The sequence below is a fragment of the Muscardinus avellanarius genome (genome assembly GCF_963383645.1).
Source record: "Muscardinus avellanarius genome assembly, chromosome: 7".
NCBI classification, from domain to species: Eukaryota; Metazoa; Chordata; class Mammalia; order Rodentia; family Gliridae; genus Muscardinus; species Muscardinus avellanarius.
The window spans coordinates 23,278,691-23,522,483 of record NC_137793.1 but is presented as its reverse complement, the minus strand read 5'-3'; the positions used below and the strand labels follow the sequence as shown (position 1 = coordinate 23,522,483).

At 43.7% G+C, this 243,793-nt stretch overlaps 2 protein-coding genes across 6 annotated transcripts; one reads left to right on the top strand and one right to left on the bottom strand.

Moving 5' to 3' along the window:
* Positions 1-617: 617 nt before the first annotated feature.
* Positions 618-123,942, top strand: FBXW11 (F-box and WD repeat domain containing 11; the record flags this gene model as incomplete). Of its 5 annotated transcripts, XM_080698892.1 has the most annotated exons (13): positions 618-662; positions 45,685-45,786; positions 86,647-86,709; positions 90,017-90,242; positions 101,395-101,581; positions 102,403-102,493; positions 110,179-110,316; positions 112,753-112,871; positions 114,881-115,130; positions 118,861-118,979; positions 120,982-121,092; positions 122,206-122,284; positions 123,781-123,942. In XM_080698892.1, the coding sequence occupies 13 exons, from the start codon at positions 618-620 to the stop codon at positions 123,940-123,942; spliced, it is 1,692 nt and encodes a 563-aa protein (XP_080555018.1). The 5 variants fall into 5 exon arrangements, with proteins under 5 accessions (XP_080555018.1, XP_080555021.1, XP_080555020.1 ...); XM_080698895.1 differs by lacking the exon at positions 45,685-45,786; XM_080698894.1 differs by lacking the exon at positions 86,647-86,709 and having other exon boundaries at positions 101,401-101,581.
* Positions 123,943-195,333: 71,391 nt separating this feature from the next.
* On the bottom strand, positions 195,334-198,483 carry SMIM23 (small integral membrane protein 23; the record flags this gene model as incomplete). The annotated part of the gene is made up of 4 exons (XM_080699216.1): positions 195,334-195,546; positions 195,779-195,846; positions 196,133-196,184; positions 198,394-198,483. The coding sequence occupies 4 exons, from the start codon at positions 198,481-198,483 to the stop codon at positions 195,334-195,336; spliced, it is 423 nt and encodes a 140-aa protein (XP_080555342.1).
* Positions 198,484-243,793: the final 45,310 nt, after the last annotated feature.

The window sequence follows — 243,793 nt, the reverse complement described above, 5'->3', positions numbered from 1 at the left end:
CCTGCCCCCATCACCGCGCCGCTAGCTCGGCGTCCAGTGGGGACTGTGGACACCCACCGCGCAAGTGCGGAAGTCGGACGCACACGCAAGCTCTTGACAAGTGAGGAGTTGCCTCGGAGTTTCCGTCCCGGTCTGGGCAGCCAGAGGCTGGCAGGAAGTCGGGAGGAAGAAACCGGAAGGAGAACCGGCGCGCAGGGCCTGCTGGGACATGTAGTCGCCGTGCTCCCGAGGCTCTTCCCGGAGTGAGCTCCTAGTTCTTCGGATCTGCGCGTCCCCCACACTCGGTCCCGCGCGGCCTCCAGCTCGGGGCTCGGCGTCCGGCAGCCCGGGGTCACGTCCGCGGCGCCCCGCCTTCCCACTGCGCCCCGCGGCTGCAGCGCCTCGTCTTCCCACTGCGCCCCGCGGCCGCGGCGCCTGCCGGGAGCTGTGGTCCTCGCCTGCGTACTGCGTCCGCCGCGGGGAGGGCGGAGCTGCCGGCGGCCCGGGCGGGCTGGCAGCGAGAGTGGGTGCGAGAGTCGCCTCCTCCTCTGCCGCCTCCGCCGTCGCCTCCTCCGCCCGGGCCGTTCGCTGCTGCGCGGGGAGAGCGAGGCGGGGCCGCCGGGGCCGCCGGGGCCGCCATGGAGCCCGACTCGGTGATCGAGGACAAGACCATCGAGCTCATGGTGAGTGCGGCCCGCTGGACCGACCGCTCTTCCGTCCGTCCGGCCTGGGCGGGCCTGCCCACCTTCGCGTGCGGCGCCAGGCCGGTCCTAGCCGGTCCCGGCCGCCGCGGCCCGGGCTTGGGTGCCCCCTCCCCCTCCTGCCCCGGCCTGGAGCCGGGCGCGGTCCTTCTCGGTCCCTCGAGTGATGCCCGGCCCCCTCCATGCCCTGGCTCCCCCTCCCGGTCGGTCTCCGGGCCCAGCTCCCGGACGACCCTCGCTCGTGTTGCTCTACCCTTTAGGTCACGCTCGCTCCAGCTTCGCATTCTCCTCTTCGGAAGGGGTCTTTCCTCCCCTGTGTTTCTCCGGCCCAGGCCCCGCACGGCGCCTCCAAGCCCCGCTCTGGCCGTGGGAGGGGGTCCGGGGGAGATCGTTCAGGGTTGCCTTGGCCTCCGCGTCCTAGGAGGGGTCCCAGCACCCTTTCCCCAGCACTGGCTATCTGAATGCCGAGATAGGCCCTTTCAGGCTGGAAGTGGGGGGAGCTCTAGGGTTTGAGGCTGTGACAGACGGGGGGCCTCTTTCCCGGGCCCCTGTGGTGTCAGGCTTCTCGGACAAAGGGCTTCCTCCCCGGCTGTGAGGGATGTTTGCATAGCAAGGCCCCAGGTATTCTGGATTCCATCCCCCTGTAGAGGGAAACTGTAACTTTACATTTTCCAGAGCTGCTTTGGAAAAAAGGGGAGGGAGGGGGGACGTGCTCATCTCTGCCACCAATCTTTCTTCTTAACGGGGGTGGGGGGGGGGCGAAAGGGGAATCCTTGGCCCCTGGGGGGAGCAATCACTTTTAGAAACATTGGTAACCTGGGTAGGCTCTCTGGTCCACGGACACCCCTTACCATTTCAGGCTAGGAGCCCGAAAGGGTATTTAGAAACAGGACTACGACAGTGGCTAGAAGATGTGAGGAATTTGCTACTTAGTGAGCGATGGTGGAAGAAATAATATATGTCAGTTATTACCTGCCGGCTTGAAAATTAGGAAATCAAACTGGGCTCTGGAGAGTTGGGAGGAAGTCTTTGCCTCAGCACACGGACAAGCGCAAGGTTTCTTCCTGTGGAAAGCTTGACATCTTTGTATCTCTAACAAAGTAACAACTTGTACCCCAGGGTCGAGGCGAAAGAATCTACTTAACCTAGCAAAATGTTTTCCTAGCCAGATTTTCTCCATCGTGAAAATGTTTATTGAGTCAGTGATTCCACCGGGTAGGGTTGGTGACATCAGAGCCACTTCCTCCATTTAATGCTATAAATAATAAATGGTGACACTGAAAGTCTGTTGGATAGTTGCATGGTTTCCGTGGATGATGGTATCTGGGGAGTTGAGATGAATGTTTTAAAAATGGAAGTACAGTAGCATAAATACAAAGGTAGCTTAGTATTTGCTGTCCTTTGCATAATTCCTAGAACTGGATTTCTCCAGCATTCTTGAACACCGAGGGAATGGTCTGGTAGTTTGGTGTGTGCGCACGCACACGTGTGGTTTTCAATGGGATAATGTCACTTGTTGGCTTTTACTTGATCTTCATTTATTGGGTAATTTTTCTTCTCAGCATTATTTATCAAACTGTTGTCAGGAATTTAATATTCTGCAACTTTTGCAATGGATTGATTTGGTAAAATATAATTGTAATGATGTGTCTACATATTCTTAAGGATATACAATACAGTGTTCTTAACAGGAGGAGTACCTCACACTGAACAGTTGTAACGTGGTACCTCTATGAAATAGACTTTTTGTGCTCTTTTCATTTCTACTCACTTAAGAAAATAACTAAAATGTCTTTATTTTCAAAGGAATTAGAAGGAATACAGTGGAACCCACATCAGTGCTTTTGAGTGATGTTTAAAAAGAATCTTTGGCCTAAATTTACTGGCTATATAGGCTCATAACTTAACAATTTTTTATTTTAGGGCTGGGGGTGAAGATCTGTGCTTAGTATGTATGTGGCCCTGATTCTATTCCCAGCAACTCATGTACACACACACACACACACACACACACACACACACACACGGAAAGTTTTGATTTTATTGGGAGGCTGAAACAGGAGGATCACAGGTTCAAGGCCAGTGTTTGCAACTTAGGGAGACCTTGTTTCAAATTAAAAAAAAAAAAATTAAAAAGTGTTAGGGAAGCTGAGCATGATGGCAAATGCTTGTAATCCCAGTATTGGAGAGGCCGAGACTGGAGGAACGCAGGTTCATGGCTAGCCTTTAGCTACTTAGGCTCTTTGCAATGTAGTGAGATGCTGTTTCAAAATAAGGAATACGGCTGGGCTGAGACTGGAGAATTACAGGTTCGTGGTTAGCCTCAGCTACTCATTGAGGCCTTGGGCAACTTAGTGAGACCCTGTTTCCAAGTAAAGAATAAAAAAGAGGGCTGGGGATGTAGAATGCCCTTGGGTTCAATACCTAGTACTGCAAGGGAAAAAAGCTTAAGGGTGCTGGATGCGGTGGCTCCTGTAATCCCACTAGGCTGGCTGGAATCAAGACCTGAGGTTCAAGAATAGCCTTAGTAATGCAGTGAGACTCTCAGCAACCTAGCAAGACCTTGTTTCAAAACAAAAAATAAAAAAAATGGGGCTGAGGGTGTAGCTTGGAGGTAGAATGTCCCTGGATTCAATCCCTAGCCACCCCCCACCCCCACCCTCAAAAAAGTTTTGATTTTATATGATAGTACTTGTCTCTGGTCTGAAAAGAGAATTCAGCCATTTAAGGATAATATAAACTGGATTGAAGCTAAAATTCGCAGAAAATTTAACAAAGAGGTTAGTAGTTATGATCAGTTTTAAAATGCCTTTTCAGCTGGGCGTGGTGGCGCACGCTTGTAATCCCAGCATTGGGGAGGCTGAGGCTGGAGGATCGCGGTTCACAGCCTCAGCTACTTAGTGAGACCGTGTTTCAAAATAAAGAATAAAAAATAGGGCAGGGGTATAGCTTGGAGGTCGAATGCCCCCCAGGTTCCATCCCCAGACCCGCAAAAAAAAAAAAAAAGCCTTTTTATTTAAGGATTTTGATACTTACTAAAAGGAATATCAGTTAAGTCTCATGAGACAACCCTTTTCATAAACATAAATGTATTTATTTTAGTATAGTAGATAGCACAGGTGCTTAACCCACTGATTGAATAAATCCAGGATTAAATGATAATGCCAGGAATGATAATGCCTTAAAATCCAATTGCATGTGGCTTTATGTATTTATGTATTTAAATTACAGTTTCCAGGGGAGGTTAAAATATTTTTATATTGGTTTTGAAATAACACCAGTGAGCCTGGTGTGCTGGCACATACTTGTAATCCTTGTACTTGGAAGGCCGAGACAGGAGGATTGCATGCTTGTGGCCAGGTTCACTAACTTAGGCTCTCAGCAACTTAGTTTGAGACTGTTTCTAAATAAAAAATAAAATAGGCCTGAAGATGTAGCTCAGAGGTAGAATGCCCCAGAGTTCAATCCCCAGCACCACAAAAACAAAACAAAACAAAAACATGATTAAAGGAGGGGAAGGGGTTAAACTGATGGTATTTTGAAAGCCTAGAGCATGAAATATTTTGGATTTTTATGAGTCAGCTTCAGTACTCAAATATTTGTGATTGTGTTGCCTGTACCAGTTTAGTACTTAATGGTTAACAAGATAATTTTTTATGTGAAATTCCAGAGTGTTCTATATTAAAAAGAGGAAGCTGACTTATCTCCATTTCTTTATCTTCATCCTTCTACTTTCTATGATTTTCTTCTCCTTTTGAGAGGATTTCTTTTTGGGGAGGCTTCTCATGTGCCAAACAAGTGTTCTACCACTGAGCTACATCCCCAGACTATTTCTTGTACTTTTAATAAGTTCAGTAGGAAATAATAAATGTCATGGTTGAGGCTGGGGATGTAACTGAGTTGTAGAATGTATGTTTTGCCTGCTGCAGGCCCTGGATTTGATCCTTAGCACCACAAAAATAAGTTTAAAAAAAAGTTATAGCAGAATAATTAAATCTCCAAATTTCAACCCTGCCCTTGTGAATTTATCAGCATCTGAGGCCTTGGTCCACAAAAGGTGCTCCCTCCCCCCTTACACCTTGGAGTCAGATATTAATAAGATTATAAGCTCTTGATTGAGACAGTTGAATTTATAATTGTTGACAGTGGATAATTTAACCATCATAGGACTTTGTTGGCCTTATATTGGTCCAGGACTCTACTTACTTTGTGGGCCTATTTTTCAAATTTCTGACTTTGGCAGCATCAGCTTTATTATAAATGAGATATAAGAAGCCGGGCGTGGTGGCGCACACTTGTAATTCAGCATTTGGGAGGCCAAGACAGGATGATCTTGGTTCATGACAGCCTCATCTACTTAGTGAGGTCCTTTGCAACTCAGTGAGACCCTGTTTCAAAATAAAGAATAAAAAATAGGGTTGGGGGGTGTAGCTCAGAGGTAGAATGCCCCTGGGTTCCATCTCCAATACCACCAAAGAGAGGGAGAGGGAGAGGGAGAGAGAGAGGGAGAGAGAGGGGGAGGGAGGGAGGGAGGGAGGGAGAGAGATAGATAGATAGATAGATAGATCAGCTACTTAGGCCCTTTGCAACTCGGTGAGACTCTGTTTCAAAATAAAGAGTAAAAAATAGGGCTGGGGTGTAGCTGGGAGATAGAACGCCCCTGGGTTCCATCCCCTGTACCGCAAAAAAAAAAGTGCAAATTGTGCATTATGTACAACATATTTATTGAGTTAAAGTTGACGTTTAGTTACTTATCACTAGAAAGCATCATAAGAGCTGCCGATTGAAAGAAAAAGAGTCCTTTCCATTAAAAGATGGCAGAACTGAATGTTAAAAGTTTAGGAAGGGGCTGGGACATAGTTCAGTGGTAAAGCACTTGCCAGGCAAGTGCACTGCCCTGGGTCCAATCCCCAGACCAAAAAGACAAAAGGAAAAAAAAAAAAAGACCCCCTTTAAAAACAGTTTAGGGCTGGGTGTGGTGGCGCACGCTTGTAATCCCCGAGTTTGGGAGGCAGAGACCGGAGGATTGCGCTGGTTCAGAGCCAGCCTCGCTGGTTTAAGAGACCCTGTTTCCACATAAAAAAGTTAAAAAATAGGTCTGGGAGTGTAGCCCGCGGGAGTGTAGCCCGGAGGTAGAAGGGCTTCCAGGAACCCCGGTACCACCAAAAAATAAAAAATAAAAACAGTTTAGGAAGGAAGCCGGGTGTGATGGTGCACACCTGTAATCCTTGAACTTGGGAGACTGAGACTGGAGGATCGAAAGTTCGAGGCCAGCTTTAATTTAGCAAGGCCCTCAGCAACTTCCTTAGACTCTTTTAAAATAAAACAATAAAATAGGGATAGGGATGTAGCTTGGAGGTGGAATGCCTCTGAGTTCAGTCCCCAGTAACACCCTCCATAGCAAATCTCTTTCCCTTTTATACAATTAATGGACAGGTTACACTCTATTATAAGCTGTTGAATGATTCCCCTTTGTTTTGTGTTTTCTCTTTTGTGGTGCTGAGGATGGAACCCAGGGTCAGTGTACCTTTGATTCACACTCTTAGTCCTATTTTATTTATTTATTTATTTATTTATTTATTTATTTATTTTGAAACAGCAACTCACAAAGTTGCTGAGAGCCTCTTTAAGTTGCCAGGGTTGGCTTTGAACTCGCAATCTGCCTATCTCAGCCACCCAAGTACTGGGATTACAGGTGTGTGCCAACATGCCTGGCTTCCCTTTGTTAAGTGATCTTACGTGAGTCATTTCCTTTCTATCTTATCTCTGAAAATAATAGAGCTTAAACTTCATTAGTCCTTATTAAGGTGTGTTATAAATGCCATTCATAATATATAGACCTACGTTGTGGCCTGTAGGCAGGCCACAAGGCCAAGGTGATGAAAGAAACTAATAGAAAAAATTATTGGAAATTTATCTTTTTTCCTTTGGATCTTATTTTTTTTCTTCTTGTCGTTGACGTCCTAAGAGGGGAAAGTGAGATTGTTTAGTGACTTCATCAAGAAATTGGGTCTTTGATACTATCACTTGTTCTTTTTTTTTTTTTTTTGTGGTGCTGGGGTTCTGGAAACCCTTCTACCTCCGGGCTACACTCCCAGTACCTATTTTTTATACTTTTTTTTTTTTTATGTGGAAACAGGGTCTCTCTCTTTTTTTTTTTTTTTGTGGCACTGGGGGTGGAACCCAGAGGCTTTCTACCTTTGGGCTATACTCCCAGCCCCATTTTATATTTTATTTGGAAACAGGGTCTCACTAAGTTGCTGAGAACCTCACTGAGTAGCTGAGTCTGGCTTCGAACCTGCGCGATCCTCCTGTCTCAGCCTCCCAAGCATGGGGATTACAAGCATGTGCCACCATGCCCTGCGGAAACAGGGTCTCTTAAGCCAGTGCGGCTGGCTTTGAACCTGCGTGATCCTCCTGTCTCTGCCTCCCAAGTGTGGGGATTACAAGCGTGTGCTACCACGCCCGGCTCCATCACTTGTTTTTGTATGGTGATTGAACCCAGGTTCATTCTGCCTCTGAATTACACCCCAGGCCTATTTCTTAATTTTGAAACAGCATCTTGCTAAATTACCATGCTCTGGCCATGAACCTGTAATCCTCTTAGGTCAGCCTCCCAAATACTGGATTGTATGCATATGCCACCATACCTGGACCATCACTTGTCTCCAGTTACCTCCAGTGGTGTACTCATTTACCAAATGCAGATTAAATAGACACTATTTTCAGGAGGGTCCAAATGAAATAAACCACATATATATTTATAGACCTCATTGAGCTGCCTAAGGAGGCGGTGGCTCAAGTATATTAATCTTTGCCTACAGGTTAGATGTCCTTTCAGATAAGACAGGGATAAACATGTGCCAGAATATAAGTCTTGGCACTCTTGGCTCCTGACTCCCAGAGTCTGAGTCCTACAAACTGAGAGCTAGCCTGGGAAAATTATTAGGCCATTATACTGGTTCATAGAACAGCACATATATTCCTCTAAGTAGCGCTGTTTGAGGCTACGGGTTCTAAAGGCACAGTCTTTACTCTGTGAGCTGTCTGTGTTTCTGGGTTCTACTTAGTGATGTTTGCTCTTTATGAGAAAGAAAGCATTTCTAGTTCTAGTGATTCCACTTCTACCCTTCCCTTAGATTCTTGTCTCCCTTCTGATTGTTTTTACCACTTTCTTCACTTAATTCTATATTCCAGCCAAAGTTTGGAGGACCATGGTCCTTCAAATTCTGCTCACACTATTTCTTCTGTCAGCAGCAATAAAGGAGCAGACCTAAGTCTTTTTATTGAAGGGTCCTGGGATTTACTGAAAGGACTTAAGAGCTGGTTCTCTGGGCAAAATTGGCTTAGGTTACATCTCAGCAATCTTCTCTTCTGCTTATGCTGATAAAGTTGCATCAACCCACAAAACACAAAAGATACCATTTTTTGATGTCAGTTTGTATGATGGTGGATACCATCTTGTTCTGTATCTGTAGCACTGCCTACATGATAACCATTGTTATCAAGAAATGTTAAGTGAAATGAATGGATTTTGGCACTTTGTATTTATTTTGTAGTAGTTTAACATATTCTGGACTTATAGTTATCTATGTGTCCCCTATAAATGATAAACTTCTGGAGAGAAATGAGACCTTACTCATCTTCCTCTGACACAGTGTCTTCATACACACGATGCATCCTTGTAGTAAGTGTTCAGTAAATGTGGAATTGAGTTTTCCTGGTAATTGTTTTCATACTTTCTTCCTTTGTCTTAACCATCCTTTTTTCTGAATTCACTTATGTTACTAATTCTCACATTATCTCAACTTTCATGGGGTTTATCATATCTCAGTGAATATTATAGAAATTTGTGGAGGCAGTATCTGATCTTTTTACCTCTTCACCAAGCACTTGTGTGGGTGCTAAGTAGGTATTTGTTGATTTAAGTTAATGTTTTTTCATACTGTGAAAGCTTTTAGGATTTTTTTTTTTGTGTGTGTGTGTGTGATAACCTTAAGATAGAAATGGAGATGAATAAAGGAGAAAGACTAGGGAGGGAGACTTGGAAGGGTGTATGTGACATAGAGGCCATAACCATTACTTACAGACTTACACAAATGCAGTTGATTTACATCTATCCCAGACTAATTATTAGTAAATAATTGAAACCAAATTTCTTTTATATTTGTTGGTGTGAATTTGCCAAACGGTTGATAGGCTCTAAGACTTATCTGACCTTAAAAAGCATGATTTAGCCAGCAGAAAGGGCATGGGCTATAGAGTGAACTTGTGTCCCAACTCTAACTGCTGTTCTGTGGCCTTAAATAAACCTTTCAGTGGGATGTTTAACTCTGTAAAGATAAGACAACCTAGGTATTGCTCTGAATTGTTGGCAGGATTACAGGAGAGACGGATGTGTAAGGGAGGTTTGCTTTCAGCAAATGTTGCCCTCATTTTACCCACAAGCACAGGGACCATACTTTGTAAAGCAAAAGCTAGACAGGTGGTATGGAAAAGGTTTTAATTGTAAAGCTTTACAGGGGCCTAACATTCTGTTGCTTTTAACCCATATATTTAATTTATATTCTTTGGGGGAAAAGAAATGATACAATATCAGTCCTAGCTGGAAAATCTGGGAGAGTCTGTTGTAATTACTACGAAGTACTAGTTTGACTTGATGAGACCTGTGTTCTAACTACAGAGAGTCTGTTTTAGGTACCCTAGTAGAAAGAGGCTGGTGCATGAACATTCTGATTTAATGTTTGGTTTAGTTTAGATTTGGAAAATTATGCGTTTTGAATTCTTATTCATATTTTAGCAGAGCTGGTGACTTTTACCTTTAACAGAATAAGCAAGATTTCCTTCTGAGTTGTATTGTTGTTCCCTTGAATTGTTGACAGTGGGAGAAAACCTGTTGGTCGAGAATGAGCTTGTTACTCTCTGTTAAGTTTCTGCTTGATGGCAATTGCTTAACAGGAAGTTTGTCTTTGTAGGCAAATGAGAGGTGACCAGGGAGACTTGACAATCCTGTAGGGTGTATCTAGCCCCATAGTACTATTTTAATAAAACTCAATGATTGTGGAGCTCTGCGATGTCATCAGGAAGCATTTTAGGAAATTCCCTCTCATGGTTAGTCAACAGTGAAGACCTTCACAGGATGGAGAGCTAGGAATAGAAACACGCGTGAACATGCAGAATGGGGAGAAAAGAGAAAAAGTCTGCTTGTGAGCAGAAGAGTGTGCAGGTATAATGAATGTAGGAAACCACTCTAGTTAGAAGCCTCTAATCTGCAGAAGAAAAAGAAAAGTCTCAGTTAGGTTACTAGGCATTGAACATAAGGGCACTCTACCTCTGAGCTACACCCCCAGCCCTTTTTTTTTTTAAGTTTTGAAATACGATCTCGCTGACTTGCTTAGGCTGTCCTTGAATTTGAAGTCCTCCTGCAAACTTGGATTATAGGCATGTCCCCCCATACCTGGCTATTGAGTGGTGTGTGTGTGTGTGTGTGTGTGTGTGTGTGTGTATTGTTGTTGTTGGTGGTGGTATTGATACTGTAGGTACTGAAGATGGAGCTCAGAGGCATTTTTCTTCTGAGCTACACTCCCAGCCTGATACTATCCTTTTTATTTTGAAATGGTCTCACTAAATTGCGGAGGGCCTTACTAAGTTGCAGAGACTGGCTGCGAAATTGCCATTCACCTGTCTCAGCCTCCTGAGTACTAGGATTGCAGGTGTTTGCTACCATACCGACTTGAGTGCTCTTTAATTTTCATTTTTTAAAAGAGTTAAATTGAGAACATTTAACCAGTTTTGGTAACTAATTGTAAAATATACTTTGTTCCTCTAAAATAAGGCTCCTGAGTGACAGAGAAAGGGCAGAGGGACAGAAAGAACTCGGTCCTGACATGACATTCCAAGGCGAGGCAGCTTCTGTTAATCTCTGTACCCCCAGCAGAAGGCTTGCCGCCAGTTAGGCACTGAAGAAACTTTTTGTTTTGAAGAGAAGGGGAGAGAGAGAGAGAGAGAGAGAGAGAGAGAGAGAGAGAGAATGAGAATATGTGTGTGTGTGTGTGTGGTTACAGAAGATTGAACCCAAGGGTATTCTACCTCTGAGCCCCCGCCCCAGCCCTGTTTTTTATTCTTTATTTTGAAACAAGGTCTTACTAAGTTGTGGAGGGCCTCACTAAGTAAGTAGCTGAGACTGCCTGCCAACCTAGGATCCTTCTGTCTCAGCCTCCCAAGCACTGAGATTACAACTGTGTGCCACCACGCCCATCAGAAGGAAGGAAATTAACAGGGAGAGGGCCTGAGGATTCAAGAGGTTCAGAAATGAGTCTGTTAAGCAAATTGTTGTGGTTGTATTTTGCTATCACTTGTTCTACATTTTGGATATAATAATAAATTATACTTTGAAAAAGCATAGTATATTGCTTTAGCAGTTAGCTATTAGACATAGCTTACTAGTTACTTTAATCAGGATTTCGTGTGTGTGGGGTGTGTGTGTGTGTGTGTGTGTGTGTGTGTGTTACTGGGGATGGATCCCAGGGGTGTTCTACCTCTGAACTATACCTCCAGTTCTATTTTATTGTTTATTTTGAAACAGGGTATCACTACTAAGTTGCGGTGGCTTTGTGTTGTTGAGTCTCACCATCAACCTGCAATCCTTTCTCATCTTCCCAAGTACTGAGATTACAAGCAGGAGCCACCATGCCCAGCTTTTGACTTAATCTTGACTCAAGTACCATCATGGGAAAAACCTGAGGACTAATTTTTTGCCTGGAGTTTTACTTGTGCTATCTCTTTTAAGTTGTATTAAGCAATTTCCCTCTGGTTGTTATGGTGAAGTTAATCATAGACTGGTATTTCAGCGACCTTAGTTGCTTTGCCCACCATGTGGAGAATCAGAATGTCTTGTCATTGCTTATGCACTATTAAAACATCTTAGAACTTAAAAGTTACTTGGGTTCAACTGGATTTGAAGTTCTTTGTCAAAGACACCAACTTTGCTACTAAGTGTAAAAGACTACATAAGCACACCATTAGAATGTACTTTTAAAAACATTAATATTATGGGCCTTAGAATTAGGTGGCTCTTTGTTAATAAAAATGTGTTTTTAAGTGGGAGGATCTGGGGTGTTTGCCCTCTCAGGATGGTTAGACTGGTTCAGCTACACTGAAAGTTTTTCTCTTGTATTTTTGTAGATATCCATTCCTGTGTTTATTAACTTAGGACCTTTTAAGAGTAAAACTTAGGCTGGGCATGGTGGCGCATGCATGTAATCCCAGTACTTGGGAGGCAGAGATAGGAGAATCTCGGGTTCAAAGGCAGCCTCAGAAATTTAGTGAGACCCTCAGCAATCTAACAAGATCCTATTTCAAAGTTAAGTAATAAAATAGGGCTGGAGGTGTAGCTCAGAGGTAGAATGCCCCTGGGCTCAATCCCCAGTACAAAGTAAAATAAAATATTGAAAGAGTAAAATTCATGTCCCAGGAATCAAAAAGCCTTTTTGACCTTGGACTGGGGAGATAGCAGTGCTCTGTGAAGAAGGGCATGAGTTCTACCACTTGGGTATGGGACTTTGGGCAAGTTATTTCTGGGCAAGTTTTTTCTGTCTGTCTGTTTTTTTTTTTTAATGTGGGTAATGAATGTAGAGAGCCTGGCTCATTAGCACCCCTTCACTAAAGGTAGGTACTATGCTTATTATTGAAGGAACGTTTTGGCAGTAGTGTGACAGTTGAGGAAGTAGCAAATTCATGTGTAAGTAGGTTCCGCCTTTAAGATTGCTCATGTCATCCTGTTGAATACCTCTTCTCTCTCCCATATATCTTTTTTAGAATTTGCAGTCTAATGGAAAAGTTGGTTTGGTAGAAAAAGAATGATCGTGTAATATGGGCAGGGCTTAATAAGGTATCCCCTAGTAAATTGTTTCTAAGTGTTCTTTATGACTTTTCCCAGTTTACCTGATGACTGGTCATTGTGGGATATTGACCTTTATTGAATCAGAAGTTCACTCTTAAATTGTTATGTGTTTTAAAATGTTCTATATTGCTGCCGAGGGTCAAGGATTTGAGTGATATGTAAGGTTTGATGTCTTCTTTGTATCAAACCATAGATTTTTTTGCTAGGTGTTTAAGTACATATCTTTATTGGGAGATAATTTAAACTTTTCTATATCATGTGTTTTGGTTGACAAACTATTTTTTTAATGGTAGAAGAGCTGGCCTAGAAAACAGATAAGGAAGTTCATTGTAGCTGAATGGTCTGGGACAATTTATGTGGATGATAGGGTAAGTTTTTTAGCTGTTCTCATTTGGAAATTGCATGCTCTCTGTCATGAGTAAATATTAATATTAGAGACATTTCATTATTTGCTATGTAGAGTTTCATATCCTTTTCTCAACATAGAGGTGAGGAATACTGCTGCATACCTTTTATGCCAAATAGCTGACTCAGGGGTTGTACTTTTTCTGTGCCTCAGATCCACCATTCCATTGGCCCTTCCTTCCACTTCTTGGTGGCTGTCCTTTGCCGCTGGTGCCATGGTGGGTGTATGGATTGCTTTCTGTCTTTCAACAGTTACCGAAGTGCATGTTTGGGATTTTGTTGAAGAAAACTGGATACAGTAAACGGAAAGAATCTTGGAAGATGCTTGACTGCTGTCTTTTCTCAGAATAGTCTGAAAGGGAATACCCCCCATTCATTCTGGATTGGTGGATCTGAAGTACAAAATATTTTCCAGGTAAGCGTTTACCCTGTATTGTTTTGTTTTGTGGCACTCACATCACTGAAAGAAACTTAAAAAAAAACTTTTTAATTTCTTTTTTCCATTACTAGGGGAAGGAATAAGTATGAGGTATTTGTGCATAGTGTTTTGTTTAGAGGTGGATCAGTGAAGGTATAGGTGGTGGAATTGCTTAGTGAAACTTTGGTTTCAGTGTAAGATGTACAACTATAGGTGTAAGTAGTTTTAAGTCATAAATTTGACGAGGAATATAGTAAACATTTTGTTGAGAAGGGGAAATAGTGACTCTTGGAGAGTCTTTGAGATAGGTTTACTACCTGTAGATTTAAACGTTTATTGAGAGACTTTGCTAAGTGCCAGACACCTTACTCATATTTCTTATTTAATTGGCATAGTACTTCACTTGCATTTTATAGGTAGTGAGATGAAGCTCATGAGCATTGAAGAAGCGCAGATTGCTCAGGGTCATAGCTAGCAAATGGCAGAGCCAATCTATAAGCCTGGGTCTTGTATCCTCAACACTGGCTCGTCCCACGTTACTACATCTGCTGAAGTTTGTACTTCCACTCCTGGACTTTCAGTTGGACTTTCTACAGCAGATTTTCACTCAGAGAATACATGCTGGGCCATTGTTGGGCATGTTATTTTAATGCTCTTCTTACTTGCTGAAAACCCAGAAGCTCTTCAGTCAGTTCATCTGGTGAACGTACAGGGGACTGAGGGAGCAAAGGAGAGGCCAGAGCGTTGAAGTGCCAAAAGCATGCTCTACATAGGAAGAACCTTTCGTCTAGGGAACTCCAGCCTGTCTTCTCCTTTTCCTTTAAAATATTTGTTGGTTATCTAAGCTCGTTAGCTCAGTGTGCAGACTTCTTTTGACCTGTATTTTGTCAGGCAACTGTCTTGAGAACATGACTTTTCAGTATTTAATATTCTTTCCGAGTTACCTACTCTATAATCTTAAAAAAATTTCTTTTTGGGATAGACCTACACTTTCACTTTGTGATTCTTGTTTTAGTTTAATTCTTTTGCATTTGCTAATATTTCTCCTAGGTGAGCGTTTTTCACAATCCATCTGAAGGGCTCTCAGAGGGGTGGACATGGTGGCGATAGCATTAGTGGAAATAGTAGCAGTTAGCTACTGGGCATTTATTTTGTATAGACCATGATTCTAGACATTTTCTAGTATAAACACATTTATCCTTCTAGTAGCCTAATAAGGTAGTTACTATTAATTCTGCTTCACTGATGAGGAAACGGAAGAATGAAATAGAACAGTTAGAAACCATGCTCGAGGTCGTACATCTTGTAAGAGACAAAGATAAGCTATGAACCCAGGCAGGCTGGCTTCAGAAAAAGTGCTTCTAACGGCTTTGCTATTCTGTCTCTAGAGTATTGTCCAACAATAGAGGGACAGAAATCCTGAAGACAAAAACTGTGTATAATTTTCTGATTTGAAGAAGTCATTGTGCCGGGTGTGGTGGCGCACGCTTGTAATCTCAGTATTTGGGAGGCTGAGACCGGGGAATCGTGTTTCGCCGACATCCTCAGCTACTTAGTGAGGCCCTCTGCAACTCAGTGAGACCCAGTTTCAAAATAAAGAATAAAAATAGGGCAGGGGGGTGTAGCTCGGAGGTCAAATGCCCCTAGGTTCCATCCCCAGACCTGCAAAAAAAAAAAAAAAAAAAGAAGTCATTGTAAGTTGGTTATGGTAGATCGTACCTATAATCTCAGTACTTGGGAGGCTGAGAGAGGAGGATTATAGGTTTGAGGTCAGCGTCAGTAATTTAGCAAGACCCTTAGCAACTTAGTTAGACCCTATTTCAAAATAAAAAATACAGTGGGGCTACGGGTGTAGCTCAGAGGCAGAATGACCCTGGGTTCAATCCCTAGTAACCCCATACATACATTAAAAAAAAAAATCCCTTCAAAGGAAGAAAACAATTATTGAATATCTGTTCATCTTCTTTGGAAAACACTTTAGCTCTCAGGTTCTGTTAGCCAGCCAGGGCTGTCTTTTTTTTTTTTTTTTTTTTTTTTTTTTGGTGGTACTGGGGTTCCTGGAAGCCCTTCTACCTCTGGGCTACACTCCCAGACCTATTTTATACTTTTTAAGTTTTGGAAACAAGGTCTCTTAGCCAGCGTGGCTGGCTTTGAACCTGCGCGATCCTCCTGTCTCCGCCTCCCAAGCGCGGGTATTATAAGTGTGCGCCACCACGCCCCGCGCCAGGGCTGTCTTATCAGTTTCCCAGGAGAACTCACAATAGATTAGTTTGAGATTCTCTTTCAGAACAGTGCTGAGACAGTACTTTCGGTCATGAACAAATGTCCAATATCAGGCAGGGATGAGTGTGGTTCATGGGTATCACACTCACTTAGCATGCTTCAGGCCCTGGATTTGGTCCCTAGCATTGCAAAAGAAAAAAAGAAAATAAGAAATGTTCACTGTCTGTGTTCTTCAACATGGTAGCCACTAGTCATGTGCAGCAGTTTTGAAATAAGACTCTGCAGCTAGATAACTGAATTCTAAATTTTACTTTTTTTTTTTTTTTTGCAGTACTGGGGATGGAACCCAGGGGCATTCTGTCTTCAAGCGACACCCCCAGTCCTATTTTTTATTCTTTTTTTTTGAAACAGGTTCTCACTGAGTTGCAAAGGGCCTCACTAAGTAGCTGAGGCTGGTTTCGAACCTGTGCAATCCTCCTGTCTCAGCCTCCCAAATGCTGGGATTACAAGCATCTACCACCATGCCTGGCTTAAATTTTACTGTCACTAAGTGAGGTATACTTCACTCAAGAAAAAGCCTTCTTGCCAAAATGTTTAACCCAGATGCATCTAACCAAGTACAGAAAAGTGCAAGTGGCCTTGGGTTCAATCCCCAGCTCTGTGTGAAAAAAAAGTTCTATTTCAATTTAAAAGTTCTGTTCATGGTTCGCGGACAGCCTCAAATTAGTAAGACCCTGTTTCAAAATAAAGAATAATAATAAAAAAATAGGGCAGGGGGTGTACTCGTATGTCAAATGCCCCTGGGTTCCATCCCCATATCCCCCCCCCCCACAATTAAAAGTTCTATTTAAATTTAAAATTTACTAATTGTCCCAAGAAAGTCTGTTTTTCCTTTAAAACAAAGCAACCAACAAATCAGGATCCATACAAAGTACACTCTTTGTCTGTTATGTCTCTTTTAATTTAGAATGGTTCCTGTAGTTCCTGTACTTTCTATAAACCGGAAATTTGGATAGATGCATCTGGGTCAAACATTTTGGCAGAAGGCTTTATCTTAGGTGAAATGTACTTCATACTGAGTCACATGAGGAGGTGCTGAATGACACATTACCCCATTAGAAGCTATGCTAAGTTTTATCTTTTGCTTAAATTGACAACAGCCAGATCTCTCCATAATGAAAGTATATTTTTCTCCTCTGTTATTAGAGAGGAATCTGTGGGTCACTGTTTTGGCACCCTGTAAGTATCCTTTCATTTTCAAGTTTCCTTTCATTTAGTGGTCCTAAAATCCATTATTATAGTAGGGGTTACAGAATTGTGATTTTTAGTATTTGGAGACTGAGACAGGAGGATTGCACAGGGTCGAAGCCAGCCTTAGCTACATAGTGAAGCTCTCAGCAACTTAGTGAGACCCTGTTTCCAAATAAAATATAAAATAGGGTTGGGAGTGTAGCCCGGAGGTGAAGGCCCCTGGGTCCCATCCTTAGTAACACACACACACACACACACACACACACACACACACACACACACACTAAATTGTGATTTTTTTTCAAATTGTCATTCCTTCTGCATTTAATTAGCCTGCATTCACAGACACCCTGATTCTCCGCCCTTCTTTTCTGCATCAGTGTATTTTATTCATTGTTTGAACAGTCGGTTGCATTCTTCACTGAGGCTCAGATTGGTCTAGATTTGGCTGAGAGTCCCTTCCAGGTAGCCCGCCCGCCCTTCCTTCCTTCCTTCCTTCCTTCCTTCCTTTCTTTCTTTCTTTCTTTCTTTCTTTCTTTCTTTCTTTCTTTCTTTCTTTTTCTTTTAGAGTACTTGGGATTGAACTCCTGCTTCCTTTTGACACAACCACTTGTTCTTTGTGTGTCTCCCAGCTTATTACAGGATTCCTCCCCCCTCAAAAAAAAAAAAAAAAAAAGCCCAAAAAATTTGTTAGCTTTTTTTTGGTACTGGAGGTTTAACCTAGAGGCATTCTACTTCTGAGCTAGACCCCCAGATCTATTTTATTTTTTCATTTTGAAACAGAGTTTCACTCCTCTGTTACTAGAGAGGAATCTATGTCTTTGAAATACTGGAATTATAGGAATGCTTAGGCATGCTCCATCATGCTAAGCACTTGTTAACCATTTATTAGTTTGTTTGTTTATTTATTTATTTTACTGGGAATGGAACCCAGGGGCATTCTACCTCTGAGCTACACACCCAGCTCTATATTTTATTCTTTATTTTGAAACAAAATCTCACTGAGTTGCAGAAGGCCTCACTAAGTATCTGAGCCTGTTTTAGCCTTCCAAATACTGGGATTACAAGCATGGGCCCCCAAGCCCGGCTTTTTAACTTTCTGATTTTGCAAATCTCAGGGATCTTATTGGTAAATTGGCCATCAAATTGAGGCACACATTGTGATGTGAGTAGTCAGATATATAGTTTTATTTGTTCATCATTAAGCATGTACTCCGTTCTTGGTCCTCTTCACTAATATGAGAATACAGAGTAAAACCAGGAGCATATCTAGCTTCTGGTAGGTCTGTTGTATAAAAAGATTAGGATAATGTGAAATGGTAAGGATCACGAGAAGTAGTCACACAGTGTTGTGGGAGTTTGAAAAGGAAGGAAATTTCCTAAGGGATTCTTTTGAAATTGCCCTTTGAGGTTTGGACAGAAATGAGATGTGGACATGGATGTTGTAGGGCAGACGGCTGGCATGGCGAGGTTACCCAGGTAAGAGTGGCTGGCAGGCAGCTTCTGTCAGGAGGGGCAGTTGTGCAGCTGGCTGTGTGGATGGCTGGATATAGCCTGAGTAAGGGCCTGAAGTAGGTGAGTCTGGAAAGGTAGGTTATAACCAAATTTTAGATTTTATTCTTTTGGTCATAAGTTACAGACTGGTAACCTATGGATTGATAGAGATCCATGGTATATTGTATTTGATCTGCACAGATTTAAAAAATTGGGACATTTCATGTGAAAACACATAGTTCTGGTTTTGCTTGAAAGCTGGAGCACAGTAGTAGTGGCCCTTTTGAATCAAAACTTGAGTTTTTCCTCTTCATCCATCTTTCCCTCACATTATATACTTGTTATACGTGGTGTGTGTGTGTGTGTGTGTGTGTGTGTGTGTGTGTGTGTGTGTGTGTGTGTGTGGTATAGGGGCATTCTACCTCCGAGCTACACCCCCAGCCCTGTTATTATTATTCTTTATTTGGAAAAAGGGTCTTGCTAAGTTGCAAAGGACCTCACTAAGTAGCTGAGGCTGGCTTTAAACCTGCCATCCTTCTGTCTCAGTCTCCCAAGTACTGGGATTACAAATGCGCGCCACCACACCCAGTTTCATATGGACTATTATTATTATTTTTTTTTAATTTTTTTTGGAGGTACTGTGGATGGAACCCAGGGGCATTTACCTCTGAGCCACACCCCCAGCCTTATTTTCTTTTTTTAATTTTTTGAAACAGAGTCTCACTGAGTTGCAAAGGGCCTCACTAAGTAGCTGATCCTCCGGTCTCAGCCTCCTAAGTGCTGGGATTACAAGTGTGCGCCACCATGCCCGGCTCCTACATATGCACTTTTCTTTTTTTTCTTTTGTGGTACTGATGAGTATAACCCAGGGTTTCTACCTCTGGGCTACACCCCAGACCTATTTTATAATTTATCTGGAAACAGGGTCTCACTAAGTTGCTGAGAGTCTCACAAAGTAGCTGAGGCTGGCTTTGAACCTGTGCTGTGCGCTCCTCCTATTTCAGCCTCCCAAGCGCTGGGATTACAAACGTGTGCCACCACTCCTGGCTTCATATGCATTTTTTTTTTTTTTTTTTTTTTTTTTTTTTTTGCAGGTTTGGGGATGGAACCTAGGGGCATTTGACCTCCAAGCTACACCCCCTGCCCTATTTTCTATTCTTTAATTTGAAACAGGGCCTTACCAAGTTGCAGAGGACCTCACTAAGTAGCTGAGGATGTCCGTGAACCACAGTCCTCCTGTTTCAGCCTCCTAAATGCTGGGATTACAAGCGTGTGCCACCACGCCCAGCTCATGTGCACTTTTGAACTTGTGATCCCTGCATAGATCTGAGGAGGTGGAAGGGTGGTGGATGTAGTTTGAGAGTGGAGTGGATTATGAACGTTGGGCTAGATCTATGGTTGCCATCAGTTTGGAGTTGGATCAGAACAGGAAAAATTGGAGCAGGGAGACCAATTAGTAGACTTTTGCAGGGAAGATATGACAAGATAGTAACAGATGGTAGTAGGAGGAGGAAATGAGCCATTTTAGATATAGAATGGATAGATTGTATTGATGAATGTGACTGTAGTATATGTATTGACAAGAATGTAATTCAGACTTAAAGTCCTGAGCTGGATGTGGTGGTGCATACTTGTTATCCCAGTACTTAGGAGGCTGAGATCAGAGGATCTGAGGTTTGAGGACAGCTACAGCAAGTAGTGAGACTCTATTCAACTTAGGGAGGCCCTGTTTCCAAAAGGGTATAGTTCTGAGTTAGGATGCCCCTGGTTTCAATCTCCAATAAAACACACACGTACATTTATGTATATATGTATGAATGTATCTTTTGACTTTATTTTTAGTCCTGGGGATTCGAACTACATCCCCAGCCCTATTTTATTCTTTTTTTTTTTTTTTTTTTTTTTTTTTTTGGTGGGTCTGGGGATGGAACCCAAAGGCATTTGACCTTTGAGCTACATCCCCTGCCCAATATTTTTTATTCTTGATTTTGAAACAGGGTCTTACTGAGTTGTGGAGGGCCTCACTAAGTAGTTGAGGCTGGCTGTGAACTACGATCCTCCAGTCTCAGCCTCCCAAATGCTGGGATTACAAGTGTGCGCCACCACACCCGGCTAAACCCAGGATTTTCTATCTCTAAGCTACACCCTCAGCCCTGTTTTTTTAAATTTATTTATTTATTTATTTATTTATTTATTTATTTATTTAGGTACCAAGTATGAAGCCCCCAAGGGCATTGCACTCTGAGCTATACCCCTAGCCCTATTTTTCAGTCTTTTTATTTTTGAAACAGAGTCTCACTGAGTTGCACGGGGCCTCACTAAGTAGCTGACACTGTCCGCAAACCCTGATCCTACAGTCTCTGGCTCCAGAATGCTGGGATTACAAGCGTGTGCCACCACGCCCGGCTTTATTCTTAATTTTGAAACAGGTAGAGGGCCTCACAAGTTGCTGAGGTTGGCTGCGAACCTGTGATCCTCTTTTCTCAGCAGAGTACTGGGTTTACAAGCATATACCACCATGCCTGTCTTTTGATCACACTTCCAAAGTGGACAGAAGCACTTGGTTTAGAATTACTGGGTCATAGGATAGGCATATATTTAGGTTTGGTAGATACTGCTAAACTTTTTTTTGTGTGTGTGATACTGGGAATTGAACCCAGGGGCAGTCTATCTCTTAACTATACCTCCAACTCTACTTTATGCTTTATTTTGAAACAGAGTCTCACTGAGTCGTGGAGAGCCTAAGTCACTGAGGCTGGCCTCAAACCTGCCACCCACTTAATCCAAGTACTGGGATTACAGGTGTGTGCCACCATGCCTGGCTACTAACCTGTTTCCTAAGTGCTTGAACCACTTTGCACTCTCATCCTTAATGTAAAGTTCTAGTTATCACTTGATAGTTGATTCTTTTAGTTTCAGACATTACTAGAAGCCGTGTAGTGCTGTCTATATTGTGTTTTTTGTTTGCTTTATATTTAGTTTTGTTATGGGTGATACTCAATAAACTGTACTTATTTTAAGTGTACCATTTGAATTTTGAGAGATAGAAATACTGATATAACCATTACCAGAATCAAGACACGGATTATTTCCACCCCCTTGAACATCCTGTATTTCCCTTTGCAGTCATTCCCCTACTCCCACCAAGTAACCTGCTTACTGTCATAGCCACACCTGTGGATTCATTCAGTGTGTTATGGCGCCCACAGATGGAAGCACGTGGAGAGCACCTACTGTACGCTGTTATGTTTGGGGCTTTTGCTCAGCATGTTTTTGAGATTCATTTGTGTCCCCCCCCACCCCCCCGTGGGTTTTTTTTTTTGTTGTTGTTGTTGTTTTGCGGTACTGGGGATTAATCCTAGGGGCATTCTACCTCCAAGGTATACTCCCAGCCCTAGTTTTTATTCTTTATTTTGAAACAGGGTCTCACTAAGTTGCAAAGGGCCTCACTAAATAGCTGAGGCTGTTCACGAACCTCAATCATTCTGTCTCAGCATCCCAAATGCTGGGATTACAAGTGTGTGCCACCACACCCGGCTTTTGAGATTCATTTTGTATATTCCGTTTATTGCTTAGGAGCATTATATTAGATGATTATATAAAGGTTTAACCATTTTACTGGTGGATATTTAGGTTGTGTCTAGTCTTTGACTATTGTTAATAAAACTTGTGTGCACATTTATTGTATTAGATTTTTTTTGTATGTGTGGTACAGGGGATGGAACTCAGGGGCATTCTACCTCTGAGCTACACCCCCAGCCCTATTTTTTATTCTTTATTTTTTGAACAGGATCTCACTGAGTTTCAAAGAGCCTCACTAATTAGCTGAGGTTGTTGGTGAACCACAGTCCTCCTGTTTCAGCCTCCTAAATGCTGGGATTAAAGCATGCGCCACCACGCCCAGCTTGTATTAGAATTTTAAGAGGACATTTATTATTCTCTTAGGTATACATAGGGATGCATTTGTTGGGATCGTATAGATATAAAGGAAAAATATTTTTCTAAATTATAAGAATAATTCTAACACAAATGTTGGTCACATACCCCCAAAAGCAATTCTCCATTTCTTTGCACACACTGACTTGTCCTACAATTTAGTTCAGTTGATCCCTGATTCCTGAAGTTAGGTCCGACAAAATACCTCTCACTTCAATCATTTGCAAGCCTAGGTTGCCACCTATATGTTGTGTGTGTGTGTGTGTGCGCGCGCGCGTGTGCACGCATGTGTGTGCGTGTGTGTGTGTGCGCTTTACTGGGGATTGAACCCAGGGTCTTGCTAGGTTGCTGCTGAGTCTTGATGCATTGCTGAGGCTATCTTTCAACCGGTGATCCTCCTGTCTCTGCCTCTCAAGTACAGGATTACAGGCGTATTCCACCACACCTGACTGCCACCTATATTTTGATAGACTGGCTATAAATTGAAGGTTCCGATGACCCGTCCTCATATCATGTTCAGTAGTTTGCCATAATGGTTCAAAGAACCTAGGGAAACACTTTACATGTGTTCACATGTTTTATTAAAGGACATGGTAAAGAGCAGAAATGAATAATTAGAGGTTCCAGAAGTCGGTTCCTCTGGCAGCCAGCTCCACCTCCAAGAGTCCCTTTGCTGGCCAGGCCGAGTGGAAAGGGGCTCTTTATGAATAGCGAATGGCACTTCACTCACCTTGCTTCGGGAATTCCACAAGTCTAAGATGCTCTTGTGCCAGGAAGGGGACAGAAGGCTCAGCAGGGAAGCAGAGACCAAATGTGTATTTTTATACCACAAGTCATGTGCTTAGTTTTTTGATAAGCTGTGGGTCGTTTCCCAAAATGATTGCATATTCTTAAACTTTTCTGAGAGTTTCTATTTTATTAGATCTTTGCCAGCACTTGGCACTGTCAGCCCTTTTTGGTGTGTTGTACTATACCTCCAGCCTTATTTTATTTTGTCTTTTTTTTTTTTTTGGCGGTACTGGGGATGGAACCCAGGGGTTTTCTACCTCCGAGCTGCACCCCGAGCCCTATTCTTTTTATCTTTTTTTTTTGCCTTTTATTTTGAAATATCTTACTAAATTGCTGAGGTTGTCCTTGAGCCTGCAATCCCCTGTCTCAACTTCCCAAATACTAAAATTATGGATGTGTGCCACCACAGTTGGCTTGTTAGTCTTTAATTTTAGCCATTCTGGTAGGTGTGATGTGGTATCTCATTGTGGTTTTATGTTTCCCTAGTGACTAATAATGAGCATTTTTTCATTTACCTATTGGCTACTGAAATATCCTTTTTAGAGAAGTGCCTATATGTACATTTTTTTGGTGTGTGTGTTACTGGGGATTGAACTCAGGGCCTCAGGCAAGACTCTACCACTGAGCTATATCCCCAGCGCTTTTTAAATTTTTATTTTATGCCAGGCATGGTGGTGTATGCTTGTAATCCCAGCACTTAGGAGGCTAAGACAGGAGGATTATAGGTTTGAGGACAGCCTCAGCAAGTAGTGAGGCTCTCTTCAACCTAGCAAGATCCTGTTTCAAACTTAAAATAAGGCTTGGGGTTTAGCTCTGAGGTAGAATGCCTAAGGGTTTAATCTCCAGCACCCCCCACCCCACATTAATTTTAGATAGTCTTGTTAAATTGCCTAGACTGGCCTGGAATTTGTGATCCTCCTGCCTCAGCCTCTTGAGTAGTGGGATTATAGGTGTGGACCACCATAGTCAGCTGTATTATATTTTATAGAGATTCCATGAAAGATTATATAAATCTGAAAGGCACCTAGCCAGTTTTCCGGGCCAATGTGGAATGCCTTTTGTTTCGATACTCCTTTGATGACTTTGGTTGTAGTCAAGTAGATTTAGCCAGAAGCCCCAAATTTGGCACCTTTGTTTCCTCTCTAGACTTGTCAGGTTTTGCTCTTTTTCATCCTACCTTTCAGTACTTGAGTCCCAGTGATTTTTTTTCTTTCATCTTCCCTGTTCTTCCAGCACATCTGCTTCTGCTTGAGGGCCCTAAGGAGGACTGCCATTTGCCATCATCATTGCCATCATCTGCCCTTCCTTCCTTGCCCAGTGAGCCTGGCTTGGCCTTGTGCATTGAGCCCAGCTCTCCAGGTTGGCCTTAGAGGTGGGCACCCTTGTCCAGCTATGGCAGCATTCAGTTCTTCTTTTACCAGCTGTTGACATGACTGTAGTTCATAAGTGTATTGCATAATCCCTGCTAGAGAGTCAACTTAGCGAGACTGTGTTTCAACATAAAAAGTGTGGGCTGGGCATGGTGGTGCACACTTGTAATCCCAGCATTTGGGAGGCTGAGACAGGAGGATCGTGGTTCGGGGACAGCCCCAGCTTCTTAGTGAGGCCCTCTGCAACTCAGTGAGACCCTGTTTCAAAATAAAAACTAGGGCTTTGGGGGGTATAGCTTGAAGGTAGAATGCCCCTGGGTTCCATTCCCAGTACTAAAATTAAAAAAAAAGGGCTAGGGGTATAGTTTGAAGGTAGAATGTCTCTGAGTTCAATCCCTAGTACCCCAAATAAATACATTAATTTCTTAAACTTGATATTTTTGTTTCAGTAACTATTTCTTAATTGTGTGTGTGTGTGCGTGTGCGTGTGTTTTGTACTGGGGTTTGAATCCATGGGCATTCTACCTCCCACCTATACCCCCATCTTCATTTTATTTTGAAATAGGGTCTTGCTAAGTTGCTGAGGCTGGACTCGATCTTGCAATCCTCCTCTTTCAGCCTTGCAAGTACTGGTATAGGCATACACCACCATTTCTTAACCTTGAATGAATTGCTCATATAAACTATACAGTTGGCAACATAAAGTCCTTTCAAAAGATAAAAAGAAAAGACATCTCTTCTTTCTCTTCTCTTCCTCTTTACCTCCAAACCAGATTTTTAGATTATCATTGATTTTTAATTTATCCAGTTTTATTTTCTGATACATGAACTGTCATTTTGAAGAAATTGCTCGTGGCTTTAACTGCTGTCCTTCCTTCCTCTCCCCTACCCCTTCTCGTGCCTCCTCTCTTGTATCTTGTATCAGTGGTTGATAGGGTCAGTTTTGCTGTTAGTTGCTTCCTGTGGCTAAGTAAATTTAATAAATGCGGCATATAATCTCCTCTTGAAAATTAGCTTGATAACTGTCATTTTAATAATGTGTTTTCCAATATTTGCCAAATGTTCTGTCTCTAGAAATTGTCTCCCTTTTTTAATTTGGCTCAAGACCTACATAATCTGGGAGACAGGGTTTAGAAATGTTCACGATTTCTGTGCATTTATTTCATCTCAGCTTCGTGTTCCCAAGAGTTCTTTTATCGCCTTGCCAAAGTAAGGAGGGAAGGAACTGTTATTGGTTAAGTGCTTTCTGTTTGCTAGATTTATATTAACTATTCTGTCAGAACTTTGCTGTAATCTCGAAAGGTAGGCATACTTTGCATATAAGGAAATGTGAACTGAAGAAGGGTATTATTTTTTGCTCAAGGCCACACAGCTAGCAAAATAATAGATTTTGTTTATTCATTTTAATGTTTTATTGTTTTACTATAAAGCCTGTCCTCCTGCTCTCTCTAGTTGAGGACAATTAAAAACGATTGATTTTAGAGGCTGCACCTCCAGCTGCCTTAGTATGAGGAGTGTTGGTGGCAGTGTGGGGCCAGCAGCCTGGGCCAGCAATCTCCAGGCTGGGGGTGGGTAGCAGCAGGTTTTCAGTGTTTGGGGACGTTGAGAAGAAAAGGGACAAACCTCCTCTGTAAGCTCCTATTTCCTTTGTTCCCTGGTCCTCCCCAGGTCCAGTGTTTTCCTCCTGGAATAATGCTGCTTTGTTGGAGTTATAGGTTGGCTTTTATCAATGGCATAGTAGCTGATATTGATTGGGTGCCTGCTTGGGTGGGAGCTGATTCTTAGATTATGTAGCTGCTTGAGGTCATAGTCTTGGACTTGGGATCTTAATCTACCTCTACCTTTTTCTCTCTTTTATTTTTTACTTCAGTAAATATAAGAAATTTACTCTGAGCAATTAAAAATCTATGAACTTACGGGTTTTCTATGCTAATGACGTATTTTTTGTAATACAGATTTAAACTAAACATACAGCTTCTAAGCAAAAAATCACCTTGGGAAACATTGCTCTGATCTACTCCCATCTATTCATCTATCCAGCATTCAGTGTGTGTCTGTGAAAGATAAGAACTGAAAAAACAAGAAACTCTTAATCACAAACACACAATTCCATTTGCTTCTTACTGTCAACTCTTCATATTCTTCTGTTGTTTCATAATTTATTTGTTTTTTGTGGTACTGGGGATGGAATCCAGGGGCATTCTACCTCTGCGTGACACCCCCAGCCCTATTTTTTATTCTTTATTTTTGAAACAGGGTCTCATTGAGTTGCCAAGGGCCTCACTTAGTTGTTTTATAATTTTTATTTATTTTTGTAGTTCTGATGATTGAATCCAGGGCCATCAGTGAGCCACATCTCCAGCCCTTTGTATGTTGAGACGGGTCTTGATAAGTTGCTCAGGTTGCTGTGAAACTTAACGATCCTCCTGCCTTAGCCTATAGCTGGGATGACAGGCGTGTGCTACTATGTTTGGTTTTCATAAATTTTTTTAAATTAGTGGGCTTTGCTTTATAGAACAGTTTTAGATTTACAGTTGACCAGGAAGTAATTAAATTTCCACATTCTCTTCCCACCTACCCAGTTTCTCTCTCGTGTGTGTGCATGTGTGTGTGTTTGTGTGCGCGCGCGTGTGTATGTTTTGGGGATAAAACCCAGGGGCATTCTATCTTTGAGCTACAACCCGGCCCTATTTATTTATTTATTTATTTATTTATTTAATTTATTGTGGTACTGGGGATGGGGCCCAGGGCATTTTACCTCCGAGCTACACCCCCAGTCCTATTTTTTATTCTTTTTTTGAAACAGGGTCTCACTGAGTTGCAAAGGGCCTCACTAAGTAGCTGAGGCTGTCTGCAAACCTCGATCCTCCTGTCTCAGCCTCCCAAATGCTGGGATTATAAGCGTGCACCACCACACTTGGCTCCCTATTTTATTTTATTATTATTATTATTTTTTATGGTACTGGGGATGGAGCCCAGGGGCATCCTACCTCCAAGCTACAGCCCAGTCCTATTTTTTATTTTTTATTTTGATACAGGGTCTCACTGAGTTGCAAAGGACCTCACTACGTAGCTGAGGCTGTCTGAAACCTTGATCGTCCTGTCTCAGCCTTCCAAATGCTGGGATCACAAGCATTCACCATTACACCTTGCTCCTATTTTATTTTTTTTTTATGTTGAAACAGGGTCTCATTAAGTTGCTGGGGGTCTCAATAACTTGGTGAGGCTGGCCTCAAACTTGCAATCCTCTTTTTCAGCCTCCTAAGTGCTGGAATTACAGGCATGCAACACCATGCCTGGCCCGTTTCCTTTATTCTTATTTATGTTAGTATGGTGTATTTGTTACAATTACTGAATCAGTATTGGTACGTTTTTATTAACTGAAATGCACAGTTGATTCACATTTCCTTAACCTTTACCTAATATCTCTTTTCTGTTCCAGGATCTCCTGCGTCCTTAGGCTTAGTTGTCATGTGTCAGTTGTCATGTGTCCTTAAGCTTTTCTTATCTTTGATAGCTTCTTAGATAAATTTTTATTTTTAATAATCTTATCAGTTTTGAGGGATAACTAGATACTTTTTTTGTGGTACTGGGGGTAGAACCCAGGGGCTTTTCTACCTCCTGGCTATAATCCCAGACATATTTTATATTTTATTTGGAAACAGGGTCTCACCAAGTTGCTGAGAGCCTCACTAAGTAGCCATGGCTGGCTTTGAACCTGGGTGATCCTCCTGTCTCAGCCTCCTAAGTGCTGGTATTACAAGCGTGCACCACCATGTCTGGCCATAACTAGATGCTTTTTGCGATGTCTTATATTGGAACTCAGCTGCTGGCTTTTTTCCCCCCCATTTTTTAAAATAGTTTTTTTATTTTTATTTTTTATTGGTGCATTATATTCATACATCATATTGGGGTAAAAAACTTGTGTGTACATACATGTACACATCACTGATTTAACCCCTACCCAATTCCCACCCCATTCCTCCCCATCCCTCCTTCCCTTGCTTGGCTTAGTGGTTGACTTCGATTTGTTTAAGTACATTGTGTGTTTTAGAGATTTTCCTCTTCCCCCCTCCTTTCTCCTCCTTTAGGTTGTCTTGTTTGCTCCTCTGTAGCATTTCCTTTTTCATCTAGAGTTCCTCCTATGACCTATTTCTCCTTAGCTCTCACATATTAGGGAAAGCATCTGATTTCTTATTTTTTGTGACTGACTAATCTCACTTAGCATAATGTCCTCCAGTTCCATCCATTTTCCTGAAAATGATGTAATTGAGTTTTTTTAAATGGCTGAGTAAAATTCCATTGTGTACATATCCCACAGTTTTGTAATCCATTCATCTGTTGATGGACATCTTGGCTGGTTCCATAGTTTGGCTATGGTGAATTGTGCAGCTATGAACATAGATACACATGCATTAGTTTGGTAGTTTGGTTTTCTTTCTTTTGGGTAGATACCCAGAAGTGGTATTGCTGGATCAAATGGTAGATTTGTTCCCATTCTTCTGAGGATTCTCCATACTGTTTTCCAAAGTGGTTGCGCTAATTTGCAATCCCACCAACAATGTCTTAGAGTTCCCACTTCTCCACATCCTCGCCAGCATCTGTTGTTGTTTGTGTTTTGAATGATTGCCATTCTAGTTGGAGTCAGGTGAAATCAGGGTAGTTTTGATTTGCATCTCTCTGATTGCCAGTGATGTTGAGCATTTTTTCATGAATTTATTGGCCATTTGAATTTCTTCTTTCATGAAGTGTCTATTTAGTTCATTTGACCATTTTGTTATTGGCTGCTTTGTTTCCTTAGTGTTGAGTTGCTCAAGTTCTCTGTATATTTTAGATATTAGTCCTCTATCAGAGGTGTAGGTGGTAGTTTGGTTTTTTAATCCAGGATCCAGACTTAGTTCATACATTGCACATAATAGTCTCTTACATCCTTTGGAATCTTTGAAATTTGCTTTTCTTGTTTTTTTTGCCATTTATTTATTGAAGAAACTAGGTTGATTATTTGTGCTAACTTCCCACATTTGGAGTTTTGCTGATTATGTTCTTGTTAGTTCTACATATTTTGTTCCTCTTTATATTTCTTGTAAATTGGTAGCTAGACCTAGAATCTTGTGAGGTTTGGGTTCAGTGTGTTTCTGCTTCAATTTAAAAATGGAAAGCAACAGCCGGGTGTGGTGGCACATGCTTGTAATTCCAGTGCTTGGGAGGCTGAGACAGGAGGATCGCACAGGTTCGAAGCCAGCCTACTTAGTGGAGGCTCTCAGCAATTTAGTGAGACCCTGTTTCCAAATAAAATATAAAAAATAGGTCTGGGAGTATAGCCTGGTTGTAGAAAAACCCCTGGGTCCCATCCCCCAGTACCACGCCCCCCCCAAAAAAGGGAAAGCAATAAATCAGAACAAACAAAAACACAAAACCTATGTTTTTTTCCCCCTCCTCTGTGCCTTCTTCCTTCCAGCAAACTTTACTGAATGGGGGGAAGGGGGGTAACAGCTACAAATTCTAGGCAAAAAACTCTTGGTTATTAAAGTCATTCCAGGCATGAGCACCAGGGCACGAGGTTGGCCTTCTGAGGCACTGCTGTCAAGTCTCCTGCTCTGTCTAGACCCCGATTCTTATGCAGAATAAAAAGTTGCCCCTCCATCCTTGAACAGGCAGCAGAGCAGCTGCAGATGCTTCAGGTAGTGCCTCTCTCCATTCTCTGTCCCTCTCAAGTCCTCGAATTCCAAGAGAATGATGCTGAGAAACGGCACACTCAGGTCACAAGCCACCGAGGGGTGCTGGCCCCATGGCCTTGGGGCTTCCTTTACAGTCTCTGGACCTGAGGGTGAGACTGTATGAGCGTCTTGGTCTAGCCTCTTCTTGAAGTCCTGGGACCACTGGGCACATAAGACAGAAGTCTGCTATGAAAGACCCAGGCACAGTGTTCCCTGGCACCGACTTTTACATGGCAGCTCAGAAAGGGCACCAAGGGCTGGCAGAAGATAAAGGGGGTGCAGGAAAGCTGCAAGGTTTGGAGGGGACAGGGAGGACCCTCTAAACATGGGCAAAATCCTTTTTTTTTTTTTGGTGGCACTGGGGGTGGAACCCAGGGGCTTTCTACCTCCGGGCTATACCACCAGACCTATTTTATATTTTATTTGGAAACAGGGTCTCACTAAGTTGCTGAGAGCCTCACTAAGTAGCTGGAGCTGGCTTCGAACCTGTGCGATCCTCCTGTCTCAGCCTCCCAAGCGCGGGGATTACAAGCGTGCGCCACCACGCCCGGCCAAAATCCTTTTTTTAACATTGAACTGGGAATTGAACCTATTCTACCTCTGAGCTATAACCCCCACCTTGCCCTTTTTATTTATTTTTTGTTTATATTTTGTGTTTTGTTTTGTACTGGGGATTGAACCCAAGGGCATTCTACATCTGAGCTACAGCCCCAGCCCTTTTTTTTTTTTTTTTTTGGTGGTACTGGGGGTGGAATCCAGAGGATTTCTACCTCTGGGCTATACTCCCAGACCTTTTTTTAATATTTTATTTGGAAACAGGGTCCTTACTAAGTTGCTGAGAGCCTCACTAAGTAGCTGAGGCTGGCTTCGAACCCGTGCGATCCTCCTGTCTCAGCCTCCCAAGCGCAGGGATTACAAGCGTGCGCCACCACGCCCGGCTTTTTTTTTTTTGGAACAGGGTTTTGTGAGGTTGCTGAGAGTCTCACTAGGTTGCTGGGCTGTCCTTGAACCTGTGATCCTCCTGTCTCAGCCTCCTAAGCACGAGATTACATGTGTGGGTCACCATGACCAGCTCCCCATGGTCCGTGCTTGCTCTTTTCTTTTCTTTTCTTTTCTTTTCTTTTCTTTTCTTTTCTTTTCTTTTCTTTCGCAGTACTGGGGATGGACCCCAGTTGCATTCTACCTCCAAGCTGCATGCCCAGCCCTATTTTTTATTCTTTATTTTAAAACCAGATCTCACTGAGTTGCAAAGGGCTTCACTAAATAGCGGAGGCTGTCCACGAACCACAATCCTCTGGTGTCAGCCTTCTAAGTGATTCCTTTGGCCAAAGTCAGTGATAACTTTTGGATTGATAGCCAGTAGTAGAAGTCCTGTGGGTCTGCTCTTTGGGCCCTGTGTTGGATCCAGGGACATTTGACCCCTGAGGTACATTCCCAGCCTTTTCACTTTTTACTTTGAAATTGGGTCTCCCTGAGTTGCTGAGGCTGGCCTCTGATCTCAGGTTACAGGCATTTGCCGCCTCGTCCAGCTAGTTGTATAGTTCTTTATTTTCCAGTGTTCTATTTTTTCTCGGTTCAGAAATATAATGAGTTTTGCTACTGTTAGTGAAATTTAAGCCTTAGTTCATTCCAAAAAAAGGATTTGCATGATTACGATGACATTGTAGAGAAGATGAAAACAAAATAATTGGGGAACTGAAGATGAAAAGCAAAATAAATTAGGACGGCAGGATGAAGTCAGGGTAAATTTGCCGCGACGCAGAGAGCAAGGTTAGTTGGTACAGAAGGAGTATGGCTCGGACTCTGCTTGTCACAGTGTTTCTCAGTGTCTGCGTTGTTTGCAGGACTTGTAGAATCTTAGAAGAGGGATTCTGTTCCTGTCTCTAAAGTCATTTACTTATTTGGCATTTGTTTTTGTTAGCCTCACTGCTTAGTTGGAATAGAGTACCTATAAAGATGTAGGTTGGGTTTCTCAATACTGGGTGTCACAGCTCTGTAGAAAATCCAGACTCATTTTTCCACTGTGCTTTCTTGTAGTCTTTTTAGGGTTTTGATTTAGCCTCTTATTATTTCTTTCTCTAGTATCTGGTTCTAGCATGAATCAGATATTTTTAGTATACTTAGACTTGAACCTTTTGCTTGTCATTAGAATAAAATGGCATCACAGTAAATATAATTTAAAACTATTTCAGGTGGGCGTGGTGGCACACCCTTGTAATCCAGTACTTGGGAGGCTGAGACAGGAGGATCACAGGTTCAAAGCCAGCCTCATCTACTTATTGAGACCTTCCACTATTTAGTGAGACCCTCTCAAAGAATACAAAATAGGGCTGGGGTGTAGCTCAGAGGTAGAATGCTCCAGGTTCAATTTGTAGTAACACACACACACACACACACACACACACACACACACACACACGCACGCGCGAAATCACTCATCGGTTAAAAAATGTGGCTCATAAGTTTTTTATTTGTTTTGGGTTTTCACTTAAAAGCTGCTAAAAATGTTTCTATGAGTTTTGTTTTCTGATGCTGTCTTTTCTTTTTGGGTACTGGGGATTGAATGCAGGGACAGTCCACCTCTGAGCTATACCCGCAGGCCTATCTTACTGTATTCTGAACAGGGTCTCACTAAGTTGCTGAGAACTGTGATAAATTGCTGAGGCTGGCCTCCAACCTGCGGTTGTCTTTCAGTCTCCCAAGTATGGAGACTACAGGTATGAACCACCATGCATGGCTCTGATCCTCCTAATTTTGTAAATTCTATATTCTTTTAGTTATTGAAATATTTGTTGTGATGGTGACATCTGTGTTGTGTGTTTTGTAGAATATCGTGACTGGTCGCTTATAGCCAAATCATTCATAAAGTTATTAAAGCAGTGTGGTTTAGTAGGGATTTTGGAAGCTTGATTACTGGTTCATTATCTCTGAAATTTATGTGCACCCTTTACATCAGAACTTCATTACCTTCCTTGTGGAAGAAGTTCCATAGTGTTGTATTCTACCCATGTTCATGTAAACATGCAAAACAGTGTGAAAACCTACAGGCTGGCTTTATCATTTCCTGTGTTTAGCAGTATGTGCTGAAGACCAGTATTTTCAAGGGGACACCTAATAACAGTACAAGGTGAGAGATTTGGAGGACCTGGACTAGAAACTTATTTTAAGAACATGGGCAGAATAGCTATAAAGTCCCTTTCAGCTCCAGAATTCAATGAAATTCCTGGCTTCATGCAGTGAGAACTCCTCTTACCCAGTTGCCTGCAGGAAGGAAACAGTGGAAAGGGATTCAAAGACGGCCTTGCAGGGGGCAGTCAGCAGGAATCCCTTACTAAGTCCATCCTTACCCCTGGCTGAAAGACACATTCATTTGTTCTTAGAACCCAGTGGACTGGAAGACACAATTCTGTTCTTACTTGAAACCAAGGTCAGCTTAGGATATGAGAACAGTGGCTGGCTATATGAGAAAGAAGAGCAGGCATAAGGTTTACTGTAAAATTAGTGAAGGGGTGTAAAAATGTGCCCCTTTATATCTAGTAGTTTGATAGTTCTTCATGTTCCTAGCTAAAGGAGCCAAATTTTAATCTCGGCTATATTTTCTAAGAGAGAGAGACAGACAAACAGAGAGAGAGACTTTATGTGTGTGCATGCGGGTACATTAAGCATAGAGACTACACATTGGAATGTGTATTTGGGGTGGGGGCTGGTTAGATATGTGAAAATACACACATATTTGGGTAATGAGCAATATTTATAAAATAGGGTTTTAAAAAGTGGTGTAAGGCCGGGCGTGGTGGCACATGCTTGTAATTGTGCGTGGTGGCACATGCTTGTAATCCTCGCGCTTGGGAGGCGGAGACAGGAGGATCGCGCTGGCTTAAGAGACCCTGTTTCCAAATAAAAATATAAAATAGGTCTGAGAGTATAGCCCAGAGGCAGAAGGGTTTCCAGGAACCCCAGTACCTCCACCACCAAAAAAAAAAAAAAAAAAAAAAAAAGTGGTGTAAGTTTTGAAATCACAAGGTTTCTTAGCAGGATGAAGCTTTCTTTCTATAGGTCCTTATTTATAGTTGCAGTGAAACAGGGATCCTGTTGGATGGTGGAAGGTTTGAAAGTCTACAGATTTATTTATTTTTTTGTACTGGGGATCGAACCCAGGGGCATTTTGCTTCTGAGCTATGCCCCAGCCCTATTTTATTTTTTTATTTTTGAGACAGGGAGGGTCTCACTAAGTTGTAGAGGGGCCTCACTAAGTTGCTGAGGCTGGCTGTAAACTGTGATACTACTGTCTTAGCCTTCCGAGTACTAGCGTTACAGGTACGAACCACCACACCCAGCTCTATAGAAAATTTAAAAGATTCAGGCCGGGCATGGTGGCGCACGCTTGTAATCCCCGCGCTCGGGAGGCGGAGACAGGAGGATCGCGCAGGTTCGAAGCCAGCCACGCTGGCGTAAGAGACCCTGTTTCAAAAATATAAAATAGGTCTGGGAGTGTAGCCCAGAGGTAGAAGGGCTTCCAGGAACCCCAGTACCACCAAAAAAAAAAAAAAAAAAAAAAAAATTCCACAGGTTGCCAGGTGTGGTGGCGCACATGTAATCCCAGCATTCTGGAGGCTGAGACTGGAGGATCGTGGTTTGCGGACAGCTACAGTTACTTAGTGAGGCCCTCTGCAACTTAGTGAGACTCTGTTTCAAAAAATAGAGAATAAAAAATAGGGGAGGGTGTGTAACTCAGGGGTCAGATGCCCCTGGGTTCCATCCCCAAACTTGTAAAAAAAAAAAAAAAAAAAAACCCACAGGTTTGTGTGTGTGTGTGTGTGTGTGTGTGTGTGTATATATATTTTTTTTTTCTTTTTTCTTTTTTTTTGTGGTATTGGGGATGGAACCCAGGGGCCTTCTACCTCCAGGCTATATTCCCAGACCTATTTTTTATTTTTATTTATTTATTTTGGAAACAGGGTTTGTTAAGCCAGCAGAAGCTGGTTTCGAACCTGTGCAATCTTCCTGTCTCTGCCTCCCAAGCGCCGGGATTACAAGCGTGCGCCACCACATCCGGCGTATGAACGGTGATTTGATGAACATCTTCTTAGCTATATTTCTGGATGTATTGTTATCTTTTTCTCTTAATTTCTTGCATGTGAAATTGCTGAGTCAAATGCAATGCATTTTTAATATTTTTATTGGTGCATTATAGTCATGCATTTTTTTCAAGTGCGGAATTTGTACTGCAGAGTTGCACAATAAAGATGTGTCAGTTCACGTCCATTAGCAGGGTAGAGTGGCAAGCAGCTAAAAGTTGAAGAGAAAGCCAGGGGACTTTGCCGCTTTAGATAATTCAACAGGCGGAGGAAATGATGGGCAGCAGTGATGAGGAGAGAGAGCGAAGGACTTCTGGGTCTCATAGAACTGCAGTTCTGCGTTTGACCCCTGGCAAGTTATTTGGTGTCTCTGGTCTTCAACTCTTTCCTCTTTAAAACTCAGAGGGGTGTGAGAGTTAATGAATATACTGTAATTGTACAGTCCTCAACTTACATTCTCCCAATTTATCCTTTTTGTAAACTTTTATGTCATTTGTCATTTTTATTGAAAATGAGATTAAACTTAGAGTTGAGTGATCTCTCCTTGTCCTGAACAACATTCCTAATTGGAATATGGATGCTGACAAAAGCCCAGATGTACTCAATTTAGCTGTTTAATTCTCTCTTCTCTCAAGATTGATTGATCTTGGATAATCCCATCTGCGTTTGGGTTTGGACTAATCTGACTTGGAACTTGTTGAAGGAATTTGTACTTCTGCAACCAAACTCAGACTGGTCCTGGTACAACTGAGGACTGGCTCTGCCGGAAATAGACTATTTTGTTACATCCTGTTCTCTGTCATGTTGCTTAGAATAGAGATTCCACTTCCCCCCTCATACAGCTTACTTGTTCCCTCTCCAGCTTCTGAAAGAGCTCTGAAAAACGTGGTCATTTTTAAATTGTAGGTGGTGTGATGTGGATAAAGATGATTTTTTCTCCTTTAGATTTCCTCAGAAATAAGCTGTTACGATTTTGATGTTCACCAAAGATCACCTGATAAAATATTTTTAAAGCACTTCCCATTTTTATTTATTTCTGATGGCAGATTCTTTGATGTAGATTCAGAATTACTTGAAAAGATTTTATTTAAATTGTAAGGTGTTACTATTGATAGCATCATTTAAAATGATACAAGACAGGCTGAAGATGAGCTCAGTGGCAGAGGGCTTGCCTGGCATGCATGAGGCATTGGGTCTGTTCCCCAGCACTGCCCAAAATGCAAACAAACGATATATATATGTTTATACACACGGTAGAATTAAGGCAGTATTTAACTACTACTAAGTGAACTACTACTACTTGTGATCCTCAGAAAATATGAATGAGTAAAAATTTTTAAAAAAGGAGCAGGGTGTGGTGGTACATACTTGTAATCCCAGTACTTTGGGAGGCTGAGAAAGGAGGATCGTGGTCCATGGCCAGCCTCAGCTACTTAGTGAAGCCCTCTGCAACTTAGTGAGATGCTGTTTCAAAATAAAGAATAAGAAATAGGGCTGAGGATATAGCTCAGAGATTGAATGCTCCTGAGTTCAATCCCTAGTACTGCAAGGAAAAAAAAAAAAGACTGGCTCTTAACTCACTGGTAGAACTATTGATTAACATTTGCTTTTAGTATGTCTGGGGGCCTTGGCTTGATCCCTAGAACTACAGAAAAAGAGAAATAAATAGAAAAGAATATTACTCTTCATTCTGGCAAGGATGACTATGGAGATCCATTGTAGTTTTGTTAGCTTTTGGGTCCAAGTATCTGAACTTAGATAAATCACTCAAAATGAAGTAAATGAAAATTAAAATTAACTTAAAACTTAGTGTTTAAGTACAAATCAGACTCTGGCTTTGAGTCCTAATTTCACTAGTATTTGACCAAAATACTAGTATTTCACTAGTATTTGTTCAAAAACATGGCAGAGTCCGGGCGTGGTGGCACATGGTTGTAATCCCTGTGCTTGGGAGGCGGAGACAGGAGGATCGCGCTGGTTCAAAGCCAGCCGCACTGGCTTAAGAGAGCCTGTTTCCAAAAATAAAAAAAAAGTATAAAATAGGTCTGGGAGTGTAGCCCAAGGTACAAGGGCTTCCAGGAACCCCAGTACCACACACACACACACACACACAAAAAAAAAAAAAAAAAGGCAGATAGTGAATTTCATTTGTCTTCATTCATTTCCTTCTTTATTTTTTCCCCTTTAAGTCTCTCTCACCCTGTATCCTTTTCTTTTCAATTTTTCTGATGCTGGGGATGGAACCTAGGGACTCACAAATGCTCTACCGTTGAGCTACCTCACCAGCCCTTTTTATTTTACTATAGAGTCTTGCTAAGTTGTCAAAGCTGGCCTGGAACTTGTGATCCTCCTGCCTAATCCCTATATCCCCTGGAAGCTGGGATACAGGTATGCACCATTGTACCCAGCCCCATGCCATTTTCTTCCCATACTCTGTATTCCAGCCTGAAAATACTCTGTGATGTAATATATGTGAAAATATGTAATTCTAAGATAGAGTTGCTAAGAATTAAATTGTTAAATGTCTTGGTTAAATATCTTATTCTGTTATAATAAAATGCCATTATATTCAACAGAAAGGTTTTTTTTTTGTTTGTTTGTTTTGCGAGGGTCTAAGGGTGGAACCCGGGAATTCAACCTCCAAGCGACACCCCCTGCCCTATTTTATATTCTTTATTTTGAAACTGGGTCTCACTGAGTTGCAGAGGGCCTCACTAAGTAGCTGAGGCTGTCCATGAACTGCTATCCTTTGGTCTCAGCCTCCCAAATGCTGGGATTACAGGCATGCACCACCACGCCCGGCCAGTATGTTGTTTCTGAAGAGTGTGGGCTAGTATATAGTTCTTTAGAAGGCTATGAAAAATGAATTCAAATTGTGAATTAACATTTACTCTACCACTAGATTCTTTATTATGAGTCTTGGCCTTCCTTAAAAGCAGTTATTTTGGTGAAAGTTTGCTCTATCTTAGTTACTGTCAAATATTTAACACCAGAAGCATAGGTTCTGAATTTACTCTTTTTGTGATCTTATTTTCATAATAGTTACTGTTGTTCCATGAAAAGCGAGTTTGAGAAACAAAGACACAGAAGATAGTTTCTAATTTGATTTAACTGTAAATGCTTGCTCTTTGACTTTGAGATGAGGACAGTCTTGAAGAGAACTGAATGGGGACTCTCACTTTCAAACCCAGTTCTAGAGAGCTGGAGTCTGAATGCCCCTTGAGCCCATCTTCTTCTCTATGATTCTGCAGGATCTGACCCCCATTCCTGGCTAGAGATTCCCAGTGGAGAGAGTGTTACCCCAAATGGGGGCCATGAAGTGGATCTTTTATTTTACTCCTCTTGTATCTGGTAGCCCCACTTCATTATCATGACCCTCTTTGTTTCATATTTTCTAAGGAGGGCATGCAGAACTTTTATGGGAAAGAAAGGACTTTGAATATGAGAGTTGGTAAGTACGGGCTTTTGTGTCTATTCTTTGTAGTCCAGCCGAAAGAAGTTTGCATTGGTTGTAAACCATAATTACACTTTCTTGTAGGGTCTCTAAGATAAATTTTATTATTCTTTAAATTATGTCTTGCTCTAGCTGCTAAGGCCCTTTCCTTGACTTAAAGCAGTTTAGTAGTTGTCTTATCATTATGTCTACCAGTGATTTGAATATTAAAAATTTTTGTGTGTCACTTGAAGAGATTAATTATAACATCAAAACACTCTTCTTGGTACTGGGGATTGAACCCAGGGGAACTCTACTCCAAGCTACACCCCTAGCCTTTTGTGTTTTGAAACAGGGTCTTGCTAAATTGCCGAGGTTAGCCTGGAACCTGTGATCTTCTTGTCTCAACCTCACAAATACTGGGGTTTTATAGGCATGTGCCACCACTCTGCCTACACCTGAATCATTTTTATTAATCTTTAACAAAATTGACAATAGCGGTTATTCTTTTTGGGTACTAGTTACATCCACCCTTTCTCATTGGATTACTCTTGGACAGACTTCTTAACTTGCTTGCTTATCACATATTCTTGGAGACACAGGCTTCTTTGATGCTGGTGTGGTTTTATATTATGCTTTACTTCCTTTTTTTTTCTTTTTCTTTTTGGTACTAGAGATTCAACCCAGGGGTTTCTACCTCCAAGCTGAACCTCCAGCCCTTTTTTATTTTTTGTTTTGAAATAGTGTCTTCCTAGGTTTCTAAAAGGCTCATTAAATTGTTGAGGCTGTCCTTGAATCTGTGATTCTCGGGTATATGCCTGCCTTCTTACTTGCCTCAACAAGTCTGTATGCTGAGTTGAAAATAAAAATCTAAACGGTACTGCACACCCAGGAAAGCTTGGCCATTTGCAGGTGGGCTGTAGCAGTTTTGAGATGTTGCCTTACAGGATGAAGTCCCACTTTATTTGGTATGAGAGTGAATTCTGTGATTTAGCCCCTTCTCTCGCTCTGAACTTTCATCTCATGGTGAAATATCTAATGCTAAATCAGTTGCAGATCCTTGCATACATAGGCTGTATCATTTCTTGGTTCTTTGGCTTTGCTTATGCTCTTTATTTGGCTCGGAATTTCTTTCTATTTCATCCCTGGCTGCCTCCTACTAATCCTTTATAGCTTAGCTCAGGCCTCCTACTCTTAGGTGGGTTGTCCTTCTGTGGAGTGTGTGTCTGCGCATGTCTTAGTATGTGTATGTGTATTTACACTATATATATATATACTTTTTTTTTTTTTGGTGGTACTGGGGTTCCTGGAAGCCCTTCTACCTCCGGGCTACACTTCCAGACCTATTTTTTACATTTTCATTTTGGAAACAGGGTCTCCTAAACCAGCGCGTGCGGCTGGCTTCGAACCTGCGCGATCCTCCTGTCTCTGCCTCCCAAGCGCGGGGATTACAAGCGTGCGCCACCACGCCCGGCTTTACACTATATTTTTGAGATTCCCTCCTATGAGCTTCTGGAGGATAGAGAGATGTGTATTAATTGCTTTTCTTTGTATAGATATACATAAATTCACATAAGTTTTTTGTTGAATGGAATAGTATTTAAGATGCTCAAGTTGCTTATCTCAAACATGATGATATAAGAAGCTGGTAATGATTCTGTGGGAAGTACTTTAATAAAAAGGATTTGGGAGGGGGCTATAGAAATCCTATAATCTGATTTCTAAATCAGAGTAACATTAGATGATTAACATAAAATACTTCTGTGGGTAGCATTTCAAGAATTGCCTCTTTGAGAAGGAATCAGGGCAGGAGATTCAAAACAATCTCATCTAGAAACATAGTGAGGTTAGTCTTTTGTAAGTTATTTCTTCAAGCCAGCCAATCAGAAAGCAAGGTGCCTTCAACCATTTTTCCCTTTGATTTGTGGTTCCTATGGCAATAGAATGAGAGCCTAGGATATTTCCCTCCTACCTCTTTTAATAACACTTTTAGCTTCTGAAAAATGCCAGAAGTTTATTCTTCTTGCACTTACTGACTTAGAGTGTTTTTCTGCAGGAAGGTCCTGATTTTGGTTTTTGAATGTACAGTGGATATGGCAAAGTTAATAAACACTATTGGCTTCCTTGACTGATGTTATTTTCTTTGGTTCTAGAACTTGCAAATATAACCAATCAAATAGGTATTTGTTTTTAATACCAGAACCCAGAATTAATAATTTTCTATTTTCTGTGAACAGTCCTAAATTAAAATACTGGTCATTACAAGTAGTTTAATAAGAAATTATAACAAATGAATCTTTGAAAATTTCTGCCCTTATAAGAATCCTCTTGCGTAACTCCTAAGCTCCAGGCTGAAGTCTCAGGAGGAAAGAGGCCTAATAGTAGGTCAACTAGTATTTCTAAAAATTGGTAAATACCCACTGTTTCAGGGTAAGTTTCTTAGAGGTATTTTAACAGTAAGATGATGGTCCAGAAACTTAAAGATCAACAGACTACTGTTAGATTAGATAAAGAGAGTCTGAGAAAAGAGAGAAAAAGAAAAGAAAAGGAAGACAATCTACATTGTGAATGTAGCTAATATGAAGATATCTTTTCATTACTTAGGTAAAGAATGATTGATTATAGTTCATTCCAGAAGAATCAACATGGATTTCCAACTAAGTACCTAAATTTAAAATTAGAAGCTCCAAGGATCAATCAGTGCTGTGGTTCTAGCTGGATTTTAATGATCTTAGTTTGATGAATGTGGAACTTTTATTTTTATACATTATTTTCAAATTGAATCAATGTCTTCCTGGCCCATTAGATAAAAGGAGTCTTATTTAGAACAGCATGTATAGAGTTTCCTATTAAAGGATGGGTATGTTTCCTAGAATGGCATTTTCTGTTGAGTAAAGAATATTTTCCAGCAATGTACTCGGTCGCATAGCCCCAGGGTAGTTGAATGTGACAGAAGAGCAATGATAATACATTTTAACTACCATTATCTATACTTTTACTAAATAGAAACCACCAGGACCCAGACCTGGCACGTTGAGAGTTGAGACCTCTTGATTGTAAATTTGTTCTTGCATCAAAATTTCAGCTTGGGCGACGGCTTAGGATCAAGCTAGGCCGTCTCTGTATATTCTGATCTGAAGCAAATAGTGTAAGCTATGGAACTAATGAAGAACTTTGCCCCTGGTCACCGGATTTAAATCAGTCCGGTCCAACCCAGCACTTTGTGATTTTGGATAAGTAAATTGCTTCATCTCTTTGTATTCTTCTTTTGAATGCCTATTGTGTAGGATTATTATAAAAATGAAACAATATCACTTCAGCATGGTGCTAGCATGTAATAGGCCTTCAGTAAATACTGATATCATTCTTTATACAGTATTTGCCATGACTATTATCAAAAATTCTTTTTTTCCTTCAGTACTGGGGTTCAAATCTGGGGGGCTCTACCACTGAATTATATACCAGCCTTTTTATTTTTTATTTTGAGGCAGTCTTGCTAAGTTGCCTATGCTGACTTTGTGGTTCTTCTGCCTTAACTTCCTGACTCACTGGAATTACAGACATGTGCCACTGTGCCCATTGTATAAACTCTTGAAAATCATACCTTTTGAAAGTTCTGTAAAAATCTTTGCCTGAAATAAAAGTTCAATATCCAGCTTTAAAATATAAAACTTGTAATGAACCATTAATATTTTGATATTAAATTCCAAGAAAGTTTTTTATTTTTCATGTGTTAATAAGTATTAAGTAGATCATTAGAGGATAGAAAACCTTGGACGGGTAATTTTTTTCATCTTTGGGCTTTAGTTGAAGTTTTTTGATCTCTAACCCACAGTCATGGGTAGAAAGTCAGATATAATGGTTTTTAAGTGTTTTTTTTTCCAGTTCTTAGTGTATTAGATTTTGATTTATTGAATGTGAAAAAATATCCTAAAAAAGTTTTAGATCCCAAGTTATTGGCAGAATAATCAGGATTTCCCTTTGAGACAAATATGTTAAACCTTGCAGAAGGAACCGACTGTACTGAATAAATGAAAATTGATTGCATTTGAACTTTGCGGTTACTTTGATATTAGTTGCTGAGTACAGGTGTAATCCTTAAACTCTGTCCTGGGGATCTAAGTGGTTCTGTGATTCGATAACTGTAAAGATTCCAAAAAGGAAACTAAATGGAACAATAAGGATATTGGGAGTTTATTTAAGTTAAATAATTCACATAATAGAAATGTGTGATGTCTTGGGCCTTTTCTCTGCCTATCCCCATCTGAGGCTTGTTGATAAAAATATTCTTTGAATAGGACTGTGCTAGAATACCTCTGGATAGAGAGCTTATTGTAGTGGAATCAGACAAGATAAATTTGAAGTGCTAACTCTGCCATCAGCCCTTGTTCCCTTGGATGAGTTGCTATTTTAGCAAATCAAGCTCTCCTTTCCTGGCTCTTGTTTTCTCATCAATAACATGAAATAATCTCGTTAGGGATTATGTGAAGATGTGCCATGTCAGCTGGCTTGCAAATAACAGGTCAATAAATGGCACCTACCTTTGTTATATTATACAAAACTGTATTCAGCATCTTTTCTGTAGTCATTCTATGACATGAAGCTGTTGGGACAGCAAAGTATATGTGCCTGGAGCAAGGCATGGTGGTAATTACATGATTACACTTGGGATCCCAGCATTTGGGAGGCTGAGGAGGATCTCGGTTCCAGGACAGCCTCAGCTGCTTAGGCCCTCTGCAACTCAGAGAGACCCTGTTTCAAAATAAAGAATGAAAAACCAGGCTGGAGGTGTCACTCGGAGGTAGAATGCCCCTAGGTTCAATCCCCCATACAGGAAAAAAAAAAAAAAGTGTATGTTCCCCGGGGCGGTGATACACTGTTGCTGTATAACTGGCTTGATAAGGTCTGGCTTTGAAAACTTTGGAGTAAATGCTCATATTGGAAATGTGTGGTGTTTCATTGTTGCCGGAGAGCTGCTTATTTATTTTTTTATTCCATTCAGTTCCTCTGATTTTTTGTATTCTTTAAAACACCTTTTCTAGAGCCGGGTGTGGTGGCGCACGCTTGTAATCCCCGCACTTGGGAGGCAGAGACAGGAGGAGGATCGCGCAGGTTCGAAGCCAGCCATGCGCGCTGCCTTAGGAGACCCTGTTTCCAAGCAGTACCACAAAAAAAAAAAAAAAAAAAAACCAAACACCTTTTCTAAACATTCTGAGTCTTCTTTATAATTCTGGGTGAGCTGTAACTAGTAATTGGCAATTGCCAGTTATAGGAATCCAAGTCCATCTGATTTCAAGCAAAACTATCTTTATATTATAGTTGGTATAATCAAAGAATTTATCCCCCCAACCAGAACTCTTTGAGAGTGAAAGTTTTGTTGGGACAATAAGTATAAATCAGGAATGTCTAGAGCAAATCAAGATGTTTGACCATCCTAATTATAGCTAGCATGAGAAATTTATGAACATGGGTCAGAGATTTTTGCAGTAATTGATTTAACTCCAAATACCCACTTTCAGGTTTTTTTGTTTTGTTTTGTTTTTGGTACTGGGGATGGAACCTAGGGGCTTTTTACCTTCAGGCTACACCCCCAGACCTAGTTTTTATATTTTATTTGGAAACAGAGTCTCACTAAGTTGCTGAGAGCCTCACTAAGTAGCTGGATTCGAACCTGCGCTATTCTCCTGTCTCAGCCTCCTGAGTACTGGGATTATAAGTGTGCACCACCATGCCCGGCTCAGTTTTTTTTTCTTTGCATGATTATTGATTTTTGCTATTGTATTTATTAAATGCTACGATTAGTCTGATGACTATTAATTATTAGCTATAAAATATGTACTTGTTTTTATAATTTTACTTTTTAAATTCCTTTAAACCAGCAAGTTTTAAAGTAAAAGATGTGAAGGCAGGCCAAGTGAAATAAGTTTTAATTGTTAGTCGTGTCAAATGAACTTTGTGCATGAAGTCCAAAACAAAAATCATGATTCTGAAGTTTTTCTTTAGGAAGGAAGAGATGCTGCTGCTGCAAGTCAGATTTTTTTTTTTTTTTTTTTGTACTAGGGATGGAACCCAGGGACATTCTACCTTCAAGCTATATCCCCAGCCTTATTTTTTATTCTTTATTTTGAAACTGAGTTGCAAAGGCCCTCACTAAGTAGCTGAGGTCAGCTGAGGCCAACGGCAAACTGCGATCCTCCTGTCTCAGCCTCCCAAATGCTGGGATTACAAGTGTGCACCACCACGCCCGCAAGTCAGATGTGTTTTAAGCAGCACTTTTATTGCCCGTGTCTATCAATCTATCACTCATCTTTCTTGTTCCCTTTGCCTTGTTCTCTAGGTTTCCTGTAGTTTTACTTTAGGGAATTACTAAACCATACTCACAGGATAAAAGTTGGGCAAATTAAAGTTTCTAAAATAGGCATCTTGGTCTTGTGGAAAGAATGTGGGTTTTGGTAGCCAACAAACTGAAGTTAAAGATCCTGACTCTCCCCTCCTTTGCTGTGTGTCCTTGTGCAAATCACTTAACTTCTGAGCCTCAGTTTCCTTATACTATGGTGCGATGACTAGGGAACACCTTTAAAGTGCCTGGTACATAATAGGTTCTTGAGCAATGATGGCAGTTATGATTATATAACACAGACCAGAAACGGTTACTTTTATGAACTTAGAGTCAAAATTGTACCACTAATCTTGTTTTGTACTAAAAACTCATCATTTCCTTTAGTGGGTTTTAATTTAAATGTTTTCTCTCTGCCTCTTTATTCTGTTCACTATATCCTGAGAAATTAGTGGCTGGCAGCAGAAACCTCTCCATAGGATATAATGGGGCCCTCTCCCAAGGGTCCAGTCAGCTGCCAGGACCATTCCTGACCTCCAGATCACCACGGGTGCCCCTACCCCAACTAACATTCAAGTTGCCTGTGTGAAGGAGTGATTTGTTGCGGCCTCTAACTGCTTCTTCTCTTCCTTCCTTTTTGTCATCCTGCAGTGTTCTGTGCCAAGGTCTTTGTGGCTAGGCTGCGCCAACCTGGTAGAGAGCATGTGCGCACTGAGTTGCCTGCAGAGCATGCCCAGTGTCAGATGTCTCCAGGTGCCTCTCTTCTTTCTTGTTGTAAATGTGTTTTTACGTATGCCATGAACATTTGTTGAAACTTGCAGTAGTGTGTTTAATCCAATGTTAAGTCTGCTAAATGTTCTGTGTAACCCTCTGCTTTCCTCCAGCCTGGGTTCCCCACACGGAGGAGTTAGTACCAGGGGCCCTTTTGAGCAAGCGGGTCTTCGGCTGGGCCCTGTCCTGCTCCCTTTTTTCTGCTCCTGCTTTTAACCCCCCCCCAAACTTGTGATTCTCATGTTTAATAGCTATGCACATGACAAAACCCCCTGACATTTCCATTTGGCTACCTTTAATGGTTCTTGGTTGAGTTGGGAGGGTTTTATAATTAAAGTGGTGATTTCTCTATTTTGAAACTCATACTTTTGGTTCACTCTTTCCCCCCCTTTTTTAAAGTGGGGGGAGAGACTCACTAGTGTTGCAAGGCCCCAAATTGAAGTTTATAAAGATCTCAGCGTCATGCTGCCAATAATCTTCAGTTTGGGCCACCTCCCAACGGCCACATCTGGTACCTGTCCTAAGGGTCCACCCAGTTTTCCAGGCTGAGGCTGGCAGAGAATTCCACAGATAAAAGTAAATACTTTTGGGGATGGGTTGGGTGGGGTGGGGTAGCTCAGGATAAAACTGTTAGTAGGAGTGCAGCTGGTGACCTTCTGTTGGGATGGCTTCTAAGAGAGCCAAGGCCAAAACATTGTGAAGCTCTGTTTAGAGAAAGTATGTCTTTAATTAAGTTGGTATAAGTAGCAATTAGTTTTCATCACTGCATATTCCAAAAATTTTGATATATTTTTCTTTGAAAAGCAATATTCCTGGCATTCAATTGAGATGCCGTTTTAGGAAAATGGTAAAATGAGTAAATGCACTGGAGGGATGTCACTGACAGCATGGGGGCTTCACTGTTCTAATATGATCTTTCTATTCATGTTTACAGTCTAAAAATGAAGTTGTGAGCTAGGAGGGGGGAATTTTCTTTTGTATCAGGATTGGGCATTTTATTTACTTACTGGCAACTATTCTGTTTAGCATTAGTGTGGTTATTGATTCAAATTGCTTTCTTTAGAAAGCACTACTGGAACCGCAATAACACAATAGCTGGAGAGTGATTTTGATGTGAGTTCTAGTTGTCTTTGGACTCTGTAGGAAGGTAGGTTACAAGTCTTAAGAGATCTAGGAATTGAGTGTTGCAGTGAATGTGCTGTGTATTTATCTTGGGAAAAGCAGCTTCCTTGAATGTAATATAACTTTAGCAAAAATGTTACTGAAGTGGCAGACAGTATTGCATGTGAGCTCCATGGTGCTGTGCAGTGGATATTTGCATTATAAAAATGTTACATTTTTGTCTCTTTTCTGAAAATGGTAACTTAAATGGTACAGTTGATTTTTTAGTGAAGCTGTTTTTTCTAGAACTGGAAATTTAAATAGGGGAAGAATTGTAGTTGTTGTCTTAAAGTACTGGTTCTTTTTAATGCATTCAGTTTAAAATAATTGGCTGATAAAAGGCATCATTGATATGTTTTAGGAACAATGTTGTAGATTCTCTGAGGTGGGGTATGTGGGAGGAAGTGTGGGTTCCTACCTTGTTGAACATGGAAAAAATGCCTTAAAGGTTCTTTGACTCATCTCTCCCAGTAAAAGTCATTTAAGAGAAAAAAAAAATGGAAATAATTGCCTTCACTGAACCTAATTTCAGTGAATGGAGCAACATTGTCTTTAGAACTGTGTATAGTTTTGTTTACTTGTGCTTTTTCATTTAACTCTCTATATCAGAGCATATGCAGCATGATAAAATGAAAATGAATTAAGTACATAGCTTCTCTACTCATTTGTTTTATGCATTATTATTTTAAGTAAAAATGTAGACATGGCTTTTAATTCCCCTGGGTTTTTTTTTTTTTAATTTAATTAGGCGTGTGTGTTTATGTGTGTTTTACTGGGAATGGAACCTAGGGCCTTGAGAATGCTAGGCAAGTACTACCACTTACTTAGCCATACCCCTCTGTCCTTTGTTTTTGCTTTGTATATTTTAATAATACCACCATTCTCCCCTCCACTTCATTCTCCAAACAGTGCTACAATTTAGTGTTTTAATTCAGGGTTTCAAAGAATGCTTGATGCTTGACTACATCTTTGGTTTATCACAAAGATGACTTGACATTGTACACCTCTTGGCAAAGTGATGTTAGCTGGCCTAAGAAGAGAAGGAACAGTTTCCCGGAAGAGGAAAGAGACCAGTTGACTTGGATTGGGTTGTGGAGTTATGGAAGGACCGGCCCTCCTTAAAATGGTCATACTGGACTCTCTGATAGTTGCAATTTTAGCCCACTGGCTTGTCTATATGGCTAAAATATAACTGAAAAAGCAGAAGTGAAAATAGTAGTTGCCTTTTGGCCTAATTAACTCTCTTCAGTTTTGCCGTCTGTGAGAGGGAGATGGAATAGCAGAGACTTAAAAATATAAAAGTTACTGTCTCTGATTTTACATGGTGCTTCACACATATTATGTGTCGGACAATCTGTGAGGTAGAAGTTCTTACCCCTGTTTTTCTGACTGGATACTAAGCTGAGATGATGTACCTTACTGACTTAGTAACTGTTTACAAAACTGTGAAGTGGTAGAGCAGGCATTTGGACCCCACATTTGCTCCATTCCCAAACTGTTTTCCTCCCCCTCTATATTGGAATGCCACTTTTCTAGAGTTATATCATAACTTCCGATGTCTAATTTGTAGTTTATCTAGTCATTATTGAAAACAGAAAAATCTGCAAATTCTTTGGGGATAAAACAGTCAAAATGAGCACTTTTGAACCCATTCCTACTAACTTTATTTCAGGACTATTGACTGAACAATTGGTATGTGCCAGGGCCTCTGCTGCTGCTGCTGCTGCTGCACATATATGGAATAATAGACTGAGAGAAGAGAATCGTAGGCTCACAGCCAGCTTCAGCTGGTTAGTGAGGCCCTCCATAACTTAGTGAGACTGTGTTTCAAAAATAAAGAATAAAAAATAGAGCTGGGGGTATTGCTCAGGTAGAATGCCCCTGGATTCAATCTCCAGTACTACAAAAATAAAATAAAATAAAATAGGAATAATAGAGACTTGTACCCTGCTCTCAAGGAGCTTGTGAAACAAGCCGACCTGTGAATTGAAATCCAGACTGAACTCCTATGTTCCTGTGCATGTGTGTAAGTGTGCGATAAAACTGTGAAGTTAGCCAAACCTGTATGTGCCCTTGAAATGGCGTAAACCAGTTTAAACTAGACTAACACCATACATATTTTAAACAGCCAAACCAGAATGTCTGGTTATCTTTGAACCCAGCTGAGTCCAGTCGATATTTCTTTTGTCTCATATATCCAGATTCAACCAATTGGTTGTTACATCAGATAATCAGGAGTTCAGTGTACGAAGAGTATTGATTTGCTAAGGCCAAATCAATGGCATGAAATTAATATTTATATTAATAACTAATTTTCTCTCCCCTCTCCCTCCCCCTGCCCCTTCTCTTCTCCCCCTCTCTCCCTTTCCTGAGGATTCAACCCAGGAGCATTCTACCTCTACCTCCAAGCTATATACCCCAGCCCTATTTTATTTTTCATTTGGGAACTGGGTCTCACTAAGTTGCTGAAAACCTTGATAAGTTGGTAGGACTGTCCCCAAATCTGCCACCTTCCTGTCTCAGCCTTTCAGGTACTGGGATTAGGTGTGTACTACCACACCTGTTCTCCTACCTTCTTTCTTTATAAATGGGCTCTTGGGCCCGGCGTGGTGGCGCATGCTTGTAACCCCAGCATTTGGGAGGCTGAGACCGGAGGATCACAGTCCGCGGACAACCTCAGCTACTTAGTGAGGCCCTTTGCAACTAAGTGAGAACTGGTTTCAAAATAAATAAAAAATAGGGTAGGGGGTGTAGCTCCGAGGTCAAATGCCCCTGGGTTCCATCCCCAGACACGCAAAAAAAAAAAAAAAAAAAAAAAAAGCTCTTGGCACTGGGTTTTCTTATATGATTTTGTTTGGAGAAGTCAGAGGATTGAGTTGACTTGACTGAGGCTACACATTTATTTAAGTGGCAGAACTGGGTTATGAACCTAGATCTGGAGAACTGCAAAACCAGTGCTCTAGTCACCAGGCTGTATGACAACTCCCACCTTGGCAACTGTCATTTTTTGATTAAAACAAATTCCCCCTGATTTCTAGTGTCAGAAGTTTAACACACCTTGAGAGAAGAGGTTTGCTGTAGTAGACAGATTTTCTTAGGAATGCCCTTGGCAACCTCTTAGCTGGGGAAAGATGTGACTGGTTGTTTTCAGGGGTAGGACTGGTTGATTGGGATGTCATTAAGGATCATGTATATCAGGTCTCGGTGCTTCCTGCCTAACTGCAGTATGTATACTGCTGGATGATAATTAATGCAATTTCTTGACAGCTACCTTGCTTGTTTTTTGTTTTTTTTTTTAACTTTCAGAATTGTGAGCTACAATGGTCTGAGAACACCACAGTTGGAACTTACCAAGCTGCTGGCCTAAGACGTTATTTTCCAGAGGATGGAAGTAGCTTGGTAGAAAAGAAGCCTGGCTTTGGAGCCAACAAACTTAGATTCTAATCCTGCTCCTCCTATTTAATGACTCTGTAATTCTGTGTACTCATCTTTAAAAATGAAAGCTGTTCTGTCTACCTCACAGTTTTTTTTTAAGGTAGAGGAAGGTAATTGCTGCCTCCTACTGCTTGACGTCTTTTGGGGGATGAAAGTTCAGTTCTTTCTTTGCTCTGGGTTCTTGATGGAATTCAGTCTTGTAGGCCACACATAGGATGTGGCCCTTCCAGTGTGGCACCGTTAGCATGTTGTCGGTGCTCCTTTCCAGTGAGCATGCGCTCTCTGGATTATCTGTTGTACTCCGGGTCCCTGAACGTGAAGGGCAGGGATGGCTCTGCATTGCCCACTGGTACAGCCTGTGATACTTCATGGACATTGAGAAATAAGCTTTCCCCTTAAAAAAAAAAGAAAATGTACTGATAGAGCTTACCCTCGCCCCCACCTACAACACCCACAGAATGTTCATTGCTGTTTTAGGGTCTTTCTCTGCATATTGGTCAGGGAGGAATCCATACAGTTGGTAGGTTCTCTGCATTCACCAAGTTGTTGGTGTTGATGATGATGGGTTTAGGCTCTCCCTGAGCCCTCCTTTGACGTTGGAGTCACCAAAGGTCAAGGCAGGCCTAGCATTGTGCGCCCCCACTGCTGCCTTACACTCCAGCTTTTGCTTGTCTGTCTTATATGGTGGGAGCTCTTAGAATGATTTCACTTGAAAATCTTTCTATTATGGAAATGTACAAATATACATAAAAATAAAGAGAATAATTCAATTTAACCTTGAACAAGTTTTAAAATTCTTAGTTCAACTTTTTTCTTTGTGTTTTTCCCCCCAGGGGCATTATAAAGTAAATCTAAGATGACTTAGTTGGAAAAGGAGAGTTTGAAAAAAATCACCATTTCTATCAGCATGATTTATTTATTTATTTATTTATTTTTGGTATGTGTGGGGGGACACTGGGTTTGAACCTTTGAACCCAGCTACACCCCTATCCCTAATTTATTTTTATTTTGAAACAGAGTCTCACTTAGTTGATAAGAATCTCACTACTTGCAGAGACTGTCCTTGAATCTTTGATACTCCTGTCTCAGCCTCCCAAGTACTGAAATTACAGGCATGTGCCACCATGCCTGACTTAAAAAGTTTTTAAGTAAAATTAACAAAAATAACACGTTTGGTAATGAATATTATAAAGGTGTGTTAAGAAGTTTCCTTTGACTCCAGGTCTCACTTACCAAAGTGTCACCAACTTCTCATTGTCATATTTTGACTGAAGCTTAAAAAATACGAATAGAAGCATGCGACACACATTTTTCAGTTAATAATTTTTAATTGGTATGTATTGACCATCTTATGTGTTAGTATATAAAACCAAATAAAACCCTATTCTTAGATCTGCAGCAATATTCCAATATATGAGCAGGCATGGTGGCACATGCTTGTAATCCCAGTACTGGGGAGGCTGAGACAGGAGGATCACAGGTTGGCCTTGACAACTTGTGGGGTCCTCTGCAATTGGTGAGATACTGTTTCAAAATAAAAAATAATGCAGGGTTGGGAGTATAGCTAGGATATAGAATGCCCCTGGTTTTAATCCCAGTAACACCAAAAAAAAAAAAAATTAGTATATAGCTTTATAATTTTTTTTATTTAAAAAATAGCCAGTTCTTTTTTTTCCCCCCCTCCTGTACTGGGGATGGAACCTAGGGGCAATTCTACCTCCAAGCTATACCCCCAGCCCTATTTTTTATTCTTTATTTTGAAACAGGGCTCACTGAGTTGCAGAGGGTCTCACTAAGTAGCTAGGGCTGTCCCCAAACCATGATCCTCCTGTCTCAGCCTCCCGAATGCTGGGATTACAAGCATGCGCCACCACGCCTGGCGTTTTTTAGGCTACAGGTTTTTAAAAAATATTATAGTCGCTTTTGTAATTTCATTGCACATATATATGTAGAATTGCATGATTACATTTACACATTTAAGTTCCTAGAACTGCATTTGCTTGGTCAGTGTTTAGTACTAATTAAATGATCTGTATAGAGAAAAGCTGAATCATCTCCCACTTTGAATCCAGTCTTCTTAAGAAACAAATGTCGCCAGTTCATTGTCCTGCGCCAGTGTTTTCCTTGTTCACAGGAGGATGTGCAGGTTTACCATTATGAGGCTTTCCCCTATTTTTGGATTAGTAGAAATGGGCTACCCCTAGAAAAACCACAATTGAGCTTCCTGATTTTTCTTTATTTACTTTCCATTGTATTGTAGACATCTCCCCAGATAAAATGAAGTCTTATTCTTTCACTAACTTTATCATTCCTAGATTTTAGGAGGTGGGACCAGAATACACTCTTTTATGAAAATACTTTTAGAACTAAAGTGAAGAATTTTTTTTTTTTAATTTTTTTGTGGGTCTGGAAATGGAACCCAGGGGCATTCTACCTCCGAGCTACACTTCCTGCCCTATATTTTATTCTTTATTTTGAAACAGGGTCTCACTAAGTCGCAGAGGGCATCGCCAAGTAGCTGAGGCTGTCTGTGAACTTCGATCCTCCGTCTCAATTTCCTGAATGCTGGGATTTAGCGTGCGTCACCACGCCCGGCATTAAAGTGAAGAAATTATTTTGTCGGTGCTGGGGATTGAAGCAAGGCCTCAGGACATGTGAAGTTGTGCTGAGCTCAGTGATTTGTCACATAGTGGGCATGGCTTTGCTTTGGTAGGTATGGCCCAATTGCTCTCATAGAGAGGGGTCCAGGATATTTTCTAGTCACTGCTGTAAGCTCTGGATATTGTTTACAGATATTTAATATTGACTTAAAGATATTATTAAATATAGCACACGCTTACTCAAAACTAAACCAATAAATAAAAATGACAATATGAATGAAGATTTTCTGCCATCATTCACTACATAATTCACTATGTAATATTCCATTTAGTAGCTGTATTACTGATCTTAAGAAGTTTTATACTGCAGTTTTGTGGCATTTTAAGCCAAAATGAGTAGAACATTATTGTAACTAGATTTTAGGCAAGAGTATGCACAATAAAATTTTTTTTGATTGCTAAATTGTACTTATTTGTGTAATACAGAAATAAGATTGAACCCTGGGGCAGTCTACTACTGAGCTGCATCCTTAGCCCTTTTGATGCCCAAGTTGCCTGGTCTAGCCTCAAACATTCTGTCCTCTTACCTACGCTTCCCAGATAGCTGGAATTACAGGGGTGCACTGCCTGGCTAGTGCTAACGTCATAATGCACTGTATTATGATGTGAATAAAAGTATAAAAACAGATTGTACTTTTGATAGGATGGGTCAGATTATGCTTATAAAGGCAGTATATGTGAGATTCCCTTTCATGTAGCCTGGATGACATTGGATATTTAAATTTTCTATTTCTTTAAGCTGGGTGTGGTGGCGCACGCTTGTAATCCCCGCGCTTGGGAGGCAGAGACAGGAGGATCGCGCAGGTTCGAAGCCAGCCGCGCGCGCTGGCTTAGGAGACCCTGTTTCCAAATAAAAATGTAAAAATACGTCTGGTAGTGTAGCCCGGAGGTAGAAGGGCTTCCAGGAACCCCAGTACCACCAAAAAATAAATAAATAAATAAATTTTCTATTTCTTTGCCATTTTGATATATAAAAGTGAAAATTGATGTCTTATTGTTATACATGTATCTGATTGTTAATTAAATGAAACAGGTATAAAAAACTGTTTATAGATTTTGATTTATGATACCTCTTCGTGTCTTTTCTCCCGCCCCTTTTCTTTTTCTTTTCTTTTCTTTTTTTTTTTTGCGATACCGGGGATAGAACCTAGGGGTACTCTACCTCCAAGCTGAAACCCCCAGCCCAATTTTTATTCTTTATTTTGAAACAGGGTCTCACTGAGTTGCAAAGGGCCTCACCATGTTCTTCCTGTCCCAGCCTCCCAAATGTGCTGGGGTTACAAGCGTGCACCCACCACGCCTGGCCTTTCTCTGTTTTTTAATTCATGGGTTCATTGTTTTAAAATCTAATTTGTAGGAACTCTTTATATATTAGATATAGTATCTATCATTTACTACAACTATTTCCCCCAGTTTGACATTTGCCTTTCAGTTTTGTTTATAAGGCTTTTGGCCATGCCTACTCCTTGTCATGCTTACTCCTTTTCTTTAGTATTTTTTTAGTGGTTTTTAGCATTATGCTTTGCATTTAAATCTTTCAGTTTCTCTAACTTGTTTTGCTGTATGCTGTGAATCAGCGATCCACATATTTAAAGTCTGTTCTCTGTGTAGTGTTCACTGATTTTGCGTTTCCTCTGGATTTGAAAGCCTGCGCTTCACTTCTGTCCAGCTGCCCCTGGCAGGGCTCCTCCAAGCGTCTGTGCTGCTTCACTTTCCCGTTGCTGTATTCTGCTTCAGCCTCGTAGGCTCTTGGTCCACAGCTGTATCCTGCTGTCTTGTGTGTGGAGTGCTAGTTTATTGATGGTTACATAGACTGAAAGTTTAGTGCCAAACAGAAAGGTTTGGCTGTAGCACTTTTCTAAAGGAGCCTAGTGCACTTGCTTCCTAGGGTGTGCTCTTTCACCCCACTTTCTCTCACTTGAGCTGCTCGAGGTCAAACCCAGGGCTTGTGCATGCTGGGTAAACGTGCTTTGTTCTTACTAAGAATTAAAACTGATCCAAGAATGTGATGCAGCAGGAGAGTGGCGAGTGTTAGTATTTTGGAGAAAGTTTCAATGACAGTATAGTGCCTGAGATAGAGTGCTAGCATTCGAGAAACTCATAGACATTCGTATGAAATGCAGCCTCTGCTTTTGGACCATGAAAACCATACCTTGCTTTACCAACAGTTATAATCCAGGGTTTCCAAACAATGTGCATGATGAATAAGGTTTCACAGTGTAATCTGAGGGTAAGGAAGTAGGTAAATGGAATTCAGACCACATAACATTTTTTTTACTTTTTAATAAAAATGATGTCATATACCTTATAGTATAGACATTTGTTATGTTGCTTATAAAATTAGTTTTGTGTGTGTGTGTGTGTGTGTGTGTGTGTGTGTGTGTGTGTGTGGTACTGGGGATGGAACCCAGGGGCATTTTATCTCCAGGCTATACCCCCAGCCCTATTTTTTTTTTTCTTCTTCTTCTTCTTTTTTTTTTTTTTGGTGGTACTGGAGTTCCTGGAAGCCCTTCTACCTTAGGGCTACACTCCCAGACCTATTTTATATTTTTATTTGGAAACAGGGTCTCTTACACCAGCGCGGCTGGCTTCGAACCTGCGCGATCCTCCTGTCTCCGCCTCCCAAGCGTGGGGGTTACCAGAGTGCGCCACCATGCCCGGCCTATTTTTTTTATTCTTTATTTTGAAACAGGGTCTCACTGAGTTGCAAAGGGCCTCACTAAGTAGTAGCTGAGGCTGTTCTCCAACTGCAATCCTCCCGTTCCAGCCTCCCAAAGGCTGGGATTACGAGCGTGTGCCACCAAGCCCAGTTTAAGATTACTGTTTTTACTTCATTCTCTTGGCTTGTATTTACTATTTATTCTCTTGGTAAAATTCACACCATTTCAGTGCAAAATATAAGCAGTGGATGAGTATAGAGAATAAATTAACCATTTAGCCATATGTCACATGATTTTAGTGTCCATTCTTTGTTTTTTTTTTGACATTTTATTTCTTTTTTTTTTTTTATGGTACTGGGGTTCATAGAAGCCCTTCTACCTCCAGGCCACACTCCCAGACCTATTTTATATTTTTTGAAACAGGATCTCTTAAACCAGTGTGGCTGGCTACAAACCTGCGCAATCCTCCTGTCTCCGCTTCCCAAGCACGGGGATTACAAGTGTGCGCCACCATGCCCGGCTTGACATTTTATTTCTAAATATATGTATTTACATGTCTTTACATAAGCTTATGCTCCACATATACTGTTATAACCCAATTTTTCAATTAATTGAAAAATATAGTTAATGTTAGTAAACTTCATTCTATATTTCTAGTAATTGTGCACCAGCTACATTAGGGTATATAATAGTTAAATCAGTCTTTTATTGATGGACATTTAAAGTCATTAAACTTTAATGGAGTGTGTGTGTGTGTGTGTGTGTGTGTGTTTGCACAAGTGCGTATGAACCCAGGGGCATTCTACCTTTGAACTCTACCCCTAACCCTTTTTATTTATTTTTTTCAAACAGGGTCTCACTAGGTTGCTGAGTGTCTCCCTACAGTGTTGAGGTTGTACTCAAACCCGCAGTCCTCCTAATACTAGGGATTACAGGCACGTACCACCATGCTGACAAGTGGATCTTTTTGAATAATTCCTTACAACACATTATTTATTGGAGAAACTCTTAAGTCAAAGGATATGAACTTCCCAAAGCCTTTAAACATCAACTGAAAGGTTATTCTAATTTTCATAGTCATCAGCAATGTGTACTTGTAATAGGAATAAATGCCCAATGAGCCGGGCATGGTGGCTGTAGCTGTAATCCCAGTATTTGAGAGGATGAGATGGAAGGATTGCAAAGTTGAGGTTCAGCCTTAGCAAATTAGTGAAGAGCTCTTTAGCAACTTAGTAAGACCCTGTTTCAAAGTAAAAAAGGGCTAGGAATGTAGCTCAGAGGTAGAATGCCCCTGGGTTCAACACCCCCATACTAGGAAAGGAGGCCAAAAATAAAAAAAGAAAGAAAGAAAAAGAAATACTCAGTGTATAAAACTAATAAAGGAAAGCACAAAAAGTAAATCGAAAATCATCTTTTGTTCATTCATTGTTTTTTCTTTCAGCAGCAAATATGATGTTTCTGCTCTGTGCCGGATATTATGATAGGGTGTCAGAATATAGGAATGTACAAAACAAAAAAAAGTGATGCTGTCTTAGATTCTACCTTATCTCTTTTTACTTTTGCGGGGCTGAGGATCAAACCCAGGGCCTAGTAAGCACTGTGTCACTGAGCTGCACCCCAGCCAAGAGCCTACATTTTAACGATGAAGGAAACAAAATGCGGAAAATGCGTAATGTGCTGAGTGGTAATAAATGCTGTGGAGGAAAAAGAATAGGGTGCCCCAAGGTTTGCAGGAGGGTCGGTTTGAAGTCGAGTAAGGTGCCGTTAGAGGAGATATCTAAAGGAAACGAGGGGCAGGCTCTACAGATCTCTCGGCTCAGGTCTTGGTCAGAGGACTGTTGTGAATTAGGGAGATAGTAGGAGGAGATGAATTCAGAGTGGAAAGGAGAGAGGGCGGGACAGATTTTTACCTGAAGAGTCAATCTAACACTGCTGTGTAGACAGTGGAACGAAGTGATGGAAGCAGGAAACTGCTCTATGATTGTCAGGGTTTCTTCAGAAAAATGCAGTCAGTAGTAGGGAGAGAGAGAACTGGTCCACATGATTGTAGGGGCTGGCAAGTGTGAAAACTTTAAGGCAGGCTGGAAGGTTGCAGACATAGGCAGAATTTCTCTATTGCGTTTTTTGGGGCAGAATTTCCCTTATTAAAACCTCAGCCCTACTCTTAAGGCCTTCAACTGATTGGCTGAGGCATACTTAAATTAGGGAGGTCAGTACATTTGCTTTCCTCTGTCTAAAAAATACACGTCTAAAAAAAACCTTCACAGCAGCATTTAGATTAGTGTTGGACCACAGACAGCTGGCCACCACAGTAGTCTAGGCAAATTGACACATAAAATTAGTCATCACAACCAAGTGGGAGGAGGCCACGCTTGGAGTTAGGTTCTCAAAAGGGAAACCGCAGTTCATGACGATCTGCGGAGAGAAGAGGAGAGTGTGGCCTTAGTACAAATGATAACAGTCTTGTCAAGACACTATCATTTACAGTGCCACTGTGTAACAAGACGAGTCAGAAGCGGTTTGGACTTTGGAGCCTTGGTATGGTTGGAAGATAAAAATATGCATCTATTTGCAGTAATGAAATAGTGAGTGTTTCATAAAGAACCATTCAGTGTTAGGGCGCTCATTTTATATAAAAATCTTAAGTATGTAGGGAACTCATAGTTAACGATCAGATAGCTGCCTACACATGTTAATAAGCTCTTTCCTATACATTAGTGCCTTAGTCCTCTGAACAACTATAGAAATAAGGTGCGATTATATTTGTTTTATTTGTGACAAAACAGGGAGGAAAGGAAGAAGCCAAGATTCAAACCTAATCTCTGTAGTTCTGATAATGCTCTACTGCTGTTTAAAGTAGAAGCTATTTTCATAGAGATAGTTGCCTGTATTTTAAGTTGTAAATAGACTTCTAAATCTTAGAACAATTGCGCAATAGGAATGTTATTTATGTTATTATAGGAGTAACTAACAGATAGCTCCTCTTTAGAGAGGCCTTCTCTGACCACTAAAATAGTTTCCTGCTGCTGGGCGTGGTGGCTCACACTTGTAATCTCAGTGCTTGGGAGGCTGAGATAGGAGGATTGCAGTTTGAGGCCACCTCAGCTACTTAGTGAGGCCTACTGCAACTTAGTGAGACCCTGTTTCAAAATCAAGAATAAAAAATTGGGCTGGGAGCGTAACTCGGTGGTAAAATGTCCCGGGATCCAATCCCCAGCACCGGGGGTGGGGGAAGTTTTCTGCTTTCCATTCTTCCCTTACTCTGCCTTATTTTTTCTTCATAGCACTTGGGACTGTCTGAAATTATATTCCATGTTTGTTTTTTCCCTGCCCTCTGTAGTCATTTTCCCCCTACCAGAATCCAACTTTCATGAGGAAAAAAATCAGGTCTTCCTGTTCACTTTTGGTAAACATACCTGTTTCTAAAATAGCTCCTGGTGCATTATGTGTTCAGTCATTTATTGAATGAAGAATAGGCATGATAAACTGGAATGGGAAGGAAAAGCTGTCTCCAAACTTGGTTGTGATCACAGAATATAATATTATTTGCGTCTTGGATAATATGTACTACGTTTGGAATTAGTTTTCTGAGTCTGTGAATCCGGTATTGATTCTGTGAGTTGAATTCTATGAGTTGAAATGTTATGTTGGAAAGAAGATTGATTTTGCTTTTAAGATCAGCTTTTTATTTTCATGTATTTTTGTCTTGCTTAAAAAGTTTTGTTTTCTGGGGATGAAACCCAGGGGCATTCTACCTCCTAGGCACACCTCTACCCCTGCTTTATTCCTTTATTTTGAAACAGGGTCTCACTAAGTTGCAGATGGCTTCATTAATTTCCTGAGGCAGGCCAGGAACCTATGATCCTCCTGTCTCACCTTCCCAAATACTGGAATTACAGGCACAAGCCACCACACCCAGCTCTGTTTTCTGGTTTTAAAATTAATATTGTGTTTGTGTGTGCGTGCGTACACGCGCACATTAGAATGTTGAAATCAAAGTGGAAAAGAAAAATGAAATTTTCAATTTAAGAAAGAGGCACTGGGTATTAAACCCAGGGGCATTCTACTTCTGAACTACACTGCCAGCCATATTTTTTGGGTGTTTTTTTGAAACAGGATCTTGCTGGGTTGTTGAGAGTCTTGCTAAGTTGCTGGGGCTGTCCTTGAACCAGTGATCCTCCCTTCTCAGCCTCCCAGATACTGGGATTGTAGGCTTGGGCCACCACACCCAGCTGGAGTAGCATTGTTGATATTTAGGCAAATTTTCTTATAGTTTTAAATCTATACATGTTTTACATCATTGGCACTGTTTTTATAGATTTATAATTTTATATGAAGCCAGGCGTAGTGGCTCACGCTTGTAATCTCAGCATTCAGGAGGCTGAGACTGGAGGATCATAGTTTAACATCTCGTTGTACCCTCTCCAAGATTATACACTATTTTGAGAATTTGAGCAAGCCTATTGTTCTAAGGGCTCCAGGAACATGTTAGAATTGACAAACCTCATCGTAAGTGGCAGCTCTTCACTTGGAACAATTTGAGTATATGTTGAGTCAGCTAAGGCATGGCTTACTAAAAGATCTGCCTACTACTGGATAGTGCTTGACTAGGAAAAAGAACCCAGAGACACTTTCTTTCCTTTCTCTCCCCCCCTCTCTTTCTCTCTCTTTGGTGGTACTGGGGTTCCTGGAAACCCTTCAACTTCCGGGCTACACTCTCCAGACCTATTTTATATTTTTATTTGGAAACAGGGTCTCTTAAGCCAGCGAGGCTGGCTTCCAACCTGTGCGATCCTGTCTCCGCCTCCCAAGGGCGGGGATTACAAGTGTGCTCCACCATGCCCGGCTCCAGAGACATTTTCAAACATGTAACTGTGCTAGCATCAGTTTGTGCCTTCCCATTGAATTGCCTGGATGCCATGCCTAGGGTTCAACATTGAGATCATTGAGTTAGAATGGGGTTACGCACAAAATACACAAGAGAGCATGGGCTTACTACACATCTTGGACACATTCCTGAGGACCTCACTGTGCCCATGTGCTATCTTATGCCCTGACACTGCAAAATACCAGCTGCTGATCTTCAAAGGCAGATTGCATAGGAACACTCCCTACCCTGATATGAGGGAGGGCTTCTCTTTAGAAAACAAAGAATCATTTCATTGGAGTCTGTAAAATGCCTTATAGGACACTTCCCAGTTACTTAATTTGGCATAAAAGGCAAATGTTAAAGCCTTCATCTTTTAGGCATCAGGAATGTACTAAATTAAAGTAATGGTAGCTGTGATGATAGAAAGACACTGTCATATAATTCCCAAGAAAATAAAAACACCTTGCCGAAATAAAACATTGCTTAGGGGGAGCCTATAGAATTCACAGAAGAGGGGTAGATGGGTGCACCCCTTATTGTTGACAGTAGTGAATGGCTTCCGGAAGACACACGAACCTATAGTGTGCTTGGTCAGTACTAGTTTCAGAAATTTATTAGATCATCTGACAGCAGTAGTAAAAAGGTACAAAGTATGTCAACATATTTATTCTTAGGGCTATTGTCAGATAATTTGAAGTGTTGGGTAGTAATTAATATGATCAAGGCATTGAAAGATTGCTTTTTATGTATGTTGAGATAGTCTTAAGCTTATAGAAAAGGTTATGTCACACTAAAATAAACTATTTGTTTCTCCCCAAATTTGAAAGTAAATCCAACTGAATGCCAGCATGCTTTAATATTTTAGAGTATATTTTCTGTGAAGGAGGATGTTCATAATCATAAGTCAAATCAATAAATTAACATTGATACATTGCTATTATTGAATCTTTGGGCCCTACTTAAGTATCAATAAAGATTTTTATATCTTTTATAACAGAGCTATTAGAATGCTATTGCTTTTGGGCTCTCAGCCCACTGTGGTAAGAGAGTTATATATAAATAATTTTGTCTCTTTCTCCCTCTTAGGTTTCCCTCCTTTCTTATGTATTAAAAAAGTGTGTTTGCACTGATGCGGCCAATCTATCTAGTCTCACAGATTACATCCTTGCCTCTGTAGGGTAACCCTCCTGAATGAGTAGGCCCTTCTCTAACAGCGGAAACCTGCCTCCTAGCTTCCACAGTGTACTTAGTCACGTGCTCAGTCCTAGGGTTTGTACTTAAGTCATTTCAGAATTACTCATATTATTGAAAAGTAAATGCACTTACTAACCAAATGGAACATTTCTTTACTTTTATTTTATTTTATTTTTTTTGAGGTGCTGGTCAAACCCAAGACCTCACACGTGCTAGGCAAGCATGTGTGCTATATCTTGAGCTCTGGGCTATATCTTAAGCCCCTTTACACTTTTTTTTTTTTTGCAGTACTGGGGATGGAACCCAGGGACATGACTCTGAGCTACACCCCCAGCCCAGTTTTTATTCTTTAGTTTGTAACAGGGTCTCACTGTGTTACAAAGGGCATGTGAGGCGGAGACAGAAGGATCGCACAGGTTCGAAGCCAGCCGCGCTGGCTTAAGAGACCCTGATTCCAAAAATAAAAATATAGGTCTGGGAGTGTAGCCCGGATATAGAAGGGCTTCCAGGAACCCCAGTACCCCCCCAAAAAAATTTTTTTTTATTTGTGGCTATATAGTAAACCTACCAAATTCAAGTATAGGCAACCTGGGTTAGTTTTTTTGTCCCACTATTCCCAGCTTTCTTTACTTTTTTTTTCTTTTTTCTTTTTGTGGTTCTGGGGATGGAACCAAGGGGCTTTCTACCTCTGGGCTACACTCCCAGACCTATTTTATATTTTATTTGGAAATAGGGTCTCACTAAATTGCTGAGAGCTTCACTAAGTAGCTAAACCTGGCTTCAAACCTGCACGATCCTCCTGTTTCAGCCTCCCAAGTGCTGGGATTACAAGCGTGCGCCACCACACCTGGCTCTTTTTATACTTCTTAAAAGATCTTTCATTTGTGGCTATATAGTACACCTACCAAATTCAAGTATAGGCAACCTGGGTTAGTTTTTTTGTCCCACTATTAAGTGTGGGTTTGCTCTTCATTTGAAATATTTTGATATTGTGTGTGTGTGTGTGTGTGTGTGTGTGTGTGTGTGTGTGTGTGAGTGAGTGTATGCTCATAGTCCATCTCTCTTCCATTCATTGTTGATTTTATTTTTTATTTGTATATATAAGGCATTTAGTGTAATTCTAAAAGTTGAAACAACTCAAAAAATTTACTCAGAAATGTGAGTAGTGCTTGTCCTTTTCTGGCCTGTTTCTGTTTCCCGGTCTTTACTATCCTCTTCCCACTGGACAGACAGTCTCACTTTTTTCTGACTTAGCCCTCTTGGGTTATTCATGATCTCATGAGCAGGCACACTGCACATTGTGCTGCTGCGAATAACTCTGTGCATATGCATTTTCATATGATTGAATCAGCCTATCTTCAGGAAAAATTCCTAGAAGTGGGTTGCTAGATCAAAAAGTATATGCATAAGTCGTTTTGCTAAATGTTGCCAGAATTTTCTCTAAAAGGGCTGTACATATTTGCCTTTCTACCAGAAATAGACAGGAGTGCCTCCCTGTTTCTGACTGTTTCATTGACAGAATGTGTTGTCATATTTCTGAGTATCTGCCAATAAGTTAAGTGGGAAATATGTAGCTTCAGTTTGCATCTTTTTAATTATGAGCAAACCTGAACATCTTTTTTCTCTTTAGGGGTCATGTTTGTATCTTAAATGTCTGATCAGAAGCTGGGCATGGTACACATGCCTGTAATCCTAGTACATGGGAGGCTCAGACAAGATCTCAGGTTCAAGGCCAGCTTCAGCAATTTAAAGAGACTCTGTTTAAAAAAAGAAGAACAGAACTGGGAGTGTATGTAGCTTAGAGGTAGAATGCCTTTGGGTTTAGTCCCCAGTTAAAAAAAAAAGTCTGCTTAGATTTTCCCCCCATTTTTCTTTTTTGGTACTAGATATTGAAACCCAGGGACATTCTACTCCTGAGCTACATCCCCAGCCTTCTTTTATTTTTTAGTTTGAAACAGGGTCTTGCTAGGTTGCTGACAGTCTTGAGTAGCTGAGGCTGGCTTGGAGCCTGTGATCCTCCTGTCTCAGCCTCCCGAGTATGGGATTGCAGGTGTGTGCCACCACACCTGGCTTTTCTTTATTTTTCTATTGGAATTTTGTTATTCTTTATCCCCTAACCCCAGTTTAAAAGAAATTATTAGAAATGTTACTCCTGTTAACCTGTGAGATATGTTACAAACATTTTTCTCCATTTGTCATTTTCCTTTTGACTTAATTTATGATACTTTTTAGAACTATGCAAAAGTTTAAATTTTTTACCTGGCAAAGTATTTCTCTGTTCTGATTTGTATTTGTATTTGTATTTTTTTTTTTGGTGGTACTGGGGTTCCTGGAAGCCCTTCTACCTCCGGGATACACTCCCAGACCTATTTTTACATTTTTATTTGGAAACAGTGTCTCCTAAGCCAGCACGCGCGGCTGGCTTCGAACCTGCGCGATCCTCCTGTCTCTGCCTCCCAAGCTCAGGGATTACAAGCGTGCGCCACCATGCCCGGCTTGTATTTGTATTTTGAATCATGGTTAAATGGCCTTTCTCTACACCCAGGGTGTGTGTGTGTGTGTGTGTGTGTGTGTGTGTGTGTGTGTGTGTGTGAATTATCCTGAGGATTGAAAGTGGTCTACCATTTTAGCTACATCTCCCCCAGCCATATGTCCAGGTTTAAAAGGAATTCACCATGTTTTCTTCTAGTAGTTACAGTTTCACTCTGAATGTTTAAATTTCTGATTCATCTGCAGTCTATTTATATACATTCTTTAAATTTTATTTTTTCCCAAATTGCTAACCAGTTGTCCCAGCACTACTTAGAAAGTTCCTCAGCCGTTTGGGATGCTACTTTTGCCATGTGCTAATTTTCATATGTACTTGGGTCTATTTCTGGACTTTCTATTCCATTAGGCCCGAATAGGCAGGTCCTGTTTGTGTAAATAAAGTTGTGTGACACACAGCCATATTCATTCACTTGTAGATGGGCTGTGTCTGCTTCTGTGCAGCTGCAGAGGAGTTGCGTAGCTGTGACAGAAACTGTGAGGCCTGCAAAGGTTAAAGTGTTTACCATCTGAACCTGTCACTGGAGTAATTGGGTATAGAGAACCTCATTTCTCAACTACAGCATATCCTGTATTACAATGCCGTGTAGGACAATCTCTCCTTTTAGCCCCTCTTCCCCCCTTTGGAATACTGCAGATTGAACCGAGGGCCACTCCACCACTCAGCTACACCCCGCCCCCCAACTTTGAGACATCCTCACTAAGTTGGCCAAGCTGATCTGGAATTTGTGATTATTCTGCCGCAGCGTCCCGAGTTGCTGGGATGCCTGATGTGGGCCTATGTTCTTTTTAGTTCCTGGATTTTCACTTAGTGTTGTGTTAAGAATAGTTCACCCATTTTTAATGATACTCGTTACTCCTACCGGTTTCCTATATAACAGAGCTTTTTCTTCCTCACCTATTCCTTATCCCTCTCTATTTTTAAACTTGTGCTATTTCTACTTTTTTTCTACTTTTTTTTGTCCCCTTGTGTTTGTCTTTGATGTACCCTTAGGTCTACAATGAATTATTTTAAATATTTACCCTTAAATTTTTGGTAAAGTTTTCCAAGTCTTCTTTGGTTTACTCAAGTACATCTTTGGTTTGCTCTTTATTTTCTAAGGCTTTTGGAAAATGCCACTTTATTATTATTGTATTGTTTTCTCTGTTACAAGTTTTCTTGGGGTGTGTGTGCACGTGTGTGTTTGGTATTGGTGATTGAATCTAGGGGCATTCTACATTTGTGCTATATCCCCCCCCCACACATAATGTTTTAAACATATATATGTTATATATACATTATATACAAACATTATGTATAAACATTTTATAGTGTTGGGGAATTGGAGACTGAGATGTCTTCATCTTTACTTTCTAATAATTTTCTTAGGGTGGTATCTCTTGGAGTGGTTTGCTATAGACCAATTTTCTGTAATACCTGGAGGGTACTGGAGATTGAACTCAAAGGCATTCTACCTCTGAGCGATGCTTCCAAACACACACACACACACACACACACACACACACACACACACACACACACATTTTGAAACAAAGTTTTACTAAGTTGGGGAAAGCTTTACTATGTTGCTAAGGCAGGCCACAAACAATTTTATTAAAATATAATTTACATATCATGCAATTAGATGTATAATTCCATACTTCTTAGTATATTGAGAGTTGTGTATCTATCGCTATTGTAATGAATTTAGAATATTTTCTAAGTCATCCTAAAAGAAAAGGCTATCCCCTTAAGCTGTCATTCCCTATATTTTTCACCTACTTAGCTCTGGACAATCACGTGGATTATAGTTTTAAATATTATTTCTGTTCCATTGTTTTGTTTGTTTGTTTGTTTGTTTGTGGTGCTGGGGATGGAACCCAGAGGCTTTTTACCTTCAGGCTATACTCCCAGACCTATTTTCTATTTTATTTGGAAACAGGGTCTCACTAAGTTGCTGAGAGCCTCACTAAGTAGCTGAGGCTGGCTTCGAACCTGTGCCATCCTCCTGTCTCAGCCTCCCAAGAGCTGGGATTACAAGCGTGTGCCACCACATCCGGCATGTTCCATTGTTTTATTGTTGTTGGTTTTGTTCTTTAGAAACTCTAATCACATGAGCCGGGCATGGTGGCACATGCTTGTAATCCTCGTGCTTGGGAGGCTGAGACAGGAGGATCACACAGGTCCAAAGCCAGCTTCAGCTACTTAGTGAGGCTCTCAGCAACTTAGTGAGACCCTGTTTTCAAATAAAATATAAAATAGGTCTGGAAGTATAGACTGGAGGTAGAAAGCTTCTGGGTTCCATCCCCAGTACCACCCCAAAACAAAAAACAAAAAACAAAAAAACTCTAATCCATGTAGGTTGGATTTCCTTTGTCTTTCATTTCAGCTACTTTTTTTTCTCCCATTTTGCTAATCTAATTTTTAATCTCCTGGGCTGTTTTTCTTAAATATCTTTTATTTTAGTGTTTATTTGATTTAGAATTTATTGGGCACTGTAATTTGTTAAAAATTTTGTTCTTATTTTTGGAATTAAATCATCTCTTCATCTCTTTGTTTTTGGTACATTTCTACTCTTAAACATTGAATTCCTGATTTAAAGTGTTTCTTTTTTTCCCTTTTTGGGGTACTGAAAATTGAATTTGGGGTCAGTGTATATTTTGGGGGTGGGTGGGCCTGGGGTTGGAACCCATGGGCATTCGACCTCTGAGCTACACTTCCTGCCCTATTATTATTATTTTTTTTTATTTATTTTGAAACCGGATCTCACTGAGTTGCAGAGGGCCTCACTAAGTAGCTGAGGCTGTCCGCCAACCGCCAACTGCAATCCTCCAGCCTCAGCCTCCCGAATGCTGGGATTACGAGCGTGCGCCACCGAGCCCAGCTGGGGCAGTGTACTTTTGAGCTATACTTCCATCCCTATTTTTTTTTGGGTCACTGGGGATTTAGCCAGGGACATTCTACCTTAGAGCTATACTCCCAGCCCTATTTTATTGTATTTTATATTTCTGAAACAAGGTCTCAGTTACAAAGAGCCTCATTAAATTGCTGATTGTGAAACTGCAGTCCTCTGGTCTCAGCCTCCCAAATACTGAATTACAGATAGGCACCCGCATGCCTGGCAAGAAGTTTTAAAATAACATCAAATGCTTGTTTGAGCATATTTAATTCAGTTTGCTGTAACATACACACCAAGGCATATGTATGTAGAGAATGAATTACTTTTTCATACATTACTACCACTGTGTACCATCCTTAGAAAAATTAAGAAAATAATCATCAAAATCACTCATGGGGCTGGGCGTGGTGGCACACGCTTGTAATCCCCATGCTTGGGAGGAGAAGACAGGAGGATCATTCAGGTTTGAAGCCAGCCACGCTACCTTAAGAGACCCTGTTTCCAAATTAAAAAAAAAAAAAAAAAAAGGTCTGGGAGTGTAGACCAGAGGTAGAAGGGCTTCCAGGAACCCCAGTACCCCCCCACACCCCCCCCCCAAAAAAAAACACCCAAAAAACCCCATCAAAACCAAAACCAAAAAAAACCACTCATGGGGCTTTATTATTTTATCAAACTCCAGCTTTAAAAAGGCTTATTAGAGGTATTGTTTTAATTTTCTTCTGCTGTTTTATTTTCTTTCTCTTCTTTAACATACAGAGGTTTTTTTCCCTCTTCATTTTGTGTGAGTGTTGGGGGGTACTGGCGTTCCTGTAAGCCCTTCTACCTCTGGGCTAACCTCCCAGACCTATTTTATAGTTTTTTATTTGGAAACAGGGTCTCTCAAGCCAGTGCAGCTGTCTTTGAACCTGCCGATCCTCCTGTCTCCGCCTCCCAAGTGCAGGGATTACAAGCGTGCGCCACCACGCCTGGCTTCCCTCTTCATTTTTAAATTAATGAAAATATATCATGGCCTTTTTTTGAGACAGCTGGCAGTTTGTCATCTACAAACTACTTACTTGTAAGTTTATAAGATTCCTAGTTTAAAAGAACCCTTTTCTAAAGTGTCCTCCTCCCCCTCTCTCTTCTTTCCTTTTTTTAAACTGGAGACTTTATTTGGTGATCATAGGTGGGGAGAAAGAGATGGTCGGAGGAAGGACTTCATTCTTAATTTTTTTTCCTTTTTTTTTTTTTTTTGCGTTACTGGAGATGGAACCCAGGGGTACTCCAGCCCCTTTTTTTTTTTTTTTTTTTTTTTTGGTGGGTCTGGGGATGGAACCCAGGGACATTTGACCTCCGAGCTACACCCCTGCCCTATTTTTTATTCTTTATTTTGAAACCAGGTCTCACTGAGTTGCAGAGGACCTCACTAAGTAGCTGAGGCTGTCCGCGAACCGCGATCCTGCAGGTCTCAGCCTCCCGAATGCTGGGATTACAAGCCTATTTTTTATTCCTTATTTTGAAACAGAATCTCACTGGATTGCCAAGGGCCTCACTAAGTAGCTGAGGTTGTCTGTGACCGGGATCCTCCTGTCTCAGCCTCCCGAATGCTGGATTACGAGTGTGCACCACCACGCCTGGCTGAATCTTTTTTTTTTTTTTTTTTTGCGGGTCTGGGGATGGAGCCCAGGGCATTCAACTTCCGAGCTACACCCCCTGCTCTACTTTTTATTCTTTATTTTGAAACAGGGTCTCACTAAGTTATACAGAGTGCCTCGCTAAGTAGCTGAGGCAGTCCGAGAACCATGATCCTCAGGACTCAGCCTCCCCAATGAAGGGATTACAAGCATGAGGCACAATGCCCAGCTTTGAAATATTTTTTAAGAATTATTTTTTCAGGACTCTAGTCCCAATACTTGGGAGGCTGAGACAGGAAGATCACAGGTTTGAGGACAGTTTCAGGAAGTACTTCATGAGAATCTTTACCAACCTAGCAAGGTCCTGTTTTCAAGATAAAAATAAAATATGGCTGGGAGTATAGCTTGTAGGTAGAATGCCCCTGGGTTTCATCCTCAGTAACACATACATGGCTGCACACACACATATTCACATAATTGTTTTGTTTTTTTCTTGAAGGATCCTAAAATCCTTCCTCTATCATTTTTACCCCTTTCCTTAAGGGGGGAAATCACAATTGTATTTTTTGGAATAAAGTTCACAGGAAATTGAGCAGAAAGTACAGAGGGTTCTCAGATGCTCTCTGTCCCCATGTATACCCCGCCCACACATGTAAAGCCTCCTATAGTACTGACACCCCACACCACACAGAAGGAATGCACGTGATACAATAGAAGAACAAACACCGACTCAACATTATTACCCAGAATTCATAGTTAACCTTAGGAGTCACCCTGGTACACATCCTCGGAGTCAAACAAATGCATGATGATGTTTGTCTTGTAAGAATAGTTTCACCACTCCAAGAAATCTGTGTGCCTCGCCTTTTCATGCCACCGGCCTCCTGACTGACTACTGGTCTTTGTATTGTCTCCATGTCTTGCGTTTTCCAGAGTGTGGTGTAGTTGGCTCACACGGCCTTTTCAGATTTCCTTCTTTCACTTAGTAGTGTGCACTTGTTTCCTCTGTCTTTGCTTGATAACCCCTTCTCTTTAGCATTATAATATTCTGTTGTGCTACATTGGATGTAGCATGATTTGTTTATTCATTCACTGAAGGATATCTTGATTGCATTCAAGATTTGGTAGTTTATGGGAGCCGGGCGTGGTGATGCACACTTGTAATCCCAGCATGTGGGAGGCTGAGACAGGAGGATCTCAGTTTGTGAACAGCCTCAGCAGCTTAGTGAGGCCCTTTGTAACTCAGTGAGACCCTGTTTCAAAATAAAGAATAAGGAATAGGGCTGAAAGTGTACCTCGGAGGTAGAATGCCCCTGGGTCTCATCCCCAGCATCACCAAAAAGATTTGGCAGTTATGAATTAAGGTGTTACAAACATTCATGTGGAGGTTTTTCTTTGGGTAAAAGCTTTCAGATGATTTTGGCAAATACAAAGGAGCATGATTGTTGGGTTGTATGGTAAAAGTGTTTTTCAGTTTCGTAATAAACTGAGAAACTGTCTTCCAAGGTAGCTGTATTACTTTACATTTTTACCAGTGACATTTGTACCATTTCTACCAGATCCTTTTTCTCCAGATCCTTACCAGCATCTGGTGTCTGTGTTTTGAATTTTGGCCTTTCTAATAAGTTTTCTAGTGGTATTACATAGTTGCTTTAATTTTTATTTCCCTAATGAATTATGATGTGAGAACATCTTTTCACGTTTTGTTTGCCTTCTATATACTTCTTTGGTGAAGTGTCTGTTAAAGCCTTTGAAAATGTTTTCTCACAGTCTATAGCTTGATTGCCCGCCCCCCTCTCTCTCCTCTCTCTCTGATGTGGTACTGGGGATTGAACCCAGGGGCATTCTCCCTCCGAGCTATGCCTATACCCAGCCCTATTTTTTTTTTGAGACAGGGTCTCACTGAGTTGCTGAGGCTGGCTGTGAACCTGCGATCCTCCTTTCTCGGCCTCCCAAGTACCTGGATTAAAAGTGTGTGCCACCACGCCTGGCAATTTTTCATTCTCTTTATAGAGTGTTTCTCATTAGAGCTGAAGTTTTAAATTGTAAGCAAGGTCTTGCTTATGGCTTTTTTCTTTCATGGAACATACTTAGATGTTTTACCAAGAAGAGGTATTCTCTTACATAGACTTCTAGGAGCTTTAATATTTTGCATTTTGCAGTTAGGTAGTTCCAGAGTAAGCTTGGGATTCAGGTAGTATCATTTCTCCAACTTTGTTTTACTCGTTCAGTGTTGTATTGGCTATTCTGACTATCTTTTTTTCTGTATGCAAAGCTTAAAATTAATTTGTTGGTATCCAGAAAAAAAATCTTGTTGAATTTTGATTGGGTTTGCATTGAATGTTTAGATCATATTGGGAAGAATTTATGTCTTGACAATAGCGAGTCTTCTTATATACAAACATGGAATATTTCTCTTTTATTTAGTTTTAAATTTTCTTTTATCAGAGTTTTATAGTTTTCCTGAAAGAGATGTTATGCATATTTTGTTAGAATTATACCTAAGTATTTAGTTTTTAAGGTGTAATATAAATGGTCTGTTTTTAATTTCACCTTTTTTTTTTCCCTTGGGGGTTTGGGGATGGAACCCAGGGGAATTCTACCTCTGAGCCCACACCCTCAGCCCAATTTTTTTTTTTTAATTTTTTGAAACAGGGTCTCACTGAGTTGTAACGGGCCTCACTAAGTAGCTGAGGCTGTCTGCAAACTGGGATCCTCTGGTCTCTGCCTCCCAAATGCTGGGATTATAAGTGGGTGCCACCACGCCTAGCTCTATTCTTTTTATTTTTGAAACACGATCTTACTAAATTGTGGAAGGCCTCACTAAGTACATGAGACTGTTTGCCAACTGTGAATGCTGGGATTACAGCCTCTGGAATGCTGGGATTACAAGCATGTGCCACCGTGCCTGGCTTAATTTCACTCTTTCATTACTGACATATTGGAAAGTGTTTCTTTTTTATATTAACCTTTTATTGTGTATTTTTGCTATAATTGCTTATTTACTACAGGAAGTTTCTTGTTGATTTTTTTTCTTTTTTTCTATAATCATGTTATCTGTGAATAAGAAGTTTTACTTCTTTCTTCCCAAACTTTATCTATATTACCTAGAATTTCTAGTACAATGTTGAAAAACAGTGGTGCTTCAGACCTTAGTGGGAAAAAGTTGACTTTTCACGATGAAGTATGATGTTACCTGTAGGTATTTTGTTGGTGTATTTATTAAGTCTATATGTCTTCTCTGTCTATACACTTCTGTTTGCGTGGTCCTCAAACTGCCTCTTTGTATCTCGCTTCCTTTTAAAATCTCCATGCCTGTAATAAACTCTGATCCAAGAGGCCTAATTGTCAACATTTTCACCCTTGATGTGGTTATATGCCCATGTTCGGTCTCTTGCTTCCCCTTTTCTTCTTCTGCTCTGTTTGCGCTGGCTGCCCTTGCTCTTAGCAGACGTCTGGCAGGACGTGAGGGCGTGCTAGCATCTGTTTAATTTTCCGCTTCTGCACGTGCCTTCTGGTTTTGCTGAGCGCTTGAGTTTTGTGTGGCATTTGTCTTTTTTGTTCTATGTATTTCATGGGTTTTTAATATCCCATGTTAATTTTACTTTTTTTCTGGATTTATTATATTTTATGTGGACAGTTGTACCATCAGTGTCCTTTCTGATATTTATATTTTTAAATTTCTTTTTCTTGAGTTATTGCACTGGTATGATTAGTGAACTTTGTACTTCAGAAGCAGGTGAATGGACACTCTAGCTTGTTACAGGGGGAAAGTGTTCCATCTTTGTTAAATATGATACAGTTATAGATGTCTTTTTCGCCTCCTTCCCTCCCTCCCTCTTTCTTTCTTTTCTTTTCTTTGTACTAGGATTGAACCCAGGGCCTTGTGCATACCACTGAGCTATAGCCCCAGCCGTTGTGTACATGTTTCTTAGCTATACCCTGTGTCCCACTGGGGAAATTTTAGTGGACTTTTATTATTGTCATATGTTTTATTTTATTTCTTTATTTATTTTGCCAGTCTGGGGATGGAACCCAGGGGCATTTGACCTTCGAGCTACACGCCCTACCCTATTTTTTAATTCTTTATTTTGAAACTGGGTCTCACTGAGTTGCAGAGGGCCTCACTAAGTAGTTGAGGCTGTCCACATGAACTGCGATCCTACGGTCTCAGCCTCCCGAATGCTGGTATTACAAGCATGTGCCACCACGTCCAGCTTATTTATTTTTGTTTTTTATGTTTTTTTTTTTTTTTTTTTTTTGCGGTATTGGGGATGGAACCCAGGAACATTCTACCTCTGAGCAACACCCCCAGCCCTATTTTTTATTCTTTATTTTGAAACCAGGTCTCACTGAGTTGCAGAGGGCCTCACTAAGTAGCTGAGGCTGTCCGTGAACCACGATCCTCTTGTCTCGGCCTCCCAAATGCTGGGATCACAAGCGAGTATTGTCATGTGTTTTAAATGCATTACTATTCTGTTGGCTGCGGCTGCATGTGTGTCTTTGTGCTGGCATCATGTTTTGGTTAATTTTGGTTTGTAGCAAGTTTTAAAATCAGCTTTGATTTTTGAACTTTTTAAAAACCCAGTTCTTATTTTTCAAGATTTGTTGGCTGTTCATTCTCTTGAGATTAATATAAATTTTAGGATGGATTTTTCTCTCTGCAAAAACACTACTGGGGTCTTTACAGGGAGTGTATTAAATCTGCAGATTGCTTTGAGTACTACTGACATCCAAAGTCTTGCTGACATCTACATCATGGACATAGACTATCTTACTATTATGTCTTTTATTTCAGCAGCATTTTTTACTTTTCTCAAAATCAATGTAGATGTACTCTCATTTTTACCATTTTTCTCTTAATTCTCTTATCCCTTTATTAGAATCAAGTTTTCTCATTTTCCTGCTCTCTGGATAACTGTAACATTTCTTACAGTGAGGTCTGAGAGAGAGGTTGGTGTAGAGAACCAGAAACAAGTGGATGAAGTATATCAAGATGGAGGATGTCCCAGCTTTGTTCATAGGTCAGGAAATATGAGAAATGTGGATTGACCTAGATTTAATAATTCATAATGTGAAGTTCATTCTGATAAAAGCAGATGATTGATTAGTCAAAGGGTATCAGTTCAGCCATCCATTTACTGAGTATGCATTTTTTGACTCTTCTGGATTTCTAGAATTTGAATGGAGTTAATTGCAGGCATAAAGGTTCATTGTAGGGTTGTGTTCTAACAGTAAAAAATGACTTTACTGTCTACACTGATTAAACAAAGTATGGAATGAAGTAAACTGTAGCTGCTAAAGATGAAGATGTCTATCGCAGTGGTATGCGCCCATGTGCATGCCACATGGGGTGACAAGCAAGGACTGCAAAGCATGTTGTAACAGATTTCATGTATGTATGCACGTGCTTTGCCATTTGTATGCCAAGATGGTATAGAGGTCATTTCTAGATGGCAGTACTTTGATTTTTCTTCTTCTTCTTCTTCTTCTTTTTTTTTTTTTTTTGGTGGGTCTGGGGGTGGAACCCAGGGGCATTTGACCTCCGAGCTACACCCCCTGCCCTATTTTTTATTCTTTATTTTGAAACCGGGTCTCACTGAGTTGCGGAGGGCCTCACTAAGTAGCTGAGGCTGTCCACATGAACCGCGATCCTCTGGTCTCAGCCTCCCGAATGCTGGGATTACAAGCGTGCGCCACCACGCCCGGCTTTGATTTTTCTTCTTTAAAAATATATTTGTGTGACTATGAAATGCATGTGTGTTTTGCTCATAGTAATGCTTTCAGTGAATAGAAATTATTTTAATATCGATCACAGTTTTAATTTATCCTAATAGTTATCAATTGTGTCCTATTTATGAAAATGTTGCCCTTACTAAGGCAATGAAATAGTTTTATGGTTTCTTCTAAGAGCTTTACTATTTTACCTTTTATTGTTAGAACTCTATAATAGAATAGATTTTGTAGGTGTGTGTGTGTGTGTGTGTGTGTGTGTGTGTGTGTGTGTGTGTGTGTGTTTGGAGGGGTAGGTATTAAATATGTTAAGACTATCCAGTTGGTATGGCTTTTTTGTGTGTGTGTGGTATTGGGGATGGAACCCAGGGCATTCTACCTCCAAGCTACACCCCTAACCCTTTTCTAGTCCTTTTAGTTTTTGGAATGGGCTTTCAGTGAGTTGTGAAGGACCTCACTAAGTAGTCGAGGCTGTCCACGAACCGCGAACCTCTGGTCTCCGCCTCCCGAATGCTGGAATTTTAAGTGTGCGCCACCATGCCCGGCAGGTATGGCCATTTATTGAAAAGATCATTCTTTCCCCACTCTGCTAGAGTGTCACTTTGGTATTCAGCCTGGTGAATTTAGAGCTGTAAGTCTACTTAAATGGTGTTCTTTTCCATTGATCAGTTTGTCTCCACGTAAGCTTATATAACTATCTTATTTACTATAGTCATAGAATGGTGTAGGTTCTCTAGTTCTTTCCAACTCCCTTGACTCTTCTTAGCCCTTTATGTTTCTGTATAAATCAGCTTGGTGTTTTTTGTTGTGGGGATGGAGCCTGCCAGGATTTTGATTGGTATTAGGTTGAATTAATCATCTCTTGCCATTTAAGTTAAGCTTTTGGTGAGTTTTCTTTGTCCAGTTTTCATTAAATGATATAATCTAACGGTGCCTAACAAATGTTACCTACTATTATTATAACTATAACTCATAATTTATAATTTTTGGGGTAGGTCTTAATGTTCAAATCTTAGATGAGTCTGCCACATCATTCTCAGGCACATTAATTTTAAAAACGACCATGATGTGGTTTCTTTCGCTTTGGCTAACATTAGTAGATGCATTCATATTTCTTTCTTTTTCTTTCCTTTCTTTCTTTCTTTCTTTCTTTCTTTCTTTCTTTCTTTCTTTCTTTCTTTCTTTTTTTTTTTTTTTTGGTGGTACTAGGGATGGAACCCTTCTACCTCTGGGCTACACTCCCAGACCTATTTTATATTTTATTTGGAAACAGGGTCTCTTAAGCCAGCACAGCTGGCTTTGAACCTGTGTTATCCTCCTGTCTACGCCTCCCAAGCGTGGGGATTACAAGTGTGTACCACCATGCCCGGCTCATATTTCTTTTAAAATGTCATATGATAGAGCCAGGTGTGGTGGCGCACGCTTGTAATCCCAGCGCTTGGGAGGCTGAGACAGGAGGATCGCACAGGCGCGAAGCCAGCCTCGGCTACTTAGTGAGGCTCTCAGCAACTTAGTGAGACCCTGTTTCCAAATAAAGTTTAAAATAGGTCTGGGAGGATAGCCCGGAGGTAGAAAAGCCCCTGGGTTCCACCCCCAGTAGCACCAAATAAATAAATAGATAAAATGTCATATGGTAGACGCAAAAGAATGAAATGTTTTCTTATTTTTTAAAGTTATTTTCCCTGGTAAGCAATATTATATCGTGGTCGCTTTGCATATGTTACTTTTATTCTAGCAACACAGCAGGAGCATCTGTTTTAAGCCAAGAGAAGAGCCCCTCACTACCCAGGCACAGTTGTTGGCTGCTGGAGCTCAGGGTCTGCACCGCGGACGCCTGCTCTACACTCCTCCCTTTAATGCGTTCACAGACAGACTCCTTCTGTGGCGCCACATTCTTGGTGACCAGATTCTTTGGGCCACTTTTTGTTACTGCTTCTAAAGCACTTGCCCCCTCTTCTTGGCTTCCTTAGTGAATATAAAAAGTTTTACAAGGTCTGCTTTTAAAGCTGCCCTTGAAGTGTGAAGCGCGGGAAGCTTGCTGAGCAGGGGAGACTCGAGCAGGCTCCTGGCTGTCCTTTTGGAACTTCTTAGGCATTGGAATAATTAATGAAGTTTTCTTCCTTTATGTAGGTAACCCATACCTCAGTGGGGAAGGGGCCTGCCTATCTGAACGTAGGCCTTGTTTCTTACAAAACACTTTGTGAGGACCAGAAATAGGGTTGCATGTTTTTCTTCCTCTACGTTTTGAATCCATTGTAAAAATTCTGGGAAATACAGGAAAAGAATAAAGAGTACAAAATTGCCCTTTTTGTCACTGTGGCTAATCGGAGGATTATAACTCTAACTCAAATTCATTATCAATGAATGTTGGACTTCTGTATAGTGTGCCAAGAACTATTCTAAGTGCCAAGGCTGCGGAATGAACGAAGCGACTAGAGCATCTCTGTTCTGGGGAGGTTGTAATGGACTGCAGGAGTCCTCCCTGAGTGCTGGGGTGTCTTAAATACCCTCACGCGTTCTGTGAGCGAGGCCCTGTGTTTTTCACTGAGGTTTAATGGCTGAGGACCCAGGCGCGGAGATACCAAGTGACGTGAAGCAGGGCCTCATTCCAGCTGCAACTTTTCCTAACTAGTTTCTGTTTCCCTAGATTAGAGCATCTCTCTATGGGATTTTGGTGTGAATTTCTTAAGTTTTACTTGAAAAGTCAATTTTCCTTGCTGTTAAAAAGAATATATATATAGGATGTGTTGGCCAGGGTTTAGAGAAACTGGATCTCTTTAATACTGTTTGTGGGAATGCCAAGTAGTGCAGCAACTATGAACATATAGAAGTTTTTCAAAACGTTAAATATAGAATTAGAGCCAGAATCAGACCCAGCTCTTCTGAGTAGCTATTTTTTAAAAAATGAAACTAGCCAGATGTGGTGGCACATGCATATAATACCAGTGCTTGGGAGGTAGAAAAAGCCCCTGGGTTCCACCCCCAGTAGCACCAAAAATTAAATAAATAAACAAATAAATAAATAAATAATAATAATAAATAGAAAGAAAAAAATAATAAAAAATTAGGGCTGAGGGTGTAGCTCAGAGGCAGAATTTCTGCCCCTGGGTTCTATCCTCTGTACCAGGAAAACAAACAAACAAACAAACAAACCAAAAAAACAAAAAACAAAAAACAAAAAAACCCCCACTAAACTAAAAAAATGAAACTAGGATCTTGAAGGGTTATTAGCATTCCTGTATTCATTGTAGCATTATTCACAGTAGCCAAGATAGGACAGCAACCTAAATATCTAGTGGCTGATGAATGGATTTTAAAAAATAGCTGCACATGTATGCATGCACACACATATACACAAACATAATACATATAATGGAATATTATTTGGTCTTAAAAAAAGAGATCCTGCAATATGCAACAGCATGGATGACTCTTGAGGACAATGAACTAGTTGAAAAAAAGTCACAGAACAAAAAATACTGCATGATTCCACTATATGAACAGATGTCTAAATAGACACAAAGAATAGAATGGTGATTGTCAGAGAGGAGTGCAAAGAGAGGTACACAATTTCAGTAACATAAGGTAAGTTCTAGAGGTTTCTTATACAATATTGTACCCATCAATAATGCTGGATTACACACATTAAAACCTGTTTTAAGACTTTTCATGTTCTATATATACCTAATGACATTAAACCATGCCTATAATCCCAGTATTTAGGAGGCTGAGAGAGGAAGATCACGGGTTCAAGGCCAGCCTCCGCAACTTGCCAAGGCCTTCAGGAACTTAGTAAGACCTTGTTTCAAAATAAAGGTCTGGGGGTGTAGGTAAAGGTAGACCACCCCTAGGCTCAATCCCCAGTACCCCTCCTCCCCACACAAAAGGAGAGGCTATTAACTTCTGTGGGTTAGTGAGTGGGAGATAATTTGAAGGAGGCATTAGGGTCCTGGTAATGTTACTTATTTTAATCCTAGTACTAGTTACACTTGAGTTTTGCTTTTTACTATGTTATACTTCAGAACCAAGTTTTTGTTGTGGTGGTGGTGGTATTGAGGATTAAACCCAGGGTGTTCTGTTTCCCATCTCCACCCCCAGCCCCTTTCATTCATTCATTTATTTATTTATTTATGTCTTGAAACAGAGTCTCACTAGGTTTCTGAGGCTGGTCTCACACCTGTAATCTCCTGTCTCAGCCTCCCAAGTACTGGAATTATAGGCGCGAGACATCATGCCTGGCTATTTTTTTTTTTTTCAATACTGGGGAATGAACTCAGGGACATTCTACCTCTGAGCAACACCCCCCAGCTCTATTTTTAATTTTTTTATTTTGGAACAGGGTTTAACTGAGTTGCAAAGGGCCTCACTAAGTAGCTGAGGCTGTCCGTGAACCTGATCTTCCTGTCTCAGCCTCCTGAATGCTGGGATTACAAGTGTGCTCCGCCTCATCCGCCTGCTAAAGTATTTTTAAATACTTTAGAAGAATTAAAATTAGGGCTTAGGTGAAGCCCAGCAGAGTGTGTAGATTTAATCCCCAGCCCTAAAGTTTTCTCCTATGGGTGCCATATTTTAATTTTTTTATTTTTACAGATCATTCATTTTTTAGCAGTTTTAGTTCACAGCAGAGCGGAGAGGAAGTTACTGAGAGTTCCATGCATGCTTCCCTCGCCCACACTCAGTCAACACGCCCACCAGAGCAGGACTCCGCTACCCTCGGACCTGCACTGATGCCCCACTGTCACCCAGAGCCCAGTGTACCTGAAGACTCATGTCCATGTTGTGTGTTGGACAGCTATGCGGTAGCGTGCACCCACCGCTGTAGTGTCGTGCAGAGTAGTCTCACTGCCTTGAGAAGCCACATGTTTCAAGGACACCCTATCCTTGGATGTTTATTCTTTCCCCCCAAATTATAGTGGCTACAATTTTGCATAGGTCCATAATTCCTTAGGATAACATATGTTTTATTATATCCAGTATAATAATATAATACTCTTTGAAATTACATATTAGTAAAAATAATCGCTGAGAAATAACAATTTATAATCCTACTGGAGAGCTCCCTTTCTATATAGTAAATAAAAATAAAAGTTACTGATTTGATAGGTAACAACTTGCATCCTCCCCCTACCCCTTGGGGGGGGGTAGTACTGGAGATTGAACCCAGGGGCATTCTACCTCAGAGCTACATCCCAGCCATATTTTATTTTTTGTTTTGAAAAGGGTCTCACTAAGTTGTCGAGGCTGAACCCAAGTACTAGGGTTTTTCTATTTACCCTAATCTTAAACATATAACAATCTCTTCTTGAATTCTAACTGTATTTGAGATTTCTTTGGTTGCTTATAATCAGGTTTTTAAAAATGTTCCTTGGAAAATTGAAAATTATAGTAGTTCCACCCCCTTATTCATGAGGGATATGTTCCAATACCCCCAGTGGAAACCTGAAGCCAGGGATAGTACCAGACCTTATATAGACTTGTTTCCCCCTATACATACATACATACCTATAATAAAGTTTAATTTATAAGATAGGTATAATAGAGATTAGCAAATAATAACAAAATAGCACAATCGTACTAATGTAATAAAAGCTATATGAATGTGAACTCTCAAATTTTCCATTTACTGTTACTAGATTGATCAGAGATACTGAAGTGCAGATGAAGAAGGACTACTATGTAGTCTTGTAGAATTAAAACATTTGAGATCTTTCTAGTAAATCAAGTGTCTTTTCTTTTTTTCTTATCTTTCCGTCTTCCTTTTTTTGGTCTACTTTCCATCAAAGATGGAGAAGTATTTAAAAATAATATTTCCAACGCCGGGGATGGTGGCACATGTTTGTAATCCCCGCGCTTGGAAGGCAGAGACAGGAGGATCGCGCAGGTTTGAAGCCAGCTGTGCTGGCTTAAGAGACCCTGTTTCCAAATACAAATATAAAATAGGTCTGGTAGTGTAGCCCGGAGATAGAAGGGCTTCCAGAAACCCCAGTTACCCCCCCCCCGCCACCCCCCCACACACTTGCTGGAATATTATGTAGTATATGAAGGCATAATTTATCCTTTTTACAACTTTTACTTTATAGATTTTAAAAAATTCTTTTATTCTTTTGATACTCAGTAGTTTGGCATTTGCAACAACAGCCTTTGCTCTGCTTTTGATTTGACCCTTCCCAGTTTAGCCTTTCTGTGTGAATTTGTTATTGTGCTTAGCCATTGAGTAGGGGAATGCCTTGATTCTACTTCATTTTATTAAAAAATGCCAGTTGCAACCTATTAAATAGGTTCTTTGAGCTGGGTATGGTGGCCCATGCTTTTAATCTCAGTTCTTGGGATGCAGAGACAGGTAGATCTTGGTTCACAAACAGCTTCAGCTACATAGTGAGGCCCTAGGCAACTTGGTGAGAGCGTGTTTAAAAATAAAGAATAAGAAATAGGCCTTGGGTTGTAGGTTGGAAGTAGAGTGGCCCTGGGTTCAATCCCCAGTACTGGGGTGGGGGGAAAGATTCATGGGCTATATATATAACCAGCAGTTGGAAAACATGTGAAACATATTTTTTCTGTGTTGAACAAACTTAGGCCTAAGTTCTGTGTCTCTCATTTACTGAATAATGTGACTCTTAGCCTTTTATTTAATATAGAATTTACAGCATTTTAAAAGTAAGAAATAGATTCTTATATAACTCTGAAAGTAGGGAATTTTCCATGTGAAATATATTCTGTTGGTGGCATCTACTGGCAAAAATATATCACTGCTCAGTGCCTCTTATTAAACAAAAATTAAGAGAAAATGGAGGTGAAGTCATTGGAACCATCGTAGCACATGTACCATAGATTGGCATGACAAGGAGAAGGTAGAATGTACAGAAGAGCGTCGAGGACTACTGAAATGGCACAGAGAAAGGAAGGATTCAAGGTAGGAGCTGAGATAGGACGCAAATGCAGTCTTGCTCACTGAAGTACCCAGCCAGGGAAACTTACCTAACTTGTGTCTATCTCGACAAGTTTCAGCTCACAATAGTGTGTGTGTGTGTGTGTGTGTGTGTGTGTGTGTGTGTGTGTGTGTGTGTGAGAGATGGGACATTAGGTAAACTTTCCCAGGTTTTATTTAGTTTTAAATGAAATTCAGTTTAAGAAATATACATAGCCAGGTGTGGTAGTACACACTTATAATCCCAGTACTTATGGGGCTGAGACAAGAAGATCCCAGGTTCAAGGACAGCCTCAGCATGGAGTGAGACTCTGATCAACCTAGACTCTGTTTCCAAATAAGAAATAAAAATTAGCTTGGGCATGTAGCTTGAAGGTAGAATGCCTCTGGGTTCAATCCTCCGTACCACAAAAAAGAAGAAAAGAAATGTACACATCTGGGCTGCCTCTAATGCGTTTGCTTACTGAGGTGAGTGAGGTGTTGTTGCCCTCACAGGTCTGGGGTAGCAATGGGGATAAAAATGTGCAGATAAAGGAAAGGTACTTTTGCTAAGCTGTTCAGCATATTCAAAGATTATGCTACATGCATTTTCAGGTAACGTTTTTTAAAAACTGAAATTTTATTTATATTTTTGCCCTCTTTTGCTAAATATACTTATGATCAAAGATATAAATTTTCTCAATCTGACTCTGTGGGTAATGGAGACCTAATTAAACCAAGCAGCCAACCAAGTCATTTGTTCTTAGTACAAAAACCTGAACCATTTGCATTTATGCTCAGATTGCTATTTATGAAGACAGTATTCCCTTGTGCCTATGTTTTCGTTTGTGATGGTGGAAAAGGAGTATTTAAAACAAGACTAGTATCTTCATAGGGCTGCATAAAGGTGTTAAATCGTGTGTAATTTGGAAGGCATCATGTACTGGTAGATGTCTAGCCTTGACTCTGGTCTTGGCACTTAAGTGATGCATAGCCCCAGGCAAGTTACATAAGATTTCTCAGCAGTAGTTCTCTCTGTTTGCAAAGTAGAATATGTGTACTATCATACAGTGTTGGTGTAAGAATTAGAGACAGCTTATATAAAAGTTTTAAGTTTCAATTCCTGGCTATCATCAATAGTCATTAAGTAGTAATTACTATTATTTCTATCCCTCTATGGAGCCATTACAGGTAGGGCACATATTTCATACTGTTAAGTAGTTTCATGAATATTACTTGCAAAACACACCCAAGAATTTTCTACATTCTTTTGAATCCAGCTGCTGCTTCCTGGATGATACCTTGCCTTGGTAGTAGGATCAGAAGAGGATCCTACTACCTCCGTGGTAGTGGCACAGTAGCCCACCTGTGCTCCTTGGGCTATAGGAAGCAGGAAAGGATGGTGAGTAGGGCAGGAAGAGGGTAAGCCAGGTGGGTTTTTCAAAGAGCCTTCCTTTCCCAGAAGTGATGGAGACGTCAAGAGGATCTCACTTGTTAGACTGGCTAACCTCGCAATTTCACCAGAGACTTCGGATGTCTCTTGGGAGGCTCGTTGTGTCTTCTCACGTCACCTTGGACCTGTGACCTTTTGTCTAATGCTGTGAAGGAGTACAAGTCTAGTTGTCTAAGAGAAATGTCCCTTCTTGTTGTCACCACGTATCTCCGGAGAGCGGGCGAAGGCCAGGCGACGAGGAACGGGGAGGGCTCTGTGTGCTTGCCAAAGTGGGTGTCGCCTTGGTCTCCCAGAGGCATTTGGAAAAGTGGGAGGAAAGAACTATTCCTATTGCTGCTGTTCTAATCCAGTATTTGCCAATGTGTGCTGAAAGATTAATAATAGATATTACGATAAATGAGAAGTGTCTGTGCCCAGCAAACTTGGGAAAGTTGGGGTTTAACTAATGTAGCCTGATTTGTAAATTACAGTACAGTACAGATCCTTGAGTATTCCCCCGCTTTTTGATCCTGGGCTTGAACCCTGGGGTGCTCTACCTCTGAGCTGTATCCCCAGCCCTATGTTATTTTTTATTTCGAATTAGTGTCTTCTTAAATTACTGTGGGCTGACCTTGAACCTGTGATCTTACTGTCTCAGCCTCCCAAGCACTGGGATTACAGGCATGCAGCACCATACCTAGGTACCTTTAGTATGTTTTGTTTTGTTTTGTTGGTCCTGGACATTGAACATAGGGGCATTCTACCTCTGAGCCAAATCCCTAATCCTGGTTTGTATTTTATTTTGTAACAGGGTTTTGCTAAGTTGCTGAGGACCTCACTAAATTGCTGAGGCTTATCTCAGCCTTCCAGGAATTGGGATTACAGGCTGCCTTGCCTTTAGCGTCTTCATGGAGTGTATTGTAACCTCTGAGAAAAGAGACTGTGCGTGTGTGTGTGTGTGTGTGTGTGTGTGTGTGTATGTGTGTGTGTGTGTACGCGCACACGCATAAGTGAGCATGCACACGTGTGTGCAGTGTTTCTCAGACATGGGCCTGGCACCATTTTTCTCTGAGCATCTTTTATGTCTTTGAAGATAATCCTGTGATCACTGTAGTTTGAGAGTTGCACTTTCCTCTTCTCAAGTCTTTATAAGAGAAGCTGAACAATTATGAAGGATGGGAGGCTGTTCTAGTCCCCCCACTTTTAATAAATTACATATATACATACACCCTTTTTTTCTTATCAAGCCTTAAGAGTTGCCATTTCTTTAGAGAGGTGGTGTCCTTTTCAGCTGTGTAAGTAAACAGCATTTCGCTGTTTTGGAGCAAATGAAAAGGAGTTAAAATTTCTCACTGTAAAGTCAGCTTTTCTTTTGTAGTCTACAGGGATGTAGGTGTTTTGGGATTTCCTTCTTGAGAGGAGAAAGCATGAGGCGGCTTAGGTTAGCAGGGCGCTGGGAGACCCAGGCGCGTTTTCTGTTTTACCTATCTGCATCCCTTGCTCGCTTTCTCCGGCTGCCTGGAGACATGGGTGGGGCCTTCGTGCTCAGTTGCCTGCTGCTTAATTCCCCGTTCCTGTATGTGCTCAGCCTTTCATCTTCCAGCCACACTTCTTTCTCCTCCCAGTTCTTAGATGTTGTGATGTTCATGATGGCTTCACAACTACCAGACCCAGGCAACCGCGTACTGAGTCACAGTTGCCACTCTGTTCCTCTAAGCAGATCTGTTAGTTTTTATCACCAGGGCCCTTCAAGACAGCAGTAAAAGGAACATTACACAGAGAGAGACCTTTATAAATAGTACTTTTGTCTCCTCCTCCATCCATTTCCTCCCATTCAGGATTGTTACTGCCACTACCACTTCAGTGCTGTTTTGGGCAATGGCTCATGATTAGTATTCACAGACAGAGCTTTCCCTTCTGCCCCCGCACCCCCATTGAAGACCTCAGCACCACAGGGCTTGAAAGATTGTAGGAAGGAAGCCAGTAGATTTTCCTATAGACAGCCATCTAGAGCCATTCTGTCCACATCCCCGAAGACAGAGAAGTATGAGAAGTATCTTCAAACCAGGGGGAGGTGGTACTTGTGTGTGGTACTGCAGATGGAACCCAGAGACTTCAACCTCTGGGCTATACTCCCAGACCTACTTTTCTCTTTTATTTAGATACAGGGTGTTACTAAATTGCTGAGAGCCTCACCAAGTATCTGAGGCTGGCTTTGAACCTGCGAGATCCTTCTGTCTCAGCCTCCCATGTGCGGAGATTACAAACGTGCGCCACCACACCCGGCTGGCAGTACTTTGAGTACTTACTAAGCACCAAGCACTGTGCTATGTAGTCTCATTCCATAGCACAGCTCTATGTAGTTGGTATTTGTTCCATGGGTAAATTAACTTACTCAAGGTCCCACCCACACATCCAGTGAGTGACTAAATCAGCATTACAACTTCCCTCTTTTGTTGCAGAGCCTCTGGCTTTCCTGCTACAATCATGTGGCATCTCCAGTCAGTGGCCTGTAGAGCAACGGGTATTTCTGTTGACTCCTCTGCTTTTACCTATACTAGACCACCCTCCCGTCCTTCCTCCTTTCGATTGAACCCAGGGGCATTCTACCTCTGACTACACCCCAGCCCTATTTTTGAAACAGGGTCTCGCTAAGTTTCTGAGAGCCTCACTAAGTTGCCGAGGCTGGCCATGAACCTGTGATCCTCAGGTCTCAGTCTCTCAAGTACTGGGATTACAACTGTGTGATGCCACACCCAGCTTTACACTGGATATTTTCAAATGGATTATTTGGAGATACCATATTGGTCCAAACATTTTAGCACTTGAGAACAAAAAGGAACAATTTGAGATATAGGCTTATTTCCTAAATACAAATAAACAGGATCTTGTAAACAATGATAACTTAAATATTCATTTTGAATAATGCTATTGGATAAATGTTATAAAGTTTTCTGACCCATCCTGAAACTTTAGGTTTGGGAAGAAATGTGGAGAGATTGCTCTCCATAAATGAACTGTTCCTCCTTTTGGAACACAACTCTTCCACTTCCCATTCTCATTAAGATTCTATTTAGCCATTAGGTAGGAGCTTCAAAAGAGAAAATCCAGTCATGTATGATTTTCAGTTAATGGGCATCTATTGAGCGACGAGGTCACTAGAAAGAATAATTACACAGGACCTCTTTGTGCAGTAAACACGAAAATCAGAAGGCAGTGCATTCCCAAGGCAAGCCAGATTGTGAGCCTGACAGCATCCTCTTTGGAGACAAGGCTGAAGCACCCACCATGCCTGCTGCGGAGATTGCAGCCATTCCTGAAAAGCAGTGCTATGGAGAGGTGAAAGCGTAGGGCAGTCCTGACTGCTCTCGGCAGTGACCTGCTGAAGAGCAGTAACGTTTTGTACGTTCACCACAAACTGCGCCTCGTAGTTTCTTGCCTCAAGTAAAAAAATTAGAGTGATCATTGAGGTGGCACTTCAGTCCCACGTCCACAGGTTAGCCCGTTTTCCAAGCCTGCCCAGCCTTCAAAAATGGAGACTTTATGCTTACACTTTCACAGCTCTTACTGTTGATTTATGAGAAATGAGCACTGCTTCCTTGATCCAAAATAACTTATGTTAGCCACAGGCCATAGAATTCTTGGGTTTGTGTTGATACACACTTTAGTTTTGGGTTTTCAAAATTATGTCTTGTAGTTATTTAGGATTTGTAAAACTTGGCGTAATTCAAATAACCTGTTTTTCCCCCCTTAGAACACTTCAGTTATGGAAGATCAAAATGAAGATGAGTCCCCAAAGAAAAATACTCTTTGGCAGGTAGGAATGATAAGATAGCAATGATTTATTATAGATAAGCTACTCCCTCAGTGAATGAAACCAGAGCCAAGCCTTTTTGTTTTCTTTTGTACAGTTTTGCTAGTTTCAGAATCTACCCTAATTTATCATCTTTGCCGTAGGGAAGTGTCATTACAAATAGTAAAGAATTTTGGAGTTTTCACAGATTGTGAAGAGGCTGCAGCCTAAAATGCGCTCTCTCTGGTCAGAGTGGCACGGTGCCACGCTCCAGAGTGCGGAGATGCAGTTTTTCCTTTTGCTCCTGATCCCACTCCTCTCCCATTCCTGTTTTGTCTTTTCCTGTTAATTTCAGTTTCCTCCCTTGGCTGTTTCAGTTTGCCAGTTTTCTCCTAATACTCTGGGTCTTTTATTAGTTTGGGGTTTTTATAAACCATTAGGCATATATCATTTTCCCCTTCATGAAGGCAGGGTTAAAGGCAAATAAATCTAAAGAGAATAATATAAAACATTTTTTTCTGGATTAATTTGCTTTGAAACTGAAGAGGTAGGTTCCCCAAAATAATGGTTGCTCAACAAGTTTAACATGAAACGGAACAAAGCAAAACAGTACCTGGAAGATTCTGCTGGGTTGGCAGGTAGTTGGAAGTAAAATATGGAACATGTGCTGCGTAATTGTGCTCATGCTGCTGTTTTCTTGCATTGACCATTGTGTGCAAACTGAATTCTGTGCCCTCCTCCTCATTTATTATTTTGCAGTAGGATTCTCTTCACCTCCTGTTGATTTTTTTTTTCCAGTTTGCAGTGGTTTTTAACACTTCAGCTTACAGTTTTTCTTTCATTTATCTTCCAGCCAGCTAGTTAATGGTACACAAATAATCCTTTTGCATATCAAATGAGGTAATGGCTGTGAACATACTTTTTAAATTGTAAAGCAGTACACAAAGGCAAATTATTAACATAATTACATTTTACCTGTTATAAAAGCAATTATTTTGGGAAATTAGGATAAAAAATATAGAAATAAAGGGGAGAGAAAGCATGTGTCTGTCTGTTTCTCAAGATGAAGCAATTTTGGCATTTTGTTGTATATCCTGTACTGTGTCTTAGTGTGTTTTCCCTCTCACAAATTATTGTGATCAAATACTGTATAAAATTCTGGCCTCTTGTTCCTTAGTATATCATAAACATGTTCTCTTGTCATTACAGTATAACTTTATTAACTTAATGACTACATTATAGCTCATCTATGTAGATGTGTTATAATTTGCTTTAACCAGATGCTTATAACTAGGTAGTTCTAATTTTTTATTATAACATTCTGATGGATATCATTATACATAAAAGAAGCACAGATGCCCCTTTTTATAGTGATACTAGTCACAGCAAAGAATTTTCACTTCATCTCTGTTTTAAACTCTTATTTTATGGATCTGTGATATGAATGTCTAACTACATGCAAAGTTTTCAAATCTCTGCTCGCTGCTGCCCCCTGCTGGTGTGCGGTGTCAGTGATCTCTCTCCTTCACCCAAGTTCCAGGGAAAGAAACTCCTGGACAGTGGGATGCTAGAAGTTGGGTGGCAAGTAAATGACTTCTCACCTTACCTCTAAATGTGGACACAAGAACTTCAGACAGGAAGCTGGTAAGAAGTTACATAGGAAGGGCAAAAACTCCTTTGAGTATTTACAAAGGATGTCTTCTGGCACAGTTGATCTACATTGGGGACCTACAGAAAATGAAAGCTCTTTGTTCTTTCTATGTAAGACTTCTGTGATAAGTTACTTAATAGAATAATGGACATCTGTAATCCAGCTCTCAACTTGTCAAAATTCTTTTACATGTTATTCCTTTTGGTATTATATACAAGGAGGCTATCAGAGGCTTGGCATATGTTTGGCAAAAGTATTGAGATTATTTTGGTTTTAAACAGGAAAGTTAGTAAGCCTCATAGCATTAGAAGAAGTTGTGGCTCACATGTGAGGATTCAGATTATTTTTTGATGCTGTTGTCCAGATGGCAGTGTATATAGTTCTTTCTTTTTCTTTTTTTGATGCTGGGAATGGAACCCAGAGGATGCTCTATCACTGAATCACACTTCTAGTCCTGTACTTTCGAATTAAGAAAAAAAATGTGATGTTTTACAAGGACACACAGGTTTGATGAGAAATGCATTGTTGATATAAGTCTGTGATTATTCATACCACCTATGTAAATATGAGGGACTTTTCAGGCATACATGGTTTACCTTGAGTCACTTTCTGAGAAGGTGATCAAAAGAGAGGAAAAGTCTTAAGTTCTTTGGTCAGCAGTTTCTTTGTAGTCCTGTAAAATAGTATGGAAGGTATTGAAACAATTGAGTAAAAGGACGGTTTTTAGATTGGATTGCTTTCAGGTTTCAGCACAGAGTGGCTTATCTTCTTTGTTAGGTAGCCTAATAGTCCTCAAGGTGTGGCCACTAGAGTACTGTGTTGGTGTCACTAGTAATACTCTGTTCTAGGTAAGTGGAGTCCAGACCTCTGGGACGAGCCAGCATTGTGTGTGTTAACAAGCTCTCTGTTATTCTGCTGCTAGCTCAAGTGTGAAAATCACTAGCAGATCATTAGCAGAGCTGCAGAGCAGTCCCCCTTATCCAGAGTTTTAATTACTCGTTCTGAAAATATTAAATGGAAAATTCCAGAGAGAGACAGACCACATTTATATAACTTTTATTATGGTGTATTGCCATATTTTATTGATAGTTACTGTTAATCTCTTATGCTTAATTTATAAATTAAACTTTATCATATGTATTTATGTATAAGAAAAAACATAGTGTATAGGGTTCCATACTGTCATTGGTTTCAGATATCCACTAGGGGTTTTGTAACACATATCTTGTGGGTAAAGGGGAACTTCTATATATTAAGTGCATTGACTTTTAACTTTGTGGAAATAAAGATAAACTACGAGCAGTCAACCGATTGTCACTATGACAAGTTGAGCAGTTTCTCTAAGATGTTATCTAAGTTTAAGAGCTCCAAATTAGTTATGTAATAGCAACAAGTTTTTTTTGGAGGAAAAAAACATTGGAGAATGACCAAGGTGCCATTTAGCTGTATAAATATCTATAACTTCAGCATTTACTATTATTGACTGATTTTGAGGACATGGCCCCTGAATGCATTTTTATTTCCTTAATGGATTAATGAAGAAATGAGTTAGACTTTAGGGTAAAACTATGTAAGATTAAGATTAAATACACAGGGCAAAAAAAATATGTTTCCAGTTAAATACCAGATTTCTTTTTCTTGTCAAACTAATTATTATTTTTGTTTGTTTTTCTGACACAGATAAGTAATGGAACATCATCTGTGATTGTCTCCAGGAAGAGGCCATCGGAAGGGAACTATCAAAAAGAAAAGGACTTGTGTATTAAATATTTTGACCAGTGGTCTGAATCAGATCAAGTGGAGTTTGTGGAGCATCTTATTTCACGAATGTGTCATTATCAGCATGGACATATTAACTCTTACCTGAAGCCCATGTTGCAGCGGGACTTTATTACCGCTTTACCAGGTAACTGCACTTGTCTTGGAAACAGCTGGGCAGTAGAAGAATGTCCAGCCAAAGGCCGAGGTGGAACTGAGTAAATACTGAAATGAGTGAAGACCGCGTGAGACAGCATTTCTGTGTAACATGCACTATAGTTTTAATACTTAGACATTATAATTTAACATTTATCTAGGATATGTAGGCAGTTTCTGTAATAGTGTTGATTATTGGTCATTACTATTGCTTCGTTTAATTTGTTTAATGAATTGCTTTTTAAAAATGATATTTTTTGTTTTGATGTAACCTATATGTAATCTGTATTTTGCCTTTATTTTATAATTTAAAAAATATGAGAGCAGGACATAATGGTGCACGCTTGTAATCCTAGTACTTAGGAGGCCGAGACAGGAGGCCCACAGGTTCATGACCAGCCCCCAGCTACTTAGGCCCTCTGCAACTTAGTGAGACCCTGTTTCAAAAATAAGAAACATACAAAATAGGGCTAGAGGTGTAGCTCAGAGGTAGAATGTCCCTGGGTCCAATCCCTAGTACTGGGGGAAAAATGGGACTATTGTTTCCTTCAGTTTGCATGTTTGCAAAGTGTCTCAAAGTTAAGGATGCTAAATCTGAAGTGATGCTTAGGGAGTGGCAAACACATTGAGAAAACGTGGTGTGTTTTTAATACAGTGTGTGCGTGTGACTGAGAATTGAACACAAGGGGGCATTCTGCCTCCAAGCTACACTCTCAGCCCTTTTTTAAATTTTCGTTTTGAAACAGGGACTTGTTAGGTTGCTGAGGTCTTTACTAAATTGCTGAGGCTGATCTTGAACCCGCAATCCTCCTGTCTCAGCCTCCCAAGTAGTAGGATTACAGGCCTGTGCCACCATGCCTGCTCTTTATTATATTTCTTGAAATTTGTTTCTGTATCCTCTCTCACACTGCCTTCTCCCTCATCTCTCATACAAAACCAGGTATGCGTATGCGTGTAGTTAAGCTTACTTGATTTAAAACACACACACACACACACACACACACACACACACACACACACACACCAGACTTTAGGCAGGCGTGGTTGTGCACACCTGTAATCCCAGTACCTGGAAGTCTGGTCAGCAGATTTGAGGTCAGCCTCAGTGAATAGTAAAACTCTCATTAATCTAGTGAGACCCTATTTTAAAACAAAAAGAAAGTGTGGCTGGGGGGTGTAGCTTGGAGGTTGAGTAACCAAGTTCAATCCCCAGTACCACAAAAAAGTATAAAAAAAGGAAAGAAAAAAATGGACTTTGTTTTTTAAAAGCAGTTTTAGGTTTAGAGCAAAATTAAATAAGAGTACATAGAATTACCCATTCCTACCCCCTCCCAACATGCACAGCCTCCTCTACTATCAACATCCTGCAGCAGAGCAGTGCATTTGTTATGATCCATGAACTCATACTGGCATATGACACATCATTCCCAAGAGTGACATTAGGAGTCACTCTTGGTGTGTGCACTTGATGGGTTTGGACACATACATAAGTGGTATGGATTCACCATTATGGTATCATGCAGAATAGCTTCATTGCTCTTTGATTTTTGATCACTCACTGTGTCCTGTCATTCTCTCTCTCCATTTCTAGAATCGCAGTATTTTAATTGCTGGAAGGGATCTTAGCCAGCATTTAGTCCTGTTTCTCATTATGTAGATGAGTAAACTGAGGATCAGGGAAGATGGGTGACAAGCCTAGGATTACACTTCTTGCCTATTGTAGTGTAGGTGATGGTTGGCACTGGTTCAAAAGTTAGCACAGAGGCTGAAGTCACTTATAATGTTATTACTCTGGAAAATTTCTCAAACTGGTCCTAAATATTAAATATCTAGATTGCAACCAAATTCAGTAAAATTTACCTTTAATTATGGAGGAAAGGGAGGGATGAAGGGGGCAGGGAGAGAGAGAAAGAGACATGCTTTTGGTTAAAGGAGACTTTTAGGTTAGTAAAAACGAGAGTGCCTATAAAATCAGGCTGCAGCTCACACCATGAAAGGCAGGGGGATTTTTAAGCTGATTAAACTGTACCTCATAAATGGTTTTTTACTAATTAAAAAGCTGTTTATTGTTTGTTTTCTGCTGCTTTGGTTTTATTTTCTTCCTTGTAATTTGCTTCCCAAATGGCCCTGAGCGCCAGGGAGCGTCCGCTTACATTTACAGAATAGCCACGAGGTGGCACTGTTGATGTACTCTTGACTTGCAGAATACAGTTCTGAGGCCACCCCTTCTCTGGGAGTGTGCAGCCTTGGAGAAGAGGCAGAGCAGATGAACATGTGTTATGTATATAAATATGGTTAGTGTAATTGCATACAATTCAGTTTTCATTACAGCGAATTTTAAGCCATTGTCCATATCTCTGTTAAAGCTGAGTTTTGTGGTATTGAATATTTTATGAAATGAATGGACTCTTGGCGGAAACATGGAAATATTTTTGTTAAAATGCTATTTGTTTTAACAGGATTTGATCTGAACATACATACATATGTCAGTGTATTTCATACATATGAATCTAATGGCTGGGGACAAGCTGGCCCAGTTGATTGTCTTAATGTCTAGTAGACTTGGATTAAAACTGGCATTAGTTCCTTAACAAAGACCCTGCCTTAAGAGCATTATGGAAGAAACAGGCCCATGTATGTGTTCATACTTAGATTTAGTAATGTGTAACTACTAATCATTATGCTAGTTAAGTGTTTAACTTTTTCTATAGATCTTGAGTTTGAATTTTTACTCCAGTAAAATTGATAGTCAACTTTTTTTTATTGTAAAAACCATTAGCTCTAAAAAAAGTGTCTATAGTTTTGGCTTTTAATGAATATTGTACCTGTCAGTATAGGAAAAAAATGGAAAATGTTTGTGGTCTCTGGCTCCTTTTGGTTCAGTGGAAAAAGTGATAATTATGATACGCTTTTCTAAAAATCATGTTAAATGTTTAGTCTGCAATGTCAATTTCTGCAGGCTAAGTTTGTGGTTTGTAAGAACTGTTGTTAAAGGGAAATTTATACCATTTAAAATAGAGGCAGATTGTACTTCAAAAAGGACGATAAGCATTGGTGATCCATTTGGTGAGGTGTCTGAGCAATTAAGAATTTTGAAACACTTAGTTTCCTGGCCACAATTTATTCATTTGTCTTACCCTCAAGGAAAGAAGAAAATCCATTATGGACTGTAAATGTGGTAGGGACTAGATCAAAGTTCTCTGGAGAGAGGGGAGTGCCACAGCATAGCAAGGCTTCGGGCTGGGTGCAGGGCCGCGGGCCAGCATGGCAGTGTGGGAAGAGTGGGAGGATGGGTTGAGACAGTCCTGGGCCTGAACTCCGGTCCCTGCACCTAATAGCCATGCGGCCTCATTCAGTTTCCTCATCTGTGAGGGAAGAGTAATACTAGTGGGGTATTTTCAAGGTTAATGATAATGTGTGTATGCCTGGCATCTAGTGAGTGTCTAAGGATGGCAGCTAAAACAGGAAAAAAAAAATAGCTCAACAGATGTAGGAAACAGCTGCTTCTCCAGAGGCAGTAAGATTCGTTACTAGAAAGTTTTAATTTTTTACTCATTAATTTTCACATTGATTCATCTTGAACCTCAGTATAGTGTTTGTGCTACTTTTCATTTGTTTCCTGGATATTTTATGGGAAAGATGTAGGACTTTGTGATCTGAGTTGCTTTTTATTTCTTTTCTGAGTTCTTAGTTGGTGTATTCCCAGTGAAAGTCGTCTGTTGGCAGTGTTGCTACCTGAGGTTGCTTTTTTTTTTTTAAAGTTCCTCACTTCGCCGGCCGTGGTGGCGCACACTTGTAATCCCAGCGCTTGGGAGGCTGAGACAGGAGGATCGCACAGGCTCGAAGCCAGCCTCAGCTACTTAGTGAGGCTCTAGGCTAATTAGTGACACCCTGTTTCCAAATAAAATAGAAAATAGGTCTGGGAGTATAGCCCCGCAGGTAGAAAGCCCCTGGGTTCCACCCCTAGTACCACACACACACACAAAGATCCTAACTTCAGATTTTACAATTAGATCTGTGACTGAAAAGAAGAGGGAAGGGCAGCTGAGGTAGGTGGGAAAGGAAATTTCTTTGCAGCTGCTTTTTAAAATATGTTTCTAAAATAACCATAGTTTCTGTATTTGCATGATCCAGGCAGCTGTGTTAAAACTAGCTGTAGTCAAGGCATTGAACTGACATCACACATTTGAGTTTCATTGTGATACAGTGTTTCTTACATATCAAGCTTTGAAATTTATTTCTTTTAATTGTTTTATTATTGAAAAATTTCCACTTTCATCTGGTGCCTGTAATTAGCACCAGCAGCACTTCTTCAGCACTGTGTGTGCAGTATCTTGGCCTTGTTTTTCTGCGGCCAGAATGTGTCCTCCTGTTGCCTTGGGATGGGGGTGGTGGTGAGAGATTGGGAAGTCTCAGCATGCTAGAGTAATGAGAGCCAGACGTAGATACGTAGGAAAAGGCTTAGTTTTTAACACCTCAAAGCACTTTTTCGCTCATGCAACCAGGCCATATTGTCCCAAGTGGGCTTGAAACTGGGAAGATCCAAGATCCATGTTAACATTATTCCTGTGGGTGGTTACTCTAAGGTGCCTGAGATAGAGAGTGTGGGATCCTTATTATCTTTAAAACATTTTAAGGGGATATGAGACTCATACAGAGATAATAGACAAGACCCAGCTTTTTGTAAGAAGAGATGTACAATATTTTCCCTGCAGATAAAAAACAGAAGATACGGTTTCTTGACCATCAGTAGGGGAGAGAGGAGAACAAAGACTGACATTTACTGAGTACCTGTTATATACCTAATTTTTTATGTTTGTTACCTTATTTTTATTTTTTGCAGTACAGGGAGTGGAACCCAGGGACATTCTCCCTTTGAGCTACACCCCCATCCCTATTTTTTTTTTGGGGGGGGGTCTGGGGATGGAACCCAGAGGCATTTGACCTCTGAACTACACCCCCTGCCCAATTTTTTATTCTTTATTTTGAAACAGGGTTTCACTGAGTTGCAGAGGGCCTCACTAAGTAGCTGAGGCTGTCCGCGAACTACGATCCTCTGGTCTCAGCCTCCCAAATGCTGAGATTACAAGCGTGAGCCACCACGCCCAGCTAGCTCTACACCCCCAGCCCTATCTTTTATTCTTTATTTTGAATCAGGGTCTTACTAAGTTGCAGAGGACCTCACTAAGTAACTGAGGTTGTCCACAAACCACAATCCTCCTGTTTCAGCCTCCCAAATGCTGGGATTACGAAGTGTGTGCCTCTGTGCCTGACTGAATGTTACCTTATTAACCTTTCCAACAAGGTTGGGGAATCCATTTCAAGCATTCAGTATCATTCCTATGTTGTAGAAGACTGAAACGTGCTGTTTCTTGGAAGGATGAAAGGAATTTAAAGTATTAACCAAAGGAAGGAAATCTAACCTTCTAGGCATCGCAGAGCGATTAGTCAGACTGATGGCATTTGAAATAAGAGGAATTGTATGTTAGTAAGAGCTTTACTTACCCCAAAATTCATTGATTGCTTAGTTGTCAGCAGTTGGTGGTTGGGTGGAATCAAAGACTAAAAGAGATGTCAGTGGTAGCTCCCAATCCCAATATGTTGGAATTAGCTTTTTTTTTTTTTTTTTTTTTTAATTTTCAATGGTACTGGGGAATGATTGAACCCAGGAGAGTTCTTCCTATGAGCTTCACCCCAGCCCTGTTTAATTATTTTAAAGTAGGGCCTCATTGAATTGTAGAGGGATTCACTAAATTTCAGAGGCTCATCTCGAACCTCATCTCAGCACTGGAATTACAGGTATGCACCACCATGCCTGGCCGTGGTTGGCACTTCTTAAAAGTATAGGCCCTTGCAGGGTGTGGTGGCTCACGCTTGTAATCCCAGTGCTTGGGAGGCTGAGACAGGAGGATCACACAGGTTCCAAGCCAGCCTCAGCTATTTAGTGAGGCTCTCAGCAACTTAGTGAGACCCTGTTTCCAAATAAAATAGAAAATAGGTCTGGGAATATAGCCCGGAGGTAGAAAAGCCCCTGGGTTCCACCCCCAGTACCACCAAAAAAAAAAAAAAAAAAAAAAAATACAGGCTCTTGGGCCTCAGCATCTAGAGATTCTCATTCATTAGGCTGGGGGAAGATCTAGGGAGCTAAGTCTGTTAGCTTGTGGATAGGGACTCTAAAAGAAAATATAGTTAAAAAGGGCTGAGAGATTCTGAAAATTGAAATTGTGATGAATAATTTTAACAACTATAATGATGGAGAAGCACCTGTGGTTATCCATGAATTTTAATTAGATATAGAAGGGGCACATGATCATGTGAGGAGATTCACAGGAAGGTGACCTGTACCTTTAAACATGGTGTCAAGAACACCAAACCCCAAATAATGTAAAATTCGCCAAAATGTTTTATTGACTCAAAGGAGTTGAAAACAAATTAACCAACTATTTAGAGGAAATTAAAAGGATAGTCTACTGGGAGTAGATGTAATAGAAGGAAACAGCGTATTTTCATTCTCATTTACCTTAACAGCCCCCCCTCCCTAAGAATAATGGCTTTAAAAAGAGGAAGGATAGGGAAATTGTAGCCAAGAAAGATATGAATGGCTGGCATGGTGGCATACACCCAAAATCCAAGTACTTGGGAGGCGGAGATAGGAAGATCTTGGGTTCAAGGCCAGTCTCAGGAACTTGACAAGAACTTTAGCAATTTATCAAGACCCTGTTTCAGAAAAAGAAAATAGAATAGGGCTGTACTTGTAGTTCAGAGGTAGAATGCCCTGGCTTCAATCCCCAGTACCCTCTCCCCTCAACAAAAAAAAGAAAAGAACAAAAAGGAGAGAAAAATGTGACAATTACGAGTCCTGTGAACAAATAGGCCTAAATGCACTGTCTGTCAGGAGAGTGATAAGACCTTTGGTTGCAAATTTTAGAATTGTGGAACATTGAGAAGTAATAGGAAGGCAGTATGCAGAGCAGCCAGCTGCAAGTGTGCTCTCTATAATCTATGTATCTGCATTTGATGGTCCTGTGTGGTTGTACTCGAAGGCATAGATGAGCAGATTTCCTGACTTTGAGAACTGGAGTTGTATTTTGGTGATATTAGCTGTTAAACACTCTAGCAGATTTTTTTTTTTTTTTTTTTTTTTGGTGGTACTGGGAATTGAACTCAGGCATTCTACATCTGAGATATTCCCCCCACCCCTATTTTATATTCTTTATTTTATTTTATTTTAATTTAATTTTTGGTGGTACTGGGGTTCCTGGAAGCCCTTCTACCTCCGGGCTACACTCCCAGACCTATTTTTTATACTTTTTTATTTGGAAACAGGGTCTCCTAAGCCAGCGCGCACGGCTGGCTTCGAACCTGCGCGATCCTCCTGTCTCTGCCTCCCAAACGCGGGGATTACAAGCCTGCGCCACCATGCCCGGCTATATTTATTTTGAAACAGGTTCTCAGTAAGTTGAGAAGGGCCTCACTAAGTAGCTAAGGCTGGTTGCAAACCTGTGATCTTCCTGTCTCAGCCTTCCAAGCACTAGCAGAAGTTTTAAAATTTTTTCTTTCTCTTGTTATTTTCTTTTTAAATTTTTTTGTTCTTTTTCTTTTTCTTTCTTTTTTTTTTTTTTAATAAACCATTCAATAGATCGCAGCAAAGGAGCTTCTCTGCTAGGTATGAAACCCCGACCCAGAAGATAATTTTTAATTTTAAAAGTTAATCAGCATCTGAAAAGATTAGGCAGGACTGTGTAAACCTGGAAGGACATATACAGAATATTAAAAACTGTTATCTTACAGAGACAACGTTTAGGGGGTGTGTGTGTGTGTGTGTGTGTGTGTGTGTGTGTGTGTGTGTGTTACTGGGGATTGAACTCAGGAGCAGTCTGCCTCCAAGTTACACCTCAGCTCGCGCCTGCCTTTCCTTCCTTCCTTCCTTCCTTCCTTCCTTCCTTCCTTCCTTTCTTTCTTTCTTTCTTTCTTTCTTTCTTTCTTTCTTTCTTTCTTTCTTTCTTTCTTTCCTGGAGATGGAACCCAGGAGCATTCTGCCTCCGAGCTACACTATCAGCCCTATTTTTTTATTCTTTATTTTTATTTATTTTTAATTTTTATTGGTGCATTATATTCATTCATCATATTGGGTAAAAAACTTGTGTGTACAGACATGCAAACATCACTGATTTAACCCCTACCCAATTCCCACCCTATTCCCTCCCCTTCCTTCCCTCTCTTGCTCGGCTTAGTGGTTGACTTCGATATGTTTAAGTACATTGTGTGTTTTAGAGATTTTCCTCTTCCCCCCTCCTTTCTCCTCCTTTAGGTTGTCTTGTTTGTTCCTCCATAGGATTTTCTTTTTCATCTAGAGTTCCTCCTATGACCCATTTCTCCCTAACTCTCACATATTAGGGAAAACATCTGATTTCTTAGTTTTTGTGACTGACTAATCTCACTTAGCATAATGTCCTCCAGTTCCATCCATTTCCTTGAAAATGATGTAATTGAGGGTTTTTTGATGGCTGAGTAAAATTCCATTGTGTACATATCCTACAGTTTTGTAATCCATTCATCTGTTGATGGACATCTTGGCTGGTTCCATAGTTTGGCTATGGTGAATTGTGCAGCTATAAACATAGGTACACATGCATTAGTTTGGTAGTTTGAAAGAGGGTTTCACTGAGTTGCAGAGGGCCTCACTAAGTAGCTGAAGCTGTCTGTGAACCACAATCTTCCTGTCTAGGCCTCTCAGTTGCTGGGATTACAAGCATGTGCCATTATGTCTGGCTTAATTTTTGTTTTGAAACAGTATCTTGCTAGGTTGATTAGAGTCTTGCTAAGTTGTTGGGGCTGGCCTCGAACCTGTAATCCTCTTGTCTTAATCTCCCAAGTTACTGGAATTACAGGCACGTGCAACCATGCCACGCTAGGGATTTAAATTCTTTTGTTTACGTATTTTTTTTATCATATTTAAAAAAATAAATTTGTGTTAAAAGGAAAACATAGCAGCTGGTGCCAGCATGTAAATGGAAGACTGCAAGTGTAGTAAGTGCAACAGAGCCCCCTCACTTCCTTTTTGGATAACGTTACCAAACTCATAGTGGCATAGGTCAGAGGAATGATGCAAATGTGATAGTGTCTTCAGGGGACAATTTATCTACATGTCCCCTAAGACTGATTGAGAGATGTGGGTTGAGCAATAGTATATTCAGATGGTTTACAGATCTGGTGGCTCCATGTTGGTACCCAAGAGTATTAATGAACACATCAGTGATGGCCTGGAAGGAAATGTGAGTGTCATGGTGCTGTCCTTGGTTCTGACCCACATCCTGCAATGAGGACCTACTACCTTTGCCCATTCTGCAGATTTGGTACATAATACCCATTCTTCAGGATGAGGAAAGTCAGAATTTTGGAGACTGAAATAGATAGCTCACTTAGAGCTTTGAAGGTGCATTATAATAAGGATAAATATAATAAGCTGCTACGTGAAGCTGTCCCTCCACCCACCTTCCCAGCTGGCTATACAGATACAGAATTAGGGGGAATGGTTATAAATGTTTTAAGGAGGGAGGCCTAGGATTTTATTTTCCCTTGCTGCCATCTTAGGAGTCTGCTGTGATAGAGCATTAGATAAAGACAGTTCAGTCTTTGTATTAAGCTATAATATAATTACAAGTACAAAAAAGGCTAGTGGCCACAGAGTAGTCTTCATTGTCAGGTCATATGTTGGGTATTAAGTCTAGTCTGGGGTAGGAAAATACATGTGTGAAGAGCCAGGAAACCATAATTAACAGTGTAACAGCCATCCTAAGAGTTGAAGAAAACCTTAGTGTGCAAAGCATTTTTATACATCATCTCATTTGGGTATTTTGATCGTCTGTTTCTAAGAGAGGGAACTGAGGCTCCGGGGTTAGTGGTTTACCTGCACAGTGGTCCTGAACACTAAGCAACACCGCTGCACTGCTGTTTATTTTCAAAGGGAGAACAAGCATTCACCTATGGTCTGCTTTATTTTCTTCAGATCTTCTCGTAGGTCTCTCTCATTTGACCCTCACAAGTAGTATGATAAAAGGCAGTTGTCACTGGTGATAACTATTTTGTGTGGTGGAAAATCGGATGTTTTATCATCTGTTTTGTGTCACTAGAAGTAGTAAGTGGGCCGCCTGGCATGTGAAATTGGCATTTGCTGACTCTATGTCCTATGTTCTCATCCCTACACAGCATAGGCTTGGGGAGAGCTCGACTTCTTAACTTCAGAGGACACACCCAGAATCACAGGAAGAGAAATGACAGGCAGCAGCATGCTGCCCACAGTTGTCCTCCTCCCTCATCAGCACTGGCAGAGGCTGAGTCTTGAGTGATATATGTGCAAAGACTTGCATTGTGTGGGCTGAGATTACTTTGAGCCTAGTAATCTCCAAGATTCCAAAATTGTTGGACATGTATCTATTGCTTTTGAGGACATTACAGTCTATTCAGGAAAAGAAAGTAGATATTCACAAGAGGGAAATAAAAGGATTAACAAGAATATATCTGACCACGAATGACTTTTCACAAGTTTTTAAAGATGGGTCAGTTTCATATATTTGGCCTTCTTAGAGGGCATGGGATATAATTTGTTGTTAGAGACCAGGCCCCCCCACCCCACCCGAAACCTGAGTTCCAGTGCTTTGTTTTCCTCTTACTTCATCTACCTCTGACTACATACACCCCCAGCCCTGTTTTATTCTTTATTTTGAAACCGGGTCTCACTAAGTTGTGGAGAGCCTCACAAGTTGCTGAAGCTGGCCACAAACCTGTGATCCTCTTGTTTTAGCAATTATAAGCGTGTTCCATCACATCTGGCTATACCTCAGGGATTTTGTCAAAATTTTGTAAGAGAGAAGGAAAATAAGTCTTGTCATAATATCTGCAAATACAGAACTGTCCGAGGTCAGTGTTATCAATAGAGACCATTTGTCATCAGCTGTCTTATAATAAGAAGTCAAAACCAAACGAAGTGTGCATGTTTAAGTGCTTGTGCATTAAATATTTGTAGATCTTAATAAGCATTTTACCTGGTTCAGGATTTCTCTATTTCTCTTATCTTTAAGGACGTGATGACGGGTACATTTCCAACTCATGTCCATTCTTTTATTCTTTTTTCCGTTTTGTAGAGCAAGGCTTAGATCACATAGCAGAAAACATTCTTTCCTATCTGGATGCCAGGTCTCTGTGTGCAGCAGAGCTGGTCTGTAAAGAATGGCAGCGAGTGATCTCAGAAGGAATGCTTTGGAAGAAGCTAATTGAACGAATGGTACGCACTGACCCTCTGTGGAAGGGACTTTCAGAAAGGAGAGGGTGGTAAGTACCTTGGTTGCCTATTCTTGGAGAAAAGTTTCTTTGACACAGAGTCAGCATGGTTACTCTTCAGAGCAATACTATGTGCAGATGTGTTGCCCTATTTTAAACAAGTGGTCAAGAGTTGGAGAAGTTAGAAATGTTAGAAGTTCTCCTTCTGAAATGTATATTTCCTTTATATTTATTAACTGTTTTGAAGTTTTGTATAGGTTGAATGGGTGATTTGGCTTTTGAGAGCTATGTATTTATATTTTTTCCTTAGGCCAGTGATACCATTACCGAAAGACGAGTAAGACAAAAGAAAATATGCATCAAGTAGTAGCCATTTTGCTGTCTGTTGTTGCTCCTGGTTGAGGGTATGGGAAGCACAGTGAGAACATTTTTCAGAGAAACCCCACAGACTTAAATGCAGCTCAGCACCTCTATGCTCTATGCATGTCAGTTGCCTGACCAGTTAGGACAGGTACGGGGCTGGCACGGAATGCAAGGGCTAGGCTGTGGGTTTTTATGGAGGAAATCTGATAGGGACTAAGTTAGAATTTTCACAAAGCTAGCACTTCTTACTAAACTCTCTAGAATGAAAGGCCAGATTATAGTGTTCTGATACTCTGAAAACAAAGACCAGCATCATGTCAGAAAACTGCATTGAACTAAATTGTCTTTAAGATGAGAATTTAATTGTCAGAAATCCTCCTTTTGAACTGCTAAATCTCAATGCAAGTTAAAAGGCATGAAAGATAGGCTATCCTTGTAAGCATCACGTTTAAATAAAATTCACCCTTTTATGTGCAAACATGTAACATCTGTTTGTTTTTATTTGCCAGGGATCAGTACCTGTTTAAAAACAGACCCACAGATGGCCCTCCCAATTCATTTTACAGATCATTATACCCAAAGATTATTCAGGATATAGAGGTAACTTTATGTTTTATCTGTTTTATCAGATTTTTGTAACTTGTTCTGAACTTCTCATGTTGCCATATTTGTTCCATAGTGATGTTATTAGTCATTTTTTTAAAATTGAGTTTTTGGAGTAAATGTTACAATGTGTAATCTCTAGCTTTTATTCAGATCGGATTATATCTTTTTGCAAAGACTTAATTTTTCTAAGACATGAAACACTTCTGCAAGACTAATTAATTAAAACCTTAATCCAAAATCAACTTTTTAATTCTAATTTGTTAAGTTTTCCAAAATTCAAGGCCCAGGTTTCTTTAGATAAACATAGTTTTACATTTTGAGCTCTCTCTAGAGAAGTAGAAAAGGCACACTCTTAATTTCCTCTGTATATTACCCATAGTTTTTCATAAAAATGGCTCAGAGATTATTCCAAGTAATAGTGAAGTGAATTTTAAGGAGCAGGTTATGGACCATTATGGATTTGAGTGTAACTTCATCAGACAAGTAAAACTCTGTAAACTCGATGAGAAACATTAGAGATGTTTGGTATTGTTCACGTCCTAATTAGTTGAGTTTTATTATTTAGCCCCTTCCTTGAACCAGGAAAGGCACGCACAGGCCCTTCTCATCAACTCTGGCACATGTGTCCCTGGCTGGCCCTGGTTGCTTCACTGTCTCCTCCTTGGCAGAAAAGTTTGGCCTTCACTAGGCAGTGGTGTGTCTCCCCTAAAGTTAAAGCTCAGTTTCCCAAATAGGAAGTAATCCTCTTGCCCAGGTGACAGGCACAGAAGTTATTGTGCCAAAATTCATTAATGGAGAAATATATGTGTTTTTGAAACTACTTCCCTCTGCGGGTACACCCCCCACCCCCAATTCAGCCAGATGTGAACCAGTGGGATCATTCCATTAACAGTAAATCTGGGTGGGATAGTGGGATTAGGATATCATGGTTTAAAGCACACTCTTTTTTTTTTTTTTTTTTTTTTTTGCATTACTGGGGATAGAACCCAGGGGCATTGTACCTCTGAGCTATACCCCCAGCCCTATATTTTAGTCTTATTATTTTTGAAACTGGGTGTCACCGAATTGCAAAGGGCCTTGCTAAGTAGCTGAGGCTGTCCATGAACCACAATCCTCTGGTCTATGCCTCCCGAATGCTGAGATTATAAGCCAAGTATGTGCCACTATGCCTGGCTAAAGCATAGACTCTTATCTTGACTATCTCTAGAATGACCTAGAAACTTCTTTTTTTTTTGGAGAGTAGCCTACTATTTATAAAGTATCTCCAAATTTCCTTGAATGATTTTATCAAGTCATTTATTTTGGGGAGGAATGCTGTTCAAAGCCAATCATTAAGAAGTAGGAACTGAACTCTGGAAGAACTTTAATCAGATTGAAGATTTGATCACATGGATAATTTTATCTCATCTTCATGATTTATGTTATAATTGACAGTTTGAACTCATTATTCTGTTGCAAGACGATATGGAACACCACCTACCATACCATTTCCTCAGGCCACAGTAATATTTTAAAGTTAGTAGAGGCAGATGTGAGTGAAATAGAGCCCTGAGGGGAAGCTGTAGCGACACACCCCCTGCATCACGGTGGCCTTCTGAGCGGTTCTTACACTGTGGTTGGGGAAAACCCACTAGTTGGCCACAAGAGTCTCCCCCCAGATTTTTTGTGGGCTAAATCTCTTAGTATGAGGGACGAAGTTTATATTTTGGTATATTCAGTGTGATAAAAATAGTGTACCACTAATAGAGCATTTACTTGTGGCAGACACTTTGTTTAGCACCTCATAATACATTTTCTTGTTCAACACTCTAGACAAAACCTAAAAAGTAGACCAAGTTCTTATTCAAATTTGAAGAAACATTGGCTCAAAAAGGTTAAATGGCTTGCTGTAGGTCATACAGACTGAGACCACCAACCTTATGCTCTTCTGCTCTTACAAGTTGTTTGTAATATACATCACTGGTACCTGTACCAGTAATGATCTATTATAGATTATATGAAAATAATTGAGTTCTTCACCTCAGATTTGGGAGTATACCTTATTCTGTCCAGGGCAGACACATTTGTAGAAAGTTCTTTAGTGATTCATGGATCAAAGAGATGAGAAACTCTTACAAGCCTGGCTCTGTCCACATGGCAGGTGTGAAACCTTCATAAGCTGAATATAATAATTACAAGTACCAAGCTGGGCATGGTGGCATACACATGTAATCCCAGCATTTGGGAGGGTGAGATAGGAGGATCAAGGTTCATAGACAGCCTCAGTTACTTTGTGAGACCTTTGCAACAGTATGGGGGTGGGGGAATACAAGTACCCTCTTTCAAGCCCTTATAGTATACCATGAACTATGTTGGGTGATTCATATAGATTATTTCATTTACTTTTTTTTACAAGGTATATATTGCTTTTTCTGATCTGTAATAAAGGGAAACTGAAACTAAAAAATTTTAGAATTTGCTACATATTTAGGTAGAAGAGATGGGATTTTCACTGAACTCTTCTTTTAAGCTTATAATTGTTTCTTATTTTCAGAGTAGGAACTTAAAGAAGTAAAGGAGAAAGGCATGCTCTTTTATGTCCGCAAAATTTCAGCTGGGTCTTCTCGTCTTCCTTCCAAGTGTGAATACTGAGCATCCTAGACTGTTAGCCGAAAAAGGCTATGGTTAAGACAAGATTAGGTGGTCTCATTTTCGTTGAGTTATAGGAAAAGTAGTCTTTAAAGGGTTTTGAGCACTTCGCCAAAAGGTCAGTTAATATCCTAAATGCCCGGTGGACATTTATGTCTCCTCTCCCTCCCCAGTTGCCCATATATAGCTTAAGAGTCTCTGTTTTATGTTTTGCAAATTGCAGTGCACAGCACATTTTTGTTTTCTTCTTCTTCCTATATGACAGCTTCATTCATGTATTGGCTCCTGTAATCTGTCCATTTTTCTCAGATTTGGACTGAGCATAAAGGGAATATTCATCTCTGAACTTTGCATTTCCTCATCAATTTATCGGATATTGGTTAATTTTTAAGGAAAAGGTAGACAACCTGACTTAGTGTGGCTAGATCCTACTTTTCAGGAAACGAGGACGTGAGAAATGAAGTCTGAGGAGAATCAATATGCATTCTTAGTTTTCTGCAAAGACTTGTCTCTCCTGGGTGTTCTTGCCACACATAGGTCTATAAAGCATGGAGAAGGAGTTCCTGAAAAATGCAAGGCTTACTCCTGAAAGAGGCAGGCACATTTTCCTTTGCTGTCTGGAGCCGTCCTTGTTGGTATTATTATTAATGGGGATTTTATCCTCAAATTGTCAAAACTTTGATCCTTACTCGAAAGCCCTTTTAACTCTACCATGCCCGCAGAAGTCCATCCACAAAGACGTGTTGTTACAGCAGATTGGGGTTCCATTGTCCTCAGCTTAGATTTCTCTCCTATGCCGTTAAAGTAGTGATGAGCCTCTTATGTGAGGCACCGTTTTCCTCTCTTAACTGGTGAGATTAAGGGATGCGAAGTGCTCTCTTCGAATCAGACTGTGGGGAAAATGATGGCCTGTTGTATCACACCTTTTAATAAGCCACATCGTATGCAGGGAAAGCGGGAGCTGTTTTTGTGGTTTGCAAATTTGATATTAACATTGTCCTGACCAGAAAATGCTGAAACTTGCCCACCCACCCAGTTGTGTTTAGGCTTCTAAAAATAATGTTATTCCTCTATGCTCAGACATCTGTTTTCACTCTATTGCCAATTTAAATGCCGCTGTATACTCTGTGTATCATGGCTACTTTCCCAGTATTTTGAAAATTTGCACAGAGTAAGGGGATTTTACAAGTTTTCAAAAACACGAAATACTCCTCTACAGTAGCCGTGCCACAGGGTGGCTGGGTGAAATGGCAGGTATCCACGTAATATAGAAGCGCACCTGTGAAGGCCTGCATTGCTGCTGCTGACGTTAGCATAATATTTGAATTCCATGTGAAGGCTGAGCACCTTCCCGGGAATGGTTAGGGAGCGCCTAGGCTATCAGCATTAAGTCCAGCCAAGACCAGGACAACAGTTCCTGGCGATTTGGTGAGAAGATTTTTTGGGGGTGCACAGCTCTCTATTTTTGGTCTGTCTTCTTAAAAAGTACTCTGATGAACACTTCACATATGTAATCTTACTTGATCTTTTCTTAGATTCAGTAGGTTTGAGGGAGCGGATAATTATTATCCCCATTTTTATAGAGGAGAAAACTGCCACTCAGACTGTCTGCGTCATTTGCCAAAGCTGATGCTTGACCTAGGCATTTTCTACAACAGTGGGCTGCCTGCCAGTTTTAAAGGTCTAGTTTTGCTTAAAGAGACCTGGCTTTAGAAGCATTCAAGTGAGAAGGGAAGTGGGCAGACATGGTGGTGGTGTTTGAGCAGGCAGCCGGCAGGAGTGCGGCTCTCATGTGGGGCCGGGGGAACCGAGGGGCGCACAGGGTCAGGAGTGCCTGCCAACTCCCAGATCTGGGTCTCACAAGCTGCACTTGTCTGGAGATTCAGGAACCCAGGGATTTTTTTTTTTTTTAAACTAGGGACTTCCTAAAATGATCCACCAAGAATTATTAGCATTTATTTTTTAAATTCCAAGACATAATTTTGAAAGTTAGGGTCTTTGACGTCTATTCAACTTAGAATGAAAGTGTGATATCCATCAGAGCTTTTGAGAAGTCCTGTCTTCTAGCCCTTGTTTGGAGTGTGGGGGTAGTTGGTGTGACTCAATCTTTAATATCCAACCGTGTCAGGAGGTGATGTGTCATAGGCTGTGTAGCCTTGCCCTGAAGCAGTTGTGTCTGTTTTAAACCTGGGGACAGATATATGAATTTTAAAACAATTCTTGGTACACATGGAAGGCTTGCTATCTACTCATTTTGTAATACTTAGGGTTCTGGACCCCTTCTTAAAAGTCTCTTATGTAGACAGATTTGTTATCTGCCTTAACAGAGGTAGTGTAGTTGGGGGTCAATTAATTTTTCTGGTTTTGAAATATAGTTTTATATGCCTGACATGTTGACCAACTTACCAGAGATGATCCCAGCTAGGAAGCCCTGACTCAGTAGCAGTTGGGAAAATATGCATTTCCTTGCTCCTGGTGTCTCTACTGTGCCTCCTTGCCTCCCCGGTGTTGGAAATAGGCCATCCTATTTCCTCTCAAAGCTGAAAGCTGTGCACGGGAGCTCTTTGAGGGCGTAGATCCTATGTCCAGGACCCTTGCTAGGTACCAGGGCCACAAGTGATGGGAAGGTTTCCCGTTTAAGTATATGTGTTTCAGCATCTCCAACCCTCCACTTCTTTTCTTTTTCTCTTCTTTCCTTCTTTCTTTCTTATTTCTTTTTTCTTTTCTTTTCTTTTTTTTTTTTTTTTTGCAGCTCTAGGGGTGGAACCGCTCCGAGCCACACCCCCAGCCCTATTTTTTATTTTGAAACAGTGTCTCAGTGTCCTTGAACCATGATCCTCCTGTCTCAGTCTCCCAAATGCCGGGATTATAATCATTCTCCACCATGCCTGGCTCCCTCCATTTCTTTTCTATAAAACACAGCCAATAATTTCTGCTTCAGAATTATGATTAAATTAGCTACCAGATAGAGTTGGCTCTCCATAGCTGTGGGTTCCACATCCACAGATTCAGCCAACTGCAGATCAAGTGTTTGGGAAAAACTAGCCTCTGCACTGAATGTGCACAGACTTTTCTTTCTAGTAATTATCCCTTAAACAATGCAATCTAACAACTATTTACATGTTGTTTACATTGTATCCGGTATCACAAGAAAGCTAGAGGTGGTTTGAAGTATACAGAAGGTGTGCACAGATTATATGTAAATACTAGACCATTTTATATAAGGGATTTGAGGATCTGTAGATATGGAAATGTATGTTGGGATGTGGAACCAATTCCTTATGGATACCAAGGGCTGGCTGTATATAAAGCACATAGCACAATATTAGGAATGCATAGTGCCTGGCACCTAGCATTTAGTAATTGTTAACATTTTGAAGAGTACAGAAGCATACTGCCTTCAAAATGAGAATAAATATAGTTTGTTAGATGTCAGCAGAGCCAGTAATTAGACATTTATTGTGACTGATGAGATCGATCTCCTTTCTTCAGCGAAGCAAGTAATTAAGCTTTTTCCTACTCAGAGATAATTAGCTATTCAGATTAATCTTTAAACTATATCCTGAGTGTAACCATTTATTGTCGTTCCCTAATTTCAAGGACCAGGAGTTCAGACATTGGTTATTCTCAGTAGATGCATTGTGTCTTTTGATTCTGAAAACCCCCCGGATCTGCTAAAGAGGCTAGGCCTTGTCTGCTGAGCAGGGCGCAGCCTGCTTCCTCATTAAACTGTTCTGTGGTTTCAGCCAGAGTATTCTGGATCTCCCTGAAGGCCTGCAGCAGAGTTCTTATCTCCTCTTTTGCACTAATGGTTTACCTAAATTGTTCTTAATCTTATGTTCTGTGTTCACTGCTTCAAGAGCTAGGATTACCTTTCTTTATAGATATGGAATATGTTGGTAACAAAAACATGAGCGGAGTCAGAAAATAGGTGTGATTTCTAGCTCGTCCAATTACTGGTTTTCTAGCCTCCAGCAAGTTAAACTCTTGTTTGTAAAGGGAAATAATGAGAACTTCCTTTAGCGGTCATTGCATTGATTGTGTTGTAGCCAAATAGACTTAGTTTGGAGTACAGAAGCTCCTCAATTTATGATGGGTTACAGCCCAATAAACCTAGCATAAGTTGGAAGTTGGAAATGTAATCTGTACACCTCACCTACCAGCCAGCCCAGTAAGATGGTGCATTGCAGAGTTTAGTAGTTTCTCCTCGTGATCCAGTGGCTGAGCAGGGCTGTGACTTGTTGCTGCTGCTGCCCAGCTTTGCAAATGGCTAGCTGGGGAGAGGATCAAAATTCAAAGTGCACTTTCTACCAAATACTTTTTGCTTTGGCACCATAAAGCCAAAGAAATGGTAAGTCAAACCAGATAAAGCAGAGACCCTCTGTACATCCAGTTCCGTACACTGCGCCTGGGTGCTAGTGATGCTTCCTGTTGGTTCCACTGCCTCGCACAGCACCTGGAATGTGCTCTCAGCTAAGTAAACGTTGCATGAATTATGAATGAATGAAAATCCAGGGCTGAAATGTGCCATTCTTACTCAGAAGTAGCTTTAGTCTGGTGGGAGATTTAAAATGATAAAATTCTTTCTGTGCATTTGGCATTTACTGGTTGCATGGTATCTTTTCCCAGTGATCAAGACAGTGCTTTGATTGGATGCGTAGGTTGTCGCTGTATGCTTAATGAAGCCGGCAGTCTTCTGCCCGATGTTTTAATTGGCATTAGGGACTGACCCAATGAGTTATTATTTATTTGTATCTTTTGGGTGCAAATGACATTCTTTAAGCATATTGAATTCTGTCTAGGCCATTTCAGACCTAACCCAAAACTCATTGGAAATCCTATGATAGTTGCCAGATGGGCAGGGAACATTTGAGAAAAAACATTGTTGGGCTAATGTCTTACTTGGAAAAGAGCTTGATTCCTATCCACAGACAGTTATGCAAACCAAGATTGGGGTATCAGTGGTATGCTGCTTCTGGAAGCAACACCGACTTCTGAAACCTAATAGAATAGCTGATTCACACAAGCTCATCTCTTGCCTCCTTTCCTAGACTATAGAGTCCAACTGGCGGTGTGGACGACACAACTTGCAGAGGATTCAGTGCCGCTCTGAAAATAGTAAAGGTGTCTACTGTTTACAGTATGATGATGAAAAGATTATCAGTGGCCTACGAGACAATTCTATTAAGGTGAATGACTGCGTTTTGTTTGTATTGTTTTAAAATCTGATTATGTGTTAGGCACAACTAGACGTGAGTCTGTCCATGTGCTGCCGGCGAGTTTTTATCTGTTCCATTTGCTGTGGCAGCCCTCAGTGGGCTTCTCCAGAAGAGCTGCGTGTGCTGTAACTAGTGCACACCACGGCTGCCTTACTCCTCGCGTCCTCTGAGCACTCTTGCCTCTTGCGTGCTCAGCGCAGGAGTTACAGGGCTTGTCCTCGGCCACAGGGCTCTGGGTTCTTTGGCTAGCTGGTGAGACTCTTGCTGGTTTGCCTACAAATCAAAATCATTACCTTTTCTGCTTCCTAAGAAAGGCTGAGATAATAATAGGAAAAAGCAATAGAAGAACTTACTGTTTTCATTCATTTTTTCAGTAGTAGATAAACCAATATTTTCCCATGTATAGTCTGTTTAGTAGCTGATCTGATTGTTTGTAATACATTGTTTATAATTTATTTTCTCATATTTAAAATGATTTTAGGAAGTTTTTAGTTATAGTTTACATATAATAAAGTTCATTCTTTTTTTGTAAAGCAAACACATAAAGATAACAGTTCTATTTTTTCTTCACAGTCCTTTGTCCTTCCCTTTGAACTCATTTTTTCCTACCCTTTCCCCAATGCCCTGGAAACCAACAATCTTTTTCTCCATCTCTAATTTTTTGCTTCTTCCAGAATGTCTAATCAGTAGATTTGTGTAATGTGCAAACTTTTGAGATTCTTCTGTGTTGTATTTGTCAGTTGCTCGTACCTTTTCCATGGCTGAGTAGTATTCCATTTTATTGGGTACACGGCAGTGTGCTTATTCATTGATTGAAGGGCATTTATGTTGTTTACAGTTTTCCAGAATTATGAGTAAAGCCATTTTAAAGACATGCATGTTGGTTTTTGTGAGAACAGAAGTTTTCAGTTCAGTTCACTTGGGAATGGGTTGCTAGCTTATATGATCTTGGGTTTGGCAATGACATTTTAGATATAACATCAAATATACAATCCATTAAAGAAAAAATTGATAAGCCAGACTTCATTATAGTTAAAAATTTCTGCTCTGTGAGCTACACTGTCAAGAGCATGAGAAAACAAACTGCAGCTGGGAGAAAATATTTGTAAAAGACAAATCTGATGGAGTTCTATCCAAAATGTGCCCCAAATCCTAAAAGCTCAATAATAAGGAACTATATAACCACATTCTGAAAAATGGGTAAACACCTCGATTTCCTCTACGTCATATGCCATCAGGAAAAAGCAAATTAGTACAATGAGACGCTGCTACGTGTCTGTTAGCGTGGCTGGACTCCCGAGTACTGACAATGCCAAGCGGCGGCAGGGATGCGGAGCAGCAGGGCTCATTCCCTGCCGTGGGGATGTCAAGTGGCACAGAGACCTGGGAGGCAGCTTGGCAGTGCTCACAGAACCGAGCAGTAGAGAGCGGGTGTCCACCCCAAACTCTGCCCACAGAGGTTTAGAACAGCTTTATTCCTAATTGCCAAACTTGGAAACAAGCAGGTAACTTCAGTAGGCAAATGGATAAATAAAAATATGATACAGCTAGATGATGGAATAAATTTTAGCACTAAAAAGAAATTCGTTTATTAAACCATGAAAAGACATGGCAGAACCTTAAGTGCTTATTACTAGGTTAAAGAAGCCAGTCCAAAAAGGCTACTTGGTATAGATCCCACTGAATGACATTCTGGAACAAAAAAACAGGGAGAGAGTAAAAGAAGTATGAAAATAATTGTTACTAACATTATCATTTAATCTTCTTAAAATAGGGCTGGGGTTAGCTCAGAGGTAGAATGCCCCTGGGTTCCACCCCCCCCCCCAAGTCACTACATAGTGAACCTTTCTTCTGATTCTTAAACACTGAATTCTGTAATAAAGCACCTTTTATTTTCTCATGGAAAGCTTTTTACAGTTTTCCTTGAGATTTTTCTGAAATGTTGAAGACTCCATTTTGTACTTTTGTAAACATGATATAAGGGTATCCATTTTTAAAAATCTTTAATAGATGTAACATCGTTTTCTAGAGGGTGATCTGATTCTTCTCACAGATTTTTATTCAAAAATTCCTTCTCATGGATTTTATTTAAAATTTCCTCCTATGAGGCTGTTGATAAGTATAATTTAAAATTTTATCTCAGATTTTATTTAAAAATTTCTCCCATGAGGCTGTTAATAAGTATATGAGTACAATAGGTGAGGGTATATGTTAAACAAAATAGCACATTATTCTGAAAGTTAACTTGGTATTGCCCCTGTTCCTTTTTGTCATTTAATAGCTAATCCTTATTTACTGTGACACTGTACTGTGTTTTAGTTTTATGATTCAGAACACAAAAGTGTGACAGTAACATAAAAATGTGATGTACTAAATCGCTGTTTATGGTTGCTCTTGTCTCAATAGATTTGGGATAAAACCAGCCTGGAGTGTTTGAAAGTGCTCACAGGACACACAGGCTCTGTCCTCTGTCTCCAGTATGATGAACGAGTCATTGTAACTGGCTCTTCAGATTCCACAGTGAGGTGAGTGAGCCGGCTTCACTGCTGACTCCCATGTGGAGCCTGCATTGTGGACTTTCTTCAGGAAGAAGTACACATGTGCTTTGTGTATGTTTTTATTTGCTGTATTTCAAAACCATTTTGATGTAGCTGTATTTCAGTAAATAATATTTTTATTTGTTTAGATATATTAGGAAACCAAGACCACAGAAGTAAAGTGATTTCTTCAGAGTTCTACAGTTATATTTTGAACCTTGAATTTATATTGATTAAAACTATGTTTGTAGCTGGGCATTGTGGCGCATGCTTGTAATCCCAGTACTTGGGAGGCTGAGTCAGGAGGATCTCAGGTTCGTGGCCTGCCTCAGCTACTTAGTGAGGCCCTCCACAACTTAGACCCTGTTTCAAAATAAAAATTGGGCTGGGTGTATAGCTTGGACATAGAATGTGCCCCTGGGTTCAATCCTCAGTACTGGGGAAAAACAACAGTATTTGTAGCTTTTCAGCAGTAGTGAGAGTGTTGTTTTCAGCTGCTGCCCCAGGCAGGGCAGATTGGTAAAATTGAAGACGGCATTGTCTTGTAGGCAGAGGGGAAGCCGTGGCTGTTAGTTGGGAGCTGAGAGAGTAGAAAGGGAGCACCATCTGCTGGGCGTGGTGGCGCACGCTTGTAATCCCCGCGCTTGGGAGGCGGAGACAGGAGGATCACGCAGGTTCGAAGCCAGCCGCGCTGGTTTAAGAGACCCTGTTTCCAAATAAAAAAGTATAAAAATAGGTCTGGGAGTGTAGCCCAGAGGTAGAAGGGTTTCCAGGAACCCCAGTACCACTAAAAAAAAAAAAAAAAAAAAAGGGCAGGGGGTGTAGCTCGGAGGTCAAATGCCCCTGGGTTCCATCCCCAGACCCACCAAAAAAAAAAAAAAAAAAGGAATAAAAGATAGGGCAGGGGGTGTACCTGGGTGGTAGAATGCTCCTGGGTTCCTGTTTCCAAATAAAAAAAATATAAAAATAGTTCTGGGAGTGTAGCCTGGAGGTAAAAGGGCTTCCAAGAAAGAGAGAGGGGTGGGGGAACGGACCTTCAAGACCCAACTTGTGCTGCTGGTGCCCACTCATTTCTCCACAGTCCTTGGGCTGCGGGGCAGGGAGGTTGGAAGCCTGTGTGCTGTGGGGCACTCAGCTGAGCCCGCTAGAGTGCTGTTGGCTTGGAGGGGGCGGGGAGCAGGAGGAAGTACCTCTTCTTAGCTGGCTTAGCTACTTGGAAGAGGACTGATTGTTTGACAGGAGCGTCTGGGAGGGTGGAATAGTCTGTCCTTGGGTTCTCAGGCTTTCCCCCTTGTCCCCTCCTCTCCTTAAGTTAGTTCTGGTTACTAGTCTCTTGCCATGTAGTGCTGGATTCTTTTTCCCAACCCTATCCACAGCATGCCTGTCCTGTCCCTGACTTCTGCTACAAATCACATCTCAGCCTTAGAGATCTGAGACTTTTCGTTTCTGCTCTGTGTGAACTTGGCCTCTTAGGAAATGGGGGCTACAGAAAAGCTCCGACTTTCTGGAAGGGCTGTCCCTAAGAACCTTGTGTTTCCGGTGTGAAGCCATCGGGACACCCTGGCTTTGGTGCAGCAATGGGAATGGTGAGTAGGGAGACATTGTGACTTGGATTGTATAGGGAGTAAGTCCTAGATTAAGGGGCCTGCAGGGGCCAGCAAGAGCCTTAGGCTTGGAACTATCCTGAATCCTCCAGCTTTCAGGCCTCTTTCATCTTGCCATCCCAGACACACTGAAAGCCTGCTTTCTTGAGAGATCATCTTATCAACAGCACAAGTCTGTGGAGACCATCCCTGTATACCTGGGTATCAATAAGCCTGAGCAGAGCTAGAATTAGCTGCCTTCCTGAAACCATCAGTGTTTCTCAGCAAATATATTGCTGCTGGGGCTCTCCTTTTAGCATGTAACAAGGTAGGTTAAGAATGAATCTAGAACTCAGACATCAAAATTTCCCTGGCTGTCTCAATAATTAAGCATCGTGCGTTTCTGTTTTCTAGAGTCTGGGACGTGAACACAGGTGAAGTTCTTAACACATTGATCCATCACAATGAAGCTGTGCTACACTTACGCTTCAGCAATGGATTGATGGTGACTTGTTCCAAGGACCGCTCCATTGCTGTGTGGGACATGGCTTCTGCCACTGACATCACTTTACGCCGTGTCCTGGTTGGCCACCGTGCTGCTGTCAATGTAGTAGACTTTGATGATAAGTACATCGTGTCCGCCTCTGGCGACAGGACCATCAAAGTAAGTATCTGCAGTCATAGTTCTGCTTGCTCCCGTCTCCTTACTGTCAGAGAGAAAGCAGAGGTGGCTTTTACCAGGCAAAAGTTCTGTTCCGCCGGGCGTGGTGGCGCATACTTGTAATCCTCGTGCTTGGGAGGCTGAGACAGAATTGTGCAGGTTCAAAGCCAGCCTTGCTGGCTTAAGAGACCCTGTTTCCAAATAAAATATAAAATAGGTCTGGGAGTGTAGCCCAGAGGTAGAAGGCCCCTATGTTCCATTCCCAGTACTCATGGTGCCTCTCTGTTGGTGCTCATGAGCTGTACGCTCTCCCACTTACATGTTCCTATAGTCACAGGCACATTAAGAGGGAAAATCATGGGTCCAGAGTAGAGAACAGTTCTCAATTTCATGAGTTGACTTTGTTAAGAACCTTTTTCAGGGGAAGAGAACTAAATCTGTTGAACATGTATTGTGGATTAGGAGCTTTGCACAACCATCATTTAACCCTCCCAGCACTCTCTAGAGGTGTGGCAGATTTGACTTTTACTTTTTTTTTTGAGAGCTTGCATGCCATAGTCCCTGGGCTAAATCCTGGGGAAAGGAGGATGAATCAGACATGCCCCATATTGCAAGAAGCTCATCCTCTGGAGGGCAGGAGCCAAATAGGTGATGAGCAGTAACAGTTGAGAATGTCCCACGGGTATGTGGTGGTTTCAGTCAGTATTTTTACTGCTGTGATCCAACCCCCCACTCCACACACACAAAACTTAGAGGGTGGTAAATTGATTGCTTATGGATTTAGAGTTTTCAGTGTGTGTGAGTGTGTGTGAGTGTGTGTGAGAGTGTGTGTGTGTGTGTGTGTGTGTGTGTGTGTGTGTGTGTGTGTGTTCTGTTTGCTCTGGCTGCCATGCTAGAGCCCGAGTGATAGGTCCTTAGGGGTGGAGGGCAGGGAGCAGAGAGGAGAAAGCCTGTTATCAGCTTATGGCAGCAGGGGAGAAAGCTGCACCAGCCTGCCAGGAAGAGCCTTGTCCTGGCCATGCCCCGTGGACCCGCTCTGCAGCCAGGGCCTGCCTCAAACATGGCTGCCTTGTTGCCATGAGGTTTAGGGGTACTTTACTTGAAAGCAGTAAACACAGCTTATTCCAATATTTGTAAATTTTACCTTTTTATAAATTTATCTATTTATTTAAGTTTGTGATACTAGCGGTTGAACCCAGGGCATTCTGCTTCTGAGCTATACCTCCTGCCTATTTTATTTTGAAATGGGTCTTACTAAGTTGTGGAAGGCCTTACTTAGTCGCTGAAGCTGTACACAAATCTGCAATCTTCCTGTCTCAGCCTCCCAAGCACTAGGATTACAGGCGTGCACAATTATGCCCAACTCTTCTTAGAATTTTGTAACAGCTTTACCGAGATAGACTTTCCATACCATAAGATTCAGCATTTTCAGCGGCCTTTAGTGTATTTACATTGTTGTATAACATCACCACTGTCTAGTTTCAGAAAATGTTTATCCAAAACACTTGATACCCACTAGCAGTCAAACTGCTGCACTCTCTTTTGCCAGCCCTGGCAATGTCTAATCTGTCTTCTGTGGATTTGTTTATTTTGGCCATTACACATAAATGTAATCATTCAACATGTATTCTACACTAAATTGTGTAGCTTCTTTCACTTAGCGTAATGTTTTCTAGTCATGTCCACATACATTATAGTATATATCAGTATTTAATGTCTTCTAATGCCTGAATAAGATTCCATTATGTGGATGCACCAAATTTTGTTTATCCATTTATCAGTTGACGCACGTTTTGGTTGCCTCCAGTTTTGGGCTGATATGAATGGTGCAGATATAAACATATGTGTACAGGTTTTTGCATGTTCACTTATTTTCCGTTCTCCTGGGATGGTAACTGTTTAACATTTTGAGGACCTGCCAAACTCTTTTCCAAGTAGCCGCACTGTTTTCCAATCCTGGCATAGCATACGAGGGCTTGAACTTGCTCGCACCTTCTTTTAATGACCAGCACGAGAGCATTTTGGATTCATGGATTGCATTGCGTCAGACTTTAGGTTGGAAAGCTTGGAAGAGGAATAGCTAGGATTTGTATGTATTAATTTACCCGCCTCACACACCAATTAGTACAAGACTGGTGCTTGTAAGGCAATAGGAGCCTGATTACAAAACGGTTCTTTCATAATATCTGCCCGTAGGATCTCTGCATATCTTTGCCAACACTTATTTTTTGTCTTTTTATTATGCTGTCCTAGTGGGTTTGCAGAGTATCTCTGTGGTTTGCTTTGCATTCCCTAATGACTAATAATAATGAGCATTTTCCCATATCTTCTTTGAAGAAATATTTAAAAATAATGGTGGTTTGTCTTTCTATTGTGTTGGAAAGGATTTTTTATAAACATATTCTGGAGATAAGTTCCTTATCAGATATGGTTTGCAGATATTTCCCTCCATTCCTTTGGGGATATTTTTTCACTTTCTTAATGGTGTCCTTTGAAGCACAAATGGTCTTAATTTTGATGTCTAGCTTATCATTTTTTTTCTTTTGTTGCTTATGCACTTGTAGTATCTAAGAAACGACTGCCTGATCCCATGTCACAAATACTTTATTGTTTTCTTCTAAAAGTTGTATAGTTTCAGCTCTTCCATTTGGGTCTTTTTTTTTTTTTTTTTTTTTTGGTGGTACTGGGGTTCCTGGAAGCCCTTCTACCTCTGGGCTACACTCCCAGACCTATTTTATATTTTTGAAACAGGGTCTCTTAGCCAGCACGGCTGGCTTCGAACCTCCGCGATCCTCCTGTCTCCGCCTCCCAAGCGCGGGGATTACAAGCGTGCGCCACCACACCCGACGGGTCTTTTATTTTGAATTTAAAATTTTTGAATTAAAAAAATTTTTTTGTGCATGTGGTACTGGGAATTGAACCCAGAGACATTCTACCTCTGAACTACACCCACAGCCCTATTTTATTTCTTAAAGAAGACAAGGTCTCGCTAGGTTGCTGAGAGCCTCACTCAGTTGCTGAGGCTGGCTTCAAACCTGCGATCCTCCTATCTCAGCCTCCCAAGTACCAGGATTATAGGCATGCACCATTGCATTTGGCTTGAATTAAAATTTTACATATGGTGTGAGATAGGGGGCTAGCTCCTCTCCGTCTTTGTGTGTGTGTAAATATCTATTTATTCCATTCAAGTACAAATATAGCTGGTACAAAAATTCATGTTACTCCAGGTGGCTTTATATCTCCTTACTTGCCTTATCATATATTAAGTATATCTATGAACATCTAAGCCTTGCAGATGATTTCACATGTAATTATTTATTCCACATATGTAGTATTGGGAGTGATATGTTAAAATTAACAGAGTTGTTCAAGAAACTGCTGGCAAAGAGGAGTAAAGGTGAAGCTTGTTTCTCTCTGTTACACTGAGTCTGATGTGTCAGCTGGCACAAAAACAAAATCTGGCACATATTTCCTCCAGGCAAATACAGGTTGGAACCATCCAGGAGTTGTTCTTTTTGTGAAGTTGTCAACGTTTGTAGACTTTTACATTCTCCCTCTGTATTTCACTTGAGTTCAGTCACTCAGCAGCCAAGGTAGTTTTGTGCTGTCCAGTCTGTCCCAGCTTCCCATTTCGAGTTAGACCCTGTTGTGTTTATAATTCTGTATTTCAGTGGTTCTTAGATGTTCTCTCACTCTCCATGCTCACTCACTAAAACCTCACTCTGCCCTGTAGGTCTGGAGCACGAGCACCTGTGAGTTTGTCCGGACTCTGAATGGGCACAAGCGCGGCATCGCCTGCCTCCAGTACCGGGATCGTCTGGTCGTCAGCGGGTCCTCTGACAACACCATAAGGTGGGTAGGCCTGCCGTGCCATCTCGAAATGCTAAAGTACTTCAGAGTAATTGGGTGCTTCAGATAAGAAAACTTGAGGAGCCCATGTCGATCTATTGGCCTGCACCCTCTTCAGTGGGAAAGCCGTATACACCCGGGGTATTTTTCCAAGTCCTTCCCAGTACACAAAGTTTTATAATCCCAGCTCCATCCAGGATCACTTAAACCAGAGTACCTAAGAACTGGCTAGGATATTCTAGCTCTGCTTACTGTCATTGCCCAAGATGTCACAAAATCATCCATTCCTACTGGTGTGGATGATTTTTACTCTCTTTTCTCTTTCTAAAACTCAGTTTCATTGCTTTTTAATAATATGACTAGACACAGACATTTTACATGTTATTAAGATTATCACTTTGGTATCTATTTAATTGTACCAAATAATTTTCCCACTATTCCAGCACATTGTAGTAGTTGTACAGAAATGACTATCACTTTGATAACCAAATTGCATGTTTGGGAAAAAATAAAAATTGGATTCAAGATTATTATAAAAAGAAAAGAAAGTAAATACAACAAAAATAAAAATAATTTCCTATATCTTTCCCCTCGTATTTAAGTCTTATTTTGTTTTAAATTTTTTTATACACACACACACACACACACACACACACACACACACACACACATATTATGATGTAAAATTGTAGCTCTTTGTTATTTTAAATTTTAATATACATAAAATTAGAACTCAAATTGTTACATTATTCATGTGCTTTGTGATATTGTTTACTATTTCATCAGTAAAAACAGTCCTTTACTTACTCATTGCAATCTTTGAGATTTACAAAATAGTAATGTGTATTGCTTTGCAGTCGATAGAAGGGAACCACTTTGGAGTCATGGTGGCAGTGCTCAACGGCTCTGCTCACAGGAGAGTAGAGAAATCATCACTCTTTTTTTTTTTGTGTGTGGGTCTGGGGATGGAACCCAGGTGCATTTAACCTCCAAGCTACACCCCCCTACCCTATTTTTTATTCTGTATTTAGTAACCCAACTGGGTCTCACTGAGTTGCAGAGGGCCTCACTAAGTAGCTGAGGCTGTCCGCAAACCGCGATCCTGCGGTCTCAGCCTCCTGAATGCTGGGATTACAAGCGTGCGCCACCACGCCCGGCTAGAAATCATCACTCTCTAAGGCAGACTTTCTGAGGGCAGGTGTAAGAAATGTTTATTGGATATCAGTAGGTGTTACTGGTGGAGAGGCTAAGAAAAAGTCATGACAGCATTCGTTGACTCGCTTTCTTTACACATGCTAGTTATCTGTGGCTTCTTTTTGCAAATAATGTATAAAAATCATTCAGAAAGAAGCCAAGAATCTTTAACTCCAGAATTATGTAAATCATGCAGAGAAAAAAGCTTGATGTATCAATGCATCTATAGTTCCAAGACACTGTACGTACCTAATGAGTTTCCCACTGACCTTATAAACTGGACAACCCTGGAATACAGTATATGTCAAAGGAAGAAGGATCCGTAAGCCTCCAGTACTGGGAAACCACCAGGATGCTACATGTGCTCTAACCTCAGCACACCTCATGGCTCTGGGCTAGGGCTCCCTGGCTGATACCTCCCTGGGCATGCATTCAGCCTCTACACCTGCAGCTCCTGTTTCTCCAAAAATGTCCTTCCAGGGTCATTTGGCTACATAGTTTCATTAACTCAGACATGGAGAGAATGCCTAGAAACTTGATTTGATTTAAATAGTGGATTGCACATGCTTTTAAACATTTCTAACTGTATAAAAGGAAATAAAGTGAAACTTCCTTCTACATTAGTGCTAAAACCACAAATTGATAGAAATAGATTTGAATACCTGTATGTGTGTGGTTTGGACTAGGGGCGAGATAGAAGTAAAAAACTCAAGGAGAGTGAAAAGGCATATCTATGTGGAATAGGTAGGACTGGAGGACAGTGTGAGTCATGTGTGGGGATTGTTACACAGATGTCTGTTTTTCACCCAAGGCTATGGGATATCGAATGTGGCGCTTGTTTAAGAGTCCTAGAGGGGCATGAAGAATTGGTTCGATGCATCCGATTTGACAACAAGAGGATTGTCAGTGGTGCCTATGATGGGTACGTGTTTCAGGTTTTCAGTGCTCTGCTGTAAGAGTTTCAAGAAGGAAAAGAAGTGCTACATTTTGTGTGTGTGTGTGTGTGTGTGTGTGTGTGTGTGTGTGTGTGTGTGTGTGTGTTTGTGTGTGTGTGTGTGTGTGTGTGTGTGTGTGTGTGTGTGTGAGAGAGAGAGAGAGGGAGGGAGGGAGGGAGGGAGGGAGGGAGGGGTGTAAAGAAGTCCAGGGGCTTTCCTACCTCTGGGCTATACACCCAGACCTATTTTATACTTTATTTGGAAACAAAGTCTCACTAAGTTGCTGAGAGCCTCACTAAGTAGCTGAGGCTGGCTTTGAACCAAGTGCTGGGATTACAAGCGTACAACCACCATGCCCGGCAAGAAGTGTACATATTAAACAGTTCTGTGTGCCTGCTTCCATGCAAGGTACTTAAAGATGGATGGCAGGTCTTATTAAATCAGGTCTTACTAGATCTTATTAGATCAGGAGAGAATACTCAGGCCCAGAAAAATGAAGTAAATCTTTCCCCAGATCACACAAAAGCAGAGCAATTGTACTTCCTGAGGTTACACTTTTCACCATCATTGTAAAGTCAGGGAGTAGTTCAGGCTTTGGAGGAGTTCAGTTTTTTGTCTTAGCCCTAAGTAAACCAGACCTTGTTTATTTGTTTGTGGTACTGGGGACAACCCAGGGGTATTGCACTGAGCTGCTTGAAAGTCTCACTATGTCACCGAAGCTGTCCTTGAACCTGCGATCCTCCTGTCTCAGCTTCCTGAGTACTAGGATTTTAGGCATGCCCTTCCCACCAGCTCAGACCCATTAATGAATTTAGTGATATAGATTATCAAATCAGGAATTGAATTTAGCTAACCTGAAGTTGACTTATTTCTCTTCAAGGAATATTTCTTCAAAATACTAGTAGTTCTGAGAAAGTTTAGATCTTTATTTTTTCCAAAATCAGTATAGTGGGCTCAAAAACTTGTAAAAATGTAAGCATGCTGTCCATAGCTTTTATAATAGGCAGTTCAAGTATTCTCTTTTTTTTTTTGTTGTTAAGGAAATGTTTACACTGTTACATTAACTTTTTCACTAATCACAGCCTCATTTTCCTTTCTAGGAAAATTAAAGTTTGGGACTTGCAAGCTGCTCTTGACCCTCGAGCCCCTGCGAGCACGCTGTGCCTGCGCACGTTGGTGGTAGGTGATGAGTTGTGGCAGGAATCGATCCCCGGTGGACCCTGAGGAGCCTTGCGTATCTCGGGACATGCCCTAGAGAACTCAGGCTTAATTTTGCTCAGCCAAAATTGGAAAATATTTGACATTTACAGTACTGCAAGCTCTTCGATATGAACTAAGTCCTCCTTCACGGGTGGACTGGTGTCTGTATAGAGTGCAGTATTTTCTTCCTGTTGGTTTGGAGATTTCCTAATGTGGCTATGATTGTGTTATGTTTTTATACCACAGCACATCTGTGTACTAATTCTACTAAGGTAGAATTCCCGGATCTCAGTCAGTACAGACTGTGGATCATTGCTTCGGCATATAGAAATGCTTTACTTTACCTTTATTTTATAAAATTTCTTAGTTGACAAGTAATTGTATATATTTATATAAGGTTTTAATCTATTTATACATTATAGAAAAGTTCAGTCAACAATTAGCCTGCCTGTCACCTAATCAATGTATTGTTTTGTGGTGAAAATCTATTGTTTTAGAAATTAAGAAATGCAATAAATTATTGTTATTAACTATGACCACTGTGCAGTGTAGTAGGTTGCTGTAATTGATTTCTCCATTATAATTGAGTCCACCAGTCTAACTGAAACTTGATGCCCTTTGATCAGAGCCTCTCTTTTCTCTCTCCCTAAGCTCCAATTCTGGCAACCACCTTTCTGTTCCTTGTCTGAGATTGGCTTTTTTAGATTCCACATATAAATTAGGTCATATAGTATTTATCTTCCTATGCCTGTGAAATATACACAATGTCCTCCACATTCATGTCAATGCAAATACCAGAATTTCTTATTTTTTTAGGCTAATTAAATCCAGTAATTTATGTTAATCTTAGTTAAGCATCTTTACTAGTCTCATTATTTTTAATAATCTAGTTGATTTTGTTCTGTTGTATTTTTGAGGAGAAAGTCATCTGAAAAGATTGATAGATTTTTCTTATTTTTAGTGGTTTTATCTTTTTATGTCTGCTTTTTCACTTCTTGCATTAACATGCAGAACTATACATTGGGCCATTCTTGTTTTCTTCTTGATTTTTTAATGAGAATGCTTGTAATGTTTGATCATAGATTTTGATGTCTGATGTGGTCTGAGATAGGTATTCTTGGTCATGTTAAAAACAACCTAAAACACCTACCCTCCTGTCTCTAGTTGTTTTAGTGTATCAACAATGAATGAATAATAAATATTGTTGTTACCTTTCTAAGGTCCTTTGTGAGATGATCACATTATTTTACTTCTTTGACATAATAATAATGGGCCAGCACCTAGGATACAAAGTTTAATAAGAGACCAGAAGGGATGAAAGGGACTTTTTCTTGGCGTGAGGAACAAAGCCCAGTAAGCCCTGGGAAATTGTTTAGGAAGCCTGGATGGGCAACTGCTTTTCTAGCTGGTGGGGAGTCCTGTGGGACGGAAGCGATTACAAAGATCCTTGACTCAGCTCAGTTGTTATATTTCAGGAACATTCTGGACGTGTGTTTCGGCTACAGTTTGATGAGTTTCAAATCATCAGCAGTTCTCATGATGACACTATTTTGATTTGGGATTTCTTAAATGTGCCTCCCAGTGCCCAGAATGAGACGCGTTCTCCCTCCAGAACATACACTTACATCTCCAGATAACAGTCTGCACTTTCACCCATTTCAGGTGAGTGTTCACGCCCAACCTACCCCCAGCACTTTTAATTTTGCTAATTGGGTTTACTTTTTTGGGTCCCTTGGTAATGTGATAATCGGATGCACTAACTTTTGCAGAGTTATAGTATGTCAAAAAATTAGGAATTACAATTGGAATCCTGCATGTTGCTGGTTTTTCATATTAACAGATGATAAATGTTGTATATGTTTTTTTAAAAAATGTATTCCAGTGGGTTGTGGTGGTGCACGCTTGTAATCCCAGCATTTGGGAGGCAAAGAAAGAAGGATCAGGGTTCACAGACAGCCTCAGCTACTTAGGCCCTCTGCAACTCAGTGAGATCCTGTTTTAAAATAAAAAAACATAGGGCTGGGGGTGTAGCTTGGAAGTAGAATGCCCAAGTTCCATCCCCAGTACCACCCCCCCACCAACAAAAAAGTGTTCCTAAATAATTCCCATAGTCATGTCTATATATAGCATCGGTAAAGTCCTTCAAATTTTATTTTGCAGTACAAGAATCTTTTTTTTTTCCTTCTTTCCTAGTCTTCAGTTCTATTAGTTTAAAAGAACAAGTCGGGCATGGTGGTGCACACCTGTAATCCCATTAGTTGGGAGGCTAAAGTAGGAGGGTCACAAGTTCAAAGCAAGCCTTTGCAATTTAGTAAGACCCTGCTTCCAAATAAAAAAATAAAATAAGGCTGGGAGTGTAGTTCAGAGGTTGAATGCCCCTAGGTTCAATCCCCCACCACACACATGAAAACAAAACATAACCACCATGAACAAAACACTCAGAATCCCTCTTTTTCCCATACTGAAAATTCACCCCAAACTTCCATTCCCTCGAGAATGAATCAAAGAAGGATGTTTGCTAAGAGATCCCCTAGTGCATTCTACATACATGACACACAACAAGTACCCTGAAAAACAAGTCCTTGGCTTTAGTTACAGGATGAATTAGAGCCATTTTAACCATGGATGACAGATAGAATATTCCGGTTGCTAAGGGTGTCCAGTATGAAAGATGTCTATATCCTAGACATTGACAACCACCTGGACCAGGATTCCCAAACCTGACACTTTTGTACATTAAACTGTGCACATTAAACTTTGTAGATTTAATAAATATATTTGTACCTCTTCATACTACTGTATAAAGACTTGTGGTTAATAAAATTCTTAATTAAAAGCATTACATAAGCCAGGAGTGGTGGTGTATGCCTACAATCCCAGTACTTGGGAGGCTGAGACAGGAGGACCACAGGTTTGAGACCAGCCACAGCTTAGCAGGACTCTCAGCAACCTAGGGAGACTTTGTTTCAAAAACAGAAAATAAGCTGGGCGTGGTGGTGCACGCTTGCAATTCCCGCGCTTGGGAGGCGGAGACTGGAGGACCGCGCAGGTTCAAAGCCAGCCTCAGATGGCTTTAGAGACCCTGTTTCCAAGTAAAATATAAAATAGGTCTGGGAGTATAGCCCGGAGGTAGACGGCCCCTGGGTTCCATCCCCAGTACCACCCCAAAATAAAAAACAAAACAGAAAATAAAAAGGGCTGGGGGTGTAGCTTGGAGATAAAATGTCCCTGCATTCAATCCCTAGTACCACCCCCCCAAAAAAAAAATTACCTAATTTTTAGTAGCTTTTTATCATTATATATTTCTCTATTCATTGACTATTTAAAGCACAAAGAACAGTCCGTGTGTATAATTATGAAATTACTTGGATAGGAATATTGGGAATCCCGGTCCCTAGTCACCAAGTTGCCATCTTTTCAGATACCTTTTAATCAAGAGCCTAAGATCTAATAAATACATCTCCAGGGGTTATCTCCATCTTACCCCGGGGGTTAGCGTGCTATAGCCAGGTGCGACCTACTGCTTGGTTTTTCTTTTCTGCCACCACAGATTCAGCTACTTAGTAAGGCCTTTTGCAACTCAGACCCTATTTCAAAATAAAGAATAAAAAAATAGGGCTGGGGGTGTCTCTCAGAGATAGAATGCTCCTGGGTTCTATACCCAGTACAGAAAAAAAAAAAAAGAAAAAGAAAAAAAAGGTTTTATGTGTTTAGCCTTTGCATTTAGGTCTTTGATCCATTTAGACTTAATTTTTATGTATTGTATGAAGTTAGGATCGCCCCCTTTTTTTTAGTACTGGGAATGGAACCCAGGGACATTCTACCTCCAAACTACACGCCCAGCCCTATTTTATTCTTTTTTTTTTTTTTTTTAAGTCTCACCATGAACCTACCCTCCTCCTGTCTCAGCCTCCCAAGTACTGGGGTTAAAAGCCTGTACCACCACACTGGCCTCCTTGCCTTTTCTTAAGCAGTGTTTTGCAGTTTTTAATGTAGAAGCCTTAGGAATTTTTTATTAAATCGATTTCATTAGTTTTCTTTTCCTAGTGAGAATTTGTAAAGCTGTACATTTATGGAATCAGGCCAAGGGTGATGGTGCGTGCCTATAATCCCAGCTACTTGAAGGCTAAGGGAGGAGGCCACAGACCTGCAGCCTCCTCACAGCTGAGTCAGACCCTGTCTCAAAACAATAAGGGGGAAATGTAGCTCAGCGGTAAAGCTCCCTGAGGTCAGCCCTCAGTGTGGAGAGCGTGGATTTAGGAGAACAGACGTGAGAGAGAGAAGCACCTCAATAGAACAGGGACGTGCCCAGGTAGCCAGGCTTCTAGAGTGAGCTGGGGGGATAACGGAGCCTCCTTTTTGGTGTTTTTAGTGTGTGTGTGTGTCACCACACTTAGTTTACTAAGAGGCATGTGGTAAAACCCAAGACTTGCAAACTGTTTTTTCCTGATATCCTTAATAAGTAAATTATAGAACATAGTGAATTTTCCCACAGATTGACGACTTTGTGTGATACCTACGTGGCCCTGAAAGAGCTCCCTTGGATGGGGATGAAGCCGAGGTCACCAGTGTTGTTTCTCCTGGGCTGTGATGGAAAGGACGCTCTTGTTCCTTCTTCCAGACCCTTCTCCTAGGAACAGTTGCCTTTTATTATCTACAGTTATACGTCAGTCTCAGGGAGCTCTTAACCCTCGTCTGCTTTATTAGGTCGTCATTCCTCCTGTCACAGCACAAGAACGAAACCCCAAATGTGTTTGTCTCTTCAGAGTCAATTACTTTTGACAACCTTGGCAGTGAGCTTTATAGATTTTATTGCTCTTTTCCAAATTCTTTTCTTTTATTGTAACATGAAAAAGTTACTATCATATGATACCATAAGATTTATGTGTAATAAGAAACACTGCCCTAATGATGATTTGACCTTGTAGTAAAATATTGATCCCTGCAGCCGGGCGTGGCGGCGCACGCCTGTAATCCCAGCATTTGGAGGCTGAGACCGGAGAATTACGGCTAGCACCCAGCCTCAGCTACTTCCTGAGGTCCTTTGCAACTCAGTGAGACCCGCTTTCAAAATAAAATAATAAAATACAGGGCTGGGGGGTGTACCTTGGAGGTAAATGCGCCTGGGTTCCATCCCCAGTACTGCAAAATAAAAATAAATATAAAACCTTTGACTCTTAAGTAGGTAAGACTATCTCTGAGTTAGGAAATGTAGTAATAGATTTATATGCCCATTCACTTAAAAAATTATTTCTAGGACCTGTATATAAAGTAGCAAAAAGTTTATTCACTTTTTTCTTATTACAAAACAATATAAGTTGATTATTAAGAAATTAGATAAACTAGAATAAGAAAATAGACTCCCACTTATGGTTTACCACTGTTAACCAAGTCTTTGGTATATATTTCAGGCTTTTTAAAAAATTACGGTTTATAACTTTTTTTTTTTTTTTTTCGGTACTGGAGATTGAACCCAGGGGCATTCTACCATCGAGCTACACCCTAGTCCTATTTCTATTCTTTACTTTGAAACAGTGTCTTTAAATTGTGGAGTAACTCACTAATTAGCTGAGGCTAGCCTCAAACCTGCGATCCTCCTGTCTCAGCCTCCCACATACAGGGATTACAAGCATGTGCCACCATGCCTGGCCCTTATATTTTTAAAATACTATATTTTTAAAATACTTTTTCCCCTCCTCAATGTAAAGTTGTTACATGTTAGTAATGTATTTGTCTAAATTATCATTCCTAGGCACCAAGTAATATCTAGCTGGGTAAGCCCTGCTCTTAAATACTTTATGCCATGGGTATTTATCCCCTCAACTTTTAGCTATTATAAAAACAGTACCATGATCATTCTTTGACTGAAGACACAAGGGTCCTGTTGTCCCCAGAAGGGTCCCATCAGCTCCACTCCCACCCGCAGACTTGGGAGTGCCCACTTCTCATCTCTCAGTAATTCAGGTGCTCTTAAATAGCCTTAGTGGGAAAACAGCAGGCAAATGAAACCTAACCTTTCTTGAACTTATTGAGAAGGCTTAGGTAGGATTCTTGATCTTTGTTAAAGCTGATACCCGTTCTGGGGAAAGTTGACTCTGAAAAACCATACATGCTCTAACAAGTCTTTTATTCTCTAGTACTTTAGACCTATAGTAGCTTTCGATCTTCTAGGCCACTAGCTTGGTGCAGTGTTTGAAAAGTGTTGTGACACACTTGTAATCCCTGCGCTTGGGAGGTGGAGACAAGAGGATCGAGCCTTGCTGGCTTAAGAGACCCTGTTTTCAAATTTTAAAAATATAAAATAGGTCTGGGAGTGTAGCCCAGAGGTAGAAGGGTTTCCAGGAATCCCAGTACCACACACACACACACACACACACACACACACACACACACACACACACAAAAGGGCTGTGGCCCATCAGTGATTGTGAAATACTTTGAATAGGATTTTGATTTTGTTTTTATTTTGAACAGAAAATGTTAGCATATGGTCATGCTAGTATATGGAGTGATAAGCATGATCTCCTGAATGTTTTGTGTTGTGTGCATGTACGTACTTCCCTATTGGAGGAATGTAGAGGTTGTGACTAAAGTGTATTTCTGATGAAGGCCGTGGGCGACACAATACACACAGGGTCATCCTTTACAAATTATTTATTTTAAAAGTAATTTCTGATTATTTAAATTCTATTTAGAAAGGATGATTGATTTTCTTTTCATACTTTAGTTTCACAGTGATAGTTGAAGGTTCCCCTGAAGATATGTGACACCCATTATAGGCCAAAATGTCATAAAAGATTATATTAAACATAGAATCTAATATTAAGCCTTTTTGTTACACTTACATTTTAGTTAGCAGCAGTGAAAGCTGATGAGTTATAAGGTCAGCCCTCTCTGTGAATCCCTCACTCTCGTTGATGACTAACTTGAACTAAACACAACTTCTCCGACCCTCCATTCTCTTATTTGCAAAACTGACATAATAGCGTGATGGCGCACGCTCGTAATCCTAGCATTTGGGAGGCTGAGAATGGAGGATTACAGTTTGCCGACAGCCTCAGCTACTTAGTGAGGCTCTCTGCAACTTAGTGAGACCCTGTTTCAAAATAAAGAATAAGAAATAGGGCAGGGGATGTAGCTTGGAGGTCAAATGCCCCTGGGTTCCATTCCCAGACCCACAAACAAACAAACAAACCTGATATAATAGCCAGATATGGTGGCGCAGACTTGGAATCACAGCATTTGGGAGGCAGAGACAGGAGGATCACAGTTCGTGAATAGCCTCAGCTACTACTGAGGCTCTTTGCATCTCAGTGAGACCCTGTTTTAAAATAAAGAATAAAAAATAGGGCTAATGCCCCTGGATTCAATCCCCAGTGCTGCCTCACCCCCCCCCCCAAAAAAAAAAAAACCCACCCTGTTATAATAATAGTTTATGCCTCTTGAGGTTGTTTTGGAGGTTTTAAATAAATGCGATGCCTAGTATATAGTACCTCAGAACAGCTTTCAGCTGCTACGTTTTTGCTGGTCATTTGATAAGCAGTCATCTGTTACGTGTGCACACGTGTGATGCATGGCTGGATGGGGTAAGCCACGTGTGCACACGTGTGATGCATGGCACATATGTCCTTGTCTAACCAGAAGAAACATCCACACTTGTTTTTTTTTCTTTTTTTCTTTTAGGGTTTCCTAGTCTTGAACTACTGGCAACATGGCTACCAGATGCCTAAGGGAGTTCGTTCACAGCTGAGTTATGAAGCTGGGATTGGTTCTAGACGCTGGGTAGATGCACAGCAGCCTCACTCTTCAAGTACCGACATTTCTCACCTCTGATTCCAGCTCTACTCTGAGAAGGATACCTTAGCTTCACCGATTTCAAGTAGAACAGAAGCCCATTTCCTACCCTCATCAGTGAAAACCTAATGCTTCAAATGTAAATTGTTCATATAAGAGGAGCATACAGTCTGTTTTACAGAAGTAAATCGACCGTCAAGAGAAGACTTGGCTTCTAATTTATATTGCTTTGCACTTTGGTCTGATACTAAGAAACAACATTCTTCTTGAGTGAAATTTTGGGTGCCAAACACCTACCCAGAAAGTCCAGGGCTTTCCTTTTCAGAAGTTAGCATTCTCCTTATGACTGGCGGAGTCATTATGAATTCTGACTTGTATTAGGGACACGCTGGACAATGACAAAATCTCTCTGGATTGTTTTAGTAATATTTTTTGGATTACACTTCCTTTCTGTACCAGTTTCTTTTAATTTAAAGAACTACAAGCCAGTTATATTATCTTCCTATAGATAATATAGCTCTTTTCTTTGATTAACTGTTCTACTCCCAACCATCTCTTGATATTTGGTAGAGTAACATCTTTATCCGTGTGCTTGCCTCCTAATTTAAATACTGTATCCGCATGTAGATATAATGTACATAACAGTTTAACCTCAAGGTGGCTGCGTCGGGCCCTGTGCCTGAGACACTAATGGAGGGCGAGCTCGCGCGTGGCCCAGGCTGGCTTGAGCACCTGCCCAGGCTGATGTGGATTACTAGGACCCTTCCTGCAGTATTCATATGGCGTTTTTATTTTGTCACTGTCATTGTGTGTGTGGTGTGTGTGTGTTTTTAATGGGAATCTTGTTTTAAAATGTAACTTCTAAAGTTTAACACAAAAATGTTTTATTTGTTGTGCAGTATATGCAATAGAGAGGTACCTTAAAGTTTTTTTTTATTGCTGTTATTTTCCTTACAAGTGCTCCTGAGTACTAGTGGTCACTTCCCACAGTATTCATTTGGCTTCACTATCAGAAATCATCCATCCTTCTGTGTGTAGCAGCCCTGAGAAGAAGGAGCGGGAGGCCCGTTGACAGGGCTTCCAGGCTCAGGTCCACGCGTCCCGTGCTGTGGCAGAGCCCACAGAGCAGGCCAGGCTGGTCCAGAGCCCCCGTGGAGGGCAGGCCACTCCCGAGTGGGGTAGCTGCTGCACGTGGAGCCCATTCTGGCCAGCTCTGGTGTCCGCTGCTCTGTCCCAGCAGGTCTCAAAGCTCCTGAGCGTGAGAATGGGCACTGCCGCTCTGACCGTGCGTGGAGAGGACGACACTGGCGTCCAGGCAGCACTCTCCCTCATCCAGTAGTAGGTTTTGATTTGCTCTCGCCATGGTCTCCAAAGATCAAGGAATTTCCATACCATTTTAAAGGACCAATAAACCTCCTGTGAATGGACCTCTTCCCACAGAAGCACACTCTACTGGAGGGAAGGCAGGCCCTGGGCTCTGTCCTCTGCATTGAGAACAGTGTGGGGATCAATGTGTTTGTGTGTGACTGGGTTGGCTTGGCTTTCTAATTTTTCTTTTTCTTTTTTTTTAATTTTTAAATCTATGCTTCCTTCCCACATTTTACTAAATTAATTTCTGGTTTTGAGAGGTTAAATCTCAAGGTGTAAAAATGTAAACCTCCATTCATAAGGTGGATGCTGTAAGCTTGGCAGTGGGTGTGAAAGTGATTTAACTTTGACCCCGCTCGGTCTTGCAGGTTTACTATCAAACTGGCTAGGAAAGCCCGGGGGAGGGAGGGGCGGGAAGGGAGGAGGCCATTCCTCTGTACGAATGGATTTTTTTGTTGTTGATTTTGCATGTTCAATATAGAAGTTCCTCTTGTTCCTTGGGAAATCATGGCCTTTGAATATGCACACGACCTTTGAATTGTGCCTACTAAATTCTAGCAGGGGACTCTCGCACCCAAGGAATTCCGACTTTCTGGGATTACAGTAGTAATTCCCAGCTGTACTCTGGACTTTATTTTGTTAACCATAATTGAGCAACTGTAAATTACTGCTATATTAATGTTTTAAAGCACTGGGATAGTCTAATTCTAACTTGTAATTAATTATGTTTGCCAATTATCTGTTTGAAATAAATTTGTGTCTGGACAGCTATTGAAACAAATTGTACAGATATTATTCATGACAGCTTTGTACTGTGGAATGTGCTTAATAAAAAACAAAAAGTTTGACCTTTGTCCAATAAACTGCTAGGTACTGTCAGTAAATCAAGTGAGTGTTACGCAGTACACCGGATCTGGCTTCATGCTATTGTTACTTCAGCAACTAACTGAAAGCCAATACGCTTAATAAAGTGTTGCAATACTCTGATGTTCTGTGCTATCAGGAATTCAGTGGCATACCATTAAAGTTTATAGATTTTAACAATCATCTGTTCCGTAATGTGAAATTGAAAGCCTTTTTTTTTTTTTTTTTTTTTTTTTTTGCCTGTGAGGACTGTGTAAAAGAAGATACAATTTCTTGTCTTGACTCTTTTGCTGGAAGCTGACTGTAACCTCAGGAGCTGGGCCCTAGCTCAGAGCTCTTCCTCGGGAAATCTGTTTCACACACATATATTTGTTTCACAAGTTACTGTAAAAACAGGAAGATTGCCTCTTAAATGTTCCAAGCAGCTTCCAGGTGAGTAGATCCTTTCTCTGCTTGTTGAAGGAGATGGAGGTATGAAATTGCTTTATTCTCACATTTGTGGATGCACCATCACTGGATGCTATCTGAGAAGAGCATCTGGAGAGTTCTGCTCAGAAATCCTCCCCAGAAGTAGCTAAGTTGGCTGGATAGCTGGGCTTTTCCCGATTAGTCAACCAAACTGGAAATACAGATTTTAGGATGGAATTAAAAGTATTTTGGTACAATTGCCCCTACCCATTTTTCTTGTAAAAAATGTTTTTAAAATGTGTAATATGAAGCCGGGTGTGATGGCGCACACTTGTAATCCCAGCATTCAGGAGGCTGAGACAGGAAGATCGTGGTTTGCGGCCAGCCTCAGCTACTTAGTGTGGTCCTTTGCAACTCAGTGAGACCCTGTTTCCAAAAAAAAAAAAAAAAAAAAAAAAAAAAAAATATATATATATATATATATATATATATATATATATATATATAGTTGGGGGTGTAGCTCGGAGGTAAAAGGCCCCTGGGTTCCATCCCCAGTACTGAAAAATAAATAAAAATATATAAAGTGTGTGATGTGCATGTAGTTAAGGAAACCAATTTATAAACCATAAGAATAAAGTCATTCTTCCTCTACCCTGAGGACCCCAGTTTCTTGACCAGTTTCTTGAATACTCTTCAACAGATAGCTTTGTTTATAGAAGGATGCATAGATAACACCTCTCTCCACCGCCCCAGTCCCCTGTTTGTGCATGCCAACCAGATGCTCTAGCACTGAGCTGTCCCCCAGCCCATCCTGCTCTTGGGGTTAGTTGGTAGTGTGCTATTCAGGTATGTGCCACAACTTTCTCATCTGTTCTTGAGCAGATCACTCCACATAAGCACTTCTTAGTAGTAGTAGGCTGCACCCAATTCCATTTGAGTGGAGATTTGCCTTTAACAGTAGTGACTTCTTTTTCAAAGGTTTTCTATACCTAGCTGTGCCAAACAAACTGTTCTTTCTTGGTCACTTGGGTTGATAGTAGAGATGGGACCCAAGCATTGCCACAGAGTGGGACGCAAGTGCCCAGGTGTTGGATGGGGTCCTGACCTCTTCATTCCTCCCCTCCCTTAACTTGTGCCCAGTTAACACTAGTCTCTTTCCTCCTTAAAAGACAGCAAGAAACCCACAGCTACAAAAGCATCCCATCAGGATGGAGATCCTGAGAGAGGTCTTGCAGAACTCCTTGGATATCTAATCAGAGACTACAGTGATGCTTTGCCATTTCAGCCTGTTTGTTTTCTACTTAATAAGGAGATAAGGAAGCTGGGCCATCTGGCTGACACTTCTCTTACTAATTAGCTGCCTGGCAATACCCCTTTTGGATCTTTGCTCCCCTGTTCTACTAGCGCATGTCCTGGAAGGCACATGCCCCAGCTCTGGATGATCTTGCATGAATGCAGACCCAGTGTGCTGGCTCTAAACATTCAAGAAAAGCTAAAAATCTTAATTTATGTAAACACCCAACTTATACAAACTTGGCAGCTTTTTTTTTTTTAAGTGGTACTGGGGATAGAATACAGGGCATTCTACTTCTGAGCTATACCCCCAGCCCCATTTTATTTTTTGAGTTGCAGATGGCCTCACTAAGCTGCTGAGGCTGACTGCAAACCTTCCATCTTCCTGTCGCAGGCTCCCAAGTACTGGGGTTACAAGCCTGCTACCATGTCTGGCAGGCCCCACGGGCAAAGACTTTTGACACTTTCAACCTGAGCTTTTACAGCTAGAAAGGAGAGACTTTTAAGATTACTGTAAGGATTAGATTAAATGACGAGAGAATATTTAGATTACTGTAGAGATGAGTGTGTGTCAGATGCATGAGAGGCTGCATGTAGCCTGGTGTCTGCCTCGTAACTTCCCTGGCAGCATTTAGAGCAGAATTGCTTAGACCAGAGAAAGTACAATGTAGAGCTCAGTTGAATTTGGGACAGTGTGACACACGGTGAGGTTATCCATGTCTACTACGCCTGAGGACAGTCTGAGCCTATTGAAGGCAAATTACAGAGCTGACACTTGGGAAGGATGCTGTGAGTGAGGGAGGACCTGGGTTGAGTTTGTAACCAAGGCCTTGGCTGCATGGGTGAGAGGGAGGGAGATGGACAGAATAGTGTTCAAGTTCAAATATTTTAGTTATCATCATTATTATCATCATCATAATATATTTGCAGTACTGAGGATGAAAACCAGGGGCATTCTACCTCCCAGCTACCCCCTGCCCTATTTTATTTTTCATTATTTTTTTGAAATAGGGTTTCACTGAGTTGCAGAGGGCCTCACTAAGTAGCTGAGGCTGTCTGTGAACCGTGATCCTCCGGTCTCAGCCTCCCAAATGCTGGGATTACAAGTGTGCGCCACCACGCCAGGCTCTTAGTTAACTTTCTTGTTAAAAATGATTTGTTCTAGCCGGGTGTGGTGGTGCACACTTGTAATCCCTGCACTTGGGAGGCTGAGACAGGATCGTGCAGGTTCAAACCAGCCTCAGCTGGCTTAAGATTAGACCCTGTTCCAGCCGGGCATGGTGGCGCAGGCTTGTAATCCCCGGGCTTGGGAGGCAGAGACAGGAGGATCGTGCAGGTTCGAAGCCAGCCTTGCGCTTTGGCTTAGGAGACCCTGTTTCCAAATAAAAATGTAAAAATAGGTCTGGGAGTGTAGCCCGGAGGTAGAAGGGCTTCCAGGAACCCCAGTACCACACACACAAAAAAAAGATTAGACCCTGTTTCCAAATAAAATATAAAAATAGGTCTGAGAGTGTAACCCACAGGTAGAAGGCCCCTGGGTTCCATCCCCAATACCACCGAAAAACAAACAAAAAACCCAATTTGCCCTAAAGGCAGTCAACCTGTCAGGTCCCCAGGGAGTCTTTGTGGGAGGAGAATCTGAGTAAATGGCATCTGCACAAGTGGACAGGGAGGATCTTGTGTTTGTGCATGTGTGGGAGGGGAGGGAGCAGGGTGGTGGGTGATGTGGACGGAGGATGCTAACACAAACTGCAGCAGGAGCAGGAATAACTGGCACCCAGTGAGTGCCAGGCCTGGTGAGAGGGCTTTCGATGCCTACTAAGCCTCCCTCATGAGAGGCCTGGTATTTTCACCCCTTTACAGGTGGAAAACTGAGCTTTGTGCCTGCCTTGCTAGTGAGCAGCTGGGCTTGGCTTTGCTTCTGGTCTGTTCTGGTGACACAGCTGACCTCTCTCTCCTGATAGCCTGCTGTCCCAGCCTCTCTGCTCTGTGGGCCCCAGAAGGCAAGTAGCATCCCCTGGCCACCCAAGGACCCAGGCCTTGGGCTGTGCTCACTCCACACCAACGGGCTCTGGCCATCTCTTGTCTCTTCCCTGATATGTCCCTGGCATGTGTCATCCAGTCAATAGTAAATGTGCATGGTTCACCTTCAACAATGTTTAAAGCGTGACATGCAAGATGCTGACCAGGAGGACTCTGGTGGGCAGTGCCAAGGTGTTTGGCGGCACCTTGTTGGCAGTGGGTGGAAAGGCTAGAGCCCAGGTGTTGCAGTCTGGAATACAGCGGAGGAGGTGAGAGAGGGTGGTTTTGAGGGGTGTAAGCAGGCGGGCACCTTGGGACATGCCGGTGGCAGTGGTGGACTCCCATCATGCATGTCTCCTGTGCACCACTAGGTGGGACCGTCATGGGATCGGGACACAGTGTTCCTGCTTGAACAGCTTACATTCCAGGAGAAATACTCTACAACCCATGTTGTCAGATACCCCCCCACACACACACACACACATGAATGGACAGGACAGCTCAGATCCTGATAGGAGCAATAAAAAGGTGGTGCCAGTGTATTGGAGCAGCTGTGATGTCTTGAGCCAAGCCTTCAGGGTATGCGGGAGCCAACCAGGCGAGGGATGGAGATGCAAGCCAAGGTGGCACTCCCCGGCCGGCAAGGGCTGCTGGCTGGAAGGCACCCAGTCTCTTAGATAAGGGAGGGGGCAGATTTGGAAGGGTGGACAGGTGGTGCATCTGGATTTGGACTGTGGAGGTGCCCGAGAGAGGGGCTGCCCGGCTGCCCAGGAGAGAAGCAAGTGGTGGCTCTGCATTCAGCCAAAGGGCTCAGGAAGATGAGCCCATGTGAAGCCCGGGCGGGTGCCTGGCATCTCTGCAGTGCCCGGAGGGCGCTCCCAGAACCTGGAAACCCCTCTTCTGCAAACGCTTGCCCCCAAGCTGCTCGGCTCCCCAAGGAGAATATCTGTCCACGAATCACACCCCAGAATGCCCCATCCTGCCTAGACTCCTTCCAAGGCTGCCCGTTCTCCCGATGGCCGGGCCCTGGCCGCAATAACAAACGCGCAGGTCTCTGCTCAGCCCTCTCTGGCTCGCTGGTCCTTGGGACTGTTCCTGCAGCCCATCTGCACAAACAGCCGGGGCCAGGTCTGCACCTCAGGAATGAGGAGATAGAAGGACCATCGGGACTTTTTCCACCAAAGGCGAAAGCGTTTTATAGAACGGCTGTGAGCTTTTGTTTCAGGAAATTTCATCATGTCTCCAAGAAGGGCGGGGGGGGGGGGCGTGAGTGGGGGGAGCAGGCAGGAGAGGGAGGGAAGCCGGCCTGGCGGGAAGGAGGGAGCAGAGGGAGAGAAGTTAATTGGCCGCAGATTTTCTCAGTCCCTTTGCCTGTTGGTAAGGCTAGGCGGCCCAGGTCAGCCTCAGGTCAGGGAGGTTCGGGCTCTTTAGGGCCCCTCTGTGAATACCTCGCTTCTGTAATAGTTTTTCCTTTAAAAACAGCTCTGCCTTCTTTGGCAGATGGTGACATTCCATTAGCATATGGAATATTTTTCAAAACACATCCGAAAGCATGTCTCTTACGGAGGAGACTGGGCAAAAGCAAACGCGTGTTTTGAAAAGGACGCTGGGAGCAGCTCCACCCCGAGCAGAAGGCTCCTGCTCCCCCAGGCCTGCAGTCCCCTGACCCAGAGCTTAGCCTGGGGGCTCACTAGACCAGCAGGGGGGTGGGGGGCAGAGCCTGAACCAGGAAGATAAAGAGTCCAATTCTCATCCTGGACTGGAGGGTAGTGGCCTTTGTGGGTGTGACTTCAGGGGGAGCGACAGATGCCTTGTTCTCTGAGCACCTATTGTGCGCCGGACGCCGGATGCTGTGCGCAACACACAGAATTTGTGTCTCCTGGTAGATCCATCCACTGCAGCGGGCGTAGAGCTTCATGCTGGTCTCCAGCGACCTCACCCCGCCTGCCTGAGCAATGCCCTTTTGGATGGATGGCGCTTCCCTCCGTCCTGCCCCCTCCAGCCCTCGGGCTTCCTTCCCCCCTGGGTTCCAGCCTCAGGGCCTCTGCCTCCACTGCCCCTTCTGCCTGGCCTGTGCTTCCTCGCTCATTTGTATGGCTACTTCCTATCCATCCATTCAGGGCTCGGCTCAAATAACCGGGTGCTCCTTGGAGAAGACGTCTGGGAGTACACAGTCTACAGTACCCCATGTAACTGGGTCCTGCTTACTCTATGGCACTCACCACTACTTTATTCACAGGCATTGACTCAAGACATATATATGGAAGCCCTACTATGTGCCAGGTACTGAACGAGGCAGTGACAAATGGACAAATATCCCTGCCTCCATGAAGCCTACGTAGGACACAGGAGGGTAGACGACAAATACATCACCGTCGTCCCTTAGTGTCCCTAGGATATTGGTTTCAAGAACCCCCTCACCCCTGCCCCCAGATACTAAAATCTGCTGGGGTGGTCAATCTCTCCTCATATAAAACGGAACCTGATTCTGTCTGACTCAGACCTGGTTCTTGATGTCACCAGCCTGGCACAGGCCATTCCTCTCGTATCCCCAGCCCAGGATCTGCGTCCCTGCCCCGCCCACCTGCAAGCTGAGCAGCCAGCACCCTCTTCAGCACCCTGCTCGCAGGGGGCTTCTAGTTCTCTGCCCCACATCAGGCAACATCTTTCCTCTTTCCATCAATATGAGAATCTGAACCACTAAAGCTGTTAAGATTCTGATCAACCAATCTGTAAATTGTGCTTAAAAAGAGATTAAAAATAAGTTTGACTGCTGTGTCCCCAGCCGAATAGTAATGCCCAGTGTATCCTCATGTGTTAACGCTTCCGAGGCTGGCATTTCAGCCCTCTCCTCTGCTCTCTATGGAGAGCTTTCTGATCTCTGGTGATCCAGCGAGGCTTATGCAAAGAAGGGCCCTATTGACTCATTTTCAGGTGTGGCTGGATCTGGCAGTTCCGACTATGTAATCAGTGCTTGGGTCTCATGCTCTCTGCCTCTGCCGTCCTCTCTTCTCTCATGTTCTCATTCTAAGGTAGACTCACTTTCCACACCGTGGCCAGCTGGTTGTCAGCAGCCCCTCAAACACATTCTGAGTATCTCTGGGGAAGCAAAATCTCTCTCCCAAGCAGGCCCAACGAGTCTTGAAATTAAGTCTTCTTGGCTCAGATTGGGTCATGTGGACACCCTTTAACCCCATCACTGTAGTCAAAAGAATGCTGTTTTCTGATTGGCCAGGCCTGGAGCCATGGTTGGGGTTTCCCACCCTACGGAAACCACGTGGACTGAGGAGGGAAGGAGGCAGATCCCCAAGAAGATCCTGACACTGAAGTCCAAAAAAAGGGGCGAATGGAGACAGAGCAGACAAAACTCGGTGTCCAGTGCTCTTCCTTGCGGGCCTTTCTCCAGGGGAATGATGGGTTCGGTGCGGTCTTTAAAGCTTAACTCATTGTTACTTCCACCCTGATCCGCGAAGCAGGTGCTGAATCCCCCATCCTGGGAACTCGTCCCACACCGTCACCTTCTTCTTGTATTGCAGCTTTTAATGTGCGTGTCAGAGGGACTGTGGGCAGAAAGGGTGAAAAGAGTCTGCCTCTGAGGCCAGAGGGCTTGGGTTCAAATCTCATCTTTGCTCTTCAATTGTTAGATGACCTGGTTTCCCAGGTCTTCTTTCTTCCCAGATTCTTCTTTTTTTTTTTTTCTGACAGTTCCTGCCTCCAGGGCCTGCCCTGGGCATTAAATGAATAAAGTGAGCTCAGCCTGGACTTGTGGACTTCTTCCATACCAGGATCGGAGGTTGCATCATCTCTTCGTCCCCTGCCTGGATCCTAGGAAAAGAAGCGCATGTGTATTGAGTGGAGGAAGCCAGAGATTCCAGAACTGCCAGGATATTTGTGTCTCCTTTTCATGGAGTGAAAAGCCACAGAGTCCAAGACTTGAAAAACCCTTAAACGTCAAATTTAGCACAATATGCAGGGTGTGTGTTACGTGATGGACTCGAGGCAGTAATTCTTGCATGCATTTAAGGTTTAAGAACCAGCCGGGGCTGGTGGTACACATCTGTAATCTCAGTACTTGGGAGGCTGAGACAGGAGGATCGTAGGGTTGAGATCAGCCTCAACAATTTCGCGAGACCCTGTTTCAAAACAGAACAAAAAAAATCAAAGGGCTGAGGATGTAGTTCAGAGGTAGAAGGCCCCTGTTCAATCCCCACTAACACACGCGCATGCATGTGCACAAGCATGCACATTAGCATACACATACGAGTTTAAGAGTCACCAAGATGGCCAAGGGAAAAGAGGAGAGTCTTCATGCAGACACTCGGTCATTCAAATGATTCTGTTGTTAAAATATTGGCAGGAATAGGGAGATGAGTTCTAGCTTCTCGGTAGATCACAAACCAGTCAATGGATGGGCTGTCCTTGAGTTAGGTATTCATTTTTGTCCAATCAGTGGCCATCCCTTGTCATGCTGAATTGAGAAGCATTTGAGAGGAGCTTGCCCAAAGATTGAGAAAGGCTTTAAAGTATTTTATCATTGACTTAGAAGAACAGTGTTGTCATATTTAAGGCATGGTCTGAGAGCCTACAATAAGATCTGCCAGCTAATTAAACTCTCCCTTTGAGCATAACCAAAGCCATTTCCCTTCCTGTGGCCTCCTAATGGGATGGCTTTCCTCTGGAGGACACTTAGGCACAAGGCTGATACCACCATCCATAGAACTGCCAGGTCTTTGATACTCTCTGACAAGGTCAATACAACTGCCTGAATTGAAGAAATGGCGTGTGCCTGACATTAGGCCAAGCCCTTAAGATTCAAAGGCTGACTGCGCCTACTACACTGCCCCCATTGAGAGAGGAGGCTTGCAGGAGGCCCTCATTCACAGAGCAACATCAGGAGCTTTGCTGCGGCATCGCCAGCCCCACCCAACACTGCAGTACCTACTGGAGGCCGGCTTCTCTGTAAACCCAGGCAGGATCCGGCAGGGAGAGCCTGGCACATAGCTGGCTTCAGCATACTCTTTTGTGGTGGCCATCAACACGCAGGGATGCTCGGGTGAAGGTTGGTTGGGTGACACTGAGAGGTTTCAGGCAGGGCCTTGGTCGATTTCCACCACCACTTGCCTCCTCCTGGGTCAGCTTTCACATCTCATTAATAGCTTATATTTCATTTTCTTTGTAGTTCCTTTGTAGTGTTTTCCAAATGCCTGTTCTTTGGGACGATCGTTCCATAGAATATTAATTAAGTATTATATGTGAAAAAAGATTCTACGATCAAGTGAGTTTGGGAAATACCAAGTTCAAGAAAATTAAACAGCTTAATTTACTTATTTGAATTGAATCCAGGGATGTTCTACCTCTGAGCAATACCCCTAGCCCTATTTTATTATTTTTTTAAATTTTGAAAAAGGGTCTTGCTTAGTTGCCAATGCTAGCCTTGAACCTGTGATCCTCATCTCAGCTTCCCAAGTAGTAGAATTACTGGCATGTACCACCACATTCAGATTAAACAAATTTAATACATTAATGCATGTTGTTTCCATCCACAGAGATAATGGAGGCTTTGGGGTTTCTCATACTTGATTGAGCTTGGGTTTTTCTTTTCTTCCTATGAGTATCTCATAGGACTGTTCTGAGAAGCACCACTGAAGACACGCCCTTAGTTGTTTCGCCCCTTAGTTGTATATGTGGGATTTGCATAACTTGCTTATTTGTGTTACTGATTGTTGCTGGATCGATTACTTAGTGGGATGCCGTGCATGTGCTGCTGCATCCGGCCATCCATCTTCAGAGAAGTTGCTTGCTCTTCCTGTTGGTCCCCTACTTGTTAGCTATGGTTGCTATGGTGATGGAAGAAAGGCTGCGGATCTGGGAGGGGATAATATATAACTGGGTCTAAACTTTGAGCCATTCATCTTTTGGAACTGAGCTTGAGTGGTAGCATGGTATACCCTGAGACAACACTATGAATTATATAGCACTCCTTAATGTCCACGAGCTAGCCTTTTTTGTCCTCTTCTCAAGGGGCTGGTAGGAATAACATATGAGATGATGTATCACGTTTCCTGGGCTTCTCAGCCTCAGACCGTTCTCTTTAGTGCACCATGTCTCCTGTAGTGTGCCTCTCTAGGGTGTTTGGCTGCATCTCTGACCTCCGACCACTAGATGTCAGTAGCACATGTCATCCTCCCTGCCTCCCCACAGTCAATGAAAACTATCTGCAGACATTGTCAAATGGGATTCCCTATGGCGAACCCCTGCTTTAAGGGGAGCTTCTTGCCCAAAGATTGAGAAAGGCTTTCAGAGTATCTTATCATTGTCTCGGAAGAAGAACAAGATTGTCATACTTAAGGCAGGGCCTGAGAGCCTAATAAGATCCACCATTTAATTAAACTCTTCCTTTGAACATTTTCTTAACTCTGCCTTAACTCATTGTTGAGTTTCTTAGAAGCAAGTTAAGGAAAACCCAATTGGAGATAGTCTGCCATTTGGGCTCATGTGACTGAATAGTCCAGCATCAGGTTATCAAGAATTTCCCCAGATCTTTACTCTGATTTCTTCTATGCCCACTCCATTCCGAGGGGCTCCCCAGGTGTCAGTGGGACAGCTCCAGCAGCTCTGGCCTCCCATGCACTATGACAGATCCAGTGGGGTGAAAGTTCACAGTTCGAATGACAGCCCTGATCCAATTCCCACTGGCCCAGGAGACTACATTGCTCTCATCAGCTATGCTGGACACAAAGACCGACCCCTGAAGCCTGGGTTGCAGCCAGCCCCGACTGAACCATTCAGCCGGGCATGAAGGGAGGATGAAGCAGGTCCTGAACCAAGGCCAGTCAGGCTCACACCTCAATTGCTTCACTGATGACACTCACTATAACAACTGCCACCAACCGTGGTGGTGTCATCGGTGGAGCACCAGGTGGAGCACCAGCTCCACACCAGACCATCCGCTGCACTATTCCTAATGCCCGGGAGGCCGCTCTTGTCCTTCCAGTTTACAGAAGGGTAAGTGGACCCTCAGAGGCAGGTGAAATGACTTGACTAAAGCCACGTAGCTAGGCCGTGGCTGAGCCGCAGACCTGGGGCATCACTTTACCTCCTATGAGAGGGCACCCTGCCCGGACTTTTTTTTTTTTTTTTTTTTACAACAATCTAGAAGGTTTCTTGAGGGATATTCTGGAAAGACGTGGAGGGCCACCCTTTAGGCCACTGTCCAACCTTTCAAAATGATGTTATCAATTTGATGCTAGTTTGTAACAATACTTTCTTAAGGACTGTTCTGACCCAGCAAGACAGGCAATGAACAGGTTGGCACTGCCAGGGTAGCTCTGATTCCTGTGGGTCTTGTTTTCTGGCCTCCTCCTTTTTTGCCTGTGGCGACCCGTCTATCTTCCCTAGCCCTGCGTGACCTCCAGGGGGTGCATATCTGTAAGAACTAGCATTTCTGGATGGCTTGCCACGTGCTAGGCAGTGGGCCAAGGACTTTCCATGACATAATTTCATTACATTTTCTCAAATATTGAACCCAGTAGGTGCTACTATTAGCCCCATTTTCCAGATGGAGCCTGGAGAGGCTTGGCGACTCGTCCAAGGTCATCCAGCCTGCAGAGGGGGAGAATTGGGGTTTGACTGCAGGTAGATCTGTTGTCTTTACCACTACACACAAATGTCAGAGGTTGCAAACTAGTGGTCCGCGAGTCAAATCTGGCTTGCAAATATGTTTTGTTTGGCCTGCATAGTATTTTAAAAAAAAATGGAACTAGTTGCCAATGTTTAAAATTGCAAGCCTGCAGATTAAAAATCAAAGTCCGTTTTCTTTCTCTCTCTCTCTCTCTCTCTTTCTTTTTGGTACTGGAGATTGAACCCAGGGCACTCTACTATCAAGCTACTTCCTTAACTCTTTTTATTTTGAAACAGAGTGTCACTAAGTTGCTGAGGCCTTCTGCAATCCTCCTGTCTCAGCCTCCTAAACACTGGGATTTTAGGCGTGAACCACCAAGGATTATTGGCCATGGCTCTGTGCGGCTCCGGCTGCTTCCCTTCCACTCACTGAGATCTCCACACCTGGTCATGAGGACATTTGAGCTTGCTGTTCCTCTCTGTGGAGGGCATAACCTGCCAGCTTCTGTCACAGCGGTTTGGGGGTCCTATAATCTTTCTCCAGATTCAGGGGGATGAGAGCGTTGGAAAAGCCCTGATTTTCCTTTCCCCATGTCCCGGGCCCACCCCTCCCCACCACCAAACCTTGGTTTATTGGCCATTGGAGGCCACTCTCTTGGCAGTGTTTGTCTTGGGTACACAGCCGCTTTTTCTTGCTCTCCTTAGAGCCCCGCTGCCATTTTTCTTCCTAATCCTCCTCAGGAGAACCATCACTTAGATTAGCCTGAAACCTGAGCACATGAGCATGAGGTGCGACCCTTTACACCAAATGAGATTTTGTTTCTGCCCAGTGCTGTTTGTTTAAACTCTCTACTGGCAGGACCCCTGCTCAGGGGCAGAGTTCCATGGCGTTCTCAGGCAGACGTTCTGGACTGTGGCAGAGACCGTGTTGAAAGCAGCGGAGGGCTGGGGCCAGAGGGCACCTCACGGCAAGCTTGGGAAGACAGGGACTGGAATGCAAACAGCAGCTCATAAGACTTTTGCATTAGGCCCCATTTCATGCATGAGAGAACACTGAGGCTTAGAGAGGTGGGTCCCTTATCCCAGGTCACAGAGAAAATTAGAGAAGATAAATATATTTTATAGTTTATAGCATAAGAATATGTCAGATTTCAGGCATGTTGATTATGATGACTTAATGGTGACAGTGATGGTGGTAGCAGTAATGATGATGGTGATGGTGGTGACAGTGATGATGATCATGGTAACGATGATGGTGATGATGGTGATGGTGATGGTGGTGATGGTAATGATGATGGTGGTGATGGTGATGGTGGTGGCAATGATGATGATGGTGATGGAGGTGATGGTGATGGTGGTGATAACGATGGTGGTGGTGATAGTGATGATGGTGGTAACAATGATGATAATGGTGGTCATGGTGATGGTGGCGATAACAATGATGATAATGGATGGTGACAGTGATGATGGTGATGGTAATGATGATGGTTGTGATGGTGATAAGGGTGACAATGATGATGGTGCTGATGGTGATGTTGATGGTGACGATGGTGATGAGATAGTGATGGTGACGATGATGGTGATGGTAATGATGATGGTTGTGGTGATGATAGTGATGGTGATGATAATGGAGATAATGATGGTGATGGTGGTGATAGTGGTGGTGATGATGGCGATGAGATGATGATGATGATGATAATGATGGTTGTGATGATAGTGATGGTGATGTAATGGAGATAATGATGATGGTGGTGGTAATGGTGATGATGATGGTGATGGTGGTGGTGGTTGTGATAGTGGTGGTAATGGGGATGATGGTAATGGTCATGATGATGGTGGTGATGATGATGATGGGAATGGGTGATGATGGTGATGATGGTGGTGGTGGTGATAGTGATGGTGACAATAATGGAAATAATGATGATGGTGATGATGATGGTGTTGATGATAGTGATAGTGATGATAATGGAGGTAATGATGGTGATGATGGTGATAATGGTGGTGGTAGAGTGATGATGGTAATGTGTTGATAATACTGTCAGGGAAGATGATGATAAGAGCTGAAAGGCATAGCTAGGGCCTTACAGCTCTTTTGGAATATGGGCATATTAATTTATCAAGCCACCACCTGGATTCTTTATAGCAGGACTTCCTCGCCAAGAATTGCAGAGTGGTTAAGAGTGAGGAGATGAACATCAGCATGGGCATGAGACTGAGTCCAGCTCTTGCTACCGAGAGACTGAGTGATCTCAGTTGAGGTACACTGTGTCCTGAAGCCTCAGTTTCCCCATCTGCAAAGTGGCAGAAATAGTAATTCATAGAAATTCTGTGAGGAATAAAGGAAATAATGCATACAAAGAATGGAGCCTGGTGTTTGATATATAATTACTCGTTGAGCAAGCACTAACTTTTCCTGGTTCACTGTGAAAGCCTCACCATGGGCCCTTGCATTCAGCGGGCCCAGCAAATAACACTGAGCCCAGAGTCTCTGAGAGGCAGTGTCCAAAGCCAGGGTTGAATTCCAGCCCCATAACTTCCTGCTTGTACCTTTTTGGGGAAGGCTCTTGAATCCTTGTTTGTAAAGCGGGCTGGGGTTGGGGGCAATACCTCCCTTGTAGGTTTGTTGGTGGATTACAGAGGCTACCTGTGAAATTCAAATATAATGGCTGCACAGCCAAGTTATTATTCATCTTGAGAGCTTGTCCATGCCCCGACTGGGGCTGGCCTCTGTGGGATCAGGGTCACTCGTGCATAGCTCCTGTCTTCCAGGAAGCCAAGATGCACTATCTGATGACTCTGTGCTTTCACACGCAGACCCGTGAAGCAGGGGTGGGGGCTCCACACACCTGGAGCCAAGTTCAGGAAGAGAAGGGGAAGCGGCCAGGCAGGCAAGCCCTCCTGATGGCCCGCTGCACCCAGATGCTTCGCTTCCATCCAGAGCGTTCATTGCTTAGGCATGCGAAAACGCAACCGCGTTTCTCGAATGCAGCGAGGGCTGGTATCTGAGCTCCCCCCAGTGCCTCGTGGCAGACCGCTTAATCCAGCCACTTTCCGGCTTCGGTTCAGGGATTTTAGCTCTGTTGATCTGGGTTTACAACGCAGTCACGTTCAGGCTTGACATTCCCTCTCTGGCTCCTCCCTCCCTCCATGGGTGGCAGTGGGGGGAGGGCGTCCACCTCTTTCCTGGCTCCTCTGACTTCTTTATAGCCTAATGATGGTCCAGCTGGCCCGGGAGCCACATCCCGGGATGTGGAGGGAGATATTTTCGAGCCACTCAGGGATCGCAGTGGGCTGAGGCTCTTCCAGCTTTCCCTGTGTGTCTGTCCACAGCCCTCCCTCTGCTCGCAGGGCGGGGACCCATCTGCCTTTCCATCTTCCAGAAGTACGGTGTGCTGCGAACCCACCACGTGGTCCCATGCTACCCTGGCAACAGCCTTTAGACCTGGAAACAGCCATGAGGCCATTCTGCAGAGCTCAGGGCTCAGGAGGATGGGCTATGTTTCAATCCTCCACCCAACGGGTGGGCATTTAGACCCAGTCTGTCCGATCACAAAGACAGCCTTCCATCTCTTTCACAGTACCACCTCGCACCTGGTCTTAGCAAGAAACCCATGTTTTGATACCAGAAGAATGCTCGTCCGTGAAACAGTTCACAAAATACACTTTGAGAGCCTCTCCAAATCAAAAGAGGCAACTGAGGTTCAGGGAGGGACAGTGACTCGCCCAAGGTCACACAGCTAAGAGGCAAAAGCAAGATTTGAACTCAACTTTCCGCTGCGCAGTCCATTGGTGCCTGTGGTCCCGGCCCTCCAAGCCCTCTTGGCTTGGAGAAGCCATTGCCCAAGTCTGGGGATGACACAGCTGTCCACTGGATGTCATTATTTCTCCACCAAAAGCTAGCTAGGCCTTTTCCTTGGCAGTAAAATAAGATTTTTTCCCCCTTCCTTGGGCAAGGAAATCCCATGTGGATGCTCAGGTGTTGGCTCCCTCTGCTTTTGGCTCAAAGACAGGCAGTAAAGGCTGTTCTGTGTTTTCCTAGGGTGGGGAGGGTCTGCATTGCAAGCTGAGTCCCTCCCTTCTGGACACCTGTGACCACAGTGGTCTCCCCCACACACTCCCCTCCCTTCCAGCCTCGACCTCAACCCCCTTCTCCAGGTTCAGTTACATCACCTCAGTTCACTCTCCCTTCCCAGTCTCTAAGGAACTAACATCCCCCACATCGGTCTTTCTGCAAGGGGAATCAGCTGCAGGCCTCGCTATGGGCTTCCAGGCAGCTCCTATATTCACTAAGCAGCACTGCTGTGCTGGCACCTGGAAATGCCCCTGGCTGCAGCGAGGCAGTCACCAGCCAGGCAGTTTGAATTTGTTGAGGTCAGGGCTATGCACTGAGATTGCAGGCATAGGGAATGCCAGGCATTTTTGAATGGAGGAGGAAAGGTTTATTTTGGCACAGGGTTTCAAAGGTTCAGTCCATAGTTGGCTACCTCTAAGGCAGAAATATCCTGGTGGCAGGGCATGACAGGGGGTAGGTGCTTAACTTACAGTGGCTGGAAGAAGAGAGCAAGAGGAAGGGACTAGGGGTAGACAGAGTCCCCAAAGCCCACCTCTGATCTACCTCTGAGCCTTCCTGCATTGGGGACCATGCTTTTAATACAGGAGCATTTGGGGAACATTCCAGACCCAAAACTGGGGAATCATGGAGACATGGAGGATGGCACAGAGGAGCTGGGGAACGGCATTTGAAGTGGATGGGCCCGGCCCGACAAAATGCCAAGGCTGAAATGACACAGCTTACTAGAATGTGGCAGGGATGGGCGGGAGATGGCAGAGTGTGTCGTGGGGAATAGCTTCCTCAAAGGGAGGCTGGGGGTCCTGCCATCATCCACACCAGCACGAGCATCGCCTCTGCTCCTCCGTGCCCCCGCCAGGCAGGGGGAAAGAACAGGATCTGCGACATGCACCTGGCCTCCTGGCCCCTGATGCTACCATTGGCCGAGGGGCTGGGGCCAGTCAGCCAACCATGCTAAGCTTTTGTTTTCTCACATGCGATATAAAAACATGTCCTCAAAGGTAGTGGAATTGTAGATATACCAAGTGGTTTGGAAAAGGCAAAAAAAAAAAAAAAAGGAGGCTAGTCTGGTGTTTGTCAAATGAGTATTATAACATTTATCAAGATGAGCTTCATTAAAGATTCTAAGAGTGATGGCTGGAGGCTAATGAATATTTCAGAGAAGAGGGAAAAGGTCTGAATTAGCCAACAGGGCACATCGGATAATAGCCACTGCACTCTTATTTCATGCAAAAAAAAGAAGAGAAATTTAGTTTTTTTTTTTTTTTGGTGTTTGTTGTTCAACAAAAAGTTCAGTACTTACGGGTGTCTACAGATGCTGGGGAAGGTGTAGTGACCAAGATAGGTGGCCAGATAGAGGGAAATGTGCTCTGTGCTGTGTGCTCTCTCTCTTACTCTTTACATTAATCTGAAGGTGAAACTAGGGCTTGAAGAGAGGCATGAATTCTCAAGAACACATGGTGAATACACTCAGGGCCCACAAGAAATGGCGGACTCACTTCTCCAAGCATGTTTAGCTTTCCCTGTGGTCTCCGTAGGACCAGACCTCTGGAATCATGAGCCAAACTCTCTCTCCTCCTGTAAGTTGAATTTCTCATTATCTTGTTGCAGCAAAGGAAAGCTGAGACGATAACCAATGGACAGTACCGTAGCATAAGCAATCAAGATGTCTTAGATACCACGGGCAGGCAGGGCTGGGTGGCTCAGTGATCCAGAATTAACATCAATTTCTCTCTTTGTCTCTGTCTCTGTCTCTCTTTTCTGCCATCCTTAACGTATTTCTTTTAAGAGTCCAGACCTATCACCTTCTAGTCTTGAGATAGTTATCATAGCTTAAGTATCACATCTTCATATATTGTGTTCAAAGGTAAAAGAAAGTTGAAGCTTTCCATTTATTAAGGAAAGAACTTTCCCAGAGACTTTCACAGACATGTCTTTAACCTGAACTAGGTCACATGACCATCTCTAGCTCTACAGGATGGGAAAGGGGCCATTTAATAAAAGGGAATGCGGGTACCCTGGCTTTCCTAGATCAGGGACAAGCTGCCTAGGGCTGAGCACACCCGACCCAGGCTGGGGCTCTGTGAGCAGAGGTGAAGCGGGAGACTGGCTCTTGGGCGAAGGGTCCCCATCTCCTCTCCAATTCCAGAAGTGTATGTGGGTGTGATGCAGACTTGGGAGACACTGCTGCTGAGGAAGTCTCCGATGGGCAGCTGGACTGAGAAGCTGAGAAGGGGGATAAGTGCCAAAAAGCGAGGGAGGAAGCCGGAGGCCCTGGGTGGTGGGACCCTCCTGCGTCCTCTGTGGCCCAGGCCAGGTATCCAGTGCAGGCTCCGCAGGTGTTTGTTGTGTTGTGGGACTTGTGAAGCTGTGGCTGAGGGGAGAGCCGCCCTGTCACCCAGTATTCTTTATCCCACACTGCCTGGTACATTCCTACCGCAGCCCGGTTCCAGTACAAATGTTGTCTCTGCCGAGGTTTGAACATGCTTTCTGTTGTCGGAAAATGAGAACTATGCAACGCAGTGTGTTTCTCTTTCTGCCTTAGCTGCCAGATGCTGGAGCCAAATGTGTCTCTCGGCTGGGGGTGGGGGGCTGGGCTGTAGCACTGCCGGGGTTCCCTTCCCAAGGTGCTGTTCCCATCTGCCTGCCTGGCCTCAGAACCCTGGGCGCCTCCAGGCCCCAGCCAGCAGGTAGGGGCAAATCTGCAAGCAGCCCAAGTGCTGGGGGAGCACAGGTCATCCAACCTGTTCAGGTGTCTTATCGGACTCCACCCTCCCCAATCTCAGAAGAGACAAAACAGGCAAGGAATGGGTTCTGTCAAGGCTGGAACTACCTGGGTCATCAACCACCACGGAGTCACAAACCCACTGTATTTTTCCACTTTCGAGTTGTTCTGGGCTGCTGGGAGACACGCCCTTCCTGGGTTTAACAGCCCTGGCTGCCAGGCGGAGGGGAGGAGGCATGTTTACTTTTCGTAGGGAAAATAGTGGTTTCAACGGCGGGATGAATGGACCTGATTAGTAATCTGGTGATTTATCCGATGAACATTCTTCGGGTTTTCCTGGTGGTTTGCACTTGAACTTGGGTTGAATGAAGTGGGAGGAGGGGGCAGGAGGAAAAGGACTTCTAGAAGACCAGGGTGGAGCTGGCTGCGGGTGGGGCTGAGTCAGGCTAGGTGGAGGTTTCTGCAGATGGAGGGAGAAGGGGGCTCCAGCCTCCCTCCCTGGCCCTTCTTCTGAGTTCATCTGAGCATCTACTGAGCTCACAACTTTACTTCCTCACTCTTTTACTTATTCCTGAACTACAGCTTCGAAATCTGCGCCCCTTCTTGGGGCTGGGGACACAGCATACCTACTAAGCACTGGAGTACTGAGCAGGTGTTTCCTCTCCTAGGAGCTGAATGCTCATGTTCCCCCAAATCATCTGCTGAAATTGAACCACAAGGTGATGCTATGTGCAGGTGAGTCTTAGGGAGGTCATAACTGCGGAGCCCTTAGGAATGAAATTAGTGCCCTCTGAAAGGAGATTCCAGAGAGCCCTCTGCGCTCTTTCTGTTACACGAGGGTACCAGAGGCAGCCAAGAGCAGACTGAAGAGGGCCCTCACCAGAGCCTGGCCATGCTGCATCCGTAGCTCAGGCTTTCAGCCTCCAGGATGGTGAGAAATAAGCCTCTGTTATTTATAAGCCACACAGTTTATGGTATTTTATTATAGCAGCCAAAACTGGCTCAGACGCTTCCTTCAGGGGAGATCCCAGACTCCCTAGGGAAAACAGATGGGCCAAGAGGTAATTTTACTTGGGGTGCATTAAAACAACCTGAGCTAATAAGAGGCGACACTGACTATGTCTTTTTCATGTACCAGAGACTCTAAGGGCTTTCCATGTGTGAACACATTCGTTTCTGCCAATAGGATCTAGGTACTAAGAAGATGTATGCAGACATGCATAGAACTTACCAAAGGTCACACAGCAAACAGATTTGTACCTCGGTGGGATGTCCAGCGTCTTACCATCCTGTTCTCTCCACTTTGGAAATGGGGTGGGGCTCTTTTAAAAGGGAAGGGTTCTGGGGAAGACTGATGTTGGATCTGGGCCTTGAGGAGGCAGCAGAGAGGGTTCTGAAGCAGAACACAAGGGCCCAGTCATTGGGGGGGTGTCTGCCACATGCTGCTATGGTTTGAATGTCCACTCCCAAATCCATATAGAAATTTAATTGCCATCGAAGCAATAGCAAAAGCTGAGACCTTTAAGAGGAGGTCGGGTCACAGGGCCTCTGCCCCTTGAATGGATGGATGCTGTGGCAGGAGTGGGCCCCTACTTCATAAAAGAGCTTGGTCTGCTTTTCTCTCTGCGCATGCTCTCTTGCCATTCGCTGTGCCGTGGTGCAGCACAAAGGCCCTGCCGGATGCCTGCGCCAGGCCCTGGGGCTTCCCCGCCTCCAAAAGGCGAGCGAGCAATGTAAACCTCTGTGGTTTCTAACTTACCAATCTACGGGAGTCTGTTCAGGACAGACTGAGGCACGTGGCAAGGGCCTTGAGGGAAGGAGTGTCTGGAGAGGTAGACAGGCTCAGCTCATGCCACTTTGCTGAAGGATCTGATTTTCTTTATTTTTTTTGTGTGTGTTGTGATAGTGGGGATTGAACCCAAGGGCGTTCTACCTTTGAGCTACACTCCCAGTCCTATTTTATTGTTTATTTTGAAACAGAGTCTCATTAAGTTGCTGAGGGTCTTGTGTTTCTGAGGCTGGCTGGAAACCTGAGATCCTCCTATCTCAGCTTCCCAAGTACTGAGATTGTAAGTGTGTGCTACCACTTCTGGCTTGTTCTTGTTCTTGTTCTTCTTCCTCTTCCTCTCCCTCTTCTCCTTCTTTTCTTGTGGTACTGAGGATTGAATTCAGGGGCATTCTACCTCTGTGCAACACCTCCAGCCCGATTTAATGTTTAAATTTTTGTTCTTTTTTTGTGGTACCGGGGATGGAACCCAGGGGCATTCCACCTCTGAGCTACACCCCCAGCCCTAGTTTTTATTTTTTATTATTTTGAAACAGCATCTCACTGGGCCTCACTAAGTAGCTGAGGTTGTCTAAGAACCATGATCCTCCTGTCTCAGCCTCTCAAATGTTGGGATTACAAGCCTGTGCCACCATGTCTGGCTAATTTTTTATTTTGAAACAGTGTCTTACTAAGTTGCAGAGATCCAGTTGGTTGTGGTAGCACACACTTGTAATACCAGCATTTGGGAGGCTGAGACAGGAGGATTGCAGTTCGTGGACAGCCTCAGCTACTTAGTGAGGCCCTTTACAACTCAGTGAGACCCTGTTTCAAAATAAAGAATAAAAAATAGGCCGGGCGTGGTGGCGCACACTTGTAATCCTCACGCTTGGGAGGCGGAGACAGGAGGATCGCGCAGGTTTGAAGCCAGCCGCACGCGTTGGCTTAGGAGACCCTGTTTCTAAATAAAAATATAAAATAGGTCTGGGAGTGTAGCTTCCAGGAACCCCAGTACCACCAATAATAATAATAATAATAATAATAATAGGGCTGGGGGTTTAGCTCAGAGGTAAAATGTTCCTGTGTTCCATCCCCAGTACTGAAAAAAGTTGCAGAGGACTTTATGAGGTTGCTGAGGCTGACCGTGAACCTGTTATCTTCCTGTTTCAGCCCCCCAAGAAGTGGGCTTACAAGCCTGAGCCACCATGTCCAGCAGAGGGTCTTATTTTAAATGGGGCAAGAATTCTCAAGTGGAGGACTTGGAGTGCCAGCTGGGAGTAGATTAAAGGTAAAGAGAGTGGCCACCTGCTGCTTTAGCAGCTGGTACTGCTGATTCCCCCAGGGCACCACCTCCCTGATTCTCTGGCCCGGTGGTTTGACTGGTGCTGATTCTATGGTAGACATAAGAGCTGGCCTGTGATTCAGTTTTGGCCAATCAGGCTCTTCCCTCCCCTGGCTGCTAGGATTGGTTCAGGGGTCAACATATGACACAAAGCAGGCCAATGAGACTCGATCCTGAGATTTTTACCAGACTTGATGGGGAAGAGAGAATCTTTTGGGGTTGCAGAGCTATGGAAGCCCTCCTGGAACCTCAGGAGGCCTGGTTGATGCTGTGTGGGAACAGCCTGCCTGAGAAAGGAGCCATCTTGGGCCCCATTTCCTTGGATCGCCATAACAGAACATCATGGACTGGCAGCATAACCAACAGAAGTGAATCCCCCCTTTTTCCTGGAGGCTGGAATCCAGGACCAAGGTGCTGGTGAAGGGGGCTTCTTCTGGGGCTCCTCTCTCTGGCTTGCAGATAGTTGTTCTCTTCAGGTGTCTCCACACAGTCTTCTGAGCTTCTAATATCTTCTTCCTATTATGATACCGGTCCTATTAGATCAGGGTCTACCCTCATGACCGAATTAATCTTAATTACTTTTTTAAAGCCCTCACTATAAAATATAGTCACTAGCTGGGCATGGTTGTGCACGCTTGCAATCCCAGTACTTGGGAGCTTCAAGAACAGCCTCAGCAAGCAGTGAGACTCTCATCAATCTAGCAATAACCTGTTTCAAAACAAAAATAAAATAGGGATGGGAGTGTAGTTCAGAGGTAGAATGCCCCTGGGTCCAATCCTCAGTACCAAAATAAAAAAATAAATAAACACACACACACACACACACACACACACACACACACACACACACACTGGGGGTTAGAGCTTCAATATATGAGTGCGAGGAGTGAGGACAAAGTTCAGCCCATAATAGACACCAATACAGAAGAACTTGTACAGAGGTAGGGTGGTGCTGGCTTCTCTCCCAGGGTAGAGTGCTCCTGGGCTCAAGCCTCAGTGCCCCAAACACACACACACACACACACACACACACACACACACACACACTCTTTAAAGAAGGTGGCTGGGGTTGGGTACAAGAATTTCTGTGGGGTGGCTGATTCTCCAAGGTTGAGGGTGAGCAGGGCTGCCTCATATCCACCTGAGACATTACCTCCCAGGTATCATCTACCTGATACTTTTTGAGGGATTGGGGTTGAGTAAAGGTCTTGACTCCTCCCATCATCCTGGAACTGCCCTGGGAATTGGGGGAGGAGACGCATTTGAAAAAACTACAACATACAAAAAATTCTAGTGGCAAAAGTGGCTGTTTATCTGAAATTCAGATTTAACAGGGCATCCTGAATTTTCTTTGCTAACTCTGGCCACTCCATCCAGAGGGCCAGGGCTCTGGTTTAGCAGATGGTGGGAAGGAACTTCTGTCCCTTCCACTTCTGTGATAAGAATGTCACCTGTGAGGGATTGGATTGATCCCATTGTTTAGAGGTAAAAATAGAGAAAAAACCAAATACAGATGCTCCTAGAGTTAAGATGGGATTATTACAAATCCATCATAAATGTAAATATTTAAGTTGAAAATGCACCGTATCCATCTAACCTGCAGAGCACCCTAGCTCAGCAATCCAGCACACTGTGGAATGTCTCCGTTGCTTCCCATGGTGTGACTGCAGGGCTGACTGGGAGCTGTGGCTTGCAGCAGCTGACCAGTCTTTGGAGAGGGGATCATACCATGTGTGTTAGTCAGTTTTCTGTTACTGTATCAAAATGCCTGGGATAATGATCTTCGTAAGAGGAAAGGGTTATCTTACTTCCCTAATTGATTATTGCTTTGGGACCATGGTGAGGCAGCACATCATGGTGGAAACATTTGCCAGGGGAAGCAGCTCACCTCATGGCAGCCAGAAGACAAAGAGGAGCCAGGGTCCCTGTATCTCCTTCCAGGACACACCCCCAGCGACCAAGTCCTCCCAGTAAGCCCATCTCCTAAAGCTCCCACCACCTCCCAACAGCAGGAGAAGACTAAGTCTTTTATACATGGGGCTTTGGGGCTGAGGGATTTAAGATTCATTGTAGTATCACATATCGTTAGAACAGGGAAGAATCCAAATTCCAAGTATGATTTCTACTGAATGCATATTGTTTGGGCACAATGGTAAAATTAAAAAAATCTAAGTCGAACCATCCTACACTGGGGATCATCTATTCCAACTACAATTCCTTAACCTCTCCCACCTCCTACCCCCTTTTGAAAAAGTTATATGCTTGACTGGTTTCTGAAACTGCTTTTACCTCAAAAGGGACTGGGGGGATGGGAACGACCTACACTGTCCTTTTTTTTTTTCTGTGCCCACTTTCATAACACAAACGACACGTCTCATCTTGGAGGCAGAAAATTCAGGATCTCCTTACCACCTCGACCCTCATGAGCAGGTGAAGGAAGGAGGGGAGCCGAATGGGAATACTCCATGGGGTTGACTGTCTAGACAGGGCCAAGTCCATGGGAGGGGGAGGAAAGCAGAAAAAAAAGCAAGCTTTGGCCAAGGCTGAAACTCAAGACATCCCGGAGCCATCCTCAGATGAGCCTTGGTGTCTGGGTCGCAGCCAGAACCAGCCGGGGCCCTCTCTCCCTCCAGTACCAAAGGATCTGTGCTTCCACCAAAGCAAAAGCTTGAATCTTCACGGTGAATACTTTAATGAAAGCAGCAGCAGCACAGGATACGTATTCCTCTTTCTTATTTCTTTGTTTGGAGGAAGACAGTGAGAGAAAATTCATATTTTGCTATAAAAATGTCTCAAAGTCGGTTTTAGACAAAAAGTCACCTACTCATTGAAAATGTCATTTTTGGGGGGAGTGTCTTTAAATCAAGGGAAACAGGTGCAGGTTTGTGGTTTTTGAGAAAGTATTTCTTTTGGGAAAAAAAAAAGTGGGAAAAGTGCCCCAGATAAGGTTCCTCCCAAGTCAGCAGCCCTTTATTTTTCGGCCCTTAATGAGAAGGTGACTGAAAAGATTAACTGAGAAGCTAAAAGAAAAACCACCCCTTACCCTTCCAGGTTACACGAGAAATCAGTCCATCTCCATCTCTGTCTCTCTTTCCAGATCTGAAGAAAGGATGAAGGTTTACTGTGATTTTTATGACATTCCCACTCCTGAGTGGATTCCCACTGTGCATCTGCTTTTGTTCTTGGTCCTGTGTGGGAGTCTGGGACTCTCTTCTCATTCATACGAGATTAACTGAGCTCCATCACCCCTCGGCCAATTCCACTGGCATGGGTTTCTGCATTCTGTCTGTTTATGAGGGGGGAGGATTTTCTTTTACTTTGAATGGCTGCCTAGTGATTGTTCAAGTCTGTGGCCTGCAACGTAATGTAGCAAATCAGACCGAGGTCCAGCCAAGTTATTTTTCACCCTGGGCAAGGGGCATCGGTCTACGGATGTAAGGGCGTTTCTACACATGCAAACCAACAAACTGGACACCACCGCAACAGAACGGACAAAAAGCGCATGGTAACATCAGAAGATGAAAGACAGCCTCTGATAGAATTCAACATCCTCTATGAAAAAAGGAAAAACTCAACAAATTGGGTACAGGAGGAGTATATTTCATTATAATAAATGCTGTATATAACATACAGCTGACAGCATTATAAAAAGGAACCATTTGCGAGCTCCCTTTCTCTTTTTATTTTGTGGTACTGAAGACTGAACTTGGGCTTTCTATCTCTGAGCTCCACCTCCAGCCCTATTTTTCCCCTTATTTTGAAACCGGGTCTCACTGAGTTGCAGAGGGCCTCACTAAGTAGCTGAGGCTGGCCGCGAACCTGCGATCCTCCGGTCTCAGCCTCCCGAATGCTGGGATTACAAGCGTGTGCCACCACGCACTTTCTAAGATTCGGAAGAAGACAGGGATGGCCGCTTTAATCTATCACAACACTGTTACGCAGAGAAATCAGACAAGACAAAGAAATGAGGGGCACCCAGATTGGAAAGGAGGAAGTTGTTGTCCCCATTTGCAGAGGATATGACTTAGAAAACCTCAAAGGGCAGAAGTTTCAAAGCCAAAAGTTCTTAGGAGAAGTAAGTAATATTCCTATGCCTCCTGTGGGCTCGGTGCTTGGAAATGTCGGCAATCTCTTCACTCCTGTGATAAAACCACATGAGCGCATTTTCTTTAAGCCTCATGTGATGGTTGAGAAAATTAGAGGTTCAGAGAGGGAAACTGACAGGCCAAGGGGTCTCAACTAGGACGCAGAAAAGTTGACCTCAAAGACCAAGTCTGTCTGACCATCAAATCCTTCCTCCAACTTTCAAGTGACCTTGAGTCCCACTTTGTTAAGTGTGGGCTGATAAGTCAAGCTAAGGGCTATGAAAATACCCAGGAGTCCATTTCTTCCAAGGACTCACAACCTCTTCCAGTCTTTGGGAACTATTCAGCAGATTTATTTTCAGTGTCATAAACTTCATTGCCATGTTTTGGGGGAAACCTACATCGTGTATTAGTTAGCTGCTGCTGTGTAATAAATCACCCCCAAAACTTAGTGTCTTGAGATAACATTCATTATCTCCCAGTTTTTACAGGTGCGGAATCTGGGCCTGGCTGAGGTGCACCTTCTGCTTCAGGGTCTCTCACAGGCTGTGCTCGGGGCCGGCAGCTAGAGGTTCCTTGCCAGGTGGGCCTCTTCAACATGGCCGCTGATTTCATCAGAGCATGCAGAGGAAGAAGGCTGTAGCTGGATGTGAGCAAGAAGAAGCCACGATCTTTTACAAGCTAGCCATGTAAGTGACATCCTGTTATGTTTGCTGTGTGCCAGTCTTTGGGAGCATGCAGTGAGGTCCGGTCCGTACTCAAAGGATGGGATCACACAAGGTATGGGTGCCAGGAGGTGGGTGTCATAGTGCAGATATGGGCTGGAAAAGAATTTCCAAGACTAAGAGCTGAGCTACAGACAGGTTTATTTAGGAAAGCAAGAAAAAATACACATTCAAGGGAGAATATGAGCCATCTCAAGAGAGAGGGGGCACCTTTTGGGGATTCCTGACTCTTCTTTTATAAGAAACTTTGTAAATGGAGAGCATGAGAGGTGCATGGTGCTGTCAGACTAATGAGCTTGAGTCCTTGATCACAGAGCACAGAGCAGGTGGTGGAGGTCCAGTTCTGCTCAGAATCTTTGGGTTGACTTTAGTTGATGAATAGCACTTGGACCATATACCTATCATTGGGCATTGCACAGTATCTTTTTCTAGACTACTTTAGATCAGTCTAAAAATTCTAATAAGCTAACAAGGTATTTATTTATTTGTTTTTTATTTATTTGGTGGTACTGGGGGTGGAACCCAGAGGCTTTCTACCTCCGGGCTCTACTCCCAGACCTATTTTTTATATTTCATTTGGAAACAGGGTCTCACTAAGTTGCTGAGGGCCTCACTAAGTAGCTGAGGCTGGCTTCGAACCTGTGCGGTCCTCCTGTCTCAGCCTCCCAAGCGCAGGGATTACAAGCGTGCGCCACCACACCCAGCTCACTAACGAGGTATTTAGGTACCAGTTAGCTGAACTTATGGATGTTTTAAGAATTTAGGCCTGGAGGAAGAGAGGCCTTCTTAGGGAAGGTGAGGGTGTTGGTGGAGGTTTTGGATTTAAAGCTACAGTTCCTCTCTCTCTCCTTATTTGTCTCTTTTCTACCTACCTGGCACGTGGTTCCTGTTTTTCCACACCTAGACAAGGCACCACAATGGGTATTGCTGAGTATCTTGTTGACAGCTGCCTGTCACACAGCAGACAAGTGGGGATGGTGGTAGTAATAATGATCGGAGGCTTTTGATGTGTCCAGCACTAGACTGAGTCCTTTCTCCGCAGGGTCTCATTTAATCCTCCGTTGCACTCCTTAACTTCCATGGGTTCCTGCAAAGAGATCAGGACCCAACTCTGGTGGCTCCCACTCCAGAGAGGCTCCCTCTAGGTCAGGATCCTTCACCGGAACCCACTGAGCTGCTGAAGCCAGAAGAAGCTCCCCCCACCCCCCCAAAAAGGAGGCAGAAAAATGACACCAAATTCAAGACTTACAAGAAATTTGCAAATGAATATAATAGGAGGCAGTTCTTACCCATCAGACTGGGAAAAAAAATTGAAGTTGGTGAGCACATGGGGAATTCTCATGCGCTATGGAAAGACTATAAATCTGCACTGCTACTTTGGAAGGAAATTTGGCAGGATCTGTTAAAAATTTTCAGAAGACATAAAAACAACAACAAAAAAAAGTTCATAGCCAATGACCCAGAAATTACACCGTTGACTATCTACCCTGGAGAAATACTTGCACGTGTACACAAAGAGCCGTGTACATGAACTTTACTGCGGTGTTGTTTCAAAGAGTAAACGGTAAAATTGGATGCAATGTAAGCGTTCATTCTTTTAAAATGGCCAGACAAGAAGTATCACAACATGAAAACCTATGCAGCAGGAAAAGAGAGCAAGGCAGAGGTACAAGTATATCCGAGTATATGGTTCACATGAGCCATCGCCTGGCTCACTGGGGTTTGGACCTGCTGGACCCATCTCTCTCTCCATGCTGAGGCCTCCCACTCAGTGTGGCCCCAGCAACCCACACTGGCTCACTGCCAATGCTCCTGAGCCGCCCTCCTCACCCAGTCCAGCTCTGAATCTCTGTGCAGGCTGCCATCAACGCCACCTCCCTGCCTGGGTCACCTCTCACCCTTCCTGGTGAGACACCTGTGCCCTCCTGGGTGGACACACAAGCTTCAACACCTGGCCATGGCTGCTGTCTCTGCGTGGACACGTTCCTCGCTGCTCTCAGGCTCTGAACTCACCCCACCCCTGCCACACCTCTTGCAGAGCTTGGCCTGTTCAGCCATACCTCCCTGCTTCAGACTAAATTTGTGGAGAAGGGGTAAAAACCTAAATGACTTTTTAAAAATTATCTTGAAACAAGGTCTCACTAAGTTGCAGAGGAACTCGCTGAGGCTGTTTGCGAACCAGCGATCCTCTGGTCTCAGCTTCCCAAGTACTGGGATTACAAGCATGTGCCACCATGCCCGGCTTTTAAATGATTATTTTTAATGGCTACAAAACAGGGTGTTATGTGGACGCAGTCTAGTTTGCTTCACTACCTCCTAGCCCGTAGGTAGAAGTTAGGCATATTTTGCATGCATAGAAGTTGCTTGCATTTTTTTGCCTTTTATTGATACCATTCCAGGAATTGAATATAAACACGAATCTCCACATCTCTTTTTTCATGTTCCCCGCAATGCCCTTCGGGCCTATTAGTCGAAGGGGATGGTTCCTGGGTTTGAGGGTATGGAATTCTTACAGCTTCTGGTCTTTTACAGCACCAGAGTTCATCTTACAGTCCACTCAGCCTTGAATCAACAAGCCGACAGGACTCCGTCTCTGCTTAGGGTTTTCTACAGATGATACTTATTTCACTGCTTAATGACATCACCTGCCTTCTTCTACCAAGATTGATGTGGGAAACTCTGCATCAATACCCTGCACCAACAGGCCATTGTGCCACCGGGCCTGCCAAAGATGGGCAGCTCATTACAGCACGGCCGGCCCGGCCTCCACAAGACAGGCGCCTGTGATTTATAAGGTCCAGCGTGAAGTCTTCAGGAAGCTGGTGGGGGACTTTATAGGTCACCTGTATTTTTCCTACCATAGATGTTTTGACTCATGGGTTTCCTTTATGTCACTCTATCCATAGTCTAGGTATTATTAAAATGGAATCAAGAGGTTACTGTGGCGGAGACTGAGTGGCACTCTGGAGAGAGTTTGTGATTCTAAACAGAAGAAGAAATACCAGGCATGGGGATTAATGTGGGCAACCACTGGCAGCCAGGTGGCCAAGTGCTCGGTACAAGGGCCACTGGCCCAGCTTTGTGCTGAGGGCTGCAGGGCAATCATTTGTTCATGTTTTTGATAAAAATTCCTCAGGTCCCTCCAGGTGCCAGACCCTATTCTAGGATGCTGGGGATCCTTCATTTCTACTCTTATTGAGTTCTGGTCTAGAAGGAGCCAAGTCCCTAGTGTGGTACCAGCTGGAGTTCCTAATCTAGCCTTCAGAAGGTTCTGAACAGAACATTGAAGCAGAAATAAGTATCTGTGAAGCATCTGAGATAGGAGAAGTTTTAAGGCAGAAAATAGCTAGATACACAATTCTGTCGGATCACCAGCAAAGATTTGGTGTGTGTTTTCAGTGCGTCCAACATGATTCCAGGGCAAGAGAGGAGGGAGTGGATTTCATACCCTAGATTGTAGCCAGGAAGGTCACAAGAGGATTGAATGTCTGCGTAATTCAAGTGAATAATTTTCTTTTGCATCTAGGGTGCTTTCCAACGGTCCTACTTAAACATCTAAGACGGAACCAGTCAGCATTTGCTGTGTGACAGTGGCCACGAAACGCCAGTGGCACACCTCGGTCAGCATGACGGTTTCTGCTAAAGTGTGTGTGGGCTGGCTGGGGTGTGGCTGATCTGGGCTGGCTCAGCAGCGCTGGACCCGAGGCTGCAGTGAGTCTCAGGCCCGCCCACTCCTCTCCATCTCCTCGGATCACATGTGTCTTTTCAGGGCTGGATGCAGGGTTGCAGGAGACGGGGTCTGGCCATCCACACTCTAACATTTGTTCTCCTATGGCACCCGTGGGTCAAAGCAAGTCACCTGCTGCATCCAAAGTGAAGGATGGGAAGGGTCCTCAGGCGGCGCGGGCAAGGCGGGTTAGCCCGGCGACCCCTCATCTCTTTCTCCTTCTCTCTGGCACCTCTGCTGTAGGCACACACAACCTCTGGTATCCCTTGGACCTGCCATGATCTTGCACGGAGATATTTTGCACATGTTCTTTTTTTTGCATGTTCCTTCTTGTCTCATCCCTCTGTTCAGTCCCATCTCATCATTCTGGACTAAGCAAGGGCAGCTTGAAAAGTCAAGGGCACATTCTTGTCTATCTTCCTCTTCTTGTCCATAATTATGGGCCAATAAGGGGGACTCAGGGCCCCTCTTGGTGCCTGGCTCTTTCTCCTGAGCATTCATTCTCATTCTCTCCCCCACCTTTATTTTCTCCCTTCCCCATGTCTCTTTCTCTTAACCTCAGCACGATAATATTAAGATTTTGTACAGAGATAGGTGGCCTTGATTTGACCTTGACATTTGACTAGGGCTTCCTGCATTTTGTTTTGCTTTATTTTTCTTTTTGGGCTACACCCGTCCCTTTTTATTTTTTGTTTAGAAAAAATATTGCTAAGTTGCTGAGGCTGGCCTTGAGCCTGCCATCCTCTTATCTAAGCCTCCCAAGTACTGAATTTACAGGAGTGCTCTACCATGTCTGGAAGGTGGTCTTTATTTTTTCAGAGCCATCCGAGACACTATTTATACAGTGCTTCCTCTCGTTTCTCTTCTTCCCTTGCTCTGCAGGTTCCTGGGTAGGGTCGTGGTGCTGGTTGTAAAGGCATGATGTAGGCATCTGAGCCCGAGGTGGTGACACCCTCATGTAGCTCCTGGTCCACTCAGCCCAACTTCAGGCTGAAGGTCGCACACATAGCTGCTGACAAATTCTGAGTGAATGAATGAATGATCGAATGAGAGAACGAGTGAGTGGATGGGTGGACAGATTTCCTCTGCAGCTTTCTGCTCACTGTGGGCATCTTGGTGATTCCGGCAGCTGGGTGAGTGGCAATGATGAACCATGGGCCTTCGATCTCACCCAGCTTGGAGGCTGTTCTCACCAGCAGCCATAGGAAGTGGTTCTGAGGGGCAGGCTGTCTGTGAAGCCGGCCCAGCTTTGGGCTGGGCGCTTAGCTCTGAGCATCCTGATGGCAGAGGCTCTGGGAAGTTATGGAGCTCTGGGGAACCAGCCTGGCCCGTTCACAGCCCCACTAGGTGTGTCTTTAGGGGCTCTGACTCCTTTAAGCAGAACTTTATTTGTTGCTGTGTGTGTGTGTGTGCGTGCACGCACGTGCACGCGTGTGCGTGTGTGTATGTGCATGTACAATCGAGCCTAGATATCGTTATTATCTACGTTGTCCAAGTCAAAGCAGATTCAGCCATTTTGGATGATAAAAAGAGAAGTTCTGCAAATGTAAGTCAATCCCGTGGCCCAAATAGCCACCAGGCAGCATTACCGTTGGTCTACAATGTGGTTGTTCTTGCCATTTAGCAGAGAAGAAATCTGAGCCTGGCAGAGGTGACCTCCCGAGGTCACTCAGGTAGGGAGGGCTGAGGCGGGAGCTCCAGGTTTGCCTCGGGACAGCGCTGCCCATCAGTGTGTGGGCCACACCTCTGCCACGTGAAGGGCCAGGGGTCAGCTCAGGGCCACGAGGGAAGCAGAGCTCAAGGAAGTGGCCAAACAGGAAGTGAGCTCCTCAGGCAGCGTCTGGAAGGAGTAAAGTTCAGGGTCGAGCCTTGGAAAAATGAGTGGGTATGAGATCTCTGATTTAAAGTGGTGCCGGGGCAGGTGTATGAGCCTCGGGTAGAAGAGGGGAATCCAGAGCCTGGCTGTTCAGCCTCCTGTATCTGCAATGTCCCCTTTCCGTTGCCACCACAACGGCCTCTGGGACTACTCCATGGGCAGAAATGCTCATTGGAACATAGTTTAGAGACCAGTGAGTTTAAGGACTTGGCCACCTCTGGGCCCTTCCTCTCAAACCTCAGCCATCATTGAACCACCTCTACCCTGGTGGGAGAAGAGCTGGTCAGATATTTCATCTACCGTCATAAGAACAGCAAACAGTGGGCGCAGGGGAGGAATCAGAGTTGATGTCTGTTCAGTTTGGGCAAAGTGCTGATGGCGCCCCACACATCTGCTACAGTCCTAGCACCCCCTCTGTACTGTGTTACCAACACCCCTGTTTTCACTGGGGCTCTGTCTACCACAGAGCCCTGTGCTTCAAGGAGAAGCCAGCCCAAGTCCTAGCGCCGGGAGGGAGAGCCAGGTTGGCCTGAGTTTGTGCTTCCAGCTCAGTGCCCTGGCCTCAGCGATTGGCAAGCGTCCCGGGGAAGCATTTTCTGGGAACTTCTGAGAAGGAAGTTTTTTTGGTGTTCTTTCACAGAAGCTGCGTTGGAGGAGCTCTCTTTCCCCCATTTGCTAGGAAGCCCTCTTTGCTGCTGGCAGCCATTTTGTGGCCAAGAGGAGAGGCAGACATGAGCAAAGTGGAGAAATGGAGAGAGAAGGCTCTTAGAGACTCCATTGCGCCGCTAAGCACGCTTTGCCGAGAGCTACGGGCCTCTGGAATTTGCAGTTGCAGCAGCCAGTAAGTTCCCTCCGTGCACTAGCCCTGGTTTCTTGGGAATAGCTGCTCCTAAGTGATTTAGAGAGCTTCTGCTTCTGCTGTGCTCTTCTGGCTGGAAGCATTTCCAGTCTGCCTTCCAGATGCAGCCTCTGAGTTATGCCCTGCGCTGGACTCAGGGGACATGTGGGGAGGTCATGGATTCCATCCCGACTGCTAAGGAGCAGCCTGTGGTCCCCGCCACTCTCCCCTGCCATGGTCCATATATCAGACCAGCCCAGGAGCCACAAGGACAGCAGAATTTCAGATACTAGGCCAGGGGAACACACACACACACACACACACACACACACACACACACACACACACACGGCTATAGAACTGAATATCCAACTGAGGTGTGAACAGGTCTTCTTTCTGGTTCTTTTCAACTCTGACAAGATGGTTCTTTTATAGTGTAGGGACTCTGCCAAGCACCTCACAGCTGCCCTCTCCTTCAATCCACCAGAGTCCTTCTGCACCCCCATTTGGCAGATGTGGAAACAGAGGCTCTGTGGACAGCTCGAACACAAAGGCAGGGTTAGGGTTTGTGCTGGGCTTCGGACACTAACGCCCTGTGCATTCTACGACGCCACCTTATGCGCCTTTGCTTCGGGACATTTTACGGTAGAAAGAGGGGTTATCCCACTTTGGAAAAGGTCAGATGGAGGGCCACAACTGCAGCCCTGAGGGAAATTTTTGTGGAGCTGTCTTTCCAAATTTTTTCTTTTCATGAACTTAGTTCAGCCAAGGGTGCTTCAGGAGGCCAATTTTCAGCCTCTGCGCCCACTGAAACCTGGAAGAGTAGGAACCAGCGCCAGCAGGCTTGCTGGATCATCTTGGAAGCAGCACAGATCTGGCAGAGCTGGCCCAGGGCTAGCGCACTATGTACAGCCCAGGGATGTTTGTTGTTTCTGTGGCTGGAAGCAGAGCTCCTGGGAAGGGCGAGGGGCCCTGGGAGAAGGCTGGCCGGCCTGCAAAAGCCTCCTACTTCAGGGGAAAGAAAGCCCAGTCTGACTTCCTAAGCGCTCCTGATTAATATGTAAATCTCCCGAGGACGCCCTCTTTCCTTCAGGACAGTCTGGATTTTTATTGAGTGTTCTCTGTGTTTCCCGGGCAGGCTTTTTAAGAGAGACGGCAGCTCAACTTTTGTCTGGCAGGAACTTGGAAGGGAAGAGGAGGGATGGAACCCTATCAGAACACATCTGCGTGCACACCTCCCCGAGTCCACTTTGTTCAGTGTGTTCTTACTTTCTTTTTGATAAAGTATTAGCTTGATTTCTATTCTTTTTTTTTAATTAAAAATTTTTATTTTAAATTGACAAGTTACAATTGCGTCTACTTATGGGATACAAAGTAATGACACATGTATATTGTGTGGGATGGTTAAATCAAACTAATTAATATCTATCACTATAACTACTTACTACTTACTACTTTTGTGGTAAGAACATTTGAAATTTACTCTCTTAATAGTTTTTTTTTTTTTTTTTTTTTGGTGGTACTGGGGATGGAATCCTTCTCCGGGCTATGCTCCCAGACCTATTTTATATTTTTATTTGGAAACAGGGTGTCTTACACCAGCGAGGCTGGCTTCGAACCTGCATGATCCTTCTGTGTCTGCCTCCTAAGCACAGGGATTACAAGCGTGTGCCACCAGGCCCAGCTTTCTCTCTCTCTCTTTTAAAATTTTTATTGGTGCATTATATTCATACATCATATTGTGATAAAAAAAAACTTGTGTGTACAAACATGTACACATCACTGATTTAACCCCTATCCAGTTCCTACCCCATTCCCTCCCTGTCCGTCCTTCCCTTGCTTGGCTTAGTGGTTGACTTCGATATGTTTAAGTACATTGTGTGTTTTAGAGATTTTCCTCTTCCCCCCTCCTTTCTCCTCCTTTAGGTTGTCTTGTTTGTTCCTCCATAGGATTTTCTTTTTCATCTAGAGTTCCTCCTATGACCCGTTTCTCCCTAACTCTCACATATTAGGGAAAACATCTGCTTTCTTATTTTTTGTGACTGACTAATCTCACTTAGCATAATGTCCTCCAGTTCCATCCATTTCCCTGAATTGATTTCTATTCTTGAGCCCTCTGGGACCTGAGGACACACATAGAGACCTGAGGACAACCTGGGAAAGGGAGTGCAGACTGGATATCCTCAACCCCCAAATCTGAAATCCAAATTCTAAAACTGAATTGACAGGACATCACAGGTGGAGAAGTGCTTCACCTGTCTCATGATGGGTCACCATCTAAAGACGCACACACTAGAAATATCGTATAAAATAATCTTCAGCCTCTGTGTATAAGGTGTAGGGGAGACAAGTAAATTCCATGTTCCAAGTTGGTTCCCATCTGCTAGATATCCCAGATATATGCAATATTGCAAAATCCAAAAATAAATCCAACATTTGACACAGTTTTGTCCTCAGCATTTTGGATAAGAGCTACACAACCTGTAGCGTCATCCCAGTTAAACGAGTGTGGCTTTGAGTCTTCGAAGGGTGATGAGACACGTGTGTGTGTGTGTGTGTGTGTGTGTGTGTGTGTGTGTGTTATTGAGGACTGAACACAGGCCACACACCCAGCCCTTTTTTGTTTGTTTTGTTTTGAAACAGAGTCTTGCTAGGTTGCTGACAATCTCACCAAGTTGTTGAGGCTGGACTCAAACTTGCTGGGGCTTGAGACGGAATGGAGTTTGAAGTCCATCTTAACAACTTAGCAAGGCCTTCAACAACTTAGCAAGACCATGTTTCAAAACCAAACAAGCCGGGCATGGTGGCGCAGGCTTGTAATCCCAGCATTTGGGAGTCTGAGACAGGATTGCAGTTCACAGACAGATCCAGCTCCTTAAGGAGGCCCTTTGCAACTCAGCGAGACCCTGTTTCAAAATAAAGAATAAAAAATAGGTCTGGGAGTGTAGCTCAGAGGTAGAATGTCCCTGGGTTCCATCCCTAGTACCTAAAAACATATAAATAAATAAAATATTATTTATCTCATTTCCTCAGATAGCGATTCCTCAAATTCGGCCTTACTGGTCTCACCATGGTCTGGCACTGGTGCGGACCATTTAGGAAGGAGAGAAAAACATGGATCTTGAGTTGGGCTTGTGTTCGGCTCCTTGCTCTGCGCAGACCTCTCCTGCTCACTCTTACTGTGTCTCAGTCATTGCGTGTTCTCTTTTATGCTGTATGGATTTTTGCTACCAGGATGTGGTATAGTAAGAAGGCTGCCCGACTTGGGAGCTGGCTGTGGTGGGCTTGAATTCTGTCTCTGTCGTCTCTTCTGTCAGTGTAACTGTGGATACGTTACTTATTTTCTCTGAGCCTTGGCTTCCCCCTCTGTGAAATGGATTTAATGAAAGTAACTTCATGGGTAGGGTGTGTGTGTGTGTGTGTGTGTGTGTGTACGTGCACGTGCACGTGCAAGACTCAAATGGGACATTTTTCTACCCGAGTTACCTCGCACAAAGTCTGGCCACAGAAGATGTCCCATAAAAGCCAGTTCTTGTTTTTACCCTCTTGTGGAGAATCCGCGCCATTATTCTTAGTAGATTTCCACGTTCTCAGGACTCTTCGCCCTTTGGTCTGCTGTTCTCCAGGTGAGTCTGAACTTTGGTCGGAGGTGCTTCCTTGCCTTAGGCTCGTTCATCCAGGAAACAGGTTCTGAGATGAAGATGTACACGAGGGAGGTGTGTTGTGTGTGTTTGAAGGAGTGAGGGGAGCCCCTTAGTCGGGGGAGAGGTAGAGCTGCCGTGCGGTGGCCGCAGAGGCCCCTGACTCTCCTTCAGGTCACAACTTTTAGGTTCAGAGACTGAAAAAGGATTGCGACTTTTTGCTGAGGTGGCCTCCCTCCGTTTCCTGATCAACCATCCTTGATTTCTTTTGTTTTGTTTGAGAAGTAATCCTTTGGGGGCATTCCTCGGCTTCACCCCTAGGGGCGCTGTGTTCCCCACCATTTCTATGGCGGTCTGCGGTACTGGCCCGTCTTCCCACCTTCTGCTAGGCTGACGCCCACCTTGCTTTTCCCATGGCTATGCACCTATGGTGGCTTCTATGATTGTGAGACCCAGTTGCTGTCTGGAGCCTGTTCCTGAAACAGCATCTCCTTCCAACAGCTGTGGCTTTGGAGAAGAGCCATCCGGAGCCTCAGCGATGCCTCTGTGCCTCTCAGCAGCAGCATCGCAGGGCGCATGCGCTGGGCCCACCTGCAGGACGCAGTGTGGAGACACAGTTGGAGAATACAGCTACTGTAGCATGCTCACGCACATCGCGGACCTTTGATTCCTTTTTCAATCACCTGTGATGGTGGCTCTGACATTTCTACTTCTCCTAACGCCAGCTGTTCTAAAAGCGCCAACAGCTACATCACATGTGGTCTCTTAGGGTCCTTACTGCAGAGTTAAATATTGTATCCTAAGAGAGCATGCCCGTGTTGGTAGATGCTCCCTTTTTAAAGCCACCCCCCCCCCCCCCCCGTTATCCAGGATGTGATCCAGTCTCCAGCTGGTGCTCATTGGCCAGGCCCTGCGGTTTCCTCAGGCACAGTCTCTTTCTACCCTGTGCAGGCTCAGTACCTCTCTGGCTGGATCATGGATCATGGTGTTCCTTCTCCTAATCTTTGGTCTGGTGCTCAGAAGGGGCAGGGAGGGCATCTTCCCAGGCAGTGTTCTGTGTTTCAGGGCAGAGCTTCTGTCTCATCTTCAAGCAAGAAAACAATTGTAGCCTTTATAGCTGGAGCCTTCTGACTCTTCCTTTACCAGGGAGGAGCAGGCTACTTCTGCAGGCCCTGAGGTTCCAGGGGACTCAGGCATTCAAGATCTTCAACTATATCAACCCAGTATTTCCATCCCAAGCCAAGGGTCCTACTGCTCCTTAGTCGGGGCTGGACCTTGACATACTGGCCTTCCTGGCACTGACAACTCTACCTTTTCTGGAGTTCTGCTCCTGTATGCAGTTCTGGGTCCAACCCTAACTTCTTCTGACTCTTCCAGCAGGAAATGAGAGTTGGTTCTCTGCAAAGGAAATAGTGATTATTACTCTCAGTCTTGAGCAACAGCCACTCCATTCTATTGCCCTTAAATGACTAAGTTCCACACCTCTCAAAGGTCTAAGGCAGTATGGCCACCAGTGTGTTCCCTGCCCAGTTGTACCATCTGCTAGCCATAGAACTGATGGAGCTAGCTGGCTTGCTTCCTTCCTCTTCTCCTTCTCCTCCTCTTTCTCCTCCTCCTGTAGCGACAAAAAATTATTTTGACCGTTGCTAAGACAGCAAGAAAGTCTTTATTCAAGACCATTGCAATAGGGAGGCGGAGATCAGGCTCAATTCTAACACAGCAAGGACAGGGGAGGGATTTATAGTCAAGGAGCAGGGGGAAGGGATTGATGGACGGAAAACGGGCAAGAGGAGATGTGAAGGGTAGAGGGACTCTTGCTTAATTGGCTTCACAGGATTCTTGTAAAAGGCGGGTCAAGGACTTAGACATGGGAGGTGTGAGATGAAGAAGTGGTCAGATACCAAGGATGGCGGAGTTCTCACTAACCTGATTTAGCAAGACTTTTGTTATGACCTTTCTTGGCAAGCGGATCCAGAAACCCAGTGTTTCTAGACAAGGGCTCAGAGGGGCATAAATCAAGTAGGTTCAAGGAAGGAGTTTATCAGGGGCAACTTCCAGGACAGGTTTCAGCTGAAATCTCCGCCCAGGTAGGGAGCAAGCAGGGGGCAGGTAGCCTCAGAGGCATCACTGTCCGCTGTTGAGGTTCTCTTTGCTGGTCTACTAGTCCTTCCTGTGGGAGGGTCGCTTTCTGTCCCTTGCGTTTCCCTAATCAACACTATCTGGGTAGAGTCAAGCAGAAGGCTTCTAGGCAGAAGGAAGCTGAAATGGGGTTATTGAGATGATTGGAGCCAGACTGGAAACTTGGTTACTTAACCCAACATCCTTTTACACCACATAGGCCGTGCAAGTTAATGAATAAATTGGGTTGATTGGTGTCTGAACCTCTCCCGACTAGCAAGCAAAGATAATTGGCATCTGGAACAGGTTGTGCCATCCGAGGGTGTCTCTTACCCATTGCAAGGAGCCAGAGGGGATAAGCATGTCTGTGAGAAGGCAGTGGGCCAGGTAGAAGTTCAAGTGGTTCTGAAAGAGTCATCAAAGCAGATGTCACCTAGTATTTTTTCCAGGGCTGTTCAGTTTTATGGTATACATATGTTTAACTTTCCTGGCATTTTCTACAAGTCACAGAGAATAGGACATTGGGCTCCCTCAGGTCTCTCTGGTTATTTCTGAGAACTCATGGAGGCCTCTCATGTGGACCCACAAGCAGTCCTTTTACATGATTCCACAGTCCTCTTAGTAATGTCTGCTGCCCAGGAAATTACCCTGAGGTGGAGATGTTGGGGATGAGGATAAAGCCCTCTGAATGCTCCCACAGGAGTCTGGTCAGGGCCAGGACACGCCGGGCAGAGTGGGGAGGGTGGCTGCTGAGAAGAGGCATTCCTTCTGCTTCGAGAGGGTCGCAGGAAATCAGGCGTCTAGTCTCTCACACCAACACAACGAGGGCAGCAGCCAGACTGTCACTGACAGCCACCTTGCAAACACAGGAGCGCTGGCCACAGTAAAGCTGACACCACGGACCACGCGGGGAAACAGAAGGACCCCAAGGCCTCCGTGACATGCTGAGCCCTCAGACTGATAAATTTGGACATGCACCCTGCCGTGGCCCCATTAGTGCTGCCCCCCTATGAACAGACGTGCTGACTGTCTCAAACCAGTTCAGATCGGGGGTTTCTTTCGTTTGCCAGCTGGAGTGTTTTGACCCTGCTTAGTGCTTCTGAGCTTCTGTTGTAGGCTTTTCTCTCGAAAGGATCCCCATGCAAATTATCTAGACTTGGTTCTCTGCTGTTTGCAAATATCTCTTCTCTCCTGTAGAACAAACCCTCCACAAAACTGGCCCCTGTGGGCATGCTTACACCTTCAAACTCAGCTCAGTCTAGTTCAGGGTTCCTTCTAGCAGGAAGAGATCGAGGTGATTACTGAGAAGCAGAGCATGGTATCAGTATCGGGGAGTTCAGGGGGTTGAGTGCAGATGGCTAGAATGAGAAACTGAGCCTTGTCTCTGGAATCGGAACTATGGTATCCAGTCCCAGCTCAGCCATGGCAAGACCAGGCACCAAGGCAACCTTCCCATTTAAGTTGGGTTTGATCATAACATCGATCACAAAGGGTTTTGAGGATTAAGTGGGGGAATGTATAGAGATGTCCCTCAGTATCATGGAGAATTGGGTCCAGACCCAATTTCCCAGCTGCTTTCCTAGCCCTTCCCAGGTGAGCTGCAGAGGCTCCCGGCTATTGAGAGGGTCAGAGCGGGGACAGGCAGCTCATGGCTCCTGGTGAAGCCCTTGGCTGGCCCCTCTCACTTTTCACAGTGGATCAGAACAACTTAGTGGTGGGTGGGTGGGTGGGTGCGGCAGACAGAGGGCAGGTTACTACTGGTTGTTATTTTTGAGAACATGCCCCTTTGTGTGTGAGGAACTATTCTGGTCTCGGGCGTTCCGAAAGCTTCAGGAGACTGGCCACAGCTTTAAACTTCCTCTTTTCATTAGGCCCCATCACATCTTTATAGGGTTCATAAATTCTTTCTTTAAAAAAATCACTGTTTATTTGCAGAGCCACTAGCTTTAAAACTTGTGTAATATCTGAAATGTCATGGTTTTGCCTTGGTTTGCTCGTAAGGCGTGAACCAGTGTATCTTACATAACGTAACTCCGAGGCCTTTGAAGGTAATGATTCCCAGCAAGTATTTAAAAGGGGCGATGGCCACAGAACACAGGAGGCGCACGGCTTCTGCCGTTCCTCTGATTCGGTCTTAAAGTGCAGGAGGCCGGGCTGTGTCTGGACCTTGCCATCAAAGCGCCGGCCACTTGGCTACTCTGTGTCTACCAAGGACACCACTGCATTGATTGCCCGGTTTCGTGAAATCACTGGCCAGGCTTGGCGCTCAGTGGGGTCACCTCTCTCAGACAACCAGCTTTGTTCATTTTCTTTTCATGGTATTGGCCAATGAAATTGGGTTAATTGGCCTGTTGTTCTGGCTTCGGGCACAGGCACAGTTGTAGTCAAATCATTGGCCAATTCCATGGGAAAAGCCACGCTTGTCCCAGAAGTTGCTCTGAAGCCCTGTGGAGACCCAGCAGCAGCTCAGGTCTGATGAGACACGTCGGGTGCACTGATCGCTCTGCACACAGCTGGCTCATGTTGGCGGCCCGGCGCTGCCTCTCCATGCAAGAGGCCTCACCTTGCCGGCCCTACTGCTTGGCCCTCGGATTGAACAGGATAATAAGGGCGCTGCTGAGGGGTGTTAACAGTGCTCGGTCAGAGGGACACAGGCCGTTTTGGGCTGAGCCACTGACTCGTGTGGCCTTTGCAGTCACTTTCTCCGCTGAGCCTCAGAGGCCTCGTCTGTGAAAAGGAATGATTCCAATATCTGCCTCACATCTTTCTGACAAGGCAAGGGGACCGACCATGCCTGCCCCCTTGGGATCGAGGAAGTACCTGAGATGTAAGAATTTCAGTATCAAATATGAGACATTCCCTGGAGAACAGGAGGAATTAGAAACCTGATCATCAGGGTTGAGACAGGACCTGCAGGGTATTTAAGACACAGGCACAATGTTAAAGGTTGAGTATATTATTGGTTGTCTATCTTGGGACCCAAGCCTGGGGCTAGTTACAGCTGAGATGCCACTTCCCCGACACAGCCTGAGTTCTCTGACGCACAGGACGGGACACTCCCCTCTCGCACGGGTGGCGCTGTCCTCCAGGCTCCCGTCCATGTTAATTTCTTGGGTCTCAGGAACAGTCGGTCAGAGAAGGCCCAGCCCTTCATCACAGTACAGAGTCCCCTGACCCCAGAGCCAGGAAGCCTGCATTTTGTTTCCTGCTCTAAAATCAAGTGTCACCACTGGGAACAGCAGTACTTGACTTTTGTGACACTCCCTTTTCTCAAAGGGAGAGAAATATGACATTTGCCTCCTGCAAATTCTTATAAACCTCAAAAGAAAGCATGACGGTTTGATGGAACTGCAAGCCACCATGTAGAGGCAAAGTGGTGTTTGTTCTTTTGTTTGTTTTGGTGCTGGGGATTGAATGGAGGGGCATCTTACCGCCAAGGTTATTGCAGAGGCTGACCTTGAACCTGCAATCTTTCTGTCTTAGCCTCTCAAGTACTGGGATTAGAGGCATGCATTACTGTACCTGGCTCATGAAGTGTTTTTTGTTTGTTTGTTTGTTTTGTTTTGTTTTACGGTACTGGGGATGGAACCCAGGGCGTCCCACCTTCGAGCTACACTCCCAGCTCTATTTTTTATTATTTATTTTGAAACAGGGTCTCACTAAGGAGCAGAGGGCCTCACAAAGTGGCTGAGGCTGGCTGTGAACCCGGATCCTTCTGTCTCTGCCTCCCAAATGCTGTGATTACAAGCGTGCGCCACCACGCCCGGCTCATGTAGTGCTCTAATAAAGACCTCATTCCTAATATTTGCTTAGCCTCGAGAAAGAAGTGGCTTCAGACACCTGGTCTTTGGGTTTTAGGCCAGAATTCAAGTTTACAACCATGTTGCTGGGCATCCTCAGCTCTCAGGCCCCTACTATAGGGCATATAACCTGGTTCTGCCCTTGAGGCCCTCAGGTCTAACACAGGTAAGTTCAATATCATGTGCTTAATAAGAGGCAGCAGATCTGGGTCCTCTGAAAGCCTAAAGGTGAAAGGAATTTGGTTTGGGTGCCTTGGAGACGAGAGGCGGGGTGGGGGGAGAAGGGGAGAAAGGCTAAGCTGGGAAGTGGGAGGAGTGGGCGCCAGGCTGTAGGCACAGATGGAGCTGCTGTGGAGGTGCAAGGCACCCTTGACATGGGGGCAAACATTTGAAGTCAGAATATAAAATCAGACAGAGTGAACGTGGACCCAGCCACAGGAGGCCTCGGGTACAGCATAGATGTGTCTTAGTCTGCCAGAGACGGTTGCTGTAACAGACCACCAGAGACAAGTCACGTATAAAGGAAGGAGGGGAGGCTATCCTGGCTCGCGGTCTGGAGGCTGGCAACTCCAAGGCCAGGTGGCTGGTCTAGGAGAGCTTTGTGATGCTTCAACTCATGGCAGAGAGGGGAAGGAGAAGTGGGGCCGTGGAGAAGAGGCAGGAGTGAGAGATGACTTGATTTATGACATCCGGCTCTGGCTAGAAGGAACCCATTCCTGGGGAAAGGCACCAGTTCCTCCTAATGCCCTCTTAAAGGTGCCTCCGCCTCTCCACACCACTACATTGGAAATTATTTTTCAACATGAGTTTTGGTAGTGACAAACCACATCTAAAACAGCCTCTAGACTCTTTCAGTTGTAAGAGGCAATCAAGTGAGGGCGAACTAAAAAGGGGCATGGTTTAAAGATCCTGGGGTAGCTCAGGGAATGAAACACAGTGGTACAAACAAGGAAAAGAATATAAAGGCCAAACTTGACACGGTATCTGGCCCCTGCCTTTCTCATTCTCAGTTCTGTTCTTTCCTGCTGCAGGCAAACAACATGGCAAGGGGCATGGCTGTCAGAGCTCACGTCTTTCCCAGGCCATTCCCTCAGTTCAAGAATCCTCCCTCCTCGTTCCAGTGGAAGAATCCACGGAAGCCTTCAATTGACTGTGCTTGGGGTCCGTGCCAATCTCTGGACCCGTCACTGCAGCCAAAGGGGAGGCCGCTGGGATGGACTCGAGGGGCAAGGGCTGCCCTGTGCTCATTCTGTCCCCAGGTGGAAGCAGGAGGTGAGCGTTGTAGGTGGGCAACAGTATGACAACTGTTTACATAGCACTTACATTGTATTAGGTCATCTGGAGATGATTTGAAGGATACAGCAGGGAGCTGGGCACGGGGGCACATGCCTGTGATCCCAGCATTTGGGAGGCTGGGAAGGGAAGATTGCAGGATCCAGGCCCATGCATGGTAACTTAGTGAGATGAGACCCTGTTTCAAAATGAAAAAATAAAAATAGGCTGCAGGTGTAGCTCACAGGCAGAGCACTCCTGGGTTCAGTCTCCAGTAAAGTGCGCGCGCGCACACACACACATGTATAGGTTATATACAAATATTATGCCATTTACTGTAAGGGACTTGAGCATCCCTGGAGTTGGTATCTGTGGACGTCCTGGAACCAGTTCTCTGTGGATATCAATGGAGGGTGCACGGCTGATCCTCATCATCTGCCGATCCTTATGTGTGAGTTCATGTACTCACTAATATGTACTTGTCAAAATCATCACAGTCCTGTTCGCTCACGGACATACAGAGAACAGTGGGCTGTTGGAGTAGCCTGGCTCACGGAGCTGCCTGTGAGCTCAGCCCAGCTCAAACAACCTGACATCCTGCTTTCTTGTTTCAGCTCTCACACCATAAACAAGTGTCTTTTCAAGGTTTATTCAGGAGTTATGTTACACCGAGTGTGGTAGTGCACACTTGTAATCCCAATACTTGGGAGGCTGAGACAGGAGGATCACAGGGTTGCAGCCAGCCTCAGCTAGTTAGTGAGGCCCCTCTGTAACTGAGTGAGATTCTGTTTCAAAATAAAGAATAAATTGGGCGTGGTGGCGCACGCTTGTAATCCCCGCACTTGGGAGGCAGAGACAGGAGGATCGCGCAGGTTCGAAGCCAGCCGCGCGCGCTGGCTTAGGAGACCCTGTTTCCAAATAAAAATGTAAAAATAGGTCTGGGAGTGTAGCCCGGAGGTAGAAGGGCTTCCAGGAACCCCAGTACCACCAAAAAAAAAAAAAAAAAGAATAAAAAATAGGGCTGGGGTGAAGCTTGGAGGTAGAATGCCTTGAGTTCCATCCTCAGTACTGCAAAAAATACATGCATACATAAAAATAAAAATAAATAATTTTTTTGGTGGTACTGGGGTTCCTGGAAGCCCTTCTACCTCCGGGCTACACTCCCAGACCTATTTTTACATTTTTTAATTTGGAAACAGGGTCTCCTAAGCCAGCGTGCGCGGCTGGCTTCGAACCTGCGCGATCCTCCTGTCTCTGCCTCCCAAGCGCGGGGATTACAAGTGTGTGCCACCACGCCCGGCTAAATAAATAAATTTTTTAAAAGTCAGTTATTTTTTGTTGGTAATTTCACTATTTGACATGCCTCCCAAGCACAGCGCTGAGGTCTAGGATCACTGCATAGTGATCCTCAGCACAAGAAGGATATGACGTGCCTTATGGAGAAAATACGTGCATCGGAACAGCTTTGCTTAGGCATGAATTGCAGTCCTGTTAGACCTGTGAGTTCAGTGGTAATGCATCAGCAACATATATTAACACTAAACAGAAACAAACATACAACAAGGTGATGTGTTAATCTAAGTGACCATGGCACTGTTTACAACAGCCAAGAAGTGGAAACAACCTAAACATCCATCGATTGATGCATGGATGAGAGACCTGTGGTAGCGTATACCATGGAATACTATTTGCCATAAAAAATTATGAAATACCACTATTTGTGGAACATAGATGAAACGGGAGGCCATGCTCAGTACAATAAACCAGGCACGGAAAGACAAGCCCCCACGATCTTGTGCATGTGTGGAATATAACAAAGTTGTCTCTTAGAAGTTGAGAATAAAATGGTGATCACCAGTGTGTGTGTGTGTGTGTGTGTGTGTGTGTGTGTGTGTGTACGCGCACCTCACTAAGTAGCTGAGGCTGTCTGCAAACTGCGTTCCTCCACTCTCTGCCTCCCGAATGCTGGGATTATAAGCGTGTGCCACAATGCCCGGCCAATATATATATATTGAAAGTTTTCATCATAAATAAATGATAAATGTTTAAGAATGTAGATATGTTTAATCAGATTTAAACATTACACAATGTATACATGTATCAGAACATTACATGATACCCATAAATTTGTACAATTTTTGTTTCTAGGCAGCAGTTAAAATAAATAAAAAGAAAAGAAATTGTTGTGACCAAAAAGACACAGGTGCCTCGACCTTATTTCCCGAGGACCGATGGATTGATGACCCCTAAATCAATGGAAAGATTTTATTTTTCTTTTTGCGGTACTGGGGATGGAACCCAGGGATATTCTACCTCTGAATGACACCCCCAGCTCTAATTTTTTTATTCTTTATTTTTGAAACAGGGTCTCACTGAATTGCAAGAGGGCCTCAGTAAGTAGCTGAGGCTGTCCGTGAACCGCGATCCTCTGGTCTCAGCTTCCAGAACGCTGGGATTACAAGCGTGCGCCACCACGCGCAGCCAGCTTGGAAGGATTTTATAGAACATTAATAATGGTGAATAACCAGAATGGATGGCATCATATGAAAGTTCAGATTGAGGATGGAACCCAAGGGCATTCTACCTCTGAGCGACACACACAGCCCTATTTTTTTATTCTTTATTTTTGAAACAGGGTCTCACTGAGTTTCAAAGAGCCTCACTAAGTAGCTGAGGCTGTCCGTGAACCGTGATCCTCTGGTCTCAGCCTCCCAAATGCTGGGATTACAAGCGTGCGCCACCACGCCCGGCTTCTAGATGATTTATAGTACAACATAAATGCTAACTAAACAGTTTTTCTACTGTACCGTGTAGAAAATGATGACCAGGGAAAAATCTATATACGTTCAGTGCATAAGCAATTTATTATTTTCCCTGCATACTTTCAGTTTGCCATGGGTTGATGCTGAGGATGGGGAACCCTGGGATGAGAAGGGCTGAGTGTGATACCCAAAGTTGGTAAGAACCAGGACTGGATGATGGGTCCGGGAAGGAGGACCCCAGACATTTCAGTGCTTAAACAATGTTTACATTTGATTTTTTTTTTAAGGCAGTGTCTCACTGGTCTGCACCATGCATTTCCTTCCATGAGAGGTGGGGGTTCCTCAGCCTTCAGAGGGAGCGGAGCGTCTGTAAAGGCTGGTGGCTGGGGACAGGCACACATTCTCCCAGTGCCTCTGCGAACGGCCCTGCAGAACCAGCTGTGTTTGTCTCCTTACATCATCACCAGCCATAAAACCCCCACAGGGGACTGTGCTGGCGATCTGGGCCGTGGTGCATGAGACAAAGGCATCTGGGGGGCGACTTTGCCGCCGGTGGGGTGGGGAGGCAGGCCGGGCCAGGCGTACGTTTCATTTGACCATGATCTCCGGTTGCTCTCCAGGTTAATCATTTCCTGCCTTTAAGCAGACTCCGGCTGTGTAGTTCAGCCCTGGCTTTGGAACACAGCTGGCAGGCCCGGCAAGGCACCGCAGCTGGGCGGACTGCCTCCCGGGCGCCCTCCCCCGCTCCCTGGTCACAGGTGGCCTCCTCTCTTGGGCTTCAGAGTGCTGGTCCCACACTTCACTTTGGCTTTTCTGTTGGCTCATGGCCTTTGGGGACCCACTGGAATGCCTCCCCGGGGACCACAGGAGTCCTGTGTCTACGAATCTTGGATTCCCCTGTATAATAAAAGGCTCTCTGATTGGTGGGTAGAATCTAGTCCTGTTCCCTTGACACATGGCTGTTAGTGTGGCTCCACTCTGCTAATGGACGAAACCCACACCCTTATTTTAGGGAGGAATGTTCATCTGCAAAATCCATCGAATGGAGCCTACCAGGTACTTGTTTAGAACATACGAACGTAACAGTAAAAGCGCTTTATGTGTGTCATGTTAATAATGACTCGCATTTCAGGGTGTCCACCATGTAGCAGTCCTTTTACTTGATTTATTTTTTTTGTGGTAGTAGGGGTTGAACCCAGGGGCATTCTACCTCAGAGCTACACCCCCAGCCCTATTTTTTTATTCTGTATTTTGCTGTTTTATTTATTTATTTATTTATTTATTTATTTATTTATTTATTTATTTATTGCGGTACTGGGAATGGAACCCAGAGGCATTCTATCTCTGAGTGACAACCCAGCCCTATTTTTTTTATTCTTTACTTTTTGAAATAGGGTCTCACTGAGTTGCAAAGGGCCTCACTAAGTAGCTGAGGCTGGCTTTGAACCTGCGTGATCCTCCTGTCTCAGCCTCCCAAATGCTGGGATTACAAGCATGCGCCACCACGCCCAGCTTTTATTCTGTATTTTGAAACAGGGTCTCATTAAGTTGCAGAAGGCCTCACTACGTCTGAGGCTGGCTGTGAACCTGTGATCCTCCTGTCTCAGCCTCCCAAGTCCTGGAATTACAAGTGTGGGCCATCACAGCCCCGCTACACTTTTACTTGATTTAATTATTTAAGCTCCCCAGGGAGCTTTGATTGTACGCGCCGACAGGTCAAGGAAGGTATCCTGAGTTCCATGGCTCATGAGTGGCCTCGTCAGGATCTGCATCCAGGCTGCTCCGTTCCAGAGGTTGTCACCCCCACTGCTCTTAACCTCACCAAGGCCTTTGCCAATAAACAGCCTCCATGACTGTGCCCTGGACACTGCCATCACTGGCCGGCAGATGGATCAGGCTGCAAGAAAATCCAGTGGCTCAGAACCCAGCGCAGCCCCAGGGCCAAACATGTGGAGTGTGGAGTCCAGCAGATTTCAGAATTCAGGAACTCAGCTCGAACACACTATCTTCCAGCACACACTTTTTGTATTATTTTAGCATGGGTAGTTATATCTTTTTACACGAATCACATGTGCCTCCATGCTCATTGTAAACATTTCAAGTTTATTTCAAATAAGAATATTGAACTCACTTTTTTTCTCTTGTTTTCCTTCCCTCCACAGAGTCACTGTTGTTAGTGCCCTATCTTTTCTCACAGCCCATTTTCTATACATTTTCTGTAGACGCACAGGCCTTTGCTCCTTCTCTCTTTCCATCATTATTAATTAGTATCATTAGCGAGAGATAGGAAACCAGAAAGCAAAACAGGGAGCCAGAGGATGAGAGTGAGTCAGACAGGGCCAGAGAGGAAGCAAGAAGCCAGAGACAGAGTGAGGCAGGAAACCAGAGTATAAAGCAGGAAGTCAGAGAGTGTAAAGCAGGAAGTCAGAGAGGGAGACAGGAAGCAAGGGAAGGAAACAGGGAGCCAGAGAAGGGAGGGAGCAAGTGAGCCGTGTGTGTGTGTGTGTGTGTGTGTGTGTGTGTGTGTGTGTGTGTGTGTGTGTGTGTAAGGCCAATAGGAAGAGAGGACGGCAGACAGGAAGCTAGAGAGAGAGAGAGAGAGAGAGAGAGAGAGAGAGAGAGAAAGAGAGGATGTGCCAGGGAATGAGAGGAAGCCAGACAGTGAGAGTGATAGAAGAGAAGGTGGCAGGAAGCTGGAGAGGAAGACAGGAAGCTGGAGAATGAGATGAAGATGAAAAGCCAGAGAACCAACAGGAAGCCAGAGAGCAAAACAGGAAGAGAATGAGAATGAGACCGAAAGAAAGAGAGGGAAACAGGAAGCAAGAGAGGGCGACCAGGAGCCAGAGAGCAAAACAGGAAATCGGGGATTGAGTGTGAGATGGAAACCAGAGAGGGAAACAGGAATCCAGAGAGGAAGACCAGAAGTCACAGAATGAAATTGGAAGCCAGAGAGAGGGAGAGAAAGTCAGAGAGAGGGAAACCTGGGAAACCAGAGAGCAAAACAGGAAGACAGGGAGTGAGAGCAAGGAGGAAACCAGAAATTGAGCACGAGACTGGAAGCCAGAGAGTGGGAGTGAGACAGGTAGTCAGTGTGAAACAGGAAGTGAGAGATTGTGACAGGAAGTCAGGGAATGTGAGACACGAAGGCAGAATCTCCTCCTGTTTAGTAAACAGGACCACCTCCTCTGTATTGTTTTATCGTCTGGTATCTATTTTATTCAGTGTTACTGGAAGTCCTTCCCCATTAGACCCTGCATTCTCTCTCACTCTTTATAGTGGTCACATAGTATTACAGGGGATGTATTTGCCATGATGTATCTAATCCACGTGGCGGGATACTTTCTCAGTAACACAGGTCATTTGAAAAAATAAATCACCCTTGGCTACTCAAGGAAGGTTGTTGAGGACAGAATGTTAAATTAGATTGTAAGAAAAGAGGTGTGTGTGTGTGTGTGTGTGTGTGTGTGTGTGTGTGTAATCTTTCCTGGCTTGACCTCACAGCGTCACTGTCCACAGATGTCTGCTGCATTTGAGGGTAAGTCCTTGGTCCCCCACCTGGGTGTGACCCTGCTTTCTTCCCTAATTTTAACATTTCCATCCAGGTCCCCAACGCCCTGAACCACATCACTGCAGCGTCTTCCCCTTGCCATGCAAGGGACGTTCAGCTGCAGGTGCCCGAGTTCCAGGACCTTCTTGGTCCCAGGACAAGCGTTGGTTAAACCTTTTTGACTAAAAGGTGCCAGAAAGTCAGTCTGTAGCAACTCAGATTCCACATAGCCATCTCACTCAGTTTTATTCTGTAAAACTCAAACACCCATTTTTGTTGAGACTTTGACGAGCCCTGGAAACCACAGAGGGCCGGCTTGCTTCTGCACACGTCTGAAATATGCGAGGCAGGTGTTCCCAAAGACCTTATGCTACAGGAAAATAGATCCTGATGTAATCTGACTAATTTGGCTTTTGCCTCACTTTCAAGAGAACTGGCTATTTGTAATGGAAACAGTTCTCAGGCCACTTCAGATGGGGCTTTGTAATGTGAGCTGGTAAAACCCTGCAGGTGCTGCAGGGGCCCCTGTTTTCATTTTACATCTCACGTTTGTTTACTTTAATGTGTTTCTCTGGGAGAGGGGAAAAAAGGGACCAGGGAGGGGCTTAACAAGTAATTTTTCATTTCACAAAAGAGAAATGGGATTGTATTAAGAAAATTAGCATGGAGCAGGCCACAGGAGCCCTGCTGGTTACAGGAAGCACACATGGCCTAGGAGGGCGTGTTTCCTGAGACTAATTCCCCAAAGATGCATGTTCAGCATCCAACATACCTGGAGCCCTTGGCAGAAGCATCAATTAGGGAGCGGGAAGCAGTGTTTTCCTTGCTAATTCTTGGCTACTGAAAAGGGGTTACCGAAAGCTCCTTTTCCCCCTTGGAGTTAGGCAGTTGAAGAAAATTGTGAAATTATGAATTACACTTTGTTTCTAATCAGGTGAGGGGGAAATGGTTTCCAGGGTGCAAAGCCCAGGTGACGGGTGAGAGGGCCATGCTCCCCGCACCCCCGCTGTGTTTACAGAGCATCCGCTCCACCAGCCCCGCACAGATGGGGGTGTCCTCAAACGCTGAGCTGAGGAGACAGGTGAAGGCAGAGACCTGGGCCTGAGGAGGAGGTGGCCATTGCAAGAGTGGGGCCAGGGAGGGGATTCCAGTTGGAAAGGAGGGGAGGGAAATGTTTGTTCCCTTAGGTTTATTTCATGGGGGTTGCAGGCAGTGGGTAGCCACCACTGGCAGAGGCAATGTGCTGCGTGCATCACCTGGGGCTCTCCTGTGTCCTAAAGAGTGGGTTAAACTGAACCTAAGTCCTGACTCCCTACCTAGACGAGGTGCCTTCGTACCTCCCTGCCTGCTCATCTGTGTTCACACTGGTGCCCAAGGATGGGTATGTGTCTGTCCCCAAGCTTGTCATGAACGTAGGGCTGTGATTGGTGATTGACAAGGGCACGTGGGGCATTTGTGAGACAGACCGTTCAGCCTTCCACCAGCCTGTGGGTCTGTACATCTCTCTTCCTTGGCCTTCTCCCTTCTCTGGAGAAAGACACAAAATTGTTCTTTTTCTCAATCAAGAGAGTCCTGTCTTTGCTTGTTCAGATGCTCATTTCCCTCCACAAACATATATATATATATATATATATATATATATATATATATATATATTTTTTTTTTTTTTTTTTTTTTTTTTTTTTTTGGTGGTACTGGGGTTCCTGGAAACCCTTCTACCTAGGGCTACACTCCCAGACCTCTATTTTTATTTGGAAACAGGGTCTCTTAAGCCAGCGAGGCAGGCTTTGAACTTGCGTGATCCTCCTGTCTCCGCCTCCCAAGCACGGGGATTACAAGCGTGCGCCACCACACCCGGCTCATGCCCAGCTATATATATATATAATTTTTTTTTACTAAGGAGAATCCTGATAAATGAATTTCTAAATGTACTTGTGTGTTCCTCACAGGTTGTGAGGCAGAATTATTGTATAGACCCCTAGAATCATATGATCATAGCCGATTCACATTGAAAAAGGCCTTGGAGGCGGGGTGTGGTGGCACACGCTTGTAATCCTTGCGCTTGGGAGGTGGAGACAGGAGGATCGTGTAGGTTCGAAGCCAGCCTCACTGGCTTAAGAGATCCTGTTTCCAAATAAAAAATATAAAAAAATAGGTCTTGGAGTGTTTCCAGGAACCCCAGTACCACCAAAAAAAAAAAAAAAAAAAAAAAAAAAAAAAAGGCCTTGGAGACCCAGTAATCGAGCCTTTTACTTTACAGGTTGGTAGACAGATGCCCAGAGAAAGAAGGGACTTGCCTAAGGTTACCATGAGGTGTGGTGGAGCTGGGCTAAGACCAAGTCCCCTCTCCCCGCAGTACTCTTTTCAGCCCTTAACTCCCAATTCTTTAAAAATCGCTTTCAGGAAGGGACCTGAACACCATGCAGGTCTCCTCTGTGCAGAGTCCAAAAATACACAGAAATTTGCTCTTGATAGAATGTTAGATTAAAAAGTGAGGGTAAAAAACTTGTACTTGCAGTTATGATCTTAACGATTTTAAGATAATGCTTTGGAAAAAAACTGAAGGGAAATTCATAAAATACTGCTTTGCCTGACTCTCAGTAGTAAGGCCATGTTGTCCTGCCCCCCCCCTTTTTTATGGTGGCAAAATACACATAACACAAAAGCTACCATTTTCACTCTTTTAAAGTGTATAATTTTGTGTCATTAAGTACACTTTCAAAGTTGTATAACTATCACCACTATCTAATTCCAGAATTCTAGAATTTTTTATCACCCTATTAAGCAATCTTTCCCTTCCCTCTTCCCACTGGCCTCTGAAGCACTATTATTTTTTCTTTTAGATGGGGGGGGATTGAATCCAGGTCCTGGTACATGCTAGGAAAGAGTTTTATCTACACTGAGCTACATCCCCTGCCCTTATCTTGCTATTTTTAAACATAAACTTTTTTTGTTATTTTTTCTGAATTGTGCTAACAATTATGAGTTTTTTTTGGTGGTAGTGGGGGTGGAACCCCAGAGGCTTTCTACCTCCCGGCTATAGTCCCAGACCTATTTTCTATTTTATTTGGAAACAGGGTCTCACTAAGTTGCTCAGAGCCTCACTAAGTAGCTGAGGCTGGCTTCGAACCTGTGCGATCCTCCTGTCTCAGCCTCCCAAGCGCAGGGATTACAAGGGTCAAGCGTGCGCCACCACGACCGCCTAAGTGTGAGTTTTGATATGCAAAGTAAAGCAACTAAGAATGTCTTTTGGAGAGGGAACCAGAAAGTGATAGGCCATGAAGTGCTGAGTTCTGTGTGAGAGGGAGCAAGGCAGCAGAATTTATTTTATGACAGTGGCTAACGTGATTCCTCTCTCATGCACCTCACAACTCCCCCAGCGGGCAGGTTCTATTTGGGTGCCAAAGATTACACATAATGTTGAGTCTCTTCCCCAGGTCTCATTGGGGCCAGTTTTGGCTGCATCCCTGCCTCACTATGAACATCATGAGGGCAGGCACCATGCTGTTCCCAGTCTCCAAGATATTTCTATTTGCCCTGTGTAGTCCTAGCTTGAGGGTCTTCAGAGTTGTTGAGCGGACAAGTACGTGTGTGCAAGGAAGATTCCCAACTTGTGTCTCCCTGTCTTGTTGAGCTCTGCTACTGAGTACAAGTAGCCGTGGTCAAGAAACGACGTTGTTCATCCTCTAGACCAAGAAGAATGGGATGGGTCCCGAGGTGTACTCTTAGAGTCAAAGACAGACTGGGAGGCGGTACAAACTCAGGGACCCAATCTAGAGCTGTAAGAAAATATCTGAACATTAGATTCATTAGGTCTCTCGTGGCTTTAATGACCAGGGCGTGAGGAGAGAAGTAATAACAAGTGACATTTATATAGTGTGTTATAGTTGACATAGCCCTTGCATGTGCATTACCTCATTTAATCCGGAAGAAGCAAAGGGTGGGGTTTAAGCACGTGGCCCAGGAGTTAGCCCGTCTGAGTTTGCATCCGGACTCTACTGCTTACTCTGTGACCCTAGATATTTATACACTCATATCCAATTTTAAGTGTCCAATGAAGGTACTGATAGCAACTGTTGAGTAGATTTGCTGTGATGATGAAATAAGGCAATGTCTGTAAAACACCTAGAGTAGCACCTGGAGCTATTATGGAGCACAGTAAACACTAAATAAAAGTTGGCTCTAATTACTTCATCCTCTCAATACCCAAGAGATATGTAGACATACCCTATTTTATGGGTAAGCAGAGTGGGGTTCAGAAGGATAGTGCAACCTGTCTGAGGTCACATGACAGGGGGGGGTGGATAGCGGGGCTAAGACCAGGTCTGCTCGACCCCAAACCCTTTCCTTTCAGCTCTTCATGCCCCCTCCTCTGACACGCATGTGGCCTAGCTCGAAGGCAGGAGAGGCAGATTCTACAGTAATGGCCCGTGTGCCAGGGCATTAAAAAGGATTGCTTGTCTAGTGACGCTCTCACCCAAATGAGAGAGTACAGCGTGAGAGCACCTCGTACCCCACCAGAATATGATGGAAATGTCAAAGACTGTTACTCCTGACACTTTAACCGAATACCTCTGTGCATCGCCTGGAGATAGCGATGCGTGTCTTAGCTGACGTCATCATTGTGCAGATGAACATCACGGCATGCACTTATACCAACCCAGACAGTCTCGGCCATCCACTCCAAGTAGCTTCTTCATGCAGTCAAGAGTTGGTGTCACTCGGCGTGTGGCTTCACAGAAAACTTTGCTATAAGCAGGAGTATGCTCTCATATGGTCATAACGAGTGTAGTAAATACATTTATCAGTAACACGGTCATTTATTGCTAGTATCAAATATTGCGTACTGAGCGCCATTGCATGTGCTTGACTTATTTTGATATTTCACTTGTGCTGTTTGCGTATGACTGTGCAGTAGGTTTGTTTCCACCATCGCCGTCACAGACATGTGAATAATGCACTATGAGTTTACAGTGAGTAGGATGTCACTAAGGGATAAGCAGTTTTAGACCCATTCTTATCTTGTGGGCCCCCGTCATGTATGTGGTCCAATGTGGACCAAAATGTCATTCTGCAGCACATGATGGTATTGAAACACTTAGCCTTGCACTTGTTTATCTCTTCTGGTGCTACCACCTGGATTTTCCTCGGAGAACTATTGCACCTTCACTCCACACAACCCGGGATAGAGGGATGGCATGTGACACAGGTCTGGCCAAGGAGAACACTGTGTCCCCTCGGCCATGGGAATAGCTCAGGAAGGGGAACCGGGTGCAGTGTGAGGGGCCACAGGTCATAGCTACTGGGGAAGTAGTGCTCCCCTTCTTTGAGGGAGGATCAGAGGTTATGGTGTCACCTGGAGCTTCCTGAAGTTATCTTGCCCCTGTGCAAGAAAAATTCTCAGGTAGCCGGGCGTGGTGGCGCACGCTTGTAATCCCAGCATTCGGGAGGCTGAGACCCGAGGATCAGAGTTCTCGGACAGCCTCAGCTACTTAGTGAGGCCCTCTGCAACTCAGTGAAACCCGGTTTCAAAATAAAGAATAAAAAGTAGGGCAGGGGGTGTAGCTCGGAGGTTGAATGCCCCTGGGTTCCATCCCCAGACCCACACACACAAAAAAAATCTCAGGCAATGGGGATAGCCTGAGAGGCAAGCCCAGTTGAAAGATGGGAGGGAGGGAGGGAGGGAGAGAAGAGAGAGAGAGAGAGAGAGAGAGAGAGAGAGAGAGAGGGAGAGGGAGAGGGAGAGGGAGAGGGAGAGGGAGAGGGAGAGGGAGAGGGAGAGGGAGAGGGAGAGGGAGAGGGAGAGAAACAACATCTTTTGAATTTAACTGGGACTGGGACTCAGTCTGCTTGGATATTTCTCTCATGTTCCCTTTGACTAAGCCTTGGCTAGGATTCTAGCACTGTGCATTAGACATTACCCTTTTTTTTTTTTTTTTGGTGGTACTGGGGTTCCTGGAAGCCCTTCTATCTCCGGGCTACACTCCCAGACCTATTTTAACATTTTTTATTTGGAAACAGGGTCTCCTAAGCCAGCGCGCGCAGCTGGCTTTGAACCTGCGCGATCCTCCTGTCTCTGCCTCCCAAGTGCGGGGATTACAAGCGTGCGCCACCACGCCTGGCTAGACATTACCTTTTAACATCCCAATAGCTGCTTAGAGGGGGTGGTCATAGCGCATATGACAGGGGAGGAAACTGAGGCTCTGAATTTGAAACCATTTGGCCAAACACACCGGTGATTCCAGGCCCTTGTGTTAAGGACACGGTCGCTCTGTTAAGGTGGCCAGTGCCAGAGTCTGAACAAAGCTCTGTCTTCTGTTCTTCCCTGCCTCCAGGCAGGGGATGTGCTTCCTCATGGAAATGTCACCACTGAAGGGATCCGATCCCCCGGGGAGGCGTCTTCTTTGGCTCTGTCCCTCATCACCCTCAATTGTCCTTCTGACAGCCAGATTGGAACCAAATTGGATTTAGTGCATTTCACAATTTTGTTGAACAAATTTGTGGATTAAGAGAACAAATTAAATCCACATTTTTATTTGGCATCATCAGAAATATGACATGCAGTCTGGAAGTGGACATCCCTGGTCCTCGGGTAGATTCAGGGGATCTTATATCCTTGCTTCCCATAAACGACCCCCAATGCTACCTCCACCCCTGCTCCACCAGGGTGATTCTCACAAAGACCCCGGCAAGCTTTGACCCCAAATCTTGCCTGAGAGCTGAGATGTGGTCCTCGGGTTGGGGCTGAGCCACAGTGTCCATACCTGAGCGTGGTCCTTCTCGGCCCCACCCTGTCATTCACCTCTCTGGCTTCCCCATCATTTTTCATTGGCCATGACTGGGCTATGGTCCAGTACTTTTCTATAGCTGGACTAATATATTTGGCATGTTTGTACCAAATCCAGTGCCCTATCCCTTCTCTGAACTCTTAGGCCAGTAAATATTTATATAGCTAGTTAATGAGGTGCCTTCTGCACTTCAGCCAGTGGTTTGTAAATCAACACAGATACTCCATTCCCTTCATCTTCATTTCTTGGCTTTCCCGTAGGGAAGACAAGCTATTAGTGGGCAGGGAATGTGAGTTTGACTTTTTTATGTATGTACCCTACATGTAGTAGCATGCAGTGAATATTTGTGTCCTGATAAATTTAATTGGCATATGATTACTTAACAATAAAATAAGAACTTTTTGAGAGATGGTCTTGGCTGGGCTTAATGTAAGGAAGGCTTTGAGGAATACTGATTTAGTCCAAGAACTTTTTTTTTTCTCTGTTGTACTAGGGATTGAGCCAGGGCCTTGTGCATACTAGGCAAGTACCCTACCCCTAAGCTACACCCCCTGCCCTATTTTTTATTCTTTATTTTGAAACCGGGTCTCACTGAGTTGCAGAGGGCCTCACTAAGTGTCTGAGGCTGTCTGAGAACTGGGGCTTAAAGCACATGCTCTGCTTCCACAACTGGCACATTTCTGACCACCTTGGGCAATGTAAGTCATGTGGCCTTAGCACAGTCCAGAGCCCTGAGGGAAAAGGACCCAGGCTCTTTCTCGTCTGAATTAGCTCTTCTCTGGAGCACAGCCATCCCTTAGGGGATTTGTGTTTTAATTTTGAGACAAGGTAAGTTGCTCAGGCTGACCTCAAACTTACAATCCTCTTGTCTCCGCCTCCTGAATATTTGGGAATACAGGTGCATGTCACCATGCCTGGAAGTGTGAGGGCTTTGACCACAGACAGGTTGGAATCCTGGCTCCCCACTTGTTGAGTAAAAGATGTTAGCAGTGATGTAATCGTTGCTTCAGCTTCTGACTCATAAGTCGAAAAAAGCAACAGCACCTGACCACCTCCCCACCACAGCACAGGACCATGTCAGGCATTCCCTAAATGTCAGCCCCCACAATTCATTATTTCTTCCCAATAAACCTTACAATCTTGAGAAAGACACATATTCAAAGTAAATGGACTATATCTTACCCAATATTTTTACCCTAGAGTATCAGATTCTTATTTTTAAAACATGAATTATCTGCACGATCGTGTAATTTCCCTTCATTACACAAGTTATAGGAATAAAAAAGAAGCTGACGAAAATCAGGAAAACAAGAGAAAAACCCAAATAGATGAGCTGGAGGGCATATATGAAAGATTGCTTAATGAATTTATGAGGTTAAAAGGAGGTAGAGGAGAACGTCGTCTATTAAAATTAATTAAAAGTTATGAATTTTGATGCTGATTTCATGTTCCAGTGCCTGAAGGAAAGAAGAGAGATGTGAACAGGTGGGCATTTTCCCCACTGGCCACTGTGCCCTAAAGACCCCTCTCTTCCATCGTACCCTCATGGGCTACCTGGTCAGCACCTGAGATCATGGCTAAGTTTCTTCTCTGGTGAAAAGAGAGTAAGTCTGAGGCCTGGGAAATCGCTGTTCAAATCCGTCTCCTTCATTTGACATTTCTTCTCCCTAGGGGAAATCTACTTGGTCATATGAAGTTGAACTCCTTAATAGGTCTATCAGGCAATGTTTTGCTAACCTCATTCAAATTGTAACAGACTTCAAAAGTTGTTATAAGCCGGGCGTGGTGGTGCACTCTTGTAATCCCCGTGCTTGGGAGGTGGAGACAGGAGGATCGCGCAGGTTCGAAGCCAGCCACGCTGGCTTAAGAGACCCTGTTTCCAAATAAAAATGTGAAATAGGTCTGGGAGTGTAGCCCGGAGGTAGAAGGGCACCCAGGAACCCCAGTACCAAAAAAAAGTTGTTATAATAGGTTATCATATATTTCTTTTGTGTAATTCATATTTTTCGCACTCAGGAATGAAAGGCAGAGAGTATAATATTCCCCAATTTTGACTATGGATACTTTTGTGCTTTTGAGGCAGGCTGACCACTTACTTATGGTGAACCTCTTCTACATCATCCTCAGCAATTTTTCTTAGCTGTCTCCCTTCATGCTGGCCCTAGCTCATGTCTGAAATCTACCTGGGGTCTGCCCTTCCGTGGTCTCATGCAAGTCTGCTACCTGGGCAGTGACTCTTGGGGCTTAAAGCACATGCTCTGCTTCCACGACTGGCACATTTCTGACCACCTTGGGCAATGTAAGTCATGTGGCCTTAGCACAGTCCGGAGCCCTGAGGGAAAAGGACCCAGGCTCTTTCTCGTCTGAATTAGCTCTTCTCTGGAGCACAGCCATCCCTTAGTATCCACAGGGGATTTGCTTTAGGACCCCCACAGATACCAAAACCCAAGGATGCTCAAGCCCCTTATCTAAAATGCATATAACCTATGCACATCCTCCTACATAATTTTTTTATTTAAAAAAATTTATTAGCACATTGTAGTCATTTAGCCCTTCCCCAATTTCTATCCCATTCCCTCCCCCTTCCCTCCTTCTGTTTGGCTTCGTGATTGACTGATACTCCTACTCTTTGTGTGTGTGTGTGTGTGTGTGTGTGTGTGTGTGTGTGTGTTACTGGGGATGAAACCCAGGGGCATTCTTCCTCTGAGCCACACCCCAGCCCCGTTTTTTATTCTTTATTTTGAAACAAGGTCTCACTGAGTTGCAAAGGGCCTAAGTAGTAGCTGAGGCTGTCCTGGAACCACGATCCTCCTGTCTCAGCCTCCCAAATGCTGGGACTACAAGTTTGTGACACTATTCCCGGCTACTCCTACATTCTTTAACCTATTTCTAGAGCACTTCTAATACCTACTATAATCCAAATGTATGTTGATGGTTGTTAAAATGTATTGTTCAGGGAATGATGTCAGGGAGAAAGAGTGTACATGTTCAGTATAGAAACAACTCTTTTTCTTGCATATTTTTGATCCATGGACTGTGGGTTCTGTGGACACAGACAGCCAACTGTACTTTCCCTCCTCTGCCTACCACAGTTGATTAGATCAAGGGTAGTCACTACAAGGTCATATCAAAGGCAGGCTAGAGGTTTAGAGTCTGGTGTGGCACAGGAAGTTCCATCCAGTGAGATAGGTCAGTTATATCCCACACAGTCCTCCCACAATTTGACCTGGGAAACATGGTCAGAGTCACATGGTCAGTAGAAAACCAGAATAATGAGGAAGTAGAGGCAGAAGCACTGAGCTGAAGAGTAGAAGATCTTGAAATCATAAGACGGGCAGACACACTGAGGGGTCAAGTCAAGGTGAAGGTGTCATGCTAGAGGGAATCTCCAGCAGGTCCTGCGCCGAGCACTGGCACCATCTTGAATTCTTGAGGGCCTTTCTGTCCTGGGCTCCATGATACAGGAGCTTGGTGTACTCCTGGGCTACGGAGAGGTCTGACTCCCATGTGCCACAATACAAACTCCCAGGCTGTTACCTCAAGTGGCTTGCTGCTCTTTATGGGCTCAGAAACCAACATGACAAAGGTGCCTGTCGTGTCAGGGAATGGGGGTTCCAAGATAGAAAGCAGAGCTACAGACAGATTTAGGAAAGCAATAAATAACACATTCAAGGGAAAATGTGGGCCATCTCCAGAGTGAGAGATACATTTGGGGATTCATGGCTCCTCTTTTATATGGTGAGGGTTGGGTAGGAGGTGTGTGAGGTTGACATTAGCTCAGTAGTCACAGGTGATTCAGGGTGTTTTCTTCATCTCCTGGGTCCTGATGAGGCCTTCAAGGACATGTCAGATTCTGTTATTCTGATTGTTACATAACTGGGCTTGAGATTAGGAGATGTCCTTGGGGCTCTTTGGGACATGTCAGGTGGGGCTCTTTGGGGTCTGTGGTCAGAACACTCATTTCTGCCTTGATAACCTTGGAAGGTTAAGTAAGGCTAAAGATTGGAGCCCACACCAGTATGGGCTGCCCTGTTAGGCCTTGTGGGGACCTGGGGCATTACTCTAGGAGTTAGTTGCTGGGCTCACAGGCCCTTTGTTCATAACAGGACTCCATTCCTCAAGGATCTAGGCCTTTCTTCCTTAAAAAATCCCAAAGTTTATATACATATATAAAGTATACATTAAGTAAATGTATTTATACCTATTCTGTATACAGGCTGAATATCATCTGAAATGCTTGGGACCACAAGTATTTTTGATTTTTCAATTTTTAAAATTTTGGAATATTTGCAAATACATACTGAGTTATCTTGGGGACACAAGTCTAAACATGAAATTAATTTGTATTTCATGTACACCTAATACATATAGCTTGAAGGTGATTTTTATACAATTTATTTTGAATGTCACCTCTCCCATGAGATCAGGTATGAATTTCCCATTTGTGACATCATGCTGGTGATCAAAAAGTTTCAAATTTCGGAGAACTTTGGCCTTTGGATTTTTGGATTAGGAATGCTCAACCTGTATAACATAAAAGTATATAAGAATATAACATAATATTATGGTATAAACATAAATAAATACATATCTATTGTGGAAATAGTAGAATTTAGACTTAGATGGGGACTAGCATCTAAAGCATGTGTTAGGAATTGCCTGAGAACACGTAAAAGCAGCTAAAGAACATATATCCATGTTTTTGACACAGTATAACGACTAGAACCCTGTATGGTAATATTAAATTATAAATGTAAGCAAATATAAATTCCTCCTCATAGAACTCTTGCTAAATAAGTGAAAATGAGAAAACACAGATTCTGGTTTGCAGCCCCTGCCAGATATCCAAGTGGAAAAATTGTGATCCTAATTTGCAAGACTTTTTCCATCCCAAATGGCAATTGATTAATTCCTTTGGGCAAACAAATTGCAGTGCCATTCCCTGTAAGAAAGATATCCTCCGAGATTAATTTAATTGGCTCCCTCATCATTTTCCAGAGTTCAGTAGTTTTAATAATTGGCATGTAAATAATAACTCTGTTAAATTTGGAAACAATCACAGAGAGGGGACACCTAAAAACAGTGAGGCTGACATAATTTCAAAAAGGAACAACTAAACTCTTAAGTTTCCTGGAGGTGAAGGAAAAAAAGGGGAAAATCTTGGTTAAAGCCGATCACTGTTTAATCATAAAAATTAATCGAAAGAGAGGAGTTTTTCTCTTCACACTACTTAAAAACGTAATCACTGATTATTTCATAACCATCCTGTTATTTTTGCTATACACATGACAGTCTAGTCCTCGACTGTAAGCAACGTCCCCAGTTTTTGTGTCCTTCTAGAGTTTTCGAGCATATTCAATATCACTGTCATCATCATCACCAACAGCCATGCTTATTCCTTGCCTACTTTTTGCACCTTGATTTTTTCAGTTAATAACATCTCTTGCAACTTTTCCTCATCAGCTTAAAGAAAGTGTCTTAGTTCATTTAGACTTCTGAAACAAAAATACCTTAGTCTGGGTGGTTTTTAGACAGCAGGAATGTATTGCTCATGGTTTTGGAGGCTGGAAAATCCAAGGTCGAGGCACTAGCAGATCAGGGACTGTTGAGGGTCTGCCCCTCACAGATGGTGACTTCTAGCTGTGTCTCTTTTATAAGGGCACTAATTTCATTGATGAGGGTGGGGCCCTCATACCCTGATCACCTCCTAACGACACATTGTGAATATCATCGCACTGGGTATTAGGCTCCAACATAAGAGTTCCAGGGGAACACCAACATTCAGATCACAGCACACATCTTCCTCATTCTCTTTTATGGCTACACAGTAGCTCATTGACTGGCCACCCTATAATTTATTTAACCAGAGCCCTACTGATATAATGTGAGTTGCTTCTTTTTTTTAATTTTAATCTTATTGTAGACAAAGCTAGGGTAAATAACCTTATACATACATCATTTCACACATGGTCAAGTAAGGCTGTGGGGTCAATTCCCTCAAGTAGATTGCTGGGCCTAAGAGCAACTGTGTTTGTAAACTTGATGGCTATTGTCCACTTGCACAGTACAGTATTTCTAGTAAGTTATGCATCTACCAGCAGAGTCAAAGGCTCAAACATCACATAACATCCTAACATTTGTCTGCTCAGGACCAGTATCCTCCTGCTACATTCCTGGGAGGAAGAAGAGGAACATGAGAGATGTTCTGTGTCAGACCTCGTCTCTCGATGCACTCTAGATATGCTCTGCCACCCTATGAAGCACAGTGTGTTTCTTTTATTTGTAGAAATGAGGAGGCTGAGTCCCAAAGAAGTTCAGGGAATTTGCGCAACATCTCACGTAAGAAGTGTCTTGAACCCATGACTGGCTTCAAAGCCTATGCTGGTTCCAGCGGGCCACTGTCCTGGCTCCAGGGAGGACACTTCTGAGTGTCCTCCAGAGGCTGCCTCTCTCAGCATTCACGAGCATGAGCAGCAGCCTTCACTCCCCAAATTCTTTATTTCTTGCCTGCCTTGAACCTCAAGGTCAGAGCAGCCTTGTCGTCCTCCTCGCCTGCTCTTTGGTCCCCCGGCCTGGCCCTCACAAGTGGTTCCTGTGGGTGGAGCAGGGTTCCTCTGAGTGTGCCTCTCCCAGGAGAGCATCCAGCCAAAACTCCAGGTCCCGCACTAGCTGCTCCAGCTCTCGCACTTCTTCCTCTAACTTCTCCAAGAAAACATGAAAGTTCTTCTTCAACCAGTTCCTGAGGACCTTCAGTGGCTCTTCAGAAGGGTCATTGGTCTGATACTCAAAAGCCTAAAAAGTGGACACCAAAGTTATATGTTGAGATTTTTCACCCGGGCTTCTGGTTTTAGAAAGCTCCCTGGGTCTTTGCACATGCTATTCTTTCTGCCTGGAGTATCCATCCCAACCTCCTCTACCTGGCCAGTTCCCTTCCCAATCCATCTTGCCAATGACACCTCCTCTAGGAAGACTTCTGGATTCCCATACCTCAGCAGTGCCCTTACTATATCCCCTGGTGGGTTACCTGGGAAGTTACAGGATTCTGGGGGTAGTTACATTCCCTGATCCTTTCTGACACCTCCCAACTTCTTCCTGTAACAGGCACAAATGACACCTCTTAATAAGGGCAAATCAGTTGTGACTGGGAAAAGTGTGCATGTATGTCTACAAAAGTATGTACCCTACTATGATGTATGAATACAGTGCACCAATAAAAAAAAATCAAAAAAAAAAAAGGAAAGAAACACGATTGTTCTTCCCAATGGGAAGCTGGAGAAGGCTGGTTGTGGAGGCCGCTTGGCAGACTTCTGTCTCCAGAAAACCCCACCTGACTTGCTGTGGACTTGGTTCCTCTTTTCTCAGATTCCAGAATGCTCACCTGATATCCCTGTGCTCAAGTACAGCACCAAGACCAGCAGTGTCAGCAGCGTCTGGGGGCAAGAGGAGGAGGAGGAGGGAACAGGAGGATGAGTCCCTGCAGCAGAGGGCCAGGCATGGAAAAACTTAGACGAGAGTTTCCAGAGCTTAATTTTTTCCCCTGCTACTCTAAGTCACATACACTTACTGCAAAACCCCCAAACACTGCAGAAGTAGACAACATGACAACTTTTGACATTTAATTTGTGTTTTCTCTCCTTTCTCCCTTCTGAGAAAGAAGGCTCTCTTCAGCTCTCCTTCCTTTTTTTGGTCTTTAAAAGGCATAAACAAGCCGGGCATGGTGGCACACACTTGTAGTCTCAGCCTCCCAATGTCCTTTCCAGGTGGGTTTCCTTCTCAGTGTTGTTTCTGCTAGGTTTCTATTTTGTGGCAAGAGCAGGGACATGGGCTAGAATTAAGGTTTAATCCTTCCTCTTACTTTGGGTTAAGAGCCCAATCATTTTTTCATCCTGAGCTTCAGTTTCTTCATCTGTAAAGTTGGGTTTTGAAATATAAATAAGTTCACGGTCTTTTGGTTAGAAAAAAAAAATGGGTCTCTTCTAGTGGGAATAGTTTGAGAAATGCTTTGGGAAACAAACTTTGCAGATCTCTTCACTGTAAGACTTCTCAGGGTCTTCCTTATGTGAGTGGCAGTGAACTTGCTAAGAGGGGAGCAGGTGTGTAGAATTCCCCGTCTCAGGACTATGTGCTTTTGTTTTTTAAAGGAGCATTTCTGGGGCTTGGTATTTGTGGAATACTCTTTTAGGAAAAGCTTCAGGTGCTGGGAGCCACCCAAGGCTCCCACTGTGGTACATACCTGTAATCCCAGCACTTGGGAAACTAAGACAGGAGGATAGCAGATTTGAGGCCAGCCTTAGCATTTTAGTGAAACCCTTGTCAACTTAGTAAGACCCTGCTTCAAAATAAAATATGGCTGGGGGTGTGTGAAGGTAGAACACCCCTGCATTCAATCTGTGGTACCAAAACAAAAACAAACAAACAAACAAAAAACAAACAAAAAAACCTTACAAGGCTCCCATCACGGGCTACAAGGTCCAGCACATTAGAGGTATTGGGTCCATGTACAGTAAATAAATGGATAAACAAATTATTTGAAAACATATACAAATCAAACATCCATTGGTCTGCTTAGAACTGTTTAGCCACTTCTTATTTCCTCAGAAGAGCATCCCACCTGTTCACGGTGCAAGACCCAGCTGATCCTGCCACCTTTTATACCCGCCTCGCTTCCCCTCCTGCGTGTGAGGCAGTGGTGTTCAAGGTCCCTCTTACTCAGGGTTCTGGAATCAGATGGATTTTTTTTTTTTTGTGTGTGTGTGTGTGTAGTACTGGGGTTCCTGGAAGCCCTTCTACCTCTGGGCTACACTCCCAGACCTATTTTTACATTTTTATTTGGAAACAGGGTCTCCTAAGCCAGCACGCATGGCTGCCTTCGAACCTGCGCGATCCTCCTGTCTCTGCCTCCCAAGCGCGGGGATTACAAGCATGCGCCACCACGCCCAGCCTGGATTTCGTTTTAACTTCTGATATGTCCCAGCTGCATGACCTTTTGGCCTCTCTGAGCCTCGGTTTACCCATCATGAGTGAAGTCCATAGAGTCTGCCTCTCAGGAATATTGTAGGTGGTGAAAGACAGAGGGGGGGCGGGAGCACCAGGCTGGACTCACCGAGGATGATGTCCTTTTTTTTTTGGTGGTACTGGGGTTCCTGGAAGCCCTTCTACCTTCTACCGGGCTATACTCCCAGACCTATTTTTTACATTTTCATTTTGGAAACAGGGTCTCCTAAACCAGCGCGCGCGGCTGGCTTCGAACCTGCGTGATCCTCCTGTCTCTGCCTCCCAAGCGCGGGGATTACAAGTGTGCGCCACCACGCCTGGCAATGTCCTTGTTTTTAATACAACCCCACACAAGGTGTGAATTTCAGCTCTAAGAAGGAATCCTTCAGGAGGGCTTTGACTCACATTCCTTAGGCTTCATGATCATTCTAGATTTAACAGAAAACTAAACATAACCCCCAGCCCTCCTGGAACTTACACACCTTCTGCTGGCTGTGCTGAGGACTGAATAAAAGAAGTGTGTGACGGCATGGGTAAGAATCACCCAAGCCCTCTGCCCTGCTCCTGGGTGTGGGTGGACGCCTTTCCTGACTGAGAGCTTTACACTGTGACAGGAGGAGCCAGGATGCCCTGGCCTCGCCTTACCTGCTTCTTGTCCTCACCGCGGCTGTCCCTTCTCTGTTCACACAGCTCAGCTGCCACCCGCACCCTGCTGCCCACCTGTTGGCCTGCCATGACTAAAGTCCAGGCTGCCCGAGTGGACCCAGGACAGGCAGGGAGGCACCCCTCCGCATGTGTTCTGATGTCACAGAAGGCAGGGGAGAGCTAGGCCCCCACCTTCCCCCACCCTGAGGTTAAGCACCTTTCCTCACTTTGTGAAAGTATATATGTAGAAAATGAAGACCAGTGAGAAATGCATAGAATGGTTATATTAGGATGATGATTTTTTCCTTATTCCTTCTATATTTGCAAGTTTTTATTAAAATGCAAATTTAAATATACAAAACCAATAAAAGATATCTTTAATTGAAAATTTGACAGGGATCATTGTAGATTTGCCTGTAGTTATAAGAAATAACACAGAGAGTTGGGTGTGGTGTTGCACGCTTGTAATCCCAGCATTTGGGAGGCTGAGACAAGAGGATCTTGGTTCAAGGACAGCCTCAGCTACTTAAGGCCCTTTGCAACTCAGTGTGACCCTGTTACAAAACCACAAATCTTTCTAAAGTTTTGTCATTTAAAAATGTCATAGCCGGGCGTGGTGGCGCACGCTTGTAATCCCCGCGCGTGGGAGGCAGAGACAGGAGGATCGCGCTGGTTCGGAGCCAGCCTCGCTGGTTTAAGAGACCCTGTTTCCACATAAAGTTAAAAAAAAAAAAACTAGGTCTGGGAGTGTAGCCCGTGGGAGTGTAGCCCGGAGGTAGAAGGGCTTCCAGGAACCCCAGTACCACCAAAAAAAAAAAAAAAAAAAAAAAAAAAAGTCATATAAGAGCTGGGCATGGTGGTGCATGCTTGTAATCCAGTATTTGAGAGGCTAAGACAGGAGGATCTCAGGTTCAAGGACAGGCTCAGAAAGTAGTGAGACTCTCATCCACCAAGCAAGACCCTGTTTCAAAAATAAAATTATATGCTGGCATCAGAGCCTGCCATGAGGCAAGGCCGCTACTGGGGCCTCCGAGGCCAGGATCGGAGACTGCCAAGGGGTTAGGCCGATGCTGGGGCCAGTGGCCAGCATCGGAGCCTGCCGCGAGGCAAGGCCGGTGCTGGGGCCTCTGAGGCCGGGATAAGAGCCTGCTGAGGGGTTAGGCTGGTGCCAGGGCCAATGGCCGGCATCGGAGCCTGCTGTGAGGCAAGGCCGCTACTGAGGCCTCTGAGGCCGGGATTGGAGCCTGCTGAGGGGTTAGACTGGTGCTGGGGCCAGCGAGGCCAGCATCGGAGCCTGCTGTGAGGAAAGGCCGGTGCTGGGGTCTCTGAGGCTGGGATCGGAGCCTGCCAAGGGGTTAGGCCAGTACCAGGGCCAGTGTGGCCAGGATCGTAGCCTGCCATGAGGCAAGGCCGGTGCTGGGGCCTCCGAGGCTGGGAGCGGGAACTGCCGAGGGGTTAGGCCGATGCTGGGGCCAACAGCTGGCATCGGAGCCTGACAGGAGGCAAGACTGCTACTGGGGCCTCAGAGGCTGGGATTGGAGCCTGCTGAGGGGTTAGGCCGGTGCTGGGGTCAGCGAGGCCAGGACCGGAGCCTGCCATGAGGCTAGGCAGGTGCTGGGGCCTCTGAGGCCGGGATCGGAGCCTGCTGAGGGCTTAGACCAATGCCGGGGCCAAGTGAGGACAGGATTGGAGCCTGCTGTGAGGCAAGGCCAGAGTTGGGGCCTCCAAGGCCGGGATCAGAGCCTACTGAGGGATTAGGCCGGGGCCGGGGCCAGCGGCCGACATCGGAGCCTTCTGTGAGGCAAGGCTGCTACTGAGGCCTCCGAGGCTGGTATCGGAGCCTGCCTTGAGGCTAGGCTGGTGCTGGGGCCAGCGAGGCCGGGATCGGAGCCAGCTGAGGGGTTAGGCTGGTGTCAGGGCCAGTGAGACCAGAACCGGGGCCTCCCATGAGGCAAGGCCGCTGCTTGAGCCAGCGAGGTCTGGATCAGTCCACCCGGTAGCCAGGCCACTACTGGGGCTGTCAAGAGTGGGATCGGTACTTGCAATGCGGCATGCACAGAGAAATATCGCAGAAAATAAAAATCAGATGCTTCCCCTAAGCAGCAAAAACTAGGAGGAAAGGGGCAACAGGAAGAGGTCGAGCTATAGAAAGGGCCCTATAGTGAAGCAACTAAGGTGACCAATCAGAGGGTATGGAATAGGGGAGGATGGAGCCTCTTTAAAACCAGTAGGTACATAAACAAATGTATCAAAGTTAATCACCAGACAAGCATGGGATCGAGGGAGGGGAAAGGAATGGGATGGGGGCTGGATGAGGGCTAATTGGATGATGTGTGCTTGTATATCCTCTCAAGTCTTGTATTCCAATGTGATATATGATTACAATGCACCAATAAAAAAATATGAAAAAAAAAACTATAAATAGGTCTGGGGGTGTAGCTTGGAGGTAAAATGCCCCTGAGTTCAAGCCTCAGTATCACACACACACACACACACACACACACACACACACACACACAGTCATGTAAATTCAATCAAGCAATATGTAACCTTTGCAGATTGTATTTTTTCTTTTTCTTAACATACAGCTGTTCCTCAGTATTCACAGGAGGATTGATCGAGGACCCCTGAAAATACCAAAATCTAAGGATTCACAAGCTCTCTCTATAAAATGGCGTAGAACTTCTTGGGAGGCTGAGACAGGAGGATCACAGGTTCAGGGCCAGCCTCAGCTACTACTTAGTAAGGCTCCCAGCCACTTAGTGAGACCCTGTTTCAAAATAAAGAATAAAAATAGGGCTGGGGGTTGAGCTTGAAGGTAGAATGCCCCTGGGCTCAATTCCCCAGTACCAAAAAAAAAAGGAAAAAAAAAAAAGGTAAAACCTACTGGATCCTTGAAATCATTTCGAGATTACTGATAAGAGCAAATACAATGCAAATGCCAAGTACATAGTTGTTATATTGTATTGTTTAGGGAATAATGACAAGGAAAAAGTCTGTGCATGTTCAATAAAGATGCAAGTTTTTTTTTTTTTTTTTTTTTTTTTTTTTTTTTTTTTTTTTTGGTACTGGGGTTCCTGGAAGCCCTTCTACCTCCGGGCTACACTACCAGACCTATTTTTACATTTTTTAATTTGGAAACAGGGTCTCCTAAGCCAGCGTGCGCGGCTGGCTTCGAACCTGCGCGATCCTCCTGTCTCTGCCTCCCAAGCGCGGGGATTACAAGTGTGTGCCACCACGCCCGGCAAGTTTTTTTTGAAATATATTTGATTCATGGTAGGTGTTGATCCACAGAACCTGTGGAGAGGGAGGGCTGACTTCATCTGCCTTGGAGATTAGTCCAAGCTGTTGCATCAGGAGTTCATTCCTTTTTGCTGCTAAATAGTATTTCACGATTTATGTGTGGCATATTTTGTTTAATCATTTACCCACTGAAGGACGTACTAAAACCATTTAAAAGGCCTAGTTATTTCTGGTTTTGGATTTTTATGTATGAGCATACACACACACACACACACACACACACACACACATACACACACACATACACACACACACTTACTTGTTGGGTTTTGGTGTAAATGCAAATTTTCATTTCTCTGGGATGAATGACTAAGAGTCCAATTGATGGATTATATAGAAATTGTATGATAGTTTTATAGAAACTGTCAAACTATTTATCAGAATGGTTGTACCATCGCACCGTTCTATCAGCAATGTATTCTGCATTCATTTTCTCCTCATCCTCACTGATATTTAGTGTATCCACTACTTTTTATTTTGGTCGTGTTGGTAGATATATAGTGATATCTCATTGTGGATCAAGTGTGCATTTCCCCGATAGCTAATGATTTTAACACCTTTTTAACGTGCTTGCTTGACACTGGTATATCCTCTTCAATAGAAGATCTGTTCATGTTTTTGCTCAGTTTCTATTTGTATTTCTGTACATGAATGTTGAAAATTCTTTGTATATGCTAGCTACTACTCTTTGCTTGGCTAGACGGTTTGCTAATATTTTCTCCCAGTCTATAGTTTGTCTTTTTATCTGTTTCACATTGACGTTTGTAGAGAAAAAGTTTTAACTTTTGATGAAGTCCCATTTATCATTTCTTTCTTTTATGAAATGAGCGTTTTGTGTTAAGTCTAAGAACTCTTTTCTTAGTTCTAGCTCTCAACGTTTTTCTCCTTTTTAAAAAACAGTTTCAAGCCAGGCATAGTGGGACACGCTTGTAATCCCAGCATTTGGGAGGCTGAGACAGGAGGATGGTGGTTTGGGAACAGTCTCAACTACTTAGTGAGGCCCTTTGCAAATCAGTGAAACCTTGTTTCAAAATAAAGAATAAAAAATAGGGCTGGGGGTGCAGCTCAGAGGTAGAATGCCCCTGGGTTCCATCCTGAGTACCCCCCAAAAAAACCAAAAACCAGTTTCATTGTTCTATGCCTTACATCTAGTCTATGATTCATTTGGGATTAATTTTTGTATAAGATGTGAGGTTGAGATCAAGTTCATTTGTGTGTATGTGTGCCTATGGATATCCAGCTGTCTCAGCATCATTTACTGAAAAAGCTATCCTTCTTTTGAATTGCTTTTTCACGTTTGTAAACAATCAGTTAACATATTTGTGTGGGATTATTTCTGGGTTCTCCATTCTGTTTCATTGATTTATTTATCTGTCCTTGTTCCAACACCACCTGGTCTTGGTTACCATAGCTATAGAGTAAGCCATAATATTTAGTACAGTGATTTTTTTCCTTCCCACTTTATTCTTCTTTGTCAAGATTGTTTCAACTTATCTAGGACCTGTGCTTTTCTATATGCATTTTTAAAATAAGCTCATCTCTCTGTACAAAAAACTTGTTGCTCTCTTTGCTCAAAGTTACACCCTTTCTGAGTACAGGTCTATTTAATTCCAGAGTCTTTCTGTTTACCACAATGTGTTAACGTAATTTTGGCCTCAAACAAAATTGCCATTCTTGTTATTTTTTTGTGGTTTATTGTGGGTTAGTAGAGATGAGATTTCCCTTTTTTATTTTATGGAACTAGGGATTGAACCCAGGGGCATCCTACCTCCAAGCTACCATCTAGCCCCCCCCCCCTTTTTCAGTGCTGGGGATGGAGCCCAGGGGCATTCTACTTCCGAGCTACACCCCCAGCCCTATTTTTTTCATTCCTTATTTTGAAACAGGGTCTCACTGAGTTAAAAAGGACCTCACTAAGTAGCTGAGGCTGTGCGTGAAACACGATCCTCCTGTCTCAGCCTCCCGAATGCTGGGATCACAAGTGTGTGCCACCAAGCCCGGCTTCATCTGGCACTTTTTATTTTTGATTTTTAAATAGGGTCTCACTAGTTTTCTAAGAGTCTTGCTACATTGCTGCGGCTGTCCTCTAACCTGCAATCCTTTTGTTTCAGCCTCCCAAGTACTAGGATTATAGGTGTGTGCCACCATGCCCAGATCCATTAAGCTTTTTGATATAACAAATATAGTTACCTTCACGTCTTTCCTTTGATTCCATATGCTTCCCAGTTTAGCACCTCAGCTACTTCATATTCTTTCCCTCTCTCTTCCTGTATATCATCATCATCATCATCTGTAACTAATATATATCAAGAAATTTCTAACCATAATGGAATGAAACTAGAAATCAACTATAAGAAGACCCAGAGAAACAACATAAACATGTGGAGACTGAACACCACACTTCTGAATGAAGAATGGGTCATAGAAGATGTAAGAGGTGAAATCAAGAAATTTCTAGAAACAAATGAAAATAAAGATACAACATATCAAAACCTCTGGGACACTTTGAAGGCAGTATTAAGAGGAAAATTTATAGCACTGAGTGCTCACATAAGAAAAACAGAAAATGTTCAAATAAATAACCTAACGACATACCTCAAAGCCCTTGAGAAGCATGAGCAATTGAACCCCAAAGCCAGTAGAAGGCAGGAAATTATTAAAATTAGAGCAGAAATTAATGAAATAGAGAATAAAAAACAATACAGAAAATCAACAAAACCAAAAGCTGGTTTCTTGAAAAAATTAACAAAGTAGATAAACCACTAGCCAACCTAACTAAAAAAAAGAGAGAATCAACCCAAATTATGAAGATAAGAGATGAAAAAGGAGACATTACTACTGACAGTGTAGAAATTCAGAGGATTATCAGAAACTACTTTGAAAAACTATACTGCAACAAAATGGAAAATCTGGAGGAAATTGACAACTTCCTAGATAAATACAACCTTCCTAAACTGAGTCAAGAAGATATAGAACACTTAAACCAACCAATAATAATCAAAGAGATTGAAACAGCAATAAAGAGCTTACCATCAAAGAAAAGCCCAGGACCAGATGGTTTCCCAAGTGAATTCTATAAAACCTTTATAGAAGAGCTAACCCCAATACTTCTCAAAGTGTTTCGTAAAATAGAAAAAACCGGGACTCTCCCAAATACATTCTATGAAGCCAACATCAAACTAATACCCAAACTGAATAAAGACAGTTCAAGGAAGGAAAACTACAGGCCTATATCTCTGATGAACTTGGATGCAAAACTATTAAACAAAATACTAGCAACACGCATTCAAAACCACATCAAGAAAATCATTCACCATGACCAGGTAGGGTTCATCCCAGGGATGCAAGGCTGGTTCAACATATGAAAATCAATACATGTAATTCATCATATAAACAGAATCAAAGACAAAAATCACATGATCATTTCAATAGATGCTGAAAAAGCATTTGATAAAATCCAACATCCATTTATGATTTAAAAAAACACTGCAGAGAATTGGAATAGAAGGAACATATCTCAACATCATTAAGGCAATCTACAATAAGCCCACCACAAACACCATATTAAATGGGAAAAAACTTTAAGAATTCCCCCTAAAAAACAGAATGAGACAAGATGTCCATTATCACCACTTCTCTTCAATATAGTACTAGAGACTCTAGCCAGAGCAATAAGGCAAGAAAAGGAAATCAAAGGAGTACAAATAGAAAGGAAGAACTCAAACTTTCACTATTTGCAGTGACATGATACTATATTTAGAAAACCCAACAAACTCAACCAAAAGGCTTATAGAACTGATCAACAAATTCAGCAAAGTGTCTGGATACAAAATCAATTTTAAAAAATCAGAAGCTTTGCTGTACACCAACCATAAATCCACTGAAAAATAAATTCAGAAAACACTTCCACTGAGGATCTCCCACAAAAAAATAAAATACTTAAGAAAAAACTTAACCAAGGAGGTAAAAGATCTCTACAAAGAAAATTATAAAACACTGAAAAAAGAAATCAAGGAAGATTTTAGAAGATGGAAAGATCTTCCATGTTCATGGATTGGCAGAATAAATATCATTAAAATGGCCATCCTTCCAAAAGTGACCTACAGATTCAATGCAATGCTCATTAAACTACCAAGATCATTCCTCACAGACATAGATAAATCAGTCCTTAAATTTATTTGGAATAACAAAAAGCCAAGAATAGCTAAAGTAGTTCTCAGCAACAAAAACAAGGAATCACAATACCTGACTTTAAACTATACTACAAAGCCATTGTAATAAAAACAGCATGATACTGGCACAAAACAGATACATAGAACAATGGAGACCAATAGGAGACCCAGAAACAAGTCCACACACTTTCAGCCAATTGATTTTTGACAAAGGGGCCAAAAACATACACTGGAAAAAAGATAGCCTGTTCAACAAATGATGCTGGCAAAACTGGTTCACCATATGCAGAAAATTGGAAATTAATCTCACTTTCTCACCCTGTACAAAAGTAAATTCAAGATGGATCAAAGACTTGGAAATCAAACCAGAGACCTTGAAGCTCCTTGAAGAGGGCATAGGTCCAACACTGCAACACATAGGCACAGATAAACACTTTCTCAACAAGACCCCAAAGGCACAACAAATTAAAAGGCGAATCAAATGTGGGATTGCATGAAACTGAAGAGCTTCTGTTCAGCAAAGGAAACTGTCAAGAACCTCAACAAGAGCCAACAGAATGGGAGAAGATTTTCGCCACCTACACCTCTGATAGAGGACTAATATTTAGAATATACAGATAACTCAAGAAACTCAACACTAAGAAAACAAAGCATCCAATAACAAAATGGGCAAGCAAACTAAATAGACATTTCACAAAAGAAGAAATTCCAAATGGCCAATAAATGCATGAAAAAATGCTCAACATCATTGGCAATCAGAGAGATGCAAATCAAAACTACCCTGATTTCACCTGACTCCAACTAGAACGGCCATCATTCAAAACACAAACAACAGCAGATGCTGGTGAGGATGTGGAGAAGTGGGAACTTTAAAACATTGGTGGGATTGCAAATTAGTGCAACCACTTTGGAAAACAGTGTGGAGAATCCTCAGAAGAATGGGAACAAATCTATCATTTGATCCAGCAATACCACTTCTGGGTATCTACCCAAAAGAAAGGAAACCAAACTACCAAACTAATGCATGTGTACTTATGTTCATAGCTGCACAATTCACCATAGCCAAACTATGGAACCAGCCAAGATGTCCATCAACAGATGAATGGATTACAAAACTGTGGGATAGGTACACAATGGAATTCTACTCAGCCATTAAAAAAAAAAAAAACTCAATTACATAATTTTCAGGGAAATGGATGGAACTGGAGGACATTATGCTAAGTGAGATTAGTCAGTCACCAAAAATAAGAAATTAGATGCTTTCCCTAATATGTGAAAGCTAAGGAGAAATGGGTCATAGGAGGCACTCTAGATGAAAAAGGAAATCCTATAGAGGAGCAAACAAGACAACCTAAATGAGGGGATGGGAGGGGGGAAGAAGGAATTTCTCTAAAACACACAATGTACTTAAACATATCAAAGTCAACCACTAAGCCAAGCAAGGAAAGGAGGGATGGGGAGGGAATGGGGTGGGAATTGGGTAAAGGTTAAATCGGTGATGTGTACACGTATGTACACACAAGTTTTTTACCCCAATATGATGTATGAATATAATGACCAATAAAAATTAAAAAAAAGAAATTTCTAAGTACCTGGTACTTAGAAATGCAAAGTGTATTATATATATCATCTCATTTTATATTGGGTCTAAGTGGTAAACAACATTATCATTCCCATTTTGAAGATGGAGCTACTTCTCCAAATATGGTTAGAGTTATTAAGCTACTTTCTCAATATTACTCAGCTGATGAGGGATAGGGTTGAGTTCTGAAGTCCACCATTCTAATCACAACACCTGGCTGTTGGTGGTCATGTCCCTTCCATGGGAAAGCTCAATCCCAGGAGAGGAACGAGATCTGCTCAAGAGAGTCAGGAGGAAAGTTACCCAACTCAAGTTCCTTGCCTCCAGCCGGGGCCCTTCAAAAGGCCACTTGCCTAGTTGATGACCTTGTATAGCACACGAGGCTGCTGGCCTTTACCTCCTAAACACATTTCAAATGTCAAATGCAGATCTGCAAGAACTACCCATTAAGTCAATTATAGCACATCAAAAGTAATGAATTAGAGTCAGGAAAAGGAAAAAACATCAGAATCGTTTTCTGGGGAACCCAATGAATTATTCCAAGAAACTCCACTGAAGAACAGATGGAGCGTCTGGAATTTGCTTTGAGGGCCATTTCCTGGGGATCTGGCACTGGTGCAGCAAGGGCAGGGAGAAAGAGTGTGCCCAGCCACCTCCCAGCACAGCCCCAGCAGCTGGTGCAGGCAGAGGGCTGAGAAGGGCCAGCACTGCTGGGTGCCCCACTTCCCAGCAACAAAGAAGGAAGGGAAGAGAAGGGATGGATGGGCTCAAAGTGAGGGAATTAGGGAGCCAGTGGCGTCCCAAGTGAATGTAGAGATGAAAGCGGGAGGAAGGGAATGGGAAGGAAATGTGGGAATGAAGAGACTTCGAGGCAAGTAACTAATCAGCCTCTAAAAATTACATTCTGTTAAGGGAGAGATGGCCCTAACCCTAACAAGTAGAGACCAAACATTAGTTCTGTGTGTGTCTTGTCTCCCAAACACATCTGGGTTCAAGTCCTGGCATCACTGTGACACATCACTTGGGAAAGAGCCACCATGTCTCTGAGTCTCAGTTATCTGATGAGGCCAATAAAAAGGTATGACTTAGCTGGGTGGTGCATGTGTGGTGGTGCATGCATGTAATCCCAGTACTTGGGAGGCTGAGATAAGAGGATCGCAGGTTTGTGGTCAGCCTCGGCTACTTAGGCCCTCTGCAATTTAAGGAGACCCTGTTTAAAAACAAATAATAAAAAAAATAGGACTGGAGGCGTAGCTTGGAGGTAGAATGCCCTTGGGTTCCATCCCTAGTCACACACACACACACACACACACACACACACACACACACACACACGTGTCTTGTGGGGTTCCTGGGAGGACTAAATGGGATGACATGGTGGGATAGTCCCCTCCTGAGTCCTCCACCTCTCCTCCCTCCCTGGTTCCTCTCCTCCTCTTCCACTCCTCTCCTCTCATCGCTTCTCCCTAATTCCCTACCTCCCTCTCTCACCATCCCTTCTTCTTTCTTTCCTCTTCACTTCTCTGAATATGTATTGGCCTGCTTCTCCTATGCCAATCCGACTTGATTCTTCCAGTAATGTAAGAATGCAAAGATCTTATAGAAAAAGTCTATCCAGCTGGGCGTGGTGGTGCACCCTTGTAATCCCCGCACTTGGGAGGCGGAGACAGGAGGACCGTGCAGGTTTGAATCCAGCTGCTCTGGCTTAAGAAACCCTGTTTCCAAAAATAAAAAAGTATAAAATAGGTCTGGGAGTGTAGCCCAGAGGTAGAAGGGCTTCCAGGAACCTCAGTACCACCAAAAAAAAAAAAAAAAAAGTCTATCCAGAAAATTGATAGAAGTGGTATATTCTAGCTGGTAGTGATGGCCCACAATTGTAATCCCAGCATTCAGGAGGCTGAGACTGGAGGATTGCAGTTTGTGGACAGCCTCAGCTGCTTAGTGAGGCCCTTTGCAACTCAGTGAGACCCTGTTTCAAAATAAAGAATAAAAAATAAGGCAGGGGGTGTAGCTCAGCGGTAGAATGCTCTTGGGTTCCCTCCCTAGTATGCAAAAATAAATAACAAAAAATTAAAAAAGAAATGTTATACTAGGCAAGCCCAGATAGTTGTGCCTAGGAAGTAACAGGGTATTGGAGGAAGGAGATGTGCTGGCTCCAGGGAGGAGGAGGGATTTGGGGCTAGCTGGAGGGGAGAGAAAGGCCTTCTGGAGAATCTACATTATGGCAATGACCTCTTGAACTGAACCTTAAACCTCAATCCAGTCCTAGCCTGGGTCTTGTGCCATGTCTTTAGTCTATACAAAAAAGACTTTTTTGATTTTTGGTATTAAGGACTGAGCTCAGGGCCTTGTACACGCTAGGCAAGCACCCTACTGCCGAGTCACATCCCCAGCCCAAGAAATTTATAACAAGGGTCACACACTCAGATGCACCGAGGTGTTGAATCATTAATAAAATGAGAAGTAACCTAAATGGAAAACAAAACTAAACAGTGGAGACCAATGGCGTGATTGTGTCAGGCCTGGCTAGAGCAGCCGTCACCGCTGCGGAGAGCAGCGGGCTCAGTGCTATTAGACTTTATGATTCTTTTCAGAAGAAGTTAAAAATTCCATCTTCTATGTGAAATCTCTTGACTCACACATATTGGCAACAAATCCAGCTTCAGGAAAAAAAATACACTGTGAGGACTAAGTGTAGGTAGAGTCTGTGAACCCTGATTTATTGTGTTTCTGCTGTGTGCTGGGCCCCAACTGGCTTACCCCTGGCCCTCACAGCAGCCCTGGGACTGCCTGAAACCAGAAAAAGTGAATTCTGGAGGGAAGTCCTGGGGCTGCTGGAACTCCTAGGACAGCTGGAGATCTCGGGAAGACCAACCAGCTATAGGGGCACAGGTGAGGAAGGGAGAGTTTCACAACACGGTCGGAACCAGAACTTGGCAGTGGGGCAGATGTGTGCTGTGGGTGGTTGGATTCCACACTGGGAAATGATTCTAAACGCTCATGGTGTCTGTATTAGCTATCTATGGCTTCTGTAACAATCCCCACAAACCAGATGGCTGAGAACAACAGTAATTAATTTTCTTTCCATTCTATAAATCACAATATGAGGTTAGAATCACTGGGCTTTATTATTATGAAATCATCCGGGCTGCACAGATACCAAAGGTTCTCGGGGAGAATTTTCCTTGCCTCTTCCCGCTTCTGGTGGCTGCTGGCTTTCCTAGGCTTTTGGCCACCTCATTCCAGTCTCTGCCTCTATGGCTGCATAGCCTTCTCCTCAACTGTGCACGAGAAATGTTCCCTGCCACCTTCCCGATGGTGCATGCCAGTGATCCCAGCTACTTGGGAGGCTGAGGCAAGGAGATTACAAATTCCAGGGCAGCCTGGACAATTTAGCAAGAGCCTTTCTCAAAATAAAAAGGTCTGGGGATATAGCTTAGTGGTATAGCACCCCTGGGTTTAACCCCTTGTACCACCCAAGATAAAAACTAAAAAAATAAAATAAAGAATAATGGATTGGAGCAGGGCATGGTGGCATACGCTTGTAGTCCCAGCATTTGGGAGGCTGAGGGAGGAGGACTGCAGGTTCGTGGTCACTCAGTGAGGCCCTTTGGAACTCAGTGAGACGCTGTTTCAAAATAAAGAATAAAATAGGGCCGGGGGTATAGCTAGAAGGTAGAATGCCCCTGGGTTCCATCCCCAGCACCACACACACAAGAAGAAAGAATAATGGATTGTATGAAGGCCTATCTGATAATCCAGGATAATCTCCCATCTTACAGTTCTCAATTGAATGACATTCTCAAAAATCTTACTTTGCAATATATGATAATATTCACGGCCATAGGTATCTTGAGGGGAACTTTTTTCAAACTGCCACTCTGACTTGAGGACTGTGCCCCATGATTCAAAGCTCTGGGCAGGGACACCCCTGAAGCTGAGCTTTGTCAAAGTCTCGTCCCCCAGCAGCCAGAGGGTGGGGAGGGAGACGGGGGCTTCTGCCACTCCTGCAGTGGGAGACAAGTCTGGGCCACCCAGGGCTCATCTGATGGGTGTTCATCTCCAGGGAAAGACGGATTTAAGATGCTGAGGAGACCAGTGCTGTGTCCCCTCCTCTCATCTGCACTGAGATAGCTTTGGGAGGCTGGGAGATGCGTAATGAGGCAAGGGACCCCTCTCTCTTGTCCTCTGAGGAGCTTATCGTGATGTCTAGCACTTATTAGGAGCTTATCACGATCCCTGGCACTTAGTAGTAGCCCGGCACTTAGCAGGTCCTCAATATTTGTTAGCATAGCAGCTTCCTGCCTCCCCAGTCTGTGTCCTCTCTCCTCCTTAACGCAGCAGGCAAGCCCAGGGACAAATGTGTACATTTGCACACAGCCTTGGCATATGCCTGCCTGCTGGGGACACGCGCCACGCCAAAAATACCCTTCTCCATGCCCCATTAATCAGAAGGCTAAAAGAACTGTGAACGGTGGACCAAAGAGGGGAAAAAACGCGGGATTAATTTATGAGGCGTTCTGCTGCCTGGATGGCTCATTGCATCCCCGTTCTGGCACCGTGGCTCCGTAATGTGCTTCTAGACTTACTGTATGTCCACATCCAGGGGCCCTTTTGTACCATGCCAAATATTCCGCCGTTATTGTTCTAGGCACCTCCTGTTGGTCATTGGGCTAATTTATTTCAGTCGGAATTTCAGGACCAGACACAACTCTTATTACTCACTGCTTCGGAGAGGGAATAAAAGAGCAATTGATATTTGGAAAAATGAAAAATATGTCCAGAACACTTTGGGTCTTGAGGCCAAGAAGGGGAAAAAAATGGCAGGGAGGGGGGTGAGCTGGAGGGAAAAATCAGGCAGGCTCACCTCGTCATGCACTCTGTCGTGGCCTGTCTCGGAGACACGGAGTCTAGAATGTCTACAGAGAAATGAATCAACAGCAGGGCACTGAGAAACCCCCAGACACCTGGGTCCCTCCACACAGGACCTCAGCTGCCACCTGCAGGGAAGGCCGAGGAAAGGACCGTAACGTGGAGCGCTTCCCTCAATGAGCCGAAGGTGTCAAACTGGGTCTCGAGTTGGGTGAGGGAGAAACCCCAGTGAGGTTGTGTATTTCCTAAGGCCATTAGCTCCCGAACCCAAGGCGCTTCATGAGAAATTGACTGAGGGATGGGATCCAGAGATGGGGCAGTCCAGAGGGGCCGCTCTCAGGAGCAGTGTGGCGCTAGGGAGCAGAGGGGGTCCGTTGATGGGCGTGGAGTTGTTGAAAGGCACCCCCGGCTATTGTGAGTGGTCTTTCTGAGGCCTGAAGGAAAGAAACCACTCTGTCCAGTGTGCCAGTGCAAATCTGTGACTTTGCTGCCCCTGGCAGTCCTGGTTGAACGCCTGGCAGATAGAGCGGCATCTGCAGATCCACGAAGCAGAGGGGCCTGAAGCGATGGTGTGTGTGGAGGCGAAGGGGTGTCTACGTGAGCTCCGGGCTTTCTCTGATAGGGTCATGTGTAGGGTCCTAGGGTGAGAGCACACCCCACCCTGATTTGCTGTGAGACCTTAGAACGCACTCTGTGCTCAGTGAGGTATCGGTTTCTTCATCTGTTAGGTGAGGATAAAAACGTCCACCATCTAGGGTTGTTGTAAGAAAAAAAGATTATGGATGTGAGAATTTTGGCCCGTGGTGGTGGCGAATCTGTCCTCGTTTCCTGTACATTCACGGGCAGGCGTCCAAAGGTATGACTGCGTGGAATCACGGAGCAGCTCAGTGAGGAAGAAAAGCAAATTCTCCCTGTTTTCTGATGGGAAATAGGGGCCTCACCCACATTTCTAACATCTACCGCCCTCCGTGAGGACCTGGTTCTGCGGGGTGGCACCGTAACGGTGTGCCCTCGCATACGGAGACCACCTCCTGCAAAGCCCAGTCCTGAGCCTTTTCCTGGGGCCACGGAATTAGACTGGGGCATCTTTGATTGAACACAAACTGGAGCTGCTGCAAGAATACTGAACTCAAAAGATCCTTTAAACAGCAGTTCCCCTCAGAGGGGCCAGATACCTGCTCCAGGAGGATGTGCAACAGCAGAGCTCAGAGAAGAGGGACAAACGCTCAGTCTTTGGAGATGGGTGGGAGCAGCATTGTTGCTGTATGTTCTAAATGTTTCTGTCCCTCTCTAGTTAGGTAAATCAGGATTTGAGTGAAGATGGCCAAGGTCCCGTCATGGTGCAAGGTGTTCCTAGTGCAGGGAGAGAGGCTCTCAGTGTCTAGCTGTCACATGAACATGGCCCAGGGTGGGTGCCTGGCTCTGGCATCCAGCCTCTGGTGCTGAAATGGCTTTGAGATGAGATCAAAACATCTATGTCTGGGTCTGGGCTGGTTCTGGGCTGAGGACTGCCCTGGTTCTGACTTCTGCTCTCTGACTGCCAAACGCCTGGTATCCTTTTCCCACGGGATCCAAGGACAGGAAGGGTCTCCCCAGGATGCCCGGGACTGTGCCTGGGAGACCTGCCTCAGCCCTGTGGGCCAGAAGCCTCAGGCCAAGTTTGTTAGAACACAGTGGGCGTGTGGACGCGACCTGAAAGCAGGCTCCTACAGACCTTGAGCCAGCTTCTTTTTGTTTTAAGCTGTTTTGGGTTTCTGGCAATTGGGAACAGAGGCATTATTGACACACTAGCTGCGTGTCAGGTTGGGGTTTTATAAGGAACACTATGAAACGCTCTTCTGTGGCCAAGACACTTCCTGGGCTTTGTGGATGAGCCTTGTGACCAAGTTCAAAGGAGGCTTTGATGGAGCGGCAGGGTGTGGCATTGCAGAGAAGGGTGGTGAGCCCTGGGCCTAAGTGGGATGAGGCCATAGGAGCTTTGAGGGAATGGGCTCTGGAATCCAGGGGCGTCCTCTGTCTCTCAAGGGGATTGGAGGTGAGCCCTGGGGCCGGAAGACCTGGCTTTCTCTCTCTTCTCCACTGGTCCTCTCTGTGTCACCCTCAGCTGGTCTTCTCGCCTCTCTGCACTCGCCGCCTCAGGTTCATTTTCTATAAAATGGGCATAAGGATGTTATTATTGTCCATGTCACAGGACCAGTATACAAAATAGGGGCGATGGTAGGTCCCTGAGCAGGGTGACTTGGACTGGAGGGCATTAGACCCATCTGCCATGGATCTCTGCTCTCAACACTAACAGGAATTACAGCAGCCAAGATGGTCAGGATCACAGCTCCCGACTGTACTGAAGCTGACAAGCGTGTGCTCACAACTGCCCTCTGGATAGAGGCCAGTTTTCTTTCTACTTGGTGGATGAGGAATCAGACACCAGGACCATAACTATAAAGCCACACCACCCGCTAAGCACGCATTCCTCGTAAACACAAACACCAGCACGTCTGAATTCCATCCACTGCCAGGGCCTGGCAGGAGCCTCCTCTCCTCTGTATAGGTCTCCAACCACAGGGATCCCTCCCTGCCCATCTGGACCGCAGAGATGCATGATTTTATTTTTAAAAAAGTTGTCAATATTTTAAAATGAAGAGCTTTCCTTGAAGGAAGAGCAGGGGGCACCCGGACTTGGGCTCCCGTCTGACACACAGGCCCGGTTCTGTGTACCTTGTCTCTCTAGATGGGTTCTGGTGCTCCTGTGGCCGCTGGGCAGCGCCACACTTCCTCCCTGGTCATGGAGTCACCTGGCTTGTGATCTCTACTCCAAAATCTTTGATTTAGTTATGTAATCCCAACGGGCAAGATGATTAGTGGACAATTCCTGTGCATTTTGGGGACTGTACCCAGGAGGTTGCCGGCACCCTGGCAAGAGAAATGCCTTCTACATCTGTAGAAGTCCCCTGTCTTGGGCTGTGTGGGCTCTAGGGTCTCTGGCCTATAACTAGCAGGTGGTTAGATTAACGAAAGCAGGTGTCTCCAGAGAACTGGGAAAGGGATTCCTGTGTCCATCACTCTATGATGGCCAAAATGGGCCAGTGGATACGGGCTCAGTACTTAATAAGTCCCTGCTGTGTACTGGGTGTGGTGGAAGGAATTGTGCAAATCCTTTCACCGAGCCCTCCCCCGCCCCAGCCCTCTGGGGACTGATGCCATTGACCCAATTTTACAGATGAGGAGAGTCAGGCTGGGGAGAGGTAAAAAGGCCTCCCCGAGATTGGAACTGGCTTGCTGACGACAGACACAGGATTTGAACCCAAATCCATTGATCTCCATGTTTGACTCTTCACACACACACACACACACACACACACACACACACACACACACGGCCTGGGCCAACCCTGCTTGCCAGGCCCCTCTTTGCCAAAGAGAAGACCTTTGCGATGTTTTGTGTCCTTGAAGGGAAACCAAAAGAATTCCCTACTTGAGGCTGGCATTTCAAGTATTGGTTTATGGGTTTTTTTGGTGAGAATGCATCCAGAGGCCTATCACCCTTAGTGAAATAGATACTTTTCCAATCAAAGAGTCAAACCAGAACTTGGCTTCTTAGAAAACCGCTTGTCTGGAATGCTTGCCAGCCACCAGACGGTCCTGCAGTGCAGAGTTTTAAAACCGTCTCGAATGTATGGAGACCTTGAGGGTGGAGGGTGGGAAAGGCACATACCTTGCCATGGAAATATATGGACACTCAAGTCTCAGGGACCCGGGCTGGCCACGGGCAAGCCAGCCCTTATGTGGCATTCTCAGGAGTCTCACTGGCCTAGCTAAACCCCAAACGAGTTCTTATTTTATGAGACTTTTCTTTCATGAAACAAAAACAGTAATTAAAGAGAAAAACCTTTTATAAACAAGTGTCTATAGTTCTCGTTTGCTTAACTTTTTCCAACCTTAGAAAAAATTGGAACTGAAATCGCCTTCTGAAAGAAGGTTTGGGAAGTATTTTCTTTCAGGTTCATTCAAAATAGTCACACCTCCTTCTCCACCCCTTCCCGAAGTCTGATGTTTCCAATGGTCTCTGCGATATCCTGGAGGCTAATAATGTGGTGTGTTTTCATTATCTCTCACCACAATTATGGGGACATGCAAATGACTTTGAATCTCATTTGCGATCTAAGCTCTCACCCCAAATTTGGATGGAACCCGAGACCCTAAATGGTTTGATCATTTGCACTGAAGAGGCTGGATAATTCCATCCAAGAACCAGTTGTGGGCTGGTTAGGGACTGGTTAATTTCATTCCAAACGGTCAACCAAGGATGGTGAACAGACACAACCTGTGGTTCAGAAAGGTTTCCCTTAACCCTTCCTGAATTTTGATCTGAGGTTTATACAAACAGAAATTATGTGCGGGGTGGAGCACAGCCAGGAAGTCTCTGAGAAAACTCCATCTTACACATTTTCTTTGAGACGGCCAGACATAAATCTTTGAGGATATCCGTCTTCCTAACAGAGTGGCTGGATTTTATGGTTACTACACCCTGGTTAGATTTTAATGGATAAAATACTTTTTTGAGTCCAAGGAAAGGGCTAGTATTCCACGAATAGCTAATGCAGCCTTTCAAGCATAAAGGAACACACATTTTTAAAAGTCAGAGACTATATACTACCAAGGGGAGAAGTGTGTGTGTGTGTGTGTGTGTGTGTGTGTGAGAGAGAGGGGGGGGGGATTGGATGAGTGAAAAAATAGTACTTTCTGAATACATTGTCACTTAAGCAAGTTTAATTTTTCTGCTTCTGAAATAATAAATTAAGTTGGGTTGGGTCAGCTGTCTTTAAGGTAAGGTGAGGTAAGGTAAATATTTATTTGTCAACTTAAAACTACTTATTTCTGTGTCTATTTGAAAAAATCATTACTACTAATAAAATGCCCTAGTTTTATCTGTACATCCATTATTGATCCATAATTCTGTCCTTCCTTCTTTCCTACAAATAGTTTTGCAAGTACACGCTGTGTACCAGGTGCTGCCTAAGGTTTTCTTGAAGCCTCATATACTACCTGGGAATCCTGTTGATCATATCAAGCTGAGTTTATTAAGTTTGCAAGTAAGGGCACCACTATGAAGGAGTCTCATAGTATCACAAAAGGAGAAAGTTAGGCATGGTGGCGCATGCTTGTAATTCCAGCACTTGGGAGGCTGAGACTGGAGGATAGCAGGTTCACAGCCAGCCTCAGCTACTTAGGCCCTCTGCAACTTAGCACAACCCTGTTTCAAAATAAAGAATAAAAGAACAGGGCTAGAGGTGTAGCTCAGAGGTAGAATGCCCCTGGGTTCAATCCCCAGTGTGTGTGTGTGTGTGTGTGTGTGTGTGTGTGTGAGAGAGAGAGAGAGAGAGAGAGAGAGAGAGAGAGAGAGTGAGAGAGAGAGAGAAAGAGAGAAGGGGAGGGGAGAGGAGAGGAGAGAGAGAGGAAGCAGGGAAGGGAACTTATAGGGCTTGAGGATTGGAGATTTGCAGGTACTCTTTTGGGCAATAGGACACAGAAACAAATAGTCCGATTTGACTTCAAGAAGCTCACAGTCTGCAGAGGGAGTCGGCCTTGTAGGTAGACTGTTGCACTATAGTATAAATGCTATGGTAGATATCAGAGAACATGGAGGAGGACCTGAGCCTGAGCCTGTGGAGAGGGCTCCAAGGAAGACCTCTGGAGAAGTTCAATCATCCAGGAACTCATTAGTAGAGAAACTAGTGGGGAAGCTGTTACCAGGAGACACTCAGTCTGTGCAGTATCAGGGGGACCACACGGGAGAGACCATGGTGCACTTGAAGACACACAAACAGTTCAGACTGCTGTGGGAGGGCGGCCGAGGCGGCCGAGGAGGTTTAGTAAAGTTGCAGGGGGCAGAAGAGGCCAGATCACACAAGATCCTACATTTCTCACTAGGTAGTTCAGGTTTCCTACAGGAAGAATGCAGAACGATTGTGGAACCACGAGAAAGCCATGTCCAGAGAGGGGAGAGTCCAGGTGTGCTGCCTCCTGGGGTTAATCTGGGAGTGCTCTGGGGGAAGTGTGGTGTGTGGACTTGAGGAGAAGGAAGACAGTTTGCATCTTCAGCGATGCTGAGATGAGGACAGAAAAACAGGATTCCTCATGGGAGGTGCTGTGGTAATAGGCAAACTGCCTCTGCCAAAGGTTCACCACCCATGCCTCCAGCTCATGTTTGCTGAGCATCTACTGCGTGCCAAGCACTGCCCATGCTGGATATGTAGCAGTGCTCAAAACAGAAGAAGTCCTGCTCTCAAGAAACTGATTTTTTCATGCCTGTCATTTGATCATTCTGTGAATGATCCGTTCAGCTGACACGGATCAACACTTGAATGCTACTATGCTCCGGACTCTGGCTTTTTTTTTTTCTCTCTCTCTCTTTTTAAAATGTTGAAGTTGTAAGCTAAAATATAGATCGAGAAATAAAATCACATGAAATAAATAAGCACATATATGCTGGTGAAGGATTAAGTGATACCCTTGTGAACTCTATCTAGTTCAGGACATAGCACTTTGTCATCACCCAGAAGTTTCTCATGTTCTCTGTCCTGAAATCAAACCTCTTTGAATAAGAGTGTCCCAACTCTTACAGTGATTCTCTCCTCAGTTTTTCCTTATGATTTGATCATTCAAACTCACAACCCTAATGCTGTGATCTGAATGTGGCCCCCAAAAGCTCATGAACTTTACTACCAAATTCATATGTTCATGATGCTTGGAGGTGAAGCCTTTGGGAGGCAATTAGGGCCAGATGAGGTCATGAGGGGACGAATGAAGGCATTAGTGGCTTGGTAACAAGAGGAAGAGACTGGATCCAGCATCCTTGCTCTGTCTCATCAAGTGATGTCATCCTCCATGTTAGGAAGCTGGCACTATGCTTTTGAGCTTCCTAGCCTCCAGAACCATGAGCCAAATAAACTTCTTTTCATTATAAGTTTCCCCATCTCAGGTATTTTGCTATAGCAACAGAAATGGACTAAGACACCTAGATGCTAGTTTGGTTTTATTCATTCACTAAAAAGTTGATCTTTGTTTTAAATCTCTTTTCATCTGTAGGGTTTCCCTATATATTTTTATTTCTTTATTTTTTTGGTGCCTTGTAATTTTACATCATATTGGGATACAGAGTGTCAGAAAAATAGATGCACATGACTCTTGGTGCCCTCCCTCTCCCAGGTCCCGCTCCAACTCCCCCCCCCCCAACTTGTCTCTGAGATTGGATTGGTAATTTTGCATACATTCATAGCATCATTTCCACTATTGCATTCTTTATGACTTTGTCTCCCCTTCCCTCATCCCCCTCGGCCACTCCCCTGGAGCCTCTGCTCGTGCATCTGATGTTGCCTTTAGTTCGGAATAGCTCTCTATATCTTCTTCTTTTTTCTATTATTTATGTGTTCAGGAACCTGATCAATTGACCTGTGTATCCTCCCACACTTGGGATTTGCTCTTTGCATTTGTTTGGTTCCTTATATGTCCTGCAAATTGTCAGCTGGCAGAGGCTTGATTGGATTCAAGTTCAATCCCTTCGATAGGGCTAGAGGTGGTGTGTGTGTGCTTCTCATCATAGTATTTGATTTTGAGGCATAGTATCTTTTTTTTCTTTTTCTTTTTTTTTGTGACATTGGCAGCCATCACCTTTCAGTGCTAGATCTATCAATTCATTGAGTGTCATAAAAATGTCTATAACTGAATGCTACTATATTATCTTTATATATTGGCGGGGGAAATTTTTTGTGGCATTGGGAGTTGAACCCAGAGACATTTTACTTCTGAGCTAAACCCCCAGCCCAATTTTACTTCCTATTTGGAAACAGGATCTCACTAAGTTGCGGAGGGCCTCACTAAGTTGTTGAGACTGGCTTCAAACCTGAGCTCCTCCTGTCTCAGCCTCCCAAGTACTGGTATTACAAGCATACACCATCTTATGAATTGCTTATTTCTGCAATTTTTTATTAAATATCTTTGGGTCATTGTGGACCTGGAGTATTTAAAACTTCAGAAAGCAAGACTGGATAAGGGAGGCCTGTATATCAAATCTCTCCCATATTTGTCTATACAGAGACCACGGGGCTGGAGGATTACCCACCAGCTCTTGTCCCCGGTAGCTGAGTGTGGCTCCTGGGGATGTTAGCTCACATCTCTACACTATGTTGGCAGAATGTTTTACCAGGCCCTTTTGGTGTCAGAACATTTCCTGGGGCTGGAAGAAGTATATGGTGTTGTCTTTGTACATGTAGGTGGGGATGCCCCAAACTCGAGGTGCCTTTGAGTTTACATGGACATGTCAGTCATGTTGGGGCTCCTGCGAGAGGTGTAGGAAGGCCCATGGTAGGAGCTGTGCTGGCCTGTTCTCTGCCTGCCTCTCAGCACTTAGGGAACTCAGTACTTCATGCGGAAGTTATGGATGAACTCAAGAGCGAGCCATGAGGCTGACTCCTGGTCTCTGAGGTCTGGGTTTTGAAGTGTCAGGTCATGTGGAGAATGCTTCACAGTCTTGCCAACTTGGGTAGTGCAGAAAGAAAGACATCAACACGCGTGCACGCGCGCGCGCGCACACACACACACACACACACACACACACACACGGAAACTGGAAATTTCTTGGGTGAAAATTGGGGGAAGAGCAGATGAACTCAGACTGAATGGAGAAATAGGAACAGATCTTGGCATCACAAGGCTAGCAACCACTTCACTGAACACCTATTTGTTTGGCAAACAGTCTGTCTTTGTGTGTGTGTGTGTGTGGTGCTGTGATGGAACCCAGGGCCTCACACATGCTGGGCTAGCTCTCTACCACCAAGCTACATCCTCAAGCCCTCTGTCTCTAATTTTTTCAAGTGTAGTATAAAAGTAATCATTTCTTGGTATCTATAAAAGATTGGTTCTAGAACCCACCTCAGATTTCAAAATTCAAGAATGCTCAAGCCCCTTACATGAAATGTTGTAGTATTTGTATATAACCTACACATATCCTCCCATATACTCTAAATAATCTCTGGATCATTTATAATGCCTAATACAGTATAAAAGCTACTTACATAGTTGTTTTATTGCATCATTTGGAAAATGATGACAAGAGAAAAAATATCGGTATTTAATTGGCACAGATAAAATTTTTGTCCTGAATATTTTCAGTCTGAGGTTGGTTGGATCCATGGGCATGGTACCCTCTGATGAAGAGGGCTGACTGAATTTTATTTAGATTGTTACAGATCCCCAAGGCACAGGGAGTTTAAAGAGTCTCCCTCCAAGCCGCATGACCACTGGGGATCTTATCCCAGGGCTCTCTGGCTTCAGAGCTGAGCAGGCCACCGTGAGACACAGAAGAGATGCAGAACAGCTCATGCCTGACCCTGACCTGTCTCCCCATCCTGCTTGGATTCTTAGCTCCAATCAGGTGGCCTGAGCAGGACTGGTGTCCTTCCTCCCTGCCTTGGGTATTCCAGGATCTTTACCAGATCTTTCCAGGATCTTTCCAAGCCAACTGTGACTTCATCTCTGCCAGAATGTCAAATAAGTCATTTGTAATGTGTTTGAGTAATGGGGCCGGGGGGTAACATATCAAAGTCTAGGTTGGCTGGAGGGAGGGGAGGAGGGGTGGCTTCCCCTCTTGCTCTGTATCCCTAGATTGTAGCAGCGGATGCAGATTCAGATAAGCATCTGTGCTTTGGGGAGTGGATTCCTACTGAATCCAGCTCCTGCCCAGTCTGAGGTCCACCCAGCCCTAATTTTCATATGAGTTACATTAAAGAGTCTGGTGGGAAAGTATGTCTTGGTTTAAAAATAGAATAATACAACAATAAATCAAGGAGAAAAAGCAAACTGAAAAAAATGCAGAAAACAGATGAAAAGAAAAGGGAAAAAAGTGAACGATATAAAAATACCCTCCGTGCCAGGCACTTCAACTGTGATTTCCTGTGGCCTGTGCTTTGAAAAAGCTTGCTGCTGCTCCATGTGCGGCGGGTGAAGGCCAACAGGGCAAACCGGGAAGGCGTGTGGGGACTTGGAGGCCAGGGTGACATCTGACCCACTCCTGCTCCAGACGCGTCCACCGAGGACACGTCAGATGATTTTCCGCCTGGTGGAACCGAGCCCAGGGGCCAGCTCCACCCACCTCAGGCCCACCCGGCCCCAACACACTTCCTGTTATGGGCGGCGGGGCACACAGTGGGGCCACGGGTAGAGGCCAGGGCGCTGACTTCTTGTGGGTTGGTGCAGACAACTTCAAAAGCCATGTCTGGCATGCAGAGAAATGATTTAAAAGTGAACTTGGGTGGTTCCCAACATGACCGACTCCAAGTAAGTAGAAAGAAAACATACATTATCTCATGTTAAAGAGCAGGCATCTTTGAAGGCATGGCCAACTATTTATGAAATCCTGACTTATGGCAGGATTGTCCCGACAATCCTGGCAGCCGCTGGCAAGGCCAAAAGGACATAAACATGATGTCAAGGTGCCAAATTCCAAATTGGCCAGGATTGCATGACAAATTTGTAATTCGAACCGACCAGGATCTCGAGTGTGTGCCCCAAGAATATACCGTCTGCATCTAGGATGCACTTGTCTGATATTAAATGATGCCAAGGAAAATTAAAATAAACATCTTTTCCAACAGGCCGATCAGGGAGGGGTGACGGGTAGTGGTGAACAAGTGGAAAAAATAACATTTCAATAACATGAGAGAAAAAAGAACAAATCAAGACATGACTGACGCAGCCTGTGGAATTGTCCAGCTCAGATGTTTGGGGCTGAGGAGTCTGCCGTGGATCATGGGATGTGGACGGCTGGTTGGGGTGGAGCAGGGCGTGCATGGAAAAAGACTCACAGGCTTGGGAGCACCTGACACGAATGAGCTTGAACCTGAGAAGTGTCCCAAGACGAATTGGGACCATATTTATAAACCACGAAAATGTTTCTGGTTTGCCAGGCAAGAAATTGGCAGCAGGCATCCTCTACACGTGTGTATGTGTGTGAATGTGCATGCAGCTCTGTGTGAGTGCGTGTGCGCACGCGTGTGTGCTTCCCGTCAGCTTGAGGCCAGCTGTACTTGATTAGCAGTCTCCAGCACGCCCACAAATGCACATGTGACCAAGGGGATGGGGTGCTGTTGAGAAAATGTGCTGTGTTTCTGGCTGTTTTTGCCATCCCTCTTTGCTTGAAAATGGTATCTTACTATCTTGGGAGGGGTGCTCCCTGGGGCTGTCTGATGATTACAGGTTTTAGGAGACAGCCAGGGAATGGGGGCAAAAGAAAGAAATATGCCCTCATTGACTTCATCTCTTCCTCTCTGCACTGAGGCCCCCTCCCCTAGGGAGAAATAAAGGTTCCCTATGGCCAGCAATCAGAAACATCTAACTGCAAATCCCAGCTGGGAGAGAGAGAGAGAGAGAGCGAGAGAGAGAGAGAGAGAGAGAGAGAGAGAGAGAGAGAGAGAGAGAGAGAGAGAGAGAGAGAGAGAGAGAGAGAGAGAGAGAGAGAGAGAGAGAGAGAGAGGCAGGAAGGAAGGAAGGAAGGAAGGAAGGAAGGAAGGAAGAGAAAGAGAAGGGACCAAACATTGACCTTGGGTGGGGGAGAAGAGATCAATCATTGACCTTTGCATATAAACAGTTCTTTTAGTTTCTTGGGATCATAAAATGGGAGAATCATTAGTTGTAAGAGCTACAGGCATTATCTTGATTAATATTATTAAAGGAAGCAATGACTTCAAGTTATTCTCTGAATTGGCCCTGCCCTGGTACCTGAAATGCCTAACATTTATCATTGCTTTGGGTTAGGCATTGAAAGTTCATATTAAAATGTCAATCCTAACGACATGGAGACATGTTAAGGCAGGTCATATACAGTTGTCCATCTAGCATGAATCTAAGGCAAGATTCATAAAACTTTAGGAGGACATAGAAGCCTTTGTGTTTCTGCCGTGTGTTCACAAAATGCAATCCATATATTTACATAAAAACTTACCTAGAGCCAGGTGTGGTGGTGGATGTTTGTAATCCCAGCGCTTGGGAGGCTGAGACAGGAGGATCGCAGTTTCAAAGCCAGTCTCAGCTACTTAGTGAGGCTCTCAGCAACTTAGTGAAACCCTGTTTCCATATAAAAGTATAAAAGAGATCTGGGAATATAGCCTGGAGGTAGAAAAGTCCCTGGGTTCTACCCCCAGTAACACACACACACACACACACACACACACACACACACACATACACACACACACACACACACACACACCTAGAATTCCAGGGTGTTAACAGAAACACAGACATGGGAAACCTTGGACCTCCTATCAAGATGTTCTTTCTCTAAAAATTGGAAAGATAGCCTAGATACATTTTAAAGGAAGACAGAAAGGGTGAAGGGCAATAAGTGCAGATTTGGGGGGAATGAGTACTCTGAGGCATAGAGAGGTGACATTTATTGGCTCAAGGTTATGGAGCCAATAATATTAGAGCTGGGACCAGAACCCAGCCCTCCTGGACTCACTATACACTGGAATCAGGAAGCCTGGGTTTAGACCCCACTTATCTCATGGGCAAGCCACTTACCTTGCATGAGCCTTCTCCCTGATCTACAACCAAGACATGACCACATACTCGGGCCTACACATGTATGATTACAGAACATTACACCAGCTGAAAGACAGGTGCACAGGTGCATTGTTCTAAACATTCATGTCCCTTCAAAATCTGTTGAAATTTAACCCTCAACATATGGGTATTAAGGGATGGAGACTTTGGGAGGTGACTAGGTCCTGCAGACAGAGACCTTGCGAATGGCTTTGGTGTCATCATAATAGAGGTTTAAGGAGCTTATTTGACCTTCTGCTATGTGAGGATGCAGCAAATGAAGAAGCATCTAAGAAGCCAAGAGAGACACAATAGAGGAGGAATCTGCTGATGCCTTGATCTTGGGCTTCTCTGAACCATAAGCATTAATTTTCTGTTGTTTATAAGCCTAAATCTAAGGTATCATCTTATAACAGCCTAAATAGACTAAGGCAACAGAGAATGCAAGTATGTGGCACCTTTGTTATTATAGAAACTCTGTAGAACCTTAGTTAAAAAAATTTAGGACCCTGTAATATAAAATATTCTGGTTAAATTCTGGATAAAGGTTGAGGGAAAAGTATGATAACAAACCTTGTCATCAGTACTAAAATGCTAGAGAGGGCAGTGAATGGATGAGTATATTAGGAATCTTTCTATCATGAATGATAAAAATCCATCTTAAAAAGGCTTGAGTAAAAAGAGGAATTTATTGGCTCATGAAATAGTTTCTTTTGTTTATTATTTATTTCACTTTGTTTTTACTCATGTGGTCTTGTTTCTTGGCATGTCTAATAATTCTTTTTGGTGGGGGAGAGCTGAGCTATACCCCCAAGGACATTCTACCTCTGAGCTACACCCCCAGCCCTATTTTATATTTTATTCTGAAACAACTTAGGGTCTCACTAAGTTGTAGAGAGCCTAAGTTGCTTAGGTGATCATGAATCTTCAATACTACTGTTTTCTAAACATTGGGATTACATGTGTGCATCACCACGCCCAGCTATGTCTAGTTGTTCTTGATTAGATATCAGGCTTTTTTATATAAAAAATAAAGCACTTCCAGATGATGTTGTCTTCTTCCAGAGAAAGCTCATTTACCTTTTCCTATATCAGGTAGATAGAGCGGGCTGATCACCTTAATCTCATCAAACCAAGCTGAGTTGAGGCTGTGTTGCAATTTTTTTTGTGTGTGGCACTGGGGTATTGGACCTCTGGTCTATACCCTCAGACCTATTTTTTATTCTTTATTTTGAAACAGGGTCTCACTGAGTTGCAAAGGGCCTCACTAAGTAGCTGAGGCTGGCTTTGAACCTGCGATCCTCCTGTCTCAGTCTCCTGAATGCTGGGATTACAAGCGCGGGCCACCACACCTGGCTTGTGTTGCAGTTTTGATAAGGTTCTAACTCTGCTTCCCTCCTCGTGCTCCATGAATTCTGGTTAACTTCAGCAGCCATCCCCCTCTCTCTTCTACTTTTTCAGTTCCTTCCTCTTCTTTCCATTCTCCACAGTCTATATGCATAATCAATACTCTCCATAAAACAATTCTCTCTCACGACGTAATTTTTGTTTCACTGACTCCAAGTGCCTTCTTCTGCTATTCATGCAGAATTTTTGAGAGAAGTCTACAACTGCTGCCCGACTTTCTCCTGTCTGTGTCATGTTCCGTTCTCTGCATCCTTGTTTCAACTCTCTCCAATAATTCCATGGCTTAGGATCTAGTGACTTCCTTGGTGCCCTCTAGGGTCTACCTGTATTTCTCTCTCCTATTTCCTGCTACTCCCTTCTGTGACCGGCTTTCTTACTGTGTCTCTACTGTCAGGCTTGATTCATGGAATATAGAAAGTCTCAAGTTAATCTTTTTTCACACAAATGACCGAATGCTGATATTCTAGAGATAAGACCAACTGCTCGCATGGGGATTTGTCATTTCGTGGGACCACATGTGTGGGCACTTACACATCTTTATCTTTCTTTTCCAGTATCAAGGACAGTGCATCTCGGTTCCTACTTAAAACTAACCTCATCATCTCTAGTCGCCTCTAGTTGTGCTGGTTATTAATAAGTGAAGTCAGAATATTTATCAAGGGTGTGTCAAGGGCCATTTGTAATTAGTATAGCCACTACAATCTATCTCATTCAGGGTCTGTCATGGGGCTTTGTTCGTACTAAAAAAATAATACATGTTAATAGATTAATTGACTTATTCTAGGATGTGCTAATTCCATTCCCATGCTCTAGTTCTCTGTAAGACTAAGTCAGACATATTTCAAAGGCCTTTTTATTTGGAGAGATCTTATATACAGTGAAGTGAACAGATCCTAAGTGACGCAGTGGTCTTGTATACTTGCTAACTACTACTCAAATCAAGATATAAATTTTATCCCATACCCTAGAAGACTCCCTTGTGCCTTAAATCTTGATTTTCAAGATTTTAAAATAGAAAGACTACATTTTTAATCATATCTATTTTATAAGTGTCAATTAATGTCTTAGATTTTTAAAAAGGAAGTGCTTAAGGAAGGGGCAACCCAAAACTAAACTAAGGACATACAAACATTTAATATCACTTGACTATGGATATTAAATTGGTTGACCACTCAAGATTAGGACACTTTTACTTAATTGAAACCATGCAACCCAACAAAATCTGCTATAAAGTGATTCTCCATAAAAAATAATCTTTTGACCAGGCACGGTGGCACATGCCTACTATTTCCATTCTTGGGAGGCTGAGTAAGGAGGCTCACAGTTTTAAGATCAGGGTGTGGTAACTTAGTGAGACTTGTTTAAAAAAAAAACTGGAGGTATAGCTCAGAGGTAGAGTGCCCCTGGTTCAATCTCTGGTACTTAAAACACACACACACACACACACACACACACACACACACACACACACACACACTAGAGCTGGCCGGGCGTGGTGGCGCACGCTTGTAATCCCCACGTTTGGGAGGCTGAGACAAGAGGATCGCGCAGGTTAGAAGTCAGCCCCAGCTACTTAGTGAGGCTCTCAGCAACTTAGTGAGACCCTGTTTCCAAATAAAATATAAAATAGGTCTGGGAGTATAGCCCAGAGGTAGAAAGCCCCTGGGTTCCACCCCAGCAACACCAAACACACACACACACACACACACACACACACACACACACACACACACACACACACATTTACTGTCAACTCTTACTATAAAATTGGAAACACCTTCTGTTTGGAAGAACAAATATTGGTCTCTGGCTGTAGACTCAGACTTAAGAAAACCCAACTTTTTTTTTTTTTTTTTTGGTGGTACTGGGGTTCCTGGAAGCCCTTCTATCTCTGGGCTACACTCCCAGACCTATTTTTACATTTTTATTTGGAAACAGGGTCTCCTAAGCCAGCGCGCGTGGCTGGCTTCGAACCTGCGCAATCCTCCTGTCTCTGCCTCCTAAGCGCGGGGATTACAAGCGTGCGCCACCATGCCTGGCCCCAACTTCTGGATAAAACTTCATCAATAACTTTCAAAATGATAGCCAGGCATGGTGGCACACGCTTCTAATCCCCGTGCTTGGGAGGCGAAGACAGGAGGATCACGCAGGTTCGAAGCCAGCCGCGCTGGCTTAAGAGACCCTGTTTCCAAATAAAAATATAAAAAATAGGTCTGGGAGTGTAGCCAAGAGGTAGAAGGGTTTCCAGAAACCTGAGTACCACCAAACAAAACAAAACAAAAAGAATAACTTTCAAAATGTTAATAAGACCCACAAATCTCAGAATTCTCTGTAACATCCCAAAGAAATCATAGAATAAAAGCATCAGAAGTAGAAATACATGAGTCTCTGGTGGTGGGACGGGCCCATTCTGTGGAGTGAGTCTGTGATCTGAGCATTCTGGTACTTGGCTTGGCTCCTGGTACTGTTGAACTGACAAGTGATTTGATTTTCTGAACCCTAATTAATTGATTTCCACTACTGTGATAAACATATAAAAGCCCTCTCCATCCCACAGTTTTTGTGAGGATCAGATGAGCTGATACTCAGTGGTTGTGCTTGTCCATTGTTTTGGTAATCTATTCAAACACTGTTAGGAATCTCCTATGTACCTGAATCTGTACTGGAGCATAAAGTATTGAACAAAATGATCATGGTTTCTGCTTCTGTGGAGTCTACAGTTAGCTGTAGATTACGGACATTGGACACTTATACTTGAAGCTCCTTGCATAATGTGAGAGAGGGATAGTGGGAAATCTATTAAAGCAGAAAGTGTTATAATAAGAAGCTATGAAAAAGATGCATGCTTTAAATCACTTTATGTTAATTAAAACAGCCACATATACTCTCGTCAATATTTAAAGTAGAGAAGAGTTCCTTTTTGGGGGCCTGAGTTTGCAGAGTAAAGTTTCATTTTTTTCTTGGATAAACCATGACTTTTTTTTTTTATAAATTAGTACAAGTGCATTATCTTAAAATTATACAGATGTTGCCACCAGTTGTTCAGAATTTTGGCCTTATTTTTATCCAATAGATAATATTTTGAAGGACTTATATTTAATGAGTCTTTTCAGAGCATCAACTTAGAAACAGCGGTTTTCTTCTTATGCTTATATTTCAGTCATTTGCATGATAGTTAAATTGTATAATTATAGTACTGCGTACATCTGCCTTAAACAATGAGACAACAAATGCAACTGGTCTCTTGTCTATAAACAACTTAATTGGTGGGAGCAGAAATCCATGGGCATTCTAAAGGCTAGTTGTGTGGGATATGAGTGCATTTGGCTGCAAGTAACAGAATATGTAACTCAAATTAACTTTTAAGTTTTGCTTTTGTGGTACTGGGGATGGAACCCAGGGGCATTCTACCTCTGAGCTACACCCTTAGCCCTATTTTTTATTCTATATTTTGAAACACTATATTTTGTGAAGGGCTTCACTAAGTAGCTGAGTCTGTTCAAGAACTCTGTCCTGTCTTAGACTCCTTGGGATTACAAGTGTGCGCCACCAGGCCTGGCAAGAAATAAATTTTCTATCATCAATCAGGACACATGCTTATAAACGTGCACAGAGTATGAACTGAAGCTCATTTGCACACGCACCACTTTCCTCTGCTCTGTTGATGCTGCCTGGTGTTTTTCTATTGTGGTCTATCTTTCCTATTATATTTTTTAAATACAACAGGCTGGTCATAATCAACTAAAATAATCTCATACCCAACGAATGGGGTGCAATCCACAGAGTGGAAATCCTTGGCTTAGACTAGGAAGACATCTTTTATTTCACATTGGAAAAAGTCAGGGACAAGAACCCCCCCTTGAGGATGTGAGGGTGATCTGGCTGCGACATCTGTCACCCCATTGATCGCCAGGGTTGATTCGGCTGATCTGGCTGGCTAGGCGGGTGTCCCCTTCCTCCCTCACCGCTCCATGTGCGTCCCTCCCAAAGCTGTGCGCTCGGTCGAAGAGGACGACCTTCCCTGAATAGAGAGGGACCGGTCTTTGGTCAAGGGCATACGAGTAGCTGCGCTCCCCTGCTAGAACCTCCAAACAAGCTCTCAAGGTCCATTTGTAGGAGAATGTAGGGTAGTCAAGCTTCCAAGACTCCAGACACATCCAAATGAGGTGCTGCACGTGGCAGTCTGCCTTTCTTTAATAATAATAAAAAAGAACCCCCTTGAGCTTCTGTAGTAGGTCAGCAGTATCCTCAAAGTCAAGGTGTTTTTCATAGATTCTTTTTACATTTCTCATAGAATTAGGAATGTCTCCCTCAGGGAGCAAAATGACTCCCACATCTAGCAGTTAGTATACACAGACACAACCATACCTTACAGAGAAGGAAGAGTGGATAGCTTTCCCAGTAGCCACCAGTTGATGTCTCAGGTCCCATTGGCCAGTGTTGGTCACATGACTCTTCCCCTAGCCTGCTTCGTAGGTCCCACTGGCTAGGACTGGTCACATGCTTGTGCCTAGCTGCAAGGGAGGCTGAGAGAGAAGGTTTCTGGCATTTTAAATCTCTAAAAAGAGACCTGGGTATTGAAATACTGAAGGGAAGGAGAATGTGTGTGGTAAAGGCTGCCTAGAGTGAAGTGTACTGTGATCTCTCAGGCAGGAACATCCCACTTGCTCTGGGCACCAGTTGTATACTTTATAGAGGGAGGGAATGGAGAGAGTTTCTTCATCCAGGGAGCTGGTTAAGTAGAGGCTGTGAAGTGAGCATCTAGCCGAAGCATGGCCGAGGCTGTGGGAGGGAGATGTGCAGCTGATATTGATTCTTATGGCAGAGCAATTACCCAAACCAGATGATCCGGGAGGCCAATGTGGGGTGATGAACCATGGCTGTGGGTGGCGGGAATGGTATCCTAGGCAGGGAGAATAGCTTATGTGAAGGCCAAGAGGGAGGAGAGATCACAGCCAAGGTGGCATGTGCGTTCCTATGGGCCCAGCCCCGCACCAGTCACTGAGGACTTGGCGTGCAACAGGACAGCTCCCTGCCCTGGGGAAAGTCACTTCCCTTAGACAGGATGACATAGGAACATTTATAACCAGACACGGGAGGGGAAAACATGCCTTCAAATGCTGCGATCCTCTCTAACAGAGGGGTGAAGAGGGCCTCCTCCACAGTGCTAACCAACTGGGCCCAGGTGTGGAGACAGTAGGGAAGGGCCTGAAAGGCAAGAAAGAGGAGCCAGGCCGGCTGCTGGGCAGGAGTGTTGGGTGGCAGGAGCTGTCAGCGATGGTAGGAGATGGGTCAGGTCCCCTCGTCCCTGCTCCCTGCCTTGAACCCAGCCATTTGTGGCTCTGGCCTTGACTAACCTTCCTGGCAATAAGTGTGACTTTGGATCTTGGGACATAGAGGGACTGGTTCAGGCCTATTTGCTATTTAGCCTATTTTTCTCCCAAAGCAGAGTGACTTTTGGGGGAGCGGCCCATGCCCAGCCCTGTCTCTTGGTGCCAGGGAAGATGTCTCTCTAGTCTCTTTGGAGAAAGACCAGCCTCTGGGGCCTGAGAGGGTCAGAAGGTCCTGTGTCTCCCGGGATCTGCAGGGAGACCTCCAGAGTCGAGGCTGCAGCCGGGGGCCGGGGCAGCTTGTACCGGCCTTGAGGAGTGTCTGGCCTAGAAATCCAGTGACCTCACAGGCAGGATGCTCAGGCACAGAGGCTAAGGGTGGCCTGGTGGTGGGAGGGCCTTTGTGGGATCCCTGGATGCCTCAAAGGGGCTGTCAAGATGGTCTAGCAGTGTCATGTGTGTGTAGGCTCTAAACCTGGATGCTGTTCATGTTGTTAGTAAGATGAGCCTTAATCGGGGCGGGGGGCTGTCCGTACATCAGGACATCAGGGGGGCTTTCCTGAACACCAGGGGGCTGTCCTACACATCAGAGGATGTTCAGCAACATCCCTGCCCCCTGCCTGCTAGATGCCAATAGTACTTTTTGGTTGGGACAACCGAAAATCTCTCTGAACATTTCCATACATCCCAGGGGGTGGGAGAATGGCCTCAGGTTGAGAACCATACCTCGAGGTGAGCAGAGGGGCACTGTGGACCATCCCTGAGCGAGAGCATCCCAGTGGAACCACAGAAACATCACCACCATGTTGGGCCACATGGGTGATAGAGTGGACAAAATGTGACAGCAACATCCCTTTCGGGACCTTCAGGCTGCTGTAAAGGGGACAGTAGCAGAGGAGGAGGAAGGGGAGGAGGAGAAGGAGAAGGAGGAGCGATGGGTCTGAGAGGGTGCGGGTGTGGGGCCTGAGGCCAGGAGGGACCAGGGTGACTTCAGGCATCTGGCTCTGGCTATTGTGCAGAACATCTTCCAGGAGCTGGAAGGCGTCAGCAGGAGGACTAGCTTTGGTTTGTGGGAGGACGGGAGGAGGCAAATTCCCTGAATCCAGGCCTCCTCTGGGGTCACTCCTGCCTTCCTCAAGCCTGTCTAAAATGTGTTCTCTCCACATCTCCCAGGACTGGCTCCCGGGTGGCTGCTTTCCAAGGCGGGGAGCAGGCTTAAGGACAGGCCGGTCACCCTCCTGGCCAGGGCGACTTCACATCCTGCCAACGGGGCTCTGAACAAGTCTTTGCTGTTGCCTGACATGAGTTCAACTCAGCTTTAAGTGGACTGAGCCTGGACTGGGATTTCTAGTCAGCATTTGAAGGATGAAGGCAGTCCAAGGTTTTAACAGTGGGGGAGAGGGAGAGGGAACTAGAGAAGATGTCATCACCCCTTCCTGAAGCTTCCCTGGAGGGGAAGATGCCTTGGAGTAGAGGAGCAGACAGGGGCAGCTGGCCCCTTAAGAACTGTTCTCAGCAGGACTTCTGTGTTTTATGTCCAAGGGTGACCTTCCAGGGAGGCTGGGTCCTTTGGTCAACCTAGTCCTCTCTGGGGTTGGGCCTGAGACAAAGAGATGCTGCATGGTGGCCTCCAGCCAGAATTGCGGGAGGTGGTACATTACCCTTGGGCTTGTCCTCCCTGTCCTCCTCCTCTGTCCACTGCTGTCCTTCTACCACCCGCCTCCGCCTCCGTCTCAACAGCAGCTGAACCTTTCTGGAACACTTGGCGCCTTGCCAGGCCTTCTGAGGTCCGTCAAGAACAGAGTCTGCCCTTGCAGACAGAAGATATTGAAATGCAAAGGCAAGCTGTCCAAACAGCAGTTCAGGAGGCATAATTCAGCGCTAAATATATACTCTGAGGAGCACAAGGGACCATCTCATTGTGCCGAGCCAAGACAAGCACACACTTTCTGCGCCTTTGCAACATTCGTTCACTTTGCCTCAGATGCTTCCTGTACCAGACACCTGACATTGTCTTTGGCCACCCAGCATCTCAGTGTCCTTGTTATGAGTCCCAAAGGGTGCAAAGTCTGCCCCCAGAATAGAAGCTGAGAACGCTCAGGCCCGCTTTCTCTGCCTGCCTTGTGGCTAGGGCATGGCCCTCCTTACAGACCCTGACTCTCTGATGCTCTTGGCCTGGTCTTGAGATCAGCAACCTCTGACACGCCATGGTGGGGACCTGGAGCCCTCAGGATTGTGGAGGGAGCTGAGGTGTTCTGTGCTGGGCCAGGGTGGAAGTGGGGGCTTCATTGGACAGACCCATGGCAAAGTGCTGGGCTGTGTTGCTGAAGGTGGTTCTCCATCCCTTCCAGCGCCTGTGCTTGCCAGTACACTCTGCTATCGACCAAATATTTATGTTGCCCACAGATTCCTGTGTTGAAATTCGAATGCCCAGTGAGATAGGATTTGGAGGTGGGGCCCCTGGGAGATGACTAGGACATGCTGGTGGGACCCTTATAAAAGAAACCCCAAGGGCTCCCTTACACCTTCTTCCATGTGCAGACACTGTGGAAATGTCCATCTATGAACCAGGAAGTGGGACTTCACCAGGTGCAGTCTGCCAACACCTTGACCTTGGACTTCAGCCCCCAATCCTGTGAAAATAAGTTTATGTTGTTTATAAGCCACCCAGACAATGGTGTTTACTTAGAGCAGCCTGAATGGGCCAAGACCCCACTTGTCTCTCTTCAATTGCTTGGCAAATTCCAACTCATCTTTGAATGCTCTACTTAAAGGATGCCCATACCAGGAAAGCTTCTTGGGTTCCTCAGGAAGTTTGTAGCCAAACCATCTGGGCTTCCAGGTATGTACAGGGTATTATGGGGCCACAGTAAGACAGAAGTCAGTTCAAATGTGTTCACTGAAAGCAGATACTTTGTCATCTACATGTGGCAGAGAGGAGAGGAGGACTAGTAAGGTGAGATAGAAAGCGGAGTGCTTATGAGCTAGAGCTATGGGGTTAAGATCCCAGTTTAACCACATAACTGCTAAGCAAGTTGCTTCCAAGCTCTGAGCCTTCATTCTCTCTTCTCATAGGATTGTTGTGAGGATTAAAAATAACACGAGAAGCTCGTTAGAAGAGTCTCTGTCACTTAGTAAATGCTAAGTGTCACTAGCTATGGTTTTTACAGGCAGTAGGCTCAGCAATAAGTTGTCAGATACGAGTCCCATCCCAGTTTGGCCACCAACTCCCCAGAGGCCTTGGCTAGGTTGTTTGAAAAAAAAATGCAATCCTATCTCAAACTAGTTTAAACAAAGGAGATGAGGTCCAAAGGTGGAAACTATAAGGTAGAAAATGGCAAGTGCCTGCAACCAGGAAATGCAAGGTCAGTGTCACCAGGCAACCATTCATTCCATCTCAGTCTCATTCTCTGGGCCACAAACTCTGTCCACATGCAGGCTTTCTATGTCTTTTTGTGTACACATCTCCAAATTTGCATGTATACATTATTTGTTGTTTCTGAATGCCAATTCTCCGTTCTCAAAGAGATTCTCAGTTAGACTCCAGGTAGATAAGGAGTATCTCTCTGGTCCAGTCATCTGTGGCCAGCAGGTGAGGTTATAGGGTACAAACCTGTCTGCCAGGGCCTGCTCCAGTGAGTGAGACTGTCCATCATCAGAGAGCCACTGTCTCAGTTCCTTATCCATACAGAATGGTCTTCTGGGTGTATCAGTTGGAGTGTTTTCAGCTGTAAATAACAGAATACTTAATAGTGGTTTAACTATCAAATACTTTTATTCTCTTACATAACAAGAAGCCTGGAAGTATGTGTGCTGGGGTTGGTTCATGGATTCATCTTGGCACCAAGAAGCCAGTATCTTTCTACTCTTTGCCCTGCCATCATCTTTAGCCTGTTGCTTTTTCTTTTCTTTTCTTTTTTTTTTTTTGTCACTTCATGGCTGCAAAATAGATGCAGCAATCACAGGTTGCTGGGGATAGTATCCAAACTAGAAATCACAAGGGTTCTACTCCTGCACAGATTATTTTTTATCATGGAGTCTGTTAGAGATTTCTTCTGACATCCCATCAGTCAGCACTGTAAACTCAAGGGAATCTGAGAAAGAATCTGCCACTTTCAACTTCTATAATTGGAGAGAGACTTCACCAGGAAGGAAGAAAGTGTCGGGGAATGGTGGTTGAACAGGAGACCGACATGTCTACCATGGTGAGTTGTAAAGTATGGTTATCTCTAGACAAAATTAGGCAATAATAATCTGCTTGCGGTAAGATAACACTCAGTGCTGCTGTGCTCATAGAAATTAAAAAATAATCCATGTACAAACATAGCATGTCCAACAGGCCGTGCTTAAATCCATTTCTTTGAAAGCCCAAAAATACATTATATATAAGCGGCTGCAGTGTTCGTGACTACGTAAAGTTGTTTCACAAAAGAACCAGTGGTGTGCTGGCATCGATTCTAGCTCTACATGGTTCTTTTCAGCTCTTCAAAAATGTATCCAAAGATGTTTTTACTTTGACTTTTTTCTTTTCATGGTAAGAAGACACTTCTTTAAACAGCTCATGGGCCAACACTAATGAATAACGCGATGGCCAAGACTGAGCTGGACGCGCATGACTGCTTTGCGCCATCTGCGGGGAGCGGGCAGAGCTGGCCTACTTTTTCTTTAGCGCGCAGCTTTGTTCTTATCTGTGAATGTTTGCAAGTGGAGGAATTTCGGTGCAGATGTGAGATTGTTTTTGAAATCTGGGTGGCTCTTATAATTTGTGTTCCTTTTTCCCTTTTAAATAGAAACTTTTCTCTTTGCTGGCACTCACTGGGGGTAGAAAGCAAGCCCAAAGAAGAAGAAGAGTACATCCTATGAGGCCATGCATACCCATCCCTATGTATGGGCAAGGTCACAAGGTCACAGGCATGCTTGTTTGGAGTCACAGAGTCCATTCTGCTGGACTGAAGGGGTCATCAATGTCCCTTGTGGCCTCAGGGGAAGAGCAGAGGCGTATGAGCCATCCGATTTGGGCACACCTCTCTCTGACGCTTCTTTGCTAAGACTTTTTCAGCAGGTTTTTATTTTCTGAGCCTTAATTTCCTTAACATGGGCAAAGTCAACTCCTGTCTTTACATGGATAGTAGGCGTTGATTGAGAGACTTTCTGTGGTCCTTCTCAGCTTTGAGCTTCTGATTCTACAGGCTGTGGTACTGGGCAGTGTCCTGAGCCCTCTACCTGCATAAACACTTTGGGCTCCATGGCAAAGCTGGGGGGCAGGTGTTAGTACTGACATCCCACAGATTAGGAGGCCTCAGCTCAGAAAGGGGAAAGGATTTGGCCCAGATCACCAGATGATAGGTGGTGGAACAGAAATCTGAACTTCCAGCCTATTCTTTGCCTTATTTAGAAGCCTCTCTGTTTCCTCAGTTGTTTCTCAAGGAGCCCACATGGTAAAGCTGTGATCCTAGGGCCAGCCAAGGGAAAAATTTATGTGCTGTTTTTCTTTTCTTTTACCTTCCTTCCTTCCTTCTTTTCTTCTTTTCTTTTCTCTTCTTTTCTTTTTATGCTAGGAAATGAACCCAGAGCATTCTACCTCTGAACTCTACCCTCAGCCCTTTTTTTCTTTTTACTTTTTGAATTTTGAAATGTGGTCTTGCTAAGTTGCTCAGGGTCTAAGTTGCTGAGGCCAGCTTGAACCTGTGATCCTCCTATCTCATCCTCCCAAGTACTGGAATTCTAGGTGTGCGCCACTACGCCTGGCTCTAGGAAAGCTTTTGAGCAGGACAAGCTTCTCTGAGCTTCTTCTCATACTCATATTATCCTCCCAGAGGAGAAGAGTGGGGTTTTCTCCCCAAGTGGCCTTTGCCTCCAGAAGATTTTATTCCTTATGGGGATATCTTCAGGTTTGCCTGCTCAGCATCCTCCCTCTTCTTTTTGTGACAGTACCTCACCTCTTATTTAGGGAAATCACTTCAGCTCCACTTTGAGTCCCTGTGTTTGGGGAGATTGACTCCTTGTGTGAGTCCTGTGGTCACTCAAGGCTCCCCCTTCAGGAGGGGCTGGGAGTGGCACAGCACTGTGGTTGACAACTCTGCTAGAAAGATTATATTTGAAAATTTCCTAAATTACCATTGGACCAGATCATGAGAAATGTTTCTCGTGGGGGTTTAAACTAACAAGTTGCCTCTTGTGGAGCTTATGGCCCAAGTTAGCTGTCCATCACTGTGACAAAATACCCGAGGCGATCAGCTTATAAGATGGAAAGGTTTGCCGGGCGTGGTGGCGCACACTTATAATCCCTGTGCTTGGGAGGTGGAGACAGGAGGATCGCACAGGTTCGAAGTCAGCTGTGCTGGCTTATGAGACCCTGTTTCAAAATATATATAAAATATAGGTCTGGGAGTATAGCCTGGAGGTAGATGGGCTTTCAGGAACCCCAGTACCACCAAAAAAAAAAAAAAAGATGGAAAGGTTTGCCTTAGCTTATGGTTTCAGTCCACAGTCATTGGCTTCACTGTTTAGAGCCTGGGGTGAGGCGCCATATCATGGCAGGAGTGTGTGCTGGAACAAAGCCACTCACCTCATCGCATCCGGGAGGCCAAGAAAGAGGGCAAGGTCACGTATCCAGTGACCTCATTTACTCTCACTAAACCCCACCTCCTAAAAGTTCTGCCACCTCCCAATAGCACCATCAGCTGGGGACCAGGCCTTCAACACATGGGCCTTTGGGGGACACTAAGGTCTAAACTCCAGTGTAGACTAAGAGAGGAGGTGGGCCATAGACCAAAAAGCACTCCAAATCAACTACTCAGGGGCTGTGGTACAAGATGGGCTGCTGTGGGAGCAAGCAGTGGTAGGGCCATCATGGATTCTGCATCCCAAGGAGGCTCCTTGGAACTAAGGCAGAGGACTCAAAGAATCCAGATAGGTTGTTCTTGTGGGCAGAGAAATGCCATATGGGAAATTCTCCCACTAGAAATAAAAGCATTTTTAAAGAATCAAAATTGGCCTTGACTGTGTGGCCAGAGTGTGGGGCATTGGAGGAAAACGGTTCTGGTGTGTGGTCAGAGATGTTAGTGAGGTGCAGATCAGGTGGGTCTTGGGACATTGCTTATGTTTGATTCTGAGTGCAAGTAGAGGCTTCAGTAGACCCTATCCAATTGTACTTTCAAGGTCTGTGACCTTGGGAAAGCCATGCTTTGTCTCTGAGCTTTTATTTTTCTCCTTTGTAAAGATGAAAATTGAACCAATTTCTGAAAGATGTTCTAAAGATTAGATAAGAAAAAAATGGGGTAAATGAGATGGACCTGTCTGAAAATGGTCAGGCCATGGCAGACCCCCATGAAGGTTTTGCTTCTTTTGCTTTGGGAAAGGAGCTGCAGATTGTCATCCGTCTGCAAACTCCCTCTGCCCTCGACCGATCTCGGCACATTTGGGTCTCATGGTTCCAGGCTTTTATTCTCAGCTTACACTCAAATTCTGCTGTCATCTGCTCCATCCACCTTCCTTGGATGAGAACTTCTCTCATCTACTGTTTGGGGTTACTGCGTTCTGTACATCTTTTCACTGTGAATCATTCCAAATCCCGCTCTATTATTTCATGCATTTGCTCAGAGTAGACTTCCTTTCCCTGTTTAGCATTCATATAACTTAACTCGTCTTATACAGGTCTTGATTCCATCTGAACTGTCCCCTTACACAGATTTTAGCTAAATGAGGAAGCTCAGGGTTTTATCATTAACCCTGCAGGGAAGAAAGCTATGTTGGAAAGAACCTTCGAGCCAGACTGAATAGAGTCCAAGCTCTAGATTTCTTCTCTTCTTGAGGTCAGCCTTGGGCAAGTGACTTTACCAATCTGACTCCAGTTTTTTTTCTACAAAATAGGGGTATGAATAGTGTTGACCTTGTGGGGCTGATTGTGCCCAGCACACAGTATGTGTTCAATAATACTAGTTCATGTGCTGCCTACTAGGCCGTCTCCTCTCCATGACTCATTTTTTTAAGCTTTCCATTGATGATATCTGCTCTAGTTCTTGTAAATCTTTTGCAAATCTATGGGCCTCCTTATAAGTATCTTTCTGTGTCCCACAGACCATGGTCTTTGGGGTTTGTATTAGTCTCTCCTGTGCTGCTATAATAACATTGCTAAGGTTATGTGCTTTGTAAAGAAAAGAGGTTTATTTGGCTCATGATTTTTGTGGCTAGAGGCTTCACACAGCCTGGAAAGGGCTTCCCTGGCTAGGTCACAACATGGAGGAGCTGCAGAAAGGAAACTGGCCTCGTGCAGAAGAGAGCAAGTGCGTGGGGTAACCTCGCTTTATAACACGTGCTCTTGTGAGAACCAACTCACTGTGTGATAGTAGGAACCCCTTCTGAGGACAGAACCCTCATGACACAGTTACTTTCTACTGAGCCCCACCTTTCCTTTGGTGGATTAGCTGGGGATTGAGCTCAGGAACATTCTACCTCTGAGTTGTACTCCCAGCCCTTTTTTATTTTACATTGAAATAGTCTCTCTACCTTGTTGAGGGTCTTAGTAAGTTGCCCAGGCTGGCCTTAAATCTACAATCATCCTGTCTCTGCTCCCAAGTACTAAGAATACAGGTGCAGGCCACTGCGCTTGGCCCAGGCCCCACCTCTTAAAGGCTCCGCCACCACACCAGGGAACAAGCTGCCAGCACAAGAAGCTTTGGGGAACACGCTCGAACCACACGCAGACCACAGCAGGGTAAGAGTGACTTGGCTCCCGAGCCCAACTCTCCTGCCTGTTGATTATCACTTAAACCCTCAGAGACACTTACCTCATATGCTAGTGGAAGATGTGAGGATACCAACCTCTGAAATTGTCACAAACATTAATTGAGATGATGTTCTAGCAGGCCTCGGTACATTATTCAGTGGTCAAGCCACCATACTGCAACTACACATTATCATCACACGAGACTCTAAGCCCTGTGAGAGCAAGGCTGGCATCTGCGAGTCCTTGTCCCACCTTGGCCTTGGGGAGGGCCTGGCATCCTGAGGGCTCTCAGCTGGCTTTAGCTTTTTTCAGCTCCTATAAGGAAAATGGAGCTACTTTGCCTGCCAGGTTGGCCAGAACGCTGGTATCCATGGTACCTGTTTACAGAAATGCCACTTTCTAAGATCCTGAGAGGCAGGGCAGGATCCCAAAGTGAAAAAGCCTCAGGGCTTTATTGAGCAATTGCTCTGCTGGCCTCCTGGGGGCTGGGGAGAGCCATGGCCCACAGCCACAGGATGGCTTCTCTGGGGGCTGGGCCTTGCTCCTGAAGAGCTTCCTGTCTTATTTATGTGCTCTCTTCTCTACATTTTTCTGAAAACCTTTTTAGAATTTCACTGGGAGTCAGGAAACACATTTTGCCAAATTTGGAGGCTGTATAACCACAGGGTCTGGTCCTGGTGACCAAACCGAGACCAAACCATAGCCTCCTGGCGCTGGACTCTGTTTACAGCTGGCGAAAGACCCCTTTGGGTTTCACAGTAAAAAGGGTTAGAAAATTGTATGAAAGGGCTCAGAAGACTCATGGACATCAAATAGCTCTTACAAAACCAATGTTGTAATTAGTTAAGTATAAATGAATCAGAACCATATGGCTTGAAAGTTGAAGGAAAAAGAATTGGAGGAAAAAAATGTCCTCTGGGATTTAATCAAACAAAAAAATGCTGGAAAAATTGTTGATATTCACCAAGCTCAGACCCCAACTGGGTCCCCTCAATCCCCCTAAAGCTTTTCCTCCTTCCCTGTTTCTTTCCATGAAGCAGGGGTGGCTTCTGGGTCCTGCACTTTTGCTGGTGGGTATTGGGGGCGTGGAAAAGGCGTGGGCTGGGGGTGAGGTTGGAGAAGAGCCCCAGCATCTGGGGAGCACAGAGGAGGGGGTGCCCCAGCCAGGCCTTGTCAGATTGGGAATGGCTTCCTTGTGCAGAGGATTTGAAGCTGGCTTTTACAAGCAAACGAAGAATTGGGGGACAAGGGGCTGAATGGACTCTTACAGGACCTGTGCAGAAGATAGATTAAGCATCGGACCAGTTCAGAATAGCACGTAATTTGGAATGGCAGGTTCTCACCTCATGTAGCGCCGCCTTTTCTGACCAGCCAGGTTTAAAGACATCTAGCCCCCTCCCGTTCACTTCCTATGACACCCTCCTGTAGAAGCCAGAAGTGCATCCGGTTCTTCCTTTCTCTCTTTGTCTGCATCCCTACAATGTAATCTTCTTAGGGGAAGGGGCCTCACTTGTCCTGTGGGCTTTACTGTATCCCCAGCCACTGGCACAGTATTTGGTTTGGAGTAGCTGCCTGGGAGGCATTTGGGAAATGAAGGAGTGACTGCCTGGGATATAGAAGGCTTGAGGGAGGAGGAAAGAAGGAAGGCTGGAGAAGAGGCGGGAGCCGGGTCTTGCAAGCCATTGTGTATGGCGCTGAGAGGCTCCTGAGGGTAATGGAAAGTCAATAAAGGTTTTCAAGCCAGGATGTGAGAAAGTCAACACTGTATTGCATTGGAAGGAAGCAAGGAGGGTGGGAAACCCAGAAACCAGGAGAAAATGAATGGCAGACCGAATCCTGTGTTTGCTTGGCCTTCCCCTATCATGCCTTAAAGGCATGTAATATAGTGCTCCCTATAGAATAGGTGCTTAATAAATGCTGCGGACTTAATAAATGATAGATGCGTTGGCTCCCAATTGCTACATACAAGCCATTATTTTCTCATTTAGAAAATGGATCTTGCGGCTCACTGTGGAAAATCATCTTCCAGAAAAAAGAAAAAGAGGGATGTGTATGTCTGCTCCGTCTAGAATGTTTTCCCTGAACCAGATTCTCTTTCCGCAGGGTGGCTGCCCTTGGCAACTCGGGTTACATGAAGCTGGGCCGGGGTTTCTCTGACATTTCAGCAGAGTCACGAGTAGGCGAGAGGGGAAGCGCTGGGCTGAGAAATAGGTGGGTTGCTCAATGTCCCTGGAAATCCTCCGAGGACAGAGCTGAGTCTTATTTGGTGGATTTTAGGTGTGGAGTTGTCTTTATGTTAGGAGAGAAATACATACCCCCGGCTCTCAGAGAGGCGGACAGCAGTGTGTTATTGCTGGAAGCCCCAGAGGAGCCTGGATTCAATTCCCTAGCGGGTGGCTGTGCCTCTCTGAAAAAAACATTTACATCCCCGACGCCCCAGCCTCACTGTATCCCTCACCCTGCTCCTGGGCCACGGGGCTATAAGAGAAGCTTTGTCTTTGAAGAAAGCATCCTGTCACCATGGGTGTCTCTACCTAGTGCCACAGGCACAGGTTCTGATCCCAAGGACATCCTGGGTGCATCATCTCACTGCAAGAGAAGCTCAGAGAGGCAGAGGCACTTTCCCAAGGTCACACAGTCAGGATCCGTGGGAAGTGAGCGCTGTCTCCCTCATCTGAATCCTTGCAGATGGAGCTTGCTGGACACTCAAGCCCACCCATCCCCTCCCATGCCTGCAACTGCCCCTGACTAAACAAGAAGCCTCCATCTTCCTCCTGGATTGAAACAGTAACATCTGCAGCCAGCATCTGTAGGTTGGCCTTCTTAAGGGCACCTCCGCTTCCCAGTGGAGACCTGCCTCTCCACATAGCCCTGGGGGTGCGGGGGGGTGGGTGCGCTGCCTCCTGCGTGGAAGCACGGCCAGTTTCCTTCTCTGTGCTTCAGCTGCCACCCGAGGGTGGGCGAATAATCTCGACTGAAAAAACCAGATGTTCCCTCCCAGACCTGGAGCCCTGAGCGAGTGATCTGGGCCTAGGTGGAACCGCTGGAGGTGCTCCAGGCCAGAGGCTGCGGTGGCGTGCGGGCCACCCGTTCCAGTGACCTCGCTGAGGCCCCTGTTGCTTAACCCCACAGCAATCCCTTGGTTTCTGGCCATCTTCCAAGCCCCATCACTAATGTCTGCCAATTCCATGAGCCCCTGATGGCCTTCCAATAAATTCCATTTGATTACCACACAGCTTGCAATCAAGAACCCTGACAAATACACGGCCATTTATTAAACACCACATAGGAGCCAGACACTTGACATGTGACATCTTGTCGGACCGCCAGGCATGCTGGTGAGGAAAGTGTTATCCTACCTATTTTCTAAGAGAGGGCACCAAGGCTCATGAAACCATAGGAGCGTGTC